This window comes from Moschus berezovskii, chromosome 1 (assembly GCF_049115385.1).
Source record: "Moschus berezovskii isolate FMDL1 chromosome 1, NW_MosBer_1.0, whole genome shotgun sequence".
Taxonomy (NCBI): Eukaryota; Metazoa; Chordata; class Mammalia; order Artiodactyla; family Moschidae; genus Moschus; species Moschus berezovskii.
Genome location: NC_142460.1, coordinates 109,951,503 through 110,185,777, shown reverse-complemented (window position 1 = coordinate 110,185,777; position 234,275 = coordinate 109,951,503). Strand labels below are relative to the sequence as shown.

General features: G+C 39.4%; 4 protein-coding genes and 1 pseudogene across 9 annotated transcripts; 3 read left to right on the top strand and 2 right to left on the bottom strand.

The window, feature by feature from the left end:
• Positions 1-6,136: 6,136 nt before the first annotated feature.
• Positions 6,137-21,699, bottom strand: KCNMB3 (potassium calcium-activated channel subfamily M regulatory beta subunit 3). The gene is made up of 4 exons (XM_088838970.1): positions 20,795-21,699; positions 11,413-11,604; positions 8,322-8,520; positions 6,137-7,411 (listed from the first exon to the last, which is right to left on the bottom strand). The coding sequence occupies exons 1-4, from the start codon at positions 20,854-20,856 to the stop codon at positions 7,013-7,015; spliced, it is 852 nt and encodes a 283-aa protein (XP_088695096.1). The 5' UTR covers positions 20,857-21,699; the 3' UTR covers positions 6,137-7,012.
• Positions 21,700-21,986: 287 nt separating this feature from the next.
• On the top strand, positions 21,987-22,724 carry LOC129558740 (large ribosomal subunit protein uL30 pseudogene; annotated as a pseudogene).
• A 47,440-nt stretch (positions 22,725-70,164) lies between these two features.
• Positions 70,165-92,227, top strand: ZNF639 (zinc finger protein 639). Of its 6 annotated transcripts, none has more exons than XM_088838940.1 (7): positions 70,165-70,390; positions 73,331-73,413; positions 74,425-74,496; positions 79,259-79,327; positions 80,337-80,447; positions 82,467-82,601; positions 82,738-92,227. In XM_088838940.1, exons 4-7 carry the CDS (start codon positions 79,270-79,272, stop codon positions 83,889-83,891), a joined length of 1,458 nt encoding a protein of 485 aa, XP_088695066.1. In that variant the 5' UTR covers positions 70,165-70,390; positions 73,331-73,413; positions 74,425-74,496; positions 79,259-79,269; the 3' UTR covers positions 83,892-92,227. The 6 variants fall into 6 exon arrangements, with proteins under 6 accessions (XP_088695066.1, XP_088695084.1, XP_088695075.1 ...); XM_088838949.1 differs by lacking the exon at positions 70,165-70,390 and adding an exon at positions 70,397-70,613; XM_088838958.1 differs by lacking the exon at positions 73,331-73,413.
• Positions 92,228-100,318: 8,091 nt separating this feature from the next.
• MFN1 (mitofusin 1) lies at positions 100,319-134,687 on the top strand. Its single transcript, XM_088838921.1, has 18 exons — positions 100,319-100,451; positions 104,247-104,362; positions 105,965-106,100; positions 107,390-107,552; positions 111,198-111,322; positions 113,631-113,739; positions 115,368-115,475; positions 117,933-118,086; positions 118,202-118,269; positions 123,531-123,652; positions 125,297-125,423; positions 125,596-125,700; positions 125,997-126,099; positions 126,248-126,477; positions 128,248-128,400; positions 129,901-130,097; positions 132,054-132,188; positions 134,156-134,687. Exons 2-18 carry the CDS (start codon positions 104,251-104,253, stop codon positions 134,232-134,234), a joined length of 2,226 nt encoding a protein of 741 aa, XP_088695047.1. The 5' UTR covers positions 100,319-100,451; positions 104,247-104,250; the 3' UTR covers positions 134,235-134,687.
• Positions 134,688-136,601: 1,914 nt separating this feature from the next.
• Positions 136,602-208,288, bottom strand: GNB4 (G protein subunit beta 4). The gene is made up of 10 exons (XM_088838923.1): positions 207,964-208,288; positions 174,010-174,106; positions 157,442-157,480; positions 156,639-156,745; positions 154,098-154,161; positions 152,503-152,665; positions 151,434-151,500; positions 151,125-151,326; positions 144,743-144,959; positions 136,602-141,266 (listed from the first exon to the last, which is right to left on the bottom strand). The coding sequence occupies exons 2-10, from the start codon at positions 174,064-174,066 to the stop codon at positions 141,160-141,162; spliced, it is 1,023 nt and encodes a 340-aa protein (XP_088695049.1). The 5' UTR covers positions 174,067-174,106; positions 207,964-208,288; the 3' UTR covers positions 136,602-141,159.
• Positions 208,289-234,275: the final 25,987 nt, after the last annotated feature.

Genomic DNA, 234,275 nt, shown 5'->3' with positions numbered 1-234,275 from the left:
TGTGTACATAATATTGCCAATAAGAAAGATTAATTTGAAAATTAGGGAAACTTCTCTAAACTGTCTTGGAATAGTTAAGGAGAATTTAAACTCTGTTTTAAGCAGGAGACCAGATAGATTCTTTTGCAGATATTGGAAATTTCAAACTTATTAAAACTTTGTGATTAATGTTTTTTGTCTTTTAGATTTATTCAGTTAATACATACTAACATCCCAGTATTTTCTGTATTAGGGATTAATTACAGGAAAGCTCAGTGAAATAATACAATTCTGAAAAAAGTTTTGATGGTGGAAACTGAGATTTTAACAGAGAACTAACTGTGTTTTACTGAGTGCCAAAAAAGCTTTGAGCTTCCTTGTACAAAATTTATATAATTTTTGCATTTTTCACATCAGTCCAGATAGTCACTTCCCCTAGGACCTCTCTGCCACTAAAAGAAAAGCCACATAGCTTATTTTATCCCAAATTTTAAGAGTTATTACAACCAAATTAATTTCATTGGATGAAATGTAGACAATTTCTATAGATTATAGATTAAGTGAACTAACTAAAAACAAAGTATATTTCAAACATATCCAAGCAAAGTTTATGCAAACAACATTTAAAATAAGGAAAAGGGGGACAAGTAGTACTCAGAAGGCAAGGAACCAAAAATTGAATTAAATGTTACATAGGATGACTAGGATATGTTTCAAGTCAGTCAGTGATAATATAGCTACTTCCAGGTACTCCAGTATCAGATATCAGTTCCTACTGGCCAATTTCTATGACCAACCGTCCTTGTCATTGAATGTGGTATAACTGACTATTGACTTGACAGGTTCATTTGGTCAGTTGAGCAATACTTCCTTTAATGAGTATTTTGGAGAAAAGAAAAATAGGTTTAAAGAAAATAAAACTTAAAACACATTCTCACAAGAAATAATCAACTATTTGAAAATCATACTTTAACTTTTTATCATATTTTCAGCTATATAAAATCATTTATTTTGAAGACTTTCAGAATGCTGTTAATTTGAAATCTGTTAATCATGTTGTAGAATTTGGTTTTTTAAAAAAAGATGTTTCTAATTGGATTTTTTAAAAAATAATGGAATTTGGTCACTATTTTATGATAGAACCTAAGCTTTTTGTGGTTCTTAGTGTCCTCTGTAAAACTTAGTGTCAAAGTAATCAACTTTTGAGGTTTTCCCTTCTAATCTTCTTTATATTACAAGCCCTTTAGGAAATGGGAACCTGGTGAATATATAATGAATTGTAAAATATTTTAATGTGTAACTTTTTCAACTGTGAAACTATGACTATTGGTTTTTTTGAAGAAAACAGCTGCTGATAAAGTATTTTGTGTAAAGTGTAGTTCTTATTAATCAGGAAAATAATCAATTACTTGATTAGAATGTATATATCCTCTTGGATTTTATTTTAAATGGATTGGTGATTTTCACATAGGTAAAACACAGTCCATCTGTATTCTTTTTCCATCAAAAAGCTAGTGATTTGGCATTTATTGAAAAAAATTTATGAGTAGCCTATCTATTTTAAAGGCACCATGGAAATTTCACAGTACATAAAAACTTGTATTTTGTTTCTTAATGATTTGTAAATCCATTTAATTCATATCCTGATCAATAGTCCAAGTTTGCCACCTTTTGAAGAAATATAATTTCCAGCATTATTTTAAACATAGCAAGTTGACTTTTTCTGAATGTTATAAATTCCTTTTGTTTCTATATCTGCACAAACTGCAGACCTGGGCTGGACCCACACATTCAGAATCCGTCTTAAAAATTGATTTTGATGTCCAAGGCATCACTAAAATATTTCAGTTTAAAGACCATATGTGGTGTTAATAGATTGTGGTGCTTCTACTATTTAAAAACAACTTTCATACTTCAGATATTTTTGAGAAGAGGGGAATGTGAAGGGAGGGGGCAGAACAGGGAGGAGTTGCTTGAATGAGTTACATTCTTCATATCGGTCCTGCTTGGATCGGGCACTAAGAGAAGGCTGAAAGCTGTGAGAGTATATTGTGCACACCATGAGGGAATTAATTCTTCATCAAGGATGGGATTGTGAAGGCTGAACTATACAAATCAGCACTGATAAAATCTTCAGATAATAATTCTTGGTGATAGAGAATAATACAGCTGGTCTGTTTTTTAAAATATAAAGACAAACCATTTTTATTTTTTAATTATCACATTAAAAATTGTAACTGTATCTTATGTACCATGGCCTGGGAAGCCTTTTTTCTTTTCTCTTAAGAGTTATTTTCACTTTCTGAAAAGAATGTAGGGTTCATCTCAAGATAACTATGGTCCTGATAAAATTGGATGGGTAACTCTACCTCAGAAGGTTAATAAGGAAAAAAAGTAGATGAGTCACAATTCATTACTTTTGGCTCTGATATTACAGAAATTTGCAGAGCACTGTATTTTAGATTTATAAAGTCAGAGTTGATTTATAAAGTCACAGTTGGCATGTCCTGTTTTTAATAGCATTGGATACACTTAGAAAAAATTAGGGTTAAAATTTAATCATTGCTCCAGCCATTTGGAAAAGGCAGTAGTGCTAGGAGGTTCATGGTACTAGGTTCCTGAATTTAGCATTTGAAATAGTTTTTTTTTTTTATTGTTAGTGAAATTGATGTGTGTATATTTGCAGACATTTATATTTGTATACACAGTACTTGCTAACCCTAGTCAAGAGACATCATTTATAAAAGGTGTAAACATCAAGGTTCTAAAATTCAGAAGAGTTTAGAATCAATTAGGAGTTTCCCAAGTTGGGATGTTAGTTTTACAAGCTTATTTCATTCAAGTACTTCACTTGAGTAAGGGTTTGCACTTTTTGTCAATGCAGCGCCATTCCTTTTGCTTGGTTTTAGTTATGTTCTTTTTTCAGCCATGCTAGTTAGGATAAAGAGATAGTTATGAGCCATAAGAGAATCTTATGACTTAATTTTTACACAACTACATTTAAGAGTTTTAGCAACAAAGAAAAAAGATCAGTCCACTGTACATATTAGCATAGATGGGTAGCTGGTTTTTACTACCAACGGTTGACTCCAGTCCTCCTGTTGGTAAGTATGGGAAGGATAATTATGCATTTTGTAAGCATTAAGTTTATGAATCTATCTAAAATATTAATCTCTCACTATAATAATTCTGTGGTTATGCTAAGAGCTGTGTATATTTCTGGTGATTCTTACTTTTGTTAATCCTTCTAGGATAGCACGGAGGCAGAACCTTCACTGTTCTATTATTTTCTCAGAATATCTTTAATAAGACTAACCTCTTTAATGCTAGTGCAGATTTCCAAATGTGGTCACTAGCCATTGATTTCATGAGAAAAAAACTCTTAGCAGATTTATATTCCTATTGGAGAGCTTGGCCTTCATGATTTCTAGAAATGTTTTTGGCTATGGAACCAAAGTTTCAAATGCAGTTAATGTTTTCAGTGTGGTTCAGTCCTAAGACTTTATTTCGGTTGAATAAAATCTAAAAGAATGTATCCTTTTAGAACATAACACTTCAACATCTTGGGAATGTGACACTACCATAGACTACTGACACCTCCAGTGTTGACTTTGGAAGCTTCAAAAAGGAGCTCCCGTCACCCTCTTTAGCCCCATTTATTGTCACAAATCTATTTCTCTATATTTGTCTTTCATTGAGTTAGAGTCCTGTAGTATACCACATTAGTTAGGAGGAAAATGTTTTTAAATGTTCTTTTAATGATGGCCCAAAAAAGTATTTGACACAGCAAGCGCATGTGTTACTGTACTGAGAATATAGAATAAGAACAGTGTCACTAAATTTAAGACCGCGTCCCAGTCATGCTCTTCCTGGCAAGAAGTTTGGCCTGTGGCTGCACTACTGTTTGTGCTCATCAGAAACTGTCAATGTCTGCTTTAACTCTGCAGTCTGTAACATCACTCTGTTTATTAAAAAAAAAATTACTTATAACTTGTGTCCAAACAATCCTTAGTGTACTATATGTTGAACAAAAAAACTGTGATAATGACATTTGCCATTTAATACTTAACTGCAAACCATCTTTTTTAATACTTAACAGCAAACCACTGTTGGTAATAATCAAAATTTAGCTGAATTTCTCTTATCAATAATGACTAAGTATAGTTGATTGAAAACCTTAAACTATTATGCCTTAAAAGCCAATTTTTCTGTCTCAGTAAAATGATGAATATTGGAGAAATATCCATTTAAATATTAACTTCCTTTAAACATGAAGAATTATATGCTTGTATTTTAAGCAGAGATTACATTTGTACGCATACATGTATGAATGTGTCTGTATGTGTGGACAGACTTTTTCCCAAGTCAGTTGATGACCAGAACCTAAAAGTGAAGTTCGTCTAGAAGCAAACTGGTTTTGCATTCAGCTATCATAAACCTTGCAAAAGGTAAGTCTGGGCTTTTCTTGGACCAGTAATGCACATGGGCATTGATATTTAGTGCTTCTAAGCAATTCACAGCAAATAATTGCTAAAATTTTCATTTGCCAAATGGTTTGAATTAACGTTGTAAATTGACTTTGTTCTTCAAGCATAATGTCTCTCTTTCCTGAGATGAGCCAAGTAGCTGCTATATAAATGGAAAACTGTAGTATTTGAAACACTTCAGGTTTCACACTTTCATATGCTTTAGGTTTCCGATTGTTTTTAATTTGTTAGGAGAAAAATCCAAAGAACTGCGTATTGTTAGGTGGGTGTCAAACTTACTAAGAAATGGAATAGATATGTGACCTTAATTTAAGAAATCTAGAGAATCTCAATTTGTGGAATGACTTTAAAAGTGTATGCATACATATATTTTATTACGAGGAAGTCTTTGGCATACAAAATAATCTACTACAGCCTTCTAAATAGCATGTTCTGAACTCTAGATACATATCATACTTAGCCAAGAAAAAGTGGGAGGAATCGGCTCCTGCAGTTCCTTAGCCCAGCCCCTGTTCCGGCTGTCCAACAAAAGGTACCAAGACTGCTTGAACTATTTTATTTTTAATAAGAACTGTACATACTTAAGGTTTACAATATTGTGATTTGATATACATATACATAGTGAAATGATTACTATAGTCAAGCTAGTTAATGTATCATTCACATAGTTACCTTTGTGTGTGTGTGTGTGTGATGAGAGCATCTAAACTCTTCTCTTAGCAAACTTCTGATACTCAATGCAGTATTATTAACTGTAGTCATTATGTTATACATTAGATCATGAGATTTATTCATCTTATAATGAAGTTTGTACACTTTAACCAATGTCTCTCCTATTTCCCCCACCCCGCCCCTGGTAACCAGCATTCTGCTCTCTGCTTTTTATGTATTTGACTCTCTTAGATTCCACATATAAGTGAAATGCAGTTTTTTCCTTTTCTGTGTCTGGATTATTCTTAGCATGATGCCCTCCAGGTTCATCCATGTTGTTGTAAATGTCAGGATCTCCTTTTTTCAGGATGAAAAGTATTCCATTGTATGTATGTTTACACACACACACACACACACATATATATATCGCAATTTATTCATCTGTCGATGGACACTTAGGTTGTTCCATATCTTGGCTGTTGTGAATAGTGCTGCAGTGAACATGAGCGTACAGATATTTCTTGAAGGTGCTGATTTAATTTCCTTTGGGTATATACCCAGAAGAGGAATAAGGCTTACTAAAAGTTGAAACTTAGCAAAAGTTTTGTTATCTATCTACTAGGTACCAGAAACCAACCTAGGTGTTTTACATACTTTGCCTTTTTTCTTCCCTAAAAATAACCTCATGAGAGAAAAGACCCATCCCCATCTTACGGATGAAAAGAGTGGCTCAGTTCAACTGACTTGCCCAAGGACACATATCTTAAAAGCTGTAATTATGGCCTACAAATTTTAAAAAATCATACTCTGAGACACATGTTCTCTCCACTATTCCACACTAGAAGGAGGAGAAAATACCCAAATTGTTCACTGCTGGTCAAGTCAATATTGCTCAGTTATTCAGTTTGTTTAATAATGTGTGACTTGCAATTACTGCTAAAAGGCATTAAATTGGCTTAGAATCAAAGTTTGTTTTAATTACATCAGAGTCGCTTCAAAAGTCATCCTTTTTATTGTCCATTATGTAAGATTATTTAGTAAAATTGTAAAGATAATTTGAGGAACATTGGTTTTCAAAATGAAGTCTGTTTTCAACTCATATTCAGCTTAATCTGAAAAGCACTTGTTGGGAGAGTCTTGTGATACTATTTCATAACCATGGTTGATTCATTAATTAAAGTACGGACGATTGTTGACTATCCATGTGGGACTTTTCTATGATGCGGATTATCTGAGATGAAAGTTAAATTCTCTGGTACAGCTTCTACCTAACTTGATAACATTTCTAGCCACCTCTGCCACTCCATCCAGAGTATACACAAAGAGCAAAATGAACTTAGGGGAAGCATAATTAACTAGAAAGAAATGTTTCTAAAAGAAAAATCACATGGTACATGGCAAGGTTAAGTACAAATAACACTAAGCTTAGTGAATTTCCCAGGCAGCAGCTTTCCTCTTTTCTCATGGATGATGAGGTAAAACGGTAGGTCCGTGTTTTCTGAAATTACCAGATTATTATCTTCCTGTAGTGTATGAACTGCCAAGTGTTTTAACGTACACTGCACTGCATGGAACTAGACTGCCTGTTCAGTGCTCGTCAGGTTAGAAGCTTGTATCACGTATTTCGACAGTGACAGGTTCTAGCAGGGGCTGATACTGGACGGAGCACAGTGACTGTGAGCTCCTGTGGAAACAAAAGGTGCTTCCCTGGCTCGTGTGGAGAGATTTGGAATAAAAGAGATGGTGAATTTATAGAATAGAGTATACAGTGAGACTTTTTAACATTTTTCTTTCCCACATGAAATAACCATGCTTTGTTTCTACTCGGTTAGTTTGCAAGTAGGCATAATCAGGTCCTCAAGTGAGGACCCTGCAGGTGCCTGAAGGCCGGGACTTTAATTTGGCCACCGTCTTAAGGTTTCTCTGCTCCTTCCTTTTCTACTCCCAACACGCCACAGTTTGAATTGATGCTGTGCCATGTGAGGAACTTTGCCACTTACCTCATCTCTGAATGCAGTGCTGTGTTCTTCACACAAGAAGGACAGGTACTGTGTTACTCTCACCATGCCAGCTATCAGGACACCACCCAGCAGGGTCAGCAAAGGCCAAAATAAACAGTGGAAGATCACCATCTGGTCGTACTTTTTTATGAGAATGACATCTTCGGATTGGCTGTCTGGACTGTAGAAGCATGAAAATGGGGTCCCATTTTTGTGATTGAAGAATTCCTTTATGTCCAGAGCACCACTGAGCAAATCATTTCTATCCCGGTGGCACTTAGGTGTGTAGAAGCACTAGGAATACGGAGGAGGAAGAAGAATGAGGGCGCTGGCTCTGAAATCAAGCACTTTAAAGTTTTAATTCTGAAATCGCTGCACAGCTGAAACTATTAAGAGTTTTAATCTCTGAAGGTGATACATAGCTCATGGGGAAGGGGTGCCAGGAAGGCAAATAGTGAACTGGCCATTTCTGAGCACTAAGCAAAGATGTGGGAATAAAGACTCTGAGGCTTATTACCATATCCACTAAGCACTCAAGACACTCATCGGCCTACAAAAACATTTGAGACCTTAAAGGTTATGGCATCCAAAACAGAAATCACCAGATTGAAACGAGTGGTTAAGTAAACACAAAGAAGTGTAAAATGTCAACTAATTTAAGTCAACTTTTTATAGTTAAGTGAAAATGTACTCTAAATCATATGAACCTGTTGCTGCTACTGCTAAGTCACTTCAGTCGTGTCCGACCCTGTGGGGTTTTCCAGGCAAGAGTAGTGAAGTAGGGTGCCATTGCCTTCTCCTATGAACTTGTTGAGTATCCTTTAAAGGATAATCTTTAAATTTCTTTGATAAGAATAATTACTTGTTTGATTTAAGGTGGGCTGTAAGTTCATTTTAACATTTTTGATACGATGAGGAATGGGATCTCCCAACAATAAATTAAGACTACTTACAAATAATTTTGTTCACTGTCTCAAGTCTTTAAATTCCAGATACCAACATGAACTCTCTTTTCTATACACCCCATTTTTCCTCCAAGAATGCTTTTAGCTTCATTTATCCTGATTGGGTCACTGTTGAGATGTTCACTGGAAGAAAACAGCTTTATCTAGAGATGGTCCTAGGTATTGCACCTTGCTAGGGACAGTCTGCCATGGAAAGGTTGCTATAATTAGAACACTTTCACACATGAAATTTACACTACCTTGGATCTTATCTGGACAGCCTCTTCATTATAATGTAGGAGCGCTTTCTGACCTGAATGGGTGAGGTTCACAAACACCTGGAGACACGGGTACTTGCCCTGACCTCGGCAGTCCATCCCACAGGTAAACACACGGTCCATCCAGTTGTCCACGATGTGCGCGTGAATGATAGTGCAGTTTGATTCTTCTCTCTGAGTGCTTCCATTGGGAAAAGTAAATTAATGATTTTCATCCCTAGAAAATGTAGTGCTATATTTCTAATGTGATAACTCAAGTTACCTTCTATTTCAAAGCAACATAGGACCCATCACAGAAGGCATTTAGTGATTCAGGAGCACAGAGAACCTTGCAATGGGATAAACAGCAGCAAGGTACCAAGTTCCATCTCAGTTATAACCCTCCTGGCATATTTCTCACTATAGATCAATGATTTTCCAGTTTCAGAATCACCTGATTAGGTTTGTTAGAATGAGGAACTTGTTAAAACATGGGTTCTATGATTTCCAGGGATTTGGGTTCAGTTGGTCCAAGTTGAGGCCCAGAAATCTGTGAATTTAACAGTATTTAAGGTGTTTGGGGAAACATACTTTTTAGCGATATTAGCCTAAATACTATAACCACAAAAATTCACACTCAGAAATCTTACCATCTCTTCCTGCCTCAACTCAAGATCCGCCCACTGGCTTGTTCTGGTGAAAATGTGCCTTTGGAAGGAGTCCAGTCACGGGGCTCTTAGGCAACTTAGCCATTCCATTTACCCTCTCTAAGAGGCAAGTGCAAATCATATGAGGAATCCTATTAGAAAACTTGCCATATTTTAACTTTAGTAAATTAAGGTCAAGGACTATATCCTCTGCATCTTTATGTTCCTCAAAGCAGAAAGCACAATGCCTCTCACATAAGTGTTGTACTGAACTAAATTTTACTTGGCTTCCCTGGTGGCTCAGTGGTAAAGAATCTGCCTTCCAATGCAGGAAACACGGGTTCTATCCCTGATCCAGGAAGATTACACATGCCTCGGAGCAACTAAGCCCCTGCACCACAACTACTGAGCTTGTGCTGTAGAGCCCAGGAGTCACAACTGCTGAGCCCACGTGCCATGGTTACTGAAGCCTGGGTGCCCTAGAGCCGGTGCTCCACAACAAGAGAAGTCACAGCAATGAAAAGCCCACACACCACGACTAAAGAGTAGCCCCACTTGCCACAACTAAAGAAAAGTCTGTGCAGCAACAGAGACCCAGCATAGTCCCAAATAAATAATTATTTTTAAAAATATTACTTGGAAAATATTCCTTGAGGATTGCACACGCACTACACACATAGAATGTCATAGATACAGTGAGAAGGGGTAGACAAATGTCCTGCCCCTGAAGACTTTGTGGTGGTATTCAGTTCAGTTCAGTTGCTCAGTCGTGTCCAACTCTCCGCGACCCCATGAATCACAACACGCCAGGCCTCCCTGTCCATCACCAACTCCCAGAGTTCACTCAGACTCAAGTCCACAGAGTCGGTGATGCCATCCAGCCATCTCATCCTCGGTCGTCCCCTTCTCCTCCCGCCTCCAACCCTTCCCATCATCAGAGTCTTTTCCAGTGAGTCAACTCGTCGCATGAGGTGGCCAAAGTATTGCAGTCTCAGCTTTAGCATCAGTCCTTCCAATGAACACCCAGGATCGATCCCCCTTAGAATGGACTGGTTGGATCTCCTTGCGGTACAAGGGACTCTCAAGAGTCTTCTCCAACACCACAGTTCAAAAGCATCAATTCTTCGGCTATCAGCTTTCTTCACAGTCCAACTCTCACATCCATACATGACCACGGGAAAAACCATAGCCTTGACTAGACGGACCTTTGTTGGCAAAGTAATGTCTCTGCTTTTTAATATACATACAGGTTTCTCAAGAGGCAGGTCAGGTGGTCTGTATTAACCTTGGGTATTTTCCTTGGCCCTTCTGAGCCTGAGATTTCTCATTCATAAAGTGAAAATCAAAGTAATAACGCTTCCTTCATGGACTTGCTGTAAGTTTATATAGGGGTAAAATATATGTTTGATATATAGTATATACTTAATGGTAACTTATTACATGTGTTTAATAAGGAAACTACTTAAAAAGAAGAAAACTAATATTGAGCAACTACTATGTGCCAGGTAGATATTACCAAACTCAAAAACTCAGACTAAAAAAATTTGTGTTATGTTCATGTAGAAACTCATGCTCATCTCCTTCCCTAGGATGTTAGTGTATTCAGTTCAGTTCAGTTCAGTTCAGTCGCTCAGTCGTGTCCGACTCTCCGCGACCCCATGAATCACAGCACGCCAGGCCTCCCTGTCCATCACCAACTCCCGGAGTACACTCAAACTCATGTCCACAGAGTCGGTGATGCCATCCAGCCATCTCATTCTCCGTCGTCCCCTTCTCCTCCCACCCCCAACCTTTCCCAGCATCAGAGTCTTTTCCAGTGAGTCAACTCGTCTCATGAGGTGGCCAAAGTATTGGAGTTTCAGCTTTAGCATCAGTCCCTCCAATGAACATCCAGGATTGATCTCCTTTAGAATGGACTGGTTGGATCTCCTTGCAGTATAAGGGACTCTCAAGAGTCTTCTCCAACACCACAGTTCAAAAGCATCAATTCTTCGGCGATCAGCTTTCTTCACAGTCCAACTCTCACATCCATACATGACCACGGGAAAAACCATTGCCTTGACTAGACGGACCTTGGTCGGCAAAGTAATGTCTCTGCTTTTTAATATACTATCAAGGTTGGTCATAACTTTCCTTCCAAGGAGCAAGCGTCTTTTAATTTCATGGCTGCAATCAGCATCTGCAGTGATTTTGGAGCCCAAGAAAGTATTATCTGCAGGGATATCGAATATGTGGACCCTCTATGGAAAGACTTTGGAGACTGGAGGAGGGGAGCAGCAAAGGAATATCTTTCACTTTCTCACCACCCCTTCCTCCACAGCCAGCTGCCTCGCAGCACTAAGAGAGGAACAGGGATTCTGGAGAAAGTAAAGCCAGCCTCCCCTGTCCTCCTCTGCCACTGTGCCTACACCTAGGATAAATGTTACGTCTCCTCTCTCTGTTCTCACCTGAGCAAGAAGGGCTTCAGGATGGTTACTGCAAGCATGAAGAACATTAGGACGGAAAGGCCCATCATTGCAAACCCCAGCAGCACGGCCCAGTCCTCCCCAGCACTGGATGGCGGCTTCCTGTGCAGATCTGGTGGGTCTCCATCATTGTGGTCTATGTTTCTGCTCGTCCCTGAGGCGGAAAAGGCTGACCTTTGTGGGAACAGGGAAGGAGCTATTCCAATAAGTTGGGACCCAATAAGTTCTCATAAACTGTTGGGAACAGTAGTGATTATTTTCTATGATATAGAAATGTTGAGTCACTATGTTTTACACCTGGAACTAGCATAGTGTTGTGGCTCAATTATACTTCAATTTTTAAAATTAAATACATAAACAGTATTTGTTCGTAAAAGCCTAAGTTTAAATTCTAGCACTTCCGGAAGAAAGTGTAATAGAAATCCTTTGCGACCTTGGTGTGGGCAAATATTTCTTAGATACAACACACAAGCACAATCAAGAGAACAAATCGGTAAACTGGACATCATTAAAATTTCTGCTCTTCAAAAAAAACACTGTTCAAAGAATGAAAAATAAGACCAGATTGGAAGAAAATATTGGCAAATCATTTATCTGATGAAAGTCTTGAGTCCAGAACACATAAAGAACTCTCAATAAAGCCACACAACACGATTAACAGTTTCAACAGCCACTTCAGAGAAGGTATATACATAGCAAATAAGCACATAAGATCTCGTTAGAAACTTGTACATTAAAACTACACCAACATACCACATCATCCCCACTCAGTTCAGTCGCTCAGTCATGTCCGACTCTCTGCAACCCCATGAATCACGGCATGCCAGGCCTCCTGTCCATCACCCAACTCCTGGAGTTCACTCAAACTCATGTCCATAGAGTCGGTGATGCCATCCAGCCATGTCATTCTCTGTCTTCCCCTTCTCCTCCCGCCCCCAACCTTTCCCAGCATCAGAGTCTTTTCCAGTGAGTCAACTCGTCGCATGAGGTGGCCAAAGTATTGCAGTTTTAGCTTTAGCATCAGTCCTTCCAATGAACACCCAGGACTGATCTCCTTTAGGATGGACTGGTTGGATCTCCTTGCGGTACAAGGGACTCTTAAGAGTCTTCTCCAGCACCACAGTTCAAAAATGTCAATTCTTCAGCTTTCTTCACAGTCCAACTCTCATATCCATACATGACCACTGGAAAAACCATAGCCTTGACTAGACGGATCTTGGTTGGCAAAGTAATGCCTCTGCTTTTTAATATACTATCTAAGTTGGTCATAACTTTCCTTCCAAGGAGTAAGCGTCTTTTAATTTCCTGGCTGCAATCAGCATTGGCAGTGATTTTGGAGCCCAAAAAATAAAGTCTGACACTGTTTCTACTGTTTTTCCATCTATTTCCCATGAAGTGATGGGACCAGATGCCATGATCTTTGTTTTCTGAACAACCTTTTCACTCTCCTCTTTCACTTTCATCAAGAGGCTTTTGAGTTCCTCTTCACTTTCTGCCGTAAGGCTGGTGTCATCTGCATATCTGAGGTTATTGATATTTCTCCCGGCAATCTTGATTCCAGCTTGTGCTTCTTCCAGCCCAGCGTTCCTCATGATGTACTCTGCATATAAGTTAAATAAGCAAGGTGACAATATACAACCTTGACGTACTCCTTTTCCTATTTGGAACCAGTCTGTTGTTCCATGTACAGTTCTGACTGTTGCTTCCTGACCTGCATACAGGTTTCTCAAGAGGCAGGTCAGGTGGTCTGGTATTCCCATCTCTTTCAGAATTTTCCACAGTTTATTGTGATCCACACAGTCAAAGGCTTTGGCATCATCCCCACTAGAATGGGTTAAACCAACAGACTGTATCAAGTATTGGAGATGATATAAGGAACTGGAACTCTCCTGCACTGCTGATGGGAGTATAAAACGGTATAACCACTTTGGAAAACAGCTGGTATGTCCTAAAAAAGTTAAATATATAGGGAACCATATGACCCAGGTGTTCCATTTCTAGGTATTTATTTACCAAGCAGAATGTAAGCACACAATCATACAAAGACTTGTACACAGATGTTCTTGGCACCCCGACTGTAAGAAGCCCAAAACTGAAGACAATCCAAATATATGATATCCTTTTATCAATAAGTATAAATTTTTACATTTGTATAATGGAATACTATGCAGCAACAGAACTGATAAACAAGTACTCATAATGAACCTCAAAATAATTACAGTGAGTGAAAAATGCTGAACAAATGAAAGAGGCCACATGTATAATTCCATTCCAACAAAATTTTCAGTTCAGTTCAGTTCAGTCGCTCAGTCGTGTGCGACTCTCCGCGACCCCATGAATCACAGCACGCCAGGCCTCCCTGTCCATCACCAACTCCCGGAGTTCACTCAAACTCATGTCCACAGAGTCGGAAATTTTAGAAGATGCAAACTAGTGACAGAAAGCAGATTAAGTGGTTACCTGGGGGTTGGAGGACATGCTATGGGCTTCCCCCGTGGCTCAGTGGTAAAAAATCTGCCTGCAATGCAGGAGCCACAGGAGACAAGGGTTTGATCCCTGGGTCGGGAAGATGCCCTGGAGAGGAAATGGCAACCTACTCCAGTATTCTTGCCTGGAGAATCCCATGGACAGAGGAGCCTGGTGGGCTACAGTCCATAGGTCATAAAGAGTCAGATACAACTGAAACGACTTGGCATGCAAGCAGCATAGGGGACATGGTAAAAGGCACAAGGAAACTTTCATGGTTGTAGGTGATGGGTATGTTTCTCATCTTGACTGGGTGATGGTTTCACAGTTACACACATATGTCAAAACTTACCAAGTGGTATACTTTAAATATGTGCCATTCGTGATATTTCAAACATAAAGCTTTTTTTTTTTATCTTGACAAATGTTGGAAGAAAAAAACTGGGACATTTACCAACCCATGGTGAAGGGATGATCCCCTCTGCCATTCACCTAAGGGGTGTGGGCAGACTCGATGCAACACAGTGAGATCTTACATTCAGAGCTTGGTCCATCTAAACAAGCTAAAATGACTCGTTATAATTTTTTTTTAATGTAACAAATAAGACTAAGGAATGTTGCCTGGGTAAAGTCTTTAGAGATCTGTTTAATCAATGACTAGGAAAGAATCACCTGTAAGTAGCTTTCATATGAACTTACTTATCTCTCGGGGATACTGTATATTCCCCCAGAAAATATTTCTTACATTCCTTTATGAATTCCATATGGGAAGACTGACTCTGCAGGCTCCCATTTGGAATTAACAGCATCCTGAAGGAGGATCTGACTTGCTTTTTCATGTCCAGCTGCCGGGAAGACAGCACATCCAGGGCTTTCTGGCCAGGGGCCCAGACTGCTCGGAACAGTGAGGGTCTCGCTGTGGCTTCTCCCCTTGCCCACCTCTTCTCTGTCCTCACGCAGCTCCATAAACAAGGCCCTCCATCTCTTCCCTCTCTCTGCTCTGTTCTAGCAAAGGAGGTGATAAATTCTTTCACAAGGGGGCTGTCCAGTGAACCAAGTCCAACACAAAGGTCACCAACTGGTGGCCCATGGACAGCATCCAGCCCACAGATGTGTTTTGTTTGGCTTTTCCTGTGTGTTTTTTTAACTGTGGGATTAGTTGCTAACATTTTAAAAATCATGAAATTTCTCACACAAATGCAGATTTCTACTTTTGAAAAAAAATCACAAAGGACACATCACTGCGATTGAACAGCTGGCCGAGTCGAGCAAAGACTGCCCCTGGGGACAGGGGTGTCTTCTCCAATCTGCCACAGTCCCACCACTTCCTATGGTCACTGTCACTGTTCCCTGCTCAGCAGGCATTTCTGTCCCAGAGGTATTTCCATTTTAAGAAGCTTAACGAAATCTTAAGCCAAACAAATGCAGCCATAATGGTAAAAACTCAGCTGTGTAAAAAGCTTACTAAAATTTTGAAGTGAAGCAAAAACCCTGTAGAGGGAATTGCTAGTTGTTGTCTTCTGAAAGCATATTTTATACCTTATCTTCCATCCTTCCTCCTTTCGCTCCCTAATTCCCTTTCTCCTGGCAATATCTTCAGACTTCAAGACAGTGAGATTGGGGGGGATCCCCTGGTGGTCCAGTGGTTAGGACCGTGTGCTTTCACTGCTGAGGGAGGGGGTTCAATCCATGGTTGGGGGACTGTTCCTGTAAGCCTCGTGGCTCAGCCTAAAGAAAGAGACTGTGAGTGAGGGGGGTGTGGGGCAATCCAGTTTGCTCCGGGGGTCTGCTCTGGGAGGCATTACCCTCAGGAGAGGACAACTCTGTCGTTACACTGCTTTGGGAATCAAAGTTCTGGTTTGGGATTTTTAGTCTCCTTTGATATTTTACTCACCCTCTATCTATCATCCCACCTTCAGAGACTGGGCAGTGGGGGAAAATTTAATGAAATCTGAGCCAGCATATTTTATAGTTTCTCAACAAATATGATAGTTTGATTAAGAGTTTTAGCCCTAAAGGAAGGTTTGGCTATTTTCCAGGTTCCCATTAGTAAAGAACCCACCTGCCACTGCAGGAGACACAAGAGACAACGGTTGGAATCCCCGGGTTGGGAAGATCCCCTGGAGAAGGAAATGGCAACCCACTACAGTATTACAGTCCATGGGGTCACAAAGGGTCAGATACAACTTAGTGATTAAACCACCAGGTTCCCAATACCCAGCACCCAGCATTTCCCTCGTGTTCTGAAACTGGGCTTTAGTTGCTCTATATTGTAAAATCTCCAGAGGCTTCTTGTCAGCTATCTGTGGAATCCATGCATGAAGAGGCTTATTATGAGGCCTCTCTGGCCATTTCTGACCTATTGATTTAACATACCCAATTATACCTGTGATGTACAAAACTGGCATAACCTGGGAATAAGACCTAGTAGTATAATAGACTATTCTAATATTTCTGTCCACTCTGTTTAAAGGCTTTATGAAAAGCTGAAAACCTCAAAGACACCTTGTGAAGAAATTATTTCATATATGGAGGGAAAGATAATAAACAATAATTGCTAAAAATGAATACACAGCTCTATTTTACTATTATAACAATAACAACAATCTTCTATTTCTCTAGTAAAATAAACTAGATACCACTTTAACTGTAAACAATAAAGTTGCTGGTCAAAGCTTAGAAAAAAAAGTTTGAAATATGCAAAGGACAAAAACTATGTGAAAATAAGAACCCAGAGGAGAAAGTGGACTGGAGCACAAGTTGACCTTGAGGGCATTTGCAAAACTTGGTGACCCTGAGATTCAGTCTCACAGTTTGTGGGAAGGACACAGGGACCGGAGACAATGCCCAGAGCCCATCCAGGGTATGGGAGTTAATGCTGTCAACTAGAGCTGGGATCCAAAAGACCTCACACTCAGTGCAAGGTGGAATGACAGGTACCCACCGTCCACACACAACTCCCTAGGAGACTGCCAGGAAAGAGCCTTTCTCAAACGCTGACACTGCATAGAGGAGGAAAACTACGATCTCCCCTGAGACTTCACAGCCTGAAGGAGATCCTCAAGAGAGTTTATGGCCAGAATTCCCACTACTTGGGAAATCCAGAAACCCCAAGCTGAGAATTTCATTCAGTCTTCTCTCAAGTAATTGTTGCCCTCTGGCAGCAAGCAGAAGCCAATACATAACTTCTGTGGAGGAGCTCTCCTCCAACCTGGGTCTCCAATGAATCCTACAAAGCTTCAGGGAGTATGTGCTCTCACTCCAAAGTCATAAAACACAAAATTAGGGCCTTGGAGTGAGAAAAATACACAACAGAGTCAGATTCCCCCCAAAACCTTCTGATATTGGACAATATATAAAAACATATCTACAATATGTTTTAAAAAATAAAGGAGGGGGTGGATATCAGAAAGAGCAAGACTCTAAAACATGACCAGGACAGTATTAAAAAGAACCAAGTAGAATTTCTAGAAATGAAAAAGAATTGATATAAAAATTCAATGGATAACAAGGACCTACTGTATAGCACAGAGAACTATATTCAATATCTTGTAATAACCTATAGTGGAAAAGAATCTGAAATATATATATATATACATGTTATACATATATGCGTGCGTGCTCAGGCATGTCCAACTCTTTGTGACCCCATGAGCTGTAGCCCACCAGGCTCCTCTATCCAAAGAATTTTCCAGGCAAGAATACTGGAGTGGGCTGCCATTTCCTACTCCAGGGAATCTTCCTGACCCAGGGAGTGAACCCTTGTCTCCTACGTCTCCTGTAAAGGCAGGCAGATTCTTTACCACTCTGCCACCGAGGAAGCCCATATGTGTGTGTGTGTGTGTATATACATATAACTGAATCACTTTGCTATATACCTGAAAACATTGTAAATCAATTATACTTCAATAAAAAAAAATTAGTGGATAGATTTAACAGCAATTTAGATACATCTGAAGAGATAATTAGTAAACAGTTTGATCTGCAAAATAGCTAAAGTATTTAATGGAAAATGCTGAAGAAAGGTTAAGAAGCATGGAAATTAGAAAGGGTCTAGCATAAAGTCTAGTTAGAATTCCAGAATTAAAACAAAAGAGAAAAAAGGCCAAGTAATATTTTAAAAAGACAATAATATTAAAGAAATGATGAAGGTCCAGTCCACAGATTCCAGAAGCCAAGTGGGATAAAATAAAATGAACCCCACACCCACATACATCACAGAGATTTTGCACAGAGACAAGAGAAATTCTTAAAAGCAGCCAGAGAAAAAGATTAACTTCAAAGGAATGACAATTAAGCTGAGCGCTTACTTCTCTATAAGAGCAGAAGCCAGGAATATTGCCTTTATGCTGAGAAAAAACAGAACTCTACCCAGCAAATATCTCACAAGAGTTAAGTAAGAAATAAAGGCATTTCAGACACACACAAAGCTGAGTTTGCCATCAACAGACCCACACTAAAGAAAAAGGTGAAGCATTTACTTCAGGCAGAGGGTAAACAATCCAATCTAAGAGCCGAATTAGTCAAAAAATGAGCAATTACAGGGTAAACAGGTAAGTAAAGATACTAACCTCACAAAATAGTAACAATAAAATTTCAATATTTAAATTTTTTAATTAAAATAATGATAAAGGTGATGACAATGACTGTTCACTTACTGGGCTATTCCCTTTGTCTATATTGTTTAAATAGAATGAGAGCAGCGACTTCCCTGGTGGTCCTGTGGTTAAGACTGCACTCCCAGTGCAGCGGGTACAGGTTGGATCTCTCATTGGGGAACTAGGATCCTTCAGGCAGCATGGCAAAGCCAACAAATTAATTAATTTAAAAAATAAATAGAATGAGATCATACTGGATATAGTGTGGATTTTTTTAAGCTTGTCTTTTTCACTTAACATAATAACCACTTTCCCATGTTGGCAGCAATTCTTCTAATCCTTCTGCTGGCTACATAATATTCCATCAATTGGATACACCATAATTTCCTTAACCATTTCCCTATTGTTGGATATTAAACTGTTTCCAGTTTCCCCAGGCCATAAACAGTTTTGTAATTAAGTCTGTGGTATTTATAAGTACCTTTCATCCAAGGACCTCAAAGTGCTTAAGAGTGATCTAATTTTGCTCTTCAGCCAACAAGATGAGTGAATAGAATTTTCATTCCTTTTTGCCAGCAATAATCTTCACTTCTAACCAATGTGTATACCTGGAGGGATTTTATTCACAGTCATGGCAGTACCCACCCCTTCCTGTTGCTCCCCTGCTTTCAGAACTTACTTTCCCACCTGCCCCGAACTACAACATTTGCTATGGGTGATTTCTGGCTTAGCCTGAGGCAAACTCAAAGAGCTTGAACAAGTTCATCTGGGTGTGATCCCTGAGGAAGCCAGCAGCCTCTCCCTCCAACACTGTTACTTGGGCAGAAGGTTCCTCAGAAGGATGCTGAGGTTCATCAAGGCTTGATAGTTCTGCTGACACTCATCTCACATGTGTATGTAATTTTAAGCACTGGGTATGTTAAATTAACATTTCCTTATAATTTGCATTGAAGAGATGTGAGTAATTACTTTTACCCTTCTATTTTTTTAAATTATAAATCTATATAACTTCTTTTGAAACAGCAAAGGAGGTTGAGGAAAGTCAATATCGTCTGTGAAGTTAACCATGTGGCAAGATGGGTGATCCAATTGTGCATTTCAGAAGTGGAAATGGGACACTGTATTGCTTTGGGGAGAACACAACTGCTCTTACTGCTAGTTAACTGTGTTATGAATGGGGCTTTAGAACTTGTTCCCTTGCATGTTAGTCATTTGATCTTCTGCCATACAATGATTCACTTTAACTGTCTTCTCACAAAAGCATTAGTTCATTTGTAAGAGAGAAGTGTTTTTGCCTAGGTCTGTTTCTTCTGTTTGTTCCTTCCTCCTCCAGCCCCGACCTCCATCCAAACCCCTCTCATTTTCCTGCATTCTCTCTCTCAAAGGTGCATGAGCGTATTACAGAAGATGGGAGTGAGCAATGTGATGACCATTATGATCTTTATACTGTTTCCACTTTCTCAGCTCCCAGCTCCACTCAAGCTGCTAACAAACCACCCAGGTTTCCAGATACAGTGAGCAAACATAGCTATGAAATGTACCCTTCCAGGAGTAAGCTGGCAAGCCTTAATATCTCATTCCTCAAACACCCTCAGGCATTGTTCCTCTCTCCAGGTGGGTGCCCACTCTCAGTGCCCTACTGCTCCACTCCTGCGTGCAGGCAGATGTACAGCACCTCTGCTTTGCATTCCCCTGGGGAGGAAAGAGGTCCTCAAGATAACCGGTCTCACTTTCCCCTTAGATCGTAGAGGTGGGTGGTTAATAACAGCAGCTGAAATGTTAACTGGTATAGTACAGAGTAGCACTGGCTTTTACAGGAAGGTGTGCAGAGGCAATCACTGCCTCCATCAGTGGACAAGGGATGGGGTAGAGAGAGGTGAAGTGACTTGCCCACAGTCAGACAGCCATTTAAGCGAGCTGGATTTGAACCCAGGCTGTGACGCCAAGGTCCAAGCAGTTTTCACCAATGAAACCAATGCTGAGAGTAACTTCATTCAACTGACAGACATTTGTTGAGCACCAACTGGTTGCTGGGCAGAGTTCTACTGCTGCAGAGCCAGGGAGGCTAGAGTCCTAGCCTCCAAGAACTTGCCATCTAGAGAAGCCGACAAGGAAGGACGCACCCTGTGATAGCAGTGCTGCTGGGGAAGCCTCCAGGCTCCCTCGGGAGGCATGACAAGTGGACACCCTCTGAGGATAAAGACCAGACTCAACCCCCGAACTCCTTGAGGCCGCTCTTCTTCTAACCAGTTGTTCAGCGAGATGCCCAGAAAGGCGGAGAGATTCTGGGGGTGACTTACCTCCCCTGGCATCCCCGGCCGCCCTGGAGTGTAATTTGAACAGGGATGCTGAACAGCTGCATGAGACCAGGGGGCTAGGCAAAATGGACTCCTTTCACCAGACTCACAGCCTCTGAGGGCACCAGAAGGGTGAAGTTTAAACATCAGCGGAAATGGGGTCCCAGGGGAGGTCCTCAGGCACATCTGTGCCCCCAGAGTTACCACCTGGGGGGTGTGCCACGCCCGCTCCCCTGGAGAGTGGGGATGTTAGGACAGGCATGCCCAGGCGGCTCTGCAGACTCCTGGCACGGCGGAGCCTTCTGTCCAAAAGGCACCGGATCGACCCTCCCTGGCTTCTGCGGCCAGGCTTGCTCCCCAAGCTCGTCCAGAGCCGCCGCCTTAGCACCTGGGCTCGGCTTCAGCTGTCATGCATCGCCATAGAGACCGAAACGCTTGTGGAAAGTTCTGAGGCCCAAGGGACCCTATGTAATTGGTGAAGGGCATATCAGTTCAAGGTTTATAAAAAGAGGAAATGTTTTGCCCTGTCCACATTTCCTTTTTTCCTTTCAAGTTTTTCCGTTAGAATATACATTGAAAGTGTTTGTTGCTCAGTCGTGTCAGACTCTGCGACTGTACTGTCCATGGGATTCTCCAGGCAAGAATACTGGAGCAGGTTGTCATTTCCTTCTCCAGGGGATCTTCCCTACCCAGGGATCAAACCTGGGTCTCCTGCATTGCAGGCAGATTATTTTACGGTCTGAGCTTGTGTATGGGTGTGTGTGTGTAGAATATACATTAAAAGATAGCTAATGGGAAACTGCTATATAATCCAGGGGAGCTCAATCCAGTGTTCTGTGACAACCTAGAGGGGTTGATGATGGGTGCTGGGAGGGAGGTTTAAGGGGGAGGGGACATGTGTATACTCATGGCTGATCCACATTCTTGTACAGCAGAAACCAATACAACATTGTAAAGCAATTATCCTCCAAAATTAAAAATAAATTTTAAAAAATTTCTGTTAAGAGTGCAAGTTTAGAGGTTGGATTTTTCTTGTTAATGGTATTTTCTGATTAAGAGAATTCACTTCTAGACCATATGTGATTTAACAAATTTTTAAAACTCCAAGGGTCATAAAATAACTCACCATTAAAACTACATCAGTTTTTTTTTTAAAAAAACTAAACTGTATCAAACCTCTTTCCCAGCTGGAACCATGAAGGGTGCCAGAAGAGAAGAAAAAGTAGGTTCTTGCTGTGCCAAAACCCTTAAGAAAAAGTGAAAGAATTTTACAGAGTTTAAGATCAGGTGCCCGAGGAAGAAGCTTGCCCACAAGAAGCTTCAAAAGGCAAGGAGGAAATTTATCTATGAAAAAGCCAAGCACTATCACCAGGAATACAGGCAGATGTACAGAACTGAAATTCAAACGACTATGATGGCACAAAAAGTCGTCAATCTATGTACTGCAGAACCCAAATTGGCATTTGTCATCACGAGCACAGGTATCAATGGTGTGAGCACAAAGGTTTGAAAAGTGTTGCAGCTTCTTCCCCTCTCACAGATCTTCAATGGCACCTTTGTGAAGCTCACCAAGACTTCAGTTAACATGCTGAGAACTGTGGAACCATACATTGTTTGGGGGTACCCAAATCTAAAGTCCGTAAATGAACTGATCTGCAAGCGTGGCTATGGCAAAATCAACAAGAAACAAATTGCCCTGCCACATTGATTGCTCGATCTCTTGGTAAATATGGCATCTTCTGCAAGGAGGATCTGATTCATGAGATCATTGACTGTTGGAAAATGTTTCAAAGAAGGAAACAACTTCCTGTGGCCCTTCAAACTGTCTTCTCCACAAGGTAGAATGAAGAAAAAGGCCACCCATTTTGTAGAAAGTGGAAACGCCGGCAACAGGGAAGACCAGATCAGCAGGCTGATCACAAGGATGAACTAAGGTATCTACCATGATTACTTTTGTAATTTGCTCAGTTAAACACTGTGCTCAGTCACTCGGTTGTGTACTCTGCTTCTTTGCAACCCCATGGACTATAGCCCACCAGGCTCCTCTGTCCATGGGATTTTCCAGGAAAGAATACTGGAGTGGGTTGCCATTTCCTCCTCCAGGGAATCTTCCTGACCCAGGTATTGAACCCACATCTTCCAGGTTTCCTGCTTTGTAGGCAGATTCTTTACAGCTGAGCCACCAGGGAGCCCCTAATAAACAATGACTGCTTTCAAGTTGGAAAAAGAAAACACTGTATCAAATGATATTCTATCTTTCTTTGATAACTAAAAGACATATGGGGGATCTTTCAATACCACAAAATCATGAACATAAATTACTATTACATTGCAGCTCACCGAAATGATGATGACAGAATGCCAAGTAAACTACTTTTGCTGAATTTTTTTAAGTAAAGGTAATATTATCTTGAGGTTTCCCTTGTAGCTCAGTTGGTAAAGAATCTGCCTGCAATGCAGGAGACCTGGGCTAGATTCCTGGGTCAGGAAGATCTCCTAGAGAAGGAAATGGCAACCCACTCCAGTATTCTTGCCTGGAGAATTCCATGGACAGAGGAGCCTGGTAGGCCACAGTCCATGGGGTTGCAAGAGTCAGACATGACTTAGCAACTAAACCACCACCAATATTATCTTAACATTTTCCAAAACGTTGGTGTTGGCAAGAAGGCAAGCATAATCTCATCTATAAACATCATGTATATATAGCCATATTAACTATTACCTGCAACTGTACTAATATCACTTAATGAAAAATATATATACTTCTGATTTGTATTAATTTTCTACTAGAGTTATAGACTACTTCCTTTGTAAATTATTTGTTTTTAATAAACTGATACAATTTGGAATAAAAACTGGTAGCACCTAGATTTTTTTCCCATCTACCTCCTGCTTGTAACAGCCTTATAAATATAAGAACTTTCTTTTTCAGATTAGATGTGCTAATAAATTTCCCTGCAATTTAGTATGTAACTCTCTTTGAAGAAGTGTGATTTGCTATTTTTATGCATTTGAATCAACTTCAGAAATATGGTACTTTTTGAGCCTTTGAGACCTCCTATTTGAATTTGCGTCTGCCTGGGGCTTCCCATTTTATGATTCTAGTTCCACCCAAGTGAAAATATTCATGTAGAATCTTTTAATAAAATCATCTTAAGAAGTTGTGAAAAGAGAAAGTGAGTTAATTTAAATTACTTTCAGTTCCAATTCAAAAGTTCTGATAGATCCAGGCAGATTTATTTTGGGCTCTGGACAAGTCTGGGTCTGGTATGTCTTAGAAATAGCTGGCACAACTGGCCATCTGAGATTGACCTCAGACCTAGCCTGTGCTCAGTTTTTTTCTTCCTTTTTACATAGGGTCATGATGGTGAGTGGAAAGAAGTAATTTAACCTGTTACCTGATTGGCTTCTCTGTCCACCAGTACCCTTCCACCCTTACAGCAAGTGCCCATTAACACACTCCACCCAAGAAGAACCTAGAGTGATTGGTATGAATTGCCATCCCAATGCATCCATTCAGGAACACACAAGCTAAGCCACAAGAAGTGCGGTGGTGAGAGAGGCCAGGCACACGGACCTTCGCTGGACATCAGAATCTCTAGTCCCCACCCTTAGTCCCTGAGACCCTCCCTTAGTCCCTGGTCCCCACTCTTGGTCTCTGAGACCCTCCCTGAGTCCCTGGTCCCACACTTGGTCCCTGAGACCCTCTCTGAGTCCCTAGGACTCATGTTTCCCAAATAGATGGGGAAACAATGGTAACAGTGACAGACTATTTTGAGGGGCTCCAAAATCACTGCATATAGTGACTGCAGCCATGAAATTAAAAGATGCTTGCCCCTTGGAAGGAAAGTTATGACCAATCTAGACAGCTTATTAAAAAGCAGAGACATTACTTTGCCAACAAAGGTCCATCTAGTCAAAGCTATGGCTTTTCCAGTAGTCAGGTATGGATGTGAGATTTGTACTATAAAGAAAGCTGAGCACCGAAGAATTGACCATTTTGAACTGTGGTGTTGGAGAAGAATCTTGAGAGTCCCTAAACTGAAAGGAGATCCAACCAGTCCATCCTAAAGGAAATCAGTCCTGAATATTCATTGGAAGGACTGATGCTGAAGCTGAAACTCCAATCCTTTGGCCACCTGATGCAAAGAACTGACTCACTGGAAAAGACCCTGGTACTGGGAAAGATTGAAGGCGGGAGGAGAAGGGGAGGACAGAGGATGAGATGGTTGGATGGCATCACCCACTCAATGGACACGATTTTGAGTAAACTCTGGGAAATGGTGATGGATGGGAGGCCTGGCGTGCTGCAGTCCATGGGGTCACATGACTCAGTGACTGAACTGACTGACTGAGTCTCTGGTCCCCACCCTTGGTCCCTGAGACCCTCCCTGAGTCCCTGATCCCACTCTTGGTCCCTGAGACCGTCCCTGAGTCCCTAGCTCACTCTTTCAGAGTAGCTGGGAATCACTTCCTACTCCACAAAAACCATGAGTCAACCATCAAGCCCACCATTTGGGCCCCCTCCCTCTCTGGACCAGAGGCTCCCCCCCAAGTTTTGTAACTTCAAATAACCTTTTATACATTCCCTACCCTGGTTTTCTTTAGTAAAAAAATAAATAAAATTCCGTGTGAGTGGTATGAGTAAGATGAAACTTAATTAGTGCCCATAAACTGCAGTGAAATCTGAAGATGAAAGGGGATCTTATTGCAAAATGCTGGCATCATGGATTCCTGGCTCCACAGTCATTTTCTTTTTCCTTGAACAGATGCTTTACTCAAGGGGAAAAAAAGAACCATCTCTCCCTTTCACTAGGCTGGAGAAACCACTTCCTCGTTCATTTTCATATTCTCTCAATTACACACTACCTACTATATAGCTAAAAATTCTTTGGTAGCTGAAATTCTCCATGTTCAAGAGAACTATATTTGTCTTCAAATTTAGAGATGTACAAATCTCAACAACCTAAAAACTATACAACAGCTTCTGTTTTTGTGAGTCTCTGTGTATTTGTCAGAGATTAAATAAACCCCAAACGGAATAATTATCCTGGTATGCATAGTTTTTGCTGGTGCAAGCAGCAATTTAAACTGTCAAAACTAAGGTAATAACTGACCTTATATTCTCTTTGTAAGAAAAACAAACAATAAGGGAGTATGATCTATGCTACACATTTACAGAGTCTCAGATGGGATCTTTCTTTTCCTTCATCATAATGACTAACTCCAGACATCTTTGCTAATCAAATGGAAACTAACCTTATGATCTAGGCTTGTGTCAGAGAAATCAGTGTTGCCTCTCTACAGGCGTTCTTCCTGCTCCGATGACTAATGACTGACACTCACTGAGTAGTTACTATGAGCCAGGAACAGTTGTAAGACTTTACATGCATTAATTCATTTCTTGGGCATTTTTAAGAGCAGACAGCTACAGTGAGTTACTCAACCTCACAAGAGCCACAGAACTGGGCCAACCTGGCATAGAAAAAGCTCATTGTATAATTGAAATGGAAACTAACAAACAATAGCTGAAATTGTTAGTTCAAGAGCCCTTGATTTATGGTCTTGTTTGAAATCCACTGTGACCAAGTCTTCACCAGGTGGCACTGGGGACAGACATATTTTATAATAATGTAAGTCAAGGTCACTGATCACTATGTGAGTGGTACTTGATTTCAAAGGTGACCTAATGTTCCCAGGCCCCATCTTTAGAGATTCTGATCAAATCATTGAGGTGCAGGACCCAGGAACCTGCATTTTTAAAAGCTCCTCATGTGATCCTAATACAGGTGGTCCTACAATTCATGCACTAGAAAACCCTAGGTCATGGGTTATGGGTTTAATAGGTCTTGGAGGCCTGGTCTTGGGATCCTAAACATTGCTTCTCGTCCAGATCACAAGACCTCCCTGAAACTCAGCTTATTCCTCGGTGCAATGCAGGGGTTGGAGCAGAAATTTATTTTCGAACTTTCAGTTCAGTTTAGTCACTCAGTCGTGTCTGACTCTTTGCGACCCCGTGAACTGCAGCACGCCAGACCTCCCTATCCATCACCAACTCCCGGAGCCTACCCAAACTCACATCCATTGAGTCAGTGATGCCATCCAACCATCTCATCCTCTGTCGTCCCCTTCTCCTCCTGCCCTCAATCTTTCCCAGCATCAGGGTCTTTTCCAATGAGTCAGCTCTTCGCATCAGGTGGCCAAAGTATTGGAGCTTCAGCCTCAACATCAGTCCTTCCAGTGAACACCCAGGACTGATCTCCTTTAGGAGGGACTGGTTGGATCTCCTTGCTGTCCAAGGGACTATCAAGAGTCTTCTCCAGCACCACAGTTCAAAAGCATCAATTCTTTGGCGCTCAGCTTTCTTTATAGTCCAACTCTCACATCCATACATGACTACTGGAAAAACCATAGCCTTGACTAGATGGACCTTTGTTGGCAAAGTAATGTCTCTGCTTTTTAATATGCTGTCTAGGCTGGTCATAACTTTCCTTCTAAGGAGCAAGTGTCTTTTACTTTCATGGCTGCAATCAGCATCTGCAGTGATTTTGGAGCTCAAAAAAATAAAGTCTGTCACTGTTTCCCCTGTTTCCCCATCTATTTTCCATGAAGTGATGGGACCAGATGCCATGATCTTAGATTTCTGAATATTGAGCTTTAAGCCAAGTTTTTCACTCTCCTCTTTCACTTTCATCAAGAGACTCTTTAGTTCTTCTTTACTTTCTGCCATAAGGGTGGTGTCATATGCATATCTGAGGTTATTGATATTTCTCCCGGCAATCTTGATTCCAGCTTGTGCTTCCTCCAGCCCAGCATTTCTCATGATGTACTCTGCATATAAGTTAAATAAGCAGGGTGACAATATACAACCTTGACGTACTCCTTTTCCTATTTGGAACCAGTCTGTTGCTCCATGTCTGGTTCTAACTGTTGCTTCCTGACCTGCATACAGGTTTCTCAAGAGGCAGGTCAGGTGGTCTGGTATGCCCATCTCTTTCCATCTTTAAGATCCAATAAAAATATGAAGCTTCTCTAGTGGCTCAAGTAAAGAATCCACCTGCAATGCAGGAGACAGCCTGCAATGTAGAAGACCCAAGTTTAATCCCTGGGTCAGGAAGATCCCCTGGAATAGGAAATGGCAACCCATTCAAATATTCTTGCCTGGAAAATCCCATGGGCAGAGGAGCCTGGTGGGCTATAGTCCATGAGGTCGCAAGAATTGGACACAACGTAACCACCACAACAAAGTACATGCAACCATAAGTTAGTTTGCAAGAACAAGTCATTTCCCCTCCTGGAGTTACAATAATGTGAGAACAACCCCACCTCAGCTGCTGAGTGACAGCTAGAAAGAAAAAGAACCCAACCATCAGCCCTCACCCCACTTCACTTCACTTCAGTTCAGTCACTCAGTCGTGTCCAACTCTCTGCAACCCCATGGACCGCAGCACTCCAGTCTTCCCTGTCCATCACCAATTCCTGGAGCTTGCTCAGACTCACGTCCATCGAGTCAGTGATGCTATCCAACCATTTCTCTTAGACAACTTACAACAGCTGAGGCACTCTGAGCAGCCCCGTACTGCAGCATTGTGCTCAGTGGCTTGGGAACATCATTTCCCTCGGTCACACCACACAAGGAGGGAGGCAGGCACTCATTCTGCAGATGAGGACACAGAGACCCAATCACAAAGCCACAGCAGGGAAGGGTGAGTCCAAGACTCCAGAAGGGATCAAATGCAAAGCCTAGCTTTTCCTGACAGTAAGTCTACTTTCAAATTCAGTGGCTTAGGATGTGGGTCTTACTCTCAAGGTCTGCCCAGGAATGTTGGCGGCCAGGTCTTCAGAGACAGGATATTCACAAGTTTTGATAGTGTCAACTACAAACTGGCACTTACCAAGAGCATTGCCAACGAATGAACAACAAAGGCATTTGCCATCTGCCTCTACGGAGATTCACTGAGGCCTGGTGGCTCAGAGGGTAAAGCGCCTGCCTGAAACGCAGGAGATCCGGGTTCAATCCCCGGGTCAGGAAGATCCCCTGGAGATGGAAGTGGCAGCCCACTCCAGTACTCTTGCCTGGAAAATCCCATGGACGGAAGAGCCTGGTAGGCTACAGTCCATGGGGTCTCAAAGAGTCAGGACAGGACTGAGCAACTTCACTTTCACTTCACTTTCTACAGAGATTAAACCCAATGCTACTATAGCTGTTGACCTTCAACAACCCCTGAGGGAGTTCAGGGTGGAGTGAGGCACTCTGTGCTTCAGGGAATCTGGTGGGACAGGTCTTTAGATAGTTGGATGTTTTTAGATCTTTAGATAGTTGGATGTTTTTAGATCTTTAGATAGTTGGATGTTTTAGTGCTGCACTCAAGATGCCAGCAAATTTGGAAAACTCAGAAGTAGCCACAGGATTGGAAAAGGTCAGTTTTCATTCCAATCCCAAAGAAAGGCAATGCCAAAGAACGCTCAGACTACCATACAATTGCCCTCATCTCACACGCTAGTAAAGTAATGCTCAAAATTCTCCAAGCCAGGCTTGAACAATATGTGAACTTCTAGATGTTCAAGCTGGATTTGGAAAAAGCAGAGGAACCAGAGATCAAATTGCAACATCTGTTGGATCATTGAAAAAGCAAGAGAGTTCCAGAAAAGCATCTATTTCTGCTTTAGTGACTATGCCAAAGCCTTTGACTATGTGGATCACAATGAATTGTGGAAAATTCTTCAAAAGTTGGGAATACCAGACCACCTGACCTGCCTCTTGAGAAATCTGTATGCAGGTCAGGAAGAAATGGTTAGAACCAGACATGGAACAACAGACTGGTTCCAAATAGGGAAAGGAATACGTCAAGGCTGTATATTGTCACCCTGCTTATTTAACTTACATGCAGAGTACATCATGAGGAACGCTGGGCTGGAAGAAGCACAAGCTGGAATCAAGATTGCTGGGAGAAATATCAATAACCTCAGATATGCAGATTACACCACCCTTATGGTAGAAAGTGAAGAAGAACTAAAGAGCCTCTTGAGGAAAGTGAAAGAGGAGAGTGAAAGACTTGGCTTGAAGCTCAACAATCAGAAAAGTAAGATCATGGCATCCAGTCCCATCACTTCATGGCAAATAGATGGAGAAACAGGGGAAACAGTGACAGACTTTACTTTGGGGGGCTCCAAAATCACTGCAGATAGTGACTGCAGCCATGAAATTAAAAGATGCTTGCCCCTTGGAAGGAAAGTTATGACCAATCTAGACAGCTTATTAAAAGGCAGAGATGTTATTTTGCCAACAAAGGTCCGTCTAGTCAAAGGTATGGCTTTTCCAGTAGTCAGGTATGGATGTGAGATTTGTACTATAAAGAAAGCTGAGCACTGAAGAATTGACCATTTTGAACTGTGATGTTGGAGAAGACTCTTGAGAGTCCCTAAACTGAAAGGAGATCCAACCAGTCCATCCTAAAGGAAATCAGTCCTGAATATTCATTGGAAGGACTGATGCAGAAGCTGAAACTCCAATCCTTTGGCCACCTGATGCAAAGAACTGACTCATAGGAAAAGACCCTGGTACTGGGAAAGATTGAAGGTGGGAGGAGAAGGGGAGGACAGAGGATGAAATGGTTGGATGGCATCACCGACTCAATGGACACGAGTTTGAGTAAACTCTGGGAAATGGTGATGGATGGGAGGCCTGGCGTGCTGCAGTACATGGGGTCACAAAGAGATGTATACAACTGAGCGACTGAACTGATGTTTTTAGGAACAGATTTTATGACCTCAATCCTTGCATCTTCTCATATCTAGAGAAGCACTAAATCCTTCATGGTGACATCAGATTCTCATGACTAACAGAAACCTTTGTAAAATGAGTGCTTCATGGCACTGAAGTCCCCCCTCATCAAATCCTTATATATTGACTTTCCCCCACTGCCACTTTGCAGCAGTCTCTCAGAGCTATCTGAGATGCTGCCTCCTGGGCTGCAGTCCTCATTTTGCCCCAAATAAAAGTTAACTCACAACTCTTAAGTTGTACATCTTTTTTTAGTTGACTATAGGACTGGGTATCTTATTTTTAGATAAATTCTTGCTTCTGATTTGACCAAGTCCTCATTTCTTGTCAAGTGACATGAGGTCATTAATTCTAATGCTTCCTTTAAAATGATAGAATAGGGATTTCTCTGGTACAGGAATCCGCTTGCGAATGCAGGGGACACGGGTTCGATCCTTGGTCCAGGAAGGTGGAGCAACTGAGCCCACACTCTGCAACTACTGAAGCCTGCAGGCCCTGGAGTCCATGCTCTACAAGTGAAGTTACATGCTCACAATGAGAAGCCCACGCGCCATGACTGGAGAGTAATTCCCGCTCACTGCAACTAGAGAAAGCCCACACGAAGCAACAAAAACCCAGCATGGCCAAAAATTAATTAAAATACGGCAATGTAGATGCTTCATTTTAAAATAAAATACAATGACAGAATAACTCTGTGAATAAGAACTCAAATAATCATAATCCTCAACTAACTAAAAGATGTTTGTTTTGTTTCATTTTCTGTTTCTCTCTCTTCTCTGAGAAGATGACAGAATATAGAGAAATAAACTTAGACACTTAATTCTTTTTAATAAAATTCCACGAGAGTTCCTGGGTTAGCAGAGATTCAGATTAACTCTCATTGTCCTGGAAATTTGTAGCTAGTGGGCTCCTGATCCCACTGCAGACACTTTTAATGTTAGTTCCTCCTGAGCTCAAAAATTTAGCTCCATGAGGGTCTGAATCTGTATGCTTTATTCACTACTGGACCGCCAGCTCTTAGAACAGTGCCTAGCACAGCCACTCAGTAAATAGTTCCTGAATGATTGAACAAGCTGGAGACTACCTCAGAAATTATTCTGTGTATAGCATTAAAGCAACCACCAACCAGTTGGGACAGGCTTGAAAGATTAAAACATTTGGCTATCCCTGTCTGGATCTCCATTTATATCTACAGCCTCTCCACGGTGTGACTTAAAGTTCAAAATGATGGTTGCAAGGATCGGCAAGATTCTTAGTCATTCTATCCAACAAGCATTTAATAGTGTAGTATATTAATTAATTAGTGGAGAGTTCAGTTACAGTCACACAATACACAGCAGCGGTTCTCAAAGGGAACGGTGCCACCCCCTGGTGGACATTGTGGAAACCTCTGGGGTGTTTTCTCGGTTGTCAACCAGGATTTGAGTGGACAGCCAGATGTGGCAGAATCCTGCAGCTTGCAGAAAAAGTCCTACACGAGAAAGAGTTGCCTAGAGTGCCATGGAACTTTCCACATTCCCGCTAGACATTTATGTAGGTGAAAAGTCTGTCAATAATGATCTGAGCTAAAACCAAATGCCATTTTACATATGAACACAAAATATCTTATCTTTGAGTGGCTTTTGCACTTTTTCACTCTTCACTGAATTTTCCAAAGTGCATCTGCTGAGAAAATTGATGGACATGTGTATTTCTTTTGTTCAGAACTTTATTAAAAGTTCTTTGCCATTTTGGAAACTTGCATCACCATCACAAAGCTGTGCATGGTATTTGAGTTACCAATATAATAAAACCCAAATCAGCCTATGTTTTCAGCGGTCACATCCATGGTGACTATCCATATAAATGTCAGGGTGCGTACTTCATTGTACCACTGATGTGGCCACGCCCAAGGATTCGAATGGAGAATTACATACTTAGCAGGAACTTACTCAACTTCAATTTCTCCTGTATGATACAGTTTGGGCATGATTTTTTTTAAAACATATGTAGGTAAGCTATATTATGTATGAATCTCATTTCAGAATAGTGAAGTATTTGCTAGGAAGGGGACACTGGGTCTGAAAGGACTGAACACTACTGTTCTTGTTAAGAAAGTGGACAATTATGTTTCAGGAATATTTTTGAAGCTTGACTCACATGTTCTTTTCCAGGCTCTTTGATATAGCGTGCCAGCATCTTTCTTGGGCCAAATGGGACATGTCTCCTCAAGTAGATTCACAGTCTCATATCAATTAGCTCATTTGGGAAAACAAGTAGGTGTTAACACACTCCTGCAAAGAGAAATCTACACAATTCCTGCACTGGAAACATCCAGCCTTCTCTGAGTTTCTAAGTTCACACACCATGCAGAAGCAGAGGTGAACTGTGCTCTTCTTCCCTACTCTTCCCCACCCCCACTGCCCTCAGTGTGATGACCATCCTGGTCTGGTACCTGCCACCCAGTAGCCTCAAAATAAAAGGTCTGAATAAATAAATGACCCTCAAAGGTATCTGTACCAGAGGTAACACAGCAAAAAGGAGTTGAAGCAGGGAGGTGATACAGAAGGGAGGCTGCCTGTATTTATATCCAGATATGATGACAGCCCCCAATTTATTGTAACCAGAAACATGGCTTTTGTGCATCAAATTCTTACCTTGCCTCTTTCTTTGCAGAAAAGAGAAGTGTTCTTACCTATGTCTCCTTCAGTTTCCCTCCTCCCACCAGATATCTCTACTGCCATGTCACCCCTACACCCACCCAGCCTCTCCTTCCTTCCCTTCCCCAAAAGGAAAGGGGTCCCCCTCCTTTCCAAGAAACACTTTCAGCTGGTACTTTTGCTGCCTTTCCCTTCGATCTTCTCCAGGATCTTGAGGTACCTTCGTTTTTATAATTTAGCATTTTGCTCTGTCAACCAAAATGTCTGCATCAACCCTATCTGCTCACATTGCATGAGGCACCACGTTCACCACGTTTGATGCTTCTGAGCTGCGGTGCTGAAGAAGATTCTTGAAAGTCCCTTGGGCTGCAAGGAGATCAAACCAGTCAATCCTGAAGGAAATCTGTCCTGAATATTCATTGGAAGGACTGATGCTAAAGCTGAAGCTCCAATACTCTGACCACCTGATGTGAAGAATTGACTTACTGGAGAAGACCCTGATTCTGGGAAAGATTGAAGGCGGGAGGAGAAGGGGACAACAGAAGATTAGATTATTGGATGGCATCACCGACTCTATAGATATGAGTTTGAGCAAGCTCTGGGAGTTGGTGACGGACAGGGAAGCCTGGCGTGCTGCAGTCCATGGGGTCGCAAAGAGTCGGACACAACGGAGCAACTGAACGACAACAACCATGTTCATTGCTGTGTGCATGTGCACATGTGTGTGTGCGAGTAAAACCTTCACTTACTGTTTCATTTGATTTTCCCATCGCCCTCTAAGCTAATATCACTCTTGCCTTACAGTAAGGAATCCAGGACTCAGAACCTTTCCCAAGTGTCACAGCCAGTCAGCCAGTGAGTAGACAGGTCAGGGTTCCCCCCAGAAAACCCTCCACTCTCTGTTTCTCTGTCTCATTAATCCCTCGTGGTCTGACTTCTCTGCGTCATCACCAGAAAGTTGCCTTTTTAAAGACTGCTGCTGCTGCTGCTGCTGCTAAGTCGCTTCAGTCATGTCCGACTCTGTGCGACCCCACAGACGGCAGCCCGCCAGGCTCCTCCGTCCCTGGGATTCTCCAGGCAAGAATACTAATAACCTCCTAATGCCCAAATCAATCCTGGAACATCTTATTTAAAATAGAAAGTCTTAATTACTTTTTTCACACTATTTTGCTTTTAATTCACTATTTAACCCTACCAGTGGTTCTGAGTCCTGGCTACATCTGGACTCTCTACAGAGATTTCTTTAATTTCCACACTTATTTTGTAATAGGTAATACATAACCATGGTCCACTATGTTACAGTGGAGAATCTTCCTCCTCTCTCTGTCACACAGTCACCCAGGACCTGACCCCAGATGTAACCAACAGCACCAGTTTTCTAGGTAACCAGGAGCGTTTAAAAGCTACAGACTGTTCTCCAGGAAACTCAGATGGAATGGGTCAGTATTTGGGAAAGCAAAGGTAAGTTTTATGCACTGGCAAGTTTGAAGATTCTTTCTAAAACTTCTGAACATTTTTGAGTTGCTGGGATCACAAAGTTCATGTCTTCTGCCATTTGGAAAGTTGAACTTAACCATATCTCCCTATGGCTAGGAACCCTTCAATGGCTCCCCAGCCAAACTTGCCATAGAATTGAATGAGTGATCTGTGAGGGGAGAAAAAAGAAAAAAAAAAAAGGTTCCATGCTCAAATCCATTTGAAAAATGCTCTGTGACTATGTCCAACATCAGGAAATGCAAAAACACCCAGCACATTGCCCTAATTAGCTTTGTGAAAACATAATAATGACTGTGAAGCCCTCAGCCCAGTGTCTGCCTAATAGCATGGGCTGAAAGAATGTTAATTCTTGTCCTTATTAACCTCTTAGCTTATATCCTATAACATGAACTCCTTTCTGGGTTGTGGCTCACTTGTACAGACTTAAATCATTTGCAGGGCTTTCCTCCTGTCTCAGTGGTAAAGAATCCACCTGTCAATGCAGAAGACACAGGTTCAATCCCTGATCCAGGAAGATCCCATATGCCATGGAACAACTAAGCCTGTGTACCACAACTATCGCGCCTGTGCACTAGAGCCCAGCAGCTGCAACGACTGAGCTCACACGCCACAGCTACTGAAGCCCAGATGCCTGCAGCCTGTGCTGTGCAACAAAAGGAGCCACAACGATGAGAAGCCCATTCACCACAACTAGAGAGTGGTCCCTGCTCACTGCAACTAGACAAAGGCTTGCACAGCAACAAAGACCCAGCACAGTTGAAAATAAATAAATTAAAAAGGAAAAGAAATCATCTGCAGCCATTTGCTTAATTCCTGTCTTCCTTATTGGCCTACAAGCCCCAAGCATGGGACAAAATGTATTGTTCCCTTCTGTCCCTGCAGCTGTCACAAAACGGTGCACAGCACCTGAGCAAAACAGGGACCAACTGAACAGTGTTAGTGCTGTCCTTTCACATCAGTGTCCCGCAAGTTAATCAGGAAACCCTTTTACCATACAAGAACAATTATCATCACACAGAACAATTATTTCCTCAAATATGTTTTGAAAAACATTGGTCTATAGGTTAAAACTCAAGTGCCTTATGGGATCCAGAGATGGCTCTGGTCTGGTCTCATGCCACTCCCGGTCCACGCTTTCCTGTCTTTTGTTCTTGCTGTTCCCTCCCTGTTCCCCATCCTTTATCTGACCTGTTTGTATTCATCCTCCAAGACTTCATGATACCAAGGCCCTCACCAAATCAGACTGAAAGCATCTGCCCTCGTGTCTTGCATCACCCTTTAGACTATCAGGTCCTCAAAGACAAGGACACGTCATACTCGTCCTTGTCCTCAAGTCCTGGCACAATGCCTGCAATGTACTACACAACTTATAAATGGTTGGTGAATAAAGAACTGATTTTCTTTCACAATGAAAATTTTCATCTTAGGGACGACATACATAAAATTACAAAATGAATTATGGTTTTGAGTTTCAATCTGTGATAACATAGTGGGCCAAGGGATGTACAAAATAAACTCATCAATGAGTTGAAAGTGGAAAGAAGGAGCCTGAGCTAACCCTCATGCTGTACGTCATTAATCTATCATGGGCAGGATGACATAGGTGCCCTCTCTAGTACAGACGATTTTATGATTAATGCTGCTGGACTCACAAGAGCTACTGACTATAACTCAGGTTAGATGAAAATAGAGTTGGTCAAGAACTGAGAATGTCACAACCAGGACACAACACTGAACTTCTGTTCTAGGCTAATGAATAGGAGCATGTGATTGGAGGATGGTCTGAATAGACTTGACACAATAATGATGAAATGAGCTCTTTCACACATGACTGGCCAAAGTTTCAAAGACTTCTTCAGTGACACGGTTTTGGGATAAACAGTCCTGTATTAGTTGATTTTATTGCATCACTAATCCTGACTTATCTCTTGCATACCAGATTTGTACATACAGTTTATTAACACACTCACCAACTTGTATAATCCTCCAGAATTCTTGCTGGCCAAGAGCTCACAGTCTAATTGGGAAGTAAGACAGGTCAGCGAACAAGTATATGATGCTGTGCAACATGTGCATTATTAAAGGTTGAGAAGAGGTGTTCCAAGAGCAAGGGAGAAGGGGTTCAGCTCTGGGGGTCAGGGCAAGGTAAGGTTTTTGAGAGGGCAATTCCAAGTTGGAACTAGGAGTTTGCTTGACAGATCAGGTGGACGGTTCCAGCAAAGGGAGTTGGAAGGCTCCAAGTGGACAGCCTCCAATTCAGCTTGCACAAAAATCCATTGCATCTTCTCCCCCGGCATAGACCAGGCATAATGGGGGCTCAGCAATCAAGAATCATTCATAAGTAGCTCAATGAGCACCTTCTGTGTTGAAGGACCTGTTCCATGCCTTCCAATAAAACAGTGTGCTTAACAGGGGCGGTCCCTGCCTTCCAGGAGCTTTCATTCTAATGAGGAAACAGATAAGGAGCAATGACCCAAATAAAAAAATTACAAATCTATAGCGTGATAAGGAACAAAAAATGGGGTGAGAATCTAGAAAGACATGGGAAGAGGTCAGGCAACACTGAATAGAAATGTGACATTTAAGCTCAATCTGAATGGCAAGAAAATGCTGACCAGGCTGGGGCACAGAGGGCTGCCAGAGATGGGCAGAGAAAAGGCTGAGGTGGGAAGAGTCTGATCAGCAAAAAAACAAGAATAGACCCAATAACTATGGCAGGGACACCCATGTGGGGGAGTGCCATCTAAGACTCTAGGAAGAGGTAAGCCCCCCAGGCAGGTAGATAGTCAGGCAGAGGAATGCCCTGGACATCCAGGCTGTGGCCGATATTTAGGAGCCAGCTGACTCACATCATCACTGAGGGCCCTTTGTCGACGTGAGGTATGGCTCTAATCAACACACCAGCAAGTCAGACAGAAAGAGACTGCAAGAGTTGACCTGAACACCAAGGCCTAGCCACTGGGCAGGTCCTCAAGCAGCCCTAGGGTGCTAAGGCTAAGGAGGGGAAACTGAGGCAGCTTATTATGTGCTAGAACTCAGGCCAACCATGCATCAGGATTCACTCTCAGGATCCCTAAGACCTCGGTCCAAATTGGCACCAAAGGAGCCTGAGTCCTGGAGAACTCTGAAAAGGTAGATCCAGCCAGACCACTAGATCCAAGGCCAGTGGGAGCCCCACCAGACAGGGGAGGGCACAGGGAAAAGAGGGGTGGTCATTACTTGGGTGTTATCAGGAATGGCTCAAGGACTGAAGCGGGAAGGTTGGGGGTACCTGAGGAGCTGGGAATCACTGCGCCCTATGAGCTCTACAGAGATTAATGGCACAGCATGGACCCTACCCGTCACTGGAGCTGGAGGCTGAGTCACCGCCTCTCCTCACCTCCACCCAACGACAGTGAACCACTGCAGTCTGCTGCTGACAGCTCATCTGAACTCTCTCTTGAATCTGTGCCCTGCTCCTATTCACACTGGAATTCTTTCACTCAGCCATCTTTCTCTCTGCAAAGCAGAGTGAAAAATGCAAGGGCTGTAAGGTCAGCCCTGGTTACTAACAGTGTTGTGTACGGCGACAAGATTCCAGTTGAGCTATTTCAAATCGTAAAAGATGATGCTGTGAAAGTGCTGCACTCAATATGCCAGTAAATTTGGAAAACTCAGCAGTGGCCACAGGACTGGAAAAGGTCAGTTTTCATTCCAATCCCTAAGAAAGGCAATGCCAAAGAATGCTCAGACTACCACACAACTGCACTCATATCACACGCTAGTAAAGTAATGCTCAAAATTCTCCAAGCCAGGCTTCAGCAATACGTGAATGGTGAACATCCAGATGTTCAAGTTGGATTTAGAAAACACAAAGGAACCAGAGATCAAATTGCCAACATCCACTTGATCATCGAAGAAGCAAGAGAATTCCAGAAAAACAACTACTTCTGCTTTATTGACTATGCCAAAGACTTTGACTATGTGGATCACAACAAACTGGAAAATTCTAAAAGAGATGGGAATACCAGATCACCTGACTTGCCTCTTGAGAAACCTGTATGCAGGTCAGGAAGCAACAGTTAGAACCAGACATGGAACAACAGACTGTTTCCAAATAGGAAAAGAAGTACGTCAAGGCTATATATTGTCACCCTGCTTATTTAACTTATATGCAGTGTGTGGATCACAATAAACTGTGGAAAATTCTGAAAGAGATGGGAATACCAGGTCACCTGACCTGCCTCTTGAGAAACCTGTATGCAGGTCAGGAAGCAACAGTCAGAACTGGACATGGAACAACGGACTGGTTCCAAATAGGAAAAGGAGTATGTCAAGGCTGTATATTGTCACCCTGCTTATTTAACTTATATGCAGAGTACATCATGAGAAATGCTGGGCTGGATGAAGCACCAGCTGGAATCAAGACTGCTGGGAGAAATATCAATAACCTCAGATATGCAGATGACACCAGCCTTATGGCAGAAAGTGAAGAGGAACTAAAAAGCCTCGATGAAAGGGAAAGAGGAGAGTGAAAAAGTTCGTTTAAAGCTCAACATTCAGAAAACTAAGATTATGGCACTGGTCCCATCGCTTCATGGCAAATAGATGGGGAAACAGTGGAAACAGTGTCAGACTTTATTTTTCTGGGTTTCAAAATCACTGCAGATGGCGATTGTGGCCATAAAATTAAAAGACGCTTACCCCTTGGTAGGAAAGTTATGACCAACCTAGATAGCATATTAAAAAGCAGAGACATTACTTTGCCAACAAAGGTCCATCTAGTCAAGGCTATAGTTTTTCCAGGAGTCATGTATGGATGTGAGAGTTGGACTATAAAGAAAACTGTGTCATCACAGTTTTTATTTAACTAGCCAACTCCTGCTCTCCCTCTCCATGCCCTGATCGCCTTAGGGCACAGCCCCTCTTTGCTCTCCATTCTTATCCCATCTGTCTCCAGAGGTGACTCAGGAGACTCGGGCCTGGCCAGTCAGAGCAGTGCGTCTCCTTGGTCAGCTGTGTGACTCAGGGTTGGCCAAGGGACTGAACTTCAGCCAATCAGACGTCAAGCAACTTTTTCTGGAGTTAGTACCTGTCATTTCCACCACAAGGAAGACTACTTAGCTCCATGGTCCAGTTCACACGTACAATTTCCTTTGGTCACAAGGCCTAGTTTAAAGATGAACTCACGGCCCAGGCAGAGCAAATGAGCACCTTCTCTGAGGGCAATGTCAGAGCAATGGAAGAGAAATCCTCTATTTTCACTCAGGGTTGCCAAGCTGGAGAGTATGTACCCAGAGCTACTGTTACCTGTCTTACCTATCAGACAAAGGGAACCTGCCGATAGAACAAAAAGGACAGTCAAAGAGATGGAGTGAGAAAAGTGCCCTGGATGATAATGTTTGAACCCCCCAGATCCAGCTGTGCCTGAAGCTAATCCACTCCTGGCTTCACTTCCTTGTTATATGAGTCAATAAATTCTTTTTTGCTCAAGGTGGATGGAGTTGAGTGTCTGTCATTTGTCTCTGAAAACAGAGTCAATTTCTAAGCGATTCAGTAAAAGTAAACAGTTTTACCAGCATATTAAAGTAAGTATTCCTATTCTCTGCTTTCCTGGACAGAAAACCTGACCCAAACATGGAAAGATAATAAAGAGAGCAGTACACATCAATTCACCCACTTTAAATGCCTAAGGATCTATGAAGGAACAAATAGACTAGAAAATCAAATTTTCTCTTTGTGTCAATTATTAATCATAAATTGAAGCCAATAACAATCTACTGATACTGGCAGAGTTAAATGATAAGACATCTGTCATTTTGGCAGCAAGGAAACCGGCCTCCCGTTTAAAAGGACGTGTTACACCAAAGCACATTATTCATTAGGCACTTGGCTTTGCAGCCACTTGGGGCAAAAGCCATGAGCAGCTCCATGGATCACCCCATCTGGTTCCTCCAAGCTGAAACATCCAGGCCACATTTCCCTGCCAACTTAAGAAGAGAAAAGAAAGGAAGGAAGGAAGGAAGAAACCTGAAAAGGAAACCACACATCACAATCCCAGACTGACCCCTGAGCACCAAAAGCAAAGATTTGCTTCCCCTTTTCCCCACTAGGTTTTGTCACATGGCCTGTCGAGTCTTACAAGCCCTTTATTAATAAGCTCAATCTATTTCCATTTGCTTCTCAGGAAGAGAATTATAGATGCTTGATTTCACAAACCTGGTATGTGCCCTGCAATGCTTCCACTGTCAGGGAGGTAACCAAGATGGGTAGAGGGAGGGGTCACGTGTGAGACAGCAGCACAGCCTGCTGGGAAATGGGAAAGAAAACCATATCCTCATGTCCCAACACTTGATACCAGGTCTCTTTCCACTTTCCCAAGGAAATATTTTCTGTCCTCTGGGAAGCTGAGGATTTGTGGATCCTCTTGCCTCAATACAAATGCTGTTTTATGGGAAACATTTTTTAAATAAATTAATGGATTTTCCTCTTTTGCATCTCCATGTGAGTGACCTTCTCACTAGTCAGACAGACACACAACTCTCTGAGGTCCCTGGACAGACAGAAGGGGATAGGATTTTCCTAGTAGGAATGTCAATAGAGGCAACTCCTTGTTCAGTCGCTGACACCCAAATATGTGATTTTGGGTTCTGCAACAAGAGCACAATAGATTTTGAAAGGCAGGCTTTGTCAGAAAAAAAGGATTTTCTACACGTCTTTATGTTCCTTTCTAACAATTGAGAAGCAGATCAGGTGAACTCAGGTCTGGGCAGCTCAGTTTCTCCAAAGTCATAAGGATGATATATTTTCTTCTCCCCTAGGACATGAGGCTGGCAGTGCGCAAAGAAAGGACCCAGAGGAAGTGACCATCCTGGCCACCCCAGGTCTGACACACAATGAGTGCCCATAACTGTTTATCCACTGAACTTGAGAAGCTTTCCCAGTCTGATACCATTAGCATTTTAGGCTAAATTTCTCCTCACTGAAGTATGAATTCAAGCAGTCAGAAAAATCTAAGACAGATAATCTACCCACAATCTCCCTCCCCAGAGGGAGGGAGATTCATATTCCGAATGGATTGAATTCATCCACACTTTGCTTACATATTGTGTATCTGTTTCAGGTTGATTTTGTTGCAGCTGTGACCCAAACTCAATGCTATTATATTCTGCAAATATAAACTCGGTTTCTTTTCCAGAGCCACATCTGTGACACTGAAAATGAAGCCAGAAGGTCACTCAGTTGTTCCTCAGCCTTGAAAGTGTGTGCAGCACGGACCAAATGGACCTGCAGGCCCGGTCAACCCCCACAGGTGAGACCCCAGAGGCATTGAGCAGCCTGGACACGCTCAGCTCCTCCTCCTGTGAGCACACCTCATTCGAAGCTTGGCTGGATGCACAGGAAACATCAATAACATCAATCTTTTAAAACTGAAGGACTTTCCTGGATGGAGGGGGCAGGAATCTCATACTAATAGGAAAACTGTCTAGATGGAAAGATCCATATATCAAGAAAAAGGGTCAAATCAACTTAAATGGTAAGGCCAGTCTCATTCATTCAAAAAATGCTCGTTGAGCACCTACCATGTACCAGATGCCAGGAGGAAAAAAAGAGCACAGGGGCAATTTATTAACCACCCACTCCACCCATCCCCAAGCAGAGCTGCTACAGAGAGGTTACTCAGGCTGGGTAGGGTATACTTCCAGGCGGTGCCATTCACGCCAGCTACCACATGGGCCTCCCAGGTGGTACAAGTGGTAAAGAACCTGCCAGCCAAGGCAGGCAACATAAGTGACTCAGGTTCAATCCCTGGGTAAGGAAGATCTCGAAAAGGAAATAGTAACCCACTCCAGTATTCTTGCCTGGAGAATCCCATGGACAGAGGAGCCTGGTGGGCTACAGTCCATGGGGTCACACAGAGTTGGACACGACTGAAGTGACAGCACACATACACCCACCCCATGTGAATGGGGCCCCTGGGAGCTTACCACTCTGCCAGAGGCATTCATATTCCCACTGGTGACAAAATTACCAAGGATTAACTATGTGTGACAGGTGTAGGAATAAAGGTAAGGGTGAGGAGTCATGGGAACTTGGTCAAGAAATGAGGTGGCTCCATCCATCCTGCTTGATCCCCCCAGCTTCCCCCAGGTTAAGGGAGAAGTAGGTCCAGGGTGTGACTGCCTCTGGCATTCCTGCATGCCGCATTCCTATGTATCTGGAAGCACTTTGGGAAAGCAATTAACGTGAGATCAAAGGAAGACTTTTTAGCTTCCAGATCTGTTCCCAAAGCACAGATCCTGGACAGTCAAGGTGTGGCACTGACCTGAGATGCCCCACAGCCCGTGGTACAGGGGACTCAAGCATCCCCAAGGGCTGATTATCCCTTTTGCCTTTTCTTCCAAGGAAAATGCAGCTGACTGGCTGGTGGAAAAAGTAAAACTGAAAGGTAGTTGCTGCTGCTGCTGCTAAGTCACTTCAGTCATGTCCAACTCTGTGTGACCCCATAGATGGAAGCCCACCAGGCTCCCCCGTCCCTGGGATTCTCCAGGCAAGAACACTGGAGTGGGTTGCCATTTCCTTCTCCAATGTGTCAAAGTGGAAAGTGAAAAGTGAAAGTGAAGTCGCTCAGTCGTGTCCGACCCTTAGCGACCCCACGGACTGCAGCCTACCAGGCTCCTCCATCCATGGGATTTTCTAGGCAATAGTACTGGAGTGGCTTGCCATTGCCTTCTCCAGAAAGGTAGTTACGTTTTTTTAAAATTCCTTTGGTGATTTCTCTCCATTTTCTAGAGAGGAAACAGTGCCAAATTCATCAGAGCCTTTTAAGATCTATTCCTGTGACTTCCCTGGTGGGACAGTGGTTAAGACTCCACACTTCCATTGCAGGAGGCACAGGTTCGATCCCTGGTGAGGGAACTAAGATCCCACATACCAGTTAGGTTAAAAACAAAAAACACTACTTTTGCTGAGGGGACTGAGGACAACAAATGACTTCAGCTACCTTGGTTGACTCTCACAGACACACAGAAGAAACCCACTTGAACCACCCATGGGGACAATGTAACTAAAATTTCTACCCTCTGAGCTAAGACCATATTGAGAATTACAAGTCACAGATGAGAACATTTTCTTCCCTGACTTATAATTCTTCACTCTAAGCATCAAAGTAAACCAAATACACACATAACCCTAACAGAAATCAGGCAAGAGATGAAGAGCTGCTACACAAAAGACCAGTCTTATCTGTTTATACAACAGTTCATTCAGTCCCTCAGTCAGGTCTGACCTTTTCAACCCATGGACTGCAGCATGCCAGGCTTCCGTGTCCATCATCAACTCCAGGAGCTTGCTCAAACTCATATCCATCGAGTCGGTGATGCCATCCAATAATCTCATCTTCTGTCGTCCCCTTCTCCTGCTGCCTTCAATCTTTCCCAGCACCAGGTTCTTTTCCAGTGAGTCAGTTCTTCGTATCAGGTGGCCAGAGTATTGGAGTTTCAGCTTCATCATCAGTCCTTCCAATGAACACCCAGGACTGATCTCCTTTAGGATGGACTGGTTGGATCTCCTTGCAGTCCAAGGGAGTCTCAAGAGTCTTCTCCAACACCGCAGGTCAAAAGCATCCATTCTTCGGCACTCAGCTTTCTTTATAGTCCAACTCTCACATTCATACGTGACTACAGGAAAAACCATAGCTTTGACTAGATTGACATTTGTTGGCAAAATAATGTCTGCTTTTTAATATGCTGTCTAGGTTGGTCACAGCTTTTCTTCCAAGGATTAACCATCTTTTAATTTCATGGCTGTAGTCACCACCTGCAGTGATTTTGGAGTCCAAAAAAATTAAGTTTGTCACTGTTTCCATTGTTTCCCCATCTATGGGGAAGTGATGGGACCTGATGCCATGATCTTAGTTTTTTGAAGTCTGAATTTTAAGCCAGTTTTTTCGTTTCACCAAGAGGCTCTTTAGTTTCTCTTCACTTTCTGCCATAAGAGTGGTGTCATCTGCATATCTGAGGTTATTGATATTTCTCCCGGCAATCTTGATTCCAGCTTGTGCTTCATCCAGTCCAGCATTTCGCATGATGTATTCTGCATATAAGTTAAATAAGGAAGGTGACAATATACAGCCTTGACCTACTCCTTTCCCAATTAGGAACCAGTCTGTTGTTCCATGTCTGGTTCTAACTGTCGCTTCTTGACCTGCACACAGATTTCTCAGGAGGCAGTTAAGGTGGTCTGGTATTCCCATCTCTTGAAGAATTTTCCACAGTTTGTTGTGATTCACACAGTCAAAAGCTTTGGCGTAATGAATAAAGCAGATGTAGATGCTTTTCTGGAATACTCTTGCTTTTTCGATGATCTAACAGATGTTGACAATTTGATCTCTGGTTCCTCTGCCTTTTCTAAATCCAGTAGAAGTTAACAGTTCACGTACTGTTGAAGCCTGGCTTGGAGAATTTTGAGCATTATTTTGCTAGCATGTGAGATGAGTGCAATTGTGCAGTAGTTTGAGCATTCTTTGGCATTGCCTTTCTTTGGGATTGGAATGAAAACTGACATTTTCCAGTCCTGTGGCCACTGCTGAGTTTTCCAAATTTGCTGGCATACTGAGTACAGCACTTTCACAGCATCATCTTTTAGGATTTGAAATAGTTCAACTGGAATTCCATCACCTCCACTAGCTTCGTTTGTAGTGATGCTTCCTCAGGCCCACTTGACTTCACACTCCAGGATGTTTGACTCTAGGCAAGCGATCACACCATCGTAGTTGTCTGGGTCATGAAGATCTGTTTTGTATCGTTCTTCTGTGTATTCTTGCCATCTCTTCTTAATATCCTCTGCTTCTGTTAGGTCCATACAATTTCTGCCCTTTATTGTGCCCATCTTTGCATGAAATGTTCCCTTGGTATCTCTAATTTTCTTGAAGAGATCTCTAGTCTTTCCCATTCTATTGTTTCTCTCTATTTCTTTGCATTGATCGCTGAGGAAGGCTTTCTTAATCTCCTTGCCATTCTTTGGAACTCTGCATTCAAACGGGTATATCTTTCCTTTTCTTCTTTGCCTTTAGCTTATACAATAGTAATAATCGTTAAATAATAATAATTGAGGGACTTCCCCAGTGGTCCAGTGGCTAAGACTCCATGCTCCCAAAGCAGGGGAACTAGATTCCACATGCTAAGCAGTGTGCATGCCGCATCCAAAGCTCTCGCATGCCACAGTGCAGATGGAAGATGCCAAGCACCACAACCAAGGCTGGGTGCAGTCAAATAAATAAATTAATTTTAAAAGGAGAGAAAGAAAGCTAGAAGTATGAATAAAGATTAAAAACTAAGGCAAAAAACAATATGACCTTTTCAAAGACAGTTTAATACTTGCGTGCCAAAAATCTTTATCCATACCCCCATTCTTCAATAGGAAGAATACGGTAAATTTCTGTTAATATTACTTTAGGGGTAGAAAAATGAGATCCTAAGAAGCTGGACAATTTACCTGTGATTACAAAGGATTCTGAAGCAGACTTCAGGTTGGAACACTTTGTGTTCCTGCTCTGGGTCTATCTCTGTAAGTCACAGCACTTCTCTTAAATTACTTGCATTTTCCAAACAAGGGATGAAGTCTGAATTTAAAAGAGAAAAGACTAATGTGTAATAGCCCAGTAATTGAGATTTTTATCATCCAAACAAAAATCAAGGTAAAACTAATATATTTAATCCAAGATACCACACATATTAATAATAAGATAATATGCAAATAATACCAAGGAAGACAGACACAGTGCTGTCTATAGAGACTAATTTTTCACGCTGATTTGTGAGCAGTCCTTAGCAATATGACATTCATCAGGAACAATGCTGTAGAGGTTTAGGTAGTCCTGAAATTGATTTATGTTTTATCACAGGTCTTAGATCTTATTTTTATGGTTTTAGATCTTATTTTTTAACTGATTACAGCCATGGACTCCTAAGCCTTGAATTATGCACATAATGACCCAGAGAGAATCATCTTCCCCCAGAAAGTAGATATGCTGAGATAAAGCTGGAGTTTTCCTGCTGAATCAGGGAACTCAGTGAACCTTGGAGAAAACAAGGGAATAAATAACAGGGGGGAAGAGGTACCCCATAAAAATGCCCTGAAAAAAATAAAACCAGAAAAAGAATGCAACTTTTTCCTCCTTCAGGTTTCAGTTTTGTGATTGAGTTGTTTTTCTGCAGATATGTGACAAATAAAAATCCACCTATGGAAGCATCCAATATTCATTCACTCGAGTATTAATTTGGCTCTCCTTCTGCTACAGGTTAGGTCTTCCAATATCCAAAGATAGCAATCTCGAACTTCCCTGGTGGTTTGGTGGTTAAAACATGGTGCACCCACACAGATCTGGGGCAGGGTTTCCTAGAAAAAATGGTACAGATGAACCTATCTGCAGGGCAGGAATAGAGACACAGACGTAGGGAATGGACCTGTGGACGCGGTGGGGGGTGGGGTGAATTGAGAGACTGGCATTAACAGTAAGGGCACTGCCACATGTAAAACGGATAGCTAGTGGGAACCTACTGTACAGCGCAGGGAGCTCAGCTCAGTTCTCTGTGGTGACATAGATGAATGGGATGAGGTTTGGGAGGGATGGTGGAGAGGAAGGGGATACACATATACAGATAGCTATTCACTTCATTGTACTAACAATGAAGAACCTTTGTTAGTTAGCAGAAACCAACACAACACTGTAAAACAATTATACCCCAATTAAAAAAAACAAAAACCCTCTGGGCTCCCAATGCAGGGGGCATGGGTTTGATCCCTGTTTGGAGAACTTAAGATCCTACATGGGGCTTCCCTGGTGGCTCAGAGGTTAAAGCGTCTGCCTCCAATGCGGGAGACCCGGGTTCGATCCCTGGGTCGGGAAGATCCCCTGGAGAAGGAAACGGTAACCCACTCCAGTATTCTTGCCTGGAGAATCCCATGGACGGAGAAGCCTGGTAGGCTACAGTCCACGGGGTCGCAAAGAGTCGGACACGACTGAGCGACGGAACGGAACGGAAGATCCTACATGCTGTGGGGTGTGGCCAAAAACAAACAACAACAACAAAAAACAAAGACAGCAATCTTGTCAACTCTCCAAAGACTTCTCCGACTTAGTCATCTTTAGTGCCCTCACCTCTTCATTACAGGGTTGATTCATGCAACATGACCAAGTGCCATCCCAGGTGACATGCACTGAGAACAGCAAGACAAACAAGCTGCCGTTCCACCGACGCACCTCCCACCTCAGAGCTTATTTTCAACCGGCTAAAAACGCTGCAATGAATGTGTCAATTTGCAATGAATTAAATTCTAATTCCAGGTAAACTGTTGAAACAATATTTATCCTTGCAAACTTATTTGACAACGCTCTTCTGCATACAGAGCCTATATTAGGCATTTCGAAGTCAGAGAATCCTTAAGAATAGTTTTAGAGTCATAAAACACAAGCAATCAACTTTAAGGTAAGGTCTTAGTTTCTGAGGGCAAAATCTGTTTTTCTCCCTCTTATTTCTGAAGGACTCTCTGACTAAGAAGTACCTGATACAGGCATGCTCTGGAAGCCTCATTCAAATCTAGTCTGAATACAAAATGACTTCAGAAAAAAAAGGAAACCACGTAGGAAAAAAGACACAAAATCTCACTGTCAAAATGTATTATTCATGTACATCAGAGACTCAAATAAACAATCACTCATTCATTCAACAAACATTTACTGAGCCTCTGCTCCTATTGGGCCCTTTGGGGACTGAGTAAGACAAGGCAGCTGTCCTGAAACGGCTTATGATTGAGTACAGAACATCCGCATACACTGCCCTACTTAGCTCTCAACCGTTGAAACTTAACAAGTGCCAAACAAGCACAGATTCTAGCCTATAGGGTGTTTTCCCTGTGGTTAATTTATTAATCTTTCTGACTCTGTTTCCACACCTGCAATATTCCTGAAAGGATTGGTATAAGGATAAAATGAGATGATAAAGATTTCTCTCTCCCCAGCTGTGTTCTTGTTGGGCCAACCTGACCTTAATGGTCATATTCTAAAAGCACACTGTCCAACATACAAACATCCCCACAAACAGCTTAAGCAAAACAGAAAATACAAGTGTTCTCTCAACTCTTTCCTCTGCCAAAAGTAATTTTGACTATATTTCTCACATATTTTGTAGTAATTAAGAACAGAGGGTAAAAGCAATCAAATGGAGGCAACCTGGAAAATAAAAAGGTAGAGGCAAGGTTTTCCCCATATTCTATCATAATTGAGTGCTTAGAAGATTGAGCAAAAATATTATGGGAATTGAGAGGGATTGAGATGGAGGAGGAGGTGTCTCACTTGGACTTTCAAAGGTTAGACTGACAGGTGGAGGGAGCAGACAAAAAATTACAAGGAGAAACGAAATGCAAGGCCTGTTTGAAGAAACCCTGAGAAGTCCAGTTTGACTATAACCTATCAAAGGGGTGGAGAATAAAAGGAAATAAAACTTAAGTTTGAACAGAGTAGAAGCCCCAGTGGTAGATAGTGAAAACCAGCCTAAGGCACTCAAAATAACTCAGAAGGTCATGTTTTAAAAGTGTATAATCCAGTGGCTTTCAGTACATGAACAAAGTTGGGCATTTAGCACTGCAATTAATTGTAGAATATTTTCATTACCCTAAAAAGAAACCCACACCCCTAACCATAACCTCCTCAATACCCCTTCACCTTCCAGCCCTGCTGCTGCTAAGTCACTTCAGTCGTGTCCGACTCTGTGTGACCCCATAGACGGAAGCCCAACCAGGCTCCCCCGTCCCTGGGATTCTCCAGGCAAGAACACTGGAGTGGGTTGCCATTTCCTTCTCCAATGTGTCAAAGTGGAAAGTGAAAAGTGAAAGTGAAGTTGCTCAGTCGTGTCCGACCCTTAGCGACCCCACGGACTGCAGCCTACCAGGCTCCTCCATCCATGGGATTTTCTAGGCAATAGTGCTGGAGTGGCTTGCCATTGCCTTCTCCCTAGACAACCTTCCAGCCCTAGACAACCACTAATCTACTCTCTAACTATAGATTTGCCTATTTTGGACATTTCATATACTGTAAATGGAATCACACAGTATATGGTCATTTGGAATTGGCTTCTTTCAAATAGCATGTTTTCAAAATTCATTCATATAGTAGCATGTATCAGTACACTGTTTCTTTTAATATTTATTGATTGATTTGGCTGTGCCAAATCTTAGTTACAGCATGCAGATCTTTGGTTGTGGCATGTGAACTCTTAGTTGCAGCATATGGGATCTAGTTCCCTGACGAAGGATCGAACCCAGGTCCACACTGCATTGGGATCACAGAGTCTTAGCCACTGGACCAAAAGGGAAGTCCTCATCCTTTCTTTTTATTGATGAATAACACTTCATTATGCAGACATACTGCATTTCATTTATCCATTCATCAGTTGATGGACATTTGAACTGTTTCCATGTTTTTGGCTATTGTGAATAATGCTGCTCTGAACACCGGTATACAAGTGTTTGTGTGGGCACAGGTTTCCATCTCTCTCCCATCTAGAAGTGGAATTGCTGGGTCATATGACTCCTGTTTCTTTTTGAGAAACTGCCAGAACATTTTCCAAAGATATCTCACTATTTTACATTCCCACCACAGTGTATGAGGGTTCCAATTTCTCCATATCCTCACCAACACTTGACATTATCTTTTTTATTATTATAACCATCCTACTAAGTATAAACTGATATTTCATCGCGCTTTTGATTTGCATTTTCCTGACGACTAATGACATTAAACATCTTTTCGTGTGCTCACTGAGTAGGGTGTACGTCCTTGGAGAAATATCTCTTCCTTTGCCTGTTTTAAACTGAGCTATTTGTCCTTTTATTATTAAGTTGTAACAGCTCTTTTTCTATTTTAGATACAAGTCCCTTATCAGGAGTATATTTGCAAAGATTTTCTTCCAATCTGTGGTAAACAGGATGTTTCTGAGGCACAGAAGTTTTTAACTTGAATGATGCCCAATTTATCTATTTTTGCTTTTATTTCTTGTACTTATATCTAAGAAACCACTATCTAATCCAAAGTCACAAAGTTTACACCTATATTTTCTTCTAAGGACTTTACAGCTTTAGCTCTTTTGAGTTAATTTTTATATTAACACGTGGTGTGAGGAGGCAGGTCGTTTTCTTAATCTTTAATCTTATAAATTCATCAAGATGGGTTTTAGACAGAAATGGCAACCCACTCCAGTATTCTTGCCTGGAGAATCCCATGGAGGGAGAAGCCTGGTAGGCTACAGTCCATGGGGTCGCAAAGAGTCGGACACGACTGAGCGACTGAACGGAACGGAACGGAACCTGTCAGGAATATGTACACTGGATTAGTTTGGTAGGAGACTAAAGGTGTAGAGGTCTAAATACATGGTAATAAAAACAGTATATATTAAAGTCCTGGAAGTAGGGGCCTAAGCATCAATTTTATTTTTTTAAAGCTCGCAGATTATTCTAATGTACAGTCAGTTCTTAGAAGAAGAGATAGGAAATATATTGGAGAATAATGAATGATAGACAAATGCAAGAGGGTCCTTCTAAGTGGCTGTGTCTAAGCAAGGTTAGTGCTGGGGTCACTCTGGTTTGGACTGACTACACCAGGAAAACAAGAGGTGCAGCAGAGACGCCTAGGGGAAGACTGGAAATACCCATCAGTGAGTGAGCACATGCTTCTGAAATTTGACAAAAAGTACCTTTGAATTTAGTAAGTTTGTGTCCCTGCTTCAAATCACCTGTAAAGTGGGAATTCCCTGGCAGTTCAGTGGTTAGGACTCCACACTTTTACTGCTGAGGCCCTGGGTTCAATCCCTGGTTGAGGAACTAAAATCCCACAAGCCATGCTGCTGCTGCTGCTGCTAAGTCGCTTCAGTCTTGTCCGACTCTGTGTGACCCCACAGATGGCAGCCCACCAGGTTCCTCCATCCCTGGGATTCTCCAGGCAAGAATACTGGAGTGGATTGCCACTTCCTTCTCCAATGCATGAAAGTGAAAAGTGAAAGTGAAGTCGCTCAGTCGTGTCCTACTCTTAGCGACCCCATGGACTGCAGCCCACCAGGCTCCTCTGCCCATGGGATTTTCCAGGCAAGAGTACTAGAGTGGGGTGCCATTGCCTTCTCCACACAAGCCATGCAGCTCAGCCAAAAAAAAAAGAAATTACCTGTAAGGCACAATTTTGCCTTTTGTAGTAGGTGAGAAGTGCTCATGCTTTGGACGTTATCCTTATTTCATAAACGTGCAGGTGACTATCTCCACACATTTCCATCAGTTGTATCTCTCACTACACTATCTGCTTTTCAACATGGAGGAACCAGTCATGGAAATTCACCTAATGAAATGATGAAGTCTAATTTGGAAAGCCACAAAGGAAAGAATTGTCTTTTGGGAAATGCTTTCTCCATTCAGAAGCAGAGAATAATTATAAGAAAACACCTCAGCAGACTGAACTGAGGCATTAACATATTGGGTTAATGAGCATTTCCACCCTGAAGAAACTCAAAGAAGTTTCAACTGACCTTTGTGAACTTGGTTAACCAAACTCTGCATAGACTTTAATCCTATGAAGTCTAATTTAAAGATTGCTTAGAATACATTGTAGACTGAGTGATACTCAACTATGGTCTCTCATTTAAAACAACTTGAGTTGTACATATTTACTTTATTTTAAATGCTCATTCCCTAGCCTTTTCTGAGAGTGCTTTGATGAAACATATTTGGGGTAGGTCACCAGTGTTTGTATTTTTAGAAAATGGGACAAGTGACTCCTATGCCAACCAGGATTTAGAATCAGGATTTGGAATGAAGAAATCTGCTTCTAACCAGGTTTGCCATAACTAGCCATTATACTTTGCATGCATGCAAGCTCAGTCGTGTCCGACTCTTTGCGACCCCATGGACTTTAATCCACCAGGCTCCTCTGTCCATGGGATTTCCCAGCCAAGAATACTGGAGTGGGTTGCCATTTCCTTCTCTAGGGGATCTTCCAGACCCAGGGATGGAACCTACATATCCTGCATTGGCAGGCAGATTCTTTACCACTGAGCTACCTGGGAAGCCCAACTAACTACTTTGATCTTGAGCAATTCCCTGAAGTCTATCTGAGCTTCAGTTCCTTGGTAAGAAAAGAGGGATAGTAATAATCATAAATACCTCCCAATATCTTCGTGTGAGAGAAAAAACTGACATTCCATATTTCACAAAAGTGCTCCAAAATATGTCATGTTATTATCAAACCCAATGGTCACCTATTTTATTCAACAGCTTACCAGCGTAAGACTTATTTGGCCTCCCCCTTTTTGAAACATTGCCTTCTCATGGCTTCTCTAATTTGACAGTCCCCTGGTTCTCTTACCTCAGGGACTGCTCCTCTTCCATGTAGCTTCCTTGTTCCCCCTGCATTGTTGGGGCCCTAAAGGTTGGACTACCCAGGCCTCAGTCATGGTTCCCCTTATCTTCTCTACATACACTTTCTCCCTTGGCAATCCCATCCAGTTTTGGGAGATCTATGATGTAACATAAGCACCCCAAAATTTATATCTTCAGCCCTTGTGTTTAATGCCTATTAGACCTCTCCTACTTAGACCTCCACTTGGAGGTCTAAACTGTCTCAAACTGAACACTTCGGAAAGAAAATTCCTGATTTTCCCTCCCCAAACTGCTGCTCCCACTAATTATTTCCCTTTCAGTTTGTGGTATGTGTGTGTGATTTACTACAAGGAATTAGCTTATTTGACTATGAAGGCTGTCTAAGCAAACCCAAAATCTGTTGGACAAGCAGACAGGAAGGGAAGATTGGGTGGGCTCACACTGTGAACTTCACAGCCCTAACTGTTCTCTCTCTCTTTTTCAAACCATCTGACAATAGGCCAATAATCAAGTCAGTCCATGAATATTCCATGCTCCCTACCATCCCTCACACAACCTCCTCAAAAAATCTACTCAAAGAGATTTCTCAGTCTATCTCCCTCACTTTCTTTTGGGCCACAGACTTTAGTTAGGTAGCTTGCTCAATGAATGCAATTGCCCCCAGAAAGAGATTTCCTTTTTCACATATGATTTGAGTTGCATGGATAGAGAGGACCACACCAGACCAAAATTTTTCCTACTTCAGTTAATTTGCCTTTCTGAATCATTCACATGATAACTAAGTTCACTTGGTTCCTAATTGCATAAAATATTATTTTAAAGACAAAACCTTTTTTTCTTCATAATCCATGAGTTGTGGGATTTTTTACTCTGTAAGATTCTCATCCTAAAATACTTTCTTGGGTTTAAAAAAGAAACATCAAATACATTTTTCTCTCTTGAATCACAAGATACAGAATGCTTAAGAGTATCTCTAGGGAAAAAGACTTCTTATTGAGATATAAGTGACATATAATACTGTATTAGTTTCAGGTGTACAACATAATAGGACTTCCCAGGTGGCACAGTGTTAAAGAGTCTGCCTGCCAGTGCAGGAGACACAGGAGACACAGGTTTGATCCCTGGGTTAGGAAGATCCCCTGGAGGAGGAAATAGCAACCCACTCCAATATTGCCTGGAGAATCCCATGGACAGAGGAGCCTGGCGGGCCACGGTCCATAGGGTCGCAAAGAGTTGGACCCGACTGAGCAACAGAGCATACATGCACGCATACAACATAATGACTCAAAATATGTAAATATTGCCACAATACATAAAAGGATTACTACAGTAAGTCTAGTTAAAATCATCACAACATATAAAGTTTTTCTTATGATAGAAACTTCAAAGATCTACTCTCTTAGCAACTTTCAAATATACAGTACAGTATTATTAACTATAGTCACATAAATCCCCAGATCTAATTATATCTTTTATAATAGGAAATTCATACCTTTTTACCACCTTTACTATTTCACCCACCCTTCAATCTCCTCATATGTAAAGAAAAAAATCTGTCTGCAATGCAGGAGACACAGGAGATTGAGATTTCAATCCCTGGGTCAGGAAGATCCCCTGGAGAAGGAAATGGCAATCCACTCCAACATTCTTGCCTGGAAAATTCCATGGATAGAGGACCCTGGTGAGCTACAGTCTAAAGGGTTACAATGAGTCAGACATAGTTGAGTGACTAAATGGTTTAAAAGAGTACCATGACTAGCATTTGATTGGTACGTAATAATGATACCTGTTACTAATTAATGATTTTGGCAGAATTTACAATTTGAGAAATCCTTAATGCATATGAGAATTATCTGGGAAACTTTTAAAAGCTGTCGATACCTAGGCTTCACCCCTGAGATTGATTCACTCAGTCTGGAGCCTAGGCTTTTCCAAAATTTTTACACAATTTATGTACAGAATTATTAATAGTCAATCCCTTTCTGATAGCCCAAACTGGAAACAAGCAAAGTGTCCACTGCTAGTCCATTCAGCAATAAAAGGGAATAATCTACTACTGATAACATGAAGCAACTTGGATGGACCTCAAGGGCATTATGCTGAGTGAAACAAAGCCTATCTCAGAGGTTTCTATACTACTCAATCTACAGATTTAGTGCAATCTGTACAAAAACACTCATGACATTTTCCACAGAACTAGAACAAATAATCCTAAAATTTATATAGAACCACAGAAGACCCAGAATTTCCAAAGCAATCCTGGGAGGAAAAGAACAAAGCTGGAGATAAAACCTTCCAAACTTCAGACTATACTACAAAGCTACAGTAATCAAAACACCATGGCACCATGTATATTTCTCCAAGAATATACAACTGGAGAAAAGATAATCTCTTCAACAAAGAGAGATTGCCTGAGAGCTACCTGAGAAGCCTGGAGAGCTACCTATAAGGGAATGAAATTAGAACATTTTCTCACACCATATATAAAAACCAACTCAAAATGGATTAAAGGACTTCCCTGATGGCTCAGTGGTAAAGGATCCACCTTGCAGTACAGATGATGCAGGTTCAATCCCTAGTCCAGGAAGACTACATGCAGCTGCAACTAAGACTCAATACAGCCAAATAAATGAATAAATAATATTTTTTAAAAGATAGATTAAAGATGAAAATGTAAGACATAAAACTATAAAACTCCTAGAAGAAAACACAAGCAAAACATTCTTTGACATAAACCTTAGTAATCTCTTCTTAGATGAGTCTCCCAAGGCAAAAGAAATAAAGTAAAAAGAAACAAATTAAATCTAATCAAACTTAAAAGTTTTCACACAGTAAAAGAAACCATCAACAAAACAAAAAAATAACTTATTTATAGAATGGGAGAAAATATTTGCAAATGTGACTGACGAGGGGTTAATTAAGCAAAATACATAAAAAGCTCATACAACTCAATAACAAAAAAACAACCACCTAGTCAAAAAATGGGCAAAAGACCTAAACAGACATTTCTCCAAAGATGACATACAGATATCCAGTTCAGTTCAGTTGCTCAGTCATGTCTGACTCTTTGTGACCCCATGGACTGTAGCCTACCAGGCTCCTCCGTCCATGGGATTTTCCAGGCAAGAGTACTGGAGTGGGTTGCCATTTCCTTCTCCAGAGGATCTTCCCAACCCAGGGATCGAACCCAGGTCTCCCATATTGCAGGCAGATGCTTTACCATCTGAGCCACCAGGGAAGTCCTAAGTGGGGACACAAGTGTTCAGTCCATAACAAGGTCTTAACTGCCTTCTTATGTAAACATTCATGTTCATATAGACATTCTCATATTTTCAGTCCCACTCGTACCTGTGCCTGTTGTGCTTAATTCGAGCTTTCCTACTATACTGCTGTGAAAACTGGCTTGCTCCTTGAAGTTACCCTCTTACAGGCTGATCTGAGAAAGTGAAAACCAGTCCTGCTGGCAATCAGACTGTGATATCCCTCCAGAACCTAAACAATGTTTCCAAGGGACATGAACAAGGTCACGTAAACAGTATTTCTATACAAAGTCATGCCACAGAACGACCAACCATCTTTTCTTCTAAGTGCTTTCCTACCAATGATATTTCTGGTCTCCTTTCTTCTTTCAGTTTTTGGAAGAAAGATTTCCTTGATATCCAATTGCTGAAATGTCCCCATTTCTCAACAATATCCTATCCAGAAATGGCAGTTTACATCCCTCCTCAGAATCATGCAGCAAAAACCCAACCCTGTAAGAATTCTTTCCTGGTGGTAATGCAAACTGAAACAACCACTATGGAGAATAGTATGGAGATTCCTTAAAAAACTAGGAATGAAACTATCATATGACCCAGCAATTCTATAACTGGGCACATACCCCGAGGAAACCAGAATTGAAAAACACGCATGTACCCCAATGTTCACTGCAGCACTACTTACAATAGCTAGGACATGGAAACAACCTAGATATACATCAACAGATGAATGGATAAGGAATTTGTGGTACATGTACACAATGGAATATTACTCAGCTATGAAAAGGGATGCATTTAAGTCAGTTCTAATGAGGTGTGAGATCCTAGAGCCTATTATACAGAGTGAAGTAAGTCAGAAAGGGAAAGACAAATATTGTATATTAACACATATATATGGAATCTGTAAAGATGGTATGGGCAATCCTCTGTGCAGGGCAGCAAAGGAGACACAAACATAAAGAACAGACTTTTGGACTCAGTGGGAAGAGAGGGTGGGACAATTGGAGAGAAAAGAATTGAAACATACATATACCATATGTAAAATAGATAGCCAATGGAGTTTGATGTATGACACAGGGCACAAAGCTGGTGCTCTGTGACAACTTGGAGGGATGGGGTGGGGAGGGAAGTGGGAGAGGAATTCAGGAAGGAAGGGTCACACGTATGCCTATGGCCGATTCCTGTTGATGTATGGCAAAAACCATCACAATATTGTAAAGTAATTATCCACCAATTAAAATTAAAAAAAAAAATCTTTCCCAATTCTCCCTTACTGAGATGCTTCCAAGAGTCCTCTGGGGTGTGTTCTCCCTTGCCACAGAAAACCAAACAACTTTGTTTAACTCCAGGTGTGTCCCTGATGATCTCTGTTGGGTGAACACTGACAGAAATCAGCTTTCTATGGTTTGTTAAGCCCTGTGTATCTATTTTCCAGGTTCTAAAATACTGCTGGCCTCTCTCTCTGGGGTGGCCATAAGTTGGATCCTCCTCTTCCACTTGCTTTGAGACAATACTCTAGTGCCTAAAATTAAAATTAAATTTGGACTTCCATCACTTGCAACAAGTTTCTGAGTGTTTTAATGGCAAAAAATCCGGGAATGAATAAATCTGAGATAGCACCTCTCATGCTACATGGATAAGCCATGACTGTGAATGCTGAGCATATGTGTATCTCCAGACCAAGTCCTACAAAGTATCACATGTGCCTAACAAACTCCATCTGTATGTCAAATTCAACAACTGTTGCTGCTGTTCAGGGGCTCAGCCATGTTCGACTCTTTGTGACCCCATGGACTGCAGCACGCCAGGCTTCCCTGTCCTTTACTATTTTCCAGAATTTGCTCAAACTCATGTCCATTGAGTTGATCATGCCATCCATCTCGTCCTCTGTTGTGCCCTTCTCCTCCTGCCCTCAATTTATTCGAGCATCAGTTTTCCAATGAGTGGGCTCTTCACATCGTGTGGCCAAAGTATTGGAGCTTCAGCATCAGGCCTTCCAATAATCAGGGTTGATTTCCTCTAGGATTTAACAATATCAAAACCCAATTCATTCTCTTTTGCCATCACACTTGCTCCCCTTTCTGCATTCTCTATGCCAGTTAATCTACCATTTAATCAGTCACACAGGCCAGACACTGGAAGCTCATTCTATATTATTTCTACTTTTTCATCTCCAAACAGCCTACCACCATGTTCTGACAAATTTACCTCTTAAATACTTCTTGAATTTGTTCAGTTCCTCTGTCCTTAACACTGCTGCTCTGTTTCAAAGTCTTTATCATCTACCACCTAGAATAATACAGCTTCTGTTTTCTCTACCTCCTGGGAAGCAACCCTTATTCACACTGTTGTTGCTAGACGTTACCACCATTAAAATGCAAATCTGATGTTTATGCTACTACTTATCATTGGCTTCCTCCTGGCTACAGGATAATGTCTAAGCTCCTTATTAAGACAAACAAAACCGCCTGGACCTGGTCCCTGTCCACTTCTCCAGTCTAAAAACACATCCAACTTCAAATTTCACACTTTATCCCAGAAATACCAAATCTGTCATTTCTCTTCTCCTTTGTATATGTATTTCTTCTGGCCAACAAACATCCCCATTTTGTAACATGGCTGATTCTTACTAATCTTCCAACAAGCCCCGCGTGCCCTGCACTCCCCAGCTCAGATAACATTTGTCTAACTCAGACAGTTTCTCATGGCTGGGGGCTTTCCAGTGAGTAGCACACACACAGGCACATAATATACATTCTGTAAATCTTCTCACTTAAAAATAAAATGTTATAACTATATGATATTTTTTGTAAGCCTCACAGTAACCACAAAGGAAAAACCTGTAGTAGATACACAGAAGATCATAATAAAGGAGTCAAAGCTTACTGTCATAGAGTTATCAAATCACAATAGAAGACAGCAAGAGAGCACTCAAGGAACAAAGGATCTATAGAAAGTCAGAAAACAATTAACAAAATGGAAATAGGAAGTCCCCACCTATCTATAACTACTTTCAACATAATGGATTAAATTCTCCAATCAAAAGACATGGAATGGGAGTTCCCTGGTGACCTAATGGTTAAGATTCCAGGCTTTCACTGCTATGGCTTGGGTTTGATCCCTGTTCAAGAAACTGAGATTCTAAGAGCCACATTCCCACCCCTCCCCCCAAAAAAAGACATGGAAGGGATGAATGGATAAAAGAAACCCAAGTGATGTGCTGCACAAAGAGTTTCAGTTTAGCCTTAAGGACACACATAGGCTGAAAGTGAAGAGATGGAAAAAGATATTCTAAACAAACAGCAACTAAAAAATAAATAAAAAAGCAGAGACAAATTCTAGCAAAAATAGATTCTAAGCTAAAAATAGTCAAAAGAGACAAAACAGTTATTATATAAAGATAAAAGGGTCAATTCATCAAGAAGACACAGCAATATTAAATATTTATGCACCCAATATCAGAGCACCTAAATATATAAAGCAAGCACTTAACTGAACTAAGAAAAGAAACAAACAGCAATACAGTAATAGCTGGGGAATTTCTCTTTAAAGAATTCAGCAAAACATTTTTATTGATGTATAAGTGATTTATAATATTAGTTTCAGGGTACAGAAAAATGATTCAATTATATTGTAGATTATTTTCCATTACAGGTTATAAGATATTGAATATGGTTCCCTGTGCATGATAGGTTATAAGATATTGAATATAGTTCCCTGAAAATCCTTATTGCCTGTCTATTTTAAGTATAGTAGTTTATATCTGTTAACCCCATACTCCTAATTTACCACTCCCTGTGTCCCTTTCTCCTTTAGTAACCGTAAGTTTGTTTTCTATGTCTGTGAATCTGTTTCTGTTTTGTATGTTGACTCCTTTGTATTATTTTTTAGACTCCACATTTAAGTGATATCATATTTGTCTTGGTCTGATTTCACTAAGTATAATAATCTCTAGGTCCATCCATGTTGCTGCAAATGGCATTGTATTGTTTCATTCTTTTTATGACTGAGTAATATTCCACTGTGTGTATATATTTATATATATTTGTTGCTGTTCAGTTGCTCAGTTGTGTCTGATTCTTTGTGACCCCATGGACTGTAGCACACCAGGCTTCCCTGTCCTTCACCATCTTCTGGAGCTTGCTCAAACTCATGTCCATTGAGTCGGTGATGCCATCCAACCATCTCATCCTCTGTTGTCCCCTTCTCCTCCTGCCTTCAATCTTTCCCAGCATCAGGGTCTTTTCTAATGAGGTGGCTCTTCTGATCAGATGGCCGAAGTGCTGGAGCTTCATCTTCAGCATCAGTCCTTCCAATGAGTATTCAGTGTTGATTTCCTTTAGGATGGACTGTTTTAATCTCCTTGCAGTCCAAGGAACTCTCAAGAGTCTTCTCCAGAACCACAGAAGCACCAATTCTTCGGTGCTCAACCTTCTTTATGGTCCAACTGTCACATCCGTACATGACTACTGGAAAAACCATAGCTTTGACTATATGGACTTATGTCAGCAAAGTGATGTCTCTGTTGTATATCTAGATATACATATAGATAGATATCACTTATTAATTCACTCATCATAAACCTGACCTGCCTCTTGAGAAACCTGTATGCAGGTCAGGAAGCAACAGTCAGAACTGTACATGGAACAACCGACTGGTTCCAAATAAGAAAAGGAGTGCGTCAAGGCTGTATATTGTCACCTTGCTTATTTAACTTCTATGCAGAGTACATCATGAGAAATGCTGGGCTGGAAGAAGCACAAGCTGGAATCAAGACTGCTGGGAGAAATATCAATAACCTCAGATATGCAGATGACACCAGCCTTATGGCAGAAAGTGAAGAGGAACTCAAAAGCCTCTTGATGAAAGTGAAAGAGGAGAGTGAAAAGGTTAGCTTGAAGCTCAACATTCAGAAAACAAAGATCACGGCATCTGGTCCCATCACTTCATGGGAAATAGATGGAAAAACAGTGGAAACAGTGTCAGACTTTATTTTTTGGGGTTCCAAAATCACTGCAGATGCTGATTGCAGCCATGAAATTAAAAGACGCTTACTTCTTGGAAGGAAAGTTATGACCAACCTTGATAACATATTAAAAAGCAGAGACATTACTTTGCCAACAAAGGTCCGTCTAGTCAAGGCTATGGTTTTTCCCGTGGTCATGTATGGATGTGAGAGTTGGACTGTGAAGAAAGCTGATCGCTGAAGAATTGATGCTTTTGAACTGTGGTGTGGTGAAGACTCTTGAGAGTCCCTTGTACTGCAAGGAGATCCAACCAGTCCATTCTAAGGGAGATCGATCCTGGGTGTTCATTGGAAGGACTGATGCTGAAGCTGAAACTGCAATACTTTGGCCACCTCATGCGACGAGTTGACTCACTGGAAAAGACTCTGATGCTGGGAAAGGTTGGGGGCGGGAGGAGAAGGGGACGACCGAGAATGAGATGGCTGGATGGCATCACCGACTCTGTGGACATGAGTTTGAGTGAACTCCAGGAGTTGGTGATGGACAGGGAGGCCTGGCGTGCTGTGATTCATGGGGTCGCGGAGAGTCGGACACGACTGAGCGACTGAACTGAACTGAACTGAAATAGACATTTAAGTTGTTTCTTTGTTTTGGCTATTGTGAATAGTACTGCTATGAACATAGGGGTGCATGTATGATTTTGAGTTATAGTTTTGTCCAGGCATATTCCCAGGAGTGGGATAGCTGGATCATATGGTCATTCTATTTTTAGTTTTCTGAGGAACCATACTGTTGGGAAAGCAGTTTTTAAGTTGGACACATTTATGTCTCAAGTCGGGGTTTTGTTCATAAGGAAGAAGGTTAGACATATGTATACAGGGAATTGAAAATCTCAGTCTCAATGATTTTAACCTCTAATTTTCAGAGGTTCTTACAAAAATAAAAATTAATTAGCCAAAGAAATAAGAAATGTTAATAGTGATAAGCTTAGAAATGAATTACTTGTTCTGTTGTTTAGTTGCTAAGTCGTGTCCGACCCTCGCAACCCCATGGTCTATAGCCCTCCAGACTCCTCTGTCCATGGGATTTCCCAGCAAGAATACTGGAGTGGATTGCCATTTCCTTCTCCACTGAATTACTTAGTTGTACTCAATAATGTTTTGTTTTTCCTTGAAAAATGAGACCTCTTAATCAGTTTAATATTACAGAGCCAGATAAATTAACAAAAGCTCAGTAATTTCTCCCTCCCACCCCATAAGCCTGGCTGTTTTGTTTTGTAAGTCTTCCTTCTTTTTGTAAGCTAGCAAAGACTAAGAGATGCAAAATTCCTTAAAGTGCAAATTTTTGGAATTATATTTGTAACAAAATTTAAAATATTTGAAAATTTTTTAAAATGTAAGCTCATCTTCCATAATCAATGAAAGAAAAAAAGTGGGAAGTGGGTTTTTCCAGGTTAATTGTACCTAAAGAAACATCACAAGTAGGCTTGACTATAGACCTTGCTTCAACCTTGTTTTTCAACAAACTGAAAAAAAGGACATGTGAGAGACAGAAATTTGTGTCTTTGATGACATTAAGGAATAACTGTTCTTTTTGCTAGGTATGAAAATGAAATGTGTTTACATAAGAAGATGTCCATATTTTATTGAGAATTGTGTAGCAGTAATATACCTGGGATTTTCTCAAAAAGCTTGAAAAAGAAAAAAAGAAAGGAGGGAAGGAAGGCAGGACAACCAAAGGAAAAAAGAAAACACAAGTAGTGTATGGTTTGGTAATTATTGAAAATGGGATGATGAGTATATGAGGGTACATTTATTCTTCTCTCTATTCTTATACACATTTGGAAAATCTATAAAAGTCAAGAAAAATATCCAAAAGACGTGCAGATTAAAAATGGAAACAATAAATTTAAGTGAGATTACTGTCCAAGTAAACTACCCTTTGAATATGCCAAACCTCATCATTTTTTGAGTAAATCAATGATACACAATCCATTAAAATTCTCAAAGGGATTTTACATCTGTGAAGCACAGAAAAATCATGACCTACATTCCTTTTGATGTTCCTCTTTAAATCATTTTTCTTTTCTTAATGGCTTCAAAGTACCTGAAAATCTTGTAGCTTTAAGGGTAACTGAGCTAAGCTTGTTTTGATGTTACCCTTCCCCTTAAGACTTCACATCAGTTTTCCTATTTCAAAACAGATTTAACATTTCAAAACATATTTGAGGGGGAAATTGAATATGAGAGGAATGCCTGGTAAGTAATCTTTACCATTAAACATACTTTGAACACACAAAATGGACTAAACCTTGTACAAATATTTATACTGCGTATTTCATGCATCCTTTCCTTTTGTGCTTCATTCCTACAGTAAATATTAGGTGATCATTCTGTCAGCACTGCACTAGGCAAGCTTTAGGGATTAGCAGTCAATGAGACAGACATTTCTTACCTTCACTAAGCATACAGTCTACTGAGGAAGACCCCAGAAAATTCCTAACCACTTCTGCTAGGAGGTGGTGTTTACTGTGATTAGCGACCATTATAAATAACCATATCTTTTGATTTTTTTCACTCCCATTGCCAACAGGAAAAGCGATGCTAGTCAGTTTAGACTAATCGAAGTTCGAAACAGGTAAACTCTGGACATTCCTGATCATCAACAGTGATGCCGTGTAGGGCCCTGTGGGGCTCCTGGGAACAGAGCCTTTCTGTGCCCCCGCCCCGCCTTCGTTATCATAAGAAACAGATTCCATTCAGCCTTCATGACCTTCTTTGAGTTCCAATGGGCAGATTCAAGTAGTTATTAATTAAGGAAGGGCGGGGATACAAGACCAGGAGAAACATTCAAGAGCAGCCTTGGGGCAAGGACCTGTTTCCCCAAAACGGATACAAACAAGGATGTGCTTGAGTTGTTTTGCACATACTGAAACCCTCTCTCGGTGGAAGAAGTTAATGATTATGACGGTATGTAGATGAATTGGACCTGAAGGTTGACAATGCTGATTCCTACTTACCTCACCACCAATCCATCAGAAGAATGTCCATAAACTGATCACACCCTCTTGGAAAATATAAACCTTCTCACTATCTTCCGCAAGGGAAGGACACATGATTTTGAGGGTGTCTCCCTTTGCCTGGCAAAGCAATAAAATTATCCTTTTCTACTTCACCCAAAACTCTGTCCCAAGATTCTGCATTGGAGTATAGAGAAGCTGAGCTTTGGCATCAAAAGCAGCTCCCATAGTCACCATTTAGAATTTGGTACCACTTGGTGTAAGACATGAGGAGAACTACCTGAAAATACTCCAAGAAAAGTACAGCTCTAACATATTTATATAGATTTTCAGTGAAGCCTGATAAGATTGCTACACACTTGGTGCACCTGGCAGTCCCACGGATCTCTCTTTTTCTTCAACAGTGTTTGGATGAAACAAACGGAGAGATGCCTCTTGTTCCAGCCTCTGACCACCCTCCGACCTTTTCCAGTGGCAACCTCTGGAATCAGCCACTCAGCTATCTTTGGTCACCAGGACCAGCCAACACCATTTTTTGAGCTTAATTCCTCATGACCAATCAACCATGAGCTCCCAGATTCACCAGAATTATTCTACCAAGGTGGAGGCCACCATCAACCAACTGGTCAACCTACATCTGGCCTCCTACACCCCATCTCTGTCTGGGCTTCTATTGATATTTTGACTGCAAGGATGTGGCTGTGGAGGATACACTTTTTCCATGAATTGGACGAGAAGCACAAGGACACCAAGTATCTCTTGAAAAGGCAAAACCAGCATGGCAGCTGCACCCTCTTCCAGAATGTGCAAAAGCCATCTCAAGACGAGTAGGGTAAAACCCAGGATACTATGGAAGCCGCCACTCTCAAGGAGAAGAACCTGAACCACCTTTGAGATCTGCATGCCCTGGGCTCTGCCCCTGCAGGCTCCCACCTTTGTGACTTCCTGGAGAGCTACTTCCTAGAAAAGCAGGTGAAACTCATCAAGAAGACGGGTGACCACCTGACCAACCTTCACAGTTCTGGCTGGATCCCAGGCAGGGTTGGGCAAGTATTTCTTGGAAAGGTTCACCCTCAAGCACAGCTGGGCTTCCAAGGTGGGGCTAGTGGTAAAGAACTTGACTGCCAATGCAGGAGACATGAGACTCGGGTTCAATCCCTGGGTTAGGAAGGTCCCCTGAAGGAGGGCATGGCAACCTACTCCAGTATTCTTGCCTGGAGAATTCCATGGACAGAGGAGCCTGGCAGGCTACAGTCTATGGGGTCATAAAGAGTCGGACACAACTGAAATGACAGCACGCAAACACAACTAGGAGCCTCCAAGCCCAGGAGCCTTTGAGGAGCCCCTCTGGTGTTAGGACTTCTGCCTGAAGCTCCTCTCTGCAGACACTAGGCAGCTTTGTAACCACCTGGATCCCTCTCCCAAGCCTTGGACCAAATGGAATGGGTGTATAAATTCAGCCCTTGTCTTAGTCAGTGATGAAAAATGATTCTTCTATAAGAAATTATCCCCCAAACTTATCAACTTAACATAATAAAGATGTGTTTCTTGCTCTTGTTACATCTGCTTTGTGTCCTGATAGCTCTCCAGACAGAGGAAGAGAGGGCTAGAGAAGCAAGCACCAGAAATGAACTGCCTCCATGTAGGACTAACACAGCACGTCTACTGATATTTCAATGACCAAAGCAAGTTATACGGCTCTATCCAACTTCAGTGGGATGAGGGGTGAAATATATGCCTTGGTGTACAGTCCATGGGGTCGCTAAGAGTCGGACATGACTGAGCGACTTCACTTTCACTTTTCACTTTCATGCATTGGAGAAGGAAATGGCAACCCACTCCAGTGTTCCTGCCTGGAGAATCCCGGGGACGGTGGAGCCTGGTGGGCTGCCGTCTATGGGGTCACACAGAGTCGGACACGACTGACGCGACTTAGCAGCAGCAGCAGAGAGCACCAGAAATCGGGAGATTGTTGACAATAGTAATGCCCACCATAGACCTAAACAATCATTGAGTTTTCTTCCCAGGGATATCAAATATACTTACTGGGGAAATGCTTTTTTCATCCTTTATTAATCTCAATTTCCCTTGATGTGGCTTGGCCTCTTCACAGGAGAGTCATCACATTCCAGTGCTGTTTAATTATCTATCTCCTCTAATGTAAAGATTAGCAAGGTAATGACCATGTCCATCTTGCTCATACTGTATCCCCAGTACCCAGCACAGTGCTGGACATACAGTAGATAAGCAGTGAATAATTTTATTGAGGCTTTATGCAAGATACTGTGCTAAGCAGGGAGACGGAACAGACTGGAATATAACAAAACCAGAATTCAAAGCCTGTGGAGAGATGATGTGATAAACAGGGGTGAAGTCAAATTTTGTCAGGACAGAAGCTTATGCAAATTGGGGGGACCAATTTAAGAAAAAGAACAAAATTACAAATGCAAAATTAAGTACCTTATCCTAGAAGAGGTTCATGCAGTGGCAGGGACTTGAAGCATAAAGCTTCATCATTTCCACAATAAATGCATCTTTGACGGTAAGAGGACTAATGCACCAACTACTATAAAATCTCAGAAGAGTGATCAGAGATCTCTGCTAGGAAAAATAAAAGATTTCATAGAAAAGAGATAAAGTGCAAGCTTGATCTTACAGATAGAAACAAAGAAAAGGAATTGCACATGGAAGAAACATACTGAAACACACAAAAGAGAAAGAGTTAGACCTATCTAGCTCAGTCGTTCAGTCATGTCCGACTCTTTGTGACCCCATGGACTGCAGTACACCAGACTCCCATGTCCAGCACCAACTCCCGGAGCTTGCTCAAACTTGCTCAAACTCGCTCAAACTCATCATCCACGGTGCTGCCATCCAACCATCTAATCCTCTATGGTCCCCTTCTCCTCCTGCCTTCAATCTTTCCCAGCATCTGCTGCTGCTGCTAAGCACTTCAGTCGTGTCCAACTCTGTGTGACCCCATAGACAGAAGCCCACCAGGCTCCCCCGTCCCTGGGATTCTCCAGGCAAGAACACTGGAGTGGGTTGCCATTTCCCTCCCCAATGTGTGAAAGTGAAAAGTGAAAGTGAAGTCGCTCGGTCGTGTCCAACCCTTAGTGACCCCACGGACTGCAGCCTACCAGGCTCCTCCATCCATGGGATTTTCTAGGCAAGAGTACTGGAGTGGCTTGCCTCTGCCTTCTCTCCCCCAGCATCTGGGGCTTTTCAAATGAATCAGTTCTTCGCATCAGGTGGCCAAAGGACTGGATCTTCAGCATCAGTGTCTATCTATGGAATAGTGAAAAGTACTGTACTGTTTAACTAATGAGAAGTTGGGTGGGGAAAGCCTTAAAGGCTAGCGGTTCTCAGAGTGTGATCCTGCACCAGCAGCAGCAGCATCACCTGAGAACTTGTTAGAAACTCTTGATTGATGCTTTTGAACTGTGGTATTGGAGAGTCCCTTGGACTGCAAGGAAATCAAATCAGTCAATCCTGAAGGAAATCAACCCTGAATATTCATTAGAAGGACTGATGCTGAAGTTGAAGCTCCAATACTTCAGCCACCTGATGTAAAGAGCTGACTCATTAGAAAAGACCCTGATGCTGGGAAAGATTGAAGGCAGGAGGAGGAGGGGATGACAGAGGATGAGATGGTTGGATGGCATCACTGACTCAATGGACATGAGTATGAGCAGGCTCTGGGAGATGGTGAAGGACAGGGAAGCCTGGCGTCCATGGGGTCGCAAAGAGTCAGACAAAACTGAGCAACTGAACAACAGGCTCCATCTCAGACTTACCCAGTTAGACACTCCCAAGCTAGAGCACAGGCCTCTATACTTTAACAATCACCTCCGAGTGATGCTGATGCAGTTAAAATTAGAATGCCTTAAGAAGTTACTTGAACATCAGATGAAGTTATTCTCAGAAATTTTATTTCAGGCTGTTATACAAAATGGAGAGAAATAAGAAAAAAGAATTATGACAGAGAAAAAGTTTTCCTCATCTCACATCACATCTCACAAAATAAATTACAGATCAATTAAAAAGTTAAAGCAAAAAATGCAATCAGATCTTGTGTAGGAGAAAAGGTTATTTCAATGTAAGGCCAACAACCTGGAAAAGATTAATAGATTTGATTTCACAATTTTAAATGTTTGTGCCATTAAAGAAATTAAGAAGTAAAAACAAACCAGGAAGAAACACATGTAACATATATCTCAGATAAAACGTTTAAAACCTTAATTTTTTTAAAAAGACAAACTTAGAAAAATGGGCAAAGGACATAAACTGATCATTCACAAAACAAATACAAATGGCCAAGAATCATATGAGAAAATATTCAAGTTTACAAAAAATAAAGTGCTCAGGTTTTTGGCAAATTATGCTCAGAGCGTGGGACTCTTTGCCAGTGATTTACTTAACAGAGGCTCACTGTGGGAATTATCTTATTATTCACAAGCCAATAGAAAACAGGTTAATATCTCTTAAGTCAATAAAGAAACATACTCCAAACCAAAGACAGATTCATTACACTACTGTCCCAGGCAGAGAAGAGGTGAAAGAAATAAAGTCCAAATTTAGTTGAGGTGTACCTTTTCTATGAGTCGGCTTAGCCAACAGTGAGCTGATGTCCAGCTGCTGCCCGCGCGAAAGGCTCTCGAGGCCAGACCACGACGCTAGTGGAACCAAGGCGCTGGCGGGCAAAACCACCTCCTCTTTCCCAGGACCGCCGCCTGGTTTTCATCACTGCAGGCAAAGAGGAGCCTTAAAAGTGGTTCCATACCACCCCCTTGTGGCCTCCACCGTATCTGGTCAAGAAACAACCCTCCGGTAGAGGGGGAATAAAACACACTGTTCTTAACACATTTCAGAAACCTGTGTCAATTCCCTATTCCGTGCCATAACTAACTATAGTAGGATTAAAAGGTGCCTCTAAACCTCTTCGTACTTTGCAGGCCATGCCAGCATTCGTAAATATTCATTTGGGCTGAGCACACACATAAACGTTATGAGATTGTAAAAATTGAGCCTCACACACTAGCGTCTCTTTCAAATATGATATTATCTCCTGGGAGTTAGTTGATGGGGTCAGAGGAAGGTCTATGATTATTACTGTCCGGTGGTCGATTGGTTAGTATGCGATAGATGAAAGAAAAAAACACGCACTGCAGTCCTGCTAGTGACCTTGGGCACATGATAATCCAAAAGGGCCGCATCATCCACTTAACAATCACTAACGAATAAAACCTAGTCTCTACACCCTCACAAACTCACTTTACTAATTTGTAAATTTGCACTAACAACCTTAATTCTTTGTCAAAAAGATTAAACGTGTGATCACACCCCGTTCCCAAGTTTATTTATGCTTACTTAATTTAATCCTCTCTACATCTGCTCCTAGAAACTCAAGGTCAGAAAAAGTGAAATCATCTAATCCAATCCGCCATAATTTCACATTCATTCCACCAGCATTTTTTGAGGCAAGGAATTCGGCTAAAGACGAAGAATGACCCGCGATCTTTTAAATCCGCAACCCCACCCCCCGCCCTGCACTGTGGACGGCTGCCCTTATCGGCCCCAACAGGCGGCATTCCACTCTTTGCGGTTTGAAATGCCACATGCCTTCCCTAACCCGACCGTGACCATTCTCGCCTGTCCCCATGGAGGAACTTGGTGGGAAAAGGGCGTCTGGCGCGCGCCGCTGCTCCCACTTCCTCTGGGCGGGAGGGAGAGCGGGGCGGTGGTGGTGGAGGGAGTTCCCCGGCAGCCTCACTGGAAGCAATTCTCGAGGGTGGAATCACCGGCTCTTTCCGGGACGCGCGGTCCCCCTCCCGGAAGGCACCCGCGAAGGCGCGGCGGTGCCAGCAGGGGGCGCTGGCCGCCGGGCCACCCCTGGGGCTGGAGGCCGGTGCTCCCGCCTAGCCCCGGAGCGAGGCGCGGCCGAGCCGCTCGCTCCCCTGCCCCTACGCTCACCTCGTCACCTCCCCGCCCTGCCGGCGGGCCCCTGAGGCGTGCGGCGCAGGCGCGGAGCGCGGCGGTGAGTGCGGCCGCGGAGCCTGGGCCCCGGGCCTCGCAGGCCGGGCGGAGGGCACGCGGGGAGGGAGTGGGGCCGGCCCGGCCGAGCGCCGGGGAGCTCGAGGGCCACCGCCCGCCGCCGCGCGCCTGCGGGCAGGGCTGCGCTGCCCCTCCGCCCGCGCTCGGGCGTCTCGGCCGCCGCCTCGCAGCTGCGCCTGGGTTGGCCGGGCGGGCCGCGGGGACCGGTGAGTGTGAGGGCGGAGCGGCCCGGGTGCCGCACTGCTGCAAGGGCCGCGGGCGCGCGGGTGCAGCTTCCCGCGGGAGCCGGGAAGACCGGATGGCGCCTTTAAAACTGAAAGCCTGCCTTCGTTTTCCGGCGGGAAGGCGCGCCCCTCCCCCATCCCGGAGGCAGTTCCACCCTTGCGGAGGGCACCTTGGCCCCGGCTGGCCTCGCTCCCCCGCTGCTGTTTTTCCGAAGGGTGCCTTTGGGGTCGGGACGTGGGACTCCTGACTGGTCCCCGGGCCCGGATGGGGCCAGTACGTGGCGCGCGGGTGGAGAAGCCGGGTCCCGGTGGCTCCTGCGCGGCCTCGCTGGGCCCGGGGCCCCCATCCGTGCCACGCTGGCCCTCGGGCCCTGCCGGCTGGCGCGGTGACCCTCCGGCGGCGCATCCTTTGCCCGCGCCGGAAGTCGCAACCTTCAGGCTCTTAAGTCCCCAGCCAGTATAGTCTAAGGCAATTATTCGGGTACTTCTAACTCATTTTGGTCTTTTCAGTGCAGCCTAGGGACAAGAGTGATTTGAGGCAGTTTATCTCTAAGCAAAGAGATAAAGCCAAGACTGACAATAAATGGGACGTGTGGTGGGTTCTAGTTCAAGTTTCCTGCAGCGTTTTTGTGTTTTCATTTCTTTCAAAATCTGCAAAATATATACTTGTTTCAAAATGAGGCTGGGGAAGAACATGCTTCTAAAACTGTTTAGTATAAAACCAGCTTTTTATTGTAAATGCTTGTCTTGTATATATTTACCTTGCGTGAAAGGTCTTAAAAAGGTTGAACTCTTTGATACAAGTGCTGACTGCCGATAGGAGTCTGCCAATCTGTACTGTGTTTTGTACTTAGACGTTCTTATCGTTGAAAAAGTAACAGTTGGAAAGATGATGACAAGTGTCTTCTAAGTTGCTTTTTTTTTTTAGTGAGTGTTTTGGATGGCATGGTTAGCTTTTTGTAATTTTAAAGTATGTGTGAACAGGACTTGAGTGAAAAATTGCATGTTCAGAATCTTCCCATTAAAAGAGGAGGACTAGTGAGCAAATGTGTGTATGACATCCTTAGATAAAAAGCCAGAGTTCATCAGGGCAGTTATACACACAAAAGGCACATAAAAACATTTGCTGAAATGAAGGGTGGTTAGCATTTTTGGTCTTGTGGGCATTTTACCATCTTGCTTAAAGGAGGTCCGGTAAGCTTTTGGATATTGTTCAGCCCTAGGTAGGAGCCAAACATTTCCTGATCAAGGTAATCCTGTTCTTTTCACCTGACAGTCTGAATCCAAGCCAGCTTGCAACATTAATTCTAATGCCATGCTTGGTTTCCTTGCTTTTTTGAAAGAGTTTGAAGTGTTTAAAATGCTCGGCTGACAGTTTTCAGTGTTCCCTCTGATACTTGTAAAACATTTAGAACATGAAGTATAAAGCTTTCAGCTGTATAAATTCTGTACAAAAGAAGTATTAGAAATAAGTCTTAAGATTTTAGTTTATTACATAAATATGAAAACAGCTTTTTTTTTTAATGCACTTGATGGGATGAGCTCAGGGAATGGTAATTTGCGTTGTTAGATGAGGCATTATATATGTTGACACCATTTCTGCAAATATCATGGTTGTCAGTTTCTTTGAGTGATTCCCTCACCCTCCTCCCAATTGGTGGCTGACTAAGGACTGGAAGCAAGATGTAACTTGCTGGTGACAGTGATTAGAAATGAAGATTTAATCACACAATTGTAAACCCAGAAGTCAGAAGACACACTTTTTCACTGCTGGCTTTTCTACTAAGTTGACTTCACTTTCAATGAATTTGTTTCCTCCTCAGTAAAATTGGAGTAGATTTGATAGTAGCCTTTCTATCTACCTCACAGGATTGTTGTGAAAATCAAATAAAGAAAATTTGCAGTAAATTCAGCAGCACTTTATGTGTATGATTACATTATGTATAGTGTTGATAATTTATTACTCTTTAGTAGGTAAGTCGTGTCCGACTCTTGGGACCCCATGGACTGTGTATTTCCCACCATTCTCCTCTGTTCACGGGATTTCCCAAGCAGGAATTCTGGAGTGGGTAGCTGTTTCCTTCTTCAGGGGCTCTTCCCAACCCAGGGATCAAACCTGAGTCTCTTGCATTGGGAGGCGGGTTCTTTACCACTGAACCACCTAGGAAGCCCAGTATTGATATACCTAGCACTTAATAAAGCAGCAAAAATAGTATGTGCACTTCAAGTTCCCTACTGCCAGAACTGAGATGAGAAATAACAATGCCAAGTTCTACCTACTATGTACCTGTATCACCTTGGTGATAAGAAAAGAAGCTTATAAGTTCACAGAAAAAACTTTACAATGCATTTTATTCTCTGACATTCCTTATTTTCCCACTGCTATAGTAGAAAGAACGCTAATCTGAAATGGAGAAGAGTTCTGATTCTAACACTATTACTTCTGTTGGACTAATCACTTTATCTCTATTTCTATAAATAAAAGAGATTAAAAACATAGACTTGAAAATCTTATGTTCAAGTTAGATTTCTGTTCAACCCTGTCACTTATTTACTATTCCCCAGACTTAAGTTTATGCCTCAATTTCCTTATCACTTGTTGTTTAGCCATTATGTTGTGTCAGACTCTGCGATGGTTCCTTTGTCCATGGGATTTTCCAGGCAAGAATACTGAAGTGTGTTGCCATTTCCTTTTCCAGGGGATCTTCCTGACCCAGGGTCCCAACCTGTATCTCCTGCATCTTCTACAGTGCAGGCAGATTCTTTACCACTGAGCCACTTGGTAAGCCCTCTTTATCAGTAGCAACGGGTAGATAATAGTGATTTGGAGAGCGTGTTATAGATTTTTCTAATCATAGGTTTAAATTAAGAAGTTCACAGTCTGGTACATAATTGGTGCCCAATAAATGATCATTATTATTCTTCTATTAAATAATCTATCAGATCAGATCAGATCAGTCGCTCAGTCGTGTCCGACTCTCCGCGACCCCATGAATCACAGCACGCCAGGCCTCCCTGTCCATCACCAACTCCCAGAGTACACTCAAACTCATGTCCACAGAGTCGGTGATGCCATCCAGCCATCTCATTCTCCGTCGTCCCCTTCTCCTTCCGCCCCCAACCTTTCCCAAAGAGGATTTAAACAGTTTAAAATCTGTAATTTGGGAATTCCCTGGTGGTCCAGTGATTAGAACTCCGTGCTTCCACAGCAGAGGGCACATGTTCTATCCTTGGTCATGGAATTAAGATCCCACAGGCCACCCCAGTGCAGCCAAAAAAGAGGGAGAGGAAAAAAAAAAGCCTGTACTAATTTGTCAGCTTTCGTTGCATTGGCTTTCATTGTGACTGAATAAATTAATGGCAGGAGAAGGAGGTTCAATCCCCTGGAGTAGGAAATTGCAATCCATTCCAGTATTCTTGCCTGGAGAATCCCATGGACAGAGCACCCTGACAGGCTACAGTCCATGGGGTTTCAAGAGGTTGGACTCAACTGAGCACACACAAATAAATTAATGAGATTTATATTCCTGTGTATTTATTTATGTTCCTTTTTTGGTGTTAAGATAACTTGTAGAAGGTAAGTTCACTTCAAAGAAATATGACACATATTTACATATAGTCACATATTTATCAATTTATACAAGTTTTAGTACTTAATACAGTATGTATTCAAAAGAATATTGTACTTGAGTTTATTCTGTATAGCTTTCCAGTTAACTAATATCCAGTTCCTTGAGTCTTAGAAATGAAATACATTTTTGCTCATAAGACTCTTGTCCTATTTTTCCTACAGGCATATTTCGCCGTCTGTGACAACTTCCCTGTAATTCAATTTTCCTCACTCCAGTATTAAGAATTACACCAAGTAAGTGGGATGTAATAAAACTTGTTAGTCAATTTGATAACAGTCTATGGATATTTATTCAATAGCTGCCACATCTGTTTTGTTCTCAATAGAATGTTGAATGTGACCTCATGAGTAAGAAAAGGGTTTTTTCTTGAAAATTATATTCTGAGCCTCTGAATGATGAGGGTGTTTTTTTTTTCCCCTCTGATGCCAGAGGATTAATACAAATTTGTGACAGTATTTTTTTAAGGGGGTGTGTGGCTTCAGTATTCTTGCCTTGAGAACCCCATGAACACCCTGAAAAGGCAAAAAGATAGGACACTGAGAGATGAACTCCCCAGGTTGGTAGGTGCCCAATATGCTACTGGTGATCAGTGGAGAAATAACTCCAGAAAGAATGAAGGGATGCAGCCAAAGCCAAAACAACACCCAGTTGTGGATGGGACTGGTGATAGAAGCAAGGTTCGATGCTGTGAAGAGCAATATTTCATAGGAACCTGGAACGTTAGGTCCATGACTCAAGGCAAATTGGAAGTGGTCAAACAGGAGATGGCAAGAGTGAACGTCAACATTCTAGGAATCAGTGAACTGAGATGGACTGGAATGGGTGAATTTAACTCAGATGACCATTATATCTATTTCTGCTTTATTGACTATGCCAAAGCCTTTGACTGTGTGGATCACAATAAACTGTGGAACATTCTGAAAGAGATGGGAATCCCAGACCACCTGACCTGCCTCTTGAGAAACCTGTATGCAGGTCAGGAAGCAACTGTTAGAACTGGACATGGAACAACAGACTGGTTCCAAATAGGAAAAGGTGTACGTCAAGGTTGTATATTGTCACCTTGCTTATTTAACTTATATGCAGAGTACATCATGAGGAACGCTGGGCTGGAAGAAGCACAAGCTGGAATCAAGATTGCCGGGAGAAATATCAATAACCTCAGATATGCAGATGACACTACCCTTATGGCAGAAAGTGAAGAGGAACTCAAAAGCCTCTTGATGAAAGTGAAAGAGGAGAGTGAAAAGGTTGGCTTGAAGCTCAACATTCAGAAAACAAAGATCATGGCATCTGGTCCCGTCACTTCATGGGAAATAGATGGAAAAACAGTGGAAACAGTGTCAGACTTCGTTTTTTTGGGCTCCAAAATCACTGCAGATGCTGATTGCAGCCATGAAATTAAAAGACGCTTGCTCCTTGGAAGGAAAGTTATGACCAACCTTGATAGTATATTAAAAAGCAGAGACATTACTTTGCCAACCAAGGTCCGTCTAGTCAAGGCAATGGTTTTTCCCGTGGTCATGTATGGATGTGAGAGTTGGACTGTGAAGAAGGCTGATCGCCGAAGAATCGATGCTTTTGAACTGTGGTGTTGGAGAAGACTCTTGAGAGTCCCTTATACTGCAAGGAGATCCAACCAGTCCATTCTAGAGGAGATCAATCCTGGATGTTCATTGGAGGGACTGATGCTAAAGCTGAAACTGCAATACTTTGGCCACCTCATGCGACGAGTTGACTCACTGGAAAAGACTCTGATGCTGGGAAAGGTTGGGGGCGGGAGGAGAAGGGGACGACAGAGAATGAGATGGCTGGATGGCATCACCGACTCGATGGACATGAGTTTGAGTGAACTCCGGGAGTTGGTGATGGACAGGGAGGCCTGGCGTGCTGTGATTCATGGGGTCGCGGAGAGTCGGACACTACTGAGCGACTGAACTGAACTGAACTGAACTGACCATTATATCTACTACTGTGGGCAGGAATCCATTAGAAGAAATGGAGTAGCCATCGTGGTCAACAGGAGTCTGAAATGCAGTACTTGGATGCAATCTGGAAAATGACAGAATGATCTCTGTTTGTTTCCAAGGCAAACCATTCAATATCACAGTAATTCAGTTCTATGCCCCAACCAGTAATGCTGAAGAAGCTAAAGTTGAGCAGTTCTGTGAAGACCTTCTAGAACGAACACTGAAAAAAGATGTTCTTTTCATTTTAGGGGACTGGAATGCAAAAGTAGGAAGTCAAGAAACACCTGCATATTTGGCCTTGGAGTACAGAATGAAGCAGGGCAAAGGCTAACAGAGTTCTGCCAAGAGAATGCACTGGTCATAGCAAACACCCTTTTCCAACAACACAAGAGAAGACTCTACATGTGGACATAACCAGATGGTCAACACCGAAATCAGATTGATTATATTCTTTGCAGCCAAAGATGGAGAAGCTCTATACAGTCAGCAAAAACAAGACCGGGAGCTGACTGTGGCTCAGATCATGAACTCCTTATTGCCAAATTCAGACTGAAATTGAAGAAAGTAGGGAAAACCACTAGACCATTCAGGTATCACCACATCAAATCCCTTAGGACTATACAATGGAAGTGAGAAATAGATTTAAGGGAGTAGATCTGACAGAGTGCCTGATGAACTATAGATAGAGGTTCGTGGCATTGTACAGGAGACAGGAATCAAGACTATACCCAAGAAAAAGAAATGCAAAAATGCAAATGGCTGTCTGAGGAGGCCTTACAAATAGCTGTGAATAGAAGGGAAGCGAAAAGCAAAGGAGAAACGTAAAGATATACCATTTGAATGCAGAGTACCAAAGAATAGCAAGGAAAGGTAAGAAAGCCTTCCTCAGTGATCAATGCAAAGAAATAGAGGAAAACAGTAGAATGGGAAAGACTAGAGATCTCTTTAGGAAAATTAGAGATACCAAGGGAACATTTCATGCAAAGATGGGCACAAGAAAGGACAGAAATGATAGGGACCTTACAGAAGCAGAAGATATTAAGAAGAGGTGGCAAGAATACACAGAAGAACTGTACAAAAAAGATCTTAACGACGAAGATAATCACGATGGTGTGATCACTTACCTAGAGCCAGACATCCTGGAATGTGAAGTCAAGTGGGCCTTAGAAAGCATCACTATGAACAAAGCTAGTGGAGGTGGTGGAATTCCAGTTGAGCTATTTCAAATCCTAAAAGATGATGCTGTGAAAGGGCTGCACTCAATATGCCAGCAAATTTGGAAAACTCAGCAGTGACCACAGGACTGAAAAAGGTCAGTTTTCATTCCAATCCCAAAGAAAGGCAATGCCAGAGAATGCTCAAACTACTGCACAGTTGCACTCATCTCACACGCTAGTAAAGTCATACTCAAAATTCTCCAAGCCAGGCTTCAGCAATACATGAACCATGAACTTCCAGATGTTCAAGCTGGTTTTAGAAAAGGCAGAGGCACCAGAGATCAAATTGCCATCGAAATTTGATCATCGAAAAAGCAAGAGAGTTCCAGAAAAACATCTATTTTTGCTTTATTGACTATGCCAAAACCTTTGACTGTGTGGATCACAATAAACTGTGGAACATTCTGAAAGAGATGGACATACCAGACCACCTGACCTGCCTCTTGAGAAACCTGTATGCAGGTCAGGAAGCAACAGTTAGAACTGGACATGGAACAACAGACTGGTTCCAAATAGGAAAAGGAGTACATCAAGGCTGTATATTGTCACCCTGCTTATTTAACTTATATGCAGAGTACATCATGAGGAACACTGGGCTGGAGGAAGCACAAGGTGGAATCAAGATTGCTGGGAGAAATATCAATAACCTCAGATATGCAGATGACACCATCCTTATGGCATAAAGTGAAGAACTAAAGAGCCTCTTGTTGAAAGTGAAAGAGGAGAGTGAAAAAGTCGGCTTAAAGCTCAACATTCAGTAAACAAAGATCATGGCATCTGGTCCCATCACTTCATGGCATATAGATGGGGAAACAGTGGCTGACTATTTTTCTGGACTCCAAAATCACTGCAGATGGTGATTGCAGCCATGAAATTGAAAGACTCTTACTCCTTGGAAGGAAAGTTATGACCAACCTAGACAGCATATTAAAAAGCAGAGACATTACTTTGCCAACAAATGTCCGTCTAGTCAAGGTTATGGTTTATCCAGTGGACCTGTATGGATGTGAGAGTTCGACTATAAAGAAAGCTGAGTGCCAAAGAATTGATACTTCTGAACTGTGGTGTTGGAGAAGACTCTTGAGAGTCCCTTGGACTGCAAGGAGATCCAGCCAGTCCATCCTAAAGGAGACCAGTCCTGGGTGTTCATTGGTAGGACTGATGTTGAAGCTGAAACTACAATACTTTGGCCACTTGATGCAAAGAGCTGACTCATTGGAAAAGACCCTGATGCTGGGAAAGATTGAGGGCAGGAGGAGAAGGGGACGACAGAGGATGAGATGGTTAGATGGCATCACCAACTCGATGGACATGGTTTGGGTAAACTCCGGGAGTTGGTGGTGGACAGGGAGGCCTGGCGTGCTGCAGTTCTTGGGGTCACAGAGAGTCAGAAACGACTGAGCAACTGAACTGAACTGTGGCTTCAAAACTGTCAAAATGTTCCCAAAAGTTCTGTAAGAAATGTACCTATAAAACTCTTAATTTGGTGCCATAGGTACAATTTTTCTTTTATAAAAAATAAGCATAAGGCTTATGTAATTATTCAGTTTTCACAATTACATGAACATTTGAAAAGTTCTGTACCTCAGGAAGAAAGAAAACAGAACTCAGTGTCTTGCCTTTAAACTTGATCAGAAAAGTAAATCCAAAATACAAGCAGGATTGTTTAACATTTCTCTCATGAAGTCAATTTTTTTGTGATGCACATATTTTCTATCCCCAGCCAATTTTTTTATTAGAATAAATTTGCATAACAATATTAACACTTGTTATTTGTGATGTATTTGTTAAATTTTTCCATTTTTTAGATTAAAAAGATATGAATGAATATCCTAAAAAAAGGAAAAGGAAGACTTTACATCCTTCTCGTTATTCAGGTCAGTGTATGATTAAATTATTTAAAAGTTAGGCCATGTTTAATTCCCATGCAATTGTGTTTCCATCCATTTTCTCATAAATGATCTGATTAGAGTTAAATATCTGGGTCAACTTTTAGGTAAGAGGAAACTTTAAGTAAATTCTCTGAAGATATATTTCTGTGTTTGCTGTGTGCTAGGCATACATCAATATTTCACAGACATTTATTTTAATCCTCACAACTTCATAGTTTATAGATATTTAAGATTAGATATCCAAGTTACATACTTAAATAACATAATTGAGATTTGCCTGTGTTTCCCAAGCTTGTGCTTAAGTCTTAATAATAACCTTGATGGAAGATATTTTGCATCATTGGAAAAAAACTTTATCCTGTACATTATTTTCAGAAACGTTGTAAGTTTCATTTTGATTGTGTAATTTTAGATCCTTTCTTTGAGATTGGCTCTACTATCTTGGCAAATAAGAGGTCTTGACCATTTGTAACTAATGCTATGCACATGTATACTTGGGGCAGTCTCAGGTATACCTGTTAACCAAGCCAGCCTACTTGTTTTTCATATCTGAGGAAATTAAACCTGGTCTACCTAACTGCCCCTTCCTAGGCAAGAGTTGAAATGACTGTCTTCAGAAGCCCTAATTGGTCCTCGGACCTTCCTCTGTATATTATGCTTTCTCTGCAGTACATGGCAGATCTGCTTGGTAGTTAATTCATTGTTTTTTGCAATTAACACATTTTTTGCGTATTCATACTTTGTGGGACTCTTGACCATGGGAATTGTATCTTAGTGTGTTTCAAAGTATTATATTTTAAATTGTATAATTTATGGTTCTTTCAAAGTTCAAAGTCAGTATCTGAATTATGAAAGCCTTCAGAATTGAGGGAAATAGTAACACCTTATTACCAATACTATGAAAATTTATTTATTTTGGATAAAGAGATGGCTGTCTTTAGATGTTTATGTGTTCGGGGTGCTTGAAAATTTTTTAATTTTGTTTTATGTTCAGATTCCTCTGGAATAAGCAGAATTGCAGATGGATTCAATGGAATTTTTTCTGATCATTGTTACAGTGTTTGTTCTATGAGACAACCAGACTTAAAATATTTTGACAACAAAGGTATATTTAAATTTTCCAAAATATTTTCATTCAAATTGCTTTATAATTTTTCATTTCCTATTTGAAAATGTGGGTGAAAGTGATGATTTCAAAATGAGCACGTATCTAAACTTGTTTTAAGAAAACAAGACTTTTGGGTAAGTGAATTTTAATTTTTAACATTATTTCAAACATGTACATCAAAAACACATCTTCCTCTATCAGTTTTAGTCAGCTAGGAATTGGTGGCAAAGCAGGAGTGACCCAGAGTTTTGAGTATTTATGATGAAAAGTTAAGAATAGTGGTATTTCAGGGAGTTCCCTGATGATCCATTAGTTAAGACTCCGTTCTTCCACTGCAGGGGGTGCAGGTTTAATCCTGGTTAGAGAACTAAGATCCTAAGTGCCATGTAGAGTGGAAAAAAAAAAACACACAAAAAGAACAGTGTTACACACAGTTCTTCTGCTCAGCTATACATTTCAGTTTGGAGGGCTAATGGAAGGAACGAACACAAGGTGAAGGATGTGGCCCTTAAAGAACATTCAGTCAGAGACATCAGTGTGAACTCATTTGGCTTAATATAGGCACAAGCAGTTACATACGGAAACATTTATGGGATGTCAGTATATTTGTAGTAGTGCACATGCACATATTTTTTGCTCTGTTAACTGAGAGTCTAACAGAAATGACCTCCCAGTAGCAATGAGCACATCTAGTGCCCTGATCTTGGTTTCTAATACCATTTTCCAATAAAAAGAACAAGGGCGTCTTGGAGAAATGGCTGATTCTAGCTCTGGAGCAGGAAACCTAAAAGATGAGCCTAGACCATTTTGTTGTGCCAGAAAATGAGAAAGTACTCAACATATAGAGTCATTCAATACAAGTATACCGAAGGAGTATAAGGAGCCAACTAAAGAGCTCCCAGTAGCCAAAGCTGAAACAGTTTGAGAGGGGGAGAAATTGAACTATAACCCAAAGTATAAAGTAAATATCCATAAGTCTGTACTGATATAAATAAATGATAGAATAAATAAATAAAGGAGAAGAAACAAATCTGTACAGAAGAACTCCAGATTATTTACATAGCTAATCCTCCCTCAAGGAGGTGAAGCATAACTTTCCACTCCTAAAGTATGGACTGCACTCAGTAACTTAATTCCAAATTGTAGAGTATGGAAAGTAAAAGGTGACTTTACAGTGGAGAAATCTGATAAAGCCCCAGGTTATCAAGTTCAGTGTCAGCAGTCGTAATAGTGTTAATAGTTTATACCTCTATATGATGTGATTTTTAAAACAAGGCAGTTTGCCTCTGTGTTTACCTTCCAATAATCCATAAGGGAAAGGGAAGTCTCTCAGTCGTGTCCGACTCTTTGCAACCCCATGGACTGTAGCCCACCAGGCCCCTCCATCCATGGAATTTTCTAGGCAAGAGTACTGGAGTGGGTTGCCATTTCCTTCTCCAGGGGATCTTCCCAACCCAGGGATCGAGCCTGGGTCTCCCGCATTTTGGGCAGATGCTTTACTGTCTGAGCCATCCCAGTCTAATCATGAAAAAGCAAAGTTCATTGTGGGGCATCCTGCAAAATACCTGACCAGTCTCCTTAGGGCTGTCATGGTCATCAAAAGCAAGGGAAGTCTGAGAAACTGCCACAGCTAGCTGTAGCCTAGAGATATGACAAATAAATGTTATGTATCCTGGATGGGACCTTGGAACAGAAAAAAGAGATAAAGACTAAGGAAGTCTGGGTGAAGTATGGACTTCAGTTAATGATCGCTTACCAGCATTTGGTCACTGTTACAACACACAATGTAAGATGTTAACAACGGAGAAACTGAATGCGGGATATGTGGGAATTCTCTGTATTACCTTCTTATTTTTTTCTGTAAATTTGAAACTTCTGAAAAATAAAGTCTTTTTTAAAAAGACATGATGTTGAAGCCCAGTTTTCTCTAGTGACTGGCATTTCAGTTTGTCCATGTAATGTTTAATGTTTTGATCGATATAAATAATAAGTATTTTTCCAAATTTTTTTTTACAGATGATGATTCTGATACAGAGACATCAAATGAATTGCCAAAATTTACAGATGGAATCAAAGCCAGAAACAGAAATCAAAACTACTTGGTTCCCAGTCCTGTACTTAGAATTCTAGACCACACTGCTTTACCTACAGGTAAGAGAAACTAATAGCATCTGCACAGTTTGTATAGTTCAGTGAAAAAAATAATAAAATGAACTTCTTTTTGCCAATTACTTATTTAATAGGTCTTATTTAGTAATAATAATAATAGTCTTGCTTTGTTTTTCAGAAAAATCTGCTGATATTGAAATTTGTGATGAAGACTGTGACTCCCCTGAATCAGTCCACCAGCAAGCGCAAGAGGAGAGCCCCATAGAAGTTCACACTGCTGAAGATGTTCCAATTGCCGCAGAAGTGCATGCAATTTCTGAAGACTATGATATAGAGACAGAAAACAACTCCTCTGAGAGTCTCCAAGACCAAACTGATGAAGAGCCACCAGCTAAACTTTGCAAAATTGTTGACAAGAGCCAAGCTTTGAATGTGACTGCCCAGCAGAAATGGCCTTTACTGAGAGCTAATAGCAGTGGCCTCTATAAATGTGAACTTTGTGAGTTCAACAGCAAATATTTTTCTGATTTAAAGCAGCATATGATCTTGAAGCACAAGCGTACTGATTCAAACGTGTGTCGAGTATGCAAAGAGAGTTTCTCTACCAACATGCTTCTGATCGAACATGCCAAACTCCATGAAGAGGACCCCTACATATGTAAATACTGTGATTATAAGACCGTAATTTTTGAGAACCTCAGCCAGCACATTGCAGACACCCATTTTAGTGATCACCTTTATTGGTGTGAGCAATGTGACGTACAGTTCTCCTCAAGCAGTGAACTCTACCTACATTTCCAGGAGCACAGCTGTGATGAACAGTACTTGTGTCAGTTCTGTGAACATGAAACAAATGATCCAGAAGACTTGCATAGCCATGTGGTAAATGAGCATGCATGTAAATTAATAGAGTTAAGTGATAAGTATAACAATGGAGAACATGGACAGTATAGCCTCTTAAGCAAAATCACATTTGACAAATGTAAAAACTTCTTTGTTTGTCAAGTATGTGGGTTTCGGAGTAGACTTCATACAAATGTTAACAGACATGTTGCTATTGAACATACTAAAATTTTTCCTCATGTTTGTGATGACTGTGGAAAAGGCTTCTCAAGTATGCTAGAATATTGCAAACATTTAAATTCACATTTATCTGAAGGGATTTATTTATGTCAGTACTGTGAATATTCAACAGGACAGATTGAAGATCTTAAAATTCATCTAGATTTCAAGCATTCGGCTGATTTACCTCATAAATGTAGTGACTGCTTAATGAGGTTTGGAAATGAAAGGGAATTAATAAGTCACCTTCCAGTCCATGAAACAACTTGATTGTTCTCTTTAACTTCCATAATGTTGATGTGAAATAATAAATTCAACTATTTTGAAAATGTTAAAATGGATGATTTTAAACACAACTTGTGAGAATTGTCTTTAACAAGATCTTTTTAATTGCCAATTTTCCTGGCATTGCTGCCTTTTCAGTATATAGTTGTATCCTAAATGTGGTATTTTCAATGCATTCATAGTTTTAACCACTTTTGGTGACTGTCATCGTGTTTCTTGCATGTGCTCTGATTTTATGAGTTGATAGGAAACATTCGCTAAAGAAACTAGTTTTCCTTCCATAAATACAGGTGTTACAAACTTTTTTCTTCTTTAAACTCAAAACAAGATCAATCTTTCATGAATGAAGTCATTAAAGTACTGCACTTCCAGAGCTAAAGTGCAACATAATGCACAGTTAAGTCCACTGATAGTCCCGTTAACACGATGCAGACCCTGCTTTTGCATTCCCCAGTAGTTCCTGTTCCCAAAACAGTCATTGAACTCTGCATCTGTGAGTCTTTCAGTGACATCCGGAGCCTGTGTTTTGGTAAGAAGGAAAGATCTGATTTTCTTGGCAATCCTTTTTTTTTTGTAATCCTATTTTAGTCCCTATCTATGTGCTAAATAAGCTTAGATGGGGAGGAACTGATAAGGGGTTAAACAATGAAGGAACATTTCATAACTCATTTATAAATGAAACAGGTCATTTATAATCTGTTCATATTTCATTTTCAGTTATGCAACTGCAAAGTCATGCCTGAACTTCTGATACCAAATCATTTGTTTTCTGAGAAAACCCACTGAAGTATTAAAATAGAAATAGGAAGGTATGAGAGGTTGGGGTTGCTATTATGAGAAGGTATAAATTACTTCTGATAATGGTAAATCAATCTTAGCGTCTGTATTTTCTGTGGCTGCCATAACAAATGATCGCAAACTGAGTGGCTTAAAAAGTAGAAGTTTATTGTCTCACAGTTGTAGAGGCTAGAAATTCAAAATTGAAATGTTAGCATAGTTGGTTCCTTCCAAGAGCTGTAAAGGAAGAATCTGTTCTCGGCTACTCTCCTTGACTTTATGTGGTCATCTTCATGTTCACATGGTCTCCCTGTGTCCAAGTCTGTCTCCCTTTTACAAGGAATCAAGCAGTCATTGGATTTAGGCCTACCTTGCCAAGCTCATTTTAACCTAATAAAGACACTATCCCCAAATAAGGTCGTATTCGATTACTTCAACATGTGAACTGGGGAGACTGAGGACACAACCACCACAATTCAGTAACAGCTTCTTAAATAGTATCAGGAAGATGGTACTTTGTGCATCATTGGCCTCAAATACGATAAACACTGCTGCTAACAAACTATTGTCACTCAGGAATATTAATATAGTTGAAAAGACTGGTTTATGACCTATGGTTTTCCCACCTTGAGACCCATGGGAGTTTAGTCTGTTTTGTAAATAGTGACAGCAATAAGTTTTTCAAAACCGCTTTTATTTCCACCCTATTGTCATATATGCATACTTGTATTCCTAGAAATTACCATTCCATCTGATTATAACATTCCAGGTAGGGCTGTCTGGTAAAAACGTTTCTTAGAAGACGTAAAATTGTAATTTAATTGGAAGAAAACCTTAGAAACCATCTGATCTACACCCTCTTGTTTTCTATGTTTCTTATAGAAACAGGTTATTATTAGGCCAAGGTCACAAAACCAGTTAGAGCAGACAGGAGTGGAATCTAAGTTATTTGGCTTCCAGTCTAGTGATGTTTCCATTATACCATGTTATAGAAATCTGAGCTTTGTCCTTCCAGTCTAGTGATGTTTCCATTATACCATGTTATAGAAATCTGAGCTTTGTCCTTGAGATATTTTTCATGACTACTTATCCTAGCCAAGAATTACCTTCTTGGTAATTCGGTTTTTATACATTTTCCAATATCCATTCAGCTTCAGGAATTTGATTTTCAGAAAACAAACCTTAAGTAATGACTTGGTTTATTTTTTTCTAATTGTGTATCTTATAGCATTACATTTTTGATTAGGCATTAGTAATCAAATTAGAGATTGTAATGGATCAACTTGAGGCATTAAATCCAAGTTTTAGAACCATATAATTTGGTGATTTTTTGATGAATCTGCAGCTTGAGGCCACATTTTACTGCCAGTTTGTCCAATAAAATCTTTTTGCTTTGACTCAGCTTTCAAATAAGCCTATGAGTGACCATTAAATTGCTGCAGTAGCAAGTCTATGTTTTTAGTTTAATGAACTTTGGAAAAACAAACTTACCTAAAAAGAAAATTTTCTAACTGCTTCTGGATTTTTTTCTACTCGAAGACATATTTCCACTGTATTCTTGTGACTCAAGAATACATTAACGGAATACACAAAAGAATTATTGCCAGCAGTGAACAGTAGTGATGGATCTTTTGTTTTTTTCTTTTCATCTTCACCTTGAAATGAGTGTTATTTGAAAATGATTGTGTGGTATTCAAAAGCCTCTCTTTCTGCTTGTAAATCTGCCAGTTTTCACATTTTAAATCGCCTTTCTTAGGTTCCCCTGAATATGTATCATCACATACTAGCCAGTTTCTTCTTTTCACAGGGTCCACAACTTGTTAGGTGATTGCTGAATTAGTCACAGGTGTAGCATATACAGGTTTCTGGGGGTTTTCCCCCTAGTAAGCTAACAATATTCCTAATTTTTAAATCTGATTTTCAAAGCATTGAATTAATTCCTGGCACTTTACAGTTTATCTTAGCTTGTTTTCTCAGTCTTACTACCTTTTACAAGTAGGTTAATATATCCCCCAAACTACTGTGATTAATTTTTAATGGATTCTGATTACTTAAAAGCACTATAAGTGATATAAATTTGAAAAAGCTAATAAAAATCAACTAGCCACAATCCTCCTGGGAAGCAGGTTGACTTAAAATAATCAATACTACTTACTTAACTGAAAATAAATAGTTAACGATTAACTGTAAATCCCAACAGAGAAGCATTTTGGTTAGTCAGTTTTACACTACAATTAACAGTCTCATCCCTGTAAATTAAAACTGAATTTTTGAAGATACAGTCTTTTGTAACTTTCAGTTCTGATGACTGAAGATACAGAATATTAGAATTTCTATTCATGGCATTGTGTTTATGAATTTTAAATATACCTTGTATTGGTTTAGCTTTCCATAAATTAATATCTTAAGACAACATTCAAATCTAAGAGAAAGAAATGTATACATTTATGGTGTAAAATATACACAAAGCTTGAAGCTGTCACATGTAATTTATATGTTTATATGAAATTACATGCTCAATTTACAAGTTTAAAAACAATTTTAATGGTGTTTGCTCTATACTAATGATTTGAAAAATAATTTTCTATACAAAGATTTTCCATATTAAAGTATCACCACGACTTCCTTACTAAGTTCATCCTCTTTAATAACCTTGATATTAAACTAGTAACTCCCTGAACCTAAAATAAAGCATTTGTGAAAAGTAATTTCTTTATTGTAAAAAGAAACAATTTTCTCACATTGCTAAATAGCAATATTGTATTATCTACTGGGTTTTTTCACATATTTTGAAAAGAATGACTTTAAATTCTTTTTTTAAAGGAATTCTTGTTGTCATAACTTTATTGTTTATTTTGAGTTTTAAATAGGCAAACACATATGACCTGGAAAATTTTTTTTTTGCAGCTAAAAATATTGAATGAATTATACATTGAAAATTTTAATGAAAAGTATATTTTGAATAAAAAATGTTTTCTAGTTTTTAACATCTATCAGTAGTGTCTGCTACTGAAAAACATTACAGATGAAATAGTTGGTACTTTTGCACTTATTCTTCAGAGTAAGCTAAAATTAGGAATTGGAATCAAATGAAAATAACACAAGCATCATTTCTGGTGGGTGATGGGTTGATTTTTGTTTTGTTTGGGGGAGGGATGTTTTTGTTTTTGATCCTCTACCTAAAGACCATTTACCATGATGTTTTGGATTTTGGTTGACTGAAATGTGAGAGTATTAAATTCTTTTTTCTTGCCTACCTTGCACATTTTATGCTATAACCTTACGTTTCTCAAATATATTGCTCAAGCTATATTCTATGACTGGTTACCCTTCTCTTTGCAACCCTTTCTTACCTCATTTGAATTTTCAGAAAGTCTCAAGAGAGTAAAATTTTCTCAGCAAGGAGAGAGTGGATGTCTTAATTCTTCCTTCTCTCTATTCTCCAAACTGTTAAAATAACTTAACTCCTTTCATACCATATACCTCTTCAGTCACTTCTACACCCTGTAAATATTTTATAATTCCCTGTCTAACAGAAGTAGTGAATTTATAAATTTTAATGTGTTTATTTTAGATTTTTAAGAAGCAGAATATGGCACTTTTCTTTCTGGCTGTGCTGCACAACTTGTGGAATCTTAATTCCCCAACCAGAGATTGAACCCAGGCCACAGTAGTGAAAGCGCTTAGTCCTAACCACTGGACTGCCAGGGAGTTCCCTCATAGCACTTCTTTATGGTTATAAGATATAGTTGATTGCATTCTTTATTGAACAACTAAATTGCTGAAGTAGAAAAACTAACACAGAATGACAGAATGTTAATTTGGAAGGAACCTCAGAAATAATCTAATCCAGACCCATAAAGCACATTACATAAAATTAATTGTATGTAGGACATTATGGTTTTAAATTATATGTTGTAAAATGTAACACATCAAATCTCATTCATTAATATTTTTACTTAGGACAGAACTAATTTTTTTTTAAACAAACTTTTAAAGAAAAACATGAAGTAAATAACGATACATCGACATGGAAAAAATAGGTAAAACATGGGGGATGACAAATTTGAGAACACAAAATCCTTATCTAAACTTATTTATAGCTCAAAAAATGGTTCTCTAACATCATTAGTCAAATGCTTTTTAAGCTATAATAAATAGGACTTATAACTCTCTAGCACTCTTCAAAGAATTTTAGAAAAAGTAAAAATGTACCCTATTTTTTCAGTGAAATGTCATACCAGACAACAAGAGAGAAAATAATGTAACGGGGGTTCTGGATCATGGCATGAGGCCTTATTTTCTAGTCCCTGTTCAGTTCAGTTCAGTAGCTCAGTCGTGTCCGACTCTTTGCGACCCCATGAATCACAGCACGCCAGGCCTCCCTGTCCATCACCAACTCCCGGAGTTCACTCAAACTCATGTCCATCGAGTCGGTGATGCCATCCAGCCATCTCATTCTCTATCGTCCCCTTCTCCTCCCGCCCCCACTGTTAGCTAACCGTAAATTGTGTGACTAACCAAGGACAATGGATGTAATGTTACCAAGTTTTTCTTTCAACTCCTTAAAAACTTGTTTCACTACTAGTCTGTTTAACAACTGTGGTATGTCTCTTCTCAAGCCATATGCACAGGGATACAAAGATAAAAACTATGGTTCCTGTCCTCAAAGTGATTTACCATATAGGGCAGGAAACTCTTCTCTGTCATTCTTATGAACTCCAGTTAAATATGAAGCTGAGTGCCTTTTGTGTTTCTAACTGTTCACTTTCTATATAATGCTACCACAAACATTCTTGTATGAGTTAAGGTGTTTGGGAACTTTTTTTTTTATCCTTTGGAGGGATGTGGGCTTTCTGTAAATATTTTTTGTATGCTTGTGATTAAATACATCCAAAATATTATCCAGACCGGCTCAAGTTTATACACCCATCAGATGATTATGTTTCCCTGCCTCCTTATAGACAATAAAGTGATTTGATTTTGGTAAATCTGAAGGGCATAAAGCAGTGTGTTACTATAGTTTGAATTTGCATTGTTTGATTACTAACAAGATTGGAAATGTCTGAATATGTTCATGAGACACTTTGGTTTCTCATTTCGTGAAGTGCTTTTGCATATGCTTTGTTTGTTTGTTTTTGCAGTGAAAGCCCAATGTCCTAACCACTGGACCACCAGGGAATTGCTCTTTGTCCACTTTTCTATTGGGTTTTCTGGTTACTTTTGAGAAGTTCTTTAAAATTTTTAATTATTGGTCCTTTGTTAATGATATACACTGCAAAGAACAGATTTCCAGATTGTCATCCATTGCTGATGTCTTTTGTTGAACAGAAATCTTGACATTTAATGTGGATAGATCCATCACATTTTACCTTACAGGCTGTGCTTTCTACCACCTTGTTAACAAACTCTTCTGTAACCCCAAAGTCACAGAACTGTTTTCCTACATCTTCTCCTAGTAATGTTCTGGTTGTACCTTTTGTGTTTAGGTCTGAATTTCTCTGTGTGTAAGAATGATTCAAGTTTTATTTTTGTTCATTCAAGTGAGCCAAATTCATCAGTACTATTTGTTAAATAATGCATTCTTCTCCCAGTGATTCATGATAACAATTTGATCATGGGCATAATTGGCATACAGATTTGTGTCTGTACTCATTATATTCCTGTTTGTTCCTGCAATAGTATCACATGTTTTAACAGTTACTTAAAACATTGTAGCTTTCCAATGTCTTTCTTTTAATTGGAGTATGATTGCTTTACAATGTTATGTTTTTGTTGTACAATAAAATGAATCAGCTCTATGTGTGCATATATCCCCTCCCTTTTGGATCTCACTCCCCAACCCCCATCCCACGTGTAAAATAAATAGCTAGTGAAAACTGCTAGAAAACACAGAAAGCTCAACTCAGTACAGTATGTCTTAATATCAGGTAGTGTGCAGCTCAGTATAGTATGTGTTAATATCAGGTAGTGTGAATTTGTTCTCTTCGCTCTTCTTTTGAGAATTGTTTTAGCTATTGGTGGACTTTTCCTTCTTCCATGTAAATTTAGAATTAGTTCCAAATTCCATCTAAAGTCTTGTTGAAATTGCATTATAATTATGATCATTTTAGAGGGAATTGACAGCATTATAGTGTTAAATCTTTGCTTTCATAAACATTGTATATTTCTCCATTTACTTAGGTCTCTTTTAATGTTCTTTAAAAAATTTTCCATAAAGGTTGTATGCAGTTTTTGTTAAGTCAATAACTAGATTCTTTACTTTTGGTTGCTTTGACATGCTTTCTTGTTTTCTAATTGGTTACTGCATGTTTGTAGGAAAGCTTCTGAATTTTGAAATATTGATTTTGCATATAGAAATGTTAGGGTTTTAATCTTTTTAGTTTTAATAGCTGTCTTTCCTTAATTTTTAATGTAAGTCATCATATATAATTGTCATAAAATATATACGTGTTTCTTTACTCCTAGTCTGTGAGTCCCGAATGGCTCTTTTTTTCTTATCACAGAATTTGGCAGTTCTTCCACTACCATAAAGAGCAAGAATAGCATTAGCAGGCATTCTCTTTTTTGTTCCTAGCCTTAAGTGTTCAGTTCAGTTCAGTTCAGTTCAGTTCAGTTGCTCAGTCGTGTCCGACTCTTTGCGACCCCATGAATCACAGCACGCCAGGCCTCCCTGTCCATCACCAACTCCCGGAGTTCACTCAAACTCATGTCCATCAAGTCGTTTATGCTGCTCTAATCTCCCTGTCAAGTATATTTTCTGTAGGTCTTGGTAAGTAGCCTTTAGCAGTTTTCTTAGTTTTGAAGACTTTTTATTGTAAGCAGGATTAAACTTTAGCAGTGATTTTTTTCTATAGCTATTGAGATAAATGTGGGCTTTCTCCTGTAAGTCTGCTAATATGAATTCCATTGGTTGATTTTCTAATATTGAATTATCTTTGTATTTCTAGGAAAACTGTACCTGTAGAAAACAAAATTTTTAATACAATGTTGGATTCAGTTAGGTAATATTTCACATAGGATATTTGCCTCTATAGTCATACATGTGATTTTCTTTACTGACACCTCCTATAAGTGGTATTAAGGTTATTCTAGTCTTATAAGTGAGTTGGTCTGTTTTTTTCTCTTGTTCTATGCTTTGCAAAAACCTATATGAGATAAGATTAATCTTTTCTTGAAAGATTTAGTAAAAGGTTATCTCTAAAGTCATTTAGGCTGGCTTGTTTTTGGTATATATGGGAAATTGCCATTTCAATTTTTTGAATACTTACTAGTTTTTCATAAGTTTTTAAATAATTGAATTTTAGTTTCTGTTAATCTCTGTTTTATTTAGCCTTTTCATTTAATTTTTTCTCCTTTCTTCTTTATGTTTACTCATGTGGTTTTTGCCTATGAGTCTTCCATAATAAGGAAAATGATGGATTAAATTACTTATTATATGAAAACACTTATTTTTATAATTTATAACATGTAATGTCACTTTTATTTGAAATACAATAATTACATTAAACATGTAGTTGTTATTTGTAAAGTGATACTATGATTTTAAAAATTCCAATAATATAAATAAAGCAAAAGTTATCTTTGAGATCTCCTGTGTTCAAAACTGATTTTGAGTGGTTTAGGATTTCACATAGCTACTAACTGGCATATTGTAGATACGAACTAAGGTCTTCAGATTAAGTTACATGCTCTTTCATTAAAAGATTTCTTCTTCAAAATATATTTGTTGAATAAACATGAAGATCTCAGAATGATAAGTGCTTTCACCTTTCTCATGCTGGTTGATGCTTGAAATTCATCCTTAAAATTTCATTCCTTTTTGCTTAATGCCTTAACATGATTTTAAATTATAGTACTTATTGGTCAGGCAAGTACAACAGAATTCTTTTGATTTCAGAGTGTTTTGTGCTTTTTAATTCTTTATCTCTTTCCCTACCCTCCCTATCTACACCATAAACAAAAATGCTTACATAAACAGTATGCTAATTATTTCTGCTAAGAATCCTTAGAATTGTACTTCTTTCAAAATTTGTTTTACAATAAAGACCAAGCATAGTCTCTTACTTCCATGTCAGCTGGGTTACAGTGTGTGTCAGGTAGGGTTCAGAGGATAAGAAATTTATTGCAAGGAATTGAGGGCTGGGTAGACAAATCCATAATATATAGGGGTAAATATATATCTATATATAGCTATAAATATACAGATAGATATATCCAAAATATATAGGGATATACATATATATATTTGTATATACATACATATACTGGAATATTGAAAGTGAAAGTCACTCAGTCGTGTCCGACTCTTTGTGACCCCAAGGACTAGACAGTCCATGGAATTCTCCATGCCAGAATACTGGAGTGGGTAGCCTTTCCCTTCTCCAGGGGATCTTCCCAAGCCAGGTATCGAGCCCAGGTCTTCTGCATTGCAAGCAGATTCTTTACCAATTGAGCCACATAAAAAAATGAAATATTGTAATGCCATTTGTAGCAACATAGGTGCACTAGCGGAGAAGGCAATGGCACCCCACTCCAGTACTCTTGCCTGGAAAATCCCATGGACAGAGGAGCCTGGTGGGCTGCAGTCTATGGGGTCGTGAAGAGTCAGACACGACTGAGCAACTTCACTTTCACTTTTCACTTTCATGCATTGGAGAAGGAAATGGCAACCCACTCCAGTGTTCTTGCCTGGAGAATCCCAGGGACGGGGGAGTCTGGTGGGCTGCCATCTATGGGGTTGCACAGAGTCGGACATGACTGAAGCGACTTAGCAGCAGCAGCAGGTGCAATTAGAGATTATACTAAGTGAAATAAGTCAGAGAAAGACAAATATCATATCACGTACATGTGAAATCTTTAAAAAAATGATACAAATACACTTATTTATAAAACAGAAAAAGAATCACAGAGATAGAAAAAAAAAAACATGGTTCCAAAGGGGAAAAGAGCAGGGAGGAAGAGATAAATTAGAAGTTTGGGATAAGCAGATACAAACTACTATATATAAAAGAGATAAACAGAAATGTCCTATTGTATAGCACAGGGAGCTATATTCAATAATTCAATAATTTGTAATAAACTGTAATAGAAAAAATCTGAAAAAGGAATTGTATATGTGTGTGTATATATATGTATATAAAATTGAATCACTTTGCTGTACACCAGAAACTAACAAAACATCATACATCAATTAAACTTCAATTTGTTGACAAAAAAATAAGCTAAGAAGAAAAGAGAATTTAATCCATCCAAACTGAGGATTATAACCCAGGAAACAAATTCTCAGAAGCTCCAAGAATTGCACCATTGGTCAAGAGTTAGAGATACAGTTTTATAGATTTTTGAGACAAAGAAATTATATAACATATTGACAGGTTAGCATTGTATCGATAGATAATTCAATCAACCAAGTTTTTTTTTCTTTTTCAATTACATATATGCAGACAAGGCTTTGGTCAGTGCCAACCCTTGTACTTTTGTTTAAGATGAAAAAAATACATTAAGTATCGAATTACAATGTAATTCTGTCTTGTGAAGAAAGGGGCCAACCTTTTCTCATAGGGTGATTTCATCCTCCTGCTTTGAGAAGGTCTGTTTAATGTCTAATGTAGATGCACACTGCACATTGTGAAAGCTCTGACATGAAGGGAGCATGTCATTTGTCTTCCTTTATTTTAGTCTGATTGTCCTTCCACAGAATATTTAAGATTTTCCTTATCAAAATTTTTTAAAAGGTGAAAAAGCAAACCATTGTCTAAAGAAAATACAAGTGTAATAGGTTGGACAGTATTTCCACAAAATATGTCCAAGTTCTAACTGTTGACATCTGTGAATATGATCTTACTCAGAAATAGCACCTTTGAAGATATAATTAAGTTAAGGATCTTGAGATGAGATCATCCTGGATTTAGGAGCCAAGATCCCAATTCCCATACTGGACCTACTGACCAGCGTCCATATAAAAGAAAGGAGAGAGAGATTTGAGACAAGGATAGAAGGTCATATGAAAATAGAGGCAGAGATTGGTGGGTGCCATGTATCCTTAAGCCAGGGCTTCTCTGGTGGCTCAGATGGTAAAAGAATCTGCCTGCAATGCAGGAGATGTAAACCAGGGAATGCCTGTAGCCACTAAAAACTGGAAAAAGCAAGGAAGGAACGTCCCGCTAGAGCCTCCAGAGGGAACTTGGTCATGCAGACATTTAGATTGTAAACATATGGCCTCCATATGACTTTGAGAGAATTAAAATTTTGTTTAAAACAAAAACAAAAAGCACTTAGGGCAAGTCATCAGTAAGGCTTGCGCAGGAACTAACAGTCGATCCTGCAGTCCACAGGCAGAATGCCTTTATTAGGGAAATATCAGTTCTGCTCTTAAAATCTTTTGATTGATTAGATCACCCAGATTACCCAAACTAACCTCTTTTACATTCAGTTCAGTCCCTCAGTCCTGTCCTACTCTTTGTGACACTATGGACGGCAGCACGCCAGGCTTCCCTGTCCATCACCAATTCCTGGAGCTTACTCAAACTCATGTCCATCGAGTCAGTGATGCCATCCAACCATCTCATCCTCTATCATTCCGTTCTCCTCCAACCTTCAATCTTTCCCAGCATCAGGGTCTTTTCAAATGAGTCAGTTCTTCCCATCAGGTGGCCAAAGTATTGGAGTTTCAACATCAGTCCCTCCAATGAATATTCAGGACTGATTACCTTTAGGATGGACTGGTTGGATCTCCTTGCTGTCCAAGGGACTCTCAAGAGTCTTCTCCAACACCACAGTTCAAAAGCATCAATTCTTCAGGGCTCAACTTTCTTTATAGTTCCACTCTCACATCCATACGTGACTACTGGAAAAACCATAGCTTTAACAAGATGGACCTTTGTTGAAAAATGTCTCTGCTTTTTAACATGCTATCTAGGTTGGTCATATCTTTTCTTCCAAGGAGCAAGTGTCTTAATTTCAAGGCTGCAGTCACCATCTGCAGTGATTTTGGAGCCCTCAAAATAAAGTCTGTCACAGTTTCCCCATCTATTTGCCATGAAGTGATGGGATCAGATGCCATGATCTTAGTTTTCTGAATATCGAGCTTTAAGCCAAGTTTTTCACTCTCTTTCACTTTCATCCAGAAGCTGTTTAGTTCTTCTTTGCTTTCTTCCTTAAGGGTGGTTTCATCTGTAGATCTGAAGTTGCTGCTATTTCTCCTGGCAGTCTTGATTCCAGCTTGTGCTTCATCCAGCCCAGCATTTCTCATGATGTACTCTATGCTATGATGCTAAGTCACGGCAGTCGTGTCTGACTCTGTGCAACCCCATAGACGGCAGCCCACCAGGCTCCTCTGTCCCTGGGATTCTCCAGGCAAGAACACTGGAGTGGGTTGCCATTTCCTTCTCCAATGCATGAAAAGTGAAAGTGAAGCCACTCAGTCGTGTCCGACTCTTAGCAACCCCATGGACTGTAGCCTACCAGGCTCCTCCGTCCATAGGATTTCCCAGGCAAGAGTACTGGAGTGGGGTGCCATTGCCTTCTCCATTTACATCAATAGAAAGGTAATAATGAGGTATTGTTTGCTTAGATTGCATTAACTTCTGTGCAATGACTTGGCACATGTCGGTGACTGGGATATCTGTGAAGACACCTGTAGGAACTGGAGCCACTCCTCGACTCAGGGGAGGCACAGCAGCTGTTGGAGTGGGAGCAGTTTTCATAGGCACAAAGGAGTTGACGTCCTTCTTAATGATTCTGCCATCTGGTCCTGTCCTTTTTACTTGTGTAAGGTCAATCCCTTTCTCTGCTGCCAACTTCTCTGCAAGCCGGCTAAGGAGCACTCTTCCTTTTGGTCCAGCTGGAGCAGCTGGCTGTGGGGAGGGGGCTGAAGGTGGATGGGCTAGGTGGTGTGCTGGTGGTTTTAAATCAGTTACTTCAGTTGGCCGATAGTCAGCAAACGCTGGTATATCTGCCGCTTTTTCTACAATGATACAGAATGGGGTTCCTACAGGGACATCTCGTGTGCCTTCAGGGATCAGGATCAAAAAAAATCCTGATGTACTCTATATATAAGTTAAATAAGCAGGATGACAATATATAGCCTTGATGTACTCCTTTCCCAATATGGAACCAGTCTGTTGTTCCATGTCCAGTTCTAACTGTTGCTCCTTGATCTGCATATAGATTTCTCAAGAGGCAGGTCAGGTGGTCTGGTATTCACATCTCTTGAAGAATTTTCCACAGTTTGTTGTGATCCACACAGTCAAATCTTTGGCATAGTCAATAAAGCAGAAGTAGATGTTTTTCTAGAACTCTTGCTTTTTCAATGATCCAATGGATATTGGCAATTTGATTTCTGGTTCCTCTGCCTTTTCTAAATCCAGCATGAACATCTGGAAGTTCATGGTTCACGTATTGTTGAAGCCTGGCCTGGAGAATTTTGAGCATGACTTTACTAGCGTGTGAGATGAGTGCAATTGTGTGGTAGTTTGAACATTCTTTGGCATTGCGTTTCTTTGGGATTGGAATGAAAACTGACCTTTTCCAGTCCTGTGGCCACTGCTGAGTTTTCCATATTTGCTGGCATACTGAATGCAGCACTTTAACAGCATCATCTTTTAGGATTTGAAATAGCTCAATTTGAATTCCATCACCTCCACTAGCTTTGTTCAGAGTGATGCTTCCTAAGGCCCACTAGACTTTGCATTCCAGGATATCTGGCTCTAGGTGAGTGGTCACACAATTGTGGTTACCTGTATCATGAAGATCTTTTTTGTATAGTTCTTCTGTGTATTCTTGCCATCTCTTCTTAATATCTTCTGCTTCTGTTAGGTCTGTACCATTTCTGTCCTTTATTGAGCCCATCTTTGCATGAAATGTTCCCTTGGAATCTCTAATTTTCTTGAAGAGATCTCTAGTCTTTCCCATTCTATTGTTTTCCTCTATTTCTTTGCATTGATCACTGAGGAAGGCTTCCTTAGCTCTCCTTGCTATTCTTTGGAACTCTGCATTCAAATGGGTATATCTTTCCTTTTCTTCTTTGCCTTTCACTTCTCTTCATTTCATAGCTGTAAGGCCTCAGCAGACAACCATTTTGCCTTTTTGCATTTCTTTCTCTTGGGGATGGTCTTGATCACTGCCTTCTGTACAATGTCACAAATCTCCGTCCATAGTTCCTCAGGCACTCTGTCTATCAGATGTAATCTCTTGAATCTATTTCTCACTTCCACTATAATTGTAAGGGATTTGATATAGGTCATACCTGAATGGTCTATGGTCTAGTGGTTTTCCCTACTTTTTTCAATTTAAGTCTGAATTTGGCAATAAGGAGTTCATGACCTGAGCCACAGTCAGCTCCCAGTCTCGTTTTTGCTGACTGATAGAGCTTCTCCATCTTTTACATAATCAACTGATTATAGATGTTAATCACAAATAATCTCCCAGAAATACCTAGGGTTAGTGTTTAGTTGAATAACTGGATAATACCTCCTACCATAAAGTAGGTATTAGTATTCTGCATTAGTGGATGAAGTACCTGGGGCTCAGAAGGATGAAGTGGCTTCAACTGCCAAATTGTGTCACTTGCTAACTCTAGAAAGTCCCAGGACTTTCCTTTGAGCCATGTGCAGACCAGGAGCAGCAACACTCCAGGGATGTTAGAAATGCACATTTGGCCCCAGTGAATCAGAATCTGCAGTTTAATAAGATCCTCAAGTACAAAATTCCTGAGTACAAAGTTTGAGAAGCACTAGCCAAGGATTGGAAAAGGTCAGTTTTCAAACCAATCTCAAAGAAAGACAATGCCAAAGAATGCTCAAACTACTGAACAATTGCACTCATCTCACACGCTAGTAACGTAATGCTCAAAATTCTCCATGCCAGGCTTCAACAATACGTGAACCATGAACTTGCAGATATTCAAGCTGGATTTTGAAAAGGCAATGGAACCAGAAATCAAATTGCCAACATCCATTGGATCATTGAAAGAGCAAGAGTTCCAGAAAAACATCTACTTCTGCTTTATTAACTATGCCAAAGACTTTGATCGTGTGGATCACAACAAGCTGTGGAAAATTCTTCAAGAGATGTCAATACCAGACCACCTGACCTGCCTCTTGAGAAATCTGTATGCAGGTCAGGAAGCAACGGTTAGAACTGGATATGGAACAACAGACTGGTTCCAAATAGAAAAAGGAATACATCAAGGCTATATATTGTCATCCTGCTTATTTAACTAATACGCAGAGTACATCACGAGAAACGAATGGGCTGGATGAAGCACAAGCTGGAATCAAGACTGCCAGGAGAAATATCAATAACCTCAGATATGCAGATGACACCATCCTTATAGCAGAAAATGAAGAACTTAAGAGCCTCTTGATGAAAGTGAAACAGGAGAGTGAAAAACTTGGCTTAAAGCTCGATATTCAGAAAACTAAAATCATGGCATCTGGTCCCATCACTTCATGGCAAATAGATGGGGAAACCGTGACAGACTTTATTTTGAGGGCTCCAAAATCACTGCAGATGGTGACCACAGCCATGAAATTAAGAGATGCTTACTCCTTGAGTTATGACCAAAAAAAAAAAAAAAACATGTTAAAAAGCAGAGACATTACTTTGTCAACAAAGGTCCGTCTAGTCAAGGCGATGGTTTTTCCAGTAGTCATGTATGGATGTGAGAGTTGGACTCTAAAGAAAGCTGAGCCCTGAAGACTTGGTCCTTTTGAACTGGAGTTGGAGAAGACTCTTGAGAGTCCCTGGACTGCAAGGAACTCCAACCAGTCCATCCTAAAGGAGATCAGTCCTGAGTGTTCATTGGACAGACTGTTGTTGAAGCTGAAATTCCAATACTTTGGCCACCTGATATGAAGAGCTGACTCATTTGAAAAGACCCTGATGCTGGGAAAGACTGAGGGCAGGAGGAGAAGGGGACGACAGAGGATGAGATGGCTGGATGGCATCACCGACCCAGTGGACATGAGTTTGTGTAAAGTTCGGGAGTTGGTGATGCACAGGCAGGCTGGGCGTGCTTCAGTCCATGGGGTCGCAAAGAGTCGGACACGACTCAACTGAACTTAGTCAAGGATTGGCTCCGTGATAAATAATCCGTTTGCAAAGGCGGGAGACAGGTTGGATCCCTGGACCTGGAAGATCCCCTGGAGTAAGAAATGGCAACTTCGTCGGTATTTTCGTCTGGAAAATTCTGTGCACAGAGGAGTCTGGAACGCTAGAGTCCATGGGGTCGCAAAGAGTTGGACACGCGAAGAGCTGGACCCGAGTAAGTGAGCGCGTGCGCGCACACACACACACACAGCTAAGGTAGTCTATACGTCAAAAGGTTTTTCTTCATTGCTGATGGCCGAGCAAGCAGGTTCCTTGTCTGTCACCCGAACCCAACCTCATCTCACCGCACCTCTCCTCCTTTTCGCTCTCCCTCACTACACCAACCACTACGCCGAGGCTGGGCAGAGCTTTGGAAATTTTGAAGGCAGAGGGAGGCGAAGCAGAAGTTAGGGGAACTGAAAAGCATTCTTGTAGCAGCATTCCCTGCCAACAAAAACTCTGCCCTCTGTCCTTCAGAAATATGACGTTCGGCGAAGACGCACTTCCGGTCTCGGAGCCAAACAAAATCCGGGAGGGCAAGAGACCGGAAGTCGCCGCCCTCGCGCCTCTCCGCCCGCCCCCTCTGAGTTTCCCAGCGTCGTTTGGGAGGATGAGGCTGCTTGAGGGCTGTGGCTGAGCTGCGGTTGCTGGGTGACAAGTCGGAGCCCGGGCTGGGTGAGTGCCCGCTGTCTCGGCCGCGGATCGGTTCTCTTTGTTCGGGTGACCTTCGTCCTGCCGGGGATCGGGGGCGGGGAGTCGTGCGCCGGGCGCTCTGTGAAGAGGCGCCGCCGCGGGTCTGCGGCAAAAGAGCGAGCTGGAGGCGTAGCGAGTGGGGCCGGCGCCCGGGTCGGGCCCGCGGAGGCCGCGAGGTCAGAGCCCAGGGAGTCGGGCGGCCGGGCCCGGGCGAGGGCTCGCGGGACGGGGGTGGGGTCTGGCCCCGAGCCCCGCAGGCGGGGCTCCGGCGCCTGGTGTGGAGGACGGGAAAGGCCTTTCTCCGAGGCAGGCGTTCACAACCGGCTGAACCGGGTGGTTATTCTCACCGTGCTTTCTCACGCAGCCCTTCGGTCAGTCATTTCCTGACCCCCTGTAAGTCTCAGCCTTCTTTATCTCTTCTCTGCTCCATTTTACACACATGAACACAAGGATTAGACAGGTGTGTGATCGGTTTTGTTGGGTGCTTTTTATGAGAAGCTACCACCAAAAATTATTTTTCTTAATTTAAATTCCTTGAAGTTCTTGTTACTTCGGCTGGAAACGTTGATGCTCTTTATAAGGCTTGTCTACTTATCTGCTGCGATGAGAACTACTACTTTCTAAACGTTAGTATTGCTCTTTTTACAGCTTGCCTCCTTGTTTGTTGCGACGAAAACTAATTTCTAAACGTTAGTATTGCGTCAAACGTTAATATGATGTTGAAGTTTTATTTACTCACTCTACCTATCCACCTCCACCCACCTAGAGGTCCAGGTTGACAGTAACTTATTGTTGGTGAACTTGGCTTGATCTCACTCAGCCTGTTCCCCGACGTAGTTAAGACTCACATACACTCTTACTAGCATGAAAACAAAAAATGGGCAGAAGACCCGAATAGACATTTCTCCAAAAAGGACATACAGATGACCAATAGGCACATGAGAAGATGTTCAGCTTCAGTAGTTGTTCAGTTCAGTTCAGTTCAGTCCAGTTCAGTCGCTCAGTCGTGTCCGACTCTTTGCAACCTCATGAATCACAGCACGCCAGGCCTCCCTGTCCATCACCAACTCCCGGAGTTCGCTCAAACTCATGTCCATCGAGTCGGTGATGCCATCCAGCCATCTCATTCTCTGTCTTCCCCGTCTCCTCCCACCCCCAATCCCTCCTAGCATTAGACTCTTTTCCAGTGAGTCAGCTCGTTGTATGAGGTGGCCAGAGTATTGGAGTTTAAACTTTAGCATCAGTCCTTCCAATGAACACCCAGGATTGATCTCCTTTAGAATGGACTGGTTGGAACTCCTTGCAGTCCAAGGGACTCTCAAGAGTCTTCTCCAGCACCACAGTTCAAAAGCATTAATTCTTCGGCGATCAGCTTTCTTCACAGTCCAACTCTCACATCCATACATGACCACGGGAAAAACCATAGCCTTGACTAGACGGACCTTGGTTGGCAAAGTAATGTCTCTGCTTTTTAATATACTATCAAGGTTGGTCATAACTTTCCTTCCAAGGAGCAAGCGTCTTTTAATTTCATGGCTGCAGTCAGCATCTGCAGTGATTTTGGAGCCCAAAAAAATAAAGTCTGACACTGTTTCCACTGTTTCCCCATCTATATCCCATGAAGTGATGGGACCAGATGCCATGATCTTCGTTTTCTGAATGTTGAGCTTCAAGCCAACCTTTTCACTCTCCTCTTTCACTTTCATCAAGAGGCTTTTGAGTTCCTCTTCACTTTCTGCCATAAGGGTGGTGTCATCTGCATATCTGAGGTAATTGATATTTCTCCCGGCAATCTTGATTCCAGCTTGTGCTTCTTCCAGCCCAGCGTTCCTCATGATGTACTCTGCATATAAGTTAAATAAGCAGGGTGACAATATACAACCTTGACATACTCCTTTTCCTATTTGGAACCAGTCTGTTGTTCCATGGCCAGTTCTAACTGTTGCTTCAGTAGTTATTAGAGAAATGCAAATCAAAACTACAATGAGATATCACCTCACAGTGGTTAGAATGGCTGTCATCAAAAAATCCAAAAACAAATGCTGGAGAGGGTGTGGAGAGAAAAGAACCCTTCTATATTGCTTATGGGAATGTAATAGTCACTATGGAAATCGATATAGTCACTGTGGAGAACAGTATGGAGCTTCCTTAAAAAACTAAAAATAAGAGCTAACATATTATCCAGCAATCCTACTCCTGGGCATAGATCTGCAAAAGAACATCCAAAAGGATACATGCACCCCAGTGTTCATTGGAACACTGTTTACAGTAGCCAAGACATGGAAGAAACCTAAATGTCTCTCTATAGAGAACTAGATAAAAAAGATGCAGTACATATATTACAATGGAATATTACTCATCCATTAAAAAGAATGAAATAATACCATTTGCAGCAACATGGATGGACCTAGAGAGTGTCATACTGAATGAAATGAGTCAAAGAAGGAGAAATATCCTATGACATCCCTTGTATGTGGAATCTGAAAAGAAATGATACAAATAAGCTTACAAAACAGAGAAAGACTCAGACTTAGAAAAGGAACTTATGGTTGCCAGGGGAAGGGACAGTTAGGGACTTTAAGAAGGTCATGTACACACTGCTATGTATAAAATGGATAATCAATAAGTATCTACTGTGTAGCACAGGGATCTCTGCTTCATGTTATGTGCTAGCCTAGATGGGAGGAGGGTTTGGGGGAAAATGTATACATGTATATGTATGGCTTCCCAGGTGGTGCTAGTGGTAAAGAAGACACTTGCCAATGCAGGAGACATAGGTTCAATTCCTGGGTCAGAAAGATCCCCTGGAGGAGGGCATGGCAGTCCACTTCAGTATTCTTGCCTGGAGAATTCCATGGACAGAGTAGCCTGGCAGGCTATAGACCATGGGGTCGCAAAGAGTTAGACACGACTGAAGTGACTTAGCACACCTATGTATGGCTGAGTACCTTCATGCTTAGCAGCAGCAGCATGTATGGCTGAGTACCTTCAAGGTTCACCTGAAACTGCCACAGCATTGTTAATTGACTATATCCCAGTACAAAATAAAAAGTTTAAAGTTTAGGGGGGAAAAATAGAGTCACATGCACTCAGAATTTGGCTAGTTTTCATGGTGGCTCAGACGGCAAAGCGTCTGCCTATAATGCGGGAGACCCGGGTTAGATCCCTGGGTTGGGAAGATCCTCTAGAGAAGGAAATGGCAACCCACTCCAGTGTTCTTGCCTGGAGAATTCCATGGACAGAGGAGCCTGGTAGGCTACAGTCCATGGGGTCGAAAAGAGTCAGACACGACTGAGCGATTCCACTTTCACATCATCAGCAAATGGAACTAAAGTAGAAATTGCAATCAAATTTTGGGCAGTAGACATCACATATTTTAGTGGAATATTGCCCAAAAGTAGTCTTTAATTGTCTGAATAAATCACTTCTCTCCCAAAAGCAGCTACGTAAAAATATTTAGGGGGACTTCCCTGGTGGTACAGTGGCTAAGACTCCACACTCCCAATGCAGGGGGCCCGAGTTTGATCCCTGGTCAGGGAACTAGATCCCACATGCCACCATTAAGAGCTTGAATGCTGCAGCTGAAGAGCCCACAAACTATACCTAAGACCCAGCAGAGCCAAATAAATATTTTAGAAGTTTGTTTCATTGGGGAGTGTTGCTGAAAAGTGTCATTAACTCATGTGTCTTTAATTTGCAGTTTTCTTTTTATTTTCAGCATAATGGCAGAAACTTTTATTTAATTAATTCATACTTTTTCTTACTTTTTATTTTCAGCATAATGGCAGAAACTGCTTCTCCACTGAAGCACTTCGTGCTGGCTAAGAAGACAATTACAGCAATCTTCGACCAGTTACTGGAGTTTGTTATTGAAGGATCACATTTTGTTGAAGGTTAATTTCTCTAAGTTTTTTAAATAATTACTTTTGAAAATATATAAAAATCCTTTATTCTTTCAACCTTGGATACAGAACACAGAGAGCATTGTGCTATATGAGATACCATAACAAAACCCATTTCTGCTGACCAAAGGAGGAAGATTGAATTATATTAATAGCAACTAAGAAAGAAGTGTATGTGTGAGGTCTTGTTCTAAGCACTTAATAATAGCTCATTTAATACTCAAATCAACACAGGCAGATTTTAATCACACTCATTTTAAAGATAAAGGACCTAAGGCACAGAAAAGGTAAGCAGCTTACCAAAGATCACACAGCTTGTAAATGCCCAGACTAAAAAGTCAGGCGGCCCACATTTAGCCATTATACTTATCTCCCTGTGAACTCAACAGTTAAGTCAACGTCTCAGATCTATTTTAGAGAAAAGTGTGACAGGAAAGCTACGACAAACCTACACATTGTATTAAAAGCAGAGACCTCACTTCGGCAACAAAAGTCCGTATAGTCAAAGCTATGGTTTTTTCAGTAGTCAAGTATGGATGTGAAAGTTGGACCATAAAGGCTGAGCACCAGAGAATTGATGCTTTTGAACTCTGGTGCTGGAAAAGACTCTTGAGAGTCCCTTGGAGAGCAAGGAGATCAAACCAGTCAGCCCTAAAGGAAATCAACCCTGAATAGTCATTGGAAGGACTAATGCTGAAGCTGAAACGCCAATACTTTGGCCACCTGATGCTGGGAAAGATTGAAGGCAAAAGAAGAGGGTTTCAGAGGATGAGATGGTTAGATAGCGTCACCGACTCAATGGACATGAATTTGAGCAAACTGGGAGATAGTGAAGGACTGGGAAGCCTGGCATGCTGTGGTCCATGGCATCACAAAGAGACAGCTTAGTGACTGAACAACAACCATTACCTATTCAAACCTCACTCTTAGCATGTGAATCCCTCTTCTCAGTTCAAGATTTGAAGCTCCTGTCAGAATGAAATTATAATTGGTGGATATTAGATTCTAGTTACTCTGTTCAGAAATGCATTTTGGTCTTAGGTGGGTATTTTGTATTAGATGAATAATAAATACCCTTTTGGGTCTTCCCTGGTAGTCCAGTGGCTAAGACTCTGTCCCAGTGCAGGGGACCTGGGTTCAAATCCTGGTCAGGGAACTAGATCCCACATGCTGCAACTAAGACACAGCACAACGAAATAAATAAACATTTTAAAAATAAATATTTTGGCTGGACCCCTGTAATTTTTAATAATTTTGTAATTCTGAGCAGTATTCTTAATGAACTGTTGCAACAAAGCATTCACCTTTTACCAAATATTCAGATACCATGCTATTTTTATTTTCAAATGTCATGTTAATATAGAACAAAACCAAAATGTACGCACATCTTAAGTATTCTGTTTTATAATTACTGGAGTGGGTTGCTGTTTCCTTCTCCAGGGATCTTTCCAACCCAGGAATCAAACCCAGGTCTCCTACACTGCATGCAGATTCTTTACTAAACAATACAGATTCTTTACTACAGGGGAAGCGCTATAATTAACTTAATATTCATCTGCATTATTTTGTCTTAATACCATTTTAATTTTACAGCAACATATAAGAATCCAGAACTTGACCGAGTAGCTACAGAGGATGATCTGATAGAAATACAGAGGTATAAAAACAAGCTTTCCATCATTGGTGAGGTGCTGTCTCGGAGACACATGAAAGTGGCATTTTTTGGCAGGTAACTCTTTACTGTTCTTCTCAAGGATAGTTTTCAGCTTGATCATATCTGCAGCTTTGTTTCTGATGTTTCAGCAAGGGTATTCCTTCTCCTCTTTACAGCAGTTTCTTAATGAAAAGTTAAAGCTATAAGCATGTAAAAGAATTTGTTCATTTTAGTTCCTGATATAAAATAAAGTTTTATGAAAGTCATTTCTTTTTTAAGGGTGTTCATCTCTAAGAATTGGCTTCTTAGCCAATTATAAGAATAGAAAAACAGATAAGTATAATTAGTGACTTACTCTTTTAATTGATTGTCAGGTGTGTCTTCCAAAAAGATTTTCAGCTCGATGATTCCCAGAGGGAGAATAAGACATGCCATTCCTTAAAGAAATTCTGGAGTGATGAGAGTGATTTCTGCCACAGCTCATACATTAATTTAGGGACCATTTGTTAACTATGTACCAATCACTCTGTTAGGCACTAGAGATGCAAAGACAAACAGCAAAGCCCATACTTGGTTGTTCAGATATCATGTGTTGTGTCCCAATAGAGGCATTTATTTATTCATTAAGCTATTTCCCATCTTAGGGCTTTAGCGCGTGGTGGTAGCCTATGCATCGGATTCTCTGTATCTTATTCAGTGTCTGACTCCTTTGCATTCTTTAAGTCTCATTCTAAATGTTACTATAGAAACCTTTCCAGACCAAGCTATCTAAGGTATTCCTTTTCAGTTATTCTCTACTAAACCACCTTGTTTACGTCCTTGAAAACTTTCCTTCAAGCTCTGTTTCTGTTTCTCTTTTGTTTTGTGTTATTTGGTTTACCCACTTGACCTTAGGCAGATCCAGTATGAAGTAAATCCATGAAAGAGACCCTACCTCTGGTTAGGGTGGAGTAGGAGTCAGAGTAGGAGGGAAGAGGCTTGTTGAGGAAGTGATGACTCAGTTGTCCTACTTGAGAAGAAGAAATAGAAATGAGTTTTGCATGTGAAGAAGGTCCAGCCCAGATTTAAGAAGAGGGGATATTAGACCACACCTTGTGATGGGAATCAAAAAGCAAGAAAGATAAAAAGGATAATGGAGGATAGCTTTATGGGAAAGGTAGGATTTGTTTTCCTCCATTTTTTTTTTCTGAAATGTACATTGCTAATAGTTATGTAAATCAAGTTGTCGACTTTTTCATAAAAAATGGAATCTGGTGAAATTTTTGTACAAAATTTGCATTCTAAAAAAGTTGGCCTTTGATCCAGTGAAAGAACACAATTTGTATCATTATGTTTTATCCTGACTTTGTATATTCATTCTTCAGGACAAGCAGTGGGAAGAGCTCTGTTATCAATGCCATGTTGTGGGATAAAGTCCTCCCTAGTGGGATTGGCCATACAACCAATTGCTTCCTGAGTGTTGAAGGAACTGATGGAGATAAAGCCTATCTCATGACAGAAGGGTCAGATGAAAAAAAGAGTGTGAAGGTATACTGTTTGACCTTTAGTAGCGTAATGGACCTGAAATAATGTCCTTAACTTGTTCTTTTGGAAAGCTTTTTACAAGATGTCTGCATTGCTAGGATGGAAGAACCATTAGTATTTCTCTTCATAGCTTTTAAAATCATCAGTAATGTTTTGGATTTTCTAAAATATTTTTGCTTCAGAGCCAAATTCTTGGAAGAATAAAACCTGTCCTTAAAATGAAGATAAAATAGAATTAAAAGTTTACAAAAATTTTAAAGTACTGTTCCAAGTGAAAAGAACATTACTGAAGTGTGTCATTGCTATTTAGTCACAAATCTTGTCTTTCTGAAGAAAGCTTTGTTTTAAAAATTGGGCTCTGGAATCTGTTTTTGACCCACATCTGTGCCTTTAGAAACTGTTTTTGCCTTTGGAATATTTGGTAAGCTGCTGCTGCTGCTGCTGCGTCACTTCAGTCGTGTCCAACTCTGTGTGACCCCATAGACAGAAGCCCACCAGGGTCCCCCGTCCCTGGGATTCTCCAGGCAAGAACACTGGAATGGGTTGCCATTTCTTTCTCCAATGCATGAAAGTGAAAAGTGAAAGTGAAGTCGCTCAGTCGTGTCTGACTCTTAGCGACCCCATGGACTGCAGCCCACAAGGCTCCTCCGTCCATGGGATTTTCCAGGCAAGAGTACTGGACTGGGGTGCCATTGCCTTCTCCAGTAGTTCCCTACCTTGTATAAATTTCTTAAGGAATTCAGTGGCACTGGGATTTTTCAGCTAAACAAAAAGAAAAAACAATTAGGATGCAAGGTGTTTGCTCTGGTATGAAAGCAAGTGGAAAAGGCACTGTTTCTCATTATATTCACTTTAGTCATAAGAGCTTTCCCACAAATACAGAAGTTCAGTATGTGAAGATCCATGCCATTTTAGTTTTGACTAAACTGTAGGCGAATTCATAGGTCTAGTCATCCTCCTGTGAGTTTGTTTGATCAGAGCAGGTAACTCAATTGGTCTAATACCCTTCAGTATTTATTTATGAACAACAAATGAGATGATATTTATGAAAATATTCAAACTTTTAAGCCATACAGAGTAGTCACAAGTTTTTAATTCTATCAGAAAGTTTATAAAGCAAGCAAAAAAACCACTACCTATCATTGTCACTGTGGAAATTCACTTCAACCCTGATCAGGACTACTGTGGCCATTTGATAATAGATGTTTCCCTTTTAAAGTTTCATGTAAATTGCAAAAGAATCATAGAGGTATGTGTGCTGATGCCCTTTCCTTGATTATTAATTTTGTCTTCAGCCCTTGGAACTTAATTGTATGTTTAATTTAACATGTACATGAAAGATAATGAATGTATATCAGAAGTCATCTTGAGAAGTAGAAATATTTTAGGGAGCTTACATGGAAAGACAGGCCATCAGTCAGTTCAGTTCAATTGCTCAGTCATGTTCGACTCTTTGTGACCCCATGGACTGCAGCACACCAGGCTTCCCTGTCCATCTCCAACTCCCGGAATTTACTCAAACTCATGTCCATTAAGTTGGTGATGCCATCCAACCATCTCATCCTCTGTTGTCCCCTTCTCCTCCTGCCTTCAATCTTTCCCAGCATCAGGGTCTTTTCAAATGAGTCAGTTCTTCCCATCAGGTGGCCAAAGTATTGGAGTTTCAGCTTCAGCATCAGTCCTTCCAAAGAATATTCAGGACTGATTTCCTTTAGGATGGACTGGTTGGATCTCCTTAAAGTCCAAGGGACTCTCAAAAGTCTTCTCCAACACCACAGTTCAAAAGCATCAATTCTTCTGTGCTTAGCTTTCTTTACAGTCCAACTCGCACATCCATACATGACTATTGGAAAAACCATAGCTTTGACTAGACAGACCTTTGTTGGCAAAGTAATGTCTCTGCTTTTTAATATGCTGTCTAGGTTGGTCATTGCTTTTCTTCCAAAGAGCAAACATCTTTTAATTTCATGGCTGCATTCACCATCTGCAGTGATTTTGGAGACCCCCAAAATAACTTCCCTGGTGGCTCAGACGGTAAAGTATCTGCCTACAATGCAAGAGACCCGGCTTCAATCCCTGGGTCAGGAAGATCTGGAGAAGGAAATGGCAACCCACTCCAGTATTCTTGCCTGGAAAATCCCGTGGACGGAGGAGTCTGGTAGGGCTACAGTCCATCAGATCACAAAGAGTTGGGCATGACTGAGTGACTTCACTTTCCTTTTCCAAAAATAAAGTCTGTCACTGTTTCCACTATTTCCCCATCTATTTGCTATGAAGTGATGGGACCAGATGCAGATGGTGATTGCAGCCATGAAATTAAAAGATGCTTACTCCTTGGAAGGAAAGTTATGACCAACCTAGATAGCATGTTAAAAAGCAGAGACATTACTTTGCCCACCAAGGTCCATCTAGTCAAGGCTGTGGTTTTTCCAGGGGTCATGTATGGATGTGAGAGTTGGACTGTGAAGAAAACTGATCACTGAAGAATTGATGCTTTTGAACTGTGGTGTTGGAGAAGACTCTTGAGAGTCCCTTGGACTGCAAGGAGATCCAGCCAGTCCATTCTAAGGGAGATCAGTCCTGGGTGTTCATTGGAAGGGCTGATGCTGAAGCTGAAACTCCAATACTTTGGCCACCTCATGGGACGAGTTGACTCACTGGAAAAGACTCTGATGCTGGGAGGGATTGAGGGCAGGAGGAGAAGGGAACGGCAGAGAATGAGATGGCTGGATGGCATCACCGACTCGATGGACATGAGTTTGAGTGAACTCCGGGAGTTGGTGATGGTCAGGGAGGCCTGGCGTGCTGTGATTCATGGGGTCGCAAAGAGCTGGACACGACTGAGCGACTGAACTGAACTGAACTGATGGGACCAGATGCCATGATCTTAGTTTTCTGAATGTTGAGTTTTAAGCCTCCTCTTTCACTTTCATCAAAGGCTCTTTAGTTCTTTGCTTTCTGCCATAAGGGTGGTGTCATCTGCATATCTAAGGTTATTGATATTTCTCCCGGCAATCTTGATTCCAGCTTGCGCTTCATCCAGCCCAGCGAATGGGCATGGTCATTAACTTTAAAGCATGCTTGTGTGAATACTGACTAGTGACATTCCTTTACCCGCACCCCCCCCCCCCGCATTAGTAATCAATAAATTCGTTTTAGAAGAGTCAGGAAATAAAAATAGAAAAAAAGAAAAGAAACTCCACAACTCACACACTTCCAAAATCAATGGAAATACTTTGGTATAGACTTGAATTGGTGTTTCTCTGTATTTTTAAAATAAAATGATTTTATATGCTATTTTCTGATAGCTTTTTCCCCCTTAATATATTGTAGAGTTTTTTTTCATACATACAGTATAATCAAGTTCAGGTGTTGCATAGGATGCCATTTGTTGGGGCATTTAGAATGTTTCCAGCCCACATTGTTTGGAATGATGGTATGAGTCAACTGTTCTCATGTCTGTTATTTTTTTCCTACTTGGTAATTTCAAACCTCAGGTTTAAACCCCAGATGGTTTTATTTCAAATTATATAAAGTTCTGCTTTTTCTACATGTTTTGCAAAAATAAGCTTAGCAAGTCCTAATATTTAAAATTTTTCTTGAATTTTGTTACAAATAGTTTTGTTTTTTCTTCCCTTCCCTCTTTAGACAGTTAATCAGCTGGCCCATGCCCTTCATATGGATAAAGACTTGAAAGCTGGGTGTCTTGTGCATGTGTTTTGGCCAAAGGCAAAATGTGCTCTCTTGAGAGATGACCTGGTTTTAGTAGACAGGTAAAATTACATATGAAATATTTTCTCATTGTAAAAGTTTTGTTTAATAGAAATGCTGCTTGCATGTAGAATGCAGTACATAAAAATTTTAAATGTTCAATTGCTGCTTTGTTCTCCTTTGCTAGATTGTAACAGAACATTTAAGGTATTATTTTTTATTTTGTTTCTTAATGGTTACATGAAAGTGCTGATTTATCAGTATGATTCTAGTACAGGAAATTTCAAGAACTGACCACTGTTTTCGCTAGACTGACTTTGTAGTTTCGATAATGGGCTGGGCCTTAAAGACCTTCTGATTCTAGATATGTTGATTCTTGTTGTGGTTTAGTCACTGAGTTGTGTCTGACTCTTGACTCCATGGACTGTAGCCCACCAGGCTCGTCTGTCCATGGGATTTCCCAGGCAAGAATGCTGTAGTGATTTGCCATTTCCTTCTTTGGGGGATCTTCTTGACTCAGGGATCAAACCCACATCCGTGGAAGCCCAGATATCTTTGATAGATAACTCTAACCAGTTATTGTTTTTTAATCAGTAATCATTCTTGAGACCTAGTTTCCCAGAATAACTGCTGGACAGTTCATACTGCTTTTCGTTGTTCAAGAATTAATCAAATGCTTTTGTAATTTATTCCCAGCTCTTCTGATTAACCTGCATTTAATACATTTTTTAAAAATCATCCTATTACATTGGTGCTTAATAAAATGGTAATGCATGTCCCTTTAGCAGAGTCCTTAACCAAAAAAAAAGTAGTTAAATGATTTTTTTTTAAATTGTGGTATGCCCTTTTGTTTTCTCAAGTTAAAATTTCAGTGTTTTATGGAAATTTTTTTCTTTTATTTGATGAGGGCTTTCCCTTTTGATTGAAAGAGTATTTCAAGTAATCAACAGAAATAGCTTGGATGAGAGAAAAGATACTTGGTAAATAAAAACATTGGGTTTATTTTTTTATGTTTTAATTTTTTTAATAATTAATTTTTGGCCATACCATGTGGCATATGGCATCTTAGTGCCTCAACCAGGGATTGAATTTGCGCCCCCTAACAGTTGAACTTCCAGAGAAAGCACCTAAAAACATTTAGTTTAAATATAATAGTTTTAATTTTTCTTTTACTTCATGGCCAGACTGTATCCATGACCCCAACCTGTTTATCTTGCCAGCTGGTCATGAGATACATCAAGCCAATGTATATACAGTTGGAGTATAGTTTGTATAGTATAAATTGTGTGTTAGCCTCATTTTTTTTCCTAGTGCTTAATTTTCAGCTTCCCAAAGCGTAAAGTTTTTTTTTAATTAGAATATAATTGCTTTATAATGCTGTGTTAGTTTCTGGTGTACAATGAAGTGAATCAACTATATGTATGCATATGTCCGCTCCCTTGGGCCTCCCAGACCTCCCTCCACCCCACCACGCCCTCCCATCCGTCTAGGTCATCACAGACCACCAAACAGGACTTCCTGTGCTTCATAGCGGGTTCCCACTAGCTCTGTATTTTAGTACATGGTAGTGTGTATATATACACACACACACACGCATATATATATATATCAGTCTTAATCTCCCTGAGAAAACCATAACTTAAAAGGACACATGTACCCCAGTGTTCATTGCAGCACTGCTTAAAGTAGTCAGGACAAGGACGCAACCTAAATATCTAATGACAGATTAATGGATAAAGAAGAAGTGGTATATATATACCGTGAAATATTACTCAGCCATAAAAAGGAAATAGGGTCATTTGTGGAGATGTGGATGGACCTAGAGAGTCTGACACACACAGTAGAGTAAGTCAGAAAGAGAAAAACAAATATCGTATATTAAAGCATAAAGATTTTAAATATTTATCATATTACTTGTTTTGTCAAAAATCATGAAGTTTTCTCTCTTTAATAAACATTTTTAACATTTGTTTAGTTGTCAGTTGGATAGGCTCTGGGAGTTGTCAGCAGAAGTATATAGCGCACAATTCTCAACTTTCCACAACTGCTCTCTTATAGGTTAGAAAGTAATTTAAATCTCCTAGGCCTCAGACTGATAACTGGTAAAAATCCTGTCCTTTAGACTTCAACTAATTCTTAAAAGTTAAAAGAAATTATCTCTCTATAATCTAAGTTTTCTTTTTAAAGAATGTATAGGGACTTCTTGGAGGTCCAGTGGTTAAGAATCTGCGCTTCTGTGCGGGGGGTGTGAGTTCGATCCCTGAATAGGGAACTGGGATTTCATATCCTACATGCTGTGCAACATGGCAAAAAGAAAAAAATATATATGTACATATATATATAATATAATTCTTATTTTGTTCCCATTAGTCCGGGCACAGATGTCACTACAGAGCTGGATAGCTGGATTGATAAGTTTTGCTTAGATGCTGATGTCTTCGTTTTGGTTGCAAATTCCGAATCAACTCTAATGAACACGGTAGGATCTAATCATTATTTTGTTTGAGTGATAGAATATGAAGTAATACCCTTTCTGATTATGAAAAGTAAGGGAAATTCAAATCCTACATTAGAAGGAACCTGTAATATCAGGGGTGAATGAAGGGGTTTGTGTTTCTATGGGACTAGAAGGACTGATTTTGGATTGATGGTTCTAGCTTGTAGTGAGTATTTGAGTCCAAGGTGTGTTGTTGACATTCACTGTAGTTATTTGCAAGTTTCTAAAGGAACAGACACCAGAATTGTTAGGCTGTTGACTTAAGTATTTCAAATAAGATACAATACTCCCACCTCACCTCCCTGTCTGGCAGGCAAAGCTTTTCATATTTTGAGTTTTGTCAACTTTCTCACAAAGGTTTACCTGTGTACGCCCTAGATTTCCTCTTACCTGTGTACCCTCTGCTGCTACTGCTGCTGCTAAGTCGCTTCAGTCGTGTCCAACTCTGTGCGGCCCCATAGATGGCAGCCCACCAGGTTCCCCCGTCCCTGGGATTCTCCAGGCAAGAATACTGGAGTGGGTTGCCATTTCCTTCTCCAATGTGTGAAAATGAAGTCGCTCAGTCGTGTCTGACTCCTAGCAACTCCATGGACTGCAGCCCACCAGGCTCCTCCATTCATGGGATTTTCCAGGCAGGAGTACTGCCTGGAGTGGGTTGCCATTTCCTTCTCCACTCTAAACTGCTGTTAAACACAGAAGATTATTTATCCAGGATCTAGAACCAGACATATCTCAAATAAACTTTCCAGAGTTTTGATATCTAATATCCAAAGCTATAGTGTAATTTTTAAACATTATTATTCCTCAAAAGCAAATAAATGGCTAAACACCATTAAAACCTAGGTGTTACCAGCAAGTCCTGTTTTGTCACTGTGTTATTAGTGTTTATGTGGCCAATCTATATCATAAACTGTGTTGCTCTAACAGCACTGACAGCTGTTTACAACCTGATGGTATAAAAAATAGGTAAATGTTTAAAATCTGGTTTAGAGTAACTCCATTATTTAGGTGTCAGATAAACAAACTTTGATATACATTTTGACTTTGGTACCTTTGTTTATGTTATTCTTGGCTTACAATTCTTTCCCCTCTCAATTTTTCCATCCTTCAAAAAGCCATTATCAGTACCATCAAGCCCATCTTTATCACCACTTCCTCCTTTATAGATCATTTCTTAATTTCAGTTGGATGTTTATAGCATTTATGGCACATATCTTTTATTTATTATGATATGTGTGTCTTACATTAATTTACTTAGTCTAAATCTTGAAGATTTGAGGTAGCTTTTTAAAAACACTATCATATCTAGCAGTATCTTATGTCCTGCATGTAGTAGAAACAGATATATATTTGTTCAATTGAATTTCAATAAAGACTCATGAGAGAAGCAGGAAAATCTTAACTTTTGCTTTCTTATATTTTAATTTTGTCATCTCTGGAAGTTTAATGTTCAGAGTGCTTTGGGATCTTTTACCTTAGTGGGTATTCTGGGTGTTCTCACCATTGTTAAATGGTTCAAACTTTTAGATTCAAATAAGGTTTCATGTATAAATATAGAAATAACATAGCTTTAAAAGTGAACATACTGTTGGGTATTGGATGTTTTTCAGGAAAAACAGTTTTTTCACAAGGTAAATGAGCGACTTTCCAAGCCTAATATTTTTATCCTGAATAATCGTTGGGATGCCTCTGCATCAGAGCCAGAATATATGGAAGATGTAAGTTACATTTTTTTCCCTTAAGTTTTGAAATATAGTAATGTACATTGGTATCTGAGAAAACAATATACATCACAAGCAGCTATTCTCTTACTTGAGAAAAGAGTATAATTGTACAAAACCTGAAGTGGATATCTGCTAAGGACAGAGTGTTAAGCTACTTTGAAATAAAGTTGTATTATGACAGTACTGTCAAATCATTTTAGATCTTGAAACATCCTTTTTAATTCTCTATTTAAGTATAACATAACAGAAAAGTATACAAATCATTGGTGTCCAGCTCAGTGAATTTTACAAATTTAATACCTTTGTAAGGGTCCAGGTCAAGAAGCAGAACATTCCAGCACCCCAGTATCCCCCATTTCTAGCCTCTACCCTCCAACCGAAGGATAACCACTTGTGTCCCTGATAGCCTAAATTAATTTTTATGGTTGTTGAACTTTGTGTAATGGAACCACGTAGTATTTACTTCTGTGTCAGGTTTCTTTTGTTAAACATTAAATTTGTGACATATATCCATTCTGTTGTGCATAGATGAAGTACATTCTCATTGCTGTATAGTCTTTCATCCTATGAATAACAGGTGATCTCTTCATTCTGATAGTGATGGGCATTTGGGTAAATTTCCTTCTTTTCGCTGTTACGAATAATGCTGCTGGGCATATTCTTGTTTATGTCTTTTTGTTGCGCACTGGTGTATATTTCTCTTGGATATATACAGTGGTTCTCACTGTGAGGGGTTGTGTGCTACTGGCATCTAGTGGGGAGAGGCTTGCAATGCTGTTAAACAACGTGTAACACAGAACAGCTCTTGCCCCCAAACCAGATTTATCCGACTCACAGTGTCAGTAACGCAGGAATGGGTATAGATTGGTAAAGAATATGCTATTTTAATAAATGCAGCCCAAGAGTTTTTTGAAGTGCTCATATAAGTTTATATTTTCATCACTACATTGAGAGTGCCACATGATTTGTATCATTGACAGTGCTTGGTATTTTTTGCTTTTGTTTTTCATTTTAGTCATGCTGGTGGTTTTAGAAACTTTTAGAAAGGATGAAGAATCTGGCATTTAGTATACAAGTAATATTTAATTTGCTTGATGGTATTTCTGATTTTAATAGTAGTATGTATTTATTATTTTTTTAAGAAAACTTATAGAGAATTCTTTGGCAGTTCAGTGTTTAGGACTCCATGCTTTCACTGCAGGGGACATGGGTTCAATCCTTGGTTAGGGAACTAAGATCCCACAAGCCACATGGCCTGGTCAAAAACAAACAAAAAAACTTTAGAAAATACATTAAAAAAATAAAATTTATACTATCCCATCACTATTCACATGTTAGATTATTTGCTTTCATTCTTCCCCTGACCCCCTAAATTGAAATTTTGCTTAATAAGAAACCTGTTATTAACTTGTTTTGTAATCATACTCTTTCAAATCAAGCTCTCATTTAATCATCAGAAAATCAGAAGATAACACCCACAGATTGTTCTTCTCCATTCCTCTTTAATTTTATTAAGTCTTAATATGGTGATCTCTTAATAGCCATAATGTTAAAGGCTGGTACTAAACCCTAACTAACTTCTAATCCTTATTCCTAATTTAGATACCCATGTGCTAATCTTAAATTTAATGTCACAGCTCTAATCCATAGCTAATGTAGTCTCCCCAATTTTAATTCCCAGTGTTTTTTGGAAGAAAAATATACCATTTATGCTCTGATTTCAAAATAAAACTAACTTCATTATAGCAAATTTATTGAAGCACTTATTTTCTAATTTTAAAGGTATTAATAGCTTCATTGTAGAAAATTTAGAAAATAAAATCCTAAAGAAGAAATTAAATTGCCACCATTTTAGTGAGTGTTGCCTGCATGCCACGTATTAATTACATAAATATGTATACACATCATATATCCTTAATACAGAATTAAGAACCTTTCCCTGTGACACTAAGTACTAGTATTTGTGTACAATATATTTCTTAATGGTTGTGTAGTGTTTGATGGTCCATCAGAGTTTTAAATTAAATGTTCAAGGAAGAATCATTAAGAGGAAGATTTCCTATCAGCAAGTATCAGACTTCATTTATTAGAATTTTTGGATTTATTTGTTAATTATAAGGCAAAACTAACAAAACATTGTAAAGCAGCTATACTCCAATTTTAAAAAAAGTAGTTGAAAATAATAAAGTTATAAAAGTATAAGGCAACTGTTACTACATAGTATAGTAATCAGTTCAGTTCAGTCGCTCAGTTGTTTGACTCTGCGACCCCATGAACCGCAGCACGCCAGGCCTCCCTGTCCATCACCAACTCCCGGAGTTCAACCAAACCCATGTTTATTGTGTCGGTGATGCCATGCTTAATATCACTATAAATGGAGTTTAGTATAGGCCTGTAACTCATGTTTGTTTAGTTATTAGAATTCTTTTAATACCCTTTTTTTTTTGCTAGGTACGCAGACAGCACATGGAAAGATGCTTGCATTTTTTGGTGGAGGAGCTCAGAGTTGTGGATCCTTTAGAAGCACGCAATCGTATCTTTTTTGTTTCTGCAAAGGAAGTTCTTAGTGCTAGAAAGCACAAAGCACAGGGGATGCCAGAAGGTGGTATGTATTCATTATAGATTTCCTTTTGAAATATAAATATAGGTTATAAAAATAGCATGCAAATATCTTATCTTGCTATATACTAGGTTTTAAACTCTTCACCTAAATATTACAGGTGGGGCACTTGCAGAAGGATTTCAGGCAAGATTACAAGAGTTTCAGAATTTTGAACACATCTTTGAGGTAGGAATTTTGTGAATGTATTGACTAAAACTGTAGCATTGGTTGGAAAGTGAGCATAATCTTCTGTTTTCATTACCTGTCTTTGTTAATAACCTTTGGTGTTATTTAGTGTAGTTTCTGACAGAACAAGTGAAGCAAGGAGAGTTTGAAGAAGGAAGGTCCCTGCAAAATGGATGATCTGTAAGAATGGAGAATTAAAGATTGTAATTTCTTCTTACTCTTTTTTTTTTAATGTATCTAAATGAGACATTATTTTCTAATATTGTGTTGTGTGATGAATATAATTTTCTGTTATATTCAGTAGTTAGGGACAAGATTAAAGAAATGTAATTGCTGTTGGAATGGGTGATAGAGTAAAATGAAGATCTGTTTTGTTTTGATAGAACATAGTTAACGCCATTTGACAAAAGTTAATTACATTTCTCAATTGTATTGCCACCTGTTAATTCTCCACGTTTTATGTCAAATGTGCTGAACAAAACAAACGGATGCAAAAATAATTAAATGCAGGTCCTATACTTTAGGGGAATCTAAGCTACTGAGGTGCAGGAATAACTAGTGTGTGTGCCAGTGGAGAGAGAAGATCCTGTTATATTTTGGGATAGGTGTTTTATTCAGAGACCTTAAAACATCCTAGATTGACTGAAAAATACTTTTAGCTGTTAATCTTCTTGGCTCTCATTTAGCTCTGTCTAGTTGTATTTATTAAAGTACATATCTCCTCACCCCCAGATGAACACAGATACTCAGAACTGAAGAAACTTCCATCTGTAATTCTTCCTTATAAGTAGTAACTATTATAATACTAAGGACATAAATATTGAGTGTACTTGGCAGAATTTTTAAAATTAATCATTTGCTCACTATCCCCTACTTTCAATTTGGTAAGAAGAAGAAAGACCATTAGGTAGACAAAGACAAAACGTTTGAGACAGCCTACTCTCTGTTCTCTTGGTAAGGTGGTTCTGATTTTTCAGAGGTCCCTGGAATATCAACAGGTGTTCTGTCAAATTAACCTGTAGGATACATGATATCTCAGTTACTTAAAGATAATTTTTATATTCTTTCCCTTTTCTTGCACGAGAGATTCAATCCTCTACCCACTCTTACCAGGAACAGTCATTTCATCCATGGGAAAAATATCGGGGAGAGTATTTTTTGTTGTTTCCCTCATCTTTTCTTATTTATTGAGCTTTTCTTTCTTTGTGTATATGTGTTTATCATCGATTTTTCCTACCAAATCATGTACTGTTCAGTTATACACTCATACCTTTCATACTGGTTCCTGGTATAGCTTTTGCTTTCCCAGAATATCTCCTTGAAGAGGTGGGAATGAGAAGAATAAAAGATGTGCTGTAGAGCACTGGTTCCCAAACCTGGCTGGTGATGAGAAACGCATGAGGTACTTCAGAGACCTGCAGGCTCCTGACCTATCCCAGAGACTTAATCCAGTAGGGCTAGGATGGACCTCGGAATCTCTTAAATGTTTAAAGCTCCCCAAGTGATTGCAATAATCAGGAAGAGTTGGGAACTGTTCTTTCTAATGTTTTTAGAAGAAACTTGGTATTTCACTTTTTTATTTTAAAAGTTCTTTTGAGAATTTAAAAATTATGTTTGGAAAAAAATATTTATGAGCACGAGCTTTTCCATGAAGTTGTAGAGAATGTTAGGCTTTAGAGTCTGAAATTTTTGTTTAAAGCTATGATGGATATAAAATGAGAATTAGCTAAAAATGATTTGAATTTACCTAAGGAAATAGTCGTATGGCAAACAGTTTTGTCTTGATGGCCAAACCTTTTTTTGGTAATTACATTGACAGCTTTTTTCAACTTTTTGCCAAAGCTCATATTTGTTACCTTTTAAATTAATTTTGATAATTTATGATTTCTTGTAAATTGATACATTGCTGAGAATTTATAATTTAGTATAGAATTGTTTATTTAAAAATTTTTATATTTTCTATATCTGTCTATATACCAGAAATATCATTAAATAAAGTATATAAGAAAATATATATTTTAATCTTAATTGAGAGTTGTCAATGATTTTATTGCTTTGCTTTATCCTCTAAAGATTAATTGAATAGTTTATCAGTTTATAAATAGCATTTTTTGGTTGTTAGTCATTCATCTCAACTAATGTTTACAGAAAGTTTCTTTCTGCTTTCATTATAAAAGTGGAATGAATTTGTCTGTGAGTGTAGCTTTGGATGTCTTCCATCGCTTTCAGTATCCAGATTTCATTGTTGATTAATTTTTAATTATAGTTTTTGGCATTTCCTACTCAATACAGGAGTTATTAAAATTCAGGTATTTTGATTCTTCCCATATGACTTTTCTTGTTTTGTTTTGGTTTTTTTTTGCATTGTGATGACAACATGTGGCCTTAATGCCCATTTTCTGTTTTCAGAATTGACTTCTGTTTGTGTGTGTGTAGTCTTATGATTTTTGTGAAAAGAAAAACTATACCAAATTCATCATTTTATCAAACAATCTGATCTTTACCATAGACCTCTTGAGATTCATTTGATTTAGAAGAAGCTGAAAGGTATATTGTATCTTGGTGTTCTTTCTTGCACTTCTTCTGTCAGTTTAAAATATTTCCAAGTAACAGATTTGGAGTGATAAGTAGCATGTTATTGGGTATTTCGGGTCTTTTATCAAGGGGACTTGACAGATTTGTTTTATGTTTTAATTACACATAAATATTAATATTTACAAATTTGTAACTATGTATGACTAGTTGTAAGCTATTTTCTTTAGATGTTAGTAGAAAATCAGAAGATATTAACTGAAATGTGATTATTGTTTTGCTTCTAATCTTTAAGAAGTTTTCAAGCAGCCTCTAGCGTATTCTGACAAGATGGAATTTAAATTGTCTGGTGTGGTATTTTAAACTTCACCTTATGAAAGCAGAGTTCCTGATGAAATAAGTCTGGGTACTACTGCAGGCTATATGTGACCTCCATGGAGATTCATAAGTATGTTCGTGTATATAGGACTCTGAGAAATGGTTCAGTAAAGAAGCTTTATTTAAATTAGCATTCCCTGTACTTCGTTTGGAATAGAGTATTCCTTTTGTAGTTGACTTTTGATATTTTTCTGATCAGTGGGAACATCAGTGTGGCATACTTTTTAATTGGAGAAAAGTTGCCTGTTTTCTTCTTTCTACATATTCACTACTGTATATTTTTGAATCAAGAGTAACTTGTAATAACTTGGAGATTTTTCCTTTTTGTCTAGTCTAGCTCTAATACTGTGCTGTTATCTACAAATTTGGGGTCTTCATTGCTGATATCTAGATCTGCTTCATCGAGGAACATAGAATTTCTTTTAACTTTTTTTTCTTTTAAAAATATTCTTATTCTTTTATTATAGTTTTGTAAAGGTTAATTTGGCAATTAATGAGACAGTTATTTAAAGTAAAATCATAGCTTTGTTTTAGTCATTAAAAAATAAGCAGTTGACTCTTTAAATGTTTAATATTATGTAGTTTTGGTGGCTTTTGCTCTGGCATGTACAAAACAGTGATACTCTTAACTTCCTAACACTAATCTTTTCAAGATTAATGATAATTGAGAAACTTATAAATGAGCTGATGATGAGCAAAAATGAGACTATGCTTTGAAAAAAAGTAGTGGACTCTCAGTTAAGGAAACTGTTAGCTAAATGAATTATCCTCATGTACCCTGGAGCTACGGCAACCCACTCCAGTACTCTTGCCTGGAGAATCCCACGGACGGAGGAGCCTGATAGGCTACAGTCCATGGGGTCGCAAAGAGTCGGACACGACTGAGCAGCTTCACTTCACTTCACCCTGGAGCTAAAGAAATGAATCTGTTTTGTTTTCTATACACTCCAGTATTCTGGCTTGGAGAATTCCAAGGGGTTGCAAAGAGTCAGACATGACTGAGTGCTTTCACTTTCTGTAAAGTGAAGTGAACAAAATAATCATTTTAGAGATGTGAAGGCTTAATATAGATTATAAATAGGACATTGATTGAATGTATACTAATGATTTCAAGGTAACAGTGCTAGGGTATTGACTACCTTTAAAACTTGAAAGCTATTTATTTTGATAAAGGATAGTGTTACTTTAGGAAGTAATTATCACAGTTTGTACCAGTTTTATATTAAGCTCAAGAAAGTAAATTCATGGAAATATTAGAGAGTTGGAAGGTATATCCTTTTAAAAATTTATTGTAAAAAATAAACATAGTGTCCTACAGAACATCTATTTTGGGTATTGATGTTGTGACCCAGAGGAGTGTTTCTTGATTGTTCAAAGACTAGCTAGCATTTTTCTATAGATGCTTGCAGTGGTTTTCAGATGTTAATGTCAGTATAGAATTAGACTTTCTATGAAGTAAACGTGAAAGGCCAATTTGAATTTAATAATTTGCAAATATTTAAGTGATGAATCACAGTAAATGTTTTAAATAACAAGCAGTATGCACTCATACTGAAATTGAAACAGTTTCACAAAAGAAACATCCATGATCATATGTGACGCATTTTGATGTATTATTCTCTGTGTAAAAAATACTCATCATGAATCCCTGATTTCTACAACTGTTAGTAAGTTAAGAGCTGCAATTAACTTGAAAGTAAAACATGAGATAATGTATCATTCTGACCTGTAGGCACACACTGTATTGTCCCATGACAATAATGGGATTATCTTAGAAATAGCTAAAGATATTTTCTGTAAACAATTTAAAATACTACGTTGTGTACTGTTAAAAGAGTATTTTTCAGTTTGTTCAGGCTTTAATCTATAGAAGTTCTTTTATGAATTTTATGTGGCATCATTCAACTAATTTTTTTCAATGCAGAATTCTGGTTCTATGGCCTAAGAACTTTATGAGGTTATCAATTACAAATTTGAGAAAGATCAAGATAGATGAACTAGAAATAGATTAAAGGTGATCCAAGTAAAATTAGTAATCTAATAGGAAATCTTTTTTTAATATTAAAATAGTACCCTTTTTAATTTGTTTTTGAAGATAGTATAGTCAAAGATCCATTGCACATTACTGTGTAAAATTACACAAAGCTATGAACTTGCTGTTAAAGCTTTTTTACTTTTGAATCCTTGGCTTTTTTTAACTTTTATAACTTTAAGTTGTGTTTATGTTTCATTTATTTTCTTTCCTTATGTCTGTTTTGGTTCATGTTATGAACAGCAAGTTTTTGTGTTTAAATTCCTGAAAATGTTTGGATGGAATTACAGTAATGTGTTATGGCTTGGGCCCCTCGCAGGAGTGTATCTCGCAGTCAGCAGTGAAAACAAAGTTTGAACAGCACACTATCAGAGCTAAACAGATACTAGAAACTGTGAAAAACATAATGGATTCAATAAACGTGGCAGCAGCAGAGAAAAGGTATGAATTCATTTTATTGCAAAATAAAAATTATTTTTGTGTCAATATAAAAAGACTGATCTAAAATTTTTATTATTATTGAATACCTTTCACACTAACATCAGCCTGATAGGTTTAGCTGATGCCTACTTGCATGTTTTTTAATGAATATTTGAAACTGTTAAGCATTTTTTTTTACAACCTTGAACACATTATTTACATTTTCAGTATTACATTCTCAGAATACGATCTCAGTATTCTTGTGTGTGAGTTGTGATTTTTAAATGTTCAGTGACTTGAAAATATCCTTAAAGCAGTGAAAAAACCATTTATTCAAACAGAATTTTTCGAAGTTCAAAACAGGTGACTTTTTTTTTTTTTTTACATTCAACCTATCACTCATCTTTTATTTATTCATATGTTGAAACCTTGAAATCACTCTTTTATGCCAGTTGTGGTTTTATATCAGCTGGTAAAAAAGCAAGGTGGTACTACCTGCCAGCCAGAAGGTGAATTTGGTAAGCATTACTCCATGTATCATACTGTAGTACAGTATTTTATTCCATTTATTGCCTTATAATGATGAAAACGAAAACAGAAACCAGCACTATTCAAAGAAAAGGGTAGTTCTCACAAACTTGGTACGCTTGAAGCTAAGATCAGTATGTTATTAGATGTTACAAGCGTAATGATGTTAAGCCTCAACTGAACCTTTAAGTGGACTTAAGCCAATCAATGGAAAGTTATAAAGCATCTAAGATTAAATCCAAGACAATATAAAATTGGCAATTTTAAATGTATTTGATCTTGCTGAGAAGAAAACTCCACTCATATCTAGGTCTGTTGCCTAATTTTGGCGCTTTTGCAGGATGCATTATGTATAAAATTAGAGAATTTGCAGCATATTAAACACAAGGGTCAGAACCCAGAGTCTGATCGCTAGCCTTGTCACAGTGTTTCTGTAAATTGAACTCAGTTGCTATATTACGGTAGCCAAAGTAAGTGTTGGTCCACTGGATTACCTTAATTTTTATAAAAATATAAACATTGAAATAAACTGGCACAAAAAAAAGAGATGTGAATTGAGGATGGTTTGTAACTCTTTTAGCTAAAGATATTAAAAAAAAATCTCAGGCTTTTGTTTTCCTATATCATCCAAGGGTTAACAAATTTAGCAGATAGTAAATATTCTAGGCTTTGTGGGCCATGCTGTCTATTTTGCAGCTACTCAGTTCTGCAGTTTTAGAGCAAAAGCAGCCAATTACACCCAATAGGTACATGAATGCATGTGACTGTATTCCAAGGAAACTAACAAAAAATATCAGCTGGGTGGATTAAGCTTGCAGGGTGCTTTATTAAGTAGACTCAATAATGAGTTCTATTTTGAATATTTGTATCTCTGAAATGGGTGGAGATATAGAATCCTTACTAATCCTTTGTGGGATTCAGGTGCCACAGGAGCAGAGAGATAGCAGTTTCTATCCAGTCATCTGTAAAACATTTTATGAGTGAAATGTTATTTGAATCCCTTTTAGATGTTGAAATACAAGGTGTTTTTTTTTCTTTTATCACACTAACAGATGGTTCAATATATGTGAGTGTCTCCTTAATTTCTTTAGAACTTAAATGTATCCTGAATATTAATTACTCTTCATACTATAATAGGGTTTATTCAATAGAAGAGAGGGAAGACCAAATTGATAGACTGGACTTTATCCGAAACCAGATGAACCTTTTAACACTGGATGTTAAAAAAAAAATCAGGGAGGTTACAGAGGAGGTTGCAAATAAGGTGGGTAACATTAGCTTTGTGATAATATCTGCGAATGAAAATACTTTTGATAGTGCTAAAAATATTTTCCATCTGTTACTTTAAAAGAATATTAAGTTTTTTCAATTTGATTTTTTTGAGTAGTCAGTCATCTTGTTTAAATTTTCTAATTCTGATTTTTTTGTATTTCCAGGTTTCATGTGCAATGACAGATGAAATTTGTCGACTCTCTGTTTTGGTTGATGAATTTTGTTCTGAGTTTCATCCTACTCCAAGTGTATTGAAAGTATATAAAAATGTAAGTTACATTGTTGTTAAATGTTATTCAGATACAGTTTACTTATCTTACTGAGTCTTATTCCACTCTTCAGTGATTTGGCCATTTTAGTGTCTTCATGGCAATCAGTACAGGATTAAACTGTTAGATCTCCTGTGCATTCTTATAATAAATGTAAATTATAAAATACACAAAAAATTATCCACTTCAAAAGAATAAAGTCATTTTAGTGTTTACTACTTTTTTAGCATTTCTATAAAGTCTGTATATGTTCTAGAGAAGAAAATAATGTGGACACTTATTACCATTGTTAACAGGAGTTAAATAAGCACATAGAAGATGGAATGGGAAGAAATTTGGCTGATCGGTGCACCAATGAAGTCAACGCTTCAATGCTTCAATCCCAGCAAGAAATTATTGGTAATATTTATGCCTGCAAGTTCATATGTAGTTTTTTCTTCTTTTTTCAATGATAAAAGATTTATTATAATATCTTTTAGATATCTTATAAAATGTAAAACATTATTTACTGTTGTTAACCAAAGTATCATAATTTGATTCTTTCTAGAAAATTTGAAGCCATTACTTCCAGCTGGTATTCAGAATAAACTACATACACTGGTTCCTTGCAAGAAATTTGATCTTAGCTATGACCTAAATTGCCACAAGTTATGTTCAGATTTTCAAGAAGATATTGTATTTCGTTTTTCTCTGGGCTGGTCTTCTCTTGTCCATCGTTTCTTGGGCCCTACAAATGCTCAGCGGGTGCTTCTAGGATTATCAGAGCCTATCTTTCAGGTATCCATCTATATATGTATTTTTTTTTGGTAGGGTTTTTTTTCCTTTTTTAAATTTTCTATTTGAGTAGGCTTTTTATTAGGTGGTTATTGCTATACTGTACAGGTATGTATCTAATTCTACCAGTTGAGAGTCTCTTTTTATTTCATTTATGTGATTTTCTCTAGAATTAGCTGTGTCAGCATTGCTTATTTGTAAGGTAATGTTTATGATACAGAGCCATTTCAGAATTAGATATGCGACTATGTTTAAGGGAAAGCCAATCCCCAAATTTTCATTCAATACTGTTGTAGGTTGTTCTGCATTCACTTTTGACACTCTATTTTGTAAATTTTCTAATCTTAATCATTTAAAAAAACTTTTTTGAATTTATCAACTAAGTAATTTTTCAGGAAACTTACATGGTTTTAAAACCATTGCCACAATCCAGTTTTAGAACATTTCTGTCACCCCTGAAGATATGCTTGTGCCCATTTGCAGTCAGGCTTCATTTCCACCTCCAGCCCTATTGCTAGTCAGGTTTCTTTAGCTATTATTTTTGCTCTTCCTGGGCATTTCCTATGAATGGAATCATACAAAATGTGACTGGCTACTTTCACTTAGCATGATGTTTTCAAGATTGGTCATCATACTATATGAATGTTGTAGCATGTATCAGTATTCAGCATTTCTTTTGTATCGCTGATTAGTATTCCACAATGGCTGTCACACATTTCATTTATCCATTCATCAACTGATGGACATTTGAGTTGCTTGTACTTTTTGGCTATTATGAGTAATGGTGTTATAAATACCCATATACTGTTTTTATGTGGGCATGTGTTTTCATTTCTCTTTGAGTATTTAGGAATGAAATTGCTGGGCCATATGGTAACTCCATGTTTAACTTTCTGAGAAACTGCCAAACTGTTTTCCAAAGCAGATGCACCATTTTACATTCCCACCAGCAATGCATTAACATTCTGTTTCTCCACATTCTAATCAAGGCTTTTTTTTCTGGCAGATGCGAAGTTGTATCTCATTGTATTGATAGTTTTGATTTGTGTTTCCCTAATGACTGATGATTTTGAACATCATTTCATATGCTTATTCTTGTATTTCATTTTGTAACATGTCTATTCAAATTTTTTGCTCATTTTTAAATTAGGTTATTTGGCTTCTTACTTTTAAGAGTCCTTTACATATATTCCAGATATAAGACCTTATCAGATACGTGATTTCAAGGTATCTTTGTTTTTCTAGTCTGTAGCTTGCCTTTTAATTTTCTTGTGGTACATTTTAAAGTGTAAAGGTTTTAATTTTTATTTTATTATGCTTTCATTATTTATTTATTTATTATTTTTGGCTGCATGGCTTGTGGGATCTTAGTTCCCTGACCAGAGGTTGAACCCAAGCCCTTGGCAGTGTGAAGTCCTAACTACTGGACCACAAGGAAGTTCTCAAGGTTTTAATAATGAAGCCCAATAAGTTTTTAAAAGATTGTGTTCTTGATGTGAAAAAAATTTTATATGCAGTTTTAACTTCTCTTGAGATTTGAGGGCCTATTGTTATAGACAGACTCATTGTATATTATAAAAATCTATTCTTTGGTTTCAGACTTTTTATTTTCTTCATGTATTTATGGTAAACTCATTAATTGGAGTCGTTCTTTTTGTAGTTTTACTGCTGTAATTTTAGAAGAGAATATAATAGACTTTTAGACTTTTGTAAATGATTATTCCATGTATAGCTGTTTAATTGAATTAATTCTTTACCCCTCAACCTTATCAGCTTCCCAGATCTTTAGCTTCTACTCCCACTGCTCCTTCCAACCCAGCAACGCCAGATAATGCATCACAGGAAGAACTCATGGTTACCCTAATAACAACATTAGCCTCTCTTACATCTAGAACATCTATGGGCATCATTGTTGTTGGAGGAGTGGTAAGAAACAGTACCTTTTTTTTTTTTTTTTAGAAACAGTCTTTTTTGGTGTAATTAAAATTGAAATTTTTGCAAAGCTACCTGCTAGATCAGGAAAAGAAAACTATGTTTACTTGTGTTTCTAGGTTCTATAAGATGATATGAAAAGTTGTAGGTTAAAATTAGTGAACTGAGTTTCATGGATCTAATCTTTAAAATATTTTAGATATTTATATTTTTTAAATTTTTCTTAATTGGAGGATAATTGCTTTACAGTGTTGTGTTGGTTTTCATACAACAGTGTGAATCAGCCATAATACACATATATCCCCTCCCTCCTAAAATTCCTCCCACTGCCCTAAATATTTATTTTTATGTTAAAATATAATTGACATATAAAATTGTATTAGTTTGAGGTGTACAACAGGATTTAATGTATGTATGTATTGTGAAATGATTATCACAACATACATTTTTAAGTAATATTTCCATCACAGCACACGAAGAAACAATACTTATACATTGGAATAACAATGATCCAGGGCCCTTATCTAGCCTTCTCCAGATACCAAAGAGATCACCTTAAAGTATTAAATGTTATTTTTTGTAGTAGTTCTTACATGTTAAAAAAATTTTTTATGTCATTAACAGCATAGGTTTTCTTGTTTTCCTTTTTTTTAATTGACATGTAGTTGATTTACAATACGGTGTTTTAGATGTACAGCAGAGTGATTGTTACACACATATGTGCACACATACATATATAGCTTTTTTCAGATTCTTTTATAGGTTATTATAAAATATTGAGTGTGGTTCTCTGTGTAATAAGTAGGTACTTGTTGGCTGTTTTTTTTTTTGGCCTCACTGCATGGTGTGTGGGATCACAATTCTGTGTGTGTGTGTGTGTGTGTGTGTGTGTGTGTGCACCTAGTCATGTCTGCCTCTGCAACCACATGAAGAACCACAAGGTTCCTCTATCTGGAATTTTCCAGGCAAAAATACTGGGATGGTTGCCATTTCCTACACCAGGGGTTCTTCCTGACCCAGAGATCAAATATGTGTCTCCTGCATTGGCAGGCGGATTCTTTTACCACTGCACCACCTGGGAAGTCCCCACAGTTCCCTGACCAGGGATCAAATCCATACCCCCTGCAATGGAAGTGCAGAACCTTAACCAGGCAGAACCTTGACTGCCAGGGAAGTCTATTTTATATATAGTTTGTTTTGATTTTTCAAACTTTTGACCTAAAAAAATTAACATCCCTTTTTGAGATACATTGAATCAATTTACCAAATACTTGACAGGTTATAAAAGTTCTTGCCTGTTTCTGTGCTGCTCCTTTTTCAGCTTGATTTTCAGTAATTTCATATTTTCTTATAGAGAAGGAAGATAACATTTTTAAAAAATGGATCTAACTCAAAGGATCTGTACGGAGCCAATGCATTTTCTAAAATGCCTTTTAGTATAGTCTCCCTAGTAGTGTCTTTCTTTTCAGAGTAAGCTGTGAATTTATCTTACAGATTTGGAAAACTGTAGGTTGGAAACTCATATCTGTTTCATTAAGTATGTATGGAGCTTTGTATCTTTATGAAAGGCTCACTTGGACCACCCGTGCCAAGGAGAGAGCCTTTAAACAGCAATTTGTGAATTATGCAACTGAAAAACTGCAAATGATTGTTAGCTTCACAAGTGCGAATTGCAGCCATCAAGTACAACAGTAAGTTGAAAGATTCATCTGTGTTTTTGTTTTAAAGCTTTACTGATGTATGATGTACATGCAGAAAGGCATGAATAAGAGGACAACTCAAAGAATTAGCACAATGTGGACATATTTTATAATTGCCACCAAAATGGAAAAAATAGAAGGATCAAACAGTGGGCTCAAAATAAATGCATGGTGGTGAATGTAATTTGTTTTTACCATTACAGCCCATTTTTATAGGCATGATTTTTTTAAAAAACTCAAGATAATTTTATTATAATAATAAATACCTGGGTCTGCTGAGTTTCTTTTATGTATCTCAAATATTTATTGTTAATTTAGTAAAAATACATAGGACCCCTGTCAAATCGATGCATAATATTCTGTATTAGGGTGCTACTGATAGTTGAATTCGAAAATTTTCTGAGCTAAAGATAATTGCAATTTAGTAGAAGAAGCAACATGTACATAATTATTTAAAAAAAGATGAAAAATTATAGGTAATGAGAGCTTCATAATGTGAGGCTCTAGAATCATAAAGCATAAGGACAGTGGATCAGTAAAGGTTTCCTGGAGGAGAGGTAGCCTGATGAGATCTGAATGAGCAGAACAGAAAGAGGGATACAGAGAAAAGAGCCCAAACTAAAGGCAAGAAGTCAGGGAGAAAAGGAATGTGTTCAGAAACATGAGATAATTTCAGTGTGGCAGATGTGTACCTAAGAGGGGTCCATTGGAGTGTAAGGCTAGCAATAGGTCAGGTTTGGATAATCAGGAATCTTGGGAGTGACATCATTAATATTAAGCTCTAGAACAGATAACTTGGCAGTGGTATAGTATGTAAAGTGGTTTAGACTCAGGAGACAAAAACTCCCAGAAGATTGAAGTGTTTCAGACACAAGATCAGAGCCTGTAATAACCTATTTAGAGCTGTAGGGAACGGAAGCAACGAGGTCACAGAATTGAGACCACTGATTTAGTCCATTCATTTCCCAAATATTTATTGAGCTCCTATTTTATTTAATGATGTTAATTTTGATTTACTTATATTAATGAGGATGAGGTAGACCTCCAAAAGAAATCAGTCGAGGTTCACATTTCATAAAAACAGAATGAAGCTTTCCATTAATCATTATCAAACATTTATTAATCACCTACCTGTAACAATAACTATAGCTACAAGTTACGGTAAATTAAAAGTTAAAGATAACTTGTGTTCTTTCTTACATGACTTTACACTTTAACAGAGGCAACTTCAAATAATTATTTCAGTTAAAATAATACTAGCCAAATATTAATGTAGTAAAATGTTAAAATAGATGCTTCATTTGTCTAATCTTGGTTATTTGGTCAGATGAGGAGAGATGGGAGAGGGAAAAGACCATGGGAAAGATGAAAATGGGCAGAATAGTTGCAGAGAAAAACAAGTCAGTCAATCAAAGTCCAGTGGTACACACCTACTAGGCATGCTCCCAATAGCAAACAGACAATATTTGCCAAAGTTCACATATTAACTAGCACACAAATACACCCTTTGACTCTAGAAATGTAGTTAAATGTTGCTATAAAGTATTTTTGACTAAGTCACAGAAGTTCATGAAATTTCCTTTCCTGTTTCCAGTAATTTATTCTTATTGGTAGGGGATGAGAGTAAGGTTTATTATGTTTCTGAAGAAATATACCCAACCTTTGCCTTTTTATAGCTTATTCACATTCACAGCAAAATGGCAGAGTAGTTATTACCTGTTGAGCATTTATCTTGAGGCCAGATGAAATCAAGCCCACAGTCATACTAAGCTTACAAGTACCATACACTCTACCCTCCCTCATACCATTCTTAGCAATGTTCTTTGATACCTTATGTCTTAGGGATTTTTTAATCTTGTGATTTTTTTTTAATTAATGTAAGCTTTAAATGAAAGCTTATTCATTTTAAAAAGACATTCATGACTGCTGATAAAATTGTTTTTTAAGGGAAATGGCAACCACTTTTGCTCGCCTGTGCCAACAAGTTGATATTACACAAAGACATCTAGAAGAAGAAATTGCTAGATTATCCAAAGAAATAGATCAATTGGAGAAAATACAAAACAATTCAAAGCTCTTAAGGTATTTGAACTTTTTCTTCTCAATAATATGAACATTTACTGGTCTCATTACCAAAATACAATTATGTAAAATTGCTAGCAAATATATGTTTAAATTTTTGGCTTTCTGCATTGCCTTAATTATAATTTTCCATATTTAATTCCATATGTTTTATAATTTCAGTGAAAACTAATTTCAACAGCAAAAAAATATGAATTTAAAGGGATTTTTTAGATCCAGACTTAGAGCCCTATGTTAAGCTATATTTGCTTTTTTAGAGCAGTTTTGTTATTAAAATTATGAGTTTTCAGGCCTATATATCCAAGATTCATAACTTTGCTTCTCAGTGGGGACTCTTAGGTATACTTAAATTTGAAGCAGCAGAAGTAATATAGCCGAATATAAAGTGGAATTATGGTATAATATGATTTGCCATGGATTCTTTGGACCCTAAATAAATTCTGCTTTGGGGAGTCAACACCAGAAGTATTAGCACGAGGTCTGTACTTCTTGACAGTTCTTAATTTGCTACCCATTAGGTCACTCAACTACAAGTCTGGGAGAATCACTAAGCATCATTTCATTTCTGCTACTGCTTACCAGGGCACATGCTACATATAGCTGCCTGTATAAAAACAGTTTGCAATGTCTGCAAATTGAAGAGGCTGTCCTTGTGACCTGAATTTTAGAACACCAATATCTGTCCATGGTATCTCAGTCCGATCAGCAGTTACATTCTCATCGCGTTTCTGTTCCAGAGTTTCTGAAAAAGTGACTGCCTGTGAGTTAGACCCCAGCATTCTTACAGACAGACAGACAGACACACACATACACACAATCTGTCCATGCATGGTATTTGAGTCTTATCAGCGGTCACATTCTCATTGCGTTTCTGTTACAGAGTCTCTGAAAATGTGACTGCCTGTGACTTAGACCCCAACATCCTTTCTCACACACACACACCATCCCCCACCCAAGCGAATTTCGTGTGTTTCATTGCTCCTATTTTAAGTTGCTGCTGCTGCTGCTGCTAAGTCGCTTCAGTCGTGTCCGACTCTGTGCGACCCCATAGACGGCAGCCCACCAGGCTTCCCCGTCCCTGGGATTCTCCAGGCAAGAACACTGGAGTGGGTTGCCATTTCCTTCTTAGATCATCCCAAATACAGCCTTTTTTAACTGAGGTAGGTTTTTATTTTTTCATCTTGCTATAGTTAAGGAAAAAAACAAAACTGATAGATTATTGGTACTTATGTATCTTGGGAGCATTTTCTGAAGAAATATACAGCGGAGTTCACATGCACATTTCAATTATATGACCTTGACAATACCCATTTAGCAACATACAAAACAAGACCAAGAAGGAAAGAGAGAGACTCATTTAAGTATGTGTATGCACCGTGGCACATTATGAGAATGAGACACAAACCTGCTTTCCCTTTTTTTATGGGCATTTGGTTTCTTTATATACAATTGTTTAATATTAAAAAAATGTGTATTTTTGGCAACTATGGTCCTTTGACATCTGCAAGCTACTGTATGTATACATAAAACCTTTGTTTTATACTTAAAGGGAATTCAGGAACAATTATGTCTTTATGTGACTTAGGATATAATTTCCTTGTAAGGTGGTGTGACTCCACTATCTCTTAAGCTTTTCATTGTTTTTTTTTTCAATTTTTCAATTTATTTATTTTTTAATTGAAGGATAATTGCTTTATAGAATTTTGTTTTCTGTCAAACCTCAACATGAATCAGCCATGGGTATACATATGTGTAGGCTTTATCTTTCATGGCCAGTGGAGTCTATATTTATTACTAAGTTATAGTAGCATTTACAGTAAATGCTTTTAAGAGTGGATCTGAATTCAGATAAATGTAGCAACAGCTAACTAGTGATTATTTTTTCAAGATTTGGATGGGATGCATTTTTTTCTCATTGACCTTTATGATGATTAGATTGGTGATTATTCATTTTTTTTTTTAATTAGAAATAAAGCTGTTCAACTTGAAAACCAGCTGGAGAATTTTACTAAGCGGTTTCTACATTCAAGCAGAGAAGAATCTTAACAATAGAGATTGCTTTTTTGATCATCGTAGGAGAAAATGGAGTTTGGAAGATTTGGACTGTTATTTTTATGAAGTGATTTTTAAGTATGAATTATACTAACTATACCTAAATAGCAAATCCTTGAGTAGATCCTGGTATTGCTCTATCTCAGGGTGTTTGCACTTCTGAAGTGTTATGGTGTCTCTTTAATTTTGGGTTAAGAAAAATCCTTTGATATGTGAAAATGATGAATTAGTTTAAAGCAAAAGAAACAACTCTGTGACCCCTGAGGGGTGGGGCCTTGCTCTTAATTAGGGCTATCTTTGTTTTTGATTCTGAAAAACTCTGCTTCCTGGCATCCAGGAGTGAGAGAATGCTCCTTTCACCTTCTTTCTCAAAACTAATTTTTGATGCCTACTTTAATGGGAATAATCAGATTTTTGTTTTATAAACTGTATTGCTGTAACCACAAAGGAGTGTGGAATGTTCTTGAGTGTATTATTTATGCAGGTTACAATCACTTTTGCCATCCTGACAGGTATGTAAACCACTAATAATGCTGTTTTTACTCCTTTTTATTCCCATTGAAACTGATGTAAAGCAGTGTATAGGTTTGTTATTAGAAAGAAAGTCCTTTATGAAAGTATTTGGGTCTAGTCTGCTCATGTTTCTCAAGAAACACGTTTAGCCTCAGCTGTGATTCCAATAAGGAAAGCTTTCTATTATAAGAGTTAAGTTTGAAGTGATAAAAATAGCCAAAGAGATGGAAGATCTGAATTTTGGGTGGCTACAGTCAAAAATGCTGTTCTTCAAAAAGTATTTGCCAAGGATACTGCTGGGTTGTCCCCCACAGTGACTTAAATTGTATTTTTTACCTTAATGAAAATGTTTGAGTTAAAATATTGTGTTTGCTTCTGTGTTTAAAAAAAAAAAACTAATAGAAACTTATGTGGAAACATTAAAAACTGGTCTAAGGCTATGCTATGCAAAAATAGTCTGAGGACCACTGAATCAACATCACCAGGTGCATGATAGGAATGCACAATCTCAGAAGACACAGCGAATTTGGCCAGTAGAGTTGATGCTGCTCTTCCATGTGAGGGATAATTTTCAGGCTTTTTTTCTTCTTTAATACTCAATCCTTTTTCTGTATGTTTAAGTCTCTTGGATGCTATTCAGTCTTTTCACAACAGGTGCAACACTTTTTTCAGGTTAAGAAGAAAATGACATTATTTAGGCCATAGAAGCCTTTAATGTTTGTTTATGCAAATCAGATACTAGAATGCAATATTCAAATCCAGATATTCATTTATAGCTAACATTGTGGCTTTATAACCAAAAAATTATACAAGTCACCAAGAAGTGGGACTAAGTAACAAATACAACAGAAAAAAACTGATGTTTAAGGCTGGGTACTGCTAATTAAGGTTACAAGTTGAAGGCCTTCATCTTTATACACAGGTACTTGAACTCCTGTAATAGTATGATGGTTTGGTATTAACCCCATGAGTGCTAAGTACAGTGGCTCTCACAGTTCAGTCCCTCAATCAATAGTTTCGCTAGTGAAGTTGTAAGAATTATATTCTTGGGGCTCATCCCAGACCTACTGAATCAAATACTAGGTTTGGGGACCAGCAGTTTCTGGTTTAACAAGCCCTCAAGGTGATCCTGATGCATGCCAAAATTTGGGAACTGTGGAATAGTGGTTCTGCTCTAGTAAGTTTATACTAAATTTTCCATCAGTAGCTTGAATCCAGTTCTGCCTGATCAAGTTTGAAAATATATGAATGGTGGAAGTGGGACACTAAAATAATGACGCCCACCTTTATGCTTGGGGTAGGTGCACCTATGATCAAGCCCATGAATGATAAAGAATTGTGATTTATGGCTGATGTTCAAAGTTACTGCACATTTACTTGTCTACTATGTGTGTTTGCAGGATTATTTATAAACTTTGTATAACCTTCAGCTTTTTACAAACCCAGACTTTTTATAATATGCAAGGTGAAAATAAAACTTGTTTGCCTGAAAGTTGATAAATAGAACATTTATACTGGCATTTAGTGAGTTTTAATCTTTTATTTTTGATGATTTTTATGGCAAGCATATAAGCTATCTTGGGGAAACTGGCTCATTTTTATCCTAAGGGAGCTTTAAGGGAAGAATGACTTAAATTTTGCTTTTTAATGAAAATCTGTGGCCTTTTAACAGTAGGCCAGCATTCACAGTACTATACGATAGGTCATTGGACCTCCAATCTCTTTTCACGATGAGAATGCTTAGATAAGGGAATCACAGCTGAACATAAACTGCTGGGCTTGGAGTTTAGTTCTCAGACTTAAAAAAATAATCCTACTAAAAACTGATGTAAAATATGCTAAGTGAAATCTGGTTAAAAGCACTTTATTGATTACAATATCAATTCACAGCAACATTATTTCACAGAGCTACTATACAAATGAAGGAATGAATTACTGCAAGAATGATTCAAGAATACTGTTAAGTCATGACACAAGTACATAGTTTGGTTTAAAGCTTTTTTTCTAAGAGCTTTAATCTAATACATTCACCTTTCCCACGACTACTGACATTCAAGGTTCAGTTGGCCACAAGTGTTGTAGAAACCACTCTAGGTGAAGAAAAACATTTTAATCAACTTAAAAAACCCATTTAGATGTGAATGCCTTTGGATAAGAATATGCAAATGCAAGTGTTCAGATGCTTCTTTGAGAAAACAACAGAGTAGAGCACCATTGTGGAAGAGACAGAAAAGGCCTGAAATATCTACCAAGTATATCACTGCAGTTCTAGTAATTAAAAAATACTGTATGATGTAAGATTTTGTCGGGCACACTTAACATCAATTGAAACTAAAATTTAACCAGTTTTTCCATATGCTGCATAAGTCAACTATTTTATAGGCTCAATAACTGGTTTTAAGAAAAGACTTAGGAAATTTTATCCACATGCAAACAAATTTGCTAAACACAAGTTGTACCATCATTCTGATTAATAAATTACTTTTTAAAACAATGCTAGCTTAGACATTCAACTACAGACCATTTTATTGAGTACCTATTATAACCAATACTTTTAAATATAGCACTGAATTTTAAGGCAACTTACAATGAACAATGGGAGAATTAGTAAATACGAAGGGTGCATCACATTCTATTTAGTCTAAAATACCAATATTATCCACTGTGCTACCATTTCTCACAAGATAGTCCGACTGGTGGGTGTTTTCAAAATTCAAATGAGGTAAGAAATAGTTTAAAATTTTACTTTCCACAATGGAAAAAGGGAAATTAGAAACTGAACATAATAATTTGAAATTGTTTTTAAGCCTAACTCACTCTAAAGATTTTAGAACCTCTTTATTACTAAAATCATAGGCCCATTTGGGAGATTGTTTAATCAATTTCCATTACATTTAAACACATCAACAGGTAAGCCACAAGTATTCGACTGTTATAATTTAAACTGTGAGACACCAATAAGCATAAATTTCCCTGAACATCTTCATTTTTAAAACAGAATGTAAATTTATTTCTAAATCTAAAACATCAGAAGTGTTGGAGAAGGTTAGTTATATAACATTGGCACAGTATCTTTTTTTTAGCAACTTAAAAAATTTTCATTTTGTCACCTGAAGAAGCCAAGGTTTATTTCTCTTTCAATAGTTTAACTTTAAAATTAACATATTCCAGAAGCACCTACCTCTGTTATGTCTAAGAGACTAATTTACTATCATCATGCAGTATTAATCAGTTGAGTCTAAATTAAAACAAGGAGACTGCCTACCAGGTAAGCCCTCTTGCAGAATTAAGAAGTATCTCTTGATACTCAAGTATCTCTTGAGATATTAAGCCTAAATCGTTGCCTCTCTAAAGATGGAACTCAATATGCTGTTGTAACCATGGATTCAGAACTATAAAAATTTGATCTAGGGAAGAAACTTGGATATTTAGTCTAAATCTCTAATAGCACAGCTGCTAAAAATGAGGCTGGTCCATCAAAATGGAGGCAGTGTCCTTGCTGACAGCATGAAGTGCTTTTTTGAGGTTTATGGGTTGATTTGCTGAACACAAGGCCATCACCCCACTTTTAGAAAAGAAGAAAAGAATATTTGCCTTTAAAATACTGCCATATCTTAACTGTTCTTTATGCAGTGATTAAAGAATCGACAAATAAACCCAGCTGAGGCACATTATGTTTAAATGTTTCTTAGGTAAAAAGAAAAAAAATCAGGCACCAGAATTGCAATATTTATGCAAATTCCTTAAAACTACATTTGGCCTTTTTATACAGATTTCAGGAAGTTTTAAATACACAATCAGATGAACTCAGACTGCAAGTACACAAATTTAGCAAGTGGGACCCATATCATTAGATAAGAAAAGTTTTAACCTGTAAATTAATTTAGTATCACCATTTGGTCATATGTATAATCAGCCATGATAGTGGTTAATTTTCAGTCGCGTGCTGCTGCTGCTGCGTCACTTCAGTCGTGTCTGACTGTGTGACCCCATAGACGGAAGCCCACCAGGCTCCCCCTTCCCTGGGATTCTCCAGGCAAGAACACTGGAGTGGGTTGCCATTTCCTTCTCCAATGTGTGAAAATGGAAAGTGAAAAGTGAAAGTGAAGTCGCTCAGTCGTGTCCGACCCTTAGCGACCCCACGGACTGCAGCCTACCAGGCTCCTCCATCCATGGGATTTTCTAGTCAAGAGTACTGGAGTGGCTTGCCGTTGCCTAGTACATGTTTAATTATGACAACCGCTTTTTAACCACCTACAAAAATTTTAATATTAAATCATTTTTAATATGTTTAAGACCACAGAATTCTTACAGTTTGTGCCTCTAAATTATCTTGTTACTAGAATCATTTTCAAACTAATGGAGATACCCTTCATATATATAAGGCAATTTTGCACATGCTACAAGTGCTTGCTTCAACAGGATTTTGGAATCAATTGCTTAACTACATGGTAATCCTCACTCATATTTTTGGAAATGACTGTCCCTTAAAAATTGTCTTGCCTTATCTCACTTCTTAAATAGTCCACAAACATTAACATCAAAAGTTCACAGAAATCTTGTTATATGTATATAAATATACATTCATGCCTGCCATCTACAATAGTCTGGTTTTTTTTTTTTTGGTCCTCTATCTTACTCTTCCTTTTTCTATTTTATTCTCTTTTTATTTTCCTAAAACAGTTACTTCCTTATGGCTGATGCACTTATTAGCACATCCACAATATAAAAATGGAAATTTACAAGTAAAATTTGGGAGTATTTAGGATTACAGGTGATCAAAAGTTAACAGATCTAGCTCAACAGTAACGGACACAGTTTACTAAAGCACTTCAATATTAGAAAAACTCCGTGACTTCACTACCAATCAAGACTGAACAATCTTCTATTGTCAATCATTTAGATTATTTGTAAGAGAAAATTCAAGAGCGAAAGTATCTTTGTTTAAATTCAAGGGGGCTCATTCTAGTAATAAACACATTATATCATTGACAAGCAGAGAAATTGCTTAGTATTTTCCTCTGACTCCTTTAAGAACTGCTCTTGAAATTTTCTTTTGGCTTTAAAGTGAGGATCACTTTGATCTACGTATCCTTTGAAGCAAAACCACTTAGAAACCAGTATTTTGTCCTAGTGGGAGGAAATGGTACAGAAGATCAAAAAGCTTGAATGTTTATTTTTTAAATTTTTGAAGACACAGAGAGTTAACATCAATTCAGATTTTGTACGAACATTCATAAAGCAGTTACAATGTAACAAATAGATTTGTTAGATTTTATACTTCTTTCAAAATCATAATGCCATCACACACTAAGTGTCCTTCTAGATACATACTGATGGAAACACTGGGAAAGTTTCTTCAGATGCAAAGACAGTCCAAATGTTCATCAGACTGCACCCTGCCAAACTCAGCTCTAGAAGATGAAATCAGTAGGAATGCCTAACTATTTAGAATGCTAAGTGTCACTTGATCATATCCAACTTTAAAAAATAAGAACAATTCATGTGATTACTGCTATATACCTGTTAATATGAGTAAATTATGTATGTCTCAAATTCCAGAGTGAGATTCCCTGGCCTTTAGATTATGTCCCCTTTAAAGGACTCAACATAAGCACTTACTTAAATTGATAAGATGGCAGAGGATGAGACAGAAACAATTGATACTCACACAGACTCCCCTCAGCTGTACCTACGTCTGATGGCATTTTTTTTTTTTTTAACTTTTTGTTTTGTATTGGGGTATAGCCGATTATGTTGTGATAGTTTCAGGCAAACAACGAAGTGGACTCAACCACACATACATGTATCCATCCTCCCCAAATTTCCCTCCAGGCTGCCACATAACACTGAACTATACAGTAGGTCCCTGTTGTCAGCATTCTTAAACAGTAAGCAACCAGAATCTCCTTCAGATCAAAAAGAAAGCTGGAATTCAAGGAGATATTCTTTAAACATCAGTACACACACGTATGGTCTCACTTCCATGTATTACTGTGCCTTGCTCCTCCACTACAGAACACAAAAATGCGATACTTCTATACAAAGTTAAAAATATAGTTCTGAAGAAATGCAAACATACATTCTAACATGAAAGGTTGCTGTAATGTGTACATTTCTGTCTACACAAAGGAAATAAAGAATTAGACAATACAAGCAAGAATTCACCAAGATTAAATGAGCTCAACTCCTCAGATTAATACACTGGTCCTGATCTCAGCCAGCACCTTTACCTTGTTTTCACCTGTTTTATTTTGTAGTTTACTGAAAGCTTCTTTTTTGTATATAATAATCTCAATAGAAAAATCTTCACCTGCAAATATAAGGTAAATTCTTTTTCACAGCTATAGGCTGTAGTACTGATTTCTCCAGGTATCAGTGGAGAATGGAAAATTTGCATGTATTGTTAATTCCAGATTCTAAGAAAACTGTCCCAAGACCCTGTTGCCACAGCCATGCCATCATCAGTTACACCTAAACAGCTGACACGGTTGTCATGACCAGCAAGAACACCTGAAAGACGAAAAGTTCAGTAAAAAGTTAGCGATGGGCAAGTTTTAGGATTAAACAAGTGTATGCAGAAAGATCTTAGAAGGGTACTTATGGGCATGTATATAAAATAAAATCTCTTTGTATTACATGAATTTCTGACATATGCATCAAATTGTGTTTTTCATTTTTGAAAAATGTATAACTATGCTTTCTTATATTCAAAATCATCTCAATTCAAAATCATCTCTTCAAAAATATGTAGACTTTTATGTTGCTAATAATAAGTTCATGATACTTATAAATCTTGCTAATAATTTTAAATGAAGTTCAATGAACTTTTGCCACCAGGACAACAGAAATGTAAGAATACACCACCAAAAATACCAACGTAATTTACTCTATTCCTTTAACCACTAACACTGGAATGTTTTAGTCATAACTCTGTGAAACCATCAAACTCATCTAGTTTTAGTTTCTTCTGAATATTAAGCTTATCTGATCTTCTGAACACCAGACAGGTTAAAATGAAATATTCCCAACTGAAAGGAAAATGAGATGTAAAGATTTATAAGAAAAATCAGACTATCTAAAATGCTCAGTAAGAATCTTTCTTTAATATACTGTTTGAGTTTGTAATATCTCTCACATGAAATTAAGCATATCATTTTCACCCAATCTCAGGCACAGAAGTTAATCTTGTATAACTCTTTAATATTCTCTGCAGTACCTTCTGTATAGCAATGTTTGGAAAAAGGCAAATTTACCATTAGGGGTTGAAGTAACAAAAAATGACTCTTGTGACTAAATACTCCAAATAATTTTGGAAAGAAGAATGAATTAGCAATTAATGTCACAATTCAATTTTAAGGTGAAAGTAACTAGTTGAGTCAACCTGAAACCAAACAGCTTTCAGCAAAGCAAAACTAAATCTCAAGCAGATGTTAAAAAATATGAAAAACAAACACATTTCTGTTTTGTTATGGATACTGATTCAATCCAGGCAAAACACCTAATACCTCAAAAAAGTAATCAGCTAACCCATGAACTCTTCTTCTGCAGTCTCTTAAGAGAGGTTGTAGAAAATTATCCCTAGTAATGCTGACACTGCCTCTACTTCAGAAACCTCAAAACTGTACAGGAACTTTAAAGGGTAAGGACACAAATCCACAAGGAAGCAAGGATATGAGAGCAATGGCAACACAAGTTTGTGAGCTGTATGCTGGTGATATTAATGGACCCCAAAATGCTGAATTCAAAGCAAACGGTCTGATAAGCCAACAACAACAAAAATGACTGCAGAAGCGCCAAAGGGGTCAGAAACTAGCGGAACCAGGTATCTCTGGCACCACCGGGGCAAAGATGGGGTAAATGAAGACTGCATTAGAAAACATCTGGGCGTCAGTTAGACTCTCAGGTCTCTACCTTCACCCTGCAGAGTCAGATTTATCATCCTGCCCGGAACACAAGACTAGAGACGTGCCAGAGAGAGAACAAGAGGGTCTCTTAACTGGAAGAAGACAGGCACAGCTGAGATCAGTGCAACTACTGAAAGCTGGGGAATAAGGAAAGTTTACTTCCTGTTTTGCACTCCAGCTTTCTTCCTGAAATCAGCCCCTAAACTGTCAGTCAGCTTAGAGGTCCCAGGTAGAAAAGTGGAAAAATCCACATCAGAGGACACAGCAGACCCAAGGGGGAAAAGGTTCTAAGACATATCAGAAATTCCCTAATGAAAGCCTGGCCAGATCACTGTTCAGTGAGGTCTACTGCCACTCCAGTACTCTTGCCTAGAAAATTCCATGGATGGAGGAGCCTGGTAGGCTGCAGTCCTTGGGGTCGCTACAAGTCAGACATGACTGAGCGACTTCACTTTCACTTTTCACTTTCACACATTGGAGAAGGAAATGGCAACCCACTCCAGTGTTCTTGCCTGGAGAATCCCAGGGAAGGGGGAGCCTGGTGGGCTTCCGTCTATGGGGTCACACAGAGTCGGACACGACTGAAGTGACTTAGCAGCAGCAACTGTCAGTACACCCCAAACATACACAGAGGGCTTTCAGACAGTTTTAATGCCTCACTCTTAAGGATAATTAAGAGGCTAAAAACCATCAGAGTTTCAAGGAAATACACTATACAGGAGACTGAAAAAAAAAATAAGGGGGAGAAAAGCAGCTTGGAAAACAAAAGATTATGCTTAAAGAAAACTTCAAGAAAGGCTTTTGTTAATGACCCTACAGAAACAAAATTCATGAAAAAAAGAACGCCCTTAAAAAAAAATCTCAAAAAGATGGTAGCAAAACTGGAAAACCAAAGATTAACAGATGGTTCATGGAAAGAAAAGGCAAGGATTTCTCCCAGAACATACAGGCAAAAAAAGGCAGATGGAAAATAGGAGAGAAACTTAAGAAAGTCAAAGGAAAGTCCAAGAAGTCCAACACCAATAATGGGAGTCCTACAAAGAGAATGATAAAGGAGAAAAATGTGCAACTGATTAAATGAGCCCCCTAAAACTTCCCAGTGTGAGAGAGTATATGTTTCAAGATTGAAGAGGTCCACTGAACACTCAGAATGATAGACGGAAATGAATCTACCTCCAGACATAGAAAAACTTGCAGAAAGTTTGAAGAGTAATGAGAAGCACATCAAAAGGAAGAATGTGAGCCAAAAAATTAAGAAGTCCAATAATTTGACCCTAGAGAATATTAAGAAGCTGCATCGCAAAAGAAGTCACATATATATGTCACTGCTCAGCAGCAGTACTGTTTTAAAAATTCATTAAGTGTAAAAATTGGAAGAAGGAAGCTGAGGTAGGAGGAAGGATGTTAAAGCCAAACCTCAAGAGATAATGCCTAAATGTTAAAAATCAATACAGGTATGTTATTTAAAGATACAGAAATAAATACTTAAAAGTATTTATTTCTACCTCTGGGAGCAGAAAATATGGGCTGAGGTCAAAAGACTGCTGTGTTTCAGTAATAACCCATGTAGACCTAGTTGATTCTTTGCATATAATTTTGATTCTAAAAAACATTTTAAGTCACTCTGTAATGTGTTATTAATGACAGTCCCCAGTACGACTTGATGCTAGAATTTCAGAAGCTGCAGGGGAGAACTCAGTAAGAGATTAAGAGGAGACAGTGATTCTATGCCCTGTCCTGGACAAGATCTGAACCAAAAAGAGGATGCATAGCAATTACAATGTTTCCTGTAGGATTATAAGCAAACTGTAATCTGGACGACCACACTAAATTATATTCACTATTTGTCTTTATGTCAAAATTTATCAAACACAAAAATACATAATCAGATAGTACTCTTTAGAAAATAGAAACATAAATGCGGTTTATGAACAGTAACTGAACTCAAAGGTTAATAACACCCAAGAATGAAAACTGCCAGGTTGCCATTCCCCAGGGTATCCAGGAGACCTCAAGAACAACTGACAGGAAACTTCATGTTTCCTGACAAAATAAAAAACTAATGTGTACCAATTTACTGACCTGCACGATCTCCTTTGAGTGTGTCCCATACGTTACAATTGAAGTCATCATAGCCAGCTAACAGGAGACGCCCACTTTTTGAGAAAGCTACGGAAGTGATCCCACAGATGATATTGTCATGAGAATACAATAATAACTCTTGGTCTGCACGAAGGTCAAAGAGCCGGCAAGTGGCATCATCAGAGCCAGTAGCAAAGGCATATCCATTTGGGAAAAACTAGAAAGAAAAGCAACAAACACTTATTCCATAGAAGTACACAAAAATTATGTAAGGCAGTGTAATGACGGACTCGGGTAAGACAGTTCAGTTCAGTAGCTCATTTGTGTCTGACTCTTTACAATCCCGGAACTGCAGCATGCCAGGCTTCCCTGTCCATCACAAACTCCCAGAGCTTGCTCAAACTCCTGTCCATCGAGTCAGTGATGTCATCCAACCATCTCATCCTCTATTGTCCCCTTCTCCTGTCTTCAATCTTTCCCAGCATCAGGGTCTTTTCCAATGCGTCAGTTCTTTGCATCAGGTGGCCAAAATATTGGAATTTCAGCTTCAGTATCAGTCCTTCCAAGGAATATTCAGGACTGATTTCCTTTAGGACGGACTGGATAGATCTCCTTGTAGTCCAAAGGACTCTCAGGAGTGGGTAAGACAGATCTAGATTTAAATTTCAACTTGGCTTTGGATCAGGTGAGTGATTTTAGGCACTGAAGATTCCTGAACACTGGGCCTTGTGCATGCTGCAAGCTAAGTTGTTTCAGTCATGTCTGACTCTTTGCAACCCTATGGACTGTAGTCCACCAGGCTTCTCTGTCCATGTGATTCTCCAGACAAGAATACTGGAGTGGGTTGCCATGCCCTCCTCTGGGGGATCTTTCTGACCCAGGGATCAAACCCGCATCTCTTATGTCTCCTGTATTGGCAGGCAGGTTCTCTACCACTGGGAAGCCTTAGTTTCAGCTTTAGCATGTTGGTTAGGGCAGTGAAATAACACACACAAAGAACCCATAACCCATTGTTCAGCACAAGAAACATGTTCAATAAATCCTGGCTCCGGTCCTTTGCTGTTGTTTAGTCACTAAGTCGTAGATACTTTTTTGCAACCCCTTGGACTGTAGCCCACCAAGCTCCTCTGTCCATGGAATTTCCCAAGCAAATCCTTCCTTCTCCAGATCTTCCCAACCCAGGGACCAAACCCACATCTCCTGCTTTGGCAGGTGGAAACTTTGCCCTTGAGTCACCAGGGAAGCCCCTGATCCTCCATATGTTTTACTAAAACATTTAAATCAAATGTTACTATTTATAGTATTCATGTATGTATGTGGACTCAAAGACATGTTACAAAAACCTCATTATGAGAAATAAATAGAAACATTTTATAAGAGAGAACATAAATCATCCAGTTAGGCTAGGTTATAAAGTGAAGCTAGCAGACTAAATGTTCTCACGTGCGTGCATGCAAACACACATACATACACACACACACAGAAAAAAAAAACTATGCATTATTAGTTTGTGAATCTCGTTTCTCAGATATTGTGGCACTAAACACTTTTTACAAAGAATAAATCACTTTTCTTCATATATCTACTAGTCATCTGTATTGCTTTTTTAGGATCTATTGATCTGCGGGAGTAAAATGAAGAATAAATTTGTTTCCTTTGTGGCAAATATAGGTTATCATTTTCCTTCTAATATTGTTTACTTTTTAAAAAATATAAAGCAATTTTTTGGAGGTATCACAGGCCCTGATTTCAAACTATACTACAAAGCTACAGGAATCAAAAGTGTATGTTGCTGCTGCTGCTTAGTCACTTCAGTCGTGTCCGACTCTGTGTGACCCCATAGACAGAAGCCCACCAGGCTCCCCCTTCCCTGGGATTCTCTAGGCAAGAACACTGGAGTGGGTTGCCATTTCCTTCTCCAATGTGTGAAAGTGAAAAGTGAAAGTAAAGTCGCTCAGTCGTGTCTGACCCCTAACGACCCCACGGACTGCAGCCTACCAGGCTCCTCCATCCATGGGATTTTCTAGGCAAGAGTACTGGAGTGGCTTGCCATTGCCTTCTCCAAAAGAGTATGTTACTGACACTAAAACAAATACACAGATCAACAGAACAGAATAGCCCAGAAATAAACCCATAAACACACAGTCAACAACAAAGGAGGCAAGAATATACAATGAGGAAAAGACAATAAATGGTGTTGGGAAAACTGGCCAGCTCCATGCAAAAGCATCAAACTGGATGACTTTCTCATACCATATATAAAAATAAACTCAAATGGATTAAATACTTAGATGTATAAATTTGAAACCATAAATCTCCTAGAACATAGGCAGTATGCTTTTTTTCTTTTTTTCTGTACTGTGTGGCTTGTGGGATTTTAGTTCCCAGACCAGGGAACAAACTCAGGCTCTTTGCAATGAAAGCACAAAGTCCTAACCACTGGACTGCCAGGGAATTCCCAGGCAGTAAAGACTCTACCTGTGATGCAGGAGACCAGGGTTCGATCCCTAGGTTGGGAAGATCCCCTGGAGAAGGAAATGGCAACCCGCTCCAGTATTCTTGCCTGGAGAATCCCATGGACAGAGGAGCCTGGTGGGTTACAGTTCGTGGGGTCACAAAGAGTCAGATAAGACTGAGTGACTAACACACAACAACACACACATGCTCTTTGACACAGGTCTTAGCAATATTTTTTTTTGGATCTGTCCCCTCAGGCAAGGAAAGCAAAAGCAAAAATAAATGCAACTAAATCAAACTAGAAAAAGCTTTTGCACATGAAGGAAACGATTGAGAAAAGGAAAAGGCAGGCTACTAAGTGAGAGAAGATACTTGCAAACAGTATATCCAAAACAAGGTTAATATTCAAAACATAAAAACTCAGTATCAAAAAACCAAATAACCTGATTAAAATACAGACAGAAGAACTAAACAAACATTTTTCCAAAGAAGACATACAAACGGCAAAGGGACACATGAAAAGATGCTCGATATCACTAATCGTCAGGGAGACGCAAAAGTAAAGATACCTCAAAAATCTACAAATATTTAAAACTATAGAAGCTACTTCTAAATAACTTCATGGGTCAAAGAGATCAAAAGGAAAATTATAAAGAATTTTTCACTAAATGAAATGAACCAAAATTTGTGGAATGTAGCAAAAAGCAATGCTTAGAAAGAAACTTATAACTTTAAGTTCCAATATTAGAAAAGAGGAAAGGTTTCAAACCAATGATACCAGCTTCTGCCTTAAGAAATGAGAAACAGGAGAGCAAACAAAACCCATGTAAGCAGAAGAAAAGAAATAATAAAGAGTGAAAAATCAAAGAGAAAACAGAGACTCTTTGATGCCAAAAAATGGTTTTTTGAGAAGATAAATAAAAAATAAACTGATAAAGTTGTGTCTGACTCTCTCTGACCCCATAGACTGCAGCCCACCAGGTTCCTCTGTCCATGGGATTTTCCAGGCAAGAATACTGTAGTGGGTTGCCATTTCCTTCTCCAGGGGAAATCTTCCCCAGCCAGGGATCGAACCCGGATCTCCTGCATTGTAGGCAGATTCTTTACCAACTGAGCCACCAGGGAAGCCCTGATAAACCTTCAACCAAATGCATTAGTTTGCTAGACCTGCTGTAGCAAAGGAACACAAACTGAATGGCTTACACAACAGACATTTATCGTTTCATAGGTCTGGAGGTAGAAGTCTGCAATCAAGGTGTCTGAGGCCTAAAATGGGTCTGCTGGGCCAATCTTGGTTTACAGATGGGCTGGCCATCTTCATATGTCTCGTCACACTGTTAACACTGTGTGTTTGTCTCTACATTTCCCTTTTCTAAGAGCAAGAGTCATACTGGATTAAGGGGGACCCCAATCCAGGATGACTCAACTAATTAATTACATCTGCAATAACTATTTTCAAATAAGGTCACATCCTCAGGTACTGGGGTTTAGGACTTCAACATGTAAATTTTTAGAAGTATTCAATTCAACCCACAAGACCAATCAGGAAAAAACTAACAGACAAGTTACCAATATCATGAATGAGATACCCTATAGATTCCATAGCTGTCAAAAGAAAAATAAGCGAGTATTATGACTCATTGGAAAAGACTCTGATGCTGGGAGGAATTGGGGGCAGGAGGAGATGGGGACGACAGAGCATGAGATAGCTGGATGGCATCACTGACTCGATGGACCTGAGTCTGAGTGAACTCCAGGAATTGGTGATGGACAGGGAGGCCTAGCGTGCTGTGATTCATGGGGTCGCGGAGAGTCGGACAGCGACTGAACTGACTGACTGACTGATGAACAACTGTAAGCTAATATCTGACAGCACAGGTTACAGCGCCAACTTTCTTGAAAGGCAAACTCTACCAAAGTTACTCAAGAAGAAATGGATAGCTTAAGTAGGCCTAAATCAAATTAGGACATTAAATTTTTAGTTAAATTTCTTCTCACACAAGAAAACTTCCTTGGCCAGATAGCAAAGTCAACCAAACAATTAAGGATGAAATCGTATCAATTCCACACAAAGTGTTAACTTCTCAGCTCCTCCTATGAGTCTGCTGCTGCTGCTGCTGCTAAGTCGCTTGACTAGTCGTGTTCAACTCTGTGCGACCCCATAGACGGCAGCCCACCAGGGATAGCATTAAGCTAATACCAAAGTGGGAACAAAATTTCTCAAGAAATGAAAAATCATATCAATATGGATGCAAATCTTAAAATTTCAACAAATCAAAATTCACCAGTAAATAAAAAATGATTATGTATTATAGGCTAAATGTAGGGTTAGGTTAATATTTGAAATTCAGCTCATGTAAATTCACCATTTAGCAGACTGAAAAAGAAAAAACCACGTGATCATCTCAATAGATGAAGAAGAGGCATTTGATAAACTTCAACACTCATCCTTGATAAATCTGCAGCAAACTAGGAACAGAAGACATCATCAACTTGATAAAGGTGGTGGGACGTGAGATGGACAGGACTGGATGTTCCTGCTCTAAAATTCTGCTCTGCAAGCCAGGTTGGCCTAGCAGTGGAGGTCACAGAGTCTTTACTTTCTCTGATATTCTCTAAAAGATGATATAAAAGTGACTTTCAACATGTACCTGATAAATAAAATTTATCCCAAAAATATCTTCTTGCAAAATCAGAGTACATCTTTTACATATATATATATATATATATATACTGTGTATATATATACACACAGTAGCAATTACAGTACTTTTGGAAAATATGCTGCTGTTGCTGCTGCTGCTAAGTCACTTCAATCGTGTCCAACTCTGTGAGACACCATAGACGGCAGCCCACCAGGCTCCCCCATCCCTGGGATTCTCCAGGCAAGAACTTTGGAGTGGGTTGCCATTTCCTTCTCCAATGTATGAAAGTGAAAAGTGAAAGTGAAGTCGCTCAGTCGTGTCCGACTCTTAGCGACCCCATGGACTGCAGCCTACCAGGCTCCTCTGTCCATGGGATTTTCCAGATGAGTTTGGAAAATCTAGTCACCTGTATACATTCTGACATCTGATCTGCACAGCACAATTTACCTAAGTCAAGGAGTATCCCACTTTCTAATACCCCTCCCCTCAATCCTGACTGATAGACCATTTTGATTGTCATTCAAAATGCCTTTTGGCTTTAATTTATACACGTATGTCTAGTTCAATCTCATATATACAGAGTTATTATCTGGCTTAATCTACTTGTGGTTACATGTCTGAATTGTTTTTTCCTTAATATGAAGGAGCTTATAAATAATTTATACCATTTACTGAGCATCCATCTTGTTTCATTTAGCATTATTCCTATCGAGGAATGTGTGGCTCACAAAGGTTAAGTAGTCAACCTGATCTCACACAGCTGATTCCCAGATTACTAAGATTCAATCCAGGGTTTGGCAGATTTCAAAAGCTATGGGAGTTGGTGATGGACAGGGAGGCCTGGCGTGCTGTGATTCATGGGGTCGCGGAGAGTCGGACACGACTGAGCGACTGAACTGAACTGAACTGATGCTCTCTACATTAAATAGCCACCTCTGTCTTCCGGACTGCTCTCTCTTGGGGCTGTTCCCCTGACTGTGGAGATACAGGACACTGTTCTCTGAACACAGCTGATACTCTGGATCCACTTTTTTGTTCAAGATTATCTTGCCCTGTAAATCTAGAAATTAAACTTATTCCTGTTCCCCTGCAAATGAAGACTCAGGCCTATTAAAACCTTTCCATTAAAAAAAATCAAACTCTTATTATTTGGGGATTAAATGTTGTTAAGAGCACATTATTTATAGAATCCTTAAAGGGAATTTGTTGTTAAAACCATACTATGGAGTTCAACACTTTATAAGCACAATAAATTTTCCTTAGAAATGCTGTTCACTTACGCTGACAGCATTAATATCCGACACATGCCCAGTGAAAGACTGTCTGCACATTCCATCTCGAATATCCCATAATTTTGAAGAGGCATCGCAAGCACCAGAAACAAAAGTCCTCATGTCAGGACTCAGAGAAAGACTCATCACATCTCCAGAATGCCCAGTGAATGTGGTGGTCTGCTGGGCAGTTTCAATGTCCCATAAAGCACTATAGTCAAAAATAGACAGAAATAATTAATGACTGCTCTCCCCTCTTACATTAGTTCCTACTACCACGCTCAACCTCAAATTAGTAATCCTCTGGAATAAACTTACCAAGTTGTGTCTCCTGAACTTGTAACTATTTGGCTATCATCTAAAAACCGACAGCAGGACAAGTAGCCTACAGCATAGAGATAACAAATGTTAGGTTATCACTGATTAATTCAATTACCATATAAAATAGTAATATGTATTTTAAAAATATAATACCTGGGCGACAAGTGTTTGTTAGTAAAATCTATAGTTCTACTTTTTTTTAGTTCTACTTTTAATAGCTTCCAATTCTATGCTGCCTGCAACTTTATTTTACAAACAAACCTCTCTTAGGTATTCAGTCAATGACTGAAAGTTACAAACGTGAGTAAAAGACACAGTCCCTTCCACCTACTACAATTACCCAGGAGAAGGATATTCCTTAATACAAATATTATCTATAATCTATAGCAGATTGGGTTAAGTACCTTGGAGAAATACTTTAAAAATCTCAGTGAAAGCTTCATTAAAAAGGTGGATTCAAAAGAAAAAAAAGGTGGATTCAAATGCTCAGAATTCACCAGTTGTTCAAAATATGGAAATAGCAGGAGAAATACCATTATAGAGATTTTACAAAAAGCATAGCCAAACAGTACTTCCAAGAATTCAGAGAGGCTGAAACCTGGTAAGTGGCAATTCCTATGAACACTGCTAACCAAATACTATACTGATGAACTATGGTGTGCACATTAATAAATTAAGCAATGCATTATCACACAGTGAAAAAATACTTCATAAAATGTATCTTGATACACACTTTCAATTACCTAATGAAGCATCCAAATGCCATAATTGTTATAGGTTTGCAGAGAATACAGAAAGTCATATTTGTTTTCTTTCTGTATTCATTGTTTGACTTTTTTGCAATAAGTAATTTCTATAAAACCATAGTATTTTTAAAAGAAAAATAGAAGTAGAGTCATCATTTGTATAATTATAAAAAGTCAATGCTTCTCAGATTCACAGTAATTTCCATTCTCACTTGACTAACATGCATCCTTTGGTCAATTGAGCCCTTTTGTCCCTCTTTCTCCTTGATCTTCAGAGAAGTCAAATTTGGGAGGAAAGGACAGTATATAGCGAAGCTCACCTGTGTGACCCGGTAACTCTCGGCTCACTCTCACATTTCCCTCTCTGGTTTTTAAGTTATATATAGAGCAGATGTTGTCCAGTCCTCCACAAGCAACGTAATTACCAGAGGGAGCATAAGCGCAGGTCATCACCCAGGAAGACCTCAGAGGGATAGCATGCATCTGCAGAACAAACACAACATAAAAACTAAGATTACAAAAGTCATTGATTTTTTAAACCTATTTACAGTGAAGCAGATATTACTAAATCTTAAATATATCTTAAAAATAAGCCAAGTAAAATAAAGAATACAATGAGCTGAGAAACTGAATAAAAAAGAAAACACAACGCACACTAAAATGCCCATTATATTTTCTACATATTGCAAATCATTTGGATTTAAGTGCTCTTTTCAGAAAGTATTCTTTTAGGAAGAACAAAGACACAGAATGTTTCAACACTAACAGAGCTGTTTGAAATATTAAGTGTAAAATGTTAAAAAAAAAAACCACTAAAATTCTTGGCTTTTCGCAGTAGAGTTCAAAAGAGGAATTTCCTACAACAGAACACTGAACAATACAAGAACTGGAGTTGAATAGAACGGTCCTTCCATGAAGAACTATGTTTTTCTAATAACTCGTATTCTGGGCTTGAATTTGAACTATTTGGTAACAGTTTGCACTGATCTACTCACACCATTGTCTGATGTCTTATTACCCAATACCAAGCATTTGCAAATCAGGTAGCACAGTTTAATGTGAATGGGAACATCAAGGCTAAATGGCCCAGACACAGAATCAACATCTTGTGTGACTACTATGCTCTCACTTAACCCAAAAGAGTATTTTTCATTTTAGGAAAATATAGCTGAAAGTCATGGATTGACACCAAAAAACTAAGAAAACTATTATATTACAAATCTATCCTATCTAGCTTTTAAATTCTCAACCAGGATGAAGTTACTGTTTGCTTCACAAAATAGTACTTCTAAATCTTTAATGGAAACAGTGGTATAAGTGTACGTAGAATCTAAGTATTTGACTTGTGAGCGTTCTCTTGGAGTTTTCCACTACCAGTCTATACCTCTACATCAGGAATTCTTTCCAGGAGACATTAGAAGAACCCAATAGTTTTTACTACCAAGGGATCTAAACAAGTTGTAATCTGCCTCCAACCTATTGAATCTTCTGAACAGCCCAGAAACACAAATCAATGCCTAACATTCTAGCTTATCCACAGCTAAAAAGAAAAACTATAAGGTCATTGTTACATTAGGAAATGGGAACATTACAAAAATCATTTATACATAAAACTGATGCACATTTTCTTTTAATATTTTAGTATGAAATATGGGATTCAAGACACATTAACTATAAACTATATAGTTATAAACTATATTAACTAACTATTAACTATATTCCTAGAATTGTCTCTGGGAATAAAAAAAGGGCTAAATATTAAAAGCAAATACTAGGCCTAAAGAGAGGACCTAAGTAAAAATTAATGGAATAAATCTATCCCAGGAAGAAATTATAAGCCTGAAGTAATAAAGGAAAGAACTGGTTTATCAAACCAAATAAAAGGTTATATAAGAGGATGATTAAAAAATTCTACCTTATTTGTTGTATAGCTATCCCAAATAATTAATTTTCCATCTTGGGAAGCACTGACTAGTAGCCTAGAGGAGCAAACACAAAAATAATGTGACACTTAGAGGAAAAAAGTAGTTTAAATTAATTATGCATTGCATTAATGTAGAACAGTTCAGAAAAGACAAATATAATTTTTCTAATAAAAAACTTAATACCAGGAAACATTCTCAACTTAAAAAAATATATTCTGAATGCCAAAAATTGTCAACATTAAAATTTTTTAGAGATTTTACTAAAAATGTCTCTGGTTATGATTCAACTTTTTCATGGTGACAACATTCTAGGTATTATTCACAATTTTGGTAGCTTTTAGTTGACTGGCTTAATGTACTGACTTAAATATAATAACAATGAAGTACATGTAAGTCTAACAACCATGTTTCATTCAATCTAAAAATATCAATTGAGAGTCTGCGACGGAAAGGCTGTGTTAATGGCACAACATAGGCAATACCTCCTACCCTTGGGGCCTCTACCATCTGGTGGAGATAGGACATTTACTAAAATAAATGAGGTAAGTGAAAATAGTCAAAGAAGTAGTATAAAATAAAGGCCATAGGAAAACAAATGAGGGACAAATAACTACACAGAGTCAGACACGACTGAAGTGACTTAGCAGCAACAGGTTGATAATCAGAATGAGCAGAAAGACAAGGTGAGACAGGTGCTTTGCTGACACTTCGTGTTTTATGAAGATTAACAGTCAAGGAAATTTTAAGTAAGAACCATTAACATTTTCAAGTGATTGTATTTTGAGTTATGTATTTGCTATCTCAATGGTTAGATTGCTGCTAAGTCACTTCAGTCGTGTCTGACTCTGTGTGACCCCATAGACGGAAGCCCACCAGGCTCCCCCGTCCCTGGGATTCTCCAGGCAAGAACACTGGAGTGGGTTGCCATTTCCTTCTCCAATGTGTGAAAGTGAAAAGTGAAAGTGAAGTCGCTCAGTCATGTCTGACCCTTAGCGACCCCACCGACTGCAGCCTACCAGGCCTCCATCCATGGGATTTTCTAGGCAAGAGTACTGGAGTGGCTTGCCATTATGTTAAATTTAAGAAAAAAAAAAAATTTTGGCCTAGCTTTATGTCGGTTGTTAGTTATATATTTTATCCCCTCTGAAGAGGCACAAGTTCTATATTACTGTATTCAAGAATTCTATTTATACTGAGATGTGGGAACCATTAGCAACAGGTAGCAACATTTTTAGATTCTCCTGGAAGAAGAGAAAAAAATGTGCAACGTCTATTAAAAACTAATTGGTTGGGCTTCCCCAGTGGCTCAGTGGTATAGAATCCACCTGTCAATGCAGGAGACATGGGTTCAATCCCTGATCATGGAACATTTCACAGGCCACAGAGCAACTAAGCCCAGGCACCACAACCACTGAGTTTGTGCTCCAGAGCCTGAGAGCTGCAACAACTGAAGCCTCCATGCCCTACAGTCTGTGCTCTGCAATGAGAAGCCACAGCAACGAGAAGCCCACACACTGCAATGAAGAGAAGCCCCCGCTCACCACAACTGGAGAAAAGCCCATGCAGCAACAAAGCCCAGCACAGCCAATGATGATAATAATAAATAAATTTTTTAAATTAATTTTTAAATTTTTTATTTATTTGGCTATGCCAGGTCTTAGCCGTTGCACAGGGGATCTTTGATCTTTGTTGCGGCATGCAAGTTCTTTAGTTGTGGCATGCAAACTCTTAGTTGCAGCATGTGGGATCTACTTCCCTAATCAGGGATCGAACCTGGGCCCTCTGCATTGAGAGTGCAGAGTCTTAGCCACTGGATCACTAGGAAAGTCCCCCCAAATAATTTCTTAGTTAAGAAATTTTTCCAATTAGATGGACCAAATCAAAGGAACAAGTCAACCATTATGGAAGCAGGGTCAGACACTGTGCAGTATTGTCAGATACTCTGGAAATAGCACAGAGTATCTGTAACCCTGGAACAAGTCATGACCGAACATTCAACTGCAATCCAGATGGCTGCTGTGTGTGTGTGTGCATGTACTTTCACTATACACACACTTGTAGGGTGTGGCTGGGGAATAAAAGATGTATTCAATGAAAATGTCTTTTTGTAATTCATCCTTCATGAATTTAGGTAATGAATAAATTATAGCAATATCTGGTAACTTGTACACAGCAATATTCAACAAATATTTCCTTATCACCTGAAATTTCAATGTTTATTATGCAATAAAACTACCTTGACATGTTAAAAAACAAAGTATAATACTCCACTGCAAAGAAAAGAAATCCTAAACACTTTTCCTAAATCATTTGATAAAGGGTATTTCTGAGAGGTAAATTTATTTTCCATATTAAAGGTTTCTAATCTGAAATTTTTAAAGTGTCAATGAATATTTTTATTAAAAGCAAAGCAATCATATTAGATGCACTTTTTTCAAATAATTCATAGATATAGGTTGTTTCTAATGGAAAATGCAAGTGACAGTCAACAAAATAATTTTGCAGGCAGTTTGAAAATGGCAGGTACAAACCTTGAATCATATCCCCAGTGCATAGCATAGATTTTAGCTAGGTGGCCCCTCAGCGTACGTCTTGTTCGCATTTGTATTCGACCCACGGAATCCATATTTGACGTGATCTTTAGGAAGTGATGAGAATGTTATTCTTTAGCTTAGATACAGCTCAAAAAATAAAGCAGAAACAATTAATTGGCAATAAAGTAGACATAAAATAAATGGACAGTTACTGAAGATAATAAAAAGCTAATAGATGATCAAATGGTAAAATATTTATAATTTTAACTATTTAAAGAAAGCCAATTTTTGAGTTAAATAGCACATAAAATATTCTTAATAAAAATGAGCAATTTTAATTAATGAAACTTTCCTAATAGCTTACATAAAGAAAAAAAAAACTTAATCAGGGCATATCAAAAAGAAGCAGAGCTACCTAAAAAGAAATGTATATTATATGAATCGACATATTTTTATAGTATTTACTTTTTCAGACTTTCATTTTCACAAGTATGTTTTAAAAGGCTCTTGACAAAACCAACCAATATATTAATGTAAGGTAATTTGCCTCCAATAAAATAAAAAAATAAATAACAAAAAAAAATAAAAAAAATAAAGAAAAGTGAATAATAGACATTTCAAGAATCAGAAATGTTAAAAAAAAAAAGGCTCTTGAACAGCATCTGACAAATTACAAAGCCTTTTTAATAGAGATCTCATTTTTCTTTCAATTAAATACTAATAAATAGAATCTGTCATTTGCATCGTTGTCAAGCTATTTCATGCAAATTAGTAAAAGAAACTGAGGAAGAAAACTTTACCTGAACAAGTGTTGCATCATTACATGCTTTCCTAGCATCCTGAAATAAAGATGATTATATATTTAGACATGGAAATCCTTAGATGTGATTTAAAATAAGGTTTTCATTGGAAATGTAGATTTGAAATACACTCCTTAGTGTACTACACAATCTTTATTTTAAAAAGGTTTATTGAGAAAATTCACATAACATAAAATTAACCACTTTAATCATTTTAATGTGTGCAGCTGGATTGGTTAGGATACTGACAATGTTGGGCAACCATCACCACTCCTAACTACAGAACAGTTTCATCACGCCCAAAAAAAGAAACCCTATACTTTCCAATTCCCTCTTCCCCCACCGCCAGGTGATCACTAATTTACTTTCTAATGGATTCACCTATTCAGGACAATGCACACAAATGGAATCATACAATATATGACTTTCGTGTGTCTGGCTTTCTTCATTTAAATGTAATGTTCTGAAGGTTCATTCATAACATGTGTCAGTATTTCATTCCTTTTTATGGCTGAGTAATATTTCACTGTATGAATATATTACCTTTTGTCTATCTATTAATTAACTGGATGGACATTTATGCTGTTTCTACTTTGTGGTTTTATGATTAATGATGCTGTGATTATTCACATAAAAGTTTTTGCGTGTATGTATGTTTTCAATTCTCCTGGGCATACAACTAAAAGTAGACTTGGTCAGTGATACAGTAATTATGTTTACATTTCATCTGTTTATTTTCGGTTTTATTTCTATTGCTTTAGGAGACTGACCTAAGAAAACATTGGTATGATTTATGTCAGAGAATATTTTGCCCATGCTCTCTTGCAGGAGTATTATGGTATCATGTATTATATTTAAGTCAGAGAAAAAGATTTTAAAGACTGTTACAAGAGACATAGGACACTACATAATGATCAAGGGATCAATCCAAGAAGAAGATACAATAATTGTAAATATAAATGCACCCAACATAGGAAAACTTCAACAAATAAGCCAAATATGCTAATAGTCATAAAAGAAGTCGACAGTAACACAATCATCATTGGGAATTTTAACACCTCAATTACAGCAATGGACAGGTCATCCAGACAGAGAATCAATAAGGAAAAAGAGGCCTTAAATGACACATTAGATCAAATGAACTGAACTGATATTTATGGAGCATTTACATTCCCACCAACAGTGTATTAGTGTTCCCTTTTCTCCATACCTTCTACAGCATTTGTTGTTTGTAGATTTTTTGATGATGGCCATTCTGACTGTTACGAGATAATAGCTCACTGTAGTTGTGATTTGCACTTCTCTAATAATTAGCAATGTTGACCACTTATCATATGTTTTTTAGCCATCTCTCTGTCTTCTTTGGAGAAATCTCTATTTAGATCTTTCACCCTTTGCATGGGTTGTTTATTTCTTTGATATTGAGCTACAAGAGCACTTTATATAATTTGGAGATTAATCGCATGTTGACTGCTTCATTTGTAAATATTTTCTCCCATGCTGTGGGTTGTCTTTTGTTTTGTTTATGGCTTCTTTTGCTGTACAAAACTTTTAAATTAGGTCACACTTGTGTTACAGAATGTTCTAATTTCATTCTTTTCCATGTAGCTGTTCAAGTCTTCCCAGCACCACTTATTGAAGAGACTGTCTTTTCTCCACTATATATTCTTGCCTCATTTGTGGTACATTAATTTTTAGAGAAATGCATATCAAAACTAAAATGAGATACCTCACACAAGTTAAGAAAGGCCATCATGCAAAAGTCCACAAACAATGAACGCTGACGTGGGTGTGGAGAAAAGGGAACGCTCTTACACTGTTGGTGAGAATATAAATTTGTACAGCCACCATAGAGAACAGCATGGAGGTTCCTTAAAAAATTAAAAACAGAACTAGCAAATAACCCAGCATTCCACTCCTGGACATATATCCAGAGAAAATCATAATTCAAAAAAATACAGGCACAGACTTCCCTGGTGGTTCAGCGGTTAAGAATTCACCCATCACTGCAGAGGACATGGGATCAGCCCCGGCTCTGGGAAGATTCTACATGCCAAGAGGTAACTAAGCCCATGTGACACAACTACTGAGCCTGCATGCAGCAACAACTGAAGCTCGTGTACCCTACTGAGAGAGCTCATCCTTCAGTTGAGTTCAGTTGCTCAATCACGTCCGACTCTCTGCGACCCCATGGACTGTGGCACACCAGGCTTCCCAGTCCATCATCAACTCCAGAAGCTTATTCAAACTCATGGCCATCAAGTCAGTGATGCCATCCAACCATCTCATCCTCTGTCATCCCCTTCTCCTCCTGCCTTCAATCTTTCCCAGTATCAGGGTCTTTTCCAATGAGTCAGTCAGTTCTTCACATCAGGTGGCCAAAGTACTGGAGCTTCAGCTTCAGCATCAGTCCTTCCAATGAATATTCAGGACTGATTTCCTTTAGGATTGACTGGTTTAATCTCCTTGCAGTCCAAGGGACTCTCAAGAGTCTTCTCCAACACCACAGTTCAAAAGCATCAATTCTTCAGTGCTCCGCTTTATAGTTCAACTCGCACATCCGTACACAACTACTGGAAAAACCATAACTTTAACTAGACAAACCTTTGTCAGCAAAGTAATGTCTTTGCTTTTTAACATGCTGTTTAAGTTGGTCATAGCTTTCCTTCCAAGGAACAAGTGTCTTGTAATTTCATGGCTGCAGCCAACATCTGCAGTGATTTTGGAGCCCCCAGAAATAAAGTCTCATTGTTTCCATTGTTTAGCCATCCATTTGCCATGAAGTGATGGGACCAGATGCCATGATCTTAGTTTTCTAAATGTTGAATTTTAAGCCAACTTTTTCACTCTCCTCTTTTACTTTCATCAAGAGGCTTTTTAATTCTTCACTTTCTGCCAAAAGGGTGGTGTCATCTGCATAGCCGAGGTTATTGATATTTCTCCCGGCAATCTTGCTTTCAGCATGTGCTTCATCCAGCCCAGCATTTCGTACGATGTACTCTGCATATAAGTTAAATAAGCAGGGTGACAATATACAGCCTTGACGTACTCCTTTCCTTATCTGGAACCAGTCTGTTGTTCCATGTCCAGTTCTACGTACAGATTTCTCAGGAGGCAAGTAAGGTGGTTGGTATTCCCATCTCTTGAAGAATTTTCCAGTTTGTTCTGATCCACACAGTCAAAGGCTTTGGCATAGTCAATAAAGCAGAAATAGATGTTTTTCTGGAACTCTCTTGCTTCTTTGATGATCCAACAGATGTTGGCAATTTGATCTCTGGTTCCTCTGCCTTTTCTAAATCCAGCTTGAACATCTGAAATTTCACCATTCATGTACTGTTAAAGACTAGCTTGGATAATTTTGAGCATTATTTTACTAGCGTGTGAGATGAGTGCAACTGTATGGTAGTTTGAACATTCTTTTGTACTACCTTTCTTTGGGATTGAAATGAAAACTCAGCAGTGGCCACCAGACTGGAAAAGGTCAGTTTTCATTCCAATCCCAAAGCTCATCCTTAGGTAGGTTTTTAAGTAGTCTGGGGCCCTTGAGAAGGAGAAAGGGGTCTGTTCTCAAGGAGGGGAAAAGGACTTTTTCTACATTGCTTTGTATTAGTCAATATAACAATGTATCTTGCTTAAGGACCTGTATCTTGTTTCTCCTTAACAAGAACCTTCTGACTAATCTTGTTAAGATGTATGTTGTGGGAGTGGGTCTGCTAAAATCCTTCTATTGTTAGTTCTAATCCTGTTATCTTCTATTGTGGGAGTGGGTCTGGTAAACCCTTTATTGTAATAAGGTGGCTTCCTTGCAAAGACTGGGGGAAGCAGGGCACTCACTGACCCCCTTCTGATGTCTATGTCAGAAGTTTTCTCTGTCCCCTTTTACACTTTTATAAAACTCTGCTACACAAAAGCTCTTGAGTGATCAAGCCTGGTCCCTGGTCCCGAAGCTAAATCTTCTTCGGAGATCACGGATCTGACATCGTTCACTGTAAGCTATCACTATGCTCCAAAACAAGAGAAGCCACCACAACGAGAAGCCCATACACTGCAACTAGATAGTAGCCCCTGTTCGCCACAATGAGAGAAAAAGCCTGCACACAGCAACAAAGACCCAGTGGAGCCAAAAATAAAGAAATAAAAACGTTTAAAAAGATACAGGCATGTCAATGTTCACTGCAGCACCATTAACAATGGCCAACACATGGGAGCAACCTAGATGTCCATCAATAGATAAATGGATAAAGAAGAGATGGAACATATATATACAATGGAGTATTATTCATCCATAACAAACACTGAAATAAGGCCATTTGCATCAACAATGGACCTAGAGATTAGAGATTATCATACTAAGTGAAGTAAGTCAGACAAATACTGTATGACAGCACTGATACGGGGAATTAAAAAGATGATTACAGGGAATCCCCTGGCCGTCCAGTGGTTAGGACTCTGACTGTCCACTGCAGGGGACATGGGTTCAATCCCTGGTCAGGGAACTTAAGATCCTGCATGCCACATAGCCTGGCCAAAAAAAAAAAAAAGATGATTACAGATGAACCTATTTACTAAACAGAAAAAGACTCACAGACTTTAAAATGTATGCTTCCCAAACAGGAAAGATGATAGGAGAGGGATAAATTAGGAGTTTCGGATTAATACATACACACTGCTACATATAAAACAGATCATCAACAAGGACCTACTGCATAGCACTAGAAGCTCTGCTCATTATTCTATAATAACCTATATGGGAAAAGAATCGTAAAATGATTGGATATGTTAGGTAGGAAGTTAGGCATGAGCAATGAGCGGTGGCCTAGGTGAAAAGGATGCAAGCTAACCTTTAAATCCCACCCCAGACATGCCCAGGGGAGCCCATAGATACACTACAAAAATAACCACAGAGACTTTTCCAACTTCTCACAAGCACCTGAGGCACACAGTGGATAGAAACTAACCACAGGGGCTTACTCAAGTAACCTCAGGTAGCTAGGAAGCCATTAAGGATTTATTAATGTTCCATACATACATACATCTGGTAACAAAAGAATGAATTATGGGAAGACATGCGCAACAGAGCCTATTATACAGCCTGCAACTGTCAATCAGACTTGAGTATGTCCATTTGCATTCCCTTTCCTGCCTGTGGAAAATTCTGAAAGAGATGGGAATACCAGACCACCTGACCTGCCTCTTGAGAAACCTGTATGCAGGTCAGGAAGCAACAGTTAGAACTGGACATGGAACAACAGACTGGTTCCAAATAGGAAAAGGAGTACGTCAAGGTTGTATATTGTCACCCTGCTTATTTAACTTATATGCAGAGTACATCATGAGGAACGCTGGGCTGGAAGAAGCATAAGCTGGAATCAAGACTGCCGGGAGAAATATCAATAACCTCAGATATGCAGATGACACCACCCTTATGGCAGAAAGTGAAGAGGAACTCAAAGGCCTCTTGATGAAAGTGAAAGAGGAGAGTGAAAAGGTTGGCTTGAAGCTCAACATTCAGAAAGCAAAGATCATGGCATCTGATCCCACCACTTCATGGGAAATAGGGAAACAGTGGAAACTGTGTCAGACTTTATTTTTTTGGGCTCCAAAATCACTTCGGATGCTGATTGCAGCCATGAAATTAAAAGACACTTACTCCTTGGAAGGAAAGTTATGACCAGCCTAGATAGCATATTAAAAAGCAAAGACATTACTTTGCCAACAAAGGTCCGTCTAGTCAAGGCTATGGTTTTTCCCGTGGTCATGGATGGATGTGAGAGTTGGACTGTGAAGAAAGCTGATCGCTGAAGAATGGATGCTTTTGAACTGTGGTGCTGGAGAAGACTCTTGAGAGTCCCTTGGACTGCAAGGAGATCCAACCAGTCCATTCTAAAGGAGATCAATCCTGGGTGTTCATTGGAAGGACTGATGCTAAAGCTGAAACTCCAATACTCTGGCCACCTCATGCGACGAGTTGACTCACTGGAAAAGACTCTGATGCTGGGAGCGATTGGGGGTAGGAGGAGATACGGGGATGACAGAGAATGAGATGGCTGGATGGCATCACCGACTCAATGGACATGAGTTTGAGTGAACTCCGGGAGTTGGTGATGGACAGGGAGGCCTGGTGTGCTGTGGTTCATGAGGTCGCTAAGAGTCGGACACGACTGAGCGACTGAACTGAACTGAACTTCCTGACTGGTGGTGGTTAAAGCCCTATTTTGCATTGGGCAGAACCAAAAGGAGGAGAGGGAAAGTATAAAAAAAGGGAAACTTTTTGGGTTCTCTGGGGTCAGCCTGCTCCCATGTCTGGGGAGTGTCTGTTTAGTAAAAGTTTTGTCTGCTTGAGCTGTAACTGAGGTGTAACTTGCCTGTTGTTTTAAACCATTTAGTCTACCATTCCAAATTTTTGTTGCAATGAGATAAGAACAGAGGGAGAGAAATAAACCAACCTGACAGAAAGATAATCAGTTTGCTGTATATCTGAAATTAACATGGACATTGTAAATCAACTATACCCCAATAATAAAATTAAAATAAAACTAAAAACAGACCCACCACGTGACTCAGCAATTCCATTCCTGAGTATTTATCCAAAAAAAAAAAAACAAAAAACCCTGAAAACACTACTTTAAAAAGATACACGTATCCCAATATTCATAGCATCATTCTTTATAATTGCCAAGATATGAAAACAATCTAAATGCTGACAACAGATGTGCATAAAGAAAATACACACACACATATATACATATAATGGAATACTACTCAGTCATAAAAGACAATGAAATTTTGCCAGTTGCAATAAAATGGATGGACTTGGATGGTATCATGCTAAGTGAAATAAGCCAGAGAAACACTGTATGATATCACTTATATGTGTAATCTAAAGAGTAAAACAAACTAGTGAATATAACAAAAAGGAAGACTTACAAATATAGAGAACAGATTAGCGGTTACTAGTGGGGAGAAGAGGTGGCAAGAATACACAGAACTGTACAAAACAGATCTTCACAACCCACATAATCACGATGGTGTGATCACTCACCCTAGAGCCAGAGATTCTGGAATGCAAAGTCAAGTGGGCCTTAGGAAGGATCACTATGAACAAAGCTAGTTGGAGGTGATGGAATTCCAGCTGAGCTATTTGAAATCTTAAAAGATGATGCTGTGAAAGTGCTACACTCAATATGCCAGCAAATTTGGAAAACTCAGCAGTGGTCACAAGACTGGAAAAGGTCAGTTTTCATTCCAACCCCAAAGAAAGGCCATGCCAAAGAATGCTCAGACTACCACACGATTGCACTCATCTCACACACTACTTAGTAAAGTCATGCTCAAAATTCTCCAAGCTAGGCTTCAACAGTACGTGAACCGTGAACTTCCAGCTGTTCAAGCAGGTTTTAGAAAAGGCAGAGGAACCAGAGATCAAACTGCCAACATCCGCTGGATCATTGAAAAAGCAAGAGAGTTCCAGAAAAACATCTATTTCTGCTTCACTGACTATGCCAAAGCCTTTGACTGTGTGGATCAGAACAAACTGTGGAAAATTCTTCAAGAGATGGGAATACCAGACAACCTGACCTGCCTCTTGAGAAATCTGTACGCAGGTCAGGAAGCAACAGTTAAAACTGGACATGGAACAACAGACTGGTTCCAAATAGGAAAAGGAGTACGTCAAGGCTGTATATTGTCACCCTGCTTATTTAACTTATATACAGAGTACATCATAAGAAATTCTGGGCTGGATGAAGCACAAGCTAGAATCAAGACTGCAGGCAGAAATATCAATAATCTCAGATATGCAGATGACACCACCCTTATGGCAGAAAGTGAAGAAGAACTAAAGAGCCTTGTGATGAAAGTGAAAGAGGAGAGTAAAAAAGTTAGCTTAAAGCTCAACATTTAGAAAACTAAGATCATGACATCCAGTCCCATCACTTCATGGCAAATAGATGCGGAAACAGTGGCAGACTTTAGTTTTGGGGACTCTAAAATCACTGCAGATGGTGACTGCAGCATGAAACTAAAAGACGCTTACTCCTTGGAAGCAAAGTTATGACCAACCTAGATAGTATATTAAAAAGCAGAGACATTACTATTTGCCAACAAAGGTCCATCAAGTCAAGGCTATGGATTTTCCAGTGGTCATGTATGAATGTGAGAGTTGGACTATAAAGAAAGCTGAGCACCAAAGAACTGACTCATTTGAAAAGACCCTGATGATGGGAAAGATTGAAGGCGGGAGGTGAAGGGGACGACAGAGGATGAGATGGTTGGATGGCATCACTGACTCTATGGATATGAGTTTGGGTAAACTCCAGGAGCTGGTGATGGACAGGAAGGCCTGTCACAAAGAGTCGGACACGACTGAGTGACTGAACTGAACTGAACTGAGTGGGGAGAAGAAAGGAGAGAGGGACAAGATACGTGCAGGAAATTAAGAGGTGTAAACTACTATGTATAAAATAAATAAGTTATAAGGATGCACTATACAACACAAGGAATAGAATATTTTATAATAATTATAAATAGAATATCACCTTTAAAATTTATGAACACTATACATCTGAAACAAAATACTGCACAACTACATCTCAAATAAAAAATATAACACTTCTTTAAAATATTTTCCAAGTATACTATATACAGATGCTATTAGAAATAAAATACTTTAGCTCTGACATGATAAAAAGATATGACATATCAGGAAAATAACTTTTTATATAGTAAGTCACATCTATATTTTTATATTAAAAGCAAATTCCCTACAGGTTATCAGGTATTTATGCTTAAGTATTATAGGGTAGCCTTTCAAAGAGACCTTAAATTTTTACACAAACTGAAAAGAATTATTAAAAAGAAGATAATGAAACAAAAATCAATGTAACAAAGTAAGTAAAAGCAAGCAAAGGACATGTTTAATAACCAATAAAATGTTTTAACAGAGAAGGAAATGGCAATCCACTCCAGTATTCTTGCCTGGAAAATTCCATGGATAGAGGAGCCTGGTAGGCTACAGTCCATGGGGTCACAAAGAGTTGGACACGACTGAGCGACATCACTTTCTTTTGGAGATGGAAATAGCAACCCACTCCAGTGTACTTGCCTGGAGAATCCCATGGACTGAGGAGCCTGGTGGGCTGCAGTCTATGGGGTTGCAAAGAGTCAGACACGACTAGGCAACTAACGTACACACACAAAAAATGTTTTAAATTAAGTTTATCAGTTAATAATAAATTTAGAATATTCATATACATGGGAAAGTGAAAGTCACTCAGTGTGTCCAACTCTTTGCGACCCCATGGACTATACAGTCCATGGAATTCTCCAGGCCAGAATACTGGAGTGGGTAGCCTTTCCCTTCTCCAGGGTATCTTCCCAACCCAGGGATCAAACCCAGGTCTCCCACATTGCAGGTGGATTCTTTTATCAGCTAAGCCACAAGGGAAGCCCAAGAATACTGGAGTGGGTAGTCTATCCCTTTCCAGCAGATCTTCCCCACCCAAGAATTGAACCAGGGTCTCCTGCATTGCAGGCAGATTCTTTACCAACTTACTTTATCAGGGAAGCCCCATATACATGGGAAGCACAATTCATTTTTCCGACTAGATTTGTTCCAAACATTTTCCCCTAAAGGTTAGGGTAGTATTGTCTTCAACTCTGTTTTTCCCCACTGTGCTTTGCAGGCACTATTTGTTGAATTAATGTCCCCAAAGGACAACTTGTTCCATTCATTCAGGGGAAAAATGTCAGCCATCGCCTGCAACAAAGGCTAAATGGATATACGATCTTTTTGGTGGCCTCTGACCTATTTATAAACACTTAGAATATTTCTATATAAGGGTGTTCGTAAGCAGTTACACAAACATATGATTTGATTCTCTCATTCTCAGTCTAATTGTGGGTTTAGAAACCTGATTCGGCAGGGAATAATTTAGCCCACTCTCCTACAATGAAAAGAACTTCCAGAAATGACAGTGATGGCCTGAACCATGTCCAAAAATGGTGCAGTTGAAGACCAAATTCTATAAAAAGAGCTCTCTGATTTTAACCTTTATGAAAATGAACTATCATTGTTTAGGTTATTTTTCTTAATTCAGTCATTCAATAAAAAATGTCTGTTGTACACTGTGTCAGGTACTACTCTAGGCACCATGGAAACTGCAGCAGACCAAAAATCCCTGCCCTCACAGAGCTAACCTTAATATTAACAACACAGCTAAAACACTGCAAGTGAACATTATTGAACTTAGTCTAATGAACAGTTATATTCACTATAAAACTGAATATAAGGGAATCATTTCCATAACAGCTGAATTTCTGACTGTCCACCTTAAGAAATGCAAGCTCTGATATTAACATCTTTGCGCAAAGTAAGAGAAAAGTGGTGCTTCTCACTCCAAATCAAACAAGCAGAAATTACAAAAGAAAATCTATGTTTTTTCTATTTAAAATGAATCATGGTTAATCAATGATACTCAAATATAAAACACAAAATTTTTTAATGAATCATGTATTGTACCAAATAGCATACATTTCTATTATGTACTATGTTTATCCGTTCCGTTCCGTTCCGTAGCTCAGTCGTGTCCGACTCTATGCGACCCCGTGGACTGTAGCCTACCAGGCTTATCCATCCACGGGATTCTCCAGGCAAGAATACTGGAGTGGGTTACCGTTTCCTTCTCCAGGGGATCTTCCCGACCCAGGGATCGAACCCGGGTCTCCCGCATTGGAGGCAGACGCTTTAACCTCTGAGCCACCAGGGAAGCCCACTATGTTTATACCTTAGTTAAATATACAGTTAAGTTATATTTCTGGAATTAGAGAAAAAAAGGAAAGAAGGAAGAAAGGATTTTTAATTACAGCATGACATTAAACTGAAAAGTATGTGGTATTTTACATATATGTGGTTACTTGAAATCATGTAAGATGATTCAGTGAGCTATATGCTCATGACATTCTACTTGGATGCTGATGAGATATAAAGATGATTAAGACACAGAATTTTCCAGTCAGACACATGTGGTGGAGGCAAACATGCACAAGGAACTATAATACAAAGCAAGCTGCAGTCAACCCTATAACACAAATCTAAAAAGCTGTACAAAGAACTGCCACTACTGGCATTGGTCTACGTCTTTCACGTACCATTTTGTTTCATCCTTCGTCATAAACCTATATAGCGGGCTTCAGTATTCATACTCTACAGCAAAGATACTGAGCATCAAAAAATCTGTAAATGTGTCCTGACCACAAAATAATTAAAAGACAGAATCCATGCACTTTTCCATCAGGCCATGCTGCCTTCCAGCAAAAGAAAAAGAAATACAAGTGGAGGACTTTGAGGTGGCTTTTAGAGGAAGACCAGGATTCAATGAAAAGAAGTCCCAGGAGCAAAATTAGAGCAGAGGAAGTATAATTCCAGGCAAAGTAAAAGATTTGGAAAAAAGCAACAAAGCAGAAAAGAGCAGTGCATGCTCAGGGAATGACAACAAATTCGCTTGGCTATAGCACAGGCTACAAAGCCACATATTAGACCCGGCTGGGAGGTAGGTCCATAGTGGTACCTATGGCACCAGTTCTGGAACCAAAATACACCTGGTTTGAGTCCTGGATCTACCACTTCAAAGTTATGTTACCTTCACAAGTTATTAATCTCACGGAGGCTCAGCTTCCTCAACTATGAAATGAAGTAGGACCATCTACCTTACAGGGTCGCTACGAGAACTAAATGAAATTGACACATGACCAAATAATTGGCCAAGCACTACAGACAAGAACATCACAAGAAATGAAAACTGCACGCTGACATCCATGATGAATATAGATTCAAAAATCCTCAACAAAATATTAACAAACCAAATTCAACAATACATCAAAAGGATCATATACCATGATCACATGGGATTTACTCAAGGGATGGAGGTATGGTTCAACACCCACAAATCAATGTGTTATAACTACATTAACAAAATGAAGGATAAATATCATACATTTATCTCAACACATGCAGAAAAAGCTTTTGACAAAATTCAATATCCATTTATGATTAAAAAAAACACCTCTCTACAAAGTGGACATAGATGGAATGTACCTCAACATGATAAATACGGCATATACAACACCATACATATATAACATCATACTCAATGGTGAAAAGCTTAAAGCTTTTCCTCTAAGATCAGGAGCAAGACACAGATGCCCACTCTTGCCACTTTGATTCAGCGTAGTATTGCAAGTCCAAACAGAAATAAAACAAAGGGCATTAAAACTTGATAGGAAGAAGTAAAACTATCACTACTTACAAATAACATGATATTACATACAGAAAACACTAAAAACTCAATCAAAAACTGAGAACTAATAAAGGAATTTGGTAAAGTTGCATATATAAAGATATATGTAAACATACAATTACACAGAAATATACAAAATAAGTATATAGAAATCTGCTGCATTTCTATACACTAATAATGAACTATCAGAAAGAGAAATTAAGAAAATAATCCCATTTAAAATTACATCAAACAGGATAAATCACCTAGAAATAAATTTATCCAAGAAGGTAAAAGACCTGTGGGCTTCCCAGAGGGTGCAATGGTAAAGAATCTGCCTGCTAATGCAGGAGGCACAGGAGATACAAGAGATGCAGGTTCGATCCCTGTGTCAGGAAGATCCCCTGGAGCAGGAAATGGCAACTCACTTCAGTATTCTTGCCTGGGAAATCCCATGGACAGAGGAACCTGGCAGGTTACAGTTCATGGGGTCACAAAGAGTCAGACACGACTGAGAGCCTGAGCACACAAAAGACCTGTACACCAAAAACTAAGACACTGGTGAAAGAAACTGAAGATGACACAGATAAATGAAAAGGTATTCTGTACTCAATGGACTGGAAGAATATTGTTAAAATGTCCATACTACCCAAAACAATCTAGATTCAATGCAATCCCTATCAAAATCCCAACATCATTTTTCAAAGAAACAGAACAAATAATCCTAAGATTTGTATAAAACCAGAAAAGACCCCAAACAGCCAATGCAGTCTTGAGAAAGAACAAAGCTGGAGGAATCACATGCCGTGATTTCCATGCATTAACATATTACAAATCTATTTTAATGAAAATAATATGATACCGGCACAAAAACAGACACGTAGATCAATGGAACAGAATACGGAGAACAGAAACACACCCACACATCTATGATCAATTAATTTACAACTAAGGAGCCAAGAATATATAGTGGGGAAAAGACAATTTCTTCAGTAAGTGGTGTTGGGAAAACTGGACAGCTACATGCCAAAGAATGAAACTGGACCACTATCTTATACCATTTTCCCAAAAAAGACATATAGATGGGTAAACACATATGTGAAAACTTGCTCAAATCACTGATCATCAGGGAAATGAAAATGAAAACCACAATGAGATAGCATCTCATGTCTGTCAGAATGGCTATCATCAAAAAAGAGGGCAAGGACTTCCCTAGTGGTCCAGAGGTTAAGACTTTGTGCTTCCAATGTAGGGGGCATGGGTTCTATCCCTGACTAGGGAACTAAAAGCCCACATGCTGCATAGTGCAGCCAAAAGTTAAAAAAATAAAACAAAAAAAAACTTTTAAGAGAGACAGAATACCAAGTGTCGATGAGGATGCGGAGAAAAGGGAAACCTGAGCGCAGTTAGTGGGAATGTAAATTGGTGCAGCCACTATGGAAAATAGTATATTAGTATATAGGTTCCTCAGAAAGTTATAAAAAGAACTACCATATTATCTAGCAGTTCCACTTCTAGGTATTTATCTAAAGAAAATAAAAACCTTAACTTAAAAAGATATACGCACCCCCATGTTCACTACAGGATTATTTATAATAATCAACATATAGAAACAACCAAATATCTTGACAGATGAAAGGACACACACACACAAACACAGTGGAATGTTACTCAGCCATAAAAAAGAATATCTTGCCACCTGTGCTGACAACATGGATGGACCTTGAGGGCATTACACTAAAAGAGAAATATGTCAGATAGAGAAAGACAAATACCAAACAATCTCACATGCTCAAACAAACATAAAAACACCCATGCTTATAGATAACAGAGAACAGAACTTTTTAAATGAGATGGCCACATGAGCAATGTGCTTGGCCAGTCACTCATTCCTGCTCAGTATCTGGAACAAGTGAGATAAAGAGACGCTGGAGAATCCATTTGATGGTGGCAGCAACATCTAACTCAGAGATTAGCCTATGAAGCCTTCTCTGATCATCCCACACAAAATAAATCCCCCTTTGACAGCTTTGTTTAGACACCTAAGATATCCACTCAGAGTTCTCATTCACATCTAAATCATTCCTGAATTCCTGGGAATAAGACTGGTTGCTCCTTGGAAGGAAAGTTATGACCAACCTAGACAGCATATTAAAAACTAGAAACATCACTTTGCCAACAAAGGTCCATCTCGTCAAGGCTATGGTTTTTCCAGTAGTCATGTACGGATGTGAGAGTTGGACTATAAAGAAAGCTGAGCACCAAAGAATTGATGCTTTTGAACTGTGGTGTTGGAGAAGACTCTTGAGTGTCCCCTGGACTGCAAGGAGATCCAACCAGTCCATCTTAAAGAAGATCAGTCCTGAGTGTACATTGGAAGGACTCACGTTGAAGCTGAAACTCCAATACGTTGGCCACGTGATGCAAAGAACTGACTCATTGGAAAAGACTCTGATGCTGGGAAAGATTGAAGGCGGGAGGAGACGGGGACAACAGAGGATAAGATGGTTGGATGACATCACTGACTCAATGGACATGAGTTTGGGTTAACTCCTGGAGTTGGTGATACACAGGGAGGCCTGGCGTCCTGCGCTCCACAGGGTCGCAAAGAGTTGGACATGACTGAGCAACTGAACTGAACTGAAGACTGGTTATAGTTTTAATCCACTCATATCAACATTTTTCTGCTGACAGTTCTTTACCCACCCCTTGTTTTTCCTACTTCCTTCCTCTCCTTCCCGTAATACCTCTGCATAGATTCTATAATTGTTCCTTTTTTTTTTCTAATCTTCACTTTTAAATTAGGTAAGTATTTTGAAATTACTGCTACAAAAGATTCATCTCTCTCATATTGGAGGATCACAGCAGTGTTCCAAGTTACTAATAACTTGGATTCTTCCTGCTTCATAATGAGGTTCTTCATTTATAAGTTGTTTAACCCTTACTTTTCCCTGTGAAAAGAAGTAGGTAGCACCACACTACACACAATTTAGTCTCTCCTCTACGCTCCTCACCAAGAGGCTTCCTAAAAGATGGCATGTCTACAGCCTTTCATTTTTATCTCTGCCTTCCTTGCTGTTCCTCATTTCAGAGAAGCATGTTTCCATTGTTGCAAAAGAATGATGTTGTCCCTGTGGGAATATAAGATTTACAGCCTCAGAATTCTCCTTTTAGAGACTGTCCATACCCTGATATTTGATGACTTTCCCCCATTATATTAGGGTCTGAAGTTCTAAGTGTTTTCATATTTTGTTAAAGATGAAGTTGTATTTGTTCCTCATGCTCTTCACTGTTTTGAGTTGATTTCCAAGAGTAAAGAAGACAGAGATGTCTTTATTATGCCACTGGACTCCCCAAGTGGCACAAGTGGTAAAGAACTTGCCAGACAATGCAGGGGACAAAAGAGACACGGGTTCGATCCCTGGGTTGGGAAGATCCCCTGGAGAAGGGAATGGCAACCCACTCCAGTATTCTTGCCTGGAGAATCCCAAGGACAGAGGAGCCTGAAGGGCTACAGTCCATGGGTTGCAAAGAGTTGGACACAACTAAAGGGACTTAGAAGCAGCATTATGCCACTAATTAATGTTTTTCTACAATCTAATGTTTTAGAGATTAATTTTCTAGTCTATTACAATATAATATCTGCCTCATTGTATTGTTGTTCAGTCTGTCCGACTCCTTGAGACCCCATGGACTGCAGCACACCAGGCTTCTCTGTCCTTTACCATCTCCCAGAGCTTGCTCAAACTCATGTCCATTGAGTTGATGATGCCATCCAACCATCTCATCTTCTGTCATCCCCTTCTCCTTCTGCCTTCAGTCTTTCCCAGCATCAGGGTCTCTTCTAACAAGTTAGCTCTTCGCATCAGGTGGCCAAAGTATTGGAGCGTCAGCTTCAGCATCAGTCCTTCCAATGAATATTCAGGGTTGATTTCCTTTAGGATTGACTGGTTGGAATCTCATTGCTGTCCAAGGGACTCTCAAGAGTCTTCTCCAACACCACAGTTCAAGAGCATCAATTCTGTGATTCCCGGTGTGTGAGTAGAAGAGGATGATGTCAGCAGGGATTACATGTACAATATTAACCTCTTAGGGACAGAGAGGTCACTGGTCCACATAGGTATTTGTTAGAAATGACTTTTGGAGTGCTCTTTAGAGGCATGATAAAAACAAATTGACCGTTTCTCATTCAAAAATTATTTAATATATGCAAACGAATATTCAAATTTTGATCATCACTAGTAGTTCATATAAGTGTTAATAAAATTTCAAAATGAAAAAGTTTGCTCTTACCTGGATCTGATTCCGTAGCTGCTCGGCTTCCTGCCTCAGTTGTTCCAGCTCACTCATCCTTGAATTTCCTCACAGTAGAAACTAACTAATGAAAGCCCTGTACAAAAGAGAAAGAGAAAGACTGAGTCACTTCTCCATTTACATATTAATCTACTTTTTAAATACTGACATATAATTGGTTCTTCTGAATCTCAAATGCAATCATTATTACTAGAACTTAAAATGGCTTAGTAAATACAGATCTAGATGATTTACTAAAGGATTTTACGAGGAAGGGGATGAAAGGATGGAAGAGACACCGTGAGTAGCAGTATTCAAGACTAAATTACAGACAATTAGTACTGGAACTGAGTCCAGTGAGAAATACTTTACAACAGTTCCAAAGGTACCAAGAAACATTCAGACATTCATCTAGGTCTGAATGTCCCAGATGCCTAAAAGGTACCTCAACTTACTTCAAAAGCGAACCCCACACCATCCTGAAGTCTTTCTCATCTCTGTATATGGCAATTCTGTTCTTTCAATTGTTTAAGCCAAAAACCTGGGAGTCATCCTTAACTTCTCTGTTCTGTTTCTTTTATATCCTACCTCTAATCCACCAGCAAATCATGTCAGGCATTCTTTCAAAAAACATCCAGGATTTGACCACCTCTGATTACCTCTACTCTGACCACCTTGGTCTAAGTCAACACTATTATTCACCGGGTCTCCTTCCTATCGCCCTTGCCCACTCTCCAGTCTATTCTAAACATAGCAAACCAGCGATCCTTTGAAAATACAAGTCACTCTTCTGCTTGAAATTCTACAATAGCTTTTCACTCCACTCAGCATAAAGTCTGTTTAACTTGACCTACAAAGCTTTACACTTCCCTGGTGGCTCAGCAGTAGAGAATCTGCCTGCAATGCAGGGGATGCAAGTTCAATCCCTGGGTCAGAAAGATTCCCTGGAGAAGGAAATGGCAACCTGCTCCAGTTTCCTTGCTTGGGAAATCCAGTGGACAGAGCAGCCTGGTGGAAGACAGTCCATGGGGTTACAAAGAGTTGGACACAACTTAGCGACTAGACAACATCAATGCAGAGTCTTACACAATCTGTTATACATCCCTCTAACATCATATCTCTGCTCCCTCTTCCCCCTCTCTCTCTGGTCCAGACGCTCAAAAGCCTTCTTAACATTAGAAAGCTTTCTTAGTGAACACACTAAGCAGGCTCCAGTTTCAGTCTCAGCACTTGCTCTTACCTCTGCATGGAAGCCTCTTGCCCCTGATATTTTCATTCGTTGCACCTTTACCTCAATTCAAATGTTCCTTCTCAGAACAACCTTCACTGATAGCACATATGCACCCAACTGGTCCCCTTTACCCCTTGTGTAAATCTAAGATGTACAACATGCTGATTTGATATTTATATATCTGCAATATGATCACCACCAAAGCATTAACACCTCTCATGCATCATATAATTACCATTTCTGTTTTATGGAGAGAATATTTGAGATCTAGTCTCTTAGGAGCTTTAAAGTACATAATACAGCATGGCTGACTGCAATCACTATGCTGTGCAGTAGATCTCCAGAACTTTCTCATCTTCCGGTTGCAGGTTGCACTTTCCTTCTCACTCAGGCTAGATTCCAGGTCCAGCACTTCACGGACAACTCTGCCAGCACCCTAGTCTCCCCTGCCCTTCTATCTGGTCACATTCAACAGACAAAAACCACACCTTCAACAAACCCAACGCCCTACTTTCTTTCAGTTAGCACTCAAACTACCAAACACTGATTGAAAATTCAAATGGGGGAAGGCACATTAGTTCTACTACAAGTTCATATAAACAAGCTATTTAGCTGGCTACTCTATGCAGCTTTTTACCCATTGCGTCTGCTCAGTATCAACAATTCTCATAATATAAGGGAAGAAGGAGCATCTTTAATGGAAGCTTAACAGAAGAAGGAGTTTCCTTCAGTAACAGAAGGAGCTTCCAAAATAAAAGGTCCTCCTCATGATAGAGGAGCTGAGTTTTCTGTCAGTTGGGTCAATTCTTCACCCTGATATTTAAATCCTATCTATCCCTATCTTTTTAGTAACCTCACACTTCTGATTATTCCTTTTCACCTAGTTCATGAACCTCTCGCTTTTCTCAATTGTTTTTGTCTATTTAGAAAAATTTCAAACACAGAAAGAGGTAGAGAAATTTGTATAATGGACATCCATAATGTCTACCATGAAGGTTTACAAATTATTAATATTGTTACTATATTTGTTCCAACTTTTGTTCCTTTTGCTGAAGTATTTTAAAGTCAATCACAGACATCAATGGATAAAGAAAATATGCTGCATTTATATAAAGGAATATTACTCAGCCAAAAAAAGAATAAAAGTAATGCCATTTGCAGCAACATGGATGGACCCAGAGATTATCATACCAAGTGAAATAAATAAGTCAGACAGAGAAAGACAAATATCATAAGATATCACTTATATATGGAATCTAAAATATGACACAAATAAACTTATCTATTAATACAAAACAAAAACAGACTTGCAGACAAGGAGAACAGACTTGTGGCTGCCAAAGGGGAGAGGGGTGGGTAGGATGGATTGGGAGTTAGGGATTAGCAGACACAAACTATATATGGATAAACAACAAGGTCCTACTATATAGCATAGGGAACTATATTCAATACCCTGTGATAAATTATAATGGGAAAGAATATGAAAAACAATATATACATTTGTGTATAACTGAATCACTGTGCTATATAGCACAAAGTAACACATTATAAATCAAATATAAATAAAATAATTTATACTTCCATAAATTTTTTAAAAAACAGACATCAAGCTACTTTAAAATATTTCAGTACACATTTCCAAAAATATCAGGACATTTTCCTACTAAACCATAATACCATTAACAAACCTCCTATATATCTAATAGCTAATACCCACTCTATTTTCAAATTTCCCCCATTATCACACCAAGGTCTTTTATATCAGAGTTGTTCAAATCAAGATCCAATTAAGGACTCTATAATACATTTAATTATATCTCTTAAATCTCTCCATCTAGAAGAATCCATCTCCTGCTTTCTTTTTTCTCTATGATAATAAGAGTTATTGGAGAGACCTATCCTGTAGAACATCTCACATTCTGTTTACTTCTTCATGGTGTCACTTCTCTATCCTCTGTAATATTTATGAATTGGAAGGAAGTTACATTTACAGGCTAGATGATATTCAAGCTCAATGTATTTGGCAAGAATACTCTTAGGTGAAACTAGACTTCATATTACAATACATCAGAATGAACTTAATGTTTATGTTGCTATTAGTGAAGCTACGATTGATCAGTGTATTCAGGTATTGAAAGCTAGTGTGTCTACTGTAAAGTTATATATCCTCATTTTCATTCAACAAACAACCTATGGGGAGCATTTCACTTTCAACTCCATCCTTTCCATTAGGAGTCACACACTCAAGTCTCTCCCTTTAAGAAAAAAAAGAAAAAACTCCCTGATTCTATGTTTCACCATCACTTACAGACCTTTTTCTATATTTAAGGAACTTTCAGACTTGTCTTTACCTGACTCAATGTCTCATACAGAATTCTGAATTCTCAAGTCTCATGCCCAATGACTTCAGCTAAGTTTAAGCATAAGAAAATAAGGGGGCAATTATAAGGCAATGGACTTTCTGAGAAAATTTCCAAACAGCAAAATCAGAACCCTTGTGATGCTTGTCCCAGTGAAGGGTAGCAAAATATGCCACCCCAAAATATGCCTCTTGGGCAGGAGGATTATTTCGAGAAAAAACAGACACAAGAGCAACTCTGAAAACAATAGTAGAAGTTACCCCCTTTGAAATGGAAAGCAACACCTACGAAGGGAATCTCCAATTTTAAGGGTACGTCTAGGTGTCATAAGTGAGGGATGACTCCAAATGACAAGGAGAAGGCAAGGTCTTAAATCTGCACATCAAACCTTAACATTGGAGAAGGCAAGGTCTTAAATCTGCACATCAAACCTTACCCATGCTTTTCCTAGGAACCTCTCTCAAGACTGGTTTCCACCCCTAACCTCCCAAACTTCCTTCCGTCTTTAGCTGAAGATGGTATTTAAGCTGGTGGCTTGGGTACCTCAGGGAGTTACTCATTTTTTCCTGGGTACCTCACATTATACTTCTATGTTTTCCTCCTGTTCATCTTTTATTACAGGACATCTCAGCCAAGAGCTCAGAAAGGTAGAGTGAAAATTACTTTTCTTCTGCTAAACGACAACCACAAACTTTTCACGTCTGAAAAAATATCACAGCAGTCTTCCCTGCTTTTCAAGCCTGTTGCTAAAAACAAGAACTAACTTTTCACTCTTTAATGAAAACTTATTAGTGTTACTTGAAAACCGGGCTCACATCCTGGTGGGTGTTGCACCAAAAGACACAACCAACTTAAAAACTGGAAGGAAGGATTTACTACTTACAGCAGGTACAAAGAGCACAGGGGATCTTTGCCGAAGCAGTTATCTCCCCAGCAGCAAAACTAAGGCAGTTTTAAGCTAAGGGTTCATGCAGATTCATGAAGGGGCCTGACTGGTCTACAGAGACTGAACTTTAGTTGACTAAAGTCACAAGGGTCAGAAAAGGTCAATATTATCATCCCTTAGGTTCCAGTTGATCTCCAGCCCTTTGGGTTAATCTTCACCACTGAAACAAAACTGGGAGTCCTTACAACTGATATGTTATCTTTGCTATTGCTACTTCTCTTGCCTGACATTCTTTTGTTCCCATGATTTAGTCACTAAGTGTCTGACTCTTGTGACCGCATGGACTACACAGCCCTCCAGGCTTCTCTGTCCATGGAACCCTCCAGGCAAAAATACCAGAGTGGGTTGCCATTTTCCTTCCCCATTTGTTCCCTCAGATCATCAATTACTGAGACCTGTTCAAGAGCAAGGACTGCTGCCAGGTTTAGAGCACAAAATGGCTTAGATCAAAGGGGATTCTCTTCTATTAAGAAAGTCATGCCTGATTCTATTTCTCGGAGAGCCCCTACCTGATCCATTTATATTAGTTCTGTCACTAAAGAGGGAGAATATTTTGATTAAACAGACTTTCTGTTGATGTTTTCTTCTCACCTGACAACCGTCGTATTCCTGAGAATACACCTCCCCCCACAAAAAAACTACATCCAGAATAGACTAGTGGATTATAAACTACTTCCAGACAAGTCCAGGGGCTGATAAGAGTAAAAAGAGGCTGCTGCTGCTGCTGCTAAGTCACCTCAGTCGTGTCCGACTCTGTGCGACCCCATAGACGGCAGCCCACTAGGCTCCCCTGTCCCTGCTGCTGCTGCTGCTGCTAAGTCGCTTCAGTCATGTCCAACTCTGTGCGACCCCATAGACGGCAGCCGACCAGGCTCCGCCGTCCCTGGGATTCTCCAGGCAAGAACACTGGAGTGGCTTGCCATTTCCTTCTTCAATGTGTGAAAGTGAAAAGTGAAAGTGAAGTTGCTCAGTCGTGTCCGACTAGTATCGACCCCATGGACTGCAGCCCACCAGGCTCCTCTGTCCATGCGATTTTCTAGGCAAGAGTATTGGAGTGGCTTGCCATTGCCTTCTCCGCCCCTGTCCCTAGATGAAGCCTAATATGGTAAATCCTAAAAAATTACGCTTTGAAGGAGGAGGATCTCAAGAAGTGGCCAATCCGGTTATTGGAAATAGCTCCGTGGATATGCTGCTGCTACTGCTGCTGCTAAGTCACTTCAGTCGTGTCCGACTCTGTGTGACCCCATAGACGGCAGCCCACCAGGCTCCCCCGTCCCTGGGATTCTCCAGAGATATATGGCTACAAAAATTGTGAATTCTTGATGACAATATTGTTGCATGAGGTATAGTTTATTAAGTAGTTCCCTCAAACTATACACCTAATAGCATACTCAAAATCAGAGAAGCAAAGTCTCTATGGGTATTTATTTTGATTGGTAGAAAACAAAGTGATCAGACTACTTTCCTTCCTGCAGTCCTTTGCACCCACAATTATTAATAAAGGACAGAAATAAGGGAACTGGCAAAACATTTTATAAAGCACTGTGAATCCCATGTGGGGAAAAGAAAAATATGGAAAATAATGACAGGAGATGGAAAACCAGTCAGATAGTCACCCACTAATGAAAAAGTCTTCACTGGGTGTAGCCAGGCAGACTAACAGAAGAGAATTCCAGAAAAACATCTACTTCTGCTTCTGCTTCATTGACTACGCTAAAGACTTTGACTGTGTGGATCACGACAAACTGTGGAAAATTCTTCAAGAGATGGGAATACCAGACCGCCTTACCTGCCTCCTGAGAAATCTGTAGGCAGGTCAAGAAGCAACAGTTAGAACCAGACATGGAACAACGGACTGTTTCCAAATTGGGAAAGGAGTACGCCAAGGCTGTATTTTGTTACTTTGCTTATTTAACTTATATGCAGAGTACATCATGCAAAATGCTGGGCTGGATGAAACACAAGCTGGAATCAAGATTGCCAGGATAAATGTCAATAACCTCAGATATGCCGATGACACTACCCTTATGGCAGAAAGTGAAGAGGAACTAAAGAGCCTCATGATGAAGGTGAAAGAGAGTGAAACAGTTAGCTTAAAGCTCAACATTCAAAAAACAAAGATCATGGCATCCAGTCCCATCACTTCATGGCAAATAAATGGGGAAACAATGGAAATAGAGACAGACCTTATTTTCTTGGGCTCCAAAATCACTGCAGATGGTGACTGCAGCCATGAACTTTAAAGATGCTTGCTCCTTGGAAGAAAAGCTATGACCAACTTAGACAGCGTATTAAAAAAGCAGAGACATTACTTTGCCGACAAAGGTCCATCTAGTCAAAGTTAGTGGAAAGTTTTTCCACTAGTCATGTATGGATGTGAAAGTTGGACCATTAAAGCAGCTGAGCGCCGAAGAATTGATGCTTTTGAAATGTGGTGCTGGAGAAGAATCTTAAGAGTCCGTTGGACTGCAAGGAGAGCCAACCAGTCCATCCTAAAGGAAATCAGTCCTGAATATTCATTGGAAGGACTGATACTGAAGCTGAAGCTCCAATACTTTGGCCACCTGATGCAAAGAGCCAACTCATTAGAAAAGACCCTGATGCTGGGAAAGACTGAAGGCAGGAAGGAGAAAACAGAGGATGAGATGGTTGGATGGTATCACTGACTCAATGGCCATGAGTTTAAGCAAACTCCAGGAGATGGTGAAGGACAGGGAAGCCTGGCGTGCTGCAGTCCATGGGGTTTCAAAGAGTTGGACAGACTGAGTGACTGAATAACAACAACAAATAGATAAGGAAAAGTCTTATCTAAATATTTAAAATAATTTAAATCTAAAGTATTTAAAATAATCAAGATCCCAACCTGAGAAGGGAGTAAAACAAAAACATTCTCTCATAAGACTTTTCCTGAGTTACTGACCAAAAAAAAGAAGTGATTATAGACTGAAATTAAAGTATACCATCTCCACTGATCATAAATATAACAGAAAATTGAGTAGAGCTTCTCCTAAGGACTCAGACCTGGCAACTAACCCCAAAACTGAAGACAAAGAGGCATCAAACACACCACTTAAAAAAAAAAAAACAGCTCCCAAAATATGGAAGTAGAATCACCCTCTAGGCTTATTAAACAGTCTAACAGTCTGATGCATACACACACACACACACAGAGTTGATGTTGCCTGTAACAATTATCTTTATACACAAAAGCACAGAGGAGAGGAGGAAAGGTCAGCTACAAGAGCTAGCCTCTTCGGTTGTGTAAGTACAGTGTGTGCATGATGAGAAGAACTTACCCTCTACGCCAAACAGAAAGAAAAAAAAACAAAGACATAGATTGAGTGAGAAAGGACAATTGCAAGCTAAAATTTAACTAAAGGATTAGCATTGTAAAGAATTAACAAATAGAAATTTAGAGTTGGGAGACAGCAAGAGGGAGCTCTTGCACCCTGTGACATCACCAAGGAAAGATGCATTCTTCCCTCCCAGCAAGGACACAGCCAATGGAAAGCCATGGACTCTGTTTACTACAGCCTATTCAATTTCCTTTTCAACTCTATAAGAGTTCTCCTTTTCTTGCCCGGTGAGACTGGCACATGATTTGCCAAGGTTACACACCCTGAACTGCAATTCTCTACAATAAATCCAAAAAACTCATCTCATAGGGAAATATCTGGCAGTGAATCTGTTTTACGTCCACAGCACCTAGAATTTAAAAGCAATTCCTCCAAGCTAGTAATAAAAAAGACTGATGACCTAAAAGAAAAATGTGCAAAGATACAAATAGCAGATCACTGAAGGAAAACCAGTAGAAGCCAATATACAAATAGGAAGATACTCAACCTCAAGTTAACAGGGAAATGAAAATAAACAACTTCATACCTTTCAGATTAACAGAATTTTTTTCCCCCTCATCCAGGAGGTGGCAAAGCTGTGGGAAAATAACATATTCTGATGGAACAGCTCTTTGGGAAGCAATCTGGCAATATCTAACATATCACCTGGTGATGATATGTGTGCCTTTCAATCTGATGATTTAATTCCACTTCTGGGTAGATGAGCCCTAAAAAAAACTTAAGTACATATACTCATGTGCTCAAGAGCTGGATTTATCAGCATTACCTGTAATAGCAATAAAATACCTGCCAATAGGGAAATGGATAATTACACTGTTTTTACAGTGAATTATTACACTGCAGTAAAAATGAATGAGCTGTAGGTATATACAATATAAACAAATCTGAAAAATACTGCTAAGAGGAAAAAAACAAGTTCCAGAAGACACATACCAGCATAATACTTTTTACAAAATGCAAAAGCAATTAAAACTAAATAATACATTGTTTAGGAGTGTATACATACCCAAAAAAACTTTTTTGAAGCAAGAGAATGATAAAACAGGAGGAAGGAACACACAAGTAGTTGCAAGCAATTGTTATTTTACAAATTCATGAGTTGGGTATTTGCTTTACAGGTGTTTCTATATTATCAACAAACAAGCAAATATAAATACATAAAAGTGAATCATACACGGATCCATGAATATATTTACAATTAATACAACTCTTGGACAAGTTCAATCAAACAAGGAAGCCATTTGACTGAGGTGATTATAATATCTTAGCAGCCTGTCTGAAGAAAAAGAAAGTGAAGTTGTTCAGTTGTGTCCAACTCTTTGAGACCCCGTGGAGTGTAGCCTACCAGGCTCCTCCCTTCATTTTCCAGGCAAAAGTACTGGAGTGGGTTGCCATTTCCTTCTCCAGGGGATCTTCCCAACCCAGTGATTGAACCCGGTTCTCCCACATTGCAGGCAGACACTTTACCATCTGAGCCACCTGGGAAGCAGTCTGTGTAAGCAAACCAAAACCTAAGCCTATAAATGCCCATGGTTAAGAAATCAAAACCTAAGGACAACCAATTACAGCTAACCAGTTTACCAAATAAGGCAACCATGTAAGCTCAGTTTAGTTCAGTCGCTAAGTCATGTCTGACGCTTTGCGACCCCATGGACTTCAGCACTCCAGGCCTCCTTGTCCATCTCCAACTCCTGGAACTTACTCAAACTCATGTCCATTGAGTCGGTGATGTCATCCAACCATCTCATCCTCTGTCATCCCCTTCTCTTCGTGCCTTCAATCTTTCCTAGCATCAGGGTCTTTTCCAATGAGCCAATTCTTCGCATCAGGTGGCCAAAGGACTGGAGTTTCAGCTTCAGCATCAGTCCTTCCAATGAATATTCAGGACTGATTTCCCTTAGGATGGACTGGCTGGATCTCCTTGCAGTCCAAGGGACTCTCAAGAGTCTTTTCCAACACCAGAGTTTAAAAGAATCAATTCTTCGGCGCTCAGTTTTCCTTATAGTCCAACTCTCACATCCATACATGACTACTGGAAAAACCATAGCCTTGTAAGCTACAGCCAATCAAATAATACCCTTGCTCCCCTTCCTCCTCTTCTCTATGCAAGTTTTAACCCTGCCTCCATGGGTGGGTGGAGGAGCACTCCTAACCACTTCTGGTTTGGCAGTACCCAATCCAAATTGATTTTTGCTCAGAAGGAAAACAAAATAATCTTAAACATTTCAGTATGACTCAGTTATACTTTTAACACACCTAAAGTCCACTGGGAAATAATAAAAGTAATGGAACGAAATAAGAATAAAGACAAAAAGAAGCTGAGATTAGGTTAAATGATTTGCGGAGGTTCGTGACATTGTACAGGAGACAGGGACCAAGACCATCCCCATGGAAAAGAAATGCAAAAGAGCGAAATGGCTGTCTGAGGAGGCCTTACAAATAGCTGTGAAAAGAAGAGAAGCGAAAAGCAAAGGAGAAAAGGAAAGATATAAGCATCTGAATGCAGAGTTCCAAAGAATAGCAAGGAGAGATAAGAAAGACTTCCTCAGTGATCAATGCAAAGAAATAGAGGAAAACAACAGAATAGGAAAAACAAGAGACCTCTTCAAGAAAATTAGAGATTCCAAGGGAACATTTCATGCAAAGATGGGCTCAATAAAGGACAGAAATGGTATGGACCTGACAGAAGCAGAAGATATTAAGAAGAGGTGGCAAGAATACACAGAAGAACTGTACAAAAAAGATCTTCCCGACCAAGATAGTCACGATAACGTGATCACTGACCTAGAGCCAGACATCTTGGAATGTGAAGTCAAGTGGGCCTTAGAAAGCATCACTACGAACAAAGCTAGTGGAGGTGATGGAATTCCAGTTGAGCTATTTCAAGTCTTGAAAGATGATGCTGTGAAAGTGCTGCACTCAATATGCCAGCAGATTTGGAAAACTCAGCAGTGGCCACAGGACTGGAAGAGGTCAGTCTTCATTCCAATCCCAAAGAAAGGCAATGCCAAAGAATGCTCAAACTACCGCACAATTGCACTCATCTCACACACTAGCAAAGTCATGCTCAAAATTCTCCAAGCCAGGCTTCAGCAATATGTAAACCGTGAACTCCCAGATGTTCAAGCAGGTTTTAGAAAAGGCAGAGGCACCAGAGATCAAATTGCCAACATATGCTGGATCATGGAGAAAGCAAGAGAGTTTCAGAAAAACATCTATTTCTGCTTCATTGACTATGCCAAAGCCTTTGACTGTGTGGATCACAATAAACTATGGAACATTCTGAAAGAGATAGGAATCCCAGACCACCTGACCTGCCTCTTGAGAAACCTGTATGCAGGTCAGGAAGCAACAGTTAGAACTGGACATGGAATAACAGACTGGTTCCAAATAGGAAAAGGTGTACGTCAAGGTTGTATATTGTCACCTTGCTTATTTAACTTATATGCAGAGTACATCATGAGGAACGCAGGGCTTGAAGAAGCACAAGCTGGAATCAAGATTGCTGGGAGAAATATCAACAACCTCAGATATGCAGATGACACTACCCTTATGGCAGAAAGTGAAGAGGAACTCAAAAGCCTCTTGATGAAAGTGAAAGAGGAGAGTGAAAAGGTTGGTTTGAAGCTCAACATTCAGAAAACAAAGATCATGGCATCTGGTCCCATCACTTCATGGGAAATAGATGGAAAAACAGTGGAAACAGTGTCAGACTTTGTTTTTTTGGGCTCCAAAATCACTGCAGATGCTGATTGCAGCCATGAAATTAAAAGACGCTTGCTCCTTGGAAGGAAAGTTATGACCAACCTTGATAGTATATTAAAAAGCAGAGACATTACTTTGCCAACCAAGGTCCGTCTAGTCAAGGCAATGGTTTTTCCCGGGGTCATGTATGGATGTGAGAGTTGGACTGTGAAGAAGGCTGATCGCCGAAGAATCGATGCTTTTGAACTGTGGTGTTGGAGAAGACTCTTGAGAGTCCCTTGGACTGCAAGGAGATCCAACCAGTCCATTCTAAAGGAGATCAATCCTGGATGTTCATTGGAGGGACTGATGCTAAAGCTGAAACTGCAATACTTTGGCCACCTCATGCGACGAGTTGACTCACTGGAAAAGACTCTGATGCTGGGAAAGGTTGGGGGCGGGAGGAGAAGGGGACGACGGAGAATGAGATGGCTGGATGGCATCACCGACTCTGTGGACATGAGTTTGAGTGAACTCCGGGAGTTGGTGATGGACAGGGAGGCCTGGCATGCTGTGATTCATGGGGTCGCGGAGAGTCGGACACGACTGAGCGACTGAACTGAACTGAACTGAACTGAACTGAAGATTAAAAGCAAAGTCAGGACATGAATCCAAGCCTGTGTGACTCTGGAAGCCAAGCTTAACCACTCTCCTTTGACTCCACGCAAGGGCATTTCATTAGGTCTCTCCGCTGAATCTAATGACACTCCCTTCTTATTCAAGCTTTACTCCAATAGCTTTCCAGACTCTTCACTTCCTAGATCTTCCTAGTACTTCACTGACTATTCCTTTTCTGCATCACTGCGGACTCTTCCCTCCTGCCCCCAACCCCCAATTCATTTCTTAAATATTTATATTTTTCCAGATCTATCTTCAACCAACTGTTAAGAAATTTCCCTCTTGGGAGGAAGGGAAGTTACAGAAGTGTATGAGATACACAGGAGCCATCTCTACCTTCCTTTACAAAAACACATAAAAATCATCAGAAGGTTACGGTCAAGGAATTTCACCAAAGCTGATTTTTAGTCAAGATCCAATCGGAGTTGTTTATCACAGTCTCTGAAATGGTACTGAAGTTACTGAAGCAATTTGAAACTAACTATTTAACAGAAATTAGTTTGATATAAGCACAATGCTCTTTCAATGACTATAACTTCTTGACTAAGTTCTTTTTCAACATGAATATTTGATTCATTTAACACATTTCAAATAACTTGATCACATAGTGACAGCACTGTTAGTTGAGCAGAAGGCAGCCTATCAGTTATCTTTTTAAAAGATAACTGATAGGCTGTACCAGTAACAAATATCAAAAAATACCAATGGGTTATTGTACCCAAGCCAATTTATTAAATGAAATGGAAAAAAATACAGTTGCATAATTCAAACATTCTCCTCTCTCCATTTCTTAAAATGTCCACAGAATTTTTACTAAAGCAAGGCATTATGTAGAAAGTACAATTATACTGCTGTGTTAGCAAACAGCTATTTTAACCCAAATGAGACAAAGACATACAAGTATTTCCAGCTACTAATAATTTTCATATGGATCTTGAAAGCTCATGTAAGGCATGAAAGAATATTTTAAATTGTACTTTAAAAATTTAAGTATAAACTACTTTTACTTACTAGAGTTTATCAGAAAAGTTGAAGTTTGCTATTTTTATAATTAAATTCTCTAATGTCCTGCTTTTCTTTGTAAACCTGATTCATAATTCCTATACTTTATTTAAAAAAAAAACCCATAAGCTCATAATGAATTAGTTAAGGTACTTGTTTTTATACTCATTCATATACTCACATAAAAATCAGAAATTTTTATAATCATTCTCACCAAGGAATTTAAAAACATATTTGCTTACCCACCCCAAGTAGACTTCCAATTACAAATACTCCACATGGCTTTCCTCATGAGTCAAAAATCTAGAGTCGTATGAGACAAGTGGATTATAGAAGAAAACAGAAGAGATGCTTGACACAATATAAGCACTGAGTTTTTTATTTTGCTACCAAATTTCTCATTACACTGAACATTTTTAAGTGCCTCCAAAGTAACACAATTCAGCCTCTTATAAACTGAAGGCAGTCTGTTTTGTCTGTGCTCCAGGAAAAAATAAGATGCTGCTCTCAAGTCTGTTTCCCTTCACCTAACTGGTATTTCTGGCATAGTCCATTCTCTCACCAGACATTTACTGAATGCCTATTATATGTCAAGAACCCAGACTATACATGAATTAGATACAGGCCTAGCTCTCCAGGAGTCGACAGTCTAAGAGGAAAAACAGCTGTTTAAGTGCACATTCACCATTATCCTGAGCACTAAAGGAGAATTCAGAATCTGGGAGTTTACAGATTTTAAAAAGACTTTTTTTAAGGTTTTCAGATTTTAAAAGGTGTATTCAACACATATTTCATAATACCCCAACTGGACTTTGTGGCAGCACCCACATAATCCAGAAGGAGTATTTCTGCAGCAAGATATAAGTATCTTCACAATCAAGTAGGGAAAAGATAGACTAGCAACAGTTTCACGTTAGTTCAAGTTAGGCTGTGCCATCAAATGAGTTCAAATTACATAAGGTTTTGCCACTAATGATACATGAAAAAAAAAACCCTGCAGTTTCAAAGCATTTAGATCTCCAAATTGTGGGTAAGAGACTCTTTTTTAAAAGCAAATAACAGTTTATCTAAAAGATGTGCAAGGCATTCCCAAGAAAGGAACACTTTTCCAGTAAGTACAATCTATTATGCAGTGATTAATCACAGTCTCATTATCAGTTCAGTTCAATTCAGTTGCTTAGTTGTGTACGACTCTTTGTGACCCATGGACTGCAGCACACCAGGACTCCCTGTCCATCACCAACTCCCGGAGTTTACTCAAACTCACATCCATTGAGTTGGTGATGCCATCCAATCATCTCATCCTCTGTCATGCCCCTTCTCCTCCCACCCTCAATCTTTCCCAGCATCAGGGTCTTTTCCAATGAGTAAGTTCTTCACATCAGGTGGCCAAAGGACTAGAGTTTCAGCTTCAGTATCAGTCCTTCCAATGAATATTCAGGACTGATTTCCTTTAGGATGGACTCCTAAAGGATCTCCTTGGATTTTCTTGCTGTCCAAGGGACTCTCAAGAGTATTCTCCAACACCACAGTTCAAAAGCATCAATTCTCTGGCGCTCAGCTTTCTTTACACTCTAACTCTCACATCCATATGTGACCACTGGAAAAACCATAGCTTTGACTAGACGGACCTTTGTTGGCAAAGTAATGTCTCTGCTTTTTAATATGTTGTCTAGGTTGGTCACAACTTTTCTTCCAAGGAGCAAGGGTCTTTTAATTTCATGGCTGCAGTCACTATCTGCAGTGATTCTGGAGCCCCCCAAAATAAAGTCTCTCACTGTTTCCATATCTATTTGCCATGAAGTGATGGGGCCAGATGCCATGATCTTAGTTTTCTGAATACTGAGTTTTAAGCCAAGTTTTTCACTCTGCTCAAAAGGCCTCACTTTCATCAAAAGGCTCTTTAGTTCTTCTTTGCTTTCTTCTCCATAAGGGTGGTGTCATCTGTATATCTGAAGTTATTGATATTTCTCCCGGCAATCTTGATTCTAGCTTGTGCTTCATCCATCCGAGCGTTTCTCATGATGTACTCTGCATATAAGTTAAATAAGACAATATGCAGCCTTGACATACTCCTTTCCCAATTTGGAACCAGCCTGTTGTTCCATGTCCAGTTCTAATTGTTGCTTCCTGACCTGCATACAGATTTCTCATGAGGCAGGTCAAGCAGTCTGGTACTCCCATCTCTTGAAGACAGTCTGGTATTCCCATCTCTTGAAGAAGTTTCCAGTTTGTTGTGATCCACACAGTCAAAGGCTTTGGCATAGTCAATAAAGCATAAGTAGATGTTTTTCTGGAACTCACTTTTTTTTTCGATGATCCAACAGATGTTGGCAATTTGATCTCTGGTTCCTCTGTCTTTTCTAAGTCCAGTTTGAACATCTGGAAGTTCACGGTTCATGTACTGTTGAAGACTGGCTCGGAGAATTTTGAGCATTACTTTGCTAGCATGTGAGATGAGTGCAATTGTGCAGTAGTTTGAGCATTCTTTGGCATTGCCTTTCTTTGGGATTGGAGTGAAAATTGACCTTTTCCAGTCCTGTGGCCACTGCTGAATTTTCTAAATATACTGGCATATTGTCTCATTATGAGTTACAGCAAATCCACTACAGTGTAACAAATAATTTCTTACAAAATTGGTGGCTACGAGAGAGAGACAGACAGACAGAGACAGAGGGAGAGACACGTGGCTAGTAACATAAATCAACTTCTCGAGTATAAGCGGCCAAATTCTGATTCTGAGCCTTCACCTTCTCGTTGTAAAAGCCAAGCTACCCATTTAGATTCATGATTCTCAAATCTTGTGGCACACAGACCATGTGTGCTGGTTAAGAGATTTTTGACCTATAATAATATAACGGAGGAGGATTACCTGGATGACCCCTTAAAGGATCCTTAGTATTTAGCCAACCAAGAGAAGACATTTAATGAGCGCTTACTATGCTTCATGCACTGTTCACAATTCTTCACAGTAACTCATTTAACAACCTCAATTCAACCTCAAAAGGTAAGTGCTAATATCATCTTTACTTTACAGATGAGGAAACTATATGTTTTGGAGGTTATGAACCTCACCCCAGTTCACACAACCTCATAACTGTTAGAGTATGACTACACTTACTGTGTGATCCCAGAAACTGTCTTAACTTTTGAGTCTCAGTTTCCTCATCTGTACAGTGGAGACACTAGTATCCACCCCCAAGTGATTGTCTTAGGGATTAAATAACACACATAAACAAACATCCTTAGAACTTTAAGTCAGAGCTAATTTGGCCTAACGAGGGAAATATATGAAGAAGCTATAATCGGAGGGCTTCCGGGGTGGATGAGATGGTAAAGCAGATACCTGCCTGCAATGCGGGAGACCTAGGTTCAATCCCAGGGTTGGGAAGATCCCCTGGAGAAGGAAATGGCGACCCACTCCAGTATTCTTGCCTGGAAAATTCCATGGACAGAGAAGCCTGGCAGGCTACAGTCCATGGGATCACAAAGAGTCAGACATGACTGAGAAATTTCACTTCACTTCTATAATCATAAACAGGACTCAGGTTCATATTCACATCTGTTGATGGGTCAATAGATATAATGCTGCTAAGTCATTTCAGTCGTGTCCGACTCTGTGTGACCCCACAAAAGCCCACCGGGCTCCCCTGTCCCTGGGATTCTCCAGGCAAGAACACTGGAGTGGGTTGCCATTTCCTTCTCCAATGTGTGAAAGTGAAAAGTGAAGTCGCTCAGTCGTGTCCGACCCTTAGCGACCCCACGGACTGCAGCCTACCAGGCTTCTCCATCCATGGGATTTTCTAGGCAATAGTACTGGAGTGGCTTGCCATTGCCTTATAATAACACTTAAAAAAAAAAAGGAAAATAAAAAGAATTCTGATCAAGGCCTCAGCATCTCAATTCTCCTGCAAGGTCACCTCTTCTTTGCCTCCTCAATGCCTTGAAAAGCATCACTGCTTCCTCACTCTCTCCAGAGGCTGGAGGTTTGCTGGGAGAGGACCTACACTACTCCTACCCCGTCTACACTCTTACTTACAGACCAGGCATGGAGGAGGGAAAGAAATTCAAAGGATAGGAGAGAAAGCATTCAGTCCTTTAAAGGGCTACCTCTAACTACACCCATCTCCTGAAGATCTCGATACCTGCCTCTCCAACAGTACCTTGCCCATCCCACTCCAATACTGTCACTACTAGATTGGGGCATTTCAGATTTTAATTAATGTTTTATCCATGAGGTGTGTAAGGAAAGAAACACGGTTGACAGCCACTGATTTAACCCAATAGCCTAATCACTGGTTCTCAAAAGGTGAGGATCAGCAGCGTCAGCATCACTGAGGAACTTGCCAGAAATGCAAACTTGCGGGCCCTCTGCTAGGCCCGAAGAACCAGAGACTCTGAGGGTGGAGCCCAGCAACCAGTGTTTAACAAGCACTTCAGGTGATTCTGATGCCTCTTGGAATCCGAGAACCACAGGTCTAAACTCTTGTCTAAAACCACATGTCAATGTATGGCAAAACCAACCAATATAATATTGTAAAATAATTAGCCTCCAATAAAAAAAAAAATAAAATAAAACCACTGGATTGGAGGAAAGTTCAAGGATGTGCGTTCATGACTGAAGAAGTTCCTAAAAACACTATATGACATTTATATTATCTTGCTGGTTAAGCAAAACATCTAAAAACTTAAAAAAAAATAAAGATAATAGATGGAATACATAAACAAAGAAAACATTCCCCTTCCGATTGGTTTTAAAATAGAGCAAAACTATTTCCCATATTTGAGGGAGGATAAGGGGAGGAGGGAGGTGGGAGGGGGATTCAGGAGGGGGAACTCATGTACACCCGGGACAGATTCATGTCAACGTATGGCAAAACCAACCAATATAATATTGTAAAATAATTAGCTTCCAATAAAAATAAAAATTAAAAAAAAAAGAAACATGAAAATGTTTTAATTTTTGTTTTTCTGAAGGGGAACTTGAGACTGAGAAAAGAGGCAATAGAAGGGAAACAAAAAAGAAGTTTCTCTATAAAATTCCTATTTCAATACTCTCAACTTAAAATATTTTTTACAAAGAAATCATTAACAATTCCTTGATCTATTTCAGGTGTTATCTTCCTTTTCCTCAAGGGAAACTATCCATCAGGCAAAATCTTGATTTTCTCTTTTTTGGTGGCAGCCATTACCTCTTTTTAATGGGGCTTTAGGAGAAGGCAATGGCACCCCATTCCAGTACTCTTGCCTGGGAAATCCCATGTACAGCAGAGCCTGGTAGGCTGCAGTTCATGGGGTCGCTAAGAGCCGGACACGACTGAGCGACTTCCCTTTCCCGCGGTTCAGACGGTAAAGAATCTGCCCACAATGCGGGAGACCAGGGTTCAATCCCTGGGTCAGGAAAATCCCCTGGAGAAGGAAATGGCTATCCACTCCAGTATTCCTGCCTGGAGCAAGAAACCAAGTTCCTTATCCAAGTTTCACAAATAGATTCACTTGGGCTAAACACTTTGGATCACAATTTGCGGCTCTATCATTGAATTGGCTACATCATCATTGCAGAAACCTAAACTGAAATGGTAAATTCCACGACCCCATAAAATGTCATGCATAAAAATGTTTAAAAGGAATAGAAATTCATGGAATTACAAGCAAACGGGTTTTTCTGTTTCATTCCTACATATTTTTTACATCCGTGTTATAAATTAAATGTGTGTGATATATGCAATGTCTTAGCCTATTTGTTGTCTTTAAAAGCTGAGGATTTAACCCTAAGTTCCTTAAGTTTAATTTTTAAATTAAAGTATTAAAATTTTAATTAAAAAATTAACCTTAATCAAAGAAATAGAAAAGAAAGGGAAGAAGTCTTGAGGCAAAACTAACAAAAATTAAAATTACTGTAATATAGGGTATTACTTGAAAACCAGATGCACAGTACATGTTATATTAATAAATATAGAGTGGATGTTTCTATTCTTTCAGGGTATCCTTTTTAAATTTCCACATACATATATAAAGACACAATGGAAGTTTTAAATGAATAGGTATAGCTTTTTTCCAGTTAACTTTTTGGGAAGACTTTCAAAAAAAGAATTTTCTTCCTGCTTTTTATATTCTTATCTATAGTCCTAAGTACATAATAAATGAGACTATTCCAACTATTGTCAATTCAAACCATTATGTGATTTATTCTTCCACTCAACAAACATGCTATTAAACATCTACCCTGGACCAGACATAGTAACCCAAATCAGAAAAATTCATCTTCTCAAAACAGAGTTAAGAATAATTACATTAGGATGTTAAGTGCCACAAGGCACATAATTAGAGCATTATGTCACCAAAACCAAATGTTTCATGAGAATGTGACTAGACTCAACACACTAAGGATTTCCCTGAAACTTAATGCAATACATTCTGAAACCATTTTCAGTATGTTTATATTTTTAGCTGTACTGGACTTCCCTGGTGGCTCAGATGTAAAGAATCCATCTGCCAGTGCAGGGTTCAATCCCTGGGTCAGGAAGATCCCTGGAGAAAAAAATGGCACTGACTCCAGTATTCTTGCCTGGGAAATCCCATGGACAGAGGAGCCTGGTGGTCAACAGTCTGTGGGGTTGGAAAGAGTCGGACACGCTTTAGTCTTAGTGACTAAACAACAAACAACCTCTTAAAGTAACTAGTTCTGAAAATTCACTGTCAGTGATGTAAACTAGTAGGGGATCTCCTCTTATTTAGTCCTCAAACTATTTTCTCTAAGTTGAGACTCCTCTAGTTTTATAGTTTTTAAGGCTCTGTGAACCAAACATTAGGAAAATCAATTATGATTATGTAAATTACAGATCATAACCTTGTCAGCCTGTCTTTTCTCATATAACTTCACTCAAGTGTTATCACTTCTTGGGTTTTCTGAACAGGACCACGCATGGTTCATCTCTGTATCACTAACTCACAAAGTCTTACACCCTTTAAAGTCACATCATGTGCTTTTGTTTTACCAGAAAAAGACCTTTAACGTACCAGATTTGGTTACATATTACTCTTGGTTATATATAAAAGAAATTTTAATTAATCTTACCACTAGGGATGAAAATATGACAACTGATCAGAATTTCATCCAACAAATTTTTATGAGTGCCTAACACATCCATCATGATCTAGCTCATTTGCTGAGTTGGCTGGAGAGCACAAAATGTGACTTGTTTAATTAACATATTCATAGACAGGTAGCTACAATTCCACATGTTCGGAGTTATAAACATAAAATATCTTAAAAGTTTCCAGTAAGAGGTAGAAATATGAGTATAGCACTCCGTATCTTTCTCTCAGTGGAGATTTCATTCCCCAGTGGCACAGCGGTAAAGAATCTGCCTGTACTACAGGAGATGCTGGTTCAATTCCTGGGTTTGGAAGATCCTCTGGAGGAGAGCATGTCAACCCACTCCAGTATTCTTGCCTGGATAATCCCATGGACAGAGGAGCCTGGTGGGCTACAGTCCACTGGGTTGCAAAGAGTTGGACATGGCTGAAGTGACTGAGCATGGATGCATGCCTACCCATGAGATAAAACACTGAAGTTTTACTGATTAAGAAGCAAGCGTGGGACTTCCCTGGAGGTCCATTGGTTACGACTCCGCACGCTTCCACTGCAGGGGGCACATGTTTGATCCCTGGTCGGAGAACTAAGATCCTACAAACCACACAGCATGGTCAAACAAAAAAAACGGCAAGTATACTTATATGATATTGGTTACCAGTGCTACTTCAGGATCATACTTCACCAAAATGTCATATGATTGCTGTCCTGGGTTTAGATCAACAGCTAATTAATAACCTACACTAGCTTATTTGGAACTCCACTCCATTCCCAGTTCCTCATCCCAAGTAATGTCCTCAAAGGCTTTTTGTGGTTCAGTGCTAAAGAATCTGCCTGCTGAGACAGGAGACACAGGTTCAATCCCTGGGTTGGGAAGATCCCTTGGAGAAGGACATGGCAACCCACTTCAGTATTCTTGCCTGGGAAAATCCCATGGGCAGAGGAGCCTGGCAGGTTACAATCTATAGGGTTGTAGCAGAGTCCAACACGACTTGGTGACTAAACAACAAAATGTCTTCAAAATCCATCAGTCAATAGAGGGTTTATCTCCACCAAGTGCCTTGAACGCTATATTCTTCTCTCAGTTACATTTACACTGTAGCCACACTCAGACTTACTCTGCTTCTCTGTTGTCCTATGGACGTCTTCATCCTGCCACACCTACCGTCGCACACACCAATACTGCTCTTCAGCAGCATTAAGGAAACACACATTGTTCCTAATGCTTCACCATCTCATCATAAGCTGCCTATCATCCCTGGAAATATATAAAGATGCTCCTTCTTGAAAAGATTAGTTATACCATGGGGGGAATTTACATACAAACATTTCTCTCCTTTCTTGTATTTTAAGGCATAGAGGAGTCTTTGAGTGTGTGTTTTTAAAGTTATTCCCAAATCTTCCCTTGTGGCACATTAATTATTAATAAAAATAATGAAATCCTTTGTTGATGAAGTTTAATTCCCATAGGTAAAGGTTAACACATAACCATGAAATCAAATATCTCTAAGTTTAAAACTTTTAAAATACCAACTGCTTTTGCTTTTTTACACCAAATGACAAGGAGACTACATTTTTCAAAAAATTTATTCCCGTATGTAAAGCAATTATCCTTCAATTAAAAAATAAAAAATTTTTTAAAAAAGAAAAAAAAGTTTTTTCCCCTCCTAACAGCTTCCCTACAGGCCCATTTAGTAATAAGCAGTGCACAAAATGAAGATCCCCTGTTGACAAATTTCAACTTCCTTAAGTAATCAGCTGTCTACCATTTTTCCATTTAAATACATAATTTTAATTTAAAGAAGCCAAGAAAGTAAAAAATGTTTCAAAATCATTTTCTTATAAAAACTGGTCGCCATAAGCCATGTTAATTATCCTAAATACAATGTATAATCTATGTCACATGCCAGTTGGACAAATAAAGCCTCATTCAGCTTTAGTTGCATTACTGGGTTTTCAATTTCACAAACCAAGGAATTAACACCCAATTTTTGTATTTTAAACAGTTCCTGGGTAAAGGTGTTTAGGTGGGGAACTCACAAAAACCGAAAGGGAAAAAAACTGAGTCAAGCCATTGGTAAAAGTCATCATAACAAAAAACACCAAAAATTCCTATGGGAGAGCCCAGAGGTTATTAGCTCTTTGGACATGGGGACCACTGTCCTCATCTTTGTCCCTCCCAAAGTAGTGTATGCACTTTATGGTACAGATTCTATTTCTCTAAATAGCTAAAAATGTATTACAAGTTAGATGAAGAAGAAAGAGTAAAACTTCTAAAAACATGGTATTTTTGAAGAGTAAGAATCAATGTTTAGGGTTTTCCTCGTAGCTCAGTGGTAAAGAACCCACCTGCCAATGCAGGAGACACAGGTTCCATCCCTGGTCCAGGAAAATCCCACATTCTGAGAAGCAACTAAGCCCGTGCATCACTACTGAGCCTCTGTTCTGTTCTACAGCCCAGGAGCTGCAACTACTGATGCCCTTTTGCCCTGGAGCCCATGCTCCACAAGAGAAGCAGTGAGAAGCCTGCACACCACAACTGGAGAGTAGCCCCCCATCACTGCAAACCAGAGAAAAGCCTGCGCAGCAACAAATATTAAAGAAAAAAAGAAAAAGAATGAATGTTTAAAGACAGTCATTATCCAACTGTTCATATAACTCAAAATTATAAACATAAATCAACTGGCCAGCCAAAGGCAAAACTGGGGAAAAGTTTTAAGCTGTATACTGCCTTAAATATTAACTGTGGACATTCAGAGAAACTTCATATTAGTTTAGGAAGCCAACAGTACCCAAGTGTTGAACTCTTAATGTGATTTCTACTTCAAATCAAATTAAGTAAGATAAAATTCTCAGCAATTCTAGAGGAGGCTCCCCATAACGCAAACCAGGAGAACAGTACTGAGGAACACAAGCTGTGAACTTACCAAGCATTTTTTTGTTCGTAACTATTACACCAAAGGAAGTCTTTGGCACCTGCACCATTCACAGGACATTTGTAGGATGGCTGCAGCAAAGCACAGTAGCTAAAGTGCTGCCTCTAACCAGGCTGTTCGGATTTGAATACTGGCTTTTCCTCTAGCACATGTTTATTGACAACTGGAAAAGTTTACAAAGGTTAGCTGAAATTATTAGCACAGTTGAGAAAAAGATGTCTTTGAACTAAAGATGTTAAAAATTTTAAGAAAATTTTAAGAGAGGAACTATATTTAAGCAGAAATTATTTTAAGTAAATCAAACCATTTTGGAACTAGTTTCATTTTTCATCCTAAGCCAGATGTTTCTTTGCTGCTGCTGCTGAGTCACTTCAGTCGTGTCTGACTCTGTGTGACCCCATAGACGGAAGCCCACCAGGCTCCCCCATCCCTGGGATTCTCCAGGCAAGAACACTGGAGTGGGTTGCCATTTCCTTCTCCAATGTGTGAAAGGGAAAAGTGAAAGTAAAGTCGCTCAGTCGTGTCCGACCCCTAGCGACCCCACGGACTGCAGCCTACCAGGCTCCTCCATCCATGGGATTTTCTAGGCAAGAGTACTGGAGTGGCTTGCCATTGCCTTCCCCGGATGTTTCTTTAACTACTGCCTATTTTCTTTTCATTCTTTCCAATATTATTATGGTTAAGTTTGAGGCTTACTTAAAATTAAAATTTTCAAATCTTTGTAGTTTAAAAATTAATTGCCCAGCTTGTAATCAAGGCTGGTCCACTTTTACTTCTTCCTACTGAACTGAACTGACCTGACCTGACCTGTTCTACTCATCTCTTGCTTATGAGTATTCCCTCCACCAGAGGGCAGACAAAAGAGAGATGAAGTCGTGAAATATACAGCTGATAACTTATTCGCTTCCAAAGAATCTTGAGCGGTGCCACCAAAAAACTTTAAAGAGCACTGATGTTGTTTGAGACAGTCTTCTTCAATTGCAAAAGCGTTAAATAAAATACAGTCAGAAAGTTGGCAATATTAATGTATTTATTCATGCATTCAACAAATATCTGGGTTCCAACCACATGCAGGGCACATTCCAGGCTCCAAGGATTCAGCCATAAACAAAACGAAGTTTCCTGTGGTCATGGAGCTTTATTCTACTTATGTCTAGGAGAGGATAATAAAGCATGTGAATAAATAACAATTTCAAGTAAAGCACTGTGCAGGGGGGAAAAAGAAGTTACAGGATGACTAGGACGGGTATTTTTAAATAATTTAATCTAAATTAAAGACCTCAATGAAATGAATGAATGAGCCATGCCTTAAAAGGGGAAGAGCACTCCAAGCACAAGAAACAGTAAAATGCAAAGGCCCTGAGGTAGAAACTAACCTGGCAAGCTGAATCAATAGGAGTCAGGGGTGAAGACTGGAGGGGAGTGAACAAAGCAGAAACTACAAAGAGGTGGGCAGGAGGCAACTATGTGATACACGAGCCTCTAGACCATAATAAAAACTTCACATTTTATCTAACATTAATGGGTTTTGATAACTGGGAGACAGAATCTGATTTGACTCATACCTTTTAAAGTTCATGCTGGTTGCCAGGAGACACACAGACTGGAAGCTGAAAGACCAGTTAGGTGCTACTACAGCTGTCTGGGCCAGGAAAGATGGTGGTTTGACACAAGGGTAGTGGTAGTGGAAATGATTAAAAAATAAGACAAATTTGGAATAATTTTTAAGTTAGAGTCCATTGTTCAGCCACTAAGTTATGTCTGACTCTGCGACCCCATGAACTGCAGCACGCCAGGCTCTCCTGTCCTTCACTATCTCCCGGAGTTTGCTCAAACTCATGTCCATTGAGTCAGTGACGCCATCCAACCATCCAATGCCATCTCTGTCGTCCCCTTCTCCTCCTGCCTTCAATCTTTTCCAGCATCAGGGTCTTTTCTAACGAGTCAGCTTTTTGCATCAGGTGGCCAGTGTATTGGAGTTTCCACATCAGTCCTTCCAATGAATGTTCGGGGTTGATTTTCTTTAGGATAGAGCCCATAATACTTGCCAATGGAGGAATAAATATAGGATGAGTGAATCAGGATTACTCTTAGGAGTTTTAAACTTGAGCATCTGGGTGGACGGTGATACCATTAACTGAGCTGGAAAGGAATTACAAGCCATAGCCAGTGAGGCCAGATGAAGATCAGAATTAGTGTCCCAGAAGTCAAGGGAAAGAATGTTTCCATAAGGAAGGAGTTGTCAGATGTGGTTGAGAGATCCAATTTGGCAAGACTGCCATCCCTGATGACATTGAGAAGAATGGTTCTGGGGCATAAGAAAGATAAAGTCTCTGGAGTAGGTTCAGAAGAAAAAGGGAAGTGGGGAGTTGAGAAGCAGACACAGGCGAAATGGAATCTTTGAAAAATTTTTGAACACAAAGTAGCTTTATTCATTTTCAAAGTTTTAACTTGCCTGTTTTTGAAATTTCAAACTTAAAGCTGAAAAATGTTGGTGGCTCACTCTGTAAACAATCCGTCTGCAATGCAGGAGACTCAGGTTCAATCCCTGGATCGGGAAGATCCTTTGAAGGAGGAAATGACAACCCACTCTAGTATTCTTGTTTGGAGAATCCCATGGACAGAGGAGACTAGCGGATTATAGCCCATGGCATCAGAAACAGTCAGACACGACTTCACTACTAAACCACCACTTACCACAGTGAACACTCTTATTCCATTTACCTAGATTTATCAACTGTTAACATCTGCCACCTTTGCTTTATTGCTCTCTTTATACGTAATAATCATTATTTCTTATTCATTTGAGAGTAAACTGAAGGTATTTTGACCCTTTACTCCTAAATAATTCACTGTGTATCGTTCCAAGAACAAGGGTATTTTCCTATGTAACGACAGTGCTGCGCTGTGCTAAGTCACTTCAGTTGTGTCTGACTCTTCGCGACCCTATGGACTGTGGCCCGCCAGGCTCCTCTGTCCATGGGATTCTTCCAGGCAAGGATACTAGAGTGGATCGCCATGCCCTCCTGCGGGGGATCGTCCCAACCCAGGGATCGAACCCACGTCACTTACGTATCCTGCACTGGCAGTCAGGGTCCATACCACTAGCACCCCCTGAGAAGCCCTGTAACTTCAGGAAATTTAACACTGATATCCTATTATTTAATATTCAATACATATGCAAATTTTGCCAACAATCCAATAATGTTCTTAGAGTGGATTTTCCAATTCAAGATCCAATCCAGGATTCTGTTCTGAACTTAATTTGCAGGTCTTTTTCCTTTAATCTGAAATTGTTCCTTTGCCTTTCTTTGTCTTTCACATTAGCGTGTTGGAAGAGTACAAGCCAGTTACTTAGTAGAACAATCCTCAATTAAGGTCCCTCGACTGATTCCTTGTGATTAGATTTTGGTTATGCATTTTATAAATACCACAAGAAAGTAATGACATTCCCTAGTTTAAATGGGTCAAGAAGAACATGCTTTTCCCACTACTGGTGATATTAATTTTGATCACTTGGTTGAGGTGATGTCTGACAGACTTCTCCACTGTGAAGTTACTGTATTCCCCTTGGTCATTAATCTCAAGAGAGACCACTGGAAACTGTAGTAATATCCTATCCTCTATCCAACTTCCTCCATTAGTAACATCTGCCTGACTCAGTATTACCATAATGGTTGCAACCTAGTGATTTTCTAACTACTGTCCCGTCTACAGTTTTTATTGGTTATCTACCAGGAAGAGTTTTTCCCTTTTTCTTATTTATTACGGACTTGTGGATTCTGACTATATTCAATCAGTTATAATCCATTACTGCTATTATTCATTTTGAAGTCCCAATTCTCTCAGATTTGACATGCCCCCATTTTTTTAAAAAACACTTCCTTACTTTGTGTTCCATCCTTATCTTGTATTTTCCCTTCTCCAGCCCTGGAACTGGAAGCAAAGTCTGATGCTGCAAAGAGCAATATTGCATAGGAACCTGGAATGTTAGGTCCATGAATCAAGGCAAACTGGAAGTGGTCAAACAGGACATGGCAAGAGTGAACATCGACATTATAGAAATCAGTGAACTAAAATGGACTGGAATGGGTGAATTTAACTCAGATGACCATTATATCTACTACTGTGAGTAAGAATCCCTCAGAAGAAATGGAGTTGCCATCATGGTCAAGAAAAGAGTCCGAAATTCAGGACTTCGATGCAATCTCAAAAATGACAGAATGATCTTTGTTCATTTCCAAGGCAAACCATTCAATATCACAGTAATCCAAGTCTATGTCCCAACAAGTAATGCTGAAGAAGCTAAGTTGAACAGTTCTATGAAGACTTACAAGACTATTTAGAACTACCACCCAAAAAAGATGTTCTTTTCATTACAGGGGACTGGAATGCAAAAGTAGGAAGTCAAGAGTTACCTGGAGTAACAGGCAAATTTGGCCTTGGAGTACAAAACGAATCAGGTCAAAGGCTAACAGAGTTTTCCCAACGTAATGGTCATAGCAAACACCCTCTTCCAACAAAACGAGAAGACTCTACACATGGACATCACCAGATGGTCAACACCGAAATCAGATTGATTATATTCTTTGCAGCCAAAGATGGAGAAGCTCTATACAGTCAGCAAAAACAAGACCGGGAGCTGACTGTTCAGATCATGAACTCCTTTGTGCAAAATTCAGACTTAAATTGAAGAATGTAGGGAAAACCACTAGACCATTCAGGTATGACCTAAATCAAATCCCTTAAGGTTATACTGTGGAAGTGACAAATAGATTCAAGGGCTTAGATCTGATAGACAAGAGTGCCTGAAGAACTATGGATGGAGGTCCGTGACACTGTACAGGAGGCAGTGATCAAGACCATCCCCAAGAATAAGAAATGCAAAAAGGCAAAATGGTTGCCTGAGGAGGCCTTACAAATAGCTGAGAAAGAAAAGACACAAAAGGCAAAGGAGAAAATGAAAGATATACCTATTTGAATGCAGAGTTCCAAAGAATAGCAAGAAGAGATAAGAAGGCCTTACTCAGTGATCAGTGCAAAGAAATAGAGGAAAACAAAAGAATGGGAAAGACTACAGATCTCTTCAAGAAAATTAGAGGTACCAAGGGAACATTTCATGAAAAGATGGGCTCGATAAAGGACAGAAATGGTATGGACCTGACAAAAGCAGAAGATGAGATGGCAAGAATACACAGAAGAACTATACAAGAAAGATGTTCATGACCCAGATAACTATGATGGTGTGATCACTCACCTTGAACCAGACATCCTGGAATGCAAAGTCAAGTGGGCCTTAGGCAGCATCACTACAAACAAAGCTAGTTGAGGTGATGGAATTCCAGTTGAGCTATTTAAATTCCTAAAAGATGATGCTGTGAAACTGCTACACTCAATATGCCAGCAAATTTGGAAACCTCAGCAGTGACCACAGGACTGGAAAAGGTCTGTTTTCATTCCAATCCCAAAGAAAGGCAATGCCAAAGAATGCTCAAACTACCTCACAATTGCATTCATCTCACACACTAGCAAAGTAATGCTCAAAATTCTCCAAGCCAGGCTTCAACAGTATGTGAAGCGTGAACTTTCAGATGTTCAACCTGGATTTAGAAAAGGCAGAGGAACCAGAGATCAAATTGCCAACATCCGCTGGATCATCGAAAAAGCAAGAGAGTTCCAGAAAAACATCTACTTATGCTTTATTGACTATGCCAAAGCCTTTGACAGTGTGGATCACAACAAACCATAGAAAATTCTTCAAAAGATGGGAGTACCAGACCACCTGACCTGCCTCTTGAGAAATCTGTATGTACGTCAAGAAGCAACAGTTAGAACTGGACATGGAACAACGGACTGGTTCCAAATCGGGAAAGGAGTACGTCAAGGCTGTATATTGTCACCCTGCTTATTTAACTTACATTCAGAGTTCAGTTCAGTTGCTCGTGTCCGACTCTTTGCGACCCCATGAATCACAGCACGCCAGGTCTCCCTGTCCATCACCAACTCCTGGAGTCCACCCAAACCCATGTTTATTGAGTCAGTGATACCATCCAACCATCTCATCCTCTGTCATCCCCTTCTCCTCCTGCCCTCAATCTTTCCCAGCATCAGGGTGTTTTCAAATGAGTAGCTCTTCACTTCAGGTAGCCAAAGTATTGGAGCTTCAGCTTCATGCAAAATGCCAGGCTGGATGAAGCACAAGCTAGAATCAAGATTGCCAGGAGAAGTATCAATTACCTCAGATATGCAGATGACACCACCCTTATGGAAGAAAGCGAAGAAGAACTAAAGAGCCTCTTGATGAAAGTGAAAGAGGAAAGTGAAAAAGTTGGCTTAAAACTTAGCATTCAGAAAACCAAGATCATGGCATCCAATCCCATCACTCAAGGCAAATAGATGGGGAAACAATGGAAACAGTGAGAGACTTTATTTTTTTGGGCTCCAAAATCACTGCAGATGGTGACTGCAGCCATGAAATTAAAAGACGCTTGCTCCTTGCAAGAAAAGCTATGACCAACCTACACAGTATAATAAAAAGTAGAGACATTACTTTACCAACAAAGGTCTGTCTAGTCAAGGCTATGGTTTTTCCAGTAGTCATGCATGTATGTGAGAGCTGGACTATAAAGAAAGCTGAGCCCTGAAGAGTTGATGCTTTTGAACTGCAGTGTTGGAGAAGACTCTTGAGAGTCCCCTGGACTGCAAGGAGATCCAACCAGTCCATCCTAAAGGACATCAGTCCTGAATATTCATTTGAAGGACTGATGCTGAAGCTGAAACTCCAATCCTTTGGCACCTGATGCGAAGAGCTGACTCATTTGAAAAGACCCTGATGCTGGGAAAGATTGAGGGCAGGAGGAGAAGGGGATGACAGAGGAGATGGTTGGATGGTATCACCGACTCAATGGACATGAGTTTGGGTAAACTCCAGGAGTTGGTGATGGACAAGGAGGCGTGGCGTGCTGCAGTCCATGGACTCCCAGAGTCGGACACACTGAGTGACTGAACTGAACTGAGCCCTGGAATTTTCCATTTAGATTTGGTCAAACTACCTGCGCTCACTGCTACTAGGGTGTCATTAGTTCTGCTGCTGCTAAGTCACTTCAGTCGTGTCCGACTCTGTGTGACCCCGTAGACGGAAGCCCACCAGGCTCCCCCATCCCTGGGATTCTCCAGGCAAGAACAATGGAGTGGGTTGCCATTTCCTTCTCCAATGTGTGAAAGTGAAGTCGCTCAGTCGTGTCCGACCCCTAGCTACCCCATGGACTGCAGCCCACCAGGCTCCTCCATCCATGGAATTTTCCAGGCAAGAGTACTGAAGTGGCTTGCCATTGCCTTCTCCAGTCATTAGTTCTAGCCCTTTCATTACACAGAGTTATGAATTATATGCATGTCTGTATGAAAGGATATTTTAATCACAAGTTCATATGGATAACTCTAATTCCCATCCAACACTGCCGAGGTCTTCACTGCCTTCTTCTATTTCCTATTTTTATTTCCCTTCTTCTACAGTGAAAATCCTAGTTCCCAACACAGCAAGGAATTTACTCACTTGCTCAGTACTGAAATACACACAGAACAGTTCCACACTACATAACAGTCTATTACACCTGGTTCAAGATTTCTTGTTTTTATTTTTCTAAGTCCTTTTACCTTAGGTTAAAGGTATATAATCAAATTCTGTGTTAAAAGTTTACTTGCATTTTTTTTCTATTCTGAGAATTTGTTATTAAAGTACAGTCAGTTCATCTGCTGCTGTCTGTATTCAATTTTGGAAGTTTTTTTTCCCTCCCAACCTTGTCAATTTCATTTTTAAAAACATATAAAATATTAAAAAGTTTTCAAAACTCGTAACTACACAAAAAAGGTATAATCAGAGCATAGCCACTCTTTCCACCATCCCTTTTACTCTGTTCCTACCCATTCCCTGTAGGTAACTAGTTTCTGGTTATCTCTTCTCTATTTACTTTTGCTATATCAAAATATTATGTTTTCTCCATGTGGAACAGAGAAATGGGACAAAATACTGGATCAAGAAAGAATTTTAAGATGGAAGACATAACAGAATGTTTGCATCATAATGTAAATGATTCCACAGAAGCTGAAATTGAAGATGTAGAAGGGATAGGATAACTACAGAAGGAAATAACCATCAAAATTCCTTCTGGTTTAATTCGAGGGACACTGAAGGATTCCCATACTCCAAAATAGACTGCCATCCTGTTTGTAACCTTCCAAATTACTAATGTCTATGGCTCTAGAGAACTCACATAAAAATAGGGTTATTATTTAGAAGGATAATTAAGCTAACGCTACCTACTAACGTTGGGCTTCCCTGGTGGCTCAATAATAACAAATCCACCTGCCAATGCAGGAGATACGGGTGAAGAATTCGCCTGCAGTGCAGGAAACATAGGAGACTTGGGTTCAATTCCTGGGTCAGGAAGATGCCCTGGAGGAGGTCACGGCAATCCACTCCAGCATTCTTGCCAGGAAAATTCCAAGGACAAGGAGCCTGGTGGGCTACTTAGTCCATGGGGTCACAAAGAGTTGGACACAACTGATCATGCACATACGCAGGTGGTATTTGGTAAGAGAAAAAAAAATGTCCATGTAATTCCAATTCTCAATTTTCAGGATGTCCCAGAATCTATTTTTAAAAGTGTAAAAATATATGCTGACATACTAAAGTGCCAATGATTTAAAAGAAACCATTCTAGGGAGATGTTGATCAAATGTTAAAAACCTCTAGTTATAAGATGTATACCTTCTGGGGATTTAATGTACAACATGGTGACTACAGTGTGGTTCAGATGGTAAACAATCTGCCTGCAAAGGGGGAGACCCAGGTTCAATCCCTGGATCAGGAAGATCCTCTGGAGAAGGAAATGACAACCCACTCCAGCATTCCTGACTGGAAAATCCCATGGACAGAGGAGCCTGGTGGGCTACAGTCCATGCGGAGGCAAACAGTCAGACACAACTGGGCAACTAACACTTTCACTTCACTTTCATTGCGTACTTGAAAGTTGCTGTAGAACAGATCTTAAATATCCTACATACACACACACACACACACACACAGACCTAATTATAGGAGGTGATGGATGTATTAACTAACCTTAACTTCCATACTTCCATAATCATTTTGCAACTTATATATCAAATGATCATTTTGTACACCTTAAACTTACACAATGTTATATGTTAATTGTATCAATTATATCTCAATAAAGCTGGAGAAAGTAATAATAGAAACTATTCTGCAAGTTAACTGCTAACAACTCAGAATAAACTTAGGAATGCCTACAGCTCACAAAGAAATGAACATAAATGTATTACAAGCAATATTACCCAATCTTATAATTTTATAAATTCGTATACACACAGAATTAAGGACACTGAATAAAGTGATATTTTAAGTTTCTATTTTACTTTCAAATTAATCTACAAACCAAAATGTAACAGGGAAAGTCTTAAATGATCTTTAACTAAATATTGAAAAATACAATAAACTTTCAGAGCCTAGAATCAGTAATAACCCCAAAGTCCCCATAAGAGTCTTAATATGTGCAATGGCAATGAGACTCAAAGCATACAATTTTATCCTACAGACGGTCGTTTTCCTTGACGACTAGTAATGACTTTTCTTTCATCTTAAATAATCGGTGCGTGGTCTAATTCTGTTCTAGAAGATGCGCTTAAAGGTCACAATCTCAGTTTGCAATACTAAGATGATTAGAATGCATCAACAATGCAATGCCGAATGTCTTAAGAAAACTTTCCAGTAGGGTGCTAATCCACAGACAGAGCTATTTTGCTTGTGGAGGGAGAAAGACGCATCCATATCCTTTACTAAGAAAAAAGGAAGGAGTGGGGAAAAAAGGGAGAGAGAGACGCAAAATAACAAAGCACTGCTTCCATAAACAAATGAAAGTCTGTTCTTAAACTTTGGGAAATTCTATCTTCCTCTACCAAATAGCAATAAAACTACAAGGTAATCATTTGTGTTTCGAAGCAGAAAAAGACTACGGAGAGAAAAGGAAAAAAACATTTTATCATGTACTGAACTTACAAGTATTCAAAATCCTTAATCTTCACCTCCACCATATATCCACCAAATATTGAGCATCACATCCTTTTCAAAATAAATCTAACATGAAACCACTGGACTCATTTTTATCACTCGGTAGAGAACTTTTCTCTCTCCCAGCGCTCACCACCCAATAACCCTTCTGGGCAGCCCTGAAGAACCGCTATTCTCGGGACAAACAAGAGCTCGCGTTCCAGCACCACGGAGGGGCCTCCGGGCGCGGAGAGGAACTAGGGGTCTGGAGGCCAAGGACCACTGACCGCCCCCTCGCTCGCTGCCCAGAGCCAGCGGTCCGAGCCGCCCAGGAAGTGCCCGAAGCGGCGGCCGAGCGGCGGTCCCCGCACCCCAGCGGAGTGCCATCGAGGCGCACCCTCCCCGTCCCTCCCAGGCGAGGGCCGCCTCCCGGAGCCCCCAGCCTTCGAGTCTGGAGGGACCTCGCCGACCCCGCGCCGGGTTCCGCCCGGGCGGCCCCGCGCCGCCTCCCGGGCCGGGTTCCGCCGGGGCGGAACCGCGGCGCCTCCTGCCCCCGCGGGGCGCACCGACGAGCCGCAGCTCGCGCGCCCGCCGCCTACCTGGAGGGAGCCGGGGCCCGCGCGGGCTCGGGGTGCGGAGGTCGGCTGGGCGCTCGGCAGCCCCCGGCGCGCGAAGCCAGCGTGCAGAGCGCAGTGCACCGCGGAGACCAGCGCAGCGAAGATCCGCCGACCACACCCAGGCCCGCACCGCCCAGCAGCCAACTCCGCGGCGCGCGGGGCCGGGGCGGGGACGTGGCTCGAGGCGCAAGGCACGAGGCACGAGGCGCGCGGGCTCGGCGGGGACGCGCCGCGGGCGCGCGCAGATCCTGGAGCTTGCGCGTCCGGGGCTGGGGGGGCGAAAGCTGCTGGCGCGGCGCGCAGCTTTGCTTCCTATTTTTTCTCTCGTTTCCTGCTAGAAGGAGAAGAAAAACATTAATTCCCCGGGCAGTTTCGTTTTCTTGGTGCGGCGCCTGGACTCCGGAGCACACTTCTGAGGAGCGCCCAAGTGGTGTGGCCGGTTTCCTTCCTGCCACCGCGCAGGCCTCGTTGGCTGGATAGAGGGGCTGACTTAGGAGACCTCAAGGTCCCATTTAGGTTTCACATTCTGTGAACTGAAGCCCCGAGTCTTCCAAAATTGCCTTGGGATCCCAGCTCTATCGTCGCTAGTTGTGTGACCGTGTGCCGTCTCATGAAGTGTTTCATCGTGGGCAAAGTAGGGCTAGTGTACCTACCTCATGAAGGTGCGAAATTTTTTAATGAGGTAACGTTTGCACAGAGCCTGCCTCTGAATAAATGATCAACGCTTGGAAGTTATTGTTACTCCTGGCGCTGATGAAACCGGGCCTTCCAGATAACCCTGTCAATTCGCTCATCTCTGCATGAGTTAAACATCACATGCAACCGACTTTTTCCAGATTTCCAGGGCTGTTTTATGTTTAAAATGTCATAAAATGAATGTATCTACCCAGTTTGCTTCCTCTGAAGTCAGTACCGCCCGGGAGCAATTTTCCTCTCCCCCCCACCCCCATCTTTATTCTGAGTTAATTCCAGTTTGACAGACTGTTGCTATAGCATTCCTTCTCTGACGTCAAACAATTTAAAGAAACAGCCCTGGGTAGCGAAAACTGCAGAGGAGTTCTTTATGGAGTTTCTCTGAAGAAGTGTTCGAACAATATCATGAGAGAACTTTAACACCTCCGCAGCCTTTGACTTCTTCTTCAGCAGCTCCCCACCATCACCTGAAATAAATTTTTTAGTACCTTCATGATGAGCACACCCTGACTGCAGCAGTGGAGAAGATGTGACCGTTTTGTAGAAAAGCCAGACCATGACAAAAATGGAAACAGCTGTGGTGCTAGGACGATGAAATTATAGGTGGTTCCCCCCCACCACCAGATTTTTGGTTTCCTTAATGTGGGGTGCTTGTTTCCATTAAGAAAAAGGAGACATGCCAAATCTTCTACATATATGTGTCTGAAAAGTTGATTGGGACCGGAATAGTTTGCAGCCATAATTTTTAATGTTTTATTAATTAAATCCTGAGCATTATCATTGTCATGTTTAAGACGAAGCAAAGGGAAATTATTATTTAAGGAACTCCTATTATGTACCAGGCTCCCTGCTTTCTTACATTGCACTTAATTCTCATTACACAGTGTCAAAGACTTTATATGGAATCCAGATTGGATCGACTCCAATGCCCACTTTCTTCCAGATTCTTTTCTGTCCCCTGTTTGTGCACTGGCACTTAACGGATATTATAGATCTTTAAGAGGTCGTTGGGTTAAGATTATCAGTTGAAAAACAAGTTACTGATATTTAGGAAAACCCAGTGGAAAATATTGAGTTATTCTCTTCCAGGAAAGATTAGGGGAAATATAAATCAACAGCTCCTAAACACAAAAACCTGAAAAAAAAAAGTTACAAGAATGTTACTGCACATTATTTGAAGATTTATGAATAAGTTACACAAAATGATCACTTCAACCTTGAAAATTTGATGTGGACCAAGAAATTATGAAAGAATAAAGTCCAAGTACAAAAAAGGAAAGTTTAATTATTATCCAAACTAGTTCACTTCCAAGAATATTATATTTCTGTTTTGCCACATCTGCTGCACATTTCTCTGAAAAGAACACTTACTTCTTAAAGGACAAATCTGAAAGTGGAGATGATAAAAAGACTTTCATTAGCAGGAATAATTCCCTAAAAACACAGTGATACATCTAACTGATCAGCAATTAGTAATCTTTCACATGATAATATAATCCATATAGAAAGAGAGAGAAGGAAAGAAAGAAGGAGGAGAGAGAGAGAAGGAAGAGAGAGAGAAAGAAAGGTAGGTATTATTAATGTTCTTCAAGTCTGTGGATTTGTGTAGACAATTGTGTAATGATGTATCCTGCCTGCTTCTAATAATTAAATCCAATGTTCTTGTGTTTGGATGCCACTGGCTGGTGTTTAGATTTCTAACTCATTGAGCCCATGTTGGCAAATCCTATTCTATTAAAAGAGGATGGGGGGGGGTCTCCCCTGGAGAACCTTGGAAGACAAAGTTCCTGTCTGTTTCATCCTTGTGTTCTTTGTGATATTTAACAGAATACCTTGTGGATTCTAAGAAGGCAGTGAACAAATGAATAAATAAAGACACCTGGCTACTTCTTTTCTCAACCTTCATACCTACCTCCCTCAGGCCCCTACTCAGAATCATAGAAAGAAGAGTGATCAGTTGTTGCTTCTGCAGGGTGTTTTGCTCGCTTATAACCAAGTTCAGAGAAGCTCTGCTGTTGGTTCTATATTGGATGAATCTGAAACCCATTCTCAGCAAGCTATGGTAGAATCCACAGTGCATAGGTTCATAACCTCGGCTTTTAAATCATACCCTCAGTTCAGTTCAGTTCAGTCGCTCAGTAGTGTCCAACTGTTAGCAAACCCATGAACCGCAGCACGCCAGGCCTCCCTGTCCATCACCAGCTCCTGGAGCTTACTCAAACTCGTGTCCATTGAGTCTGTGATGTCATCCAACCATCTCATCCTCTGTCATCCCCTTTTCCTCGTGCCTTCAATCTTTCCCAGCATCAGGGTCTTTTCAAATGAGTCAGCTCTTCCCATCAGGTGGCCAAAGTCCTGGAGTTTTAGCTTCAACATCTGTCCTTCCAATGAACACTCAGGACTGATTTCCTTTAGGATGGACTAGTTGGATCTCCTTGCAGTCCAAGGGACTCTCAAGAGTCTTCTCCAACACCACAGTTCAAAAGCATCAATTCTTTGGTGCTCAGCTTTCTTTATAATCCAACTCTCACATCTATACATGACCATGGGAAAAACCATATCCTTTACTAGACAGACCTTTGCTGACAAAGTAATGTCTCTGCTTTTTAATATGCTTTCTAGGTTGGTCATAACTTTCCTTCCAATGAGTAAGTGTCTTTTAATTTCATGGCTGCAATCAGCATCTGCAGTGATTTTGGAGCCCAGAAAAATAAAGTCAGCCACTGTTTCCCATGAAGTGATGAGACCAGATGCCATGATCTTTGTTTTCTGAATGTTGAGCTTTAAGCCAACTTTTTCACTCTCCTCTTTCACTTTCATCACAAGGCTCTTTAGTTCTTCTTTACTTTGTGCCATAAGGGTGGTGTCATCCGCATGTCTGAGGTTATTGATATTTCTCCCAGCAATCTTGATTCCAGCTTGTGCTTCTTCCAGCCCAGCGTTTCTCATGATGTGCTCTGCATATAAGTTAAATAAACAGGGTGACAGTATACAGCCTTGACGTACTCCTTTTCCTATTTGGAACCAGTCTGTTGTTCCATGTCCAGTTCTAACTGTTACTTCCTGACCGACACGTAGGTTTCTCAAGAGGCAGGTTAGGTAGTCTGGTATTCCCATCTCTTTCAGAATTTTCCACAGTTCATTGTGATCCACACAGTCAAAGTCTTTAGCATAGTCAATAAAGCAGAAATAGATGATTTTCTGGAACTCTCTTGAGTTCCAGCGGATGATCCAGCGGATGTTGGCAATTTGATCTTTGGTTCCCCTGCCTTTTAGAAATAGTCTAGTTTTTTGTTTTTTTTTCTGAGCATACTTTGCTGTCAGACAATACCAAGTACAATTTGAAGAACACAACAGTCAAACTGTACAGGACTGTTGTATGTGTTGTATACCTTCCAATCTATTTTATTCAGGATGACACCAAGTTCTATACATGGCATATACTTTATAGAACGAAAGTAACAGGTTTTCTTCTAACTACAACTAAATAGTTCAAAAATGTTAATGGAAATTGTTTAATAGGATTTGCAGCAGAGTTCCTTAAGGATGTAAGAAGCAAATCCTTAGTAGACTCTAAGAAGTGAGTTTATGTGTTGTCTCAGACATCCTTAATCCTGGGCAGTCATGTCTAGACCCTGCCCTCTTGCTCACACACATTGCATTTTGATATTAGCTCTTTTTATAGTTTATATTTTGAGCCTGCCTTTACTGTGTTCTTCTGATCTGTTCTCCTAATACAAATAAGTTAAAGCTCTTGCATCTTTCTTCTCAGGTTCTCTAATGGCAATTTGGGCCTGTTGTTTATATGCACATCAGTGACCTTAGTCACTATACTTGATTAATGATGTCTGTCTCAGGCATAGGAGGGGAAACATAATCACCCAAGCATATATTTGCTGCACTAGGTCCTATGGTTCATGTCTCTGGAATCTGTTATTGAAAATGGACAGGCAAAGTGGAAAGAATACTAAACTACACATCAGAAGATCTGATTTAGAGCTTTGGCTCTTGTACTAAATATCTGTGTGAGCAGATCATAACCTGCCTGCATTCTGTCTTCTTCAGTATACAAAATGGGAGTGCTGGATCTTAACAGGATTGGCAAATAGCAGTGATGCCATCACTCAGTACTGTGCCCAATGTATAACTTCACTAATCAGAAAAGGACTCTTTCCCTCTAAGCTTCATTACCATCCCCCAAATTCTTCTCAATACAGGTATCCCCCAACCTTTTCAACAGTTAATACCACTTTGCATTTATGAAAGACCTATATTAGAATCTGTTTTTTTACTAACTGAGAGAAATCCAAGAAGGACTTTTAGGGGGAAAAAAAGGCAAAAGGCGAAAATAGCATTCAGCATTTGTTTTGCAACAGCCCTGGCAGAGGCAGTGCACACCCGGAGCAGCAGGGAGCGCGGCACCACCCAGCTCCTTTCCCAAGAAATACACTCAGCATCTCGGCATCCAGCCTCCATAGCTTTGAACTGTGTCTGTGAACATCTGGGCCTTATCTTGGTTTATTTTGTGCTTCCATTAGCAAGATTGGTCCTAACATAATTACTTCTTCACTTTAGACCATTTTGGCTTACAAATGGTTTCATAAGAAGGTTCTGCTTTTGAATGAGGGGGGGACCTGTACCACACCCCAGGAAGGCACTCTGATCGACTGGCTTATAAGTGAGAAAAAGCATTATATTAGGGGGCTTCCCAGGTGGCACTAGTGGGGGACATCCCAGGTGGTACTAGTGGTTAAAGAACCCGCCTGCCAATGCAGGAGATTAGAGGTGTGAGTTTGATCCCTGGGTCCAAAAGATCCCCTGGAGACGGGCATGGCAACACACTCCACTATTCTTACCTGGAGAATCCCATGGACAGAGGAGCCTTGTGGGCTACAATCTATGGGGTCGCAAAGAGTTGGACACAACTGAAGTGACAGCACTCATGCATGCATGCTGTGTGACCAGCCTTCTCCAAACTTAGTGGATTAGCACAACACCAATTGTTTATGTTGCTCACAAAAGCCTACTTGGGCAGGACTCTGCTGACACTCTCTGCTCTGTTCTGGACAGTGTCAGTTAGTTTGACTGTACGTTCAAGATGGCTATGTGATATGGCTGGCACTATTGGGCTGGCTGTTGGTTGGAAGATCAACCAGGGTCTTTGTTCCTCTAAAGTTAGGCCTTTCCATCGGCTACTTGGAATTCCTTACACTACAGTGGCTGGGTTCCAAGAGCAAGTCTTCTAAGAGAACAAGGAAATGCATAGCATTTTTATGACTTAACTTTGGGAAGCACATACTGTAGCTTTCAGCATTCTCTCTTGGTCTAAATAGTCACAAATTCAAGTCATAGGGGCATAGATCTCTTTTTTTTTTATTTAAATATTTTTATTTTGACATATACAGTAAGTCAAGGTCTGTTAAAATCTCTAGAGAAACAGGAACTCATACGATGACACACCAAAAACAGCATAATTATTTAAGTGTAAAAAATAAAATCTTAGTTTTCACCAAGGTGACTGTGGATATCAAATTGGAGAAAACTGACCACAATGATGAAGAATCATTATATTTCATGTTGACAATCTAGCATTTATTGACAAAAAAAAAACCAACAAACACCCTACAATGGCTGGTTTTGCGAACTACGGGAATTTAAAATGCAGGAGGAGGTACCTTACAAAACTCTGCTGCTGCTGCTAAGTCTCTTCAGTCATGTCCGATTCTGTGCGACCCCATAGACGGCAGCCCACCAGGCTCCCCCATCCCTGGGATCCTCCAGGCAAGAACACTGGAGTGGGTTGCCATTTCCTTCTCCAGATCTCTTTTTAAGAAAAACAAATTTTTGTTGAAGTATAGTTGATTTACGATTTTGTGCCAATCTCTGCTTTACCACAAAGTGACTCAGTTATTTACATATACACATTCTTTTTTATATCCTTTTTCATCCTGGTTTATCACAAGATATTGAATATAGTTCCCTGGGCTATACATTAGGACTTTGTTGTTTATCCAGTATAAATGTAATAATTTGCATCTACCAACCCCAAACTCCCAGTCTACTCCTCTCCCCACCTCCCCTTGGCAACCACAAGTCTGTACTCTATGTCTATGAGTCAGTTTCTGTTTTGTAGATAGATTCATTTGTGCCATATTTTAAATTCTACTTATAAGTGATATCATATGGCGTTTGTCTTTCTCTTTCTGACTTACTTCATTTAATATGATAATCTATGCTTGCGTCCATGTTGTTGCAAATGTCATTTTGTTCTTTTTATGGCTGAGTAATATCCATTGTATATAGGGACATAAACCTCTTGATGGAGGAGTAGCAAGGTTCTAGAAGAGCATGTAGGTTGACACTTATTGTTGCAGCCATTCTTGAAAATACAATCTGCCATGAGTATATTTTCTGACTCTGGATTAATGTGTTAATCTAAAAATCTAAAATTCTAATTTTCCATTCCTTTTTTCCATTTAACATTGCTTTTGTTTATTTATGCTAATACCTAATAGATATTTTAAACAATGGAAAATGTCTTGCTTTCTGTACTAGTTTGATTTTGGGGCTTTAAAAGCATTTTTTTTTAATTATCATGTTGTGAAATTGATCTTTTTCTTTTGGTATGTGGTTCTATGATTTTAAAAACATGTACAGATTCCTGTAACCATAACTACAATCAGGATACAGAACAGTTCTATCATCCTTCCCAATTTTCTCATGCCATCCTTTTATTATTATTATTACTATTATCTTACCTCCCTCCCTAACTCCTAAAAACCATGGGTCTGTCTTCCATCCCTACAGCCTTGTCTTCTCGAGAAGGTTATTAATATATAAATGGAATCATACTGTATGAAACCTTTTGAGCCTAGCTTCTTTCAGTCAGCCTAATGCCTTGTTCCATCTTATTACTGTGTAGTAGTCCATGGTATGGAAGTACCACAGTTTACCTATTCACCCAGTCAATGACATTTGGAATGTTTTCCAATTTGGGGCAATTATGAACAGAATTTCTGTAAAAATTTATGTACTATTCAAATGGCAGTGTTTATGTTAACTTATGTTTTCATTTTTCTAGAGCAGATAACCATGAGTGGGATTGTTGTATTACATGGTTTGTGTATGAGAAACTGCCAAATCATTTTCTGGAGTGGCTGGTCCATTTTTCATTCTCACCAGCAATGTATGGGGAGTTTGAGTTGCTCTGAGTCCTTGTCAGCACTTGATATTGTCAGTGTTTGTTTTTTTAATTTCAGCCTTTCAAATAGGTGTGTAGCAGTACCTCATCATAGCAGTTTATTATTGTAAAATCTTCAGTGTCATGCATACATGTTATCTCCTGCCTTTCCCTACCTTGATCTAGTCCATGCATTTCTGTCAAATAAGTTTTCCTATAACAATACTGATTAGATTAATTCTTGGCTCAGAGAACCTGCAGCGTTTTCCAATTACTTACTGAATTGAATATATCTGCCTTGCAAGGCCTTACATAATCTGACTCCAACCTACTTTCCCAGGTTCATCTTTTACTTCTTTATTTTTCTCTCAATCTAGTCCTTTTGTTCTTCTGAGACGAGTTTCTTTGCCTTCTCATCTTTGTCAGTGCTGTTCCCAAAACTGTCTCCTCTGTCCTTTCTTCTGTATTTCTCAAGAAACAAGAACTTGAGGGGTCTGTCCTTGATTCTCTGTGCCTGGAATACCACCGTGAAGTACCATGCAATCTATCCCAAACACTCTCCCCAGGCTCTTCGATCACCCTTCTGGGCAGGTCAGCAAATCTAGGACCGGCCGGTATCCAGCTGAGAAATATCTCCTTTGCTGATATAGACCAACTACGTTCCCAGTGATTCTACTTGGAAATAATGATATCATCTCATGTCTATCTTACCAGTTCTCTGAGAGGTTTTTGAAACATTTTTGAGATTTGAGATTAATGATATGGTAATTTTTCAAAGACTTTTCAATAAAGCATGAAGAGCTCTGATAGCTGTCAACAATATGTCACTTCCCTTCAGTAAATGAAAACTGAGAAAGAATAATTTAATAACATTAATAGTTCCTGAAAAAAACAGTTGCTTTTGTCTGATACCAAATCACCTACCCTGGACTTCAAACTCTACTTATGAAGTTAAAAAAAAAAGAAAAAAGAAAGGAGGTATATAAATAAGCTATTACTCTAAACATTTTTATTTAACTGTTGAAGAGACAGCATTCTCAGTAACAACAACATTAACAAACCTGCTCTTTAGAACAAACCTCTAAGGTTAAGGGAATGATTTTAAAAGCCTCTGCTTGCTCCAAGGATTAAGAGAAAAAGGTTTATTTGTTCTGTCTCAGTCATATTTTCTGAGTGGACCAGAATATCGAAATAATGTTTTTGAAAGCCCAGATAAATTCTAAGAAAGTTAAATGAAATCATTAATGATAGCAAATTCAGTTTAGGTCAAGAGTATAATGTATTCAAGTTACATTCTACATAACTTCCTTCTTCTATAATTATGCCCATAATTATAGTATATAGAGCATAATATATTATTTTGTATGGTCTAGAGGTTTACAATTACATGACTATTCCATACTAAAGTCTTACTTCTAGGGCTCCTGTCTTATCACTGTATCTTTAATCATAGGACAGCATCAACATGTAGTAGGGATCCCTGCTGCTGCTGCAGCTGCTAAGTGACTTCAGTCGTGTCCGACTCTGTGTGACCCCATAGACGGAAGCCCACCAGGCTCCCCCATCCCTGGGATTCTCCAGCAAGAACACTGGAGTGGGTTGCCATTTCCTTCTCCAATGTGTGAAAGTGAAGTTGTTCAGTCGTGTCCGACCCTTAGCGACCCCATGTACTGCAGCCTACCAGGCTCCTCCATCCATGGGATTTTCTAGACAAGAATGTTTGTTCAATGAATGAAAGAATGTAGAGCCTTAAGGAGAGGTTGCTGGGAGTTTCATTCATTCATTTGTGAGTATTTGATAAGTTCTGAGGAAAAAAGATAACTTCAAAGCTATTTAGGAATAAATAGAATCAGGCTAGCAAAATGCTTGATTCAATATTAATGATTCTAGGAGCAGAGTCTTCTGGCAAGTAAGGTGGTCAAACTGGTGTGGAAGCAGAGCATAAGTTCTAAGGCTTGGGACAGTTTTACACTTTTCCTTCACAACCTGTGAGCTCTGAGCTATCTTCATAGTGATAGCTATGAAGGTAGCTACCATCTCCTTTTGTTGTCATTTTAGTGTGTTTTTTTTTTTTTTTTTGGCTGCTCAGTCTAAGGGATCTTGTTTCTGCAGACCAGGGATGGAACCCACTCACTTTGCAGTGGAAGCCCAGAGTCCTAACTCTTGGACTGCCAGGGAAGTCCCATCATTTTATTTCTTGATGTGATATGGGGATGGAGGGGGCTGCTCCCACATTTTGTTATCCAAATGGCAGCAGTGAATAAGGGTTTCTGGAGCAATTCACTCTCTTCAGGGGACAAGAATGGGAGAAGACTACTTGGCAGAAGCCAGCTTCTGTTCTCATAGTCTGTGCTGCGCGCACTAATAGGTGTGATATCGTCACTTGTTTTTAAGTGTTCTGCGGGAAACTAAGCCCTTTATGCCGATGCAAGAATAACAGTGGGGTAGTGGAAGCAGTGTCAGATTTTATTTTTTTGGGCTCCAAAAATCACTGCAAATGCTGTTTGCAGCCAGGAAATTAAAAGACGCTTACTCCTTGGAAGGAAAGTTATGACAAACCTAGATAGCATATTAAAAAGCAGAGACATTACTTTGCCAACAAAGGTCCGTCTAGTCAAGGCTATGGTTTTTCCCGTGGTCATGTATGGATGTGAGAGTTGGACTGTGAAGAAGGCTGATCGCCGAAGAATTGATGCTTTTGAACTGTGGTGCTGGAGAAGACTCTTGAGAGTCCCTTGGACTGCAAGGAGATCCAACCAGTCCATTCTAAAAGAGATCAATCCTGGGTGTTCATTGGAAGGACTGATGCTAAAGCTGAAACTCCAATACTTTGGCCACCTCATGCGACGAGTTGACTCACTGGAAAAGACTCTGATGCTGGGAGGGATTGGGGGTAGGAGGAGACGGGGATGACAGAGAATGAGATGGCTGGATGGCATCACCGACTCGATGGACATGAGTTTGAGTGAACTCCGGGAGTTGGTGATGGACAGGGAGGCCTGGCATGCTGTGATTCATGGGGTCGCAAAGAGTCAGACATGACTGAGCGACTGAACTGAACTGAATGCCGATTTAAACATAACCAGCATTGTTAAAAAACAGAACTGCTTTTCTCTTCTTTACAGTACTTCTAGGGGGAAAACCAACACATAGGACTGAAAATAAATATCTAAAATGCTTTAGATTTAATGCTCTAGATTGAAGGCAGGGGGAGAAGGGGATAACAGAGGATGAGATGGTTGGATGGTATCACTGACTCTATGGACATGTGTTTGAGCAAGCTTCGGGAGTTGGTGATGGACAGGGAAGCCTGGAGTGCTGCAGTGTCGGACACGACTGAGCAACTGAACTGAACTGAAAATGCTCTAGAAAGGCAGCAGAGTTAAGATTTTCTCCTAACAGAAACAATCTTCTTTAGAAAAGAAATCCTAATATAGTATTTCCTTTTCAGTACCTTTTAGGTTTATATACATTTACTGAATATTTATTGAATATTTAGGAGTCAGCACTTTACATCATTTACCTCATTTACTCCTACAATTTATAAGGAGATACTATTATTCCTATTGTGAAAAGGAGGAGATTTAGGTTCAGAGAGAGTAGAATATTGCTCAAGGTCCTAAGGTAGTGCCAGGGGATGAGCATAAAAGATTCAGGCTCCCATCCTTTTTATCTTCTTCTTAACCTTCTTGTCAAAACTAAACAGCATATTAGAAAGCAGAGACATTACTTTGCTGATAAAGGTCCATATATTCCAAGCTATGGCTTTTCCAGTAGTCATGAACAGATGTGAAAATTGGACCATGAAGAAGGCTGAGTGCCAAAAAATTGATGCTTTTGAATTGTGGTGCTGGAGAAAACTCTTGAGAGTCTCTTGGACAGCAAAGAGATCAAACCAGTCAATCCTAGAGGAAATCAACACTGAATATTAATTGGAAGGATTGATGTTGAAGCTGAAGCTCCCATACTTTGGCTACCTGATGTGAAGAGCCAACTGATTGGAAAAGACCCTGATGCTGGGAAAGACTGAGGGCAGGAGGAGAAGGGGGCAACAGAGGATGAGACAGTTGGATGAGATCAACAACTCAATGGACATGAGTTTAAGCAAACTCTGGGAGATAGAGAAGGACAGGGAAACCTGGTGTGCTGCAATCCATGGGGTCACAGAGAGTCAGACATGAGTTAGTGACTGAACAGCAACAGCCTCTATCTCCAACACCCGTCCTAGCTTCCCCAGTAACTATACTACCTAAGGAAAGGGCTATGCAAATTTTATGCAAATATAGCTTCAAAACACGCCCTTCCCTCAGCAATATCCTGGCCCTGGAGACTCTCCTGTATCAAATCAAATGCCTAAAACATGGTAGAATTTTCAAATGGAGCCAGAACTTTCTGACTTGATGTTTGGATGTGTTCCCATCCCTGCTCTTTGAAGCTGACTCTCCAACAGTAACACAACTGCTTTCACTTAGGTTTCATTTTGGATATTGTATTTCTTTCTAAATAAATTAGGAGCAAAACCTCTGGTTAATGAATGCCTCAGAGGTTTTTCTATCTCTTCAGTTGTATTACATAAATAAAAACCAGGCAGGTAGAGAATTTAACTGTTCCATCCTCATACAACCTGACTTGCCCCCACACTTACCCAAATCCCAGAGATGTCACAAATTCTTTCAATCTGAGAACATCGATTTCTTTGCTCTTTTTGTCCCTGCTCTCTTTATCAGGATAGCACTTACTGCTCTTCCTGTTTTGCTTTAACTGAAACGAATTTGAGCTTTTATCCCTTCTTTTGTTTGGATTTCCTGGCTTAAAAGCTTTGAATCAGAGTGACATTAATCCTATATTTGCACTTCTCCATGTTACTTTCTGAGAATTTCATGGACTTTCTCATTGGAAATGAGTCAGTGATTTGGAATTTGCATCTTCCTCTCCAATGCAGGAGACCCGGGTTTGATCCCTGGGTCGGGAAGATCCCCTGGGGAAGGAAACTGTAACCCACTCCAGTATTCTTGCCTGGAGAATCCCATGGACGGAGAAGCCTGGTAGGCTACAGTCCACGGGGTCGCAAAGAGTCGGACACGACTGAGCGACGGACCGGAACGGAAGTAACAAGTTCAGTTCAGTTCAGTTCAGTCTCTTAGTCCTGTCCGACTCTTGTAGGCTGTCTCATTTTTAAAGGCTCATTTCTTAAAGAAAATTCTACTCCAACTTACCAATTTTTTTCAAAATCTGATTTACTTAGAGCCAAACCCAGAATTTAGTTAACTAGTATTTACATTATTAGCAATGTCCAAACTTAAATGTACTTTCTGTAGAGATCAACCCCAGGGCAGCAGCACAGCCTCTGCAAAAAGGTTCCTCTTCTTTGGTGACAATGAGTCAGATTTGTATTAACTCAGAAATAAATTTAAGGAGAAAAAAAATAAGAAATTTTGTCATCTTATGAGTAACTGATTCATCTTGGTTTAGTTGATAAAGCAGCAGCTCTAAAAATAAAACTTACTGTATATTTGTTCTTTTTTCTTTATTTTAAAAACCAAACTCTTAACTTTGTCTTTTGGCATGCCTAATGAATATGTAATTTAACAAATGATTTCAAGTATTAGCAGTTAGAAGGAACTTCTTGGCTTGGAGATCGTGTGCTAATTGTTTCGGTCCAGATATGAGCTGAAATACAAATTTCATTGAAGTTTAAATATCCCCAATTATTTTCCATGAAATGGAAATGAAGTTTAAATGAAGTTTAAATATCCCCAATTATTTTCCATGAAATCAGACCGAGTGTCTTTTTCCACATTGACAATGATTGCCTAATAACTCTAACCAAGACCAACTAAAACATGACAATGTCCAGATCTTTTTCCTCCTCAATCTACAACTATGTATATTTTGTACATTTTAGTGATGTTTATTAAAATCTGCCTTTTATTGAAGTTATTTGTGCAATTCTGTAAAAAGTAATTGTGTAAATAAGACTCAAAGATATAGATCAAGTCTGAACCATCTTTGTATCCCTCCGGGCACCAAACAGAGTTTTCTGACTTTTCATGCTTCAATCCATCCAATATACTACTGTTAAATTAATTTTTTTTTGAAGTTCAACTTTGCTTACGTAACTTTTTGGATAAGAACCTACAACATTTTCTGGTTGTTTACTGAATTAAACATTCCTGTCACACCTAGCACTCATAGCCTGACATTACCTAGCCGTAACCTGTCTGTTCCAGCTTTTTCTCTGTGGTATTTTCCATCGAAACTTGCCTCTTCCTACTTCTGAGAAGAGGTCCTGGGATTTCCCATTTTCCTTGTGCTGTTCTCTTGAACTAGAGTGCCTCATAGCAGAACCTATCCGCAAAACCACAACTGATCCTCCCAACCGAATCTCTCCTTTTTTCTGATTTTTGCAGCCCTCGATTTATACTGCTTTTGTGTACTTCTGTCACTACTGCCCCAGTTCAGCTCAAATGATAGTCATCTGTGTGCTTGTCTTATCTCCCAGATTTGAGATTTGAGAGGAGGCATGGTATGGCGGAGAGAACAAGAGCTATGAGGTTGGAAAAATCTAAGTTCATATAGTGCCTCTGTCACTTTTGAGCTTTTTTTCCCCACTTACAGAAAAGTCATTGATTCACTTGCCCCCTCATGCTTTGAGTTATCACAAAATTGTTTTAAATAAAAAGAAGATTCTTTCCACCTAACGCAACCCCATTTGTAAGCACCAAAAAAGAAAAAAACAATTGATAAAGATAAAAGAGAATAAATAGGCTAATGAATAAAAAGAGACAGAAAGTTTGTGTACAATGTCTAAAGAGGTTTGAGAAAAATAACTGAGGGTGTTTAGATGAGAAAAGAAATAGCATAAGAATAGATTTTGGGGGGAATGGGGATTCTCTGATGGTCCAGTGGTTAAGACTCTGCACTTTCAATGCAGGGAGTACAGGTTCAATCCCTGGTTGGGGAACTAAGATCCCACATGCTGCATGGTGAGGCCGTAAACAAATAAAACAAACGAACAGACTTTTTTTTAAATTTCTTGAAGAAGTTTTATTAGTGGTCTTTACATTCACTGAGTCAGGGAGCACTATCTGCTGTTGCTCAAAGCAACGAAGCCCCTGTAAATAAAAAAGAAATCAAACTCACTTCTCTCCAAATCTGTCCTTCCTCTACCACGTCTTTTAGAAATAAGACATTGAAAAGAAACAGTGCCATCTGGCATATATTGGAATATTAGGTATTTTGCCTCCTAAAACAGAAGAAATTTGTCATTTTTTAAGCACAGTTTCCTGAAATAAATTTGCCATTGCTTCTGCAGGAGAGGAAAAGACTTAATTAGTACTTATTAGTAATAATAGTAAAAATAACAACCCTAAACATTTGTCAAGTGTTTATTATGAGCCCATTATGTAACTGGTATCCAAAACCACGATCTTGCTTAATAGTCCAATAATTTTGTTCCTCAAAGAGTATAACAGAATTACAAGTCCTGCTCCTCAACCTATAGAACAGAATCTACATTTTTAAAAGATTCCCAGGAAAACACCAACAAAATGAAAAGACAGCTTGCTGAATGGGAGAAAATATTTGCAAATCATATAACTAATAAGTGGTTACTAGCCAAAGTATATAACGAACTCATGCAACTAAATAGCAGAAAATAAAATCTTATTTAAAAACATGCATTTTTCCTAAGAAGACATACAGATGGCCAACAGGCACATAAAAAGATGCAGCTAAACATCATGAAGCACAGTGAGATATTACCTCACATCTGTCAGAATGGCCATCATCAAAAAGACAAGAATTAACAAGTGTTGGCGAGGATGCAGAGAAAAGGGAACTCTTGTGCACTATTAGTGGGAATGTAAATTGGTGCCTCCACCGTATGGAGGTTCCTCTAAAAATTAAAAATAGAGCCACAGTATGATCCAACAATTCCACTTTTGGGTATTTTCTCAAAGAGAATGAAAAAGTAATTAGGAAAAATATATGCACCCCCCATGTTTATTGCTGCACTATCTATAATAACCAAGATATGGAAACAACCGAAGTGTGCATTAATGGATGGATGGATAAAGAAGTTGTAGTATATACAAATATATATACACATACATATGGTTGTGGTATGTGTACATAATGAAATATTATTAAGCCATTAAAAAGAATGAAATCTTGCTATTTGCTAATAATGGAGGGTATTATGCTAAGTGAAGTAAGTCATAAAAAGAAAGACAAATACTATATGATTTCACTTATATGTGGAATCTTAAAAAACAAAAAACAAAATCCAAGCTCATAGATACAAAAAACAAACTGGTGGTTGCCAGAGGTGTGAGGTGGGGTGGAATGGGGGTTGAAATGGATAAAGGGAGTCAAAAGGTATAAAATACAGTTATAAGATAAACACGTCATGAGGATGTATGTACAGCGTGACAACTAGAGTTAGTAATAATACTTAGAAATTTGAAGTTGCTGACAGAGTAGATCTTAAAAGTTCTTATTACAAGAAAAGATTTTGGTAACTAAGTATGGTAATGGTTATTAACTAGACATATTGTGGCAATCATTTTGTAATTTATACAAATATCGAATCATGTTGAAGATCTAAAATGAATGTAACATTGAATGTCAATTATACTTTAAAAAAAAAAACCCAGGTAACTCATAAGTACAATAAAGTTTGAGAAGCACTGATCCTTAACACTAAGAGATGGTTTTTTCCTCTTTTTCTTCCTCAGTCTTAGTCATTTGGGGTTCTTTAGTGTCCAATAGTGATTTGGACTAATATGGGCTTGAAAAATGCAAAAGCATATGAATGTTAATGAGTTGCAAGAAGATTCTGAAAGTGATGGCATCGTTTCCACCTTGACTATTTTGAGGCCAAGGAAATGCAGCCAATAATTAGAAATTCTTTTCTAGTCATCTATACCTGACCTTTTCAGGTGAATTAGTTTTAGTCTCACATAGAAGAGCTATGGGTTGAACAGGTGAAAATAGACTACAAGGAAATCAAATGGAGAGACCACTGCTGGCAGAATTTCAGATTCAGGTGGATATTCGTTAGCATACCCTTTCTGTCAGACAACTTGACAATATGGATTAAGAAAACCAAGTATCTTGGACCATTCCTAAGAATTTATCTAAAATACATATTCAAAGATGCACGCAAAGATTAGTGATTGAAAATTTGTATGTGCTGTTATTTGTATTAGTGATAATTATACATCTCTTAAATATTCAACACAACAATGGAATGATTAATCAGATTATGATGTAGCCACATGATGAATTAATACGCAGCTAATAAAATTTTATTTTTGATTTGGAAAAAGCTCACAATATGCTAAATGTAAAGGTAACTCACCAGGTAAAAGAGGAGTATGATTCCAATTTTATACAAAGTACTTACACATGAAAAAGAAATATACCAAAATATCAATCGTAGTTATTGCTCAGTTTTAAATTGCGGCAAATTATTATTTATTTATTATTTTCAATATTTACCAATTTTTTACAGTATATTATTTCTATCATTAGGGAAAAAAATTAAGTAACAACAAAATGTATAGTTAGTACTCCTTGATTACTGCTTCTGATTTCAAGTCTTGACTTGGAAAAGAGAGTGTATTTTTGATGGAATAGTCTATCACATTTTTTCCACTTGCTGCCCCTTGTTTGGAGAATGACCCTCCACAGACACTAAATACATGCTTCAAAAATGACGAAGTTCTGATTACAGATATCCCTCCTTTATTCTTCCGCTAAATTCAAGAATATAACAATAATTCTATCCAAGGTTAAAAGTCAATTCCCCTTAGTGAAAGAACTTAAAAAATTTTTTCATTTTGAAATAAATACAGTTGCACAGGAAGTAGTAAAGACAATACAGAGAGGTGTGCTGTGCCCTTCATCTGATTCTCTCTTGGAGCAACGTTTAAAGGTGAATTATTTGCTGGATTTCATTTCTTTATCCTTACAGCAGGAAACTAGTGCTAAGTGGCTGTGTCATCAGCTCTAAAGCCAAGTCCAGTTCTTTCGGTTTCTCTATTTTGAAAAGGGGGAAATATCTTTTTTCTTAAGTTCCCATGGTTGACCCTGAGTCATAGAGGTTTACAAAGAAATCTCAGCCTGTTGTATCCTTACTTCTGCCACATCCATGTGTAAATGTAACCTCTTAGTTGTAGTTTCGGTTGAAGAGTGCATGCTTCTCTCTTTATAGGGAATTACCAAGTACCTCTGGTATTTTGCTCAGCTAAGTTGATGTAACCTAATCAGAAAAACAGGGTGGAAAAGATAGTCTTGACTGATAACAAACTTCTCTTTTGTCTTTAACGTGTTGAGGCTTCAACGTGACAAACTTACAACACTGAGCGCTGACAAAATAATACTCTATTAAAAGATACCTGCTTGGTGATGATATTGAAACAGAGCAAAAGGACTACTCTTGCCAAACGTGACTGCTTTTCTCAACCATTGTTAATGGTAAAAGCACAGCAGCTCAGAAGTGGCAGGAGTCAATGGTGGGCACTCTACAGTCACTTTGCCCAAATTTAAACTGTGGTTCTGCCACTTATGAGCTGTGTGGCCCTGGGCAATTTCCTATTCTTCAATTTCTTTATCTTCTGGCCCAAGAGTAGGCACTCAAGAAGTATTAGCTATCACTCCTGTTGTATAAATTATAAGTGGTTGATTAACATTCTTTGGGATTCCCAACCATTTTACATTCTTCAAGAACTTTTTAAAAAAATTTTATTTGTTTATTTATTTTAGAGTTTGAGTAGGATTGGTATTAATTCTTCTTTACAAGTTTGGTAAGTTTTACCAGTGAAACCATCTGGTCTTGGACTTTTGCTTGTTGGCAGGTTTCTGATTTACTGACTCAATCTTCTTACTAGGAATCAGTCTGTTCAGATATTCTATTTCTTCATGATTCAGTCATAGTAGGTTGTGTGTTTCTAGGAATCAAGAAATCTTTAAAACTAGTATAAATTTGTATATGTACCATGATAACATTGATTTGCAACACTCTAGGATACACTTCAATTTTAGTCTTGAACAAGTGATTCTATTCGATCTCACATGTTCACGTGTTTAAATGGTTGGAATTCTCTTCTCTCAACACTCATCTTCAGATGCCAGATTGACCAAATTTTCTATCTACACTTGTGTTTGTCTCCCATAACCATTCAGATATCCTAACATTTTTATGTTCACTTTATGTACAAATTGAAAAATTATTTTAGAGAAACTCAAATGAGATTATTAACCAGAGGGCCACCACTTTTCAAGCCAAGAGCCCAGAACAAAGATAATCTGTTTTTTTTTTTTTGTCCAATGGAAGGAGTACCAAAATTGAAAAACAAATTAAAAAATCCTGTCACTTTGCCAAAATAATGGAGGAACATTTCCCCAATCCACAGAAAGCCATCCTATGAGCTAATTAACTTGTTCAATTACAAGTAAGAGAAACATTTACATGCACAATGTGTAAGAGCAGGTATTGGAAAAAAATACTCAAATAACTACAAACTCTGGACACAATTGAGTGAGCAAACATGCTTTTTAAATAGCAAGTATCAGATTATTGTTGTTCAATCGTTATATCATGTCTGACTCTTTGCAGCCCCATGACTGCAGCAGGCCAGGCTTTCCTATACTTCACTATCTCCAAGTTTGCTCAAACTCATGTCCATTGAGTCAGAGATGCCATCCAACCATCTCACCCTCTGTCACCCACTTCTCCTCCTGCTTTCAGTCTTTCCCAGCCTCAGGGTCTTTTCCAATGAGTTGGCTCTTCGCATCAGGTGGCCAAAGTATGGGAGCTTCAGCATCAGCATCAGTCCTTCCAATGAATATTCAGGACTGATTTCCTTTAGGATGAACTGGTTGGATCTCCTTGCAGTCCAAGGGACTCTCAAGAGTCTTCTCCAACACCACAATTCAAAAGCATCAATTCTTTGGCGCTCAGCCATCTTTATGGTCCAGCTCTCTCATCTGTACATGACTACTGGAAAAAAACATAGTTTTGGCTACACAGAACTTTGTTGGCAAAGTAATGTCTCTGCTTTTTAATATGCTGTCTAGGCTTGTCATAGCTTTTCTTTCAAGGAGCAAACGTCCTTTAATTTCATGGCTGTAATCACCATCTGCAGTGACTTAGGAGCCCAAGAAAATAAAACATGTCATTGTTTCCACTTTTTCCCCATCTATTTGCCATGAAATGATTGGACCAGATGCCATGATCTTAGTTTTTTGAATGTTGAGTTTTAAGCCAGCTTTTTCATTATTACAATTTTCAAATCTTAAGTGCTCCAGCATCCTTTAGAAATATTACACATTCTCAGGTCACAGAATTAGAGAATTTTAGAAACATAAGAAATCCTAAGGACGGTGCAGCAAAAACCTTCATTATACAAACGGTAGCAAGGACCCTGGTGGAACTGACTTGCTTAAGGGTATTGGCTATATCTGGTAGCTGAACCCAGATATTCTGACCCCTTGTAATGGCAGCAATAACAATTTCTTGGTACACAGCTCTGAACAGTTTTTCTTATGCTGTCCCCCTTTAACTCTCACTTTTATTTTTCCTTCTCTCCATCATAAACCAGCCTGTCATTCCCAAGGTCCTGGTATCCTCTAGGAGAAGCCCAGGAAACAGTTTGTCTCCTCCACAGCCCTTATCTCATACCATGCACATCCCCATCCACTACTTGATGCTATCATCAAGTATAGAGGGGTTTGTGTTTATTATCCAAGTCCATACAGATAAGATATTGTCTAAAGAAACAGAATTTACTGTTTCATGAAAATATTCACTAATGAAATCACTGCTCAAATTCCCACATATTTTACACTAGTCTTTCCTTGTCAATGGCATCTACAACTTGGTCTGTCATCTCTTTCTGATATTTAGATATGGTAAACATCTGCTGTAAGACTGGGAATGTATTGCAAACTGATTGCAAATGGAAGTTGTAAATCTTGTTAAGGTTGCCAGAATTCCATGAAGTCTGTAACTATAAAATTAATCCTAAGAAACAAAAATTCTTACCTCTCTCCCTCTAGTTTTTCAAAGACAGCCAATGTCACTGATAATGATAATCTGACACAGTTTAAGATTAAATTTGTTACTTAGACAAAAGAAAGTAAACAAGAATCATAACACAATAGGCATTTTAAAAGATTGATTTAATTAATAAATTGATGAACCATCTCTTAAATTTTGCTACAGGTACCAAACATACTTTTTTCAATCAGTTGTTTCAAAACAAAGTCAAGACTTGATTCATTCTAAGACTTCATGCATAATCTCAACTCCAACCTTTATTTTGTTCAATACAAGATAAATTGAATTTATTTTCATAATTTGCTCCTTTAAAAGGCTGAATTTCAATCAAACACTTATTTAATCATCTACTGTAAAACTATGGCCCCCTCTTTAGGTGGTCTTTTTCTAACACCATAGCTCCTCAGAGAGGGAATATATGCATATATCAACAAAGATTAGAAGACTAGAAAGACAGTAAAATCTTAGTATAGGTCTCACCTCTTGAGTGGTAGTATGGCAAGTGATTTTTATGTTCCTCTATGACTTTTTCTAAATTTTCCAAAATTTTCTAAAAATAAATACATCCTCCTTTTGAAATATGAAAATACTTACTTTTAGAAAGATAGAATTCTCCTTCTACTCCATCTCCTCATAATTCCCTACTTCCACCAAGAACCTGAAGCCCTGACATTGAAACTCCTCTTTCTTCTCAGACACTATTCCTGTTTTCAAGGGCAGAAACACTTTTAATGCCTGTCATCAATGCACTTAATCTTTAATTTTGCAACTCAACATTAAAATAATTTACAACATATTTCTGAGTAAGTTTGCAGTTATTCTAAAGCTTTTTATGACCCTCCATTTTCAAGCAAGGGAAATGGCGTAGGTAACATTTGACAGGTGGAAAACTCAATTTTTTTGTCGGACTTTTCAGGCCACAGGGTGTGAAAGTTAGTTCTGAGAAATAAAGTATCTTATCTTCCTCCCCCTAAAAGATAGTAAGCCTTTTATGAGTTTTATTAGGTCAAGTGTAGGAAGTCCTTATGCTGAAGCCCTTCTTCTACCAATAACTAGTAGGTCAGTTGTCTCTTAAGGCCACCTCTGATTCATGATCATAAAACCATGATGCCAAAATGGCATTACAAGAAGTCACAGACATAGTTCTGCCGGCAGAAAAACAATGGCTCATCTTCTTTCTATCCCGAAGACAATTTAATCTTTTCCTTTATTTATTTATTTCATTTGTCTATTTTCCTGTGTATACTCTTTCCATGAGGAAGAATACTTTTTCCCTTCTAATGTCAGAATTGTATGGCTGACAACAAAAGACATGTAAAATGAAAGAGTAAAATAAAAATAGATGTTAAAAAGTCAAGGATTGAGGAAGTTACAAATAAATAGTAATAAGTTTGTAATTAATTAACATACACCAGCACAGGAGACATAAAAGACATGGCTTTGATCCCTGGATCAGGAAGATGCCCTGGAGGAGGGCATGGCAACCCACTCCAGGATTCTTGCCTGGAGAATCCCATGGATAGAGGAGCCTGGCGGGCTGTAGTCCATAGGGTCCTACAGAGTTGGACACGACTGAAGCGTCTTTAGCACAGCACAGCACATATTATAAACACATTTTTAGTCAACTTATAAGTAAGTAGTATAAGTCACAAATAGGGCTAGGAAGAGGAAAAGGCTTATAAAGGCACAGGTCTTGAAAAACTATATAGTTGTTATAGTTGAGCTTAGTTTCACTCTAAACTGCCTGCAATTAAAGCTAAAAGAAAGAAAGAATCAGTATAATTTCATTTTACTTCATTAATTCAGTGGGGGATTCTATAGTACATTCAGTTCAGTTCAGTTCAGTTGCTCAGTCGTGTCCGACTCTTTGTGACCCCATGAATCACGAATCTACTATATGATAAAGCAATTATTGAAATTAAAAAAATGGCAGAAAACCTGTGACAGGCAATTATTTCTCATGAAACTAAATATAACTTCTATTATTAAGACTAAAAAATTGTCACCTTTTAAGCAGATAATGGTTTAAATAATCTTTTGATTTTTCTCTGTAGATTATTTACCAGCTTCTCCAATGGCTAAGCCATAAATAATCCACCTGCACTGCAGGAGACACAGGAAGACAAAGGTTCAATCTGGAAGATCCCCTGGAGGAGGAAATGGCAACCCAGTCCAGTATTCTTGCCTGGAGAATCCCATGGATTTTCCTTTATGTATATTATTTAGATGGTTTATTTCCATTTTGACTTTAGGAGAATTTTTTTCTTTTCTGACAGTGTCCTAGTAAAGATTAGGGTTTAGAAAATGTTAACTAAAGTAAAAATATTTAACAAGTTTTATTACAATTAATGTAGTTTAAATAATTTTGAATTATCCCTTACCCCTTCCTTCCTAAGGCTGTTTAATCTCTCAAAACTGCAGAATTTAGACCTGAAAGAAAGGACTTTAGAACTTTTCTAGTTCTATCTCCTCATTTAGCATTCCTGGTCATATTTTCTTAGTGAATTAGTCTCTGAAAATGCATAAAGTACAATTTTCAAGTTGTAAAAAAAAGTGACTCTCAGATAAACAAAATATTAACACGCGTTAAAGATTTTATTCAACTTGTTAGTTAATAAAGGAACCAGGGAATTCTCTGGTAATCTAGTGGTTAGGACTCTGTGCTTTCACACCGTGATCTGGGTCCAATCCCTGGTCAGGGAACTAAGATTCTATAAGCCACACAGTGAGGCAAAAAAAAATAAAAGGAACCAGAAGGATATTAAAATCAATACAAAGGGCAAATGAGAAACTAAATTGACAAAGGCAGATGAATTGATTTCTGTCTCAGGTATAAAATTGGTTAATCCTTTAGCAGGGCAATACACCATGAACTACAGGATTCTTTTCACTAGTTAGAAATTATATGCATCTCTGCAGGATGAATAAAGTCGATCTTCGTTATTTGCAGATTCCATATCTGTGAAATTCTGCTCATTAAAACTTATTTGTAACTCTCAAATTAATACTCACAACACTTTTGTGATCATTCAAGAACATTCACAGGGCAGTGAAAAATTTGAATTGCCTGGTGCGCATGTTCCCAGCTGAGGTTAAACAAAATGACATTCTGCCTTCTTGGTGAAGCTCTCACACTGTAAACAAATGTCTTTTTTGTGATCTATTGAGTGCCATGTTTTCTGCATTTCTGTGTTTTTTTTGTTTGTGATTTCACTGTTGAAATGGTATAGTGCTGAAGTGCTGTCTAGTATTACTAGAGCAAGCAGGCGTTGGTGTACCTTATGTGTGGTGTGTATTAGATAAGTTTTGTTCAGGCCTGAGTTATAGTGCTATCAGCCATGAGTTCAGTGCTAATGAATCAACATTATGTACGTATATATTAAATAAGGTGTTTCAAACATGAAAGGAGATTATATATTGATCTGTTAATGAAAATGTTGTGACCAGGAGCTCTCAGGAATTTAACACTGTATTTCCCATAGAAGCAATAGTTATGTGTGTGTGCTAAATCACTTCAATTCAGTTTAGTTCAGTTGCTCAGTCGTGTCCGACTTTTTGAGACCCCATGAACCGTAGCACACCAGGCCTCCCTGTCCATCACCAACTCCTGGAGTTCACCCAAACCCATGTCCATTGAGTCGGTGATGCCATCCAACCATCTCATCCTCTGTCGTCCCCTTCTCCTCCTGCCCTCAATCTTTCCCAGCATCAGGGTCTTTTCAAATGAGTCAGCTCTTCACATCAGGTGTGTCCAACTCTGTGCAACCATATGGACTGTAGCCCACCAGGCTCCTCTGTCCATGGGATTCTCCAGGCAAGAATACTGTAGTGGGTTGCCATGCCTTCCTCCAGGAGATCTTCTCATCCCAGGGACTGAACTTGTGTCTCATTTATCTCCTGTGTTGGCAGATGGGTTCTTTACCACTAATGCACCTGGGATGCAATAGTCAGTATTTGCTAATTCAGTGTTCACAGTAGTGTTATAGAACATTACCAGGAATAGTGAGACTCAACTGTTCATTTAACTCTACAAGTTAATCTCTGCAGAGTTATAAAATTCTCCTGGAACTAGGAAGTCAAGCCCAGCACTGGACTGCAAGAACAGCTGATAACTCTTCCCCTTATTTCCATATTTCAGATAATATTTCTAGCAATATTTAATTAGCTTGTAAAATGCCTTGACCCCACTCGAGTTCTCTGCTCTTTCCTAAAGTTGTGAAACACAAAGCATTTTGACCAGTACTATGTGGACTGCCTTTTCTCACATCTAACTCCAGAGATGCACTGTCTTCTAACATATAAAATGCAGTCTCCTGTGCTTTAAACATCATCACTTTAATTCATATTTAATCTGTTATTCACTGACTTAAATCCCTTTCTACATTTCCTAGTGTTTGGAAAACTTACATTTCAGTTATACAGTTATACATGATATGATAATCATATTTTGCTCTCAACTCAAATATAAGATGGCAAATCAAACTTTTGCAATCCCTTAGATGGGTTCCCTTTTGGATGTTTAAAGGACCTTATTTAGGAAGTTTTGTTTAGGATAAGAGCCATCTGGCTAACTTTAAAAACCTGCCATATAGCATCAGAAGACGATTCATCAAGCTCTGCCACTCACTAGTTATGTGTTGCGGGAAAGTCGTGTCACTGCTCTGTGTCTCAGTCTCCTTGTCTCTATTTCACATTTCTAAATTAGGTTGGGAGCTACCTAACTTGCTTACCTCCCAGTATTATTTTAGTGACCAGCTACACGTGCATAAGGCAGACCGAGTTCCTGGGATCAGGCAGTGACATTTAAGCTGAAACTTGAAGAAAATAAGGAGAAAGAAAGGGTAGCTTGTGAAAAGTCTCATCTGCAAGACAGAGTGTGAGGTGAACCCTCAGACTGCAAATCCAGTGTCTCTGGAGGGCGGAGGGGGCCAGTGGTGAGGCTGGACTGAGACATGGCCTTGGTAACTGCCTGGAATATTCTTCAAGTCATTCCTTTGTTAAACAATTAAAAATAATCAAATTAACAGATCCCCTCTTAGATGAACATTTCCCTGGTTATTTTGGTCCATCTTAAAATTGGGATAGTAATCTAAGGGCTCCTAATCTAGCTTTTCCAATTTCTAGCAGAAGTCATCAATTTTTTGCCAGAAGTTGAAGAATATTTGTATATCTTTCATTAAACAAGAGTAAAAACATATGAAAAGTAAGCAAGAATACCACTGACATCTCCTGCAATAACTCAATGAGATATTATAATATCCCAACCAAATTTTAGGAGGAATTCCTAGTGACATAGTACAGGTTTTGACACTATTTTACTTGGTGTGGCAAATGACAAGCACACTTACACTCAGT

Bases quoted from the DNA above. Each gene is read 5' to 3' on its own strand.
- MFN1 (XM_088838921.1), top strand. From the start codon at position 104,251: ATGGCAGAAACTGCTTCTCCACTGAAGCACTTCGTGCTGGCTAAGAAG. The intron at 111,323-113,630 runs GTAAAATTACAT...TGTTCCCATTAG, and splicing joins GACCTGGTTTTAGTAGACAG to TCCGGGCACAGATGTCACTA. The intron at 126,478-128,247 runs GTATCCATCTAT...CAACCTTATCAG, and splicing joins TATCAGAGCCTATCTTTCAG to CTTCCCAGATCTTTAGCTTC.
- ZNF639 (XM_088838958.1), top strand. From the start codon at position 79,270: ATGAATGAATATCCTAAAAAAAGGAAAAGGAAGACTTTACATCCTTCT. The intron at 79,328-80,336 runs GTCAGTGTATGA...TTTTATGTTCAG, and splicing joins ACATCCTTCTCGTTATTCAG to ATTCCTCTGGAATAAGCAGA. The intron at 80,448-82,466 runs GTATATTTAAAT...TTTTTTTTACAG, and splicing joins AAAATATTTTGACAACAAAG to ATGATGATTCTGATACAGAG.
- KCNMB3 (XM_088838970.1), bottom strand. From the start codon at position 20,856: ATGCAGCTGTTCAGCATCCCTGTTCAAATTACACTCCAGGGCGGCCGG. The intron at 8,521-11,412 runs GTGAGAACAGAG...TCCCAATGGAAG, and splicing joins CTGAAGCCCTTCTTGCTCAG to CACTCAGAGAGAAGAATCAA. The intron at 7,412-8,321 runs GTAGTGTAAATT...CCGTATTCCTAG, and splicing joins CTGTCCAGATAAGATCCAAG to TGCTTCTACACACCTAAGTG.
- GNB4 (XM_088838923.1), bottom strand. From the start codon at position 174,066: ATGAGTGAGCTGGAACAACTGAGGCAGGAAGCCGAGCAGCTACGGAAT. The intron at 152,666-154,097 runs GTAGAATTTTTT...TTTGTTCTGCAG, and splicing joins ATAGCTATACAACAAATAAG to ATGCATGCTATCCCTCTGAG. The intron at 141,267-144,742 runs GTCAGTAAATTG...TTCGTCTTTCAG, and splicing joins ACTCAAAGGAGATCGTGCAG to GTGTTCTTGCTGGTCATGAC.